Source organism: Bos grunniens, chromosome 12 (assembly GCF_055505025.1).
Source record: "Bos grunniens cultivar Pamir isolate PY7600 chromosome 12, Bosgru_T2T1.0, whole genome shotgun sequence".
In the NCBI taxonomy this organism is placed as follows: Eukaryota; Metazoa; Chordata; class Mammalia; order Artiodactyla; family Bovidae; genus Bos; species Bos grunniens.
Genome location: NC_141176.1, coordinates 80,723,969 through 81,012,326, shown reverse-complemented (window position 1 = coordinate 81,012,326; position 288,358 = coordinate 80,723,969). Strand labels below are relative to the sequence as shown.

Below are 288,358 nucleotides of genomic sequence, written 5' to 3'. Positions count from 1 at the left end.
GGATTCCAAGGGCACTCCGTAATAAACATCCTGCATACTAACTCCGTTGCAGCGTCTGCTTCCCAGGGAGCCTGTCCTGTGACCCGTGGAACTTGAGTTCTCACTCACCGCTGGTTTTGGTGTGAGCTGGTACAACCACCTGAGAAAACCGTCAACTGTGACTTTATATTTACCTGGGAGAAGTGAGCCTTGTGTCTGTCTACCACCAAAAGCCATCTATGGGAATGTTCATAGCAGCATTTTTTTCTCCATAATAGATCCAAAGTGGGAACAGCGCAAATGTCCATCAACTGTAGATTAATTATGTAAGTAAGTTCATACACAGGAATGCTGTACAGCGATAAGAAGAAGCTACTGTTACACATAACAGCATGGCTAATCTCACAAATACAATGCTGACCCAAAGCTTCTAGATACAAAAGAGCATATGCTGTGTGATTTAATTTATATGAAGCTCATGAACTGGCAAAACTAACCCATGGTGTTAGATGTCAGAATGATGTTAACCTGTGGGGTGTGGGTATTGACTGAGAAGGAGCATGAAGCAGCCCTTTGGAGGGACAGAAATAGTCTGTATTATGATGTGGTTGGTGCTTTCATATGTAAAAGTTCCCTGAATTGTACACTTAGTTTTGGGCATTTTACTATATGTGTGTTATTCTTGTTGTTGTTCAGTCGCAAAGTTGTATCTGACTCTTTGCAACCCCATGGACTATAGCATGCCAGGCTCCCCTGTCCCTCATTGAATCCTAGAGATTGCTCAGATTCATGTGCATTGAGTAGGTGATTCTATCTAACCATCTCATCCTCTGCTGCCCTCTTCTCCTTTTGCCTTCAATCTTTCCAGCATCAGGGTCTTTTCCAGTGAGTTGGCTCTTCATACCAGGTGGCCAAAGTATCAGAGCTTTATTTTCAGCATCAGTTCTTTCAGTGAATATTTAGGGTTGATTTCCTTTGGGATTGACTGCTTTGATCTCCTTGCTGTCCAAAGAACTCTCAGTAGTCTTCTCCAGCACCACAATTTGAAAGCATCAGTCCTTTGGCACTCAGTCTTCTTTATGGTCTAATTCTCACATCCACACCTGACTACTGGAAAAACCATAGCTTTGACTACATTGCACCTTTGTCAACAAAGTGATGTCTCTGCTTTTTAATACATGTCTAGGTTTGTCATAGCTTTCCTTCCAAGGAGCAAGAGTTTTGTGTGTGCTATATATATGTGTGTGTGTGTGTGTGTGTGTGTTATAGGTCAGTTAAAAAAAAAAAGCAAACTCAAACTAAATTCCGTATTAACCCACTGTAGATTAACTGGTTTGTGGACTAAATCTGGTTAAGGTGCTATAGTCACCTGTGATACTGTCGCTTTCTAGGGAAAGTTGGTTGGAATGGGTTTAGTAAAAAGACATCCTGATTAGTACACTGACTTGCTCCCCTGCAGCAGAAAGAACCAAGCTCTAGGGCTTGGTGATCTGATGGGGGAGGAGAGGAACGCTGTAGGGTTCACACTTCTGATTTAATCAGGACAGTTCCTCCCGCTCAGATATCTACCACATCTTATCAGCCAAGATTCTCTGGGAGAAAACCTCTCTAGGGAGAACAATCTCTTTTCATGGGCAGTTAGGATAGTCTACAAACCAAACCAGTTTATCTACAGTCTGGTAAATTCACTAATTGACAGGAAATCAATCATCATTAGACATTTAAACTGCTTCATTATCAATAATTATGAACCGATTGTACAAGGAAGAAAAAAGGAATCAGATAGTTACTATTTTTTAAAATGAATTTCATAAATACGTTTTCATTAACCTTGACCAAGAGGGATTAAATCTATAACTTAAAGGCTCAACCTTTCCAACTTCTCTGGTGATCCAGTGGTTGACTCCACACTCCCAGTGCAGGCTAGAACTTCCTCACTTTCTTACCACACAGACATGACTACGGACCAGATAAATGAACCCCTGGCTGCTTTGGTTCACCCTTTTTTGGCTTCCTAACTTGGAGTTTCTGACTTTCTTCACAGAAATTCTATTGTCTCTCTATCATATATCATTCCTTGGTGTTAGTAGTTTCCACTCAACAGTGATTTATTTCAGTTGCTATAAGTACATATGAATCACTCATTTTGTAGAAGGGTCTTAAAAAAGAACTTTCCAGTCCTGATGTTTTTAACCATAAATCTAAAACCAAAAAATGTCTAATATCCAACTGTAGGCACAGACCTGGCATTTACTCTTCTGTGTCCTGATACATACATGCCTCTGGCCCCCTTAGTTTTGCTGTGTCCCTAAATTACCTCAGAGCCCCCCACTGCCCACCCTCCAGGAGCAGGGAGGGCCCTTGCAGATCTGTTGTCAGCCTGAATGCCTCCTTAGGAAAGAGACATTTGCTCCAACAGCAGAGCCCCAGAACCCTGCTGTACGGCCATCCGTCCAGACTCCTCAAGCTCCTCAACAGCTCAGGTTGGTTGCATTGGCTTTGGAAAGAATGGAGCCAGCTGCAGTACCTGTAGACTATGCCCAGGACTCTGGGTCCTCCTGGGTTGCTGGAGCACTGGCATGTAAAAATAGGCAATGAAAAATGAAAGTGTTAGTTGCTCAGTTGTGCAACTCTTGGCGACCCCATGGAACATAGCCTGCCAGGCTCCTTTGTCCATGAATTCTCCAGGCAAGAATACTGGAGTGGGTAGCCATTCCTTTCCCCAGGGGGATCTTCCCAACCCAGGGATTGAACCTGGGTCTCCTGCATTGCAGGCAGATTCTTTACTGTCTAAGGCACCAGGGAAGCCCTGAAGTAGGCAGGGTACAAGTTAATTCATTCTTGCCAGTAGGCTAATTCGTATACGGTGAGGTAAAGGGAAAAGCAAGAAGACTAGTAATAGAGGCTGAATGTTTGTTCCCTCAACATTTGTGTGTTGAAACTTAATCCCCAGCATAATGAGGCTTTTGGGAGGTGAGGGAGGTGACTAGGTCATGAGGTGGACTGCTCATGAATGGGATTAGTGCCCTGATGAAGGAGACCTCAGAGGGCTGCCTTCCCCCTTCTGTCCTCTATGTGAGGACACGGAAAAGTCAGCCATCTGCAACCCGGAAGAGGGCCCTCTCTGGACACTCAATCTGCCTGAGCCTTGATCCTGGACTCTGCGATCCCTGAAACTGTGAGAAATAGATGTTTATTGGATAAACCACCCAGTTGATGGTATTTGGGGCTTTCCAGGTGGCTCAGTAGTGAAGAATCCACCCACCAATCCAGGAGACACAGGGGATGTGGTTTGACCCCTGGGTCAGGAAGGTCACCTGGAGGAGGAAATAGCAACCTACTCTAGTATTCTTGCCTGGGAAATCCCATGGACACAGGAGCCCGGTGGGCTACAGTCCATGAGGTCGCAAATATCTGGACACAGCTGAGTATGCAGGCACGATGGTATTTTGTCGGAGCAGCTTGAAGGGACCAGGACAATTAAATTGTCTTTGGTATCAGGGATTATGTGTCTGTGCCTATCGGTAAGGTTGTGCCATGCCAGGTGTAGGAGTAATCCTCAGGGAATAACAGATGCGTGAGCCTGGAATGAGTGGATACCATTTAAAAAAAGAAGTAACAGTAGGAAAAAGGTGATTTAAAGTTATGAGTCTGGATCTCAACCCTGGCACTTTTATTAGTTCAGTGACCACGTGTGATTAATTTTTATTGCTTTAGAGCCAGTTTTCTTATAAGCAACATAGAATTATTTATCCTTCTTACACATGTGTGTGTATCTGTATATGCAGAGAAAGATGTCTAGAATGGTTTACATCAAATATTAACATGGTTGTTTGGGGAATTTGGAAATTGAGTGGCTTTTCCCTTTCTGTACATTTCACTGATATTTGATCTTTTTAAAGGTAAAAGTGTAAAGCATACCCCAGTCAATATAAAATTGTAATGATATGATAAAACAATGAAATCTTTCATATTTTTGAGTTTTTGAAGTGGGAGATTCCTTAATAAAAATTCCCACAGACAGAATCACATTATTGTTCAGTCAGTTGTTTTCCCCTCTAATTTGTGTGTATAAGTAGGTCTTCATATTGAATATTTCCAGCAGGTATTCTTCTACTTTTTTTCTCCATTAATCATGTACGAATCTTTAGAAAGGTAACATTAAGACTATTGTTCAAAGAAAATATTTGAAGAAATAACATATCACGTCACCTGGAAGAGCAGCAGAGAAGGCTGAGCATCAAAGAATTGATGCCTTTGAACTGTGGGGCTGGAGAAGACTCTTGAGAGTCCCTTGGATGGCAAGGTTGGTCAAACCAGTCCATCCTAAAGGAAATCAACCTGGAATATTCACTGGAGTCAGGACTAATGTTGAAGCTGAAGCTCCAATACTTTGGCCACCTGATGAGAAGGGCCAACTCACTGGAAAAGACCCTGATGCTAGGAAAGATTGAGGGCAGGAGGGGAAGGGGACGACAGAGGATGAGATGGTTGGATGGCATCACCAACTCAATGGACATGAGTTTGAGCAAACTCCGGGAGATTGGGAAAGACAGGGAAGTCTGGTGTGCTGCAGTTCATGGGGTCGCAGAGTTGGACGGGACTTAGTGACTGAACAACAACTTCAAAAAAACAAAAGCAAAAAGCAGGGGAAAAAAGTTAATATTGAAAATCTAAAACCAGTTTAAAATTTCCATTTAACAAATGAAGTATCACTATGTTTTTTTCCTAGTTACTTGGAAACATAGATATTCATGTTGAGATTTGACAGAAAACAAAATTCTGTAAAGCAATTATCCTTCAATTAAAAAATAAATTAATTAAAAAAAAATAAAGAACATGAAAAAAAGTGTGCTATACTAGAACAAATGGGTGTTTGCTCATGAAAGAGGATGTTTGGGTTTTTTTTTCAGGGATTACATTTTTCACCCTTTAATGTAATATATTTTTCACGTAATAAAGTTTATTTATAGAGAAAGAAATAAGAGGTCAGCAGCTTTTTAAAGGGATTTTGTGACAATTTTCTCTGCTTCACAGGTCTCAAGAGGTCAGAAGGGTTCCCAATTGGTAGCACTTTTCTCTTTAGCTTTTTATATTTTTATTCATGGTCCTCTAACAATCAATAAACAGTACAGTGTGTTAGAATTTCAAAATTTTATTTTCCAGTCACAAAGAAATTCTCCCAATTGGAAGCAGAATGTGATAGGCTTGAATACTTTACAAAGGCTTCAAATGAGATTATGAGGCCAACCAGTAGATACTTGTTTATTATACTAAAATATAGACACATTTTCCTTTAAATATTTGAGATTCTGCCTACAGTGCCTCTGTTATATTCATTCAAATTATTCTATTCCAAAACAATGAGGCTTCTAAACTGGTGGAATGTTGCCAGGAAATTTCAACACAGTTTGAAGGCAACATGACCAAAAGGCACAGTTTAAATTGGCTTAGGGAATGAATGGGCTCCTTATCAGAGCAGCTGAAGGCTGTATATAATTAACAGCATCTGTCAACATTCACAGGGCCCTATATAGAACAAGCAGGCCCTACAGCCCTTACTAAACAGCAACCTCCAGCCTCTGGTACCTTAAAAATCCACAAGACCTAAACAAAGAGACACCCCCAAGCCATCAGTGGAAGGACACAGATACATTTCTGTGATACCAGCAGGGCCACAAAGCAACTGCTAATTAATGTTAATTATCTAGAACAATTCTGTGAACGTGAATACCGTTGAGATTTCAAATTAGCCAGCTATCATCAAAAATATAAAATACTGTTCATATCTAAACTTACTAATTTAAAAATCTTTCTCATGTTTTTATTTTTAAAAGCTATGAAAATGATCTACTAACCTCCCTTTTTAATATGATGAATTCTCAGCTTGACCATTTCTGTAAACAGAATTCTACAGCAATTTTTAGTTTTTGAAAAAATACATTTCACCCATGAACATACATACAAAACAACAAGAAAAAATCCAGAGGCAATTTCATTAAATAAATTTATTTGTTAAAATAATTTAACTCCAAATACAACTGTTGAATTTGCATTGAGTTATAACTACAATTCATGTTTTAACTGAAAGGTCAAGGTTTAACAACTGACACTGTTACAAAACAATAAACTGTTGTTCAATTTTAAATGGTCAGTTGTATTAGAGCTCAACAATTAACTGTGAACTATATTTATCTCTGGGAAACCCCAAATCAATAAGGATAAGTCTGTTTCCAAAACCCACTGCAGTCATTCTTGAAACCCTGATCAAGATTTAAGAGATGCACAATGACACGTTAATTAAAAAAAAAAAAAAGACCCCCATAGTCTTTAACATTTGATTGGCTAAGGAGACCATTAAAGCTTACCCAAGTGCTAACACAGGACTACCGAGAAGAACAAAAAACCACAAAACAAACAAACAAAAACCCAATGGCAACAAGCGAAATAAGCACTTTCATATTCATACACATAGACAATATTCCTACTGGACGACTCCTGAAAACAAGCAGCAGACATCCTCAGGCAACATTTCTTTATATAGAAAAGCAAATATCAGTAGTTTGACCACAGAAAAGTGATGGCAACTGTAGTGATTAGAGTCAAAAGTTCAGTCCTAATTCTACAAACCAAAGAAGAAAAATCATCAAAGCACCTTTCCATAGTTTAAGGAAGATTTTATGTAATACTTTTGATCAGATGCTGGCTTGTTTTGTATGAGTTGAACAAAAAGAAAGGCATCAGTTACCATCACTATCACAGCTTAAGAGAACCAAAAAACAACAAAAAAGTTGCGACATAGAACAAAAAATCTTACCAAAAAAAATGCTGCTTTTGTATAAAAGTAAAACAAGACAAAACAAAGGAAAAAAAAAAGAAAACCTTATCGTAGTAGCTAAAGAAAAAGTGGGTCTTTGGATCAAACCATAACATTTTTAAGGCATGTTAGAAAAACTTTCACTTATCTAGTTGCTATTCTGATCAGGGCATAAAATAAATAGCGACACAAGGTCACCAACTATTAATCATGTGCCAACAAATTTCATCTTCCTGTTCTTAAGCTCTGTATTAACATCTCAACAAACACATTCATTCAAGCTGAGTTATTTTCATACCAGATGAAACACCAACAGTAAGAGCACACGAGGGTTTCCAAGTTTCTGGATATATTTGATGCTTTGTCACTAAATACGCAGGGCTGGGTGGAAACACTGATCAGGCAGCCATATCAGTTATTAACATCTTTACAGTAAAAATAAAAACAACCACCTTATTGTCTGACATAAACACATCTAACTAAAACCCAAATTTTTAGATAATCGTTTCCACCTTATATCCTGCCATACCTTTCACATTATTTAACTTATTTTTCTTGTCTGCATAGCAATCCACAATGTAAAACCGTAAAATCTTTATAGATTTTTTATATGTAATCTTACTTGCCATAAATTTCTACTAAATATGGAATTCTAAAAACCAGAATCATTCTGAGAAGTCAGAGGCTTCAAAACTCAAACAGTGCACTAACAAATATTTCTCTTTCAGTTGATAAAAATCATACTTCTTGAATCACTGACTTGTCTACATGATTGAGTCAAATCACCTTTTACATGACCAAATTTGATGCAGTAAAACTGGTTAGAACTTTCTGGCCTATAAAAGGTGCTTCATAATTGGGAATTATTCAAAAAATTATATTGAAGAATGCAAATATTCACAATTCAAAGACTTTTGACAACCATGCCTGGTTTGACCCACACATCTGTCTTCTCATTTATGAAAAGTACTATCCACCTTTTTTCTCTCCTCCAACATTAACATCAGTTTACTAAACACTTGGGGGGCGGGCTAGCAATGATTTCAAGAATGTATTAAAAAAAAAAAAAAAGACAAAAAAAATGTTTTTGCTCCATGGTATTCTGCAGGACAGATTCTCAGTATAGGCAACTATCTCTGACTTGTGCCAAATTCTTCAGAACATTAACGCACGTGCACACGCAAACACACATTCTCACTCAGTAACACACGTAAGACCCAAGGTGACTTGCACAAGAGTGTGAAACCGACAAGAAATTTGAGGCGGTATGCAGATCACAGGCTCGGTGATACTGCAGTTCTGAAGGCCAAATTCATCTCCAGAGGATCAGCTCAAAACACTCTCTTCGGCATTTTATAACTCTGAAGGTGGTTGAAAACCCTTCTGCGCTTGATTGTAAAACTTATGAATACGTTTTTCCTGTGCCATTAGTCATGCAAATGATAAATACTTGGCGGCTATAAAAACCAAAAATGTCAGGGCTTGAGCACCTTTTCAAGACAAAATATTCACTCTAGCTTTATTTGCCACTTCAGTAATCAGGGCAAAATTGTTGTAAGAAAATCTTTATAGAATTTTCCAGGAAAATTAAAGGGTTTTTTTTTGTCTCTTACCTTCCACTCTATAATTTCTGTTCTACTTTTAAGCCCCAATTATTTCACATGGTTATTCAAATTTTTTTTTAATGCCTGCAATAAAGCTCTGCTATAGAAAACTTGATTTTGAAAGCAGGTTAGCCAAGAATCACACCACAACCATAGCCCTTAAAGGCAAGAAGGAATTTGCTGCTTTAACGAACATAAAAATGCAAGATATCGGTACTGTCCTGTGAGGTTTCTGCAAACGGGAACATGTGGATGCAACATGGCTTCATTTTCCTTACACGATGGTACTAGTTCATCTACTGGAACGCTTCTCATTAGTAAGGCTAGGCAATCTTTTTCCATCACAGTTGCTTCCTTCTTGTTCAGTAAAGTAACAAAGACCATCCCTGCTTGGTGAACAGAGGGGTGGGTCTGGGGTTTTAATTTGACTCAAACCCTTGTGAGAGTCTCCACTTTCTGGGCAAAGCAGGTGATGACATTCTAACATCAGGCTGTATTTTCACCCAACCTGTGCTGACTCTGGCTCTATCAGAGACTGGTGCGTGAGTTAGTTCTGTGTCACAAATTAGGATAACATCTACAATTAAGCATCAACCTTGAAAAACAGAAGTGTGTCAGCTGAGCAAAGAATCTCTCCCTGGAATGCTGTCGGCAGGTCAGCTGCTATTACTTCCTTGATGTGATACATTGGTTAGAAGCACTATCTCAGTTCCTGAAATTCAGTACTCTGGTAGGAAAATATTTCTCCTTGACTCATCTATTTTTTTTAAAGAAGACAAAATATTTTAATGGTTAAGCGGTCACAGGAATTCTTCCGGTTTCTGTCCCGTGATTACTTTTAACGTTGACCATAGTTGCTTCTGTCAACTCAAGTGACAATGCCATCATAGCTTTCGAAGGAGGTCGCCCTGTGGATCAACTGGGCCACTACGCCTGAAGTTGCAGGTGCCTGGAGGGGACTGAGGACGATGGTGAAGACTGCAGTAACTGGACCCAAAGGTGACTCAGAGATATCAGCTGACAATCGCCGCTTGGCTCTGAAGGACAATCTGCTGCTTCCCTGGAGGTTCACACCGCACACCCTGCAGGCTCCATGGTCGAGCAGGAGAGGCTGGTGTCGCCTCCAATGGTGGGGGGCGGGCAGCCACATGTCAGTGCTATTGTATGTTACACGCAGAACAGCACGGGTCGTCCTTGTCGGGCTGTGCGGCATAGTTCATCTGCCTCACGATTTCGGCGAAGAGTTCGTCCACCATGGTTTTACTCTTGGCCGATGTCTCCATGAAAGGGCAGCCCCACTCCTCGGCGAGGGCCCGGCCTTCATTGGAGGACACCTCTCTCTCACTTTCCAGGTCTACTTTGTTCCCCACCAAGATGACCGGCACTTTCTCATACCTAGGAGAGAACAGACACGGACACAGGGGTTGGAGACGTTAGCACAGAGCTAGACAGGTGAAGTGGATTTTCTCTTTTTTCATCATATACTACAGAGTCCCTTGGACAGCAAGGAGATCCAACTGGTCCATCTTAGAGGAAATCAGTCCTGAATATTCACTGGAAGGACTGATGCTGAAGCTGAAGCTCCAATACTTTGGCCACCTGATGTGAAGAACCGACTCATTGGAAAAGACCCTGATGCTGGGAAAGATTGAAGGCAGGAGGAGAAGGGGATGACAGAAGATGAGATGGTTGGACGGCATCACCGACTCAATGGACATGAATTTTAGTAAGCTCTGGGAGTTGGTGATGGACAGGGAGGCCTGGTGTGCTGTAGTCCATGGGATCGCAAAGAGTTGGACACGACTGAGCCACCGAACTGAACTGATACTACAGATATTCTCCTTAGCTACATGAAAAATTATTTGCTCCAGTTGGTTTGACATTGGCCAGAAGGCATTTAGAAGCAGCTCTCACAGTAGATCACAAATGGGTTGTTCAAAATGATGTTTTAATCAATTACATATCTTTTAAAATCAATTTACCTTTCCAGATATACTTGGAAAATTATTATCAGAATCTCAGAATAATCCCCTTGGATGGATTAATGTAAACTTTGTTCATTATAAGGGATGTTTATGCAGAATTTCAGATGATGAGGTAATACCTCTAGTGACTAAACACGTAATTTGAATTTTATAAATTTTACTGTGTTCTAAAAGTATACCAGGGTTTCCCAGGTGGCTCAGTGGTAAAGAACCTGCCTGCCAATGCAGGAGACACGGGTTTAATCCTTGGGTTGGGAAGAACCCCTGGAGAAGGACATGACAACCCATTCGAGTATTCCTGCCTGAAAAATCCCAGGGACAGAGGAGCCTGGTGGGCTACAGTTCATGGAGCGCAAAAGAGCCAGACACGACTGAGCAACTGAAATGACAATGAAAGTGTACAAAACTGATCACATTCTAATCATTCCTGAATAAGAAAAAAGCTGGCAGAACTCACTAGGATGGAACCCACCAAATACAACTATGCTCTATCCCTTTATACAAACTGTCACAGATTAGCCTGTTGAAAGGTAATTACTGTTCTTTTCAGCCTGACAAGGACTTAAACGTTCCAATCATTAGCTCTGTTTGATGTCGTCTCTTCTTTTCCTTCCTGACTAGAATCAGCGTGCTATAGATTAAATGTGTGTTCCCTGAAATTCGGATGTTGAAACCTAATCCCCCATGGGATGGGATTTAGGAGGTCAGGCCTTTGGGAAAGGACTGGGTCATGGACGGGATTTGTGTCCTTATACAAGAGACCCCAGAGATCACTGCCCTTATAGCCACGTACAGACAGAGTGAAAAGATGACCCTAGGGAAGTGGGCCCTCACCAGATACTGAACCTTCCAGAGCCTTGACCTTAGACTCCCCAGCCTGAAGAAATATGAGGAATAAATTTCTGTCGTTTAAGCCATGCAGTCTGTGGTATTCTTGTTACAGAAGCCAGATGGACTAAGATAAGGTGTCTGTAAGTCAAGATGTTTGGAAAATGCTAACAGACAACAGAAATATGAAAAGAACAAAGACAAGAGGTCGTAAATCATTTTGTACTGAAAGATGATTCTCTCTACAATGGTTATTCATGGTGTAAAAAACAGATGCTACTGTGCAAATTTATTTACTACTTGTGTTTGTTTGTTCTAAGCAATGTTGCTAATACGTTTTTACTTTATACATCGTTCTAAAGGCTTTTTGTGATTTCAGCATAAATCAATATGTGTGTCTGTACTTTCTCTTCTAAGCAGAATCTCTAAATTTATCAAGGAAGCAAACTGCAAAACTGCACACAAGTGATAACAAATGTGACTAGACACAGCTAATCTGTTAGAAACTACACACAGTCAGGATTTACTAAGGCAGGATTTGTGCAGCGTTTTTATCATTCAGGAACCAGTGACGGGCAGGCAGTTAATGCTAGCAACAATACTTTCACAGCTTCATCTTCTGGGCAACATGGTTCTCTCCGCTCACTCTAATTTATAAAGCTAACTGTATTCCCAACAGAGTCTCGTTTTTTCCCTTTGACACAAGATCACACTGACAACGGTCTCAACAAGAGGGCATGCTCTAGGCAGTGTGCTCCTTAGCAGTCTGAAACACACAACTTCAAAGTGCAGCCACGAAATTAAAAGACTCTTACTCCTTGGAAGAAAAGCTATGACAAACCTAGAAAGTGTATTAAAAAGCACAGATAACACTTTGCTCACAAACGTCCATACAGTCAAAGCTATGGTTTTTCCAGTGGTCATGTATGGATGTGAGAGTTGGACCATAAAGAAGGCTGAGTGCTGAAGAATTAATGCTTTCAAACTGTGATGCTGGAGAAGAGTCTTGAGAGTCCATTAGACTGCAAGGAGATCAAACCAGTCCATCCTAAAGGAAATCAACCCTGAATATTCTTTGGAAGGACTGATGCTGAAGCTGAAGCTCTAATACTTTTGCCACCTGATGAGAAGAACTGACTCATTGGAAAAGACCCTGATGCTGGGAAAGACTGAGGGTGGGAGGAGAAGGGATGAAAGAGGATGAGATGCTTGGATGGCATCACCAGCTCGATGGCCATGAGTTTGAGCAAATTCTGGGAGATGGTGATGGACAGGGAAGCCTGGCACGCTGCAGTCCATGAGGGCACAAACAGTCGGACATGACTTTGTGACTGAACAACAGCATTATCAAAGATAAATCTAAGATTTGGATATTGTCATTTCGCAGGAAATGGATCTGGACAACTCTAATTTTTATCAAAGGACTTTGCATGCATTTACTGTGTATCAGCAGTGATTATGCTCTCTGATCATACTGAGAGCTCTGAACGTAGGACCCAAGAGTTGTGCACATCTAGGACCTTCACATACAACAGTTACGTGTTCCTCTTGTGGCTCAGCTGGTAAAGTATCTGTCTGCAGTGCAGGAGATGCCAGGTTCGATCCCTGGGTCAGAAGATCCCCTGGAGAAGAGAATGGCTACTCACTTCAGTATTCTTGCCTGGAGAATCCATGGACAGAGAAACCTGGGGGCATACAGTCCATGGGGTCGCAAAGAGTTGAATACAACTGAGCGACTAACACTTTCACTTTCAGTCAATGTATTATATATTTATCCATCCATTTAACAAGTGTTTATTTGATAGAAGCCTATTTTTGTGCTAGATGCTATTCAAAACACTTAAGATACATCAGCGAACAAAGCAAAGAGCTCTGCCATATAGTCTAGCAGAGAAGATAGTGGTTGATAATAAACCCAAGTAAATAAGTAAATTATTGGTTTACTAATGAAAGTGAAAGAGGACAGTGAAAAAGTTGGCTTAAAGCTCAACACTCAGAAAATGAAGATCATGGCATCTGGTTCCATCACTTCATGGGAAATAGATGGGGTAACAGTGGAAACAGTGTCAGACTTTATTTTTGGGGGCTCCAAAATCACTGCAGATGGTGATTGCAGCCATGAAATTAAAAGACACTTACTCCTTGGAAGCAAAGTTATGACCAACCTAGATAGCATATTCAAAAGCAGAGACATTACTTTTTCAACAAAGGTCCGTCTAGTCAAGGCTATGGTTTTTCCAGTGGTCACGTATGGATGTGAGAGTTGGACTGTGAAGAAAGCTGAGCACTGAAGAATTGATGCTTTTGAACTGTGGTGTTGGAGAAGACTCTTGAGAGTCCCTTGGATTGCAAGGAGATCCAACCAGTCCATCCTAAAGGAGACCAGTCCTGGGTGTTCTTTGGAAGGAATGATGCTAAAGCTGAAACTCCAGTACTTTGGCCACCTCATGCAAAGAGTTGACTCATTGGAAAAGACTCTGATGCTGGGAGGGATTGGGGGCAGGAGGAGAAGTGGACGACAGAGGATGAGATGCCTGGATGGCATCACTGACTTGATGGACGTGAGTTTGAGTGAACTCCAGCAGATGGTGATGGACAGGTAGGCCTGGCGTGCTGTGATTCATGGGATCACAAAGAGTCGGACACGACTGACTGACTGAACTGAACTGAACTGAAATGGTGTTAAGTGTGATGGGAAAAAACAATCGCAGAACAGGGAGGGGGCTGGGGGCACAGGTGCAATTTTAAACCAGAAGAGCAGGGAAGGCCTTGCTGGGATGGTGGCAGTTGAGCAAGACCTGAAGGGAGGGAGGGAGTTTGCCAAAAAGGTGTCTGGGGAAGAGCATTCCAGACAGGACACAGACCAGGCAGTGTGAACGCTGGTGGGAAGAAGAGCAAAGGGCCCGCGGGGTCCATCTGTATCGCCTCCCTGACTCCAGCAGTCAGAAATCCTGCGGTGTAGGGAACTTGTTCACTTGGAACAAATGAACTTTGGAACCTGGGTGGCGAAAGTGGCCTCAGAAGACGAATGTGACCTTTACAATGAGATCGACTGGATTATTTAGGAAGACTAGGTGCTTGGTTAGCAGGAGATAATTAGTATTTTCATCTCATGATCATTATTTACCATAGTTTGGTGAGCTGTCTTGATTTTTGCTCCCCACTTTCTATTAATAAACATATCACTTAGGAATGAAATTGAAGATGCAAAATCCCCCAAACACTTAATTTATGTGTTACTGTTGATGTGATCATGAACAGGGCACTGCTGTATCCACATCTCAGGTATCAGCTGGTTTCTCATCGACTTCAGCGTATTTTCCTTAGTATTTCCTTTGAGAGCGCAACCAGGGTCATACAGTGGCTTTTGCAGCTCAAATCGCTTTACTTTTGTTTATGGTCTGAGAACTAACACTGGTTTTATTAACATGAATGTCCCTGTTGTTAACAGTATTCATAAGCACAGTTACATAATGTATTAATAAACAGAGCTAGTTCTTTTGAGCAGCTCTGCTTAATGCATTGAATGAAACATCAGAAACACTGGCTTGAGTATCACTTAGCTGTAGAGCACTGATGGGCTTCTCCACACGAGGCGGCTTTGTAAACCTGAACAGTTCAAGCGCATCTGATGTTTATCAATGGTCTTTATGTAACTGTCCCGATAGGGGTATATGTGTATGTGAATTTAATTGTGGTTGTGTCTAAACTCAGCTGATCACTAAGATTCCCAGGCCCAAATCCGGGGTTACTGAATCTGAATTTCTGGGATTGGGCCTAAGTGCCTATTTAAAACTGTGTCTAAGTTCTGAAGAATGATTGTGAGGTTCAGCAAGGTTTAGGAATCACTGACCTGTTGTTACTTGTGACCCTAGACAGCACTGGGTGTGTACAGCTCATGGTTTTATACTGCGGCAAGCCCAGGCTCAGTTCCTTTTCCCCTCGTTGATTCACCAATGATAACCTGGGGACAGATGCCACCACACTCAGTTCCTTTGACTTCCTTTTGAGGGTGCTCTATTGTAGCATGTTAAAAGAGGCTAGGCCCTCACACGAATTTCAACACTGTGCTATTTCCTTACTCACTTTTCTGTAAGCAGGCTGAAATACAATTCTCTTTGAACTCAGAAATGAGAATTGGACAGAGTTTTACTTTCCCTTGTTCAACCTTCTACCCATTGTTAAAAATCTCACCTACCAAGAGAGTCTCAAGGTAAAATGTCAGAACACCTGATGCTTTAATCATTTCCATGACAACCTCACCAAATGGGTTGTATCTGAACATCTTTAGTGATGCGGAACTCACATCTCAGGCAACCCATTTTGTCCCGTCAGCTCTGTTAAAATGTGAGTGTTAAAAAGTTGGTGCTAAAAAGTTTATCCCTATCTAATGAGCTGTGACCTATAACACCTTGTCCTTCCTGTGACTGTTGAGAACACAGAAATCTTTTCTCACAGGTTTTCTTCCCCATCTCCCTGCTCAAATTAAGTAACGCAAGATAATTTTTTAAAGTCCATGGCAATATTTAAATAAGTAAAGACGAAAATGAAAAAACATCCTTCATTTCACCTCCATGAGAATGACTGCTATAACTATTTTGGTGTGTATCGTTTCACGCTATTTTCTTATACATACGTATACAAATGTAGATTTTTCGGAAAGGCGAGCATACCCGTTATATTTAGTCGCTCTATTTTCACTTATTATCTTGGACTTTGTATACCCATAAGTGGTATGCATCATATTAATGGTTAAGGAGTACTCCATTTTATAGTCTATGTGATAATAAACGTACCATAACTTAATTACGCCCTCCCCATTTGTGTGTGAAGCGTTCCCCTCCCTGTGTTCTCATTAACCAACAGGAAACCAATGAACCACACCTACACAGGGAGCTTCCTTCTCAAAAGTGTGCACAGTGTGTGTTGTATGCGTGTGTGTATGGCAGACCCTCTGAACCAGGAAAAACACCACCACCACATTTCTAGATTAGTTCAGACTACTGTGCTCACACACATGCAATCTTGACTGACATCCAGGAATTTATACTACAGCCAGTAGAGCTGAGGTCAAGGGTGCCTGTTTCCCCACCCTTGGGATGGGTATTTTTAATCTTTCAGGGAAGTATGATGGCAGTTCTAGACAAAGAGAGTGGTTTTATGGCTGGGAGTTGAAGGCCCCAACCACAGCCTGCTAGCATAAAAACATCAATACTTCTTATAAAGGTGGAAAACGTAAGCTAAGTAAGGCTTCCTTCTTCCTCTAAACTGACTTGTTTTGAGGTGACTAAACATTTCATCTTAAAAGGGAATTTCTGGTAATTTAGCTTGAATAATAAAAGGAAACCAAAATTCCTGGCGGTAACGGTCTCCTGGTTTCAGACTGCATGCATACTGAAGAAGAACAGAAAGAAATCTGTAAATGTAATCTAAAAATTAAGTAAGGGCTGTAATGACACCAGAAAGATATACAAGGCACTCAGGGCTACTCCATGACGATACAAATGAAAATAATCTGTTTTTACAGAAATTAAGAGCTGACACTGTATCTGAAGAACAGTGTGATGGGGAGGGACCAATTGGTCATGACAATGTAACTCAGGCACTTTGAATGTTGTGTTGAAAAGCCATTTGGGAGAGAAGATACTTGGCAAAAGGCATCTGATAAAGGGCTGTTATCCAGCATATACACGGGAGTCTTAAAACTCAACAAGCAACAGACAACCCGATTGAACAATGGGCCAATGACCTTTAAGATACACCTCAACAAGGAAGGTATACAGATGGGCAAACGGGCATGTAAAGAGATGCTGCACATCGTGTTTTGTCAGAGAAATTAAAATAGAGACACCAGCACACACCTCCTGGAATGGCCACAATCGAGAGCACTGACAACACCAAATGCCAGGAGGACGTGGAACAGCAGGACTTTCAGTCACTCCTGGTGGGAGTGCTAATGGTGCAGCCACCTGCAAGGCAGTTGAGTGATTTCTTAGAAAACAACATATACCCTTACCATACAAACCAGCAATCCCTGGTATTTAGCTCCCCAAACCAAACATTTACAAATATATAAAGCCTGCACATAGATGTATATAGCAGCTTTATTCGTAACTGCCCAAACTTGGACACAACCAACATATCCTTCAGCAGGTGAATGGGTAAATAAACTGTGGTATATCCAGACAATAAAGTATCATTAGTGTTAACAAGAAATAACCTAATGAGTCATGAAAAAAAAATAGGAAATTTAAATGCACCTTATTAAGTGAAAGAAACCAATCTGCAATGGTGACATACTGCATGGTTTCAATTGCATGACATTTTGGAAAATGCAGAATTCTGGAGACAAGTTAAAAGATCCGTGGTTGCCAGGGGTTGATGGGGTGGGGAGGAAGGGCAGAATGGATGGAATACAGAGGATTTTTAAGAGTGAAAATACTCTTCATGATACCATCATGATGGATACATGCTATTAAACATTTGCCCAAATTCACACAATGTACAGGGCTTCTCTGATGGTTCAGCAGGTAACGAATCCGCCCGCAATTCAGGAGACACAGGACATGCAGGTTCAATCCCTGGGTCGGGAAGATCCCCTGGAAGGACAAAAATGGCAACCCACTCTAGTATTCTTGCCTAGAGAATCCCATGGACAGAGAAGCCTGGCAGGCTACAGTCCACCAAGTGGCAAAGACTTGGACACGACTGAGCAACTGACACGCACGCACACCGTACAACACCAGGAGTGTACTAAGGTAAATCACCAGGCGATTACGGCAAGTCAGTGTAGATCCATCAGTTTAACCAAGGTCAGAGCTCAGCTGGTAAAGAATCTGCCTGCAATGCAGGAGACCCCGGTTCGATTCCTGGGTTGGGAAGATGTGCTGGAGAAAGGATAGGCTACCCACTCCAGGATTCTTGGGCTTCCCTTGTGGCTCTGCTGGTAAAGAATCTGCCTTCAATGTGGGAGACCTGGGTTTGATCCTTGGGTTGGGAAGATCCCATGGAGAAGGGAAAGGCTACCTACTCCAGTATTCTGGCCTGGAGAATTCCATGGACTGTATAGTGCAGAGGATTTGCAAAGAGTCGGACAATACTGAGCACCTTTCACCTTCCCTTCCCTTTCCCCAGTCTGGTGGGGGATGGTGTTAATGGGAGAGGTTATACATGTGTGGGGTCAAGGGCTATACAGGAAATCTCTGCATCATCTCAATTGTGCTGTGAACCTTAAACTACACTAAAGAAATAGAGTCTTTAAAAAAGAAAGCTACTGGAGGACTAGGGTAGCCAAGGGGGCTTAAGTTCACTAAAGTCTTTATGTCCCACTGATCACAAGTGAAAACTCATGAGAAAATACAAAAAGTAACTACCAAACAACTCTGAAATATAAAGAGAAAAACAGGCAGATTGGTGCGGGCGGCCAATTCCTGGAGAGAAGACCCATGAGGTTGAGTTTCTTGGTTTTTTCTCTTTGCTCCGAGAGTGGGCAGTCAGTGGTATGCACACAGCCAGAACTCTGGGAGAAATTCATTCTACCCAGAAGGTCAAGTGAAGGGATGCCTGTGAGCTGGAAGGTGTGCGTGGGTGGGAAAGCCTCCCTTTTTCCTTTGCTTGTCCTTTCCCAGCTCACCTACAACGGGCCCCCTAGCAGAGCTGGGGTGGTGGGCAATGCCCATAGCTAGGACTTCATTAGAAATTTCTGGTTAGAGGAATGGAAAACAAGGCTTCTTAAGGGCCAAGGAGGATGAGAGAAAGCTCTAGTTTTTTCCCTTCTCTCTTCTCTGCCTGCTTTGCTAGGAAGATGACCCAAACTGGGAGAACTAGTTGTAGTGTAGCAGTGCAGAAGGATACCAACCATTTACCTAATTAATATTTATAGAATACTCTACTTCATAAAAGTAGAATACATATTCTTGTCAAGTGCACCTGGAATATTCACTTAAGACCATATTTTTGGCTATAAAAACTGTATAAATGTAAAAGAGCTGAAATGATACAAAACATGTTCTCAGACCATAATGGAATTAAACTAGAAATCAGTAACGAAAGATACCTAGAAAAATCTCCAGATACTGAGAAACTCAAGCATATACTTCTAAATAATCCATGGGCCAAAGAAGACATCATTAAAAAATTAGAAAAAATTTAAGTGAATGAAAATAAAACGTAACAAAATCTGTGGGATGCAGTTAAAGCACTGCAGAGAGGAAAATTATAGCACTACATGTTTATATGTCTCAAATCAGTGATCTGTGCTACCACCTTAAGAAAATGAGAGAAAAAGCACAAAATAAATCCAAATTAAGCAGAAGGAAGAAATACTAAAGGACAAAAATAAAAGATATGAGAGTTGGGCCATAAAGAAGGCTGAGTGCTGAAGAACTGATGCTCTTTAATTGTGGTGCTGGAGAAGATTCTTAAGAGTCCCTTTGACAGCAAGGAGATCAAACCAGTCAATCCTAAAGGAAATTAATTCTGAATATTCACCGGAAGGACTGATGCTGAAGCTGAAGCTCTAATACTTTGGCCACCTAATGTGAAGAGCCAACTCGTCAGAAAAGACCCTGATGCTGGGAAAGATTGAGGGCAGGAGGAGAAGCAGGCAACAGAGGATGAGATGGTTGGATGGCATCACCAATTGAATGGACATGAATTTGAGCAAACTCTGGGAGATCGTAAAAGACAGGGAAGCCTGGCGTGCTGCAGTCCATGAGGTTGCAAAGAGCTTGGCACAACTTAAGTGACTTGACAACAACAACAAAATAAAAGAAATAGAAAACAGAAAAACAGTACAGAAAAAAATCAGTAACACTAAAAATGCAGTTCTCTGAAAACAAGCAATAAAATTGGTAAACTTTTATCCAGACTGATCAAGAAAAAAAAGATGACACAAATTAACAATACCAGAAAGAGGAAACTTACTACACACACTACTGATATGGAACAGAATATGCTCCTGAAAGAGAAACTTGGATGAAATGCACCAATACCTTGGAACATATGTGATGTCACGTATGCCCCTCTCTTCAGAGGATGATAGCACTGATGATATAATCTCTAAACCTCTCCGTTTCACTTCTTCAGGTATCTAAACTCTAGTTCTTCATTATCTAATTCAACTTTATCTCCTACAGCTTGATAAACAGAATCTTCCATTCTGAATTCTGTCCACCTGTTCATGATAGTTCTCTAATGAGAATGGTCCCTACCAATCAAATTCTAAGATCCATTCAAAGCTTAGGTCAGATTTCATCTTTTAAAATCCTCCCTTACTTTTATAAATAGCTCATTAGTCTGAACTCTTATATTTACATTTTATGTCATTAAGAATTTGGGCTTCTTGGGTTTTCATTAATTTATTTCTTTGAGTATCTACTAGGCATTGTGTGAGGGACTGTGGATATAAGACATATGAAATCCTTAAGAGTTTGTGCTCAAGTTCAAGGAAACACAATAAACAAACAACCAATATCACTAAAGACTGTGATACCTGTTTCAGAGAAAATCAATATTGATTAATATACAGTAACTTGGGTGGGCCAATATTACATGAGGGCATCAAAGAAGGCATCTTTAGGGAGATGAATTCTAAGCCGAAATCTGAAGATTGAGAGTTGAGTCAGCCACAGGAAAAAAAAAAAACCAAAAAACCAGGAATCAAACATTTTAACCAGAAGAAAATATAAAGGAAAGGCAGTAGAAAGCTGCCAGCTTTATTCAGGGAACAAAAGGGAGACTGGCACAGTTACAGCATAAAGAGCAAGGGGAAGAAAAGCAGGAGGGATGACTGAAGAAGGACCCATGACCGCTCTTCTAAGAACAGGAGAAAGTGACTGAAGGTCTGTTAGCAGGGAAGTGAGGAGGTTTATGTGTCACGAGAGCAGTGTGGCTAATACACAGAAAATGTTCTTTAGGGGCACAGAAGTAGCAGGCAGACAGGAGATGACTGCTGTGTTCAAGGCATCAATGATGGCTTGAATTGGAATGATGGCCAATACCAGTGGAAAGAAATAAAAGTTAAAATATATTTTGGAGGCAGCATCAACAAAGACATGATAATGGACTGGTTGAAGAAGACAGCAGGTAATTGTTGGACGACAGAGAAATCAGTAAATGGTTCGTAGGTAAACTACTGCTTTTACAAGTATGACTTATCTCATGATTTATGACAAAGGTCCATCTACAGTTCTTTGGGGAAATGGTCTTTTAAATAAATAGCACTGGATCAACTGGATAGCCATACATGGCGGGACAAAAAGAAAAACCTTGACTCTCTGTGTCTCACACCCTTCATACAAATTAGAGATAAATCCCAGAATAAAAGTCAATACACCTCCTAGAATTAAATATGGAAGAGGAATCTTCATAACCTTGGAGTGCAGAAAGATGTATTAACTAGGACACAGAAAAGAACTAAACATAAAAATGAAAGATTAAGAACTTATGTTCTTTAAAAGAAACCACTAAGCAAGTGAAAAGGCAAGGCAAAGTGGGGGAAAGGTACCTGCAATACATGGATCTCCAAAATGTATAAAGAATTTCTACAACATTTAAGAAAAAGACAAAACAATTTTTAAGTGGACCAAACATGTAAGTTGTTTTAAAAAGAAGATATGCCACCAGTCATTAAGCAGATAGAAAAGTGTTTATCATTACATGCCAGAGAAATAAAAACTAAAATCAAAATGAGGTACCACTAAACTCTTACCAGATAAGCTAAAATTTTAAAAGGCTGATAATATCAAATGTCGGCTAGCAAGTGGAACAACTCTTACTGGGAGAAGAGTAAATTGGCACAACTGTTTTGGAGAATCATTTGTCACTGCAGTTGACCCTTCAACAATGTGGGGATAATCTGCACACAGCTCACAGCTGGCCCTCTGTATCCACGGTCACAACCAGGGCTTCAACACACCACGGACCGCGCGGCACTGCAGGGGTTACCACTGAGAAATGTCTGCATGTGAGTGGGCCTGCACAGTTTGCCCATGTTGTCCAAGGCTCAGCTGTATCTACTGTGCGTTCATGACCAGTAATTCTGCTCCGTGGCATTCACCAACGGACAGTGTGCACACATATGCACCAAAAGATACGTACTAGAATGTTCACAGTAGTGTTAGTCACGATAGCCCTGATCTCAAAACTGCCCAAACGCCCATCAACAGAATAAACAATGAAATCGTGGGATATCCACACACGGGACTACTGTACCTCAATGAAGTATTCGCTACTGCTACAAGAGACATGAATGAGTCTCATAATGAGGATGCTGAATGATGAGACCCTGGGTTGATCCCTGGGTCAGGAAGATCTCCTGGAGAAGGAAACGGCAATCCACTCCAGTATTCTTGCCTTGAGGATCCCACAGACAGAGAAGCCTACAGTCCATGTGGTCGCAATGAATCAGACACAACTGAGCGACTAACACTTTCACTTTCAAAAGCCTAAAAATAAACAAAACTAATCTGTGTTGGTCTTCGAGCATGGAAGTAACAGGCATGAAACTTGACGGAAACTGCTGGGTTGTCTGAAAGGTTTGTCCTGCATCTTTATGCAGGATTTGGCTACCTGGAGTATACATTTAGCTGTCTGATCTTATTTGTGTGTTTTACCACATAAAAGTTATACCTCAATTAAAGAAAGACACTGAAACAAAAAAATCAACAAATAAGATAATTATCTAAATGATTTCCTCACTGAAATAGGAATAGAAAAATAACCTTTAAGACCAACTGAGTAAGCATGCATGTTGGTAATAGGTGTAAGTTGCACAAAGTCCATGATTAAGTTGATCAGTCGGTTTACTGCTCAGCTAAACACTGCTAATGTATTCTAAAATTCTGTCCACGTCCTATGCTATTTATTTTATATTCAAAGCTGGCTGAAGACTGAAAGCATAAGGAATACTATACTAAAGTAAATGCTTTTAGAAATAAAAACGATGAAAACGCTGAACATTTTCTTCACTATTGGATCTATAAATTGCATCCATCTGACTGACTACAATTCTTCTCAGGCATAGCAAGATGTCACAGCAAGCCAGAGAACTCCAAATATCCATGTTAGAAACAGAATATAACTATGACTAACTATGACTTTTTATCTATTAGATATAAAAATACTCCCCCCCAGAGATGTGTCATATGTGGGGAAGTGTTTGCAACTGGAAGCCTTAAACCTTGTTATTTAGAAACTACACGCGCATATATCTGAATAAACCATTATTATTATTATTTTTAAAGCACAATATCCAAGATATCCAGACTAAGGCAGAGGAAAGCAGCTACTGGTCCACATTATGTATTTTAATGTGCAACAAAATTTCAACCTGCATTTTAATGTATATTCAGTCATCAACTAATCTGTCAACAAAGTAAGCATCTTCTTACATAATTTAAACAGCAGGGACAATTCAAGCATGGACACATATTTGAAGAACACAGAACTCTCATCTAAGAAACAAAGGTCTTCAAACATAAAACCTGCATTTTATCTTTAGTGATAGCTGAAATCTAAAACCTCTGCATTAAAAAACAGGTCCAACTATTGTACTTGAAAAGACTAAATTGAGTCAATTACTCAGAAATACGCAAGTTATTTGAACTGTTATCTATATTTACATCAAATTATAGGATATTTCTTTTCAGCATCCCCTCATTTCAGCATTCCTGGCAAAAACGTTGATGAATGGAAATTTGTATGTTTTTGGTACACAGTTAAAGTTCAAGTATTTTTTAAAAAGTTACCTCTGACTGAAGAACATTTAAAGATGCATCAAAGCTAGGTAGAGCTAAGATTTTTAAAGAAACTTTGAGATCTTAAAATATTTATTTCCAAATCACTAAATATAAACAGCACCAAATAAAACTAAAAAACAGAAACATGCTGCATCTCCAGAAAGTTCAGGTTATCTGACCAGCAGAATGAGCTTTTCTTCTCTCAGCAATGAACAGCTCAGGCAAAGAGTGCCATCAATTATGCACGGCAGGTTGTAACTGGTTGGTTCAACTGGGCGTAAGTTTGACTGGTGATGTCTATTAAAAAGGATTTTTCATTTGAACTGGGAGAAGTTAACAGGTGACAGATGGCAGACGCAAAACAAAACAAATGCACAGTGAAGAAAGGAGCTGGAAACCCTCATTACTGGCAGCGATTATGGTGCCCAAGAGCAGCCAATGGAGAATGATGAGCTACGGGTATGTTGGCAGGATTCAACCCAACAGCAAAGTAAAAGAAGTTAGAAATGGTTATAAGAGGTCACTGTGGGAGCAAGGGAGAAAGGATGGTCAGCAAAAGTCATCAAGAGTCTCTAAAGTAATCAAGTTGGAGATGAGAGGCTGTAACAACAGGTCTGCAACAGTACTGATTACAGGGAACAGGCAGAGTGAGAATTATTGGATGTGAGAAAACTGGTCCCTTCATTTTCATTCCTGCTACAAAACTCCTTTAATTTCCAAAACAACTCACACCTGAGCTATGCAAGTCTCCTAACTGGTCCTACCTCCAATTTCTTGCCTCATTATTCTATCTTCTATGCCATTTCCACAACAGTTATCCTAAAACCCTGCACATGTTTCTCTCCCCATCCTTGCAAATCACTACCTTAGAAAAATAAATGGCGGCTCTACAACCACTGGGGCTTCCCCGGTGGTTCAGTGGTGAAGAACCTGCCTGCCAATGCAGGAGATGTGGGTTCAATCCCTGCATTGGGAAGATCCCTTGTAGAAGGAAATGGCACCCTACTCCAGTATGCTTGCCTGGGAAATCCCATGGACAGAGGAGCCTGGCGGGCTACAGTCCACAGGGTCGCAAAGAGCTGGATATGACTTAGCAACTAAAGAACAACAGTTAAACCACTAGATAAAGGCTAACACTTAAGGTCAACCACAGCTTTCAGTTCCGTTCAGTTCAGTCGCTCAGTCGTGTCCGACTCTTTGCAACCCCATGAATCGCAGCACACCAGGCCTCCCTGTCCATCACCAACTCCCGGAGTTCATTCAGACTCACGTCTATCAAGTCAGTGATGCCATCCAGCCATCTCATCCTCTGTCTTCCCCTTCTCCTCCTGCCCCCAATCCCTCCCAGCATCAGAGTCTTTTCCAATGAGTCAACTTTTCGCATGAGGTGGCCAAAGTACTGGAGTTTCAGCTTTAGCATCATTCCTTCCAAAGAAATCCCAGGGCTGATCTCCTTCAGAATGGACTGGCTGGATCTCCTTGCAGTCCAAAGGATTCTCAAGAGTCTTCTCCAACACCATAGTTCAAAAGCATCAATTCTTCAACACTCAGCCTTCTTCACAGTCCAACTCTCATATCCATACATGACCACAGGAAAAACCATAGCCTTGACTAGACGGACCTTTGTTGGCAAAGTAATATCTCTGCTTTTGAATATGCTATCTAGGTTGGTCATAACTTTCCTTGTCACTGGCTAAAATCATGATGGAGTCCACAAGGGGAAGAGAACTGGATGTATATTTAGGGTACCTAGAAAAAGTCCCAGCTGTGCTCCCTAAGACATGTCACGTGACCTCTCTCAGCCTCAGGTGCCCCCCTCCTTTTATTTCTCCTTTTTTGGCTGTGCCATGCGGCATGTGGGATCTTAGTTCCCTGGCCAGGGATTGAACCCACACCCTATGCACTGGAAGCTCAGAGTCCAACCACTAGACTGCCAGGCAAGTTCCCCTCCCGTTCCTTACTTGTGAAACAAACATTAGGTATTACAGTATGGAAGAAGATGGTGATGACTTTCCTAACAATAGCTTAGCACCCATGGAAGGCTTAGTAGGTGCCAGACACTGTGCTAAGCAGTTTGCATGAATTACCCATTGAAGTATTACGGATACTGTAAAATACTACAGAATGCTAATTATTCTTTTCTAAGTTCTTTCCAACCATCTGTTAGTAAGTCAGTTTTAGAATTTTAATTGTGGTGATATAGCTGTAAAAAAGTACAAAAATTGTTACACAGTATCTTATTTCTTATCTCCAGCTTCCATTCCCCGGCAGGATGGTCTTCTACAATAAAGGCCATTAGCTCCTATTGGTACAACGTGAGAACAACAGGATAGATATTAATATCAAATTAGTCTGCTGCTACTATCAAATTGCCTCTAATATCAAAAGCTGGCAGTTTACCATCTTCTCCAAACAGAAGTATCTTTCCTTACTCTATTCACCTTCTTGCTTCGAACACTGCTGAGTCAAGTCACTAGATATGAACCACAGCTCTGACGAGATGGGGGGTGTTCAGGGTGGTATGGCCGTAGGCTGAACCATGCTCTGAAGCCTTACAGAACAATGTGGTATAATCAAAAAGAAAATGGGACAGAACTGAAGAGAATGAGAAGAACCAAGGTCTCGTTTCTGTCTTAAACTAGCTGTGCCACCTTTGTAGATAGATCTGGGACCTCAGGAAAGTAAGGGCCAGGAATGTTTTTATGTAGCTGTTTCTCTAGTACTGGAATCAATTCTTGACACAGTCCTACAAAACAGAATGACTTAATGAAGTGATGATCTACAAATATGACAGCTTTCGCACGCGCCCCTAGTGAAAATGTCACAGAAACAATCCAAACATATCCATGGCTGCTGCTGTTTCAGTCGCTCAGTCCTGTTCGACTCTTTCCGACCCCATGGACTGTAGCCCACCAGGCTCCTCGTCCACGGGATTTTCCAGGCAAGAGTACTGGAGTGGGTTGCCACTTCCTTCTCCAAGGGATCTTCCTGACCAGGAATCGAACCTACTTCTCCTGCACTGACGCAGACTCTTCACCACTGAGCCACGAGGAAAGCCATAGCCACGGTCCCCAGGCTGGGAAAGCATTTTCGATGTACTTCATCCAGCATGCTTTCTTTTTCTTTACCCTTTATCATGGTTTACCATTAGATGCCAAAATGCTTAAAACTGATTTGCAGCATAAAGGCTCTCCAGATATTTGGAAGAAAAATGGTCAAAATCCATAATGTAACGAACTAAAGGAACATTTATTTATAATTCAACAAATACTTTCTTTGTACCAAGTGCTAGGTATCAAAATTGAAGCAGACTACCACCAAATCAATACATGGAAGAAGCTTTTCTTCTTAAGACAGATTAGATGTATTTGCCAACTACTTTTATAAACAACATACACTGTGGGCAGAGTACAGGGGGAGGGTCCAGTAAGACTATTATTATTACAAGCAGTTGCAAAACATATACATGTAGACTTAGATTTTTCTGCTGAAACTAAACTTTAATATGTTATAAACTAATAAAATTATATATGATCTCCAGTTCCGTTCCGTCAACTCAGTCATGTCTGACTCTTTGCGACCCCACAAATTGCAGTACGCCAGGCCTCCCTGTCCATCACCTACTCCCGGAGTTTACCCAAACCCACATCCATTGAGTCGGTGATGCCATCCAGCCATCTCATCCTCTGTCATCCCCTTCTCCTCCTGCCCTCAATCTTTCCCAGCATCAGGGTCTTTTCCAATGAGTCAGGTCTTCACATCAGGTGGCCAAAGTATTGGAGTTTCAGCTTCAGCATCAGTCCTTCCAATGAACACCCAGGACTGATCTCCTTTAGGATGGACTGGTTGGATCTCCTTGCAGTCCAAGGGACTCTCAAAAGTCTTCTCCAACACCACAGTTCAAAAGCATCAATTCTTCAACACTCAGCCTTCTTTGTAGTCCAACTCTCACCTCCATACATGACCACTGGAAAAACCATAGCTTTGACTAGATGGACCTTTGTTGGCAAAGTAATGTCTCTGCTTTTTAATATGCTGTCTAGGTTGGTCATAATTTTCCTTCCAAGGAGTAAGCGTCTTTTAATTTCATGGCTGCCATCACCATCTGCAGTGATTTTGGAGCCCCCAAAAATAAAATCTGACACTGTTTCCCCATCTATCTGCCATGAAGTGATGGGACTGGATGCCATGATCTTAGTTTTCTGAATGTTGAGCTTTAAGCCAACTTTTTCACTCTCCTCTTTCACTTTCATCAAGAGGCTCTTTAGTTCTTCTTCACTTTCTGCCATAAGGGTGGTGTCATCTGCATATCTGAGGTTATTGATATGTCTCCAGGCAATCTTGATTCCAGCTTGTAAGTGTGGTTAGTCATGTGTGGGTAAGAACAGTAAAATGACACAGGGCAGATAAAATGTGAAGGCAAATGGTGAGCACCTGCATCAGTCTACCACCTTTTAATACCTAAAATACACTCATCCATTCACTTACCACTCATCCTCAATATTCTTTAAAGATCTTCACAGAGAGAAATCCAAAGGATCAATAGTACTTTTATCAAAATAATTTATAAAATATCAACATGTTCATCTAAAAATGTTTTACCATTTCAGATAACTATTGCTGTATAAAAACTACCCCAAAACTAATGGATTAACATAACCATTTTACTGTATTTTGTGGTGGTGTGACTCAGGAATTTGGGCAGAGTTCAGTTGGGTGATTCTTCTGCTCCATGTGGTACTGACTGGGCTCATTCAGTGGTCCTCAGCTAGGGCTGGGCTGGGCGGACAGTCAACGCTGGCTGCACCCTAGGCCTGGCCCGTCGGTGGGCACAGTTGGATGGGCAGCTCCCTCCCTCTCTCCACATGGTCTCAGGGCCTTTTCAGGGCAGCTGGACTTCTCACATGGCAGCTCAGGGCTCCAAAAGACCATGGTGGAAGGTGCACAGTCCTTGTAGAGACTAGGCCCCAAACTCGCTTAGCATCACCTCCACCATCTTTCTTGGTCAAAGTAGTTACGGGCCAGCCCAGAGTCAAGGAAGGGGAAATAGATCCCACCTCTTTCTGGGAATCATGTCCAACAATCCACAGCCATCTTCAGTCTAGTATGTTTTGTAAAGAAGATGTCATTCTTTAAACTGAATTTCCAGTTCATGAGGATATTCTGCCCCAAGTTAAGAAATATAATACAGAAGGATGGTGCCAAGTCAAAGAAAGAAACTGTTTATACAGACTGGGTATTTCAAAAATACATGTAAAAAACTGGGCTGCAGTTGTCATGATTCTAAAAACAGAGAACTTAAGGTAAGAGTCTAGAGGGACTATATAATTTACTGCCAAGAGACGCTTTTGAGATGGAAAGGGACACTGTAAACAAATGTGCCAAGGCAACAGGCATAAACCTGAACTGTCCCAGGTAAAGAGACACCAGGTCACCTTTGGAGAAAAGGGAACAGATGAAAGTGGTGGTACTCATTCAAAGGAAAATATTCATGGGATTGTTAGAAGCCAATCAGTATGGCGTACAAAAGCTTTCAGTTCAGTTCAGTTGCTTAGTTGTGTCCAACTCTTTGCAACCCCATGGACCACACCACGCCAGGCCTCCCTATCCATCACCAACTCCCGGAGTTTACTCAAACTCATGTCCATTGAGTTGGTGATGCCATCCAATCACCTCATCCTCTGTTGTCCCCTTCCCCTCCAAAAGCTTTAGGATTTGTGATTTCAACAGCATGTGCTGATGGGAGCAACAGAACCACTCGCCTTCCCCAAATAGTCATTCCTCCATAAATGTCCAACCATTTCATTTAGTAAAACCAGATGATGTGCTCAGGACAGCCTGAGGAATAAACACCAAGACTGGCCTTTTCAAATGGATGTAGCTCTGGGAGGCGTCCTACCACCCGACAGTGTTTAGGTCCTTCCCCTCTGAAGACAGCAGTATGCCAAACTGGTTAATGGTTGTTTGAGAGCAAGAACAGGTAGAGTTCATGCAAGCTTTACAGCTCTTTAATGTAAGGCCACTGAAACCAGTTCTGTGTCATTGGTATTATGCGTAAACTGATAAATCGAGATGTGATTTTCTCATCTCTAGCTCCTCTAAAATAAAACTTGAAAATCACCTTAACTTTCTAGTTAGCGTTCAGGTAGTATGCACCCGTCTTAACAGCGAGCATCTAGCCCCTCATTATGCCAACAGGACTGATGGTCAAAGTTTGGCTCACAAAGCCAAAGAGAAAACATTCTGAGTACACGTGGGTCGTCTGGGTGAGGAGGAGATTATATCTCAGTATAGTTTTGGAGGAAATGGAAACCCACTCCAGTATTCTTGCCTGGTGCCCTGGAAATCCTACAGACAGAGGATCCTGGCAGGCTACAGTTTATGGGGTCTCAAAGAGTTGGACATGACTTAGAGGCTGAACAAAAATAGTTTTATATATATCATGTTTGAAATTTTCAGTTTTACTAAATGCAAAAACCAAACCATCCCCCACCCCCACCCCCGCAAAACCCTGATATGACAACAAAGCTTATCCTTTGTTTCCCAATCTCTATTAAATTAACCCTGATAATGAACTTTTATTTTTAAATGAACTTTTATCTTTAGTTTATCTTCCAGCTATCTTCCCTGGGTACTAGCTAACCTACTCTGTTTTCTCTCAATTATCCATAAATCAGTTTGCCTTTTTAATGCTTTCTAAGACAACAATTCTGCTCAAACCATTCAACAACCAAATACAAACAGCAAGTTTTAAGATTTCATTTCCAGGGAGGATTAAGATGTACTAAATAAAGCAAATACACAATTGTTGACATTAGACTTAGAGAAATTTTTGAGTCAGAATGCATCTTTAGAAAAGGTGAAATAGTTGAGGGGGATTAAGAAGCACAGACTTCCAGTTACAAAATATGATTCAGAGGTATGAAATATATAGTATAGAGCTGTCCAGGGGAATAGCATAGTAATGATGTAAAGTCTTTGTATGATGACACATGGTAACAGGACTTATCACGGTGATCATTTTGCAATGTGTAGAAATACCCGATCACTGTGTTGTGCACCAGAATGTAAAGTCTTTGTATGATGACACATGGAAACAGGACTTATCACGGTGATCACTTTGCGATGTGTAGAAATATCCAACCACTATGTTGTACACCAGGAACCACATAGCACTGTAGGCCAGTCATGCTTCAAAAACAAAAACAGAAAAACAAACTCACAGAAAAAGAGAACAGACTTGTGGTTACCAGAGGCAGGGGTGTATGGAGGTTGAGGGAGGAACTGGATGAAGGAGTCAAAATGCACAGATTTCCAGTTCTAAGTATATAAGTTCTAAGGATATAAAGTACAATGTGATTAAATATAATTAACACTGCTGTATGTTATCAATGAAAGCTGTTAAGAGAGTAAATCCTAAGAGTCTCATCACAAGGAAAAAAAATCTTTTTTTCCTATTTCTTTAATGTTGCATCTGTATGAGATGATTAATGTTCACTAAACCTCCTGTGATAATCATTTCATGATATACATGAGTCAAATCATTATGCTGTACACTTTAAACTTACATAGTGCTGTAGGTGAGCTACAGCTGAATAAAATAGGAAGGGGGAAAACAACTTGTACCCCCCAAAAGCTTCCTTAGAAAAAGTGGTCTAGTAAAAGCAATGTCTTTGGTGGAATAATACTTTAAAACTTAGACATAAAACTGTTCCAAAAAAAAAAAAAATGTATTCTGTCTCTCTCTCCATATATAATAAACTCAACACTGTCAAACATATATTCATTTGTAGTACATGTTGACACACCAGATGGACGAAGATAGAATCTTGTACTTATTCTGCATAACGCCCAGGGCAATGTTATGCAAATAAAATGCTTTAAACCATAGTATTTGATGTTGACAGTGATGACTTTTATGCAAAGACAAGACTTCTAGAATCAATTTATTAAAAACCTCTGTCAACATTATTTCCCTCCATTGCCCCCTCCTCTCTCTCTTTATATATATACACACACACATATATACAGATGTAGTTATATGTAACTAGCCATAAACACTATTAAAATTATTTCTAACCTATGCACAGTTTTGGCTTTCACATAAGGTCTATTATCATTGTCAACTTTTTAAAAAAGAAATATTATTTAACAAATACTTTTTATATGTATGATTACTTCCTATGAAGTATTTTTACATTTTACATACATGTACTAAAAACAATGGAGGAGGAAATGGCAACCCACTCCAGTGTTCTTGCCTGAAGAATTCCATGGACAGAGGAGCCTGGCAGGCTACAGTCCATGGGGTCGCAAAGAGTCGGACACGACTGAGTGACAAACACACACACACAAATCACAATTCTTTGTGAGTCCAAAATCATACTGTCACCACTTATAGGCAAGAGAGTCTTGTGGAAGACAAACACACAAAGCACTGAGGCCGACAAGGTCTGTAACACACACCGGATGAGCACTCCAGACACGGAGGAGAACGCAGTGGAGAAATGGAAATGCAATGCTAGATCGTGCTGTGTGCTAAGTCGCTTCAGTCATGTCCGACTCTTTGCAACCCCATGGACTGTAGCCCGCCAGGCTCCTCTGTCCATGGGATTCTCCAGGCAAGAATACTGGAGTGGGTTGCCATTTCCTTCTCCAGGGGATCTTCCTGACCCAGGGGTTGAACCTGTGTCTCCTGTAGTTCCTGCACTGCAGGCAGATTCTTTATCTCTGAGCCACCAGGGAAGCCCACGGAGGAGAAGGCAATGGAAAAATGGAAATGCAATACTAGATTAGCTATATAATTTATCTACATAGAGGAAGGCAACTGAGTCTAATGCCTAAGAAATCACATGGCAGTACACTGATTTTATAAAGTTGGAAAACACTTGGGTCTCACTTCTATTTCTTTGATCTTTGGTGAAATGTTATTATTGATATTTTAGGGTTACTATGCAAAGAATTCTATAGGAAATCAGTCCTGAATACTCAAAGGAAGGACCGAAAAGCTCCAATACTTTGGCCCTGATGTGAAGAACTGACTCAATGGAAAAGACCATGATGCTGGGAAAGATTGAAGGCGGGAGGAGAAGGAGACGACAGAGGATGAGATGATGGTTAGATGGCCTCACTGACTCAATGGACGTGAGTTTGAGCAAGCCCTGGGAGTTGGTGATGGACAGGGAAGCCTGGCGTGCTACAGTCCATGGGGTCGCAAAGAGTCAGACGTGACTGAGGAACTGAATCGAAGCAAAGAAAGTTTACATTCATTACCTCATCAGTTTTTTATTATACCTATATTCCAGATGAGGAAGTTGAGATGCAGAGAATGCTAACTTGCTCCTCATAACATAACTAGTAAGTACTGAAGCTCAGCTTTAATCAGATTAACCCTTATGGTCTTCATAGGTAAAATCAGATCATTACGTATGATAAAATTAAAAACTGAATAATTAGAACAACTACAATAAACACAGTATATTTGTTATGTTCATTGGAAACCTAAGAACACATGTATTTAGAATTAAGAACAAAATAAAAATTTCCACCCAAAATGCGAGAAAAACACTCTAAGGCTTCATTTGCAGAAAGATGTAAAGACATCTGGTAAGAAGAAAATATTAAGATGTACTGAATTATTAATAGGATGTAGGATTTCCACATTTGAATTATTAATTTTTAAGGGCTGCTCCAAGAAAAACATGAAAAACAACACTCCTAAGTGTTTTAAGTAAAGGTTTATAATGTTTCTCTGGGGTAATTTTACTAAGTGATTTTAAGATAGCTATAATTACGGTCATCTTCATCTATTTTTACTGTCTTAAAGGCAGAGCTGAATCAATATCATCTTGGAGAGATGCAGCAAGCCTCTTATAGAGATCAGTCTCCCCAGTAACCTGTTGTGGTAATGAACAAGCATTCCGGTCGGAATCCTCCTGCAACGTCCCATTCTCTGTTCTACACTGCACAGGGCCGGAGCTATCCTGCCTTATCAGGATGAACAAAACTACATGAGAAACAAGTCCTCATAATTGTAATCTGCCCAACAAACAGTAATAAATGCTTCCTCAAAAGATACACTTTCTGTATCTTTTTGGTCCTTGACTGAATGGTTTCTTTTTCCGTAACAGAGGCTGCATTTACTAGCTCAAGTTGGGAAATTTACTTCACTTTTAGAGCATTTATACAGCATTGCTGGAAAATGGAAAAGTGGGAAGAGAAGATAAAAGTTGTTTCAAACTATGAAAGATAGTTCCATTTATTTTTCTCAGAGAAAAATGTTCCACAATAGCAGTTTTCAAATTGTGTGTGATGAGATCAATTTAGTGGATCAAGAGGAATACTTATAAACAACGAAGTAAGAAAAGAATAATACAGAAACTATAATAATAGCAACACAGCAAGTGTAACTCTTGTTTCATGAAATTTTGGTTTCAGTTATACGTATTTATATCTGTATGTGCATTGTAAAATGTATTTCTGAGAGCCATGATTTAAGAAAATGTAAAAGCCCCTCACTGCTGGCTGAATACAAAGAAGTAGATAGCGTCTTAAAAAATATTCTTTTTGACAGATAATAACAATTTAAAAAAATAAGACACTGATGAGAGAAAATGAAGGAAAATCTAAGATTGTTCTGTACTCAAGACCTAGAAGATTATTGTTAAAATGTCCATAGTACCCAAAGCAGTCTACAGATTCAATTCAATCTCTATCAAAACTCCAATGGCATTTTCCACATAAATATAATAAACAATTCTAAAATTGTATAGAATTACAAAAGACCTCAAATAGCCAAAGGAATCTTGAGAAAGAAGATCTAAGCAGCAGCCATCACACTTCCTGATTCCAAACTATATTACAAAGCTACAGAAATCAAAACAGTATGGTACCAACATAAAAACAGACATATGTTAATATATCAGTGGAACAGACTAAAGAATGCCCTTACATATACGATCAACTACTTCACAACAAAGCAGCCAAGAATATACAATGGGAACGAATAGTTTCTTTAGGAACTGGTGCTGGGAAAATTGGACAGCTGCATGTAGGAGAATAGAACTGGAGTATTATCTTGCACCACAAACAAAAATCAACTCAAAATGGATTTAAAGATTTAAACACAAAACCTAAAACCATAAAACTCCTAAAAGAAAACATAGGGTGGTAAGCTGTTTGACAGTGGTCTTGGTAATAAGTTTTTGGATTTGACATAAAAAGCAAAGGCAACAAAACAAATAAAAAAGAGGGGGACTACATCAAACTAAAAAGCTTCTGCAGAGCAAATGAAACCATCAACCAAATGAAAAGGCAATCTATAGAATGGAAGAAAACATTTACAAATCATATACCTTACAAGGGGTTAATACCCAAAATATAAGAGGGACTCATACAACTCAATAGAAAAAAATAATCCAATTAAAAAATGGGAAGAGGATCTGAACAGACATTTTTCCGAAGGAGACATCAGATGACCAACAAGTACATGTAAAGGTGCTCAACACTGCTAATCAGGGAAGGACATATCAAAGTCGCAATGAGATTATCACCTGTTAGAGTGACCACCACTCAGAACACAAAAAACAAGTGTTGTTGAGAATGTGGAGAAGACAGAACCCCTGTGCACAGTGGGCAGGGATGGGAATTGGCACGGCCACCATAGAGAACAGTACGGAAGTTCCTCAAAAAATTAAAAAAAAAAAAAAAAAGAACTATCATATGATCTAGGGATGCCACATTTGGACATTTACATGTGAAGAAAACAAAATCACTATTTCAGAGAGATGCATGCACCCTCAAGTTCACTGCCCCATCATTTACAAGAGCCAAGTCATGGAGGCAACCTAAGCATCCACTGTTGGACGGGCTGATAGAGAAAATGCGGCATATACGCAAAACAGCACATTACTAAACCGTAAGAAAAAAAAAGGAAATCCTGCCATTTGAGACAATATGGGATAGAACTTAAGGGTATTCTGCGAAGTGAAATAAGTCAGGCAGAGAAAGACAGATACTGTATAATTTCACTTACATAGAGAATCTTAAAAGAAACAAATAAACCACAAAACTGAACTCAAAGATACAGAGAACAGAGGGAGGGTGGTAAATGGGCAAAGGTGGTTAAAAATAAAAGGTATACACTACCAGTTATAAAATAACTAATAAGTAAGCCCTGGGCAGGTAAGGTACAGCATGGCAATAATACTGTATTGGATATTTGAAAGCTGCTAAGGGAGTACACCATGAAAGTTGTCAGCACACACACAAATTCTATCTATGTGTGGTGACAGATGTTAACTAAACTTACTGTGGTGATTGTTTTGCAGTATATATGTATATTAAATCTTTACGTTTTATGAGAAATAACTTCTAAATATTTTAAGTTAAAGCTTTACAATGTTTTTGTCCTGGGTAATTTTACTGAATGCAAAAACCCTACCACTATTACAATGTATATATGTCAATTATCTCAGTAAGAATAAACTTTAAAAAACCCACAAAATCATTAATCAGCATACTTCCCCATAAAATACCAATCTGATTCGTTTTCAAAACAAAAAACAAAACCAAACCAACAATCTATCCAATGTGACCAGTGAATACATTTTAGCATTTTGATTTAAAGAATGTGTAATTTACAGGTATACTTTATTTACATGCTGCAATCTGTTTTAAATAGCTTATTCGGACAGAGTTCAGCAATGTATGATAAGTTCATTTCCAACATTAAGTAATGAAATACATCAAACTGCAAAGAATTCCAATGCTGTTCTGTTACTAGATCTCCCAAACCATGTCTGCAATATAATATGCTGCTGACATTTGATTCAGATAACCAATAACCTTATTCTGACTCACATGCTGAAAAAAAAAATCTTATTTCCTAGCGGTGACCTTTAAACTGAAATTTATTAAAAATCAGGCTAATATAGGTGTCTGTTTTTTTATTAGAGTTTTCCTACAAGAATAAAAGGTGAAGTAGTTGAAATATTAGGTCAGACGTTTCCAAAGAGGTTTCAATCTTTTAGAAGCATCATTTAAACAGTATTTAGTACTGTGTGCGTGTGTGTGTGTGTGTGTGTGTGTGAGTTGCTCAATCGTATCTGACTCTTTGCCACCCCATGGACTGTGGCCCACCAGGCTCCTCTGTCCATGGAATTCTCTAGGCAAGAATACTGGAGTGGGGTGCCATGCCCTCCTCCAGGGAATCTTCCAACCCAGGGACTGAAGGCAGGTGTCCCGCACTGCAGGCAGATTCCTTACCATCTGAACCACCAGGGAAGCCCATTCAGTAGTATACACCATGTCGAAATCTTGGAAGGTTTAATCTTTAAGGTTATCAAAATATGTGTTTTAATATATTTTGATAACCTTAAATCTTATCAATATATTTTACTTGTATTCTTTACTGAAATGCAGATGTCTAAAATCGCAGCATTTCATTATTGATATCATTGTACTAAAACGCTAGATCTGGTAAACCATAAAAGTGTGTTTAAGAAATTTTTCTGTCAGGCTGAGAATGATTTTTAATTTAATGAACCACAGCTGTCAAAGAGCTTCCCTGATATAGCTCAGTTGGTAAAGAATCGGCCTGCAATGCAGGAGACCCTGGCTCGATTCCTGGGTCAGGAAGATCTGCTGGAGAAGGGATAGGCTACCCCCTCCAGTTTTCTTGGGCTTCCCTTGCGGTTCAGCTGGTAAAGAATCCGCCTGCAATGCAGAAGACCTGGGTTTGATCCCTGGGTTGGGAAGATCCCCTGGAGAAGGGAAAGGCTACCCACTCCAGTATTCTGGCCTGGAGAATCCCATGGACTGTATAGGCCATGGGGTTGCAAAGAGTCGGACACAACTGAGCAACTTTCACTTTCACAACTGTCTGAGTTACAACTCAAAAGGCAAACATATACATGGTGGGTTTCTGTACACCATTACTATTTCATAACACATTTCCTAGAGAAATCCACTCTCTTCATTTTTACTTCTGCAATTATTCAGTCTCCAACAGTTTTATCTTGGGTTAAAGTCTACTCATGTTCAAACTCAAATTTCTCCCCACAAATGTGGGGCACATAGAATTCCTTTTAATACTATAGGCCAGAAAAACATAAGTACCTGAGGAAACAGTAGGTAAGAACAGATGGAGAGAAAGGGGGAAGCCCAAACAGAGCCAGAGGAAACCCTAGAATGGGAGCCACACTTCTTTCCCCAGGGGTTCAGGTTCTAAAGACGATGGCTGAGAGAGAAACCATAGAAAGTAAAAATTATCCTTGGGAAAAAACCTCCTTAAGTGTGGTATACCTAGTGTTATGTAAAGATCACTGCTTAGAAATATGTATAAATATCTAATGTGCCATATATAATTTCTGAAAAGATGCCATACAATTAGACCACTTAAGTATAGTGTTACTGGAAAACTTAAAAAGATTCCAACTGTGTTGGCTTTTCCTGTTGGTTTCGTCATCTAGACATATTTTATTAGTTCCTACTCCTTAACGTTTATCAATTATTGACTTTTTCCTAAAGGAGAGTTAGAAGGTCAGTGTCTTCTACCTGCCTGAATACTTCTCATTTCAGTGGCCAGTCAAAGTGCCTTTCGAATCATCCATTTGTTCCATTTGCCAGAGGATTTATCCATTTGGGGAGGGCTTATATCTTTTGTCTGTGTGCAGTGGCATGGATGGCTGGCTAAATTCTTTTTGCCCTCTCTACCTTTAAAAAGAAACTGTAATGATTCCCCTGATTAGAGATTTTATTGATACAATGATTACAAAACCTTAACTAGATTAAGATTTGCAAGTCACACGCTGCTGATTCTTTAAGATTCATAGCAAACTACTTTTTCCCTTATCGTGCTAACTAGACAGAGGTATTCCCATAAAGCTGAGCTGGAGGGACATCATCTACAAAGTGAACTCAAAAAATTCTAATACTGGGATGGTAAAAAGAACCTGACTCTACTGTAATTTAATTTTACATTGCAGTGAAACCAAGTTCCCCTTTCAGGGGAAAAAAAAAAACTCTGGGCTGTAAAAAGATGACTCATAGTTATTAGGCTCTGTACCTTGGAGGAGCTCTCAATTACAATTTTGGTTTTCAGAGGGATCAAACTGGGCAAGGTAGTGTTTGGGGAAGAAGGAGTTGGTGGCAGACTCCAGAAGTCATTTATTGGGACAAACAGCACTGGATGTATTTCCTGGTTTTAGCTCTATGCGCCAAATTACTGTGGGTCAAGATCTATGCTTTAGCAATTGGCAATCCATCTCTACCTTAGAGCAGGCTTTTTGGCAACTTGTGGTGAAAGAAAAAGGGCAAACAACCAGCTGGTCACTTAAAAGTGATCGCTCAAATGATAGAGAAATATAAATAAGAATAGTAAAAAAAAAAAAAAAAAAGTCACTCACTCACTTGGGTAGTACACATTAACCACCCCTTTCCCCAGTCTTTTTCCCAGTCTTAAAACATGCCATTTCTTCTAACATAATGAAGTCTCCTCTAGGTAACTTGCAATTCTCAAGTTCTATCTTTGGCCATGTACATTTTATTTTCTATTACTGGCCACCCACTTCTGTCTCTCTATACTCTATCCAGAAGGTTTTGTCTACTCTCCAAATCTGAATTGTGAAGATGATCTCGAGTCTCTGTATTTATTCATACATAAACTGATCTTTCAGGCTTTATTCCAATATCCTAATTGCTTATTAGGTGCATCTATCTGGATGATCACCAGCTCCAAAGGTGAAAACATCTCCCGCAGCTATTTCTCCCTAATCCTATTCGCTCATGTTCAGAATGTCAAGGTTACTTTTGACCTTTCCCTCGTTTCTCCCACTAAGTTTGATTAATTCACATTGTTCGCATCCATTCTTTCCTTTCTGTTCTGACAGACACTGTGTTAACTCAGAATCTGTGTGAGATTCTGACAGTATCTTACAACTCTTCCTTCTGACTCTGGTCTATTATCACTAATCCATCTATCATATCATCACTATATTACCATTTCAGCAAGAATTTTGATCATGCTCCTTGACTACAAGATCAAGTCCGAAAGTCTTTAACCTTCTGTAATTCAGCTTTGCATATTAATATTTAGCCTTACCTCCTCTCACACTTTATATAAATTCCTGGTTTAGCTAATCTGGTCTATTTAACAGTCAACAAAGAGGAACTAAAAAGCCTCTTGATGAAGGTGAAGGAGCAGAGGGAAAAGATGTCTTAAAACCCAACATTCAAAAAACTAAGATCATGGCATCTGGTCCCATCACTTGATGGCAAATAGATGGGGAAAAATGGAAAGAGAGACAGACTTTATTTTCTTGGGCTCCAAAATCACTGTGGACTGTGACCACAGCCATGAAACCAAAACATGCTTGTTCCTTGGAAGGAAAGCTATGACAAACCCAGATGGCATATTAAAAACCAGAGATATTACTTTATCAACAAAGGTCCATCTAGTCAAAGCTATGGTTTTTCCAGTAGACATGTATGGATGTGAGAGCTGGACTATAAAGAAGGCTGAGCGCCTAAAAATTGATGCTTTTGAACTGTGGTGCTGGAGAAGACTCTTGAGAGTCCCTTGGACAGCAAGGATATCAAACCAGCCAATCCTAAAGGAGATCAGTCCTGAATATTCATTGGAAGGACTGATGCTGAAGCTGAAGCTCCAATACTTTGGCCACCTGATGCGAAGAGCTGACTCACTGGAAAAGACCCTGATGCTGGGAAAGACTGAAGGCAGAAGAAGGGGATGACAGAAGATGGGATGGTTGGATGGCATTGCCGATTCAACGGACATGAGTTTGAGCAAACTGTGGGAGATGGTGAAGGACAGAGAAGTCTGGCATGCTGCAGTCCATGGGGTCGCAAAGAGTCGGACACGACTGAGTACCTGCAAAACCCCCTATGCATTTCCCATGCTGTGTTCTCCATCTGGACAACGTCACGTTTCTAATTCGTTAAGGTTCTTATTAAACTATCTCTTTTCCGGTTGCCCTAAGCAGACACAAGTATTCTCCTAGAATGTTAAGAGTTGAAGGGACTACAAAATGGGCTTTAAAGAATCATCTCCTCTATCTATAAAATTCAAATGCTTTGGGAAACTGAGGCCACTAGAGTAATTCTTTCTTTGAACACTGAATTTTTTCAACATATTTTTCTTGATTGTTTCCTAAGTGCCAGGAGCTGTGCTAGCCACATGGGATTAGAGTTTAATAAGAAAGACTGATTGTACTTAAATATCACCCAAATATTTAAATTCTGATAAGCACTACGAGCAGAGGGGAAGCACAGGGTGCCACTGATGTCTGAAATACGCGTGGTTGAGGGAAGGCGAGAGGCATGAAGTCAGTATAGTGTGGGAAGACGGGAAGGAGGAAATTCAATTTGGGAAGATGAGGAAGGCTTCCCTGAGGAGGAAATCTTTTAATTGAGTGTTAGTCACTCAATCATATCCGACTCTTTGCTACCCCACGGACTGTAGTCATAGGTTCCAGGTTCCTCTGTCTTTGAAATTCTCCAGGCAAAAATATTGGAGTGGGTAGCCATTTCCTCCTCCAGGGGATCTTCCTAACCCAGGGATGGAACCCGGGTCTCCTGCATTGCAGGCAGATTCTTTACTGTCTGAGCCACCAGGAGGTGCAGATTCGATCCGTGGGTCGGGAAGATCTCATGGAGAATGAAATGGCAACCCACTCCAGTATTTTTGCCTGGGAAATCCCACAGACAGCGGGGCCTGGCAGGCTACAGTCCATAGGGTTGCAAAGAGTTGGATATGACTCCGCGACTAAAAAACTACAACCACCAAGAGGAGGATTTAACTCTGCAAAACGCAGGTGATTTCTACATGTAGAAGGAATGCCCAGAAGATAGGCAATTTTGCGGAACTAAAAGGAACTAAAAGGTCTGGGTGCTCAAATGCAAGGGACAAGGAAGGTTGCCAGAGGTGAAGCTGGAAAGGCCAGGAGGGATAAGAGCATGCTAAGCCTGGTCATGGTGAGGATTTCTGGGCTTTATCCTAAGACAGGCCTTGGACAGCATGTTCCAAGATACTCCACGTCAGGACCACAGCTTACCCTGGGAGGAATGGGACAAGCACCCATGACATTAGAAAGAATTCGAGTTTTATTTCAACTGAAATATATTCTATATCCCCGCCACTCTTCCCTATGTGTTTGATCTCATCCAAAGTCAATTTCAAAAAAAGAAAGCATGGGAATTTATAAAAACCACCACTTAGTCGGCCCGCTAGGCTTGGATAGGAACTTGCGTATGTACTTTCCAAATGTCCTGTGCTTTTCCAAAGCTGCTTTATGCCACTTTGCGTTTACAAAAGACCTCTGTTAGTACCCGTTTTTGATAACCAAAAAAAATCAGGTGATTTTTGCTTTTAAAAGTGAAAAATGAAAATGGCGTTCAGCATTTGGTTTGATGTGAGCAGCTGAGAAGTAGCACTACCCTATCAAGGAGAGAGGCACCCCAGGCTCCCTCCCCAGGAACCACGCTCAGCATCTCAGCATCAAGCTGCCACAGCTCTGAACTGTGTCTGTGCACATCTGAGCTTCACCTAGATTTTTTTGTGTGTATCTGTAAGCACAATGTGTCCTAAGGTAACCACTTCTTCACTTTATGCCATTGTGGCTTAGGAAAGGTTTCATAGGAATGCTCTCCTTTCAGATGGGGCGTGGGAAATCTGTGTATGAATATCCATGAACCTAGGAACCTATGACTACTTTTTTTCCAGTAGTCATGTATGGATGTGAGAGTTGGACTATAAAGAAAGCTGAGCACTGAAGAATTGATGCTTTTGAACTGTGGTATTAGAGAAGACTCTTGAGAGTCCCTTGGACTGCAAGGAGATCCAACCGGTCCATCCTAAAGGAAATCAGTACTGAATATTCATTAAAGGACTGATGCTGAAGCTGAAACTCTAATACTTTGGCCACCTGATGAAAAGAACTGACTCACTGGAAAAGACCCTGATGCAGGGAAAGATTGAAGGCAAGAGAAGGGGACAACAGAGGATGAGATGGTTGGATGGCATCACTGACGCAATGGATATGAGTTTGAGTAGCCTCCAGGAGTTGGTGATGGACAAGGAAGCCTGGTGTGCTGCAGTCCATGGGGTCTCAAAGAGTTGGACACAACTTAGCGACTAAACTGAACTGATAGACACTTAAGGGAGTGGGGGCCTCTTTTATATTTTCTAGAAGCAACACTCCATACAAGAACAATCTAGCGACACGCTCCATTTCACTGTTGCCCACGCACAGATGCTACAGTAAAAGTTACATGTTCATTCTGTGGCCTTTTCCTGCAAGATCCTCAATAAGAGAAAATATATATATATATTTTTTTCTTGTCCATAAGCCTGTTAAATAAGGCTAAGAGAGAAATAAGAGAAAATATTTTAAAAAAATACCAACAAAATTTTTCCAAGGATTGTTTTCATCACGATTGCCTTTTTAGTATCACCTTGGGCTTCCCTGGTGGCTCAGATGGTAAAGAATCTGGCTGCAATGGCAGAAGACCCAGGTTCAATCCCTGGGTCAGGTTGATTCCCCTGGAGAAGGGAACGGCTCCCCACTCCAGTATTCTTGTCTGGGAGATCCCATGGACAGAGGAGCCTGGGGGGCTACAATCTATGGGGACGCAGAGTCAGACATGACTAACACTTTACTAGTCTACACTAGGTAATGAATTTCAAAATGCAGCCACAAATTTACTTCCTCTAAAATAACACTTAAGCAGACAAGGAAACAAAGTTAAATAACAGCTGGCATTTTAATGTTCAAGGTATTGCACTGGACACCTTAAAATGCATTACCTCATTTAATACTAACAAAGACTCTGAGAGGTACATGTGCGTGCGTGTGTTAGTCGCTCAGTCGTGTCCAACTCTGCGACCCCATGGGCTGTAGCCTACCAGGCTCCTCTGTCCATGGGATTCTCCAGGCAGAAATACTCGAATGGGTTGCCATTTCCTTCTCCAGGGGATATTCCTGACCCAGGGATTGAACCTGGGTCTCCAGCACTGCAGGCAGATTCTTTGAGAGGTGCATGCCACACTGTTAATTCACAACATGGAAGCTGGAGCTTAGAGAAGCAAGCATTTCCCCAAAATATTTACACCTTAGACCTGTACTGTCCCATATGTTAGCCTTGGAGCCACGTGTGGCTGCCGAGCAACTGAAATACAGCAATAATACTGTATAAATACTGAGATGTGCAGTAAGTATAAACGGCACCCCAAGTTTTGAAAATTTAGTACGCAAAAGAAAATGATGAAAATACTTCAATTTTTGAATACTGATTAGATGTTGAAATGACAGCATTTTAGAGTGGGTTAAATAAAATTTATTATTAAAATTAATTTTACCTGCTTCACATTAAAAAAAAAATTCAGCTACTAGACATTTCAAAACTACACATGTGGCCCACAATTATATTTGAATTAAATAGTACTGCCGTAGACAAAAGGCTGCATAATTCAATTTGTCAGTAAATGCTAAGTTCAAAGGCAGCCTGGTGTAGAGGAAGAGAAGAGTATATGGATTCATGCAGATTTGGTTTAAATATCCTCTCCACCAGTGACTAGTTTTTGGCAAAAAATATCAACCCTCTCTACATTTCACTTATGTCATCAGCATTATGGTGATATTAAACATCCTCAAACGACTGTTGTATGTAATATGTACAGCAGCTAACTGGCAGAGGGGAAAGAACAACTACAAATACCTCCTACAGCAACTGCTTAAAAATTGATCCTCAAAAAGAATAGAAAATGCACTTATTTGAAAATCATATTTTATTCTTTAAGTTAAAGAATCAATACACCGAATGCCTGCTCTAGCATAATATATACTGTATTATAATATACATGAAATACACAGATCCTTTCTTTCAATATTGTTTAAAATATGCTATAGGCTGGGAGGCCAGATAATGAGGTTAGGGAAAGGTAAAAAAAATATCAGGACACAGATAGGCCCAAGTGGTTCTTATGGACAATTATCTTGAGCTTATGAACTCCACGTCAGCTGATTTTTTTCTACCTTTTACATCAGGAACTGAGACGAGTGAGTAAAATGACATCAGGGCAAGTAGAGTTTTACTTTTTTCCTTCCTGGGTCATACTGCAAACAAATAAATTGGTCCAGTACACTAAGTTCAGAATAACTCATTATTGGTGATCTCAAATATACCAAAAGAAACTACAAAATCATGTGAATATACTATCCAATGACATTTTGCCCTATTCTGTCCCCTAGGCTCCTGTCAAGAAGTTTGCACTGGGCATGTGACTTTATCAATGTATGTATTATCTGTATATATGTAAATACAAAGAGTGGAGCAGGTGGGGCATTTACTTTAATGTGATATATGTATACAGCCCAAGATTGACATGTGACAATGTGTTTCATTGCCCTGTTCTATAGGGATTTTTTGTTGTTGTTATTGTTAATAGTCCCGGGGAAGTGTTAAAGATTTCAGTCACTTAAATGTAGCCTCTTAATATCATATGCTTTAACACCAAAAGTATTCCTATGTTAACTATAGCAATTAACTTTAAGAAAATGATACTGAAAAAAAAAAAAGCTATTAAATTCACATATCTTAGAACATCATCAGAGACCATAAAAATATTGACTTTATTCTAGTTTGAAATTTAATGGAAGAAGTAATATACAAAATTTTAATTTACCTATTAAAGTGCATATTCAATGAGTTAAAGGTGGGGAGGGGTGCTTCAGGAGAGGGCTTCCCCTTTGATCTCATATGTGGCATCAAAAATCTGCTTCTTGTAATGAATTTTTGAACAACCCCTGAGGGCACATGACTTGGTATTTGCTCTTTCAAAATGAGTTGATTCAACTTGGCTAAAAATGAGATTACGTCTACAGTACACTTACAACTAGCTTTCAGCCAATGTCTATTAATTTAGGGTTATAGGTAGAATTGGGTAAGAAAAACAAAATTACACTAGATCAAAATTATTAGCAATTATTAATAATAAGAATCAGACAAAACAGTAACGTGCACTTAACCAGTAATTAGAAAAATTTGCTAAAACTCGGAACTGAGACATTGCATTTCTGATTCTTGAAATTATAGGAAATCAATTTAAGAGAATACAAATATCATAAGCCATTTAAGCTATCAGCCATATTTTCAAAATGCACAGTTAAGAGTAAAAGAGTTCCTATCAGTAAAGTGCTTATTTGCATTAACTTTACATTAGCTGACATTTGAGTCACACCTTTGAAGAAACTTGCTTTATTTCCAGGAATGTCTCCCCCTCCCCCCTTTTCTTTCTTTTTTGTTTTTGAGAGGAATAAGGCAGCTAGACTAAAGAAAGAAAAAAAAAAGTTGTCATATTCTTTAATGTGAGTGGTATATTTGTGCTTCTATATACTAGAATATACTCATCGATTCCACTGAGCCAAGTCTTCAAATAATATGATAATCTGTCTTTCAAGTTTCATCTTAATTGCAGAGTTCATTTTTGTTAAAACGCCCTGGCACCATTCAGTCTTCTATGAAATGAGAAAGGTCTTTTTCCTTCGGACTTGACATGTTTACCACGTATGTGTGAGCAATTTTTGCTGTCAACTAACTGCAAAGGTCTTTTTGTTGTTGTTGAATCTGAAAATGTCTCCACTATACTTGCACAGCTGCCCTCTTCCCAGCAGAAACCAACCCGCCCCTCTCCCCTCTGCGAGTTTTAAACTTTCTTTGCTTTGGGGGTTCTGCACAGGCGCTACTAGTAACATCCAAGAGACAAAGAGCTGTGCTTGTGGGATGCCAAATTTGAATTGTGAAACAAAGCACTCAAATTTGAGATTCAAGGGGATGAGGATGATGCTGGTAAAAAAAAAAAAAAATTTTTTTATAAAACGTTATGATCCTACAGCCCTCTCCCTAGACAGCTCCTCCAGCCCACGGCCACCCGAGAGCACGCGGGAGGGAGTTCTGATCCCCGAACAGGAGGGCTGAGGGGCCCCCACCGGCGAAGCCCCCTGCCCGCGCCCCCGGCCCTCTCACCGCTTTACTCGGATGATCTGGTCCCGCATGGGCTTGATGTCCTGGAAGCTCTGCTGGTTGACGAGGCTGTAGACTAGGATGAAGCCCTGGCCGTTCTTGATGTACAGGTCCCGCATGGACGCGAACTGCTCGGTGCCCGCCGTGTCCAGGATCTCCAGCACCGACGGCGACGAGTCCACCTCGATCTCCTTGCGGTAGAAGTCCTCGATGGTGGGGTCGTATTTCTCGATGAAGGTGCCGGTCACGAACTGCACGGTCAGGGCGGATTTGCCGACCCCGCCCGAGCCCAGCACCACCACTTTGTACTCGCGCATCGTCCCTCCGCGGCCGCCGCCGCCGCCGCCGCCCGCGACATAGACCTACGCCCGCCTTGCTGCACGCCCGGACCCTGCGCCGGCGGCCTGCCCCGCCGCCTCCCGCGGCCGCCCCCACCTCACGGCCGCCGCGGCCCCCCGGGCGCCGGCGGAGGCAAGCGCAGCCCTGGGCATAGGGGCCGAGCCAGGTGGCAAGGCGGCCCCGCGGGCGCCGGCAGGCACTGAAGGCGAGCGCGGAGCGGGAGCTAAGGAGCCGCCCGAGCCGCCCGAACCGCGGGCCCGCAGTGCCGCCCGCCCGGCCGCCCCGCCCCTCGCGCCTCCACGCCCAGCTCCCCGCCTGCCGCCGCCGCCGCCGCCGAGGCTGCTGCTCTTCCCGGCGGCTGAGCGCGCGCCCGAGCCCCAGCCGCAGCGCTGCCGGGGGGCGGGGCCCGGCGGCCCAGGGGGCGGGGCCCGGCGGCGTAGCCCCCGCCCCTGCGCCCCTGTCGCCTAGGTGACCAGCCGCGCGCGCGCTCCCGGGAGGCTCAGCGCGGCGCGGAAGCCTCGGCTGGCGGCTTAGATAAACAACCACCTGGGCCACCGGACAACACCCCACCCCGTCGAACCCAGCGGGTGAGGGACATACTGAGCATGCGCAGTTCTCCACTCGGCGACGGGAGGGGTTTCTACCTGAGCACGGCACGTTCAAGACTTTGGTGGAGACAGGATGTTGGAGGGGCCAGAGCAGTCTCCAAGATTTAACCTGAGGAGGGAAGTGAGAAGAGAGACACCGGCAGGGCCCAAACGGCGACCATGGCACGAGGGCCTGGCTGGACACCACGCGGTGCGTCAGCATTCCTGAGGGATTTGTTTTTATAAAGATAACGAGAAGGCTCTTTGTTTTAGGGAGGAGCAGGCACACCACGAAAGGAAGCTTTTATTTTACGCCTTAGGACACTCAGGGAGACGCGAGAGGCCGCAGGGAGCTTACTGCCCAAGGCAGTGAGGCCGAGGTAGCCGGGGCCCACGCCCGGTGACGTCGCCGGGGGTCCCGCCCACCTCCCCCAGCCCCGCCCTTTTCTTGGCCTGAGAGAAAGTCGAGCTCTTCCCACGCCCTGTCACCACGGGCGCTTGGAAAACCGGGAGAGCGGAGCCCTCAGCCACAGCCGCAAAGCCCGGGGACACCTCATAGCAACAGCCAGCCGGGACAACCTAGTAGGAAGCTAGGGGTCCATCTCAGCCAACCAGCCCACCTCTGTGGACCCCGTGGTGCCACTCTCGGCCAATGGAGAGCCGCCTTATACCACGTGATACCATCCATCAGCCAATGGGGGGGGAAGTCCAGTTGCAGGCTCCGCCCTCCCATCGCCAACTGCTTGGCTAGGATGGTCCTTTGCGCCTGAGCGTGCTCTGCCAGCCAATGGTAGGTGAGCTCACGCATGACGGAGACTTGCTCTGAGCCAATCAGAAATCGCGATTCTCTTGCCAACCCAGACTGGTAGTATGGAGACAGGGACGAGCTGGTGGGGTTTGGGCTGGGTCATTGATTGAGGTGGCGGTCGCAGCACCCTACTCTGGCGAAGGAACGAGTTGAATTGCAAGCGAGAGTGATGAATTTCGCTTTAATGTCGTCTCCGTGGCATTCTGCCTAAATGATGCACACAGAAATAGTGCTGAGGGATGCGGGCTAAATCGTGGGATGAATCGAGAGAACAGTATCTTGTATTTAGGGTGAGAAAATTTCTAGACGTTAGGGAGACATACTGCAGCAGTTGCATGGGTTATCCAGGCATGCCTCCTATAATGTTTTTAGCAACACACTTTTGCCACTTACTGTTCTCTTAATTGCACATTCTCTCCCATCCATAAAGTGAAATTTAGGATAACTTATGTCCCTAAATATTCCTGGCTTGTATTTTGCAATAACTGGTTATTGGGTTTACCGTTCTTAAACTATGTCCTTCTCTAACCAGTCTACACCCATTCATTACTAGTACACGTTTCTTGGGAATTACAAATTTCTATACTTCTAGGGTTTGATCTGGGGCTTCCAGTGGTAAAGAATCACCTAGCAATACAGGCGACACGACTCGCACAAGAGACTGAATTCAATCCCTGGGTCGGTAAGATCCCCTAGAGAAGGAAATGGCAACCCACTCGAGTATTCTTGCTTGAAAAATCCTGTGGACAAAGGAGCCTGGTGAGCTGTAGTCCATAGGGTTGCAGAAAGAGTCAGACACAACTTAGCGACTAAACCACCACCGCAGCAAGGTTTGATCATAGCGTGCCTCTTCACCCTTTTTGGCCCCCACAATGTCATCTTGTGGAGAGGGTTTTGTTCTGTGTTAATCAGTAAAACAGATGTTCTTTATCATCTTTTTTTTCGTCAATTATCGAACTACTACTATAAAGATGTACTAAAATTGAGCAGTGTCCTAACAGCTGTATCGCTGTTACCTTAAAATGGATAGCTTACTTTTGCATTACCTTGGTATAGTATAACACCTCAAGTTTGTGCTTAAAATAATTGCAGGAAAGTGTCCTGTCAAAATATGTAGTAATATATAAATGAGTCATTATTTCTTGATTACATATCAAAATATGAGAGTTACATTTGAGCCACCAGAATCAACAGCGAAGGCAGATTGCAAAAGAATTAAGAATCAAGAGGAAAGTTTCAAGAGAATTGAAACCAAAGAGGGTCTGTTATCCCATCTTAAACTAGTAATGTGACTAGGTGAATTAAAATTAAGAGCTCATATGGGCTTGAGATAAAACTTCACATCTAAGCTTTTTTGGCAGGCATGTTTCAAGATGATTTTGTAGGTGCATACAATATTCAACTAGCTTTTTAGACTTTTCATATATTGCGTGAAACTTACATGCTTTTTGTGGTTTCTTTGTAAGAGCTATGCTTCTTTCACAGAAAAGACATACTGTCTCTTTTAATATCCAACTTGAGTATTGTGTTAATAAGTTCCTAGACATGTTGGGGTTTAAATAGGCCAAGAAACATCAAACTTTCTCTCTTTGTATAGTTCTTTACTTCCTGTGTAGTACCTTCTATTACAGTGGAACTGGAAAACCATTCACTTTGCAAGGAATAAAAGTCCAGCAACTTTTTTTTTTTTTTTTGAGAAATTTGCTTTGAGGGACTTGTTTGGTGGTCCTGTGGCTAAGACTCTGCACTCACAATGCAAGGGGCCTGGCTTTAATCCCTGGTGGTGTGTGCTTCAGTCGTGTCTGACTCTCTGTGACCCCATGGACAGCGGCCTGCCAGACCCCTCTGGGCATGGAATTCTCCAGGCAAGAATACAGGAGTAAGTTGCCATTTCCTTCTCCATTAATCCCTGGTCAGGGAACTAGATTTCCCATACTGCCACTAAGAGTTCACATACCTCAGCTAAGAGTTCACATGCCACAGCTTACAGATCCTGCATGTCGAAATAAAGATCCTTCCTGCTGCAAGTAAGACCTGGTGCAGTGAAAATAAATGAATAAATAAGCACATAAATAAGTTTGCATTGGGATTGTGGGTCCAGAATGTACCCTTAAGCAACTGTTTTCATTTCTTAGGTCCCCGGAAGTTGAGAAGCTATGACCTGGAACGCATCTGTTAGAAGTTGTCACACACACACAAATAGTGAATGGAGTGCCCATTTACTCCTCTTAGCCTTATAGAGAGAGGAGAAGTTTTAGGGGGATTTCTCAGGTTATTTTCCCTGCTTTTTCATCAGTGTGGACTTTATGAGAAGTGTAGAGACTGTGGCTCTTGGAGTAGTCGTACCTCGTTTATGTTTCTCACAATGACAGACCTCAGTTTTCATTCTCAGTGCTGCCATAAAGATAGATTTTTAATCACTCAGACAAACATGTCAAGTAGGAGCATATTTTCTTATTCTGTCTTGGTCATGACCTGATTTGAGGCTCAGTGTAAATGCTGGCTGAAGAATTAGCTGCTGTAAGAAAGGATGTTGAAATGTGGAGAGAATTTTAAAGATTTGGGTGGGAATTGGGTGTGTATCTTCTGATCCCTTAATCGTGTTGATTGCTATGCTAGCATGAACTATCTATTCTGAGAGTGATTTTAGAAATAAAATATCTCCATTCATTTGTTTGTGGAAAACACAAAATAAAAATGAGATAAAATGAAATTGAATTTTCCCCAAGAGCGGTAAATCTGTATGCTAGTGAAAACTTAAACAGTGTACACTGACACTTTAGGATCTCTTTAGCTTCAGAAGTGTACTGCTGGGAGGGAAAAAAAGAGAGAGGGAGAGAGAAACTTCATTTTTCCTCTCCTCACTGAATCTGAGAGTTATCTCACCTATGCCCATACACCCTCAATTGTCACACTTGTGTTACCATGGAAACCCAGCTCCTTTCTTTGCTTCTGTGAAAGATGTTGGAAAAGGTGGGATGAAGTGGGGAATACACTGTGTTCTGGGACTTTCTGGCAATAGCAAGAAGCAAGTATGCAATGAATGTAATGTAAACAAATAAGAGGGCATTTTTAAATGACCAGAGCTTCTTGGCTATAAGACCCTGATTTCTATGGCTTTCCATAAAAGCCTATGTATCTCTTGATTAGCCGTAAAGGGGAAGGACAAGTCAAATACATCTAGAACCTATGAAATGGTCCTGGCAGTTAGAGCCGAAGACATTTTCTTGGCCTGCCAGGCTCCAGTACAGGTTAGAATCAAAAATATTCATGAAGAGTGAAAAGGAAGGAGCAAGATAAATGTGTGTCTCTTTTGAAAATATGATATGTCTCAGTATTTTAGAAAATAATTAGAATGCAGAAATTGAGTATGTAAACAAATCAGTGAAAGAAACCTTTTTGTTGAGAAATTTTTCAATAGGCAATTTTAAGCAGAGGAAAAAAAAAACAAAGTCCAGAAGGAAAGGCTTAATGATTAAAATATAAGGGAAAGGAAAAAAAGAAAAACCTTGAAGAATCTTAAGAGCTTGAAGGTCCAGAGGAACATTTGTGCCTGTGTGGTTAGTCATGTCTGGCTCATTGCAGCCATGGGAACTGTAGCAGATCAGGCTCTTCTGTCCATGGGATAATCCAGACAAGAATCCTGGGATGGGTTGCCATTTCCTCCTCCAGGGGATCTTCCCAACCCAGAGATGAAACCCTTGTCTTGTGAGTCTCCTGCATTGACAAGTGAATTCTTTACCACTGAGCCAGCAGGGAAGCCCAGAACAACATAACTCTAGTGTAATTTATTGAGCGTAGAAGACCAGGCACAATGTCGCTTGCATACCCTGGTTTTCCTTTACTTTTGAAGATACAAAAAAAGGTGAGGGGGATGAATCAGGATTGATCACTGAAGGTAGCACCTTCCCCACTGTATACAGTTACTAATAGTTCAGAAGTAAGCACATGATTCAGTTCCTGCTGTTGGTCTGGGAAGAAGGATGCTAGACTGGGGGATTTATGGGATTCTGATAAGATGAAGTCGACATCCCCAATTTTGACATCACTTGTTTTCTGCTTTGCACGTTGAAATGTGAGTATATGGTCACCATCTTTGGGCTGTGGTACTTTGGTTGGCTAAGAAGAAAGATGGGCAGAGCCTAATCCTGATGACAGCATTGAAATGTCAAACCTATACTGTAAATGCCCACTTTGGGACCACAGCTAAGTACACAGCTAGTCCTTTCATTTACGTTTTTTAGTTTGTTAGGTTTCCTGCATCTTGCAGTCAGATACATCTCAACTGTTACACAAAGTGTTAGGGATTTGAGACAAAAATATGTTTACAAAGATTAGCAAACACTCATGAGCACTTTCTTTCTACTAATATCCTGGATGGTATTTCAAAGACATTATAATATTTATTGAGCACTTACTATGCATATTATTCTAGGCTCTGAGGATATAACAATAGACAATTAGCCAAAAGAGCTTGCATTCTAGAAGGAGGTATAGAAACTATAAACAGAAGAGGCATGAATTAGGCAGCTGATCACACATTAAAATTATTATGTTAATGGTTATAATTAATGCTAGTAAGGAGGGAAAAACTCTGGAATTACAACGGGTATAATAAAATCATAAGGTTAGAAAATACATAACTAAATAATTGAATAAAACTACAAAAACACTTTTTCAAGTACACGTAATATTCAGTTGAGTTCAGTTCAGTTCAGTCGCTCAGTCATGTCTGACTCTCTGTAACCCCATGAATCGCAGCACGCCAGGCCTCCTTGTCCATCACCAACTCCTGAAGTTCACTCAAACTCATGTCCATCGAGTCGGTGATGCCATCCAGCCATCTCATCCTCTGTCATCCCCTTCTCCTCCTGCCCCAATCCCTCCCAGCATCAGGGTCTTTTCCAATGAGTCAACTCTTCGCATGAGGTGGCCACAGTATTGGAGTTGCAGCCTCAGCATCAGTCCTTCCAATGAACACCCAGGACTGATCTCCTTTAGGATGAACTGGTTGGATCTCCTTGCAGTCCAAGGGACTCTCAAGAGTCTTCTCCATCACCACAGTTCAAAAGCATCAGTTCTTCGGTGCTCAGCTTTCTTTATAGTCCAACTCTCACATCCATACATGACCACTGGAAAAACCATAGCCTTGACTAGACGGACCTTTGTTGGCAAAGTAATATCTCTGCTTTTTAATATGCTATATTATGTGCCATTTATACATGAATTGCTAGAGGTCAAGAGAAATGTAATAACCTGGAGGGGATTTAGTCAAGGAAAGCTGTCTGAGAAAATTAATATGAAGCCATATTTTGGAGGAAGTGACAACCTAAAGAACAAAAGAAGAAAGCAGGAATGAGGCGGAGTGAAATGAAGGGTAATACAGGACTACTTGATTCCTTACTTCTCTATAGCAGCACCATTCTAGTGACAACTCTCAGGGAAAAAATCAGAAGTCTCAAAGCAAGATTATAACAGGTACAAAAATACTATACAAAAAAAAAAAAAAAAGAATACAGAAGAAAAAGTAGAAGAGTACAAAGGTACCTGGCCCTTCATGGACCACAGCCTCGCTGTGACAAAGGAGCTGGCCTTCAATGAAGCTATGAGCCATGCTGTGCAGGGTCATCCAACACGGAGGGTTCATAGTGAAGAGTTCTGACAAAACATGATCCACTGGAGAAGGGAATGGCACACCACGCCAGTATTCTTGCCACAAGAACCCCATAACAGTATGAAAAAGCAAAAAGATATGACACCGGAAAATGAGCCCCAAGGTCAGAAGGTGTCCAATATGCTACTGGGGAAGAGCAGAGGGCAATTACAGTTAGCTCCAGAAAGAATGAGGTGGCTGGACCAAAGTAGAAACAATGCTCAGTTGTGGATGGGTCTGGTGGTGAAAGTAAAGTCCAGTGCTGTAAAGAACAATATTTCATAGAAATCTAGAAGATTAGGTCCAGAATCAAGGGAAATCGGACATGGTCAAGCAGGAGCTGACAAGAGTGAACATTGACATCTTAGAAATCAGTGAATTGTCAATAAAATGGACAGGAATAGGTAAATTAAGGCATTATTCAAAATAATGAATAATTTATAACGTGGGTGCCATGAAGAAATTGTCATAGGACGTAATAATGGACTTGAGGACATCATGAAGAAGGGATTCACACTTTCACAAATAGAAGCAGGAAGGAAAAATGAGTTGAAGCAAAAAATGAAGATGGAAGATAGGTTGGAAAATAATTTTTGCTTAGAGTTATTTTTTCATGGTAGCTGTTATGTAAAAATGAATGGAAGTTGATTGAAAAAAATTTCAACAGACCAGTAATATATAAAGAGAAGTCTTTTTGGTAAATAATGTAATTTAAAATGTTTTCTGTACAGTACCTTTTTGCCATAGGGAGAAAAAAAAAACTTCAATAAAAAAGCTGTTAAGGAGCAATAAATTACAGCTTAGTGATACATTTTGGAAATTAAAAAAAGGTTTGCCAAATGTAATACTATAGCAACAGCAATAAATACCTCTATTAAAAATCAGAAATTTTTCAGCTATTATTTGGTTTTTGGTCAAATACAGTTCTAGTAATTTTTCTCATGCTATCTTCTATACAAATCTAAGAATATTTTTAAAAAATTAAGCTATAGTAGACATATGAGTATCTTGATGTTACTCATAACGTAACTAATATTTGTTGTGTTTTGCATTTTCAAAGGCCTATCCTATAAATCCAAGATGCATTTTGTTTTTAACAAAAATTTTAAAACTAATTAGGAGCAACTATGCTCATATGTGGAGAAGGCGATGGCACCCCACTCCAGTACTCTTGCCTGGAAAATCCCATGGATGGAGGAGCCTGGTAGGCTGCAGTCCATGGGGTCGCTAAAAATCGGACACGACTGAGCGACTTCACTTTCACTTTTCACTTTCATGCATTGGAGAAGGAAATGGCAACCCACTCCAGTGTTCTTGCCTGGTGAATCCCAGGGATTGGGGAGCCTGGTGGGCTGCCGTCTGTGGGGTCGCACAGAGTCGGACACGACTGAAGTGACTTAGCAGCAGCAGCATGCTCATATGTAAAATGAAGATGCTCCTTCCTCCTAGATCGCTAGAGTATTGTGGAGAGTGAAACGCTCTCCGTGAAGAAGACTATGGGAGAAGCCAGTCATGAGGATTTTTGTTTATTTTTCTGATTGTTTGGGGCTAGAAGAGGGTAGTGGTGGTGTAGGCCTGGGGCAGTCAGCAGCCAGCCACCTTGTGGGAGAGTAAAATAGGAAAAGAACTGTTGTGAATCTGCCTGTGCTTCTCGGTCAGCATTGCCTTGGGAAAATCAGCGCCGGCCCTCACCTGTATTGTGACTCTGAGCTCTGGTCCAGGAGGACTCAAGAAGACAATCAAGGCTGTGTAGAAGCTCTGTGCTTACTCTTTCTTTCTTTAATTTTGGCTGCACTGGGTCTTCGTTGCTGCTCGCGGGCTTTCTCTAGTTTCGGAGAGCGGGCTTCTCGTTGCAGTGGCTTCTCCTGTTGTGGAGCACAGACCCTGGAGTGAACAGGCTTCAATAGTTGTGGCACACAGACTTAGTTGCTCCATGGCTGTGTGATCTTCCCAGACCTGGGATGGAAGCCCTGTCCCCTGCATTGGCAGGCAGATTCTTAACCTCTGGACCACCAGGGAAGTCCTGCCTTGTGCTTCTGAGGAGTCAAGAAACTCCTTAGGTCCTAACCAACTCAGGGAAATTGCCCACTAACACCTCCTTCTCTAACTCCCCTGGGCTGGTGAATTACAACCTAATGACTGCTTCTCTCTGGGAAAATAGAAGATGAATTCTTGATCTAAGAAGTGATTGATTGGGATTTGGGATTCTTCACTGTCGAGCTCATTTACTCTCACCCCCTGAGCAACTTGGCATCACTCAGACCGGAGTCTAGTGAACTGATGAACCATCCTTGTTTACCTTGGTCTGTCCTGATTTTAATCTAGCATCCCAGAAAACCCCTTCAGGCCAGTGGGTCATCCTAGGCCTGTTCTCGCACACATTTCCAGAGGAAAATGAATGCATGTGCAAAGAAGGTATTTTGATAAAGTATGGTTATTTCAAAAGACAAAGTAGTAGTCATAGTTTCCAGCAAAAACATAAACATTCGAGTGGACCAAAAATTTAAAGTAAGCCTAAAAAATATAAGGGATAATGTTAGCTGTATGAAAACAAAGAAACAGACAAAAAGGAACCAATTTGGATATATTGCAAATGATATATGTAGTAGTTGAAATAAAGAACGAGAGAAATGGGCTGAGATAGCAGAACAGATACAATTATGTGAATGCACTGGAAGATCAGATTGAGGTCATCTCCCCAAAGAAAGAAGGGAGTATGAAGAAATAGAAAAGGGGGAAGCCAAGAGATAATGGGAAGCAGATGTAGAAGTGGCAGCATGCAGATAATTCTCAAAAGAAAGAGAAGGAAAAATAAAGAGATGACTTCTTAGGTAAAGTGTTTAATTTTCAACAAATGAATGAATGGATGGATGAAAAAATAAAAGACTTCAGCTAGAAGGGTCCATGAAGTTTCAAAGGAGAATGTTATAGAAAACCTGTACCTACACAGGTTATAGGGAAATTTGAGCTATCCAAGACAAAGAGAAAATTCTAAAAGTTTACAGTATGAAAAATTAACATCAGATGTTTCAATAGCACAGAAGCAAGAAGAACAATAGAATAAGATTTTCAACATATTCAAGGGAAAGAATTTAGAAACTGAAGTTTATATTCAGCCAAGGTGCATTCAGGGCTTGCCTCCTGGCTCAGACAGTAAAGAATCTGCCTGTGATGCAAGAGACCTGGGTTCGAGACCTGGGTTCAATCCCTGGGTTGGGAAGATCCCCTGGAGAAGGGAATGGCTACCTGCTCCAGTATTCTTGCCTGGAGAATTCCATGGCCCGATGAGCCTAGAGGGCTACAGTCCATGGAGTGACTAACCCTTTCATTTCAAGGTGTCATTCAGATATGAGAATAGGGTACAAATAATCTCAGGTGTAGAAGACCTCAGGAATATTGCAGCGCAGAGACCCACATTGGAAACAGCATAAGAGTACTTGAGGAAAAGGTGGTGATGCTGCATGGAATGTTGAAGAGGAGATGATCAAATATTTTAGTAAAATCAGTTGTCTTTAAAAATACCTAAGATGAAAGAAATATCCAAGAGAAAATACATCCATAAATTTTCAGAGTTAAAAGTCTAGATAATATCAGCATGATGAGCCTACACCAAGAAGTCTGAGAATATGCTAGGGGTGTTCTTATTTTATTAAGGGGGATATTATATATAAAATAATAGCAAGTGTGTATATATATTCACAAGAAAAAAAAGAATAATGTTGGAAGTATTAAAAATAAAAGACTTAAAAATATAGAAAAAAAAAGGAGAAAAGGAAAGATAGCCCATTTGAATGCAGAGTTCCAAAGAATAGCAAGAAAAGATAAGAAAGTTTTCCTCAGCGATCAGTGCAAAGAAATAGAGGAAAACAACAGAATGGGAAAGACTAGAGATCTCTTCAAGAAAATTGGAGATACCAAGGGAACATTTCATGAAAAGATGGGCTCAATAAAGGACAGGAATGGTATGGGCCTAACAGAAGCAGAAGATATTAATAAGAGGTGGCAAGAATACACAGAACTGTACAAAAAAGATCTTCATGACCCAGATAATCACGATGGTGTGATCACTCACCTAGAGCCAGACATCCTGGAATGTGAAGTCAAGTGGGCCTTAGAAAGCATCACTACGAACAAAGCTAGTGGAGGTGATAGAATTCTAGTTGAGCTATTTCAAATCTCAAAGATGACGCTGTGAAAATGCTGCACTCGATATGCCAGCAAATTTGGAAAACTCAGCAGAGGCCACAGGACTGGAAAAGGTCAGTTTTCATTCCAATCCCAAAAAAAGGCAATGCCAAAGAATGCTCAAACTACTGCACAATTGCACTCATCTCACAAACTAGTAAAGTAATGCTCAAAATTCTCCAAGCCAGGCTTCAACAATACGTGAACCATGAAATTCCAGATGTTCAAGCTGGTTTTAGAAAAGGCAGAGGAACCAGAGATCAAATTGCCAACATCCACTGGATTATGGGAAAATCAAGAGAGTTCCAGAAAAACATCTACTTTTGCTTTATTGACTATGACAAAGCCTTTGACTGTGTGGATCACAGTAAACTGTGGAAAATTCTGACAGAGATGGGAATACTGGACCACCTGACCTGCCTCTTGAGAAATCTGTATGCAGGTCAGGAAGCAACAGTTAGAACTGGACATGGAACAACAGACTGGTTCCAAATAGGAAAAAGAGTACATCAAGGCTGTATATTGTCACCCTGCTTATTTAACTTAATGCAGAGTACATCATGAGAAATTCTGGGTTGGAAGAAGGACAAGCTGGAATCAAGATTGTCAGGAGAAATATCAATAACCTCAGATATGCAGATGAGACCACCCTTATGGCAGAAAGTGAAGAAGAACTAAAGAGCCTCTTGATGAAAGTGAAAGAGGAGAGTGGAAAAGTTGGCTTAAAACCCAACATTCAGAAAACTAAGATCATGGCATCTGGTCCCATAACTTCATGGCAAATAGATGGAGAAACAGTGCAAACAGTAGCTGACTTTATTTTTGGGGGGCTCCAAAATCACTGCAGATGGTGATTGCAGCCATGAAATTAAAAGACACTTGCTCCTTGGAAGAAAAGCTATTGCCAACCTAGACAGCATGTTGAAAAGCAGAGACATTACTTTGCCAACAAAGGTCCATCTAGTCAAGGCTATGGTTTTTCCAGTGGTCATCTATGGACGTGAGAGTTGGACTATAAAGAAAACTGAGTGCCAAAGAATTGATGCTTTTGAACTGTGGTGTTGGAGAAAACTCTTGAGAGTCCCTTGGACTGCAAGGAGATCCAACCAGTCCATCCTAAAGGAGATCAGTCCTGAGTGTTCATTGGAAGGACTGATGTTGAAGCTGAAGTTCCAATACTTTGGCCACCTGATGCGAAGAGCTGACTCATTGGGAAAGACCCTGATGCTGGCAAAGATTAAGGGCAGGAAGAGGAGGGGACGACAGAGGATGAGATGGTTGGATGGCATCACCGACTCAATGGACATGAGTTTGGGTAAACTCCGGGAGCTGGTGATGGACAGGGAGGCCTGGCGTGCTGAAATCCATGTGGTCACAAAGAATCAAACACAACTGAGCGACTAAATTGAACTGAACTAAAGATATTCAGAATACAATCTAAGGTATCAGTAATTATCAAAAAACTAAACTCACCAGTTAAAAGGAAAAAAAAAAAAAAAAAGATCCACTTATATGGAGTTTACAAAAGATGCACCTAAAGGGTAAGAACATATAAAAATTGAAGGAAGAGACTTTCCTTAACCTCACAATTTAAGAGGAACAATACACAAGGCCCTAAAAACGGGCTTTAGAACTGATGTCTTCCGCACCCACACTCAAATGCCAGGATGAAGCAGTTCCATAAGACAGTATTCATTCAACAGATCTCTATTCAGTGTGAACTGGAACACAGGCACCGTTTTAGATGCTAGAGATACAGCAGTGAATAAAGTTGATTCAGTCTTTCTCCCATGGAGTACAATAGTCTGATGGGGAAGACAATGAAGTAGATTAGTCAAAAAAACAGGTAAAGTTAATAATTACAGGATACTTTATTGAACCAAATCTATTAAAAATATTATCCTTTCAGTATATAATCGAGATGCGTGTTTGCATGCTCAACTGCTTCAGTTGTGTCTGACTCTGTGAGGCCCTATGGACTGCAGCCCGCCAGGCTCCTTTGTCCACGGGATTCTCCAGGCAAGAATACTGGAGTGGGTTGCTATCACCTCCTCCACCCAGGGATCGAACCCGAGTCTCTTGTCTCCTGCATAGGCTGGCAGGTTCTTTACCACTAGCGCTACCTGGGAAGCCTCATATAATCAGGATAAACATTATTAATAAGATCTTTTACTTTTTTCATACAAATCTGAATTTGAAATCTGGTGTCTATTTTACAGTTATCGCATTCAGACTAGACACATTTCAAATGATCACTAGCCGTGTGTGGCTAGTGGCTACCATATCAGAAGAGTTCCAGGTGATAGACGATGGTGGATGGTTCAGGGGAGCGATGGAGAGATTTGAGATGCTGTTTTGTGGGTGATGCTGACAAGCCTAAATGATGGTTTGGATGATGGGGTGATAGAAGACAAGAAGCAACAAGGAAAACTTTCAGGTTCTTGGCCTGAGCAGACTGGTCTGTGTTTGGTGTCTGTGGTTGGGTCAGATTTTCAGAATGACTTTGCTTTGAGTTTTTCAGATTTCTATTTGGTGGATTCCTCCTCGTTTTCCCAGGCTTCTCTTTCTTTAGAAAGACCTTTCTTATCCAAACAATCTAGAGTTATCTCCATCCCTAGAACATGCTTTCCTTTTTTTTTCTTTTAATGTAATTATTTTAATAATTAATAGTTATAATTATCATTTAAATAATATTACAATTATAGAGTCATTATAATATTAATAGCACCCATTGTAATAGTTTTGGAGAAGGTGATGGCACCCCACTCCAGTACTCTTGCTTGGAAAATCTCATGGACGGAGGAGCCTGGTGGGCTGCAGTCCATGGGGTTGCGAAGAGTCAGACGCTACTGAGCGACTTCACTTTCACTTTTCACTTTCATGCATTGGAGAAGGAAATGGCAACCCACTCCAGTGTTCTTGCCTGGAGAATCCCAGGGACGGGGGAGCCTGATGGGCTGCCATCTATGGGGTCCCACAGAGTCAGACACAACTGAAGCGACTTAGCAGTAGCAGTAGCAGCAGTATAATAGTTTAGGTTGTTGGGGGATGTAGAATAATTAGCCCCTGCATCACATGGCTCCTGTCCATTGTACATTGCTTTTTTTTTCTTCTTTTTTAAAAAATTTATTTATTTTTTAATTGAAGGATAATTGCTTTACAGAATTTTGTTGTTTTCTGTCAAACATCAACATGAATCAGCCACAGGTATACATATGGCCCCTCCCTCTTGAACCTCCCTCCCATCTCCCTCCCCATCACACCCCTCTAGGTTGATACAGAGCCCCTGTTTGAGTTCCTGGAGACATAATGCAAATTCCCATTGGCTATCTATATTACGTATGGTAATGGAAGTTTCCATGTTACTCTCTCCATACAGCTCATCCTCTCCCTCCTCCCCTCCCCCCGTGTCCATAATTCTGTTCTCTATGTCTGTTTCTCCATTGCTGCCCTGCAAATAAATTCATCAGTACCATCTTGCTACATTCCATATATATGTGTTAGTATACGACATTTATCTTTCTCTTTCTGACTTACTTCACTCTGTATAATAGGCTCTAGGTTCGTCCACCTCATTAGAACTGACTCAAATGCATTCCTTCTTATGGCTAATATTCCATTATGTATATGTAGCACAGCTTCCTTATCCATTCATCTGTCGATGGACATCTAGGTTGCTTCCATGTTCTGCTGCTGCTGCTGCTGCTAAGTCACTTCAGTCGTGTCCGACTCTATGCGACCCCATAGACGGCAGCCCACCAGGCTCCCCCATCCCTGGGATTCTCCAGGCAAGAACACTGGAGTGGGTTGCCATTTCCTTCTCCAATGCAGGAAAGTGAAAAGTGAAAGTGAAGTCGCTCAGTTGTGTCCGACTCTTAGCGACCCCATGGACTGCAGCCTACCAGGCTCCTCCGTCCATGGGATTTTCCAGGCAAGAGTACTGGAGTGGGGTGCCATTGCCTTCTCCAGCTTCTATGTTCTAGCTATTGTAAATAGTGCTGCAATGAATATTGGGATACATTTGTCTTTCTCAATTTTGGTTTCCTCAGGGTGTGTACCTAAGACTGGGATTGCTGCTTTTATTGCTGGTCATATGGTGGTTTTATTTCTAGTTTTGTAAGGAATCTCCATACCGTCTTCCATAGTGGCTGTATCAATTTACATTCTCACCAACAGTGCATGAGGGTTCCCTTTTCTCCACACCCTATCCGGCATTTATTGTTTGTAGACTTTTTGATGATGGCCATTCTGACCGGTATGCAGTGATACCTCATTGTAGTTTTGATGTGCATTTCTCTAGTAAGGAGTGATGTTGAGCATCTTTTCATGTGTTTGTTAGCCATCTGTATGTCTTCTTTGGAGAAAAGTCTGTTTAGGTCTTTTCCCCACTTTTTGATTGGGTTGTTTGTTTTTCTGGTATTGAGTTGTATGAACTGCTTGTACACTTTGGAAATTAATCCTTTGTTAGTTGTTTTATTTGCTTTTATTTTCTCCCATTCTGAGGGTTGTCTTTTCACCTTGTTTATAGTTTCCTTTGCTGTGCAAAAGCTTTTTAGCTTAATTAAGTCCCACTTGTTTACTTTTGTAGAACATGCTTTTAGATTACTGTTTTATATTTTATAACTCATCGTCATTACCTGTTATTTTGATTATTTGCTGGTTGTTTGTTTACTCTGCTCGACTCTAAGCTCTTGTTCTCTCTCAGTCATTGTAATCCTGTGTACCTGGGTCAGTGCCTAGGACAGCACGAATGCTTCTCAGGTGGCACTAGTAGTAACGACCCTGCCTGCCAACGTAGAAGACATAGAGATCCAAGTTCGATCCCTGCATTGGGGAGATCCCCTGGAGGAGGGCATGGCAACCCACTCCAGTATTCTTGCCTGGAGAATCCCATGGACAGAGGACCCTGGTGGGCTACAGTCCATAGGGTCTCAAAGTGTCAGGCATGACTAAAGTGACTTAGCATGCACACACCCTTGAATAACTGAAAGCAATTCCGATAAACAAATTATAACTTTTAAAGTTATAACTTTATAAGTTATAAATTAAATTTAGATCAAAATAGAATTTTAAAAATTCCAAAAGTCAAAAGAGAGTAAAGAAAATATCTGTTACAGAAAAAGCAAATTCTTATGACTTATATGATGCTGTTTGCTGTTTTTAAGATTAGCACTGAATACCATCTACTGTGTGCAATGTGCTCTGCTGGGAATAAAAGGTGACTTCTTCCTCATCATATGTGTGTATCAGTTCAGTTCAGTTCAGTTCAGTCACTCAGTAGTGTCTGACTCTTTGTGACCCCATGGACTGCAGCATGCCAGGGCTCCCTGTCCATCACCAACTCCCGGAGTTTACCCTAGCTCATGTCCATGGAGTCAGTGATGCCATCCAATGATCTCATCCTCTGTCCTCCCCTTCTTCTCCTGCCTTCAATCTTTCCCAGCATCAGGGTCTTTTCCAATGAGTCAGCTCTTCACATCAGGTGGGCAAAGTATTGGAGCTTCAGCTTCAACATCAGTCCTTCCAATGAACACTCAGGACTGATCTCCTTTAGGATGGACTGGTTGGATCTCCTTGCAGTCCAAGAGACCCTCAAGAGTCTTCTCCCACACCACAGATCAAAAGCATCAATTTTCAGCACTCAGCTTTCTTTATAGTCCAACTCTCACATCCATACATGACTACTGGAAAAATCATAGCTTTGACTAGACAGACCTTTGTTGGCAAAGTAATGTCTCTGCTTTTTAACATGCTGTCTAGGTTGGTCATAACTTTCCTCCCAAAGAGCAAGCGTCTTTTAATTTCATGGCTGCAATCACCATCTGCAGTGATTTTGGAGCCCCCAAAAATAAAGTCAGCCACTGTTTCCATTGTTTCCCCATCTATTTGCCATGAAGAGATGGGACCGGATGCCAAGATCTTAGTTTTCTGAATGTTGAACTTTAAGTCAACTTTTCCACTCTCCTCTTTCACTTTCATTAAGAGGCTCTTTAGTTCTTCTTCACTTTCTGCCATCAGGGTGGTATCATCTGCATATCTGAGGTTATTAATATTTCTCCTGGCAATCTTGATTCCAGCTTGTGCATCATCCAGCCCAGCGTTTCTCATGATGTACTCTGCATATAAGTTAAATAAGCAGGGTGACAATATACAGCCTTGACGTACTTCTTTTCCTATTTGGAACCAGTCTGTTGTTCCATGTCCAGCTCTAACTGTTGCTTCCTGACCTGCATACAGGTTTCTCAAGAGGCAGGTCAGGTGGTCTGGTATTCCCATCTCTTTCAGAATTGTCCACAGTTTTATTGTGATCCACACAGTCAAAGGCTTTGGCGTAGTCAATAAAGCAGGAATAGATGTTTTTGTATATAAACTAGCCATAATGTTAAAGTCTAGGCTTTGCTTTAAAAAAGTGGCTCCCAAAAGTGTAGGTAGAGGATTATTTAGGATACATTTCCATGTGTAGTCTATTTTCTGACATTTTTTTTTTCTGGTTGAGTTTGTGAGTTTCACAATCCTTGTCACACTTGTGACAAATGTGTGGTTAACCTGATGACTTTTGAGTTAGAACATAATTTCCCAAAATCACTTTTTCCATTTGAAGTTAAGGACAACTGCCAGTTTCTTGCTGGGGGTTACAGTAGTCTATCTTTTTATACAGTAGGTGGAATATTTGTTTGTCAGAGGTTAGTCGGTTCATATAGAAAAGGATGCTGGAGGTAGAATTTACCACTCACGGCTTGTGACCCCCAGTGTAACCCTAAGCAGACTTGTGTCTTAGCATCCATAACATCACTGCAGTTTTCCTCTGCTGAGACTGGGGCAGTGTTTTTGTTCATTTGAATGTTAGCACACCAGGGCTTCCCAGGGGACTCAGTGGGAAAGAATCTGCCTGCCAATGCAGGAGATGCGGGTTTGACTCCTGGGTTGGGAAGATCCCCTGGAGGAGGAAATGGCAACCAGCTCCAGTATTCTTGCTGGCAAAAATCCCATGAACAGAGTATCCTGGCAGTTTATAGTCCATGGGATCGCAAAGAGTCAGATATGACCGAGTGACTGAACACACACACACACGTTCAGTGCATTCCATGACATTTGCAAATCCTAATGAACAACTGAACTCTGACTATGCTTCTGAAAATCCTGTATTTAACATACAGAGAGGATGAAAACAGAGGAAAGGAATGAAGATTTTGTCAATATCAAGGAGAGGGAAATACAAATATTTCTCTAAAGCTGGCTTTGTCCCACAAAGAAACTTCCAGCTCAAAAAGAGGAAGTCTACAACAAGCAAGGTAGGCATCAGTCTATGAGTTTGAAGGTAGAAGTGCCAGGAAGGATTTGAAAAATCACCTCTTTTATCAGCTGACTGCTGCCCGAAATTCTCCACTTAGGGTTTTGGTCTTTTGATGTAAAGCCTTTCTTTTTTTTTTTTCCTGTCATAATGTAAGTGGCAGATATGTAGTTAAATTGCAGCATCATCCTATAAACTTTAGGACTTTTAGCCATGCTTACTTGGCAGGAAAAGAAAACAAGGAAAATAAAATAGAAAGAAATAAGTTAAGTCAGTACATAAATCATGGCATGAGTGTGTGCCCAGAATGATTGTGAGCAGTTCATGGGATTTCACAGTATTTTGCATCATACGTTGTTTTTGGTTAATGAGAAAATTAATCTCTTCACATGGTATGACACGAACAATGCCAGCTTTAACAACGACTGGATTCTCAAATTTGATTCCAATACTGTTTTATTTTCAAGTGAGTATGAGAATGTTCTGTATAGGAGCTTGCATCCTTCACCTGATTCCATCAATTTTTCTTTTGCTTCTCACTCTATTGTGTTCAACAGTGATTTGGGGCACCTTGGGGAAAGCAGATGAGAGTCACAGTGGAAGGTCCATCCAATTCTTCTCAGCAGCCAGTCAGTTCTCATGTCAAGGAGAGTTATTCATCCCACTCTTCAGGGCTATTGCCTCAAAACTTAGCATCCTGCTTTTGCAGAACAGTATAGCCTCTTATTATTATTATCCTAATTAATGCTTCTCAAACAGCTCCACAAAATATTAGCACTCAGTGAACCACATTCAAATGGCTGCACTAGTTGAAAAAGTTATCTTATTTACTTAGTGAAAAGCCTACCTCTGTGCAATGGCACCGATTGCAAAATTGATTCCAGTCTACTTTTGAGCAAGAGAATCTCAGAAAGACATTTCAGAGGGTGTTAAGCCCTTTCCTTTTCCTTGGCATACTGGGTAGGTGAACGAGGTTAAACTATCCTATAATGCAAGTTGCCCTGATTCCATCCTGTTGGAGACTGGTCTCTGCCATTTATAGTTTTTTTTTTTTCCTTTCTTTCTTTTTTCTTGTAATAAATATTTCGGCTGTGTCTCATGCAAACTCATGTTTCCAATGAAAAGGTTTATATATGTAAATTATTTAAGAAATATTAATCTGTGGACATACTTAGGTCATATGAACAACAATTAGCTCCAGGAATGAAACTGAATAAGTCAGTTCTGCACTACACCCTGACAAGCTGAAAGGAGCTAAAATGAGCAGTTTATGGTGTTGTCAGGTTCTGATGATGGAGCGCAAAAGAAAGAAATCCACTTAAGATTATTGAGAAAGGAGACCAATCAATAGCATACATTACTAAGATTTTTATACTGAAATTGCAAAGTTTCAAAGAGCTCAATGCCGCCTGGGTATTACAACTGTAGACTGTTGTAAGCCTGGGGATTTTCTGTCTGGATACCTGTGACTGATGGGGTTGGGGTGGGCCGAAGTTCAGTAAGACATTTAACCATGGTTTGGTGAATCATGTGTGTATGGGAGTCAGTCTTATGTAGTGAGTACTCCTCAATTACCTTGGCTTTCCAAAAGTGGAAATAGAGAATACTCAGGTCATTCAGGTCATCTTCCTATTTTGTTTTTCCACTTTACTCAATTTCAGAAAAGGACTGAAGTACATTTCATACATATATATCAGAAAACCTTAAATATAAATGAACTATAGTGATAAGTCTTCTAAATCCAGGAGTCAAATGAGATCTGTCCAAGAAACCTTATCATTATCTGTCCAAAAAAAGTATTTATAGAAACTGTGTTTCACACTGGAATACGTCTCTATAAAAGCTTTCATCATGGCATTCACACTTTGTCTGCTTCCTATGTGTGTGTACGTATCTGTGCAAGTGTGTGTGGGGAAGGCGGTGTGCACAGATCCTACTCAAGTCTCACCAACTAAGAATCTAGGGGACAGAAGGGTGGGTGGGTGTGTGTCTATTGGAAATACTATATATGTTGAACAAAATTCTGTAGAGTATTCTGTCATGCCTTCATGGTGAAAATTAATGTAACAATATTAATTTTGCATTTTCTAAAGTAAAAATCGGGACTCCCTTAGTGGCCCAGTGGTTAAGACTCTGAGCTTCCACTTCAGGGGGCCCGTTTTTGATCCCTGTTAGGGGAATTAAGATCCTGCATGCCATCTGGCATGGCCAAAAAAACCAAAAAGTAACAATTTGGGTAATGAAATAAAGCCTAACCTCTTTTAAAAAAAATTAAGTGAGAATCATACTTTACATAGTGATCCTGGAAATTGCTTCTTAGGATATTGAATAAGTAGATTATGTACCCCAAATCCAGAACCTAGTCTAAATTCCTCCTCCCCAGGTGCTCCCCAAATAAGAATTAATCTCTCTTTCTAGATTTGCCAAACACTCCATGCTTTTCTTTTGATATATACTGCCAACTCTCTTGTATTATATTTGCTTTATCTCCATCTGCCTTCTCAGCTAGTATGTGGACTCATGCATGTTTGGAGCAGGGGAGAGAAAGGCAGAGAAGCTATAATTTTTTTCTCCGTCTTTCTGACCCTTATATTCCTTTGGCTGGTCAATAGTGTATATTTAATAAATGCTGACTGGATTGGATTAAATATGAAATATTAAGTGGTATTAAAATATGATCAAGCTCCAAATTATTGAATATTTATATTATCCTCTCTATTAAAAGATGGTGTTTTAACATTTTGAACTTAAACCCTAACCAGATAAAATCATAACAGTCAAAATTTTTAAACAATGTTATTCTTCAAAAAGCAGTAACATAGGCTTAATTCACAAGACTCACAACTGAGCCATATCTTTTAGGTAATCATTTGCTAATTTTCTAACTAAATCCCAGAACTAAAACACACACAATCTCTGGATTTGACAAAACAGTTGAAATTATAGAAAAGCTCCCATTTTCTATCTCACTGTATGTAAATTCATTCTTAAAATTCTGTTTCAATAAAAAGTAGCCAATAATGTTACTGAAAAGTGGGGGTCTGGCTGCTCGCCACTCAAAATTCAATAAACAGGCCAGTTAGGTGGAAAAGAAAGTGCTTTATTTCAGATGCTGGTAACGGGGGTAGGATGGACATCTGTCCAAAGGCCGACGTCCCCCCCTGCCCCCCCGACAAGCAGGGGGTGAGAGCTTTTATAGATGGAGGGACGGGGCTACATGCAGAAACAGCACAGCCAGCTCTGACAGTCTTCAGATTGGTCATCGGTGGTCTGACTGCCATCATCTTGTTTGTTTTAGGTACAGTTAATCGTCAGTTCCAGGGCTGGTTTGTTGCCATTTCTTTGAGGCCAGTTCTCTGAATCGTGGCAGCTTATGTCCTTCAGTCTGGTCATCACGTGGTTAACTCCTTCCGCCTGGTGTTTTAGTGCCTCTAAGACAGCTCACGGGATACGGCTCAGAATGTCATCTATAGCCCTTGAGAAAGAACTAAAGGTCCTTGACTACTTTTAATGACTACATTATTATTATTTGGTCTCCTTTAACTGTTTTCCTTTGCTTCTACATGTTCTCATTTCTCTGATTAAACTTATTCTTTGACTAAAGTTTTCCACAGACAAAAGGCAGGCAGAGAATATGATGGGGGGGTGGAGTGGGGCAAGGTCCATAGGGTCCTGTTCCATTTCAAGAGCACAATTCTAATTAGGTAAGAAGAAAAATAAACAACAATTACAAAACAAATCACCAAGGCAAATGCATTTTCAAAGATGTGAATCACCGAGTTTAAAAAATATTAGGACAATTTATAAAAACTTAAACAGCCTTTGATATAGTCTTGTCTGCGTTCCTTAAAATTTCAGGATCTTTTCTTGTTGCTTAGAAACCAAGGACGTCTGAATAGTAGGACTTGGACAAGCTGCCTAAGGAAATATTTATTATGATTTTAATTCCCTTATTCAAGACCCCCTCTTTCTTTCCAGCCCAAAGTCTGGTGTAAAGAGGATAGGAAAGCTCAGAGGTGGTGGTGGGCACGGAAACTCTGTAGAGGCTCAGACTGGAACAGCCAGATGCAGAGTGCCTTGGCAGTACAGTGAGTGCCTTGGCAGTACAGTGGTTAGGATTCTGGCTCTGTCACTGCTGAGGGCACTGGTTCAATCCCTGGTTAGGGAACTAAGATCCCACTAGCCTTGAGGCATATTAAAATAAAAAAATAATAGAATAGCCATATGACAGCAGACAGGATAGAGAATAATTAACATCAGCCTCCTCATTGTGAGTCCACTGTGAGTGCCTTGGTTTGGGCCCTTGGGATAACACTCATGAATTACACAACCTGATCCTCTGTACAGAAGTTTTCAGGGGCACTGCTGAGTATGCTAAAAAGGCATTACTACCTACGCAGAGCATCATGTTTCTGCGTGCCCATAAGCCCAACTTATTTCCGAATGTATTTGGGAAAAATAAAAAACAGATTTCCTTGGTACTAAAGAGAGATAGTAAAAATGCAAATGACCATTTTGTATCCATTCATATGCTCCTTTGGGAATATTCATTCAAGCCAGTCTTCCGAGGACCCATGTTTATAGCACAGGAGTTCTGTGCTTGAAGCTGGTGGGCACACCACGTCTAGCTCAGAGGCAGTCGGATTTGTTTTCTCCTGGGACTTTAGAATTAGAGTCCATAGCTGGGCACTTGAACTAAGAAGGGATGGAAAACTACACTGGGGAGGCCTTTTTTGGGCTCTATATACAAATAGCAGAGAATGCCAATCTTTGGAGAAAAGCCAAAGAATGAAGCAGATTCATAAAGAGAGAGAAAAAGCAGGAATGGCCCCCTAAGTTCCAGAGGTGACAGCTCATTCAGGTTCCTGCTTACAAGGGGACCAGTCGCATTTCCTGCCATTGTCTTGTCAGATACTTCTCCCACTCCAAGCTTCTACTAAATTTTCCTTTCCTTTAAGTTAATATAGTGAGTGTGTGCGTGCATGCTCAGTCGTGTCTGACTCTTGGTGATCCCATGGACTGTAGCCTGCCAGGTTCCCCTGTTCATGGGATACTCCAGGCAAGAATACTGAAGTGAGTTGACATTTCCTCCTTCAGGGGATCTTCCCCACCCAGCAATCGAACCTGAGTCTCCTGTGTTGGCATAGGGTTTCTATTACTTATAACTCGAAGACTGCTGACAAAGACAAGATTATTCCATTAGGATATGTTCCCTTAAGTCTCAATTCGGTTGACATTGGAAATGAACAGCATTCTGCTGTCAATTTGTCAGCATTAATTACATGTTGTGGCCCAAGCACTCCTCAGAGCCTAATTGCATACAGCTTGTGACAACGACTCTTAGAGCTGTGGCATGTTGGTTAGTTAGAAGGTCCGAGTATATTCCCTGGAGAATATAGTGTGTTCCTTCTGTAATGGAAATATTGTCTCTCATGCATGTTATTTTTGCATTAATAATAAAACTCAACACAAAGGCTCCAGGCAATAACCAGGTCATGCAAGCTGAAGCCTGGTTGCAGTTTATTTCCCAGACCCAGTCAGAGAGCCTGGTGCCAGCTCTCGAAATGTGGATAAACCAGGGGGAGCTGAGTATTTCCTGCAACTATTCATACAGAGGAGGTGTTCTGCTTCAACTTACCATTTGTTTGTGTAGGTAAAGTGACTTGTCCTTTGGAAAAACTAAAAAGTGATATGGAATTATCTAGTTCTGCTGTTAGACAGCACCTGGCTCACCCAGAACACAGTTGTAGCATCTCTTGTAAATACAAGGAATTCCTTATTTTCCAGCCAGCAGTGAAGGGCATATATGGCTTCTGGATTGTAGCCTAGGTCACATGTGTCAACCTCCATTGTCTCTGAAATAGCTTCATATTTAACTTTTGATCAGTTTGGGCGTGCTACTGTTAGACCATACCATTCATCATCTAAATAGAAACCCTTCTGAGGGTCAGATAGTAGTGTCAGTCGCTCTGCTGCTGCTGCTGCTAAGTCACTTCAGTCGCGTCCGACTCTGTGCGACCCCATAGACGGCAGCCCACCAGGCTCCCCCATCCCTGGGATTCTCCAGGCAAGAACACTGGAGTGGGTTGCCATTCCCTTCTCCTTTGAATCTTCCTGACCCAGGGATTGAACCCAGGTCTCCTGCATTGCAGGAAGATTCTTTACCATCTTAGCCACTTTAAAAAGGGGTGCTGTTGATAATAAAGCTAGACCACCAAACATAAATTGGGACTGCCATAGGCAAACTGGATGATATAATCACCCTATACTTGGCTTTTGTATTCACAGTTTCTGAGTGACTTAATTTTAACATAGTAATGATGGTAGCAATGATAATTACCTAGCTAACATTATTACATGTTAGTGTCATTAGAGAATATATATATGTGTGAATATATATATATATATGAAGTGAAGTGAAGTCGCTCATTCATGTCCGACTCTTTGCAACCCCATGGACTGTAGCCCACCAGGCTCCTTGGTCCATGGGATTTTCCAGGCATGAATACTGGAGTGGGTTGCCATTTCCTTCTCCAGGGGATCTTCCCGAGCCAGGGATGGAACCCACATCTCTGGCATTGTAGGCAGACGCTTTACTGTCTGAGCTATATATATCATTAATGTGGACTACTAATGGACCTTTCTATTCTCAATATTGGCATTTACTGTTAGAGGCAGTATTTACAGTAGGTAAAAGCATGTCTATAATTATACGCATTATCAGAGTCAAACATACCTGGGCCAAAATATCTTTTCTCACCTTCTCAATATATGACCTTGGAAGGGTTGCTTAGGCTAACACAGTCTCTATATTCTCTATGTAAACAGTGAATGAATATTATATATAAATCACATGGCACAAGGCCTAGCTTATAGTCAATAATATGAACTATTGTTACTATTCTGTAGTTAAGATAATATTGGAGAATAGAAATCAAGTTCTCCATTTAAAGTGGAGAAGAGAAATGTTTCCATAAAAGAAATTATATACAGTGCGTGTAGACTACAGAAGTGTTTACAAGGGAAGAATGGTGTTTGAGACAACAAACCCACAGTCCCTTCGTCAGCACTGTGTTGTTCCCACTCAGCAGATCTCATTCATGGTCACTGTTGAGCCATCTATCATGGACCGGCCACAATGCCATGATTTACAGATTTTTGGTAGGGTTGCAGATAAGTTTTCCCATACAGGGCTTCTGGCAGTGAAATCAAAGGCTTGGATCAATAAACTCTGAAACAGTGTTGAATTGCTCTTAATCATTTTATTGATGAGGCGGAACAGTTTGATGAGTAATAAACTAGTTTCGCCTGAACCCTACCTGCTCCTCTTGTAAACTCTGTTTTTGCAGGAGCCCACTCCTATAATTTATTGATAAGAAACCTAGTGTGGAGTGCTGATGATCTGCATTTAGAGAGTTTTAACAGTGATATTAATGAGGGCAGACAACATGGATGGTGATGATAATTCACCTAATGTGCATCAGAAACAGACTTGACAACTTGATTTTGTTCTCATTGTCTCAATTAATTCTAGTTAAACAAATACATGACTTAGACAAGGGTCAAAAGTATCATTGCTTAGTAAAGATTCCGAATTTTCTGGTGCCAAGAAGTATTTTCCTCGAATCTTTTTCAGTTGAACCTAAAGCTTGGAATAAAATTATTTTTGAGGAGAAGGATCTAGATTTAGTAGACTTTTGGCCAACTTCTAGATCTTAAGGTAGTTCCTTAAGGTCCTTGGCTTTATCTCAGCTCTCTTCCTGACTGAGATGGAAACTACGGGAGCCACGTGAGTATTAAAACCCCCACCTGCCTTCATTCTCAGGACCTGGACTTCTATTAGGAGCTGATGGCCCTATGGACAGCCTAAGCCTTATTTCCTACTTTCTACTCTGGGTTTCAATTTCTTTCCTGTTTCTGTAGCCAGTGATTTCCAATTCCATCTTCCAGTTTTGACTTTGGTGTAATTATATCTGATATATTTTATCCAAGATTTATAAGTGTTTGGAATAAGACCAAGGACCCATCAGCTTAGTTTCCAGATTTTGGTATAAAGAGGATTTGACGTCTCCTGATTTTCAGATCTCCCAGAATGCTGTGTCTAATGTTTATCATCAACAGGAATTGGCAATGGAAACTAGAGCCAGGATCTAAAATCTCAGAGTCCATCACAATGGGAGAGGTGATTTGGGAAAACAAAGCAAAATGGTCTCCTACTCTAAAATATCTACTATCTGGAGTAAAAGGCACAAACCTTAGACTCTGATGCCAGTGAGACTGAAAATTTTAAACTTTGGAGAATAATGGAGGTTATTTGTTTTACCAGGACTAGCACAGTAGGTCTGGCAGGATTTGTGGAAAATTCAAGGCGGTGCCTGTGGAGTGTTCACTTTTGAGTAGGACTGTGGTGGTCACCCCCAAGAAGTCACACCAGCATCGGTGCCACCGTCCTGGGCCCTGGAGCACAGTCAGGACGGAGATGCAGGCTCCCCCTTGCCGTGTCAGGGTTCCTACCAATGAGTCACACTGTTCTCAGTTTCTTAGGTTGTACAGAGTTTAAACAAATTTTCTATTTGGTCACTTTAATTATTGTCCTTAGCACCTTAATTGTGTCTTCCCACAAAACGTAAATTGGTGTAAAAGCATTTTGTTTCCTTAAACACACACACTTCGCTTTGTGCAGGGTTTTCCCATCCCCCATTTCCTGCAGGTTCAGTTGGCTGGTTCTCTGAGGCTCGGTGACAGCGCTGGGCAGCCCAACGAGAGCGGTTCTCTGACAGGGACTGATGAGGCCCAGAGCAGCGGGATGTGCAAAGACTAACAATATTCTTTTCTTTTTTGGTGTTCAAAAAGCATCAGCTTACACTGTGAATGAATACACATTGGAAGGTTATCGAAGGAAGTGAGCACAGCTTTGCCCACCGTGTAAGTTCATAGGCTTCCTAGAGGAAGGCAGGCTGAAGGGTGTTCTGGGACGCTGGGACTTGCATCTTAAGAGTCAGGCCATTCTCTGTCCTGCTGCCTCTCATAGAACCGAGAGGAGGAACTAGGGCGAGCCAAGGTGAGACTTTCACAGGCTTCCCTGCCCTCTTCTGCCTTGTCCTCAGCACTATCTTGTCAAAAAAGGCAAGTTAGGAGATGGATAAATGAATAAACAGAACACAGCGGAATATTACTCAACTGTGAAAAAGAATAAAATTGTGACACACATTAAAAATGGATGGACCTTTTTTTTTTAAACCAAAAAAAAAAGGATGGACCCTAAAACATTATGCTAAGTGAAATAAACCAGACACAAAAGGACAAATATGATATGGTTCCATTTACATGAAATAACCTGGAAGAGGCAAATACATAGACATGGAAAGTAGGCTAGAGGTGACCAGAGTTTAGGGGAAGGAGAGAATAAAGAATTATTGTTTAATGGGTACAGAGGTTCTCTTTGGAGTGTGAAAAAATTTTGGTGATGGTTGCACAATTTTGTGAAAGTAATTAATGTCCCTGAACCTTGCACATAAAAATGGTTAACACAGCAAACGTTAAGTTATATGTATTTTAATATATATACACACAAAGGCAAGTTAAGGAGACCATCATTTCTGGAAAGATGTAGTAGGTATGTTTTTCTCTGTTTCTCTAAGTACAGCTATATGTGGTTATATAAGCTGTAAGGACAGGATATATAAAACATAAGCCTATGAAAGGTAGAAAGAAACAGGCAATTCACCAGGAGCCTTAGCTCCAAGGACTGACACAACTGCGAGTTCTGTGGATTTTCTTTTTGCCTCATGTGTCCCAGACTGAGTGTGGGAGAAGTCAGAAGCCTGCAGTTGCTGGCAAAAAAAAAAAAAAAAAAAATCCCTAGAAAAGTCAGCTTGTCCTTGAAGATGCTAGTGCCAAATTTCATGTGGAAGGGGGTGGGGCTGGAGCTGACAAAGGGCGACTCTGTCCCTGGGCTGAGAGAAGAGCCCCTGGTATTATTGTGGCTACAAAACCTGCTGAAAGTCTGTCAAAGGCAGAATCAACTCCCCTAAACTCCTCCCTCCTTGAGACAGTACGAAGCCTCTGCTTTAATCTGAATGTATTCAAAATGTTACCTCCTCACTCATTTCTAACTTTCCCAGAAAATTCTCAAAGACTGGTTTATTCTGTTATTATATTATTATTCTATTATATATATATTATTATTCTGTTATATATATAATTATATATATATATATTATTCTGTTATTATATATTCTGTTATTATATGTAGTGAGGGACTCCTTGATTATGGTAGCTCAATGCAATGCATTGAGACACCTGGCAACCCAAGTAATTATATCCAAAGTAAAAGGGGTTACTGTGGAGAATTTATACCCAGAACTAATAGTATGCCAGTACTTTCAGTTACTCAGTTGTGTCTGACTCTTTGCGACTCCATGAACTGTAACCCATCACGCTTCTCTGTCCATGGGACTCTCCAGGCAAGAATACTGGAGTGGGTTGCCATTTCCTTCCGCAGGGGATCTTCCTGACCCAGGGATCGAGCCTGTGTCTCTTGCATTGCAGGCAGATTCTTTACCACTGAGCCACTAGGGAAACCCTAGTATGCCTGTACTTTTATACAAAGCCTTAGGAATTCCTAAAATGTGAACTGTCATCCTTGATGAAGATTTACCAACTTTGGATCCTATGAGAAGAACAAAGTTCAACACAAATGAAGATTCCAGACACCTTCTCTTTGCTTCTTCAACGGTAGGGCACAGAGCGAGCTCAAGCTGAACCTCGTTTGTGTCCCTCCCTATCTTTGTTGTCCTGGACGGACCACTGAACTCTTCTCTGTGTGTTTCTTTTCTCATCTGTAAAATGGGAATGATATTAACAATAATGATTCTTCTAAAGAATGAAAGTCAAGTTAGTTGCTTATAGCTCCCATTATAAAAAACACTTGGAAAGCAGAATCCTCTTCATCTTAAGAATATTCCAGAAAAACCTGTTCAGCTATCTGTAGACACTAGAAGGACTTCACGGATGAAAGCAGTGTCCAGTACGAGCACCAGCAGTGGGTACTCTCTGAGCTACAGAGTACCCAGAAGTGCTTATGTTCGCATCCCTGAAGGCTAGGGATCCACATTGCCTAGTCTCACATACTACTTTTGACAGTTTACAAATGTAGCCACTCTCATCCCAGGCTGGAATATCCCAGTGGCAGAACCTCTTCATTAAAGGCTCTGAACATTGCATCATCCCTTATTTATATATATCTCTGGGAGGATATGAGGATTATCTTGGCTTCCTCAAATCTAATTAAGCCATGAAACCACCTTATAGAGTGGACTATTTATCCTTACCTTGCAAGTTATGACTGGTTCCAAATAGGAAAAGGAGTTCGTCAAGGCTGTATATTGTCACCCTGTTTATTTAACTTATATGCAGAGTACATCATGAGAAACGCTAGACTGGAAGAAACACAAGCTGGAATCAAGATTACTGGGAGAAATATCAATAACCTCAGATATGCAGATGACACCACCCTTATGGCAGAAAGTGAAGAGGAACTCAAAAGCCTCTTGATGAAAGTGAAAGTGGAGAGTGAAAAAGTTGGCTTAAAGCTCAACATTCAGATAACGAAGATCATGGCATCCGGTCCCATCACTTCATGGGAAATAGATGGGGAAACAGTGGAAACAGTGTCAGACTTTATTTTTCTGGGCTCCAAAATCACTACAGATGGTGACTGCAGCCATGACATTAAAAGAGGCTTACTCCTTGGAAGGAAAGTTATGACCAACCTAGATAGCATATTCAAAAGCAGAGACAGTACTTTGCGAACAAAGGTCCGTCTAGTCAAGGCTATGGTTTTTCCTGTGGTCATGTATGGATGTGAGAGTTGGACTGTGAAGAAGGCTGAGCGCTGAAGAATTGATGCTTTTGAACTGTGGTGTTGGAGAAGACTCTTGAGAGTCCCTTGGACTGCAAGGAGATTCAACCAGTCCATTCTGAAGGAGATCAGCCCTGGGATTTCTTTGGAAGGAATGATGCTACAGCTGAAACTCCAGTACTTTGGCCACCTCATGCGAAGAGTTGACTCATTGGAAAAGACTCTGATGCTGGGAGGGATTGGAGGCAGGAGGAGAAGGGGAAGACAGAGGATGAGATGGCTGGATGGCATCACTGACTCAATGGACGTGAGTCTCAGTGAACTCTGGGAGTTGGTGATGGACAGGGAAGCCTGGCGTGCTGTGACTCATGGGGTCGCAAGGAGTCGGACACGACTCAGCAACTGATCTGATCTGATCTGCAAGTTATGAAACCTTAGGGGTTAAGTGATTATTTTCAGCTTACCAATTTAAACATGGGCAAACACAAACAAAATTCAACACTCATTCCACATTTTATTCACCATGTTCTACTCTCCTGGAACCAACAAAGAGGAATTTAGCTCTCCTGTTCTTTATACTTGCTTTTTCCCCCTTTTCCCCTCCAATCGTTATCTGAGGTACTTAATTACCTACATCATAAGGTGGTAGAATTCAGAGTGAGCTCAGAGGTAAAGAATCCACCTGCCATGCAGGAGATGCAGGTTCGATCCCTGGGTCAGAAAGATCCCCTGGAGGAGGGAATGGCAACCCACTCCAGTATTCTTGCCTGGGAAATCCCACGGGCAGAGGAGACTGGTGGGCTATAGTCCATAGGGTTGCAAAAGAGTCAGACATGACTTAGCAGCTAAACAACAACAAGAAAGATGTAGGCTAAAAGAGTACTTTTGGAGGGGTCTAGACCTTCAATTCGGAGAAGGCAATGGCACCCCACTCTAGTACTCTTGCCTGGATCAGATCAGATCAGATCAGTCGCTCAGTCGTGTCCGACTCTTTGCGACCCCATGAATCGCAGCACGCCAAGCCTTCCTGTCCATCACCAACTCCCAGAGTTCACTGAGACTCACGTCCAGTGGAGGAGCCTGGTGGGCTGCAGTCCATGGGGTCGCTAAGAGTTGGACACGACTGAGCGACTTCACTTTCACTTTTCACTTTCCCGCATTGGAGAAGGAAATGGCAACCCACTCCAGTGTTCTTGCCTGGAGAATCCCAGGGATGGGGAAGCCTGGTGGGGTGCCTTCTATGGGGTCACACAGAGTCGGACACGACTGAAGTGACTTAGCAGCAGCAGCAGCAGCAGACGTTCAATTAAGAAAGCCTTTAAATAAGGACAGATCACAGAATTTCCTTAATCTATACACGGTTTCAATTAGGTGGTGGTTAGTTAAAATACACTTATAGGAGAACCTAAGTCAAAAGTTAATGAACTTTGTCATTAAATTTGTCATTTATTTTGCCTGCTGTGAAAGGAGAACCATACAATTTCATTCTTGGGTATCTTCTCTTGGTTATTTACGTGAATTATTTATCTTATGTCTGGAAATTTAATACATGTCATAGAGCTGCAAATTACACAATCCATCTTGGGTTTTGTAGTTTGCTATCTAAATGGGTAATCAATCTCAGCTATTAGTTTTATTTATTGAACCCGGCTCAGGAAGTAGCAGCTTGACCCCATTTTATGCTGTGTTAAAAACACAGATATGGTCAGTCCAAGATGTTGGATGCGGTGAAGGTAAAAAGAAAACCAATGTAAGTGAAAGATCAATTAATAAATGCTGTGCCAATCCTATATGTCAGGATTGTGGGTGGAGAGTAATGTATTGCCCCTAACAAGGCAGAAATCAGAACACTCTGGCCAGTAGGTAAAAACACTGAATATGGCTTCAAGAGTCATTCTGAATCAGTGAAACAAACTTTGGAAATTTTAAGAAATGAGCTCTATAGATGCACAAAACCAATCAGCTTCCTCTTATCTGATAATTTAAAAAATAATAATAATGTTGGTTTCTATCCCAGGAGCCTTAAACAAAGTGCAATGGAGTTGTGCAGTTAGCTTAGTAAGTCCAGTGACTGCCCAGGAAAGGATAATGAAATCCTTTCTGAGTTGGTTTTTGTAGGACTGTCTTTCATTTGAAGGGGAAAATGCAGAATAACGGAAGGGAAAACATAGACCCTGTGACGGTCATCTGAGCTCAGAGAGGAAGCGGAAGGAGGATGGGTCACAAAAATAAAAAAGAAACAATTCAGAAGTCTCTGGGCACACTCAGGTATTCACATCCCCCTCCCCCACATGATGACATGCTTTTCACTCAACTCTTTAAAACAGCCTGCAATTTTAAGTTTCCAAATTGCTACACAGTTAACTTTTATTAAATAGAACTTTAAATATTAAATAGAACTATTAAATAGAACTGTAGAATCTATTAAATAGATTAATCTATTATTATTATCAATCTATTATTAATCTATTAAGTAGAACTGTAGAATCCAATGAACTTGGGCAGTAGGTAGTATGGCAGACAGAAAGAATGATGTGATGTAGTCACCACGTTAGCTTTAAAGCTATTTTTTAAAAATTATTTATTTATTTTTCTAATTTTTGGTGGTGCTGGGTCCTTGTTGCTGCATGCAGGCTTTGCCTGGCCGCAGGGAGCGCAGGCTGCTCTCTGGCTGCAGTACACAGCACAGGCTCCCACTGCAGTGGTTTCTCTTGCAGAGTGCGGGCTTCGTAGTTGCGTTGTACGGGTTAGTGACCTTGTGGCTTGTGAGACCATCTCAGATCAGGGATCGAACCTGTGTCTCCTGCACTGGCAGGCAGGTTCTTTACCACTGAGGCACCAGGGAAGCTCCCTTTAAAGTTATTTTTATCTCAGTGTTCACAAATGTCTTTTCTCAGGTGGAAGGACTTTGTATACCCTGCTTCACTCTGCCGAGAATATTCTCTTTTCTCCTCCTCCCTGTACTCTTCCTATTAAACTCCTACTCAACCTTCAAATTTCAGTGTAAAACCCCTTTCCAGAGAAACTGTAATTCTGCAGAGTAACTCAGATTCCTTTGTCTCATAAACATATCACAAGGCCTTCTTTCACAGCAGTAATTTCATGGAAATTATTTTATTGCTCTCTCTCTCCTCTAAGGGAAAGTAAGTTCCGTGAGGCCAGGGGTCATGCTTGCTATTTCCCATGGCTTTGCCACTAGCTTTTAGCACGGTGCTTAGAACATAGCAAGAACTTGATTAATGATTTGAATAAATGACTGAAAAGCAAGAGCAATTGTGCTTTTGGATTTGGTGAGAAGAGGAACCCAAAGCACAGCTTCTATGCCTTTCAAAACCATTATGGGTTTTGAAGTCCTTACGACCAATACAAAGAGACAAGTTCTCCATAGCCCTCTAGCTCCAGGACGACGGCAAACTTCACAATTAAAGTGTCTGGCTAATTTGGACATAACTATGAAAGATGTTTGGATGGTTGATTCATTATTGTGTGAGAAACACCTAACTGGCTTTAAAACGAGCAATGGCTATATATTTGTCATTTGTTTGGAAGAAGGGAAGAAGAGAAATTGATATGGACCTACTGAACATCTCGGCTACTCATTATCACATCATCCCTGCTTTTCCCATTATTGTAACATCTTCAGGTCTTCCATGACATATTCTATTCTCTAGTGAGACAGGAGAGATCAGCAAGCCCACCATCTTACGGAGATTAGAAAACAGGACTTCCTTTTGTTCCATGACCCCAAACCCCCTTGTGACCTTTAGTTCTGCTTTCCTTTGTCAGGGAAGGTATCGCCTTTGGGTTTCCTCTTTAAAACTGCAGAGGAAATTCAAGATTTAGTTCCTTTTCAGCTGGCTGCCTGGCTTCATGACAAATCTCAGCTATTGTTTTAAAGATCAATACAAAGTTGAGTAGTAAAAGTTGAGACTTGAGTGAGAAGCTCTTTGTGAAATTTCATTTCATCTTGTCTTCAGTTAATTCAATACATGTTTGCTGCAAAGCTATGATACAGAAGACACTGTGATATGTGTTAGCTGATTAAAAAAGATTCACAGTCCAATGGGAGAAGCAAAATTGAGCTAGCTGTATAAGGCAGACAGTGATAAGTATAATAAGAGTACAAGGAAAGTTCTATGGGAACATAGGGGAGGGTGAGATTAATTCCAGTTTAGGGATTTGGGGAAGGCTTTGTGAAGAAATTTGCACCTTGAAGATGGATTTTTAATAATGAGACAATTTCAGTGAGCTTAAAGAGAAAAGAGAGGCTCTTTTAGGCAGAAAAAACAAGGGGAATCTAGACAGGAAGGTGGGAGAGCACTGGAAATGTTTTGGAAATCTTTGATAATACTGGAGCTGGAGTTCTCAATGTTTAGAAGTAATATAAGGGGTAAGATGATAAATGTAGATTGAATCTGTAGAGTAGGCTTTAAATGTTGAGCAAGACAGTTAGAACTTTATGGATAGTGTCTGTTCAGGTAAGATTACCTTTTCAGAGTTTCCAGAAGTTTTAGTTTAGAATGATTTCAGATAGCTGGAATTCTATTCTGATGAGATAGTGAGAGATAAGCCAGGGGTGGGGAAATCAGCCCAATTTCTTAGGTCTTACATTTAGTCTCTAGGGGTTTCTGACTCTAACATAACTGAGATGGGTACATGGGCTTTGTTGGTTGGAAGAGGGTGTGGATAAACAATACTCAGGTTGCATCAAAATGTATTATCTACAAAAGAGGCTGGTTGCCTGGTGTCCTGGTTGAGAGTGACTTTGGATCCTCCAGCCCCAAGAGAGCCAATGGAGAGGAACAATGCCTTTTTCCTCTGCCTTGCAAGTCTGCGTGACCTCTTTTTCAGGACTCAAAGCATGACTCAGGGTCACCCATGGATTTTGAAGTTCATTTCAGCTTTGCAGATTTCGTTGTTGTCATTTCCTCCCAGAGGAAATGTGACATATCACATTTCACATATCAATATGTGATTTCACATATCACTGTCACATATCAATAGGATATGTGACAGTCTTTGTCCCCTCCCTGCCCTGAGTGTCCTTTATATATTTAATATTACTGTAAAGTTGAGAAAAGCTGACTCTTAGGCTGCGATCCAGCTTTCACCTCAGACCGGAAATGAGCACACAATATTTTGAAGTTCTTTTTGGTGATTTCATGGTTCAACAATAAGAGAAATAAAAATAAAGTCTTGATATATTTCTTGTATGGGATCATTTAAAAAAATCTGACAGGACCAAAGTAGAGTTGGAAGATCACCTGGACCACTATTGTAGCATCCCAGAGGGAGTGATCAGGGAATGAACTCAGGAGAAATGGAGAAGAGAGGGATGGACATGAGATTTGTCAGAGGGGCAGAATATGCAGAGGTTCTTGTTGACCGGGCTTCCTAAGTGGCTCAGTGGGTAAAGAATCTGCTCACAATGCAGGAGACCCAGCAGATGAGGATTTGATCCCTGGGTCAGGAAGATCCTCTGAGAAGGAAATGGCAACCCACTCCAGTGTTCTTGCCTGGGAAATTCCGTGGACAGAGGAGCCTGGTGAGCTACAATCCAGGGTGCAAAGAGTCAGACATGACTAAGCAACTAAGCATGCATGCATTGTTGATTGGATGTAAGAGCTGAGATAGCAGGCAGATTTGCAATATTACCCCGGTTTCTGGCTTCAATGCCTGAGCAGAAAGAGGAAAGTGCCACTCAAAAGAATGGGGAATCTGTGACAACCTAGAGGGGTAGGATGGGGTGGGAGGGAGATTCAAGAGGGAGAGGACGTATGTATACCTATAGCTGATTCATGTTGATGTATGGCAGAAACCAATGCAATATTGTAAAGCAACTATCCTTCAGTTTAAAGTAAAAAAAAATTAAAATGCTAAAAAACAAAAAGAATGGGGAATGTGAAAGAAAACAGACTTTTATGAGGCCAGTCATGAGCTCATTTGGATAGGCTGAGGTTGAAGTATCGTGAAATTTTTAGGTGCATACACAAGCACTGGGAGGAAAGCACATGGGATTCGAGCTTAGAAGATGTATCTGGCCTAGATTTGACGGTCATTAGTATATTACAGGAGAAGGCAATGGCGACCCACTCCAGTACTCTTGCCTGGAAAATCCCATGGACGGAGGAGCCTGGTGGGCTGCAGTTCATGGGGTCGCTAAGAGTCAGATACGACTGAGCGACTTCACTTTCACTTTTCACTTTCATGCATTGGAGAAGGAAATGGCAACCCACTCCAGTGTTCTTGCCTGGAGAATCCCAGGGATGGGGAAGCCTTGGTGGGCTACCATCTATGGGGTCACACAGAGTCAGACACGACTAAAGCGACTTAGCAGCAGCAGCAGCAGCATATTACAGTTTATAACAAGGAACTGAATGGATTTACCAAAGGTCAGCATATAGAGTATGAAAACAAGAAAGCCAAGGACAGAAGCTTCAAGACCATGGAATGAAAGACCATGAGCCTTCCCACTTAGGAATGTTTAAAATGTTCAAAGGGATACAATAAAGAGTAGAGTTCCCACTTCAAGAACTGGATATTTTGTGGGGAGAAAGAGCATCCAGATTTGAAAAAAGGAGCATGCAGACATTTTAAGCAGTGAAAGACAATGCTGTTAAAAGTCAACAGGTTAAACAACTGAGTAGATGCAGATGAAGAGAAAATTGATGAATTGTTAAATATTCCTGAAGAAACCACACAGAATGCAGAACAGAGAAACAGATAGGAAATGTGGAGGATGAAATGAAGAGACACGGAAGATGAAATGAGAAGCTTCAGTTTAAAGCTAGTAGAAATTCCAGAAGGAGGAATATAAGAGCATGGTGGAAAAGCAATATTAAAAAGAATTTTTAAAGACATTTTAAAGTTCAAAAAGAACCCAAAGTTTGAAAGGACATGCAGAAGTTCAACTAAGACAAATGGAACAAATCTGCATCTAGAAACATTATGTTAAAAGTACAGGACATCAAAGGTAAACAGGAAAATACATAAAGCCACAAGAGGTAAGACAGACTACGCATAGAGGAGCAATTCAAAGGGATAGTTGTAGAATCTCTGTTATCATAGAGAAGAGGAGACAATGGGATATTTTCAAAATGTTTGGGGCAATTACATTGTATATTCACTTAAATGTCATTCGGGAAAAGGCAAATAGTTTTATGCATTTCTAAGGAAGATAACCGCCTACCAACTCTTCCAACAGAAACTTCTAAGGGATTCACTTTAACTGAAAAGAACTGAGCACAGAAGGAAGAAGCAGGGACACACACATGTAGAAACTTAGCCTAGGTCTGAGTTGGCACTGCACGCCGATGGGGAAAGTGCACTTGACTCAATAAACGGGGCTAGGGCCTTCCATTCTCCTCAAGGGAAAACATATGAAACTGGGTCTCTGTATACAAAAATCAATTCTCACCAGAGGAATTTGAAAGGCAAAATTATTATAGAAGAAAATACACAAAAATATCTTTATGACCTCAGGGTAAGGACAAATGATTAAACCACTAAGAAAAGGCCTTAATAAATTTGACTGGGTTAAAAATTTAAAAAACCTCCCACTCAATAAGATGGGTATGTAGAACAATTTTCAGAAAATTAAAGTGGCAAGAAACTTACAAGAAAGAGACTTCACCGTACTGCCAGTACCAATCAGAGAAATGCAAATTAAATCACAAAGGGATGGCAGACTGGCAGAAAAATGTAAATTGACATTACCAAAAGTTACGAGGATGTGACAAATAGAAATGAAGACAACTAATGTCCATTTGCAGCAGTAAATGAATAGAGCTGGTATTTACTAAATCAAGGGGGCTTCCCAAGTGGTGCTAGTGGTAAAGAACACGCCTGCCAATGCAGGAGATGTGAGAGACTCGAGTTTGATCCCTGGGTTGGGAAGAGTCCCTGGAGTAGGAAATGGCAACCCACTCCAGTATTCTTGCCTGGAGAATCCATGGACAGAGGAACCTGGCAGGCTACAGTCCATGAAGCCACAGAGTCGGACACGACTGGGTGTGCACACATACACACTAAATCAGAACATAAACTGTGGTGTATTTATACAGTGAAACATCATATAGCAGTGAAAATGAGTGAACATAAACTATGTGTGTGCATCGTTAATTCTCACACATAATGCTGAATGAATAAAGCCAGTTGCATAATACATACTCTATCACACTATTTACATTAAAAGACGCTTACTCCTTGGAAGGAAAGTTATGACCAACCTAGATAGCATATTCAAAAGCAGAGACATTACCAACAAAGGTCTGTCTAGTCAAGGCTATGTTTTTTCCGGTGGTCATGTATGGATGTGAGAGTTGGACTGTGAAGAAGGCTGAGCGCTGAAGAATTGATGCTTTTGAACTGTGGTGTTGGAGAAGACTTGAGAGTCCCTTGGACTGCAAGGAGATCCAACCAGTCCATCCTAAAGGAGATCAGTCCTGGGTGTTGGAAGGACTGATGCTGAAGCTGAAACTCCAATACTTTGGCCACCTCATGTGAAGAGTTGACTCATTGGGAAAGACCCTGATGCTGGGAGGTATTGGGGACAGGAGGAGAAGGGGACGACAGAGGATGAGATGGCTGGATGGCATCCCCGACTCGATGGACATGAGTTTGATTGAACTCCAGGAGTTGGTGATGGACAGGTAGGCCTGGTGTGCTGTGATTCATGGGGTCGCAAAGAGTCGGACTGAACTGAAAAAACTCAAAAAATATTCCATATGGTTTAAGGATAACATATATGATAAAATTGTGGAGAATGGCATAGTTCACGTTCAGGAGGGAGACTTACGTGATGTAGCAGCATTCACCTGTGTTGTCAATAAGGTAGGTATTGGGTTGGCCAAAAAGTTTGTTTGGATTTTGCCTTTGTGTCTTGCAGAAAATCCGAATAAATTTTTTGGCCAACTCAGTTGGACATGACTGAGTGACTTCATTTTCACTTTTCACTTTCATGCATTGGAGAAGGAAATGGCAAACCACTCCAGTGTTCTTGCCTGGAGAATCCCAGGGACAGGGAAACCTGGTGGGCTGCCGTCTATGGGGTCATACAGAGTCGGACACAACTGAATCGACTTAGCAGCAGCAGCAGCAGCAGCAGCACCTGGTCATCGGTTGTTTTGTTCCATATGCCTTTTTATGGCCTAAATTTTGCATAATGCTTTTCTACAATGAAAAGAGTAAATCAGATATGAGGAACTGGAGATTACAAGTGAAGGGTATTCTTTTCCACTTTTTTTTTTTTAACTGGAAGGGAAGAATGTTTTCTTCTTTTTTTTTGAATAATTTTAAAATTGTTTGTTTAACTTTTGGCTGTGCTGGGTCTTTGTTGCTGCCTGGGCTTTTCTCTAGTTGCAGAGAGCAGGTGCTGCTATAGTTGTGCGGTGCAGGCTTCTCATTGTGGTGGCTTCTCTTGTTGGGGAGCACAGACTCTAGGGGACACGGGCTTTCGGTAGTCACAGCATGTGAGCTCAAAAGTGGCGGCTTCCAGGCTTTAGGGCTCAGGCTCAGTAGTTGCTGCACTTGGGCTTAGTTGCTCCTCAGCCCGTGGAATCCTCCCGAATCAGGGATCAAATCTGTGTCTCCTGCATTAGCAGACAGATTCTTTACAACTAAGCCACCAGGGAACCCGCCTGTTTTCTGCTTATACCAAGTGATTTGGAGGCATTCAAAAATACATGTGATTTTCTAGATAAACTGACATGGGGGACTGTAGAATTCTGGGCTCAAACTCTATATATTCAACTCTGTGAAGTACTTTCTAGTATTTGGACAGCACCGGGTATATGGTCTGAATCCTACACAATTTGGAATTGTATTGAGTTCAATCATTAAGAAGCAAAAAGCTCAAAATGATTTTTGCTTTATATTCTTCCTTATTCTCCAACTAATATAGCTTTTTGAGAAGAACCGATGGTATACATATAGAAAAATGCTCAAAATTGAAAATACTGAATCCCTGAAAATATTTCTAAAGATCATTCTTCCAAAGAAGCTGGAATGTGATGATATGAAGGACTCTTAAAACTTGTGCTCCAAGTGTAGATTGTGGTCAAATTTCTTTTCTTACTGTTACAATTCCGGACACGAAACTAGGCATCTCTGTATGTTTTATTTCATTTATTTATCATAAAATTTTCAAAAATGAAAGAACTCACCAACAGCGTCCATATCTCTTTAGTGAGATGGGATAGATATTTTTAAATGTGTAAATGTGTGTAATAAAAAATTATATGCTTTCACAGTCTCCCCTTGAGAACTAAATCAGACATTTTCTGAGTAGGGTACAGCATGTTCTGTACTAAAGGAAAACCCCTGCTTGGAACAAAAGTGTTACTGACTAGTTCTGCCTGCCAGAGACCTTTATTTCACAGGAAATGTGAATATGAAAGTATTTTACTAGTAATTAGCTTTTTAAAATAGCAGCGACTTCATTTTCTTCATTTATGCCTGGAAGCTAGACATGGAATTTGTGGGGGGTTTTGTGGTTTGCATGAAATGGTTAGAAACATGCTGCGTTCTAGCTGAGAAATATGAGGATTTACCAAACTTGGTCTCCACCTGAGACCGCACCAAGAACAGTCTTGAGGAGACAGTAAACCTCGAAGATGAGTAACCGATGTTTTCAGCAGGTGCTGCCCCAGTCTGGGCCACCAGCCCCATCCTCTTCCACATCCATCCTTGTATCCAGGGGAACAGCTAAAGGACTTAGTAATTACAATAGCATTCACTGACTCTTCAGGCTTATTGTCCATGGAAGGAATGATGCTAAAGCTGAAACTCCAGTACTTTGGCTACCTCATGCGAAGAGTTGACTCATTGGAAAAGACGCTGATGCTGGGAGGGATTGGGGGCAGGAGGAGAAGGGGACGACAGAGGATGAGATGGCTGGATGGCATCACTGACTCGATGGACGTGAGTCTCAGTGAACTCCGGGAGTTGGTGATGGACAGGGAGGCCTGGCGTGCTGCGATTCATGGGGTCGTGAGGAGTCGGACACGACTGAGCGACTGATCTGATCTGATCTGATAGATGGTAAAACTGAGGCACAGAGAGGTTAAGGGTCTTAACTAAGGTCACAGTTAATATGTGGCCAGAGTCAAGCTTTAAACCCAGGCAATCTGATTTCAAAGCTACTCATTTAACCGCCATGCTACATCTCATACCATACTTGAAGACATTAAACTTCAACACTAGTGGGATTAATTAATATCTCATACCAGGAAAATTCTGTCAGTTTCTATTATCATTCCTGGTAGCTGTTATCACTGGTAAGTTGGGGCTTAGACCTTTGTGGCCAGGCCTTTACCAACTGCTAGGAATACCAAATAATTTTTAAAATGATGATGATACCAGTTTAAATTTTCAACACTTTATGAGAGTCTGTCTTGTTCTATTTTAAATTTTTTACTGACGTGATAGGTGTGAAATGATATCTTGTGTTTTTAGATTGCATTTCTCCAAATTATTGATGCAGTGGAAATTTTTTCACATGTATTTGGGCCATTTATATTTCTTCTTCTGTTCATGTCTGTTCATGTCTTTTGCTCATTTTTGAAGTGAGTTGTCTTTGTTTCATATTGAATTATAGGAATCCTTTACATATTCTTGCTATTAATTTTGTCTCTTATAATATGTATATTGGATAACTTACTTGTATATTTCTTATTGATCCACTTGATAAATAGAAGTTCTTAATTTTAAAGAGTTAAATTTATTGATCTTTTTCCTTTATGATTTTGAGCTTTAAAATATTTAAGGCTGCTAAGTCGCTTCAGTCGTGTCCGACTCTGTGCGACCCCAGAGACGGCAGCCCACCAGGCTCCCCCATCCCTGGGATTCTCCAGGCAAGAACACTGGAGTGGGTTGCCATTTCCTTCTCCAATGCAGGAAAGTGAAATGAAAGTGAAGTCGCTCAGTCGTGCCTGACCCTCAGCGACCCCACGGACTGCAGCCTTGCAGGCTCCTCCACGGGATTTTCCAGACAAGAATACTGGAGTGGGGTGCCATTGCCTTCTGCCTTCTCCGAAAATATTTAATATATCTGGTAAATATATTCTTATGCATTGTCTTCTTAAAAATTTATAGATTTCCCCTTTACATTAAGTCTTGAATTGGGATTAGTAACTTTCATGTATGGTGGGAGGTAGGGATCCAATTAAAAAAAATTTCAATCCATCGGATAACCAGGTGTTCAAGAACCATTTATTGCATAGTTTCCCTTCTCACATTGATTTTCCAAGTCCTCTGTCGTTGTCATCAGTCAGACCTTCTTCTGCGTGTGGACTGTTGCTGGCCTTTCTGTTGTGTTCCATTGGTCTGCCTTGTTTGACACTTCATCAGTTCCTATCTTAGTTGCTGCAGTTTTATAACTAGTTCTGATGTGGATTCTAAAAGTCCTTTCTCGTATTTCCTTATTCTCCTTTGGGAATGTTTTGCCATTTTAATCCTTTGCTTTTCAATATACATTTTAAAATCAGTCTGTCAGTTACCATAAACAATGTTAGTATTTTGATTGGATGGTTTTACAGTTGTAGATTACTATAGGAAGAAGTGACAACTTATTTGTGTACATGAAATATCCCTGTTTATTAAAGTCTTTCAAAAAAAGTTGAAAATTTTTCTCAGAAAGTCTTTATCCATCTTTTATAACTGGCATCTTGATTAAAAATGTATGTTTGAATTGCTGTTCTGCACAGTAATACAATTTTTATTTATTGTGCAGCAGAGACCACTTTTGTTATCATTAAAGGTGTTTCCCTTTCTCCCTAGACCCACATCTTCTTGGCCTCCCTTCCATGTAGGTGCGACCATGTGACTGATCTCTGAAAGATGGAATGGAGGTAACCATGCTGTATGGCACATTGAGGTCTGGCCCATAGAAACTTCCTCTGTGGCCCCCTATCCCTTCCTTCTAAGGTGCTGGATGTGGATGCCAGAAAAACTTGGGAAACCACATGTTGAATAGGGTGGCATCTCTACTGGCTGGGTCCCCAGGTGACTAGGTAGCATGGAGCCCCATCTCTCACCTGCTCCAGTTAAATTAGCTTTACATGATGAGACACAGTTTTTATTTTATTAAGCCACTGAGTTGTATCTCAGTTGTATTACAATGAATATGATTATCTTGATGAATGCATGGTAATTCTAATTCCAGCAAGTTGATAAGTACATCTATTAATCTAAATATTTATCTGTTGATTCTTTAGTGTTTTCCACATAAAAATTGCGGCTTCCCTGGTGGCTCAGTGGTAAAAAAAAATCTGCCTGCCGATGCAGGAGATATAGGTTCAGTCCCTGGGTAGGGAAGATCTCCTGGAGAAAGGAATGGCAACCCACTCCAGCATTCTTGCCTGGAAAATTCCATGGACATAGGACCTGGTGGGGTACAGTCCATGGGGTTTCAAAGAATCAGACATGACTTAGCACCTGGGCATGCACACACGCATGCATGCTAAAATTAACATCATTTGTTAATTAAAATTATATAATGAATAATGAGCTTTGCTTGATTTCTTTCCTGTTTTTTTAACAGGTTTTCTTCTTTTTTGTATTACAGTACTAAGATCTGTACAATTCTGAATCAAAGTACAAAAGGTTTGCAAGTTGCCTTGCTCCTGATATTCAGGGGTGTTTTTTTAATATTTTGCCATTAATTGCATGCTTGGTATAATTTTGTATGTATATCCTTTTTCAGGATATGGAAATTCCCTATTATTACTAATGTGTCAAGAGATTTTTTAAAAATCATAAATGGAAGTTATTTAATGATATATTTATGTCTTTGGGAAAATGTGTTTCTTCATTAGCCTGATAATGTGCAAATACATCTGTTTTGTGAGTGATATTCACCATAATTTTAGCTGAGGCTCAAAATGAATAAATCAACTTTAAGAAGTAGATTCTCAATATTGTCTATTTAGTTTCTATTTTGAGGAAAATTTCTCTTACATTCATTATTCTCTTCTTTATACTTTCTTGGGACTTAGTCTGCTTTTTAAAACTAACTTCTTAATGCAGATGTTAATTTATTAGTTTTGAGCCTTTCTTTCCTAATATAAATATTTAAGCTGTACATTTTAATTCATCATTTTATTTGCATCTTTAAAATTTGTATATATTTCATTATTGTTCAGTTCAATATTTTAAATTTCCATTGTTCTTTCATTCAGAGCACTTCTTTAAAATTACTAAACAAGTAGAGTTTCCAGTTACTTTATATTAATTTCTAACAACTGAATTTTTTAAACCAGGAAAGTGTGATTGGATATGCATTATTTGTGATTTATTATTGAGGTGATGGAATTCCAGTTGAGCTATTTCAAATCCTGAAAGATGATACTGTGAAAGTGCTGCACTCAATATGCCAGCAAATTTGGAAAACTCAGCAATGGCCACAGGACTGGAAAAGGTCAGTTTTCATTCCAATCCCAAAGAAAGGCAATGCCAAAGAATGCTCAAGCAGCAGCAGCAGCAGCAGCAACCAAGTCGCTTCAGTTGTGTCCGACTCTGTGCGACCCCGAAGACGGCAGCCCACCAGGCTCCCCCGTCTCTGGGATTCTCCAGGCAAGAACACTGGAGTGGGTTGCCATTTCCTTCTCCAATGCATGAAGGTGAAAAGTGAAAGTGAAGTCGCTCAGTTATGTCCGACTCTTTGAGACCCCATGGACTGCAGCCCACCAGGCTGTCCATCCATGGGATTTTGCAGTCAAGAGTACTGGAGTGGGGTGCCATCACCTTCTCCAAACTACTGCACAATTGCACTCATCTCACATGCTAGTAAAGTAATGCTCAAAATTCTGCAAGCCAGGCTTCAGCAATACATGAACTGTGAACTTCCAGATGTTCAACCTGGCTTTAGAAAAGGCAGAGGAACCAGAGATCAAGTTGCCAACATCCGCTGGATCATCGAAAAAGCAAGAGAGTTCTAGAAAAACATCTATTTCTGCTTTATTGACTATGCCAAAGCCTTTGACTGTGTGGATCACAATAAACTGTGGAAAATTCTGAAAGATATGGGAATACCAGACCACCTGACCTGCCTCTTGAGAAACCTATATGCAGGTCAGGAAGCAACAGTTAGAACTGGACATGGAACAACAGACTGGTTCCAAACAGGAAAAGGAGTACGTTAAGGCTGTATATTGTCACCCTACTTATTTAACTTCTATGCAGAGTACATCATGAGACACACTGGGCTGGAAGAAGCACAAGCTGGAATCAAGATTGTCGGGAGAAATATCAATAACTTCAGATATGCAGATGAGACCACCCTTATGGCAGAAAGTGAAGAGGAACTAAAAAGCCTCTTGACAAAAGTGAAAGAGGAGAGTGAAAAAGTTGGTTTAAAGCTCAACATTCAGAAAACCAAGATTGTGGCATCTGGTTGGTCCCATCACTTCATGGCAAAAAGTGGGGAAACAGTGTCAGACTTTATTTTTTGGGGTTCCAAAATCACTGCAGATGGTGATTGCAGCCATGAAATTAAAAGACGCTTACTCCTTGGAAGGAAAGTTATGACCAACCTAGATCGCATATTCAAAAGCAGAGACATTACTTTGCCAACAAAGGTCCTTCTAGTCAAGGCTATGGTTTTTCCAGTGGTCATGTATGGATGTGAGAGTTGCACTGTGAAGAAAGCTGAGTGCAGAAGAATTGATGCTTTTGAACTGTGGTGTTGGAGAAGACTCTTGAGAGTCCCTTGGACTGCAAGGCAATCCAACCAGTCCATCCTAAAGGAGATCAGTCCTGGGTGTTCATTGGAAGGACTGATGCTAAGGCTGAAACTCCAATACTTTGGCCGCCTCATGTGAAGAGTTGACTCATTGAAAAAGACCCTGATGCTGGGAGGGATTGGGGGCAGGAGGAGAAGGGGATGACAGAGGATGAGATAGCTGGATGGCATCACTGCCTCGATGGACATAAGTTTGAGTGAACTCTGGGAGTTGGTGACGGACAGGGAGGCCTGGTGTGCTGCAATTCATGGGGTCGCAGAGTCGGATAGGCCTGAGTGACTGAACTGAACTGAACTGAACTGAACTGATTGAGGTTTGCATTAATGGCCTGGCACAGAGTGAATTTTAAAAAATGTTTCCTATGTGCAAGAAAGTAATGCATATTCATTTTTTTTGAGTTCAGTGCTTAGTAGGTCAAGCATATTGATATGATCTTTAAATATTTCAATTGTTTCCTCATGTACTTGATCTTACTTGGTCAGTCAATCACTACGCAGATGTATAAATTTTCTATGATGAGGATCTCTGGGAGTTCTATTAATTTTTCTTATATTCAATTTTTGTTTGATGTTTTGCATTTATGTTTAATGCATATACCCATATAGAATTGATTTTCTTTATGATCTGATCATTTGATGTAGCCTTTTAAATTCTCTAGTATTGGCTCTTGGCTTTGAAGTTTACTTTGTCTGGTATTAATGTGGTTATACCTGGTTTCTTTTGGTTAGTTTTTTCTAGTTTCTCCTCTTTCATACTCTGACTTTCCAACTTTCTGTGTACTTATATTTTAGAAATGCTTATTGTAAACATCACATACCCAGGGTTCTTTAAAAAAAAATCCAACCTGGCAGATACAGCAGAAGGTTCAGTCTATTTATATTTATTACCAACAATGATATTTGCATTTGTTTTACTATCTGATTTTGTGATTTCTATATACTTTCTTCTTTTCCAGCTTCTTTTGATTTCCCTTCCCCCACCTTCTTTTGGATTGGTGGTTGTTTTTTTCTGTTTCCTCCATTTGATAGTTGTACTCATTGTGGTTACCCTTACTGCTTTACCAGGAACAGTGTCTTTGAAACTGTGAGTTGTGAAAATAATTTCATGATTATTGACTTAAAAAAAAGTATATAGAATAGGATGGTAAATGGAGTGGTAAATGTATAATTAGGGAAAATATTGTTTTCATGACCATGATTTTATAGATATATGTATATTTCAGATGTATGTGTATTTCAGGTATATCTGAAATATACATATATACACACACACACATATGCATATATAGCTTGGAACATGGCTTGTTATTATTATTGCCTCCATTAGCCCCACTGGTCCGCTGGTTTTATTTTCAATCATTCTAACATAGCCAAATAGCAATACCCTGTAGAGCCATTTTGGAGGCTGAAGCAAAATGAAAAATGTGTACTTTTCAGAATTTGTCCTCATATATAAAATATATACACCTTTCACAGTATTTTCTTCTGTTGTGGACTAAGTGAAAAAAGTTAATGAAAGATCAACAGTTGAAACACCAGAATATATAGAAAGCCCACGTGGCCCAGTCTGACGTCAGGCTGGTGTCTCACCCAGAGGCCACGTGCAAGCCGATGGGAAAGGTCAGCTTCCTTTGCAAAGAGTGGCAGGTCAAGCAAACAAGGACACGCAGCCTTGTTCACAATCTTGATACTTTGTTATCGTGGACTTTTCCCCCATTAGTTTTGATTTTTAAAATGTTACACTAACAGTATTCGTTATATGGATTACAGATGTTTTTTATCAGTCATCCTAGGTGGGCAAGCAAACAGGATTCAGCCCTGCTGACCATGTAGGCCTTGGGGCCCCTGCTGCAGGCCCATACTTCCTGGGATGGGTCCAGTCTAGCTTTTGATCTCCCGTGGGGCTTAGAGCTGGGCACGTGCCACCAGGCAAAGAATGGATTTGGTGCTTGCTCACATTAAAATATTCCCATTAAAAAAAAAAAAAACTCTGAGCATTTTTTACTTTCTTGATAGCTCCTCAGTGCATATGAAAAGAAGTTTTTAATATTTTATCCAGCTGTCTGTTTTTCCCCAGAGCCTCATTCTTTGTGTTTATTCTATTTATTGCCCCCAGAGATGGAAGTCTGAGAGGTTCTTTACCACAAGATGTAAAAAATATGACTTATCTGCTGAGTTCAGCCAGTGTCTGATGACTAGCCACTGCTTTACCTAATTCCACTGAGAGGCAACCAGTTCAGTTCAGTTCAGTCATTCAGTCATGTCTGACTCTTTGCCACCCCATGGACTGCAGTGCGCCAGGCTTCCCTGTCCATTACCAACTCCAGGAGCTTGTTCAAACTCTTGTGCATCGAGTCGGTGATGCCATCCAACCACCTCATCCTCTGTCATCCCCTTCTCTTCCTGCCTTCAATTTTTCCCAGCATCAGGGTCTTTTCCAATGAGTCAGTTCTTCACATCAGGTATTGGAGTTTCAGCTTCAGCATCAGTTCTTCCAATGAATATTCAGGACTGATTTCCTTTAGGATGGACTGGTCTGATCTCCGTGCAGTTCAAGGGACTCTCAAGAGTCCTTTCCAACACCACAGTTCAAAAGCATCAGTTCTTCATCTCTCAGCAACCCCGATTAACCTTTCCAGGAGCAGGGCTGACAGATGGTCCTCCTGGAAAAATGATTCATACAGAGTAATTCCTTTTAAATGGCAAACTTTTCAAAGTTTGATTTATTTTTTCAAAGATAGTTAATGCTTTTATGTTCTAGGCACAGTTCTTTTTTTTTTAATTTAATTTTATTTTTAAACTTTACAATATTGTATTAGTTTTGCCAAATATCAAAATGAATCCACCACAGGTATACTTGTGTTCCCTATCCTGAACCCTCCTCCCTCCTCCCTCCCTATACCCTCCCTCTGGGTCGTCCCAGTGCACCAGGCCCAAGCATCCAGTATCGTGCATCGAACCTGGACTGGCAACTCGTTTCATACATGATATTATACATGTTTCAATGCCATTCTCCCAAATCTCCCCACCCTCTCCCTCTCCCACAGAGTCCATAAGACTGTTCTATACATCAGTGTCTCTTTTGTTGTCTCGTACACAGGGTTATTGTTACCATCTTTCTAAATTCCATATATATGTGTTAGTATACTGTATTGGTGTTTTTCTTTCTGGCTTACTTCACTCTGTATAATAGGTTCCAGTTTCATCCATCTCATTAGAACTGATTCAAATGTATTCTTTTTAATGGCTGAGTAATACTCCATTATGTATATGTACCACAGCTTTCTTATTCATTCATCTGCTGATGGGCATCTAGGTTGCTTCCATGTCCTGGCTATTATAAAGAGTGCTGTGATGAACATTGGGGTACACGTGTCCCCTTCCCTTCTGGTTTCCTCAGTGTGTATGCCCAGCAGTGGGATTGCTGGGTCATAAGGCAGTTCTATTTCCAGTTTTTTAAGGAATCTCCACACTGTTCTCCATAGTGGCTGTACTAGTTTGCATTCCCACCAACAGTGTAAGAGAGTTCCCTTTTCTCCACAGCCTCTCCAGCATTTATTGCTTGTAGACTTTTGAATCGCACAGTTCTAAGAGTTTGGTGTATGTTAACTAATTCTCACAACTACCTTATGTGGTAAACACTATTATTAACCAGCTCTTTTTCACAGAGAAGGAAGACAGAACTAGAGGTTCACTCTCCTGCCTGTGATCACACAGAGAGTGATGAGTCAGGATTTGAACTGGGCTTCCCAGGTGGCGCAGTGGTAAAGAATCCACCTGCCAATGCAGGAGATACAAGAGATGAGGTTCAATCCCTGGGTCGGGAAGATCCCCTGGAGTAGGCCAGAGTGACTCACTCCAGTATTCTTGCCTGGGAAATTCCGTGGACAGAGGAGCCTGACGGGCTACAGTCCACAGGGTCACAAAGAGTGGGATACAACTGAGCACACACAGGCAATGCAATGTCAGCTTGGCTACTAGTGTTGCACTCTTAACTGCTATGCTGTAGGGCCTTCACACGTCACAGGGCATGATGTGGTTAGCCCAAACCAAGGAGCAAAGGGCTCCCAGACCCATTTTCCTGGCTCCTGCAGTGGCGCATGTGGGTAGAATATACGAAAATGAGTCCCAGTGTCCACCGCTAGTCATCAACTCATGCACTAAATATGTCCATTGATTTCTGCAAAGATTTCCACCAGAGCAAAACCACCAAATATGTGGCTTTTATTCAAAACATATTGATGACTCTTGGAGTTGAGATCATCTCAACATTGATTATGTGTGTGTGTTTCTTAATTACTCCCTGCTGTCTTAATGGGCACCTTGGTCAATAGTGCAGATCAATTGTATTAATTCCCGAGTGTGACCCCCTTCAACTTGTAAATGTCATGATTGATGGAGAGGAATCACTTTGGTTATTTTGAAATGACCCTGACAGGTGGTGCGGGTCACTTTCTGGAGTTTTATACTCTTGTGCTTTATAGCCAAATCTGGCTCCAGAATTGTATTTACTGAATGCACACTGAATATGCTTTGTTTCAACCTAATATAAAGGTCTTTGGCTTCCATAAGAACCACTTTGATCTTTTTTTTTTTCCTGGCTTCTTTTCAAAGAAATACTGACAAAGAGCTCAGGAATACAAAAGACCAAGAGTAAAAATTTAGATCAAGTGAAACATGAGTTTCTCTGGTGCCTTAAAAAATAAAAGCTATGTTTCCTCTGAAAGTATGTGAAAATTTGCCATTTTGGGAATCCACAATAAAAAATACTTCAATGTTGACTTTTTTCTTCTTCTTTTTCCTAGATGATTAATTCAGTACTCTCTCAGGCAAGACACTTTTGTAGGCAAATAATTTTCTTTATCTAAAAGAATCAAATTATGACACAGAATACAGTTCTTGCTTAAAAGGAACTCCAACACTTGAATAATGGAATTAGTAAACGATAGAGGTGCCTTTCTGTCAGAGTCTGGATTTTCTGAGAAGCAGAAGGAGGTGGGGATTCCTACCCATGTGGAAGGGAAGGGGGCACTACTGGGTGAGGGGAGAGGTTGGGCTGTGACACGGTCTCAACAGAGGCCTCAGCCCCCACCCCGGGGGGCTTTGGATCCGGTTGCAGTATTTGCCTTGAGTTGGGCAAAGCTGGGGGCCTTTACACTCCTGTCTCAATCCACTGGTCAAGGGCCCTGCTCAGGAGGGGGCGAAACTTCAGACAAAGCAGTTCTCTTTAGTCAGTGCAATTCCAGAAGAAGGCTGACAGCTGTGGCCTGAAAATAGGGTCTTTGCCAGTGGCATCAAGTCAAGATGTGGTCACCGGGGTGGTGCCCTAATCCAAGATGATTGGTGACTTTATAAGAGGAAAACATGAAGACAGACACCCAAGGCAAAGGCCCTGGGATGATGGAGACAGCAACTGGAGTTATGTAGCTGTGAGCCAAGGGACACCAAGGAGTGAGGGCCACCACTGGAAGCTGGGGGCTTCCCTGCTGGCTCAGTGGTAAAGAATCTGCTTGCAGTGCAGGAGATGCTGTTTCGATCCCTGGGTTGGGAAGATCCCTAGGAGGAGGGCATGGCAACCCACTCCAGTATTCTTGCCTGGAGAACCCCATAGACAGAGGAGCCTGACGGGCTACAGTCCATAGTGTCGCAAAGAGTTGGACACGACTGAACTCTCATGTATGTTGCACCGAAAGCTGGGAGAGGCAGGGATCGAATCTCTCCAGAGCCGCAAAGGGATCTCAGCCCTGCCAACTCCGTGATTTCGGACTTCAGCCTGGAGAACTGGAGAGAATTCATCTCTGCTATTGTAAGTCAGTCTCTGTGGAGGGCTTTCTTAAAGCAGACTTAGGAAAACTATAGTACTCTCTAGCCTTTCTCCATTTTTCACAGGTTGATTTTTCCTCTTTTGTTCCACAGAAAGCTTCTTGAGGGTAGAAACTGCCTTCCTCCTGTTCATGTTCCTTGAACAGCTTAGCAGGACTTAGTCGGGGCATGGTGAGCATTCACTGAACTGAAATAATTGTAGGCTTCCCCAGAGATAGTGCAGCTCATTATTAGTTATTATAAACCCCCTATAATTTGCCTGTCAGCTTTTGACATTAATTGTCATCGAGGACATAGAAGAGGTGCCTCTTAGTTGCCGAGAGGTGTTCGGATAAAACGAGGAAATAAATACTGATAGGGAAACCCGGGAGCTTACTTTAATATTATTTTAAGAACGGTTACTAACATTCACTGAGATCTTGCCGTGTGTCAGACTCTGTTCTCCATGGTCAGTGCACATCCTTTCATTGAGTTGTCATAATGCCTGGTTGAGGGAGATCCTGTTAGACCCAGATTACTGATGAAAAACATTAACGCTTAGAAGCTGTAAAATGCAGAATTGAGAGTCAAACTTGGGCAGTTTAACACTGTAAAATTTGCTCTCAACCACTAGACTACTGGGAAATGCAGACACTAATCACTCCTTTCTGCAGAACTGAAAAATCCTCAACCTTGTGTTTATGGATGTGAAAGTGTTAGTCACTCAGTCCTGTCTGAGACCCCATGGATTGTAGCCCAAGCTCCTCTGTCCATGGGATTCTCCAGGCAAGAATACTGGAGTGGGTTGCCATTCCTTTCCCCACAGGATCTTCTCGACTCAGGAATTGAACCCAGGCGTCCTGCCCTGCAAGCAGATTCTTTACTGTCTGAGCCACCAGGGAAGTGTTTATGGATAATAATGTGTTTAGGTTGCTCTCCATAGAAATGTGTTGTGAGACTATTGAATATATACTTCTTCTGTGGTATGCTTGTTACCTCCAAATATAGCCCATCAATTTACTCAATGTATTTAGCTCAGTTAGTAAAGAATTGCCTGCAATACAGGAGACCCCAGTTCAATCCCTGGGTTGGGAAGATCTACTGGAGAAGGGATAGGCTACGCACTCCAGTATTCTGGCCTGGAGAATTCCATGGATTATATAGTCTATGGGGTCAAAAAGCATCTACAGCTGAGCAATTTTCACTACATTACCATTTAGAGAATATGACCCAGGTTCCCAACCTGCCATGCTACTTGGAGTATGCTTTTCTTCCTTCCTCTGTAAAGCCACAGGTTTTATATTTAAGTGAGTGAGTTTCCACCTGTGTGTGCACTGCAGCGCTTCTTAGAGGTAGAGCCCGGCAATGAGGACACTTCATTGCTATTCTGCTTTTTTCTTTCTTTTCAAAGAAAGTTGCTCCCAGTGGCTCAGATGCTAAAGAATCTGCCTGCAATGTAGGAGACCCGGGTTTGGATCCCTGGTTCTGGAAGATCCCCTGGAGAAAGGGAATAGCTAGCCACTTCAGTCTTCTTGCTTGGAGAATTCTATGGACAGAGTCCATGGGGTCGCATAGAGTTGGACATGACTGAGCGACTAACATTTTCACTTTTTTCTTTAGCAAAAGAAAAATTAGATTTCCCTAATTCAGATCATTTATGTTTTCCCATGAGGGTTGATAAGCAAGCATCTCCCTTTGTTTATTAATCCAAACTCCTGAAAAAAATCCATCAGAGCAAAGACATCAGAGAAAGGAGCGACTCTGTGGACACAATTGGATTTTAGGGACATGTGATCCATACGTGGTTTTTATCCAGAAAGTCATGCTACATCTTTTTAGGGACTGCTTCATCAGGAATTAATGGGACATTAATGGGACATACCCTTATTGGGAAAAATCGAGGAAAATTCAATGGCTTTCAATATTTTTATTTCAATTTCATATTGAAGTTTGATTTAAAAAACTGGGTAACACTGGAGAGATGGGGCAATGTCACATTCCCTTCAGTGGCTTCTGGTCCTAATAAAGAATTAAGCTCTGTCCTAAACTTAGAATAGCACTGTGCAGCTCAGAGCTACAGAATATTTCATAAATAGTATTGTCGTGATAGGGAAGAAAACCTGTTTATAAATCCTATTAAAGGATTCTTATGATGGCTTCACCTTGAACCTGGATGAATGCTTTACTCTGAGTTCTTTTCTGAATTTTGGGCCTGAACATTTGCCACAAATAAAGTTCATGTCGACATGACTGTAGAGTTAGGGCAAGCCAGGGCTTGAAAGTTCTGCTGCTCTGTGTGATCTCAAGAGTCACTTAATTTTTATGTCTCGATTTCTCATGTACATTACAGATGTAATAGTTCCTTCATAATGCTAAGGATTATGTCAAGTATATTTGAACACAACAAAGTTACTTTCTGATTATACCCGATTTCATGAGAATAACTATATGGTTTTCACCAAATTTGGAGGTCTGAAATGGTTTTATTAAAATATATGCCAAGTAACACATAAGACATAAGGGCTTCCCAGGTGATGCTAGTGGTAAAGAATCCGCCTGCAATGCAGGAGCCGCAAGAGACACAGGTTTGATCCCTGGTTTGGGAAGATCCCTTGGAGGAGGAAATGGCAACCCAGTCCAGTATTCTTGCCTGGGAAATCTCGTGGACAGAGGAGCCTGGTGGGCTAGAGTCCATGGGGTCGCAAAGAGTCAGACGTGACTGAGCGTCTGAGCACACATCATGGTCAACTAGCATATAAGACACTTACACCGAGCACTTAAAACTACCCCAGATGGGTGAGCCATCGTTTTTTTCAAAATAGCGGAAGCAGTGGGAGATAGTGAGGTCACATGACTGCTGGTCATGCAATTTAAATCACCTGGACAGAGGTTTACAACTAAGCTGCGGATCTAGTCATCCTGAGGGCAGACACGGAAAGGGAGTGTTGTCTAGAGTCAGGTTACTTGTCACAGCAGAACCTCTATGTGTATTGAAAAGAATCTCTGCAGTCATTAGAACTTAGATTAGTGATTCTCCTCAATGACCAGGGTGGGTCTCTATACGTTTAATAGAAATCTATGTGGACTTTTTTCCAAAGCCCTTGACGCATAAGCTAGTCCCTGGGGAATATTCTCAGTTCCACCCCTTCCCCATCCTGCCAACCTATCTCCCACCAAAAGCATGGAGGGAAGTTATTACTGCGTCCATTCATACTGCGTATGAATCATTCTGATTCACAATAACTCAGTCATTTCAACGGCGATAACCCAGTCCAACAGCAATGGCAGTCTAATATTTCTGAGACTCTATTTGGGTGGAGGGGAGAAGAACTCATTCTTTAAGTGAGCCAGAATTTCCTTCTCACGGATTTCAGAATGTTGAACTGTATCTTGGTTTGCCTGACTGCCCCTAAAAGCTTTAAAGTGTTGCAAAAGATCTGTGACTAATAATAAACAAGAGTATATTTGTGAGTGTGAAACATTTCTTAGTTGGGGGCTGCCCCAAATTAAGATACCTTCCTATTGCCAGATAATTATAGAATAATTTTATATTTTAACATTTTCTATGCTGAAGAGAGAAATTAGTTTCATCCTCTCAGGTTTAAATTTCTCTTTTTTGATGTAGTACCAGAGAAAGTCAGTCTACTCATGAAAATTATACTTCATCAACCAGGTGTGAACAATTTTGAGTAGTTTGTCTTACATTTTTCACTTAAAATAACTTGTTCTTGATGTCTGGCACCTCGAACTTACTATTAACAGAGAATGTTTTCTTGTCAGGAGGGATTGATATGATAGCAGCTTTTTTAAGGTTTTCTTTTTTTTTGATGTGGGCCATTTTTAAAGTTTTCACTGAATTTGCTACAATATTGCTTCTGTTTTATGTTTTGATTTTTTGGCCATGCTGCTGCTGCTGCTGCTAAGTCGCTTCAGTCGTGTCCGACTGTGAGACCCCACAGACGGCAGCCCACCAGCTTCCCCGTCCCTGGGATTCTCCAGGCAAGAACACTGGAGTGGGTTGCCATTTCCTTCTCCAGTGCATGAAAATGAAAAGTGAAAGTGAAGTCGCACAGTCATGTCTGACTCTTAGCGACCCCATGGACTGCAGCCCACCAGGCTCCTCTGTCCATGGGATTTTCCAGGCAAGAGTACTGGAGTAGGGTGCCATTGCCTTCTCCGTTTTGGCCATGAGGCATGTGAAATCTTACCTCCCTGACCAGGGATCGAACCTGTGCTCCCTGCATTGGAAGGCAAAGTCTCAGCCACTGGACTGACGGGGAAGTCCCTAACTTTTAAGTCATTGCTCATCCAAACATAGAGCTGGTTTTTCAAATATCTGCAAAAGTATGCAAGTATTTTTACCCTTGGAATTCCTGATGACACTGTTTAAAAATACAAGTGCCTTTATTTGTAATATGCCTGGTCTGTTGAATGTTTGTGTTTTCTACTCATAAGGGGTCTCATAACCACTCAGAAGGCCTGAAGCTTTAAACCTGCCCTGAAGAAAGTCTTGTCTCCCCATTCCTGCCTTGGCTTATTGAGGGAGTGACTTCTGCCAACCCCTGCATGACAAGGACCCCTCCCACCTTCCTTAAGAAGTATCATGGGCCTCAAAGGACAAAGGAGGAGACTGAGAAGGCGCCCAGCACCTCTCGGGAGGCGTGGCTTTGCTGAACACCTGTCCACAGGTGTGCTGCTCAGCTCTAGTGCTCTCCTTGGCCTACCTGGGGCCAGGACAGCCCCGCAGACCAGGACTCATCATTCTGCCCCTCTCTGCAGCCTAAGGTCTAAGACACGTCGCTCACCTGGGCTCTCACCTGAAGCCTGTCTCATGGATTAATGGGCACTTTCTTGTCTGTTAATTAACTGATGTTTTGTTCCCCATTTGGTTACTGATGTTCACATCTCTTCATATTCAGGCAGAATTCTAAAGTAGAGGGCAGAGTGGTGGGATTTATTTTTATTTCTAATTTCAAAGACTACTAGAACTACTTCCCAAATGATCCTTGCAAGTTGTGTTTCCTACTATTAAAAAGCCAGGAAAAAAAAAAAAAAAAAAAACCAAAACCCAAATCAAAAGCCTGCTCTTCTTTGAAGTTACCAAACATTATCTGTGCGAATGTGAAAACCATTTTGTTTGGCTAATTATCAATCTGTCTCAACAACAAAAAAATGGAGGAAGACCAGAAATCCTTTTAAATGCTTCTTTTATTTCATTGGTTGTATATTGGGTGAGTGAACTGAATATTACAACCAAAACATAGAATTGATACAAATTAGACTCCTGTTTACACTGTAAGGTAATGAATGAGGGAATTCTTTAAGTGTTACGGAGAGGTTTAGTAGAAATGTTACCAGTGATATGGCTCAAAGAATATTTAGGTGAAGTGCTGTTACATCCTGAAAACAAAGAGTGAAATGTGGTTCCCATACAAGTGACGAGTTCATCTCTTAACTACAGTATTTGTTGAGTTGCTATCTTCATGTCTTGGTATTGGTGATTTTGTTTTTGTAATTAAACAAAGCATTTAAGATTTATTCATCATAGTCAGACTTCTGAATATAAACAAACTTTTGGCAAATAATATTTATACAGAAAAATAGTTTTAGATCCTCTCAAATCCCAGAATTATTCTATAAAATTACATTATAAATAAATAAAAAGCAAAATCTGTTGTACATATATTTGTACATCTATGCATTTGCCTCGCCTCCTCCTTATTGTAAATGGCATATTTATGACTCTTTGCATATTATAATCACAATTCTGGAAAAGTGGATATCATAGTAAAAATACAGTCTTCTATATTTGCTTAGGGATATAGGTGATATTTTTGATGTTCCATTGTTAAAGGGCTGGAAATAGATGTGTGCTAATAATTTTGAAAATCAAAACCATGAAACAAAAGAAAAAAAAGAAAGACAATGTAACAACAATTAGTCTACTACAAAAATATTTCGGTGATTCCCATAATTTATGTTTTAGTAATGTATACTACGTTTTCAATGAGTTTAAGTGAATTAACAAAGAAAAAAAGAAAAAAGAAAATAAGTTTGAATGTTTTAGGCAAGTTGTAGCATAACTACATTGTTATAGTTGAGAAAATTACAAATATCACTAATACATAAAGATGAAACTACCAAAGAAATACAAGTTAGATACAATACTTTTCCACAAGTTAAAACAAATGCAACAATACAAGCACTATGTAAGATTACACTTAGAATGTAATTTTTTTTGATAGGGTTATCAAATCTACGATATAAGATAAATAGTCATTAGACTCTGATCAATATTAATTAAAATGGCAGATTTCTTTTTTTCTCAAACAAAAATGATATGGTTGGTGCATCTAGTTTTCAGAACAGGCGGTGATGCCAAAATTTAAAATATTTTACATTCAATCTCAAAAGTCAAAATACTTCAATCACTAATATGTTCACAAAGAAAATGGATGTTTTAAACAGTTACACATAATAGTCATTTATAACAGCTGTTTTGTTTTTTAAACAATAATTTAAAAACTATGTAGGTACTGTATAGGCTATGTGCAACATATAAAATGTGAAATATGAAATATTTGGTACGATAGTGCTTAAAATAAACTTTAAAACAAACTTTCTGAACAAAATTTAATTGTATCGCTATTACCTTGAAGATCAACCAAGTATTTAAAAAAGTAAACAACATTAAAATATGTTTCATCCATATATAGTATATATATGTATGTGTATATATAATATGTATGTACTTGTATTAAAGTTTTTTATACTTTTGAGACATAAAATATGCTTTAAGGTGAAAGAATTAAAAGAACTTATTTTTTTTTCCATGCTGTAGTCAGTTACAACCCTTTAATCCAACTTTTGAAATGCAAAACAGTAATGGATTTTTTAAAAAGTGAAACTATCTACTTGCTGTTTACGTAGTAATTTAGATTAAAGTCACAGTCAAATTTTCAGTGACTAAACTCAAACTTACTTAAATTAGAATATTATACAGATCTCCCCACCTACAGCTTCCTTGTTTGTCTAGGTTTTTAGTTTAGAAGAGTTATTCGGTAACAGGCAACCGGACGGTGAGTTGCAAAGACTGATCCCTTCGGTTAGACTGTTGGCATGGGCCTCTCATGCTTGTCAAGCTGGATGAAGTCTGGCAAAATCTAGGCACTTCTACAAAGTCTCTCTTATAAAACAACTTTAAAAATATACTTGTAAAATAATACCTTCAAGACTTTGTTTGGTTAGGTATGAAACTCACACCGTACAAAGTTTCTTTTTCAATCTATTAATGTTATTCTAGAATCACATGATTCAATGCGGCGTCTCCAGGCAAACCAAATACCACGCTTCGATGTGTCCCCAGAACTTGTGCTTGAATTTCCATTCAAATTTTAGACCTGCAGGACAGGTCACGGTTTTACTTCACTTCTCATCTCTGCTGCAGCATTCGTGTTGTCAAGAAGTGAAACACAGCTCTGATCCAGTGGGTAAAATGAAATGACAGTAATTGAAGTTAGAATTGAACCTGCCCCTGGAATAGGTTTTTTTTCTTTCTTTCTTTTTCTTTTTTTTTTTTAACTAATGCTAATTGTTTATTGCTAACTTTGAAATATTCTGAGTCGAAATGAATAAATTGGTTGGACTTTCTGCATCAGCTATAGTTATGGAGAGAAGACAATATTCCTAGGACAGAAACTATGTTTAGAAACCCTTTAAAAGTAAACTTTATCCTTTATGTCCTTTAACATCACAGCTGGTCTCAGGTAGTTAACTATCTTAGGTTGGAATATACTAAGCATACCATATTTAATACTCATATATGATATAGCAGCACTAGCTTCTTAGAGTTGTGGTCTGTCCAGAAGAACTAAATCTTTATTTAGCATGCAGTTTGTGGCAATTCTATTGAGGAGGGAACAGGATAGTATGTACAGTAACAATGTTTAGTTATTCTCAATGCAGATTCTTGGCATTCCATTCCGTTCCTGCTGATTATTTCAGAATTATCTGTTAAAGAAAAAGACAAATGTGATTCAGACCTCCTCCTTGAGAGAAGAGAGCTAGTTTAAGTCTTACTCATTGAAAACAGACATTTAAAAATAGGAATTTTCTGCCATTTCTCATAATTCTGATGCAATTATAATTTTGCATAATCCCCACCCTTCATGCTGAAAATATTTAGACTTAAGCACTGATACTGTGCAGCCACTGTCAAGAAAGGTGATTCAAATGCACAGCATTTTCTGTAAAACTGACTGCATACATGTTGGCATGCAGTGTGTTTAGATCCTAATTTCCTTTTTTAGTTTTGTCTTTGTATCTCCTAATTATATATTCAATTATCATTCAATTAATATTCGTTAATGTGATCAGGAAGTCTAATCAATGAATTAGTTTGTACACAAAATGTTATCTGTAAAGATTAAGTATAAATATTTAAAAATGTGTAATAAATTAAGTAATATCTATTAACTTGCATTTATCACTCAAACATATATTCCCATTAAAAGTAATTTTATTCCCAAGATACAATCACAACAAGTTTCAAGTTCAGGAGCTGTTTAAATGCCCCATATTAAAGAAACAAGAGATAACATTCAAATAAAGCAATTAGAACAGTCCATAATTCCTAAAGCACAGATGCAAACCATGGTTCTTGGAGTTTGATCTAAGTCCATTTCTAACTCTATAACTTCGCAAAGGACAGGGAGCTTGTCCTGTGTGACCCACTCAACTAAGTGTCAAGCTTAAAAGCCAGGCTTTTGACACATTTTAATAAAAATATTTATTTTTTTGTACAATGCTTTGACCAAACTTTGTGCAATTGATAAACAAAATGTTTATTTATTAAAAAGCCAAGAGTCTCTGTTTATGACCTAACCAGTAAAAATTCTTCATGGTCAAGGTCAGTCACTGTTCCTACACACTGGATCCAATCCCCAATAAAAGCCTTATTTCTATACTTTCTTACCCCATTATGTTAGAATTTATAACACGGATTTTTTCACTTTAAGTGGGTATTTCTGCAGTTAATATAAACAGTTTTAGTGCATACATTTAAATAATTTCTCCCATGAAATAAGTATCAGATTTATTTTATGAGACTATAAGATATGTATAGAACTGATAAAAATAGAGGAAGAATTTGTGTATGTTAAATACTTATACTAAATGAAAACTTAAAACTTTGGATAAGACCATTTTTTTGTTTTTCAAAAAGTTCTAGGAATTTAAAATTGTGAAAAAATATCTCACGTACTCATACATGAATAAAAATAATATGATTTATATGTAAATATTATCATAATATCTTTGAATAGTCATTGCCTATAGCCAATATTCAAATTCTTCAGATGGTTATAACTTCATTTTTAGATTTAGATATTTGAGTATTAGATAGGAATTAGTCTATTTTATCCCTTAGCTTCCATCCTGTCTGTAAGGTTTCCAAATAAGAACGTGCCCTAGGACATGAGATCATGTCCTGTTTTTTTCTCTTTCATTTTACTTTAGCAAAGTCTCTCTAAAATATTCATGGAAAACAAATGTTCAGTTTCTTACATTAAAATAGAATAATATATGTTTTAGAATGTATTCACATCCTTGCTTATTAACTGAAATGAAAATGCCATATAGAATGGAAATTCCTAACCACCTGGAAAGAAAAAGTATCTAACAGAGAGCCCAGGAATGGGCAAATCTATAATTATAGAAGATGTGTCAAACCACCCAGGTCTAACTGAACCAGAAGGCAACCTTGAAACTGGGCTCACCCAGACTGCTGTTCCCCTCTGCCCCAGCCTATACACGATCCATTATGTGGATAAAGACACATAAATTAAGTGTCTTTATCAGGCACTACTGACCTCTAAGCTGTGCTTCCTGGCATCTTGGCCAGAAAACTCTGACCATAGCCTGGTCTAAGTCTTGGGCTAGTTTGAGGACCGTATGTGTGGTATTAAAAAATGAATTATGCCCCTAGCAGCTGTGAGTTTCAAGAAGCTTAAGAGATTTGATCTTGGAAGGAAGGAAAGCTTTGAGTGTTTCATTTTTTTGGTGGTAGCCTTTTTCTAAAAAAATACCATTGGATTATTAAATTTCTTTTCTGAGAAATATAGCTTGGTACAGTTGGGGTGAAATACATTCAGGAATCCAGATGAGGGCCAGTTGCCAGCTGAGAGCCTCTTATGAACTCCTGAATGTCTGATCACTGCTTCTGATATTAGAAGGCGCATGACATTAGAGGTCTCAGGACCCACAGGGAGGGGAGGACAGTCTCCACCAGGAAGAGACCTCTGGTGGGAAGCGGAGGGCCAAGTAGGAAGGGTGTGGAGGAGCTGTTTTGAGGGCAAGAGGCCTCTTCTGTCTAGTTTTTCATATGGCTTTTCCTTAGATTGTATTTAAAATTCACACCAAAAAACCCGTTAATTTAAAAATAGGATCAATAGGGAATTTTGTGTGTTTTTTCTGCTGTCTCTCCTTGGAGCGTCTTCACACCAATTCTATACGAACATATAAACTATGTTCGATACATGAAAACTTGAGCCTCCATTGTCATTTCAATAGCCAAGAGGACTGAAAGCTTCTGGAGGTGCCTGAGTATTTCAATATATCTAGGTACAAAGCATATATTCCTAAAAGAGCAGGCCTATATGTGGTCCTGGGAACATCGGTTCTGAATCCCATATTGACAAGCCCTAATCCTAATCCATTAAAAAAAAAAAAAAGGTTAATTAAACCACAGTTCTTGAAAGTGACCTGCACAGACCGGCTGTCAGTGGCGTCCTTCCTGCCCTGCACTTGTCAAACCCGAGGCTGATACCCAAAGTTCCTTCCTCAACCTCCAGGCACCAAGGCTCAGACTTTTTTTGGAAAAGGCAGTCGCAAACTCCCCTGGGGTCTGCCAACATTTGTGTAAGTCAGAGAAATAGCTACCATGCTGGGTCTCCTAAAAGTCCCCTCCCTGAAGCATCCTTGTTGTCTTGGTTTTCATTTTAACAGGTACTCCCCTGATTTTCCAGGAGGTCCTGAGAAACTCCTATCAGAGTCTGAAGAGTTAGGTCACTGTTCGGCAGACACAGGAGAGGCAGCATGAGCGTGTTAGCTGGCTTGGTGATGCACCACCTTCTTGTGCAAACCAGCACGAGCTTAGACATGTTAGCTCACCCTGCTCCCTGGCATGGGAGTCCCCCCCAGGGTAGAGTGACAGTCTGCAGTGGGACCAGGAGAAGCAGTAATTCCAAGGAGCAGGTCTTATCCCTGATGGTGCCAGAGGAGATGCTCAGAACCCGCTGGGAGTTTGGGAACCAGGGAGAGGTGAGACCAAGGGGTGGGGTCTGGAGTGGACAGAGCCTGGAATGCTGGATGGGAGGCAGGAGTGACTAGTCTACAGGAACCAGATGCATAGAAGTTGCTGATGGACTTGTGAGCTGCTGGACGTCCCTAACCCCACCAGGTCTTCCTCGTCTGGGTGGTCAACCACATCCTACCCTAGGCCTCCTCTGGACAGATGCTGCAAACATGTCTGCTTATGTAATTGGAGCCCCAACCCTATCAGAGTCCCACTGCTCCAGCTTCCAAGGATCCCTGGCAAGCTACATGATAGGAAAAAGGAATCAAATCAGATGGTAAAAGCGTCTGCCTACAATGCGGGAGACCTGGGTTCGATCCCTGGGTCGGGAAGATCCCTGGAGAAAGAAATAACAACCTTCTTGGTACTTGCCTTTCCAGGTACTATTTCCAAGTACTCTTGCCTGGAGAATCCCATGGACGGAGGAGCCTGATAGGCTACAGTCCATGGGGTCGCAAAGAGTCGGACAAGACTGAGCGACTTCACTTCATATTGAACAAATCTCTCCATCTCTCTGACAGACTAGACCCTCAAATAAGTATTATTTTCTATAACAGAATCATGATGAAGAAGGGGATTAGATTATTAAAATAAGATTTTAGCTAATCTTTCATGGTCAAAGTCTTGAACTGAAAGTATTATTTTCAATTTCTTTTTTCCACTAAAAGGAGGACACACAAGAATGAGAATAGCTGATGTTCACAAAATCAGTGATTCTATTTTTTAATACAAAGACACATGATCTCAAATCATGACTGCATTCCTAAATCTTCAGTGGAACCCCTAGTTGTAACAAGACTGTCTGCAAGGCAAAGCTATCAGTTGGCTGCAGCAATGAGCATCTCCTCTGGTCAGATTTAAGAACATCATGATTTGGCTTAATCCACATCCTTAAATTATTCCTATATGAGCCCAGTACACAATTAGTCTCATTTTTATTTATTGAGGACAAAATATGAATGGATCCAAAGAACATCAGATGGGTTGTTTTCCCACCAAATGTGTTATGAGGAGCCATTTAATAACTCTGCATCCCCAGTGAAGTGCCTACCATTGACTTGTAGTGTAATGGCTCCTCCGTCCATTGGATTCTCCAAGCAAGAATACTGGAGTGGGTTGCCATTCCCTTCTCCAGGAGATTCTCCGGACCCAGGGATTGAACCCAGGCCTCCTGCACTGCAGGTGGGTTCTTTACCATCTGAGCCATCTGGGAAGCCCCAGTGTAACGGCAATCAAGCTCATTGCAAAGAGGACTGGGTTGGGCACTGCCTGAAGACTCAGCCTACGGGGGCCAGGCAGGAAGTGTGCATAAGTGGGCAGGTCAGGTGGGAAGTGTAGCAGATGGAAGGGCGCCTGCCTAGAAGGAATGGAGCGGCAGCTACTCAGCTCCAGCCAACTGTCACTTGCAGAAACCTGAACTCTAGATGGCCTGACCTTTCCATTTGCCAGAAGCAGCTAGAAATTCAGCCACTGGTCCACACTAGAAAACAACTCTGTGTGGGTTAGCTGTATCTTTGGGCTGAATTCAGCTATGAGCTGCCAGTCTGTGTTTTCCTTGAGCCTTCCTTACTTTCTTTTAATAATTTTTGGCCCCACGGGGTCTTCGTTGCTGCATGTGGGCTTTCTCTAGCTTGGGTGAGTGGGGGCTACTTTCTGATTGTGGTACTTGGGCTTCTTATCGCAGCAGCTTCTCTTGTTGAGGAGCACAGGCTCTAGGGCAGGAGGGCTTAGTTGCCCCGAGGCATGTGGGATCCTCCCGGACCAGGGATCGAACCTGTGTCCCCTGCATCGGAAGGCAGATTCCCAACCACTGGGCCACGAGGAAAGCCTGAGCCTTCCTTTTTCGCAAGAGATATCTGCTAATCCTGGATTGCTAGCTTCCTGAGCTGGACAGCAGCCAAGGCTGCAGGCAACATGCAGGGAGGTGGCAGCGGTGATGGTCAGCGGGATCCAGACAGCAGGTCTGACAGGGAGTTAATCTTGCAACTTTCAGACAGTTTTCTTTCACCCAAAGGAGCTGGGTAATTGACCAACTGGCACCCTCTACCTAAGAAGAAATGACTGCCTCTCCCTTGACTGATTCACCAGACATCAAGTATACACGTTGCCTCTTCTTTCCCAAGATGATGCTGGATTCAGACTGAGTCCCTCTTGGGCCCCTACCTTTGGTGTGCGCTTGAAAAAGAGCTGACCAGAGTGAGAAATGCACTCAGTGGAAAGCAAAACAGTCTGTGCAGAGGCTGAAACACTGACCCTGAATGCAGGGCCAGCACGATTGCAACAGCTGAACCAACTAGCACTTACGCAAGAGGGTTCAACATATACTCTCCTCAGTGCTTCCGAGGCGTCCAGTATTAATACATTCTGAGTTTTCTACCTTGTGGTTGATCTCCAGGAAATGTACATATAAATAATTTTGGAAATGTACATATAAATAATTTTGGAAACTGTAGGCTTCCAGAAGACTTCTAGACGTGTTCACACTTCTTATGTAAATGAGTTCATGGCAGACATTCAGAGATGTCAGATGAGTTATCCTTTAAAATGTTAGCTCAATATTAAGTTCAGTAATAACTTACTGAGCTCTTACTGCTTGGCTTAAATGATAGGAATAAACATTTCAGTGAAAAGACCAACTGTTTCAAGGGACCCAAACCATGAGAAACAATTAGAAAAGAGGACTAATGAATGTTTTAATTAAACATTCAATATGATCTTTGTAATGTTGAGTCTGGAGAGGCAGATAACATATACCTTATCGAATATTTGTGTGGCCTTACTGAAATCTAAAGGGATCCCAATGGATCTGGATACCACAAGCATAAGAGCTCAAGTGGACACTCCTAACCAGGGGTGTTGCACAAACTAGGTCCACAATCAGGTTTCATAAGGTCAGGGTCAGGGGCTCATTCCTCTCCAGATTCCTAGTGGGGCTGGCCGCAAAGCATGTACTTCTTAACTCCCAGTTGCATAGATGGCTGAACAAATAAGAATTTACCGAGGACATAATGCCACAATGTTGGCATCGACGGAAGACCAACAGACCCCTCACTAGTGATAGGTAACAATGGATGTAGGAAAAGAACCCCTTGGACAATCTATACCTCTTACTCTTTCAGAGAAGCTAAGAATTTAAGAATGTCCAAGAAAAGGAAACATCCATCCCCATCCACTCAAGCTGTGTTCTCTCTAGATAAAAGGACAGATATTCCAAGCTGGGGCAGAATCACTCAGAGGACGGAAATACAGCAGCTAAACAAAAATGCCTCCTGAGGACAAAATTCTAGACCTGGGAGAGTTCTTAGAAGTCTTTTCCAGGCATGGCATTGTTTAGTGGCTAAGTTGTGTCTGACTCTTTAGTGACCCCATGGACGGCAGCCCACCAGCCTCCTCTGTCCATCGAATTTCCTGGCAAGAATACTGGAGTGGGCTGCCATGTCCTTCTCCAGGCGATCTTCCTGACCCAAGGACTGAACCCACGTCTCTGGCCTTGGCAGCCAGATTCTTTACCATTGAGCCACCAGGGAAGCCCTTTCCCATGGTTACAAGGCCCTGCTTTCCTCAGAAAGTAATTAAAGAAAGGGATGTTTCACTGTCTCCTTAAACAAAACTTATTATTAAGCTAAAGACAGAAAACTGAATGGAATTTCCTAAAAATCTTGCCAAGCTAAGGAGGCCTGCCTGTTGCTCACCATCCAGTATCTTTGTCTTTATTCTCGGTTTTGCTGTTCGGTCACTCCTGCTCCTCCTTGCTGCTCTGCCCGGGCCTCCCCCACCGCAGGCCCTGCACTGTCTAATATGCTCTCCAGCTTCCCCCTAGCCCTCCACACGTCTTCTTCATGGCATTCTCCACTGCCTGAAATTTCCCTGGTTTTGTCTGAGAGGTGAAACTTTTGTGTTTTGGTTGAAGCAAACTGTACAAAAGCAGACAGACATCTGTACATTTTTGGTGGCCAAAGAACTCTGTATCTAATCGTAGAGTGGGTTATGATGGATGACCGAACTATGAATTACTGAAGCCAAAAGCAAATGCCTTTGGTCTCTTGATGGGCCTATGTCATCAGAGTAATTCTCATGATACATGTTCGTGAATGAACACTTTCAAGAATGCTGACCTATTTCATGACTATTTGTAAACTTTAAGTGTATACAATGTTCAAAGAGAATGAGTGGTATATGAAAAGACACTTTGAAAACCTGACAAGTTCATTATTTGAGGGGAATGTTGTCCTGGGTTGGTGGGGGACAGTGTTTCCTGCGATACTGTCTTCCAAATAGATCTTTATTTATACAGAAAAGGCATAGACTGGGCTTGTGGGAGAAAACTCTCAAACATGACAACCAGTTTCACTCTTGAGACGAGCAACCTGAGGTTGGTTGAAAGCCCCACAATATTTAGCAGAACTTAAAGAACAGTTTAGTCAGGATTCTTGCTTTGTCCTCTGTCATTAATATAAAGTTTACATCACAAACTCTAATTCCTCTCTTTTCAACGACGTATCATTTTGTTGATGACTCACGACTGTCTGGTATTTTCTACTCTATGATATTTGAACAAAAAGATTTTTCAGCTATACTTTCTAACAATCATTTAAAATATTACTATTTGAGTTTCTCCATAAAAGGTAGTAACACTGGCCTTATGAAGACGACTGACCAGGGTCCACACTGACAACTGGTATTATCTAGATACAGTACATATATGGAAATTCTTGACTTGAGTAAGATTCTACTCCTTGCATGAGTCCATGTTGCCTGGAAAAACCCAGGCTCTTGTAATTCAGTGATGACTGAAATACAGGATCCCCTCCTCCACCCCAGACCCAGCTGAGGGAATTCTGAGGACCACTTCTGTCGCTTTCATGGGGGGATGGGAATCTACACCTCAGATCATCTGGAAATCCATATGTTACCCAAAGGTGACTTTTTTCTCCAGAGTGATATATAGGAGTAAGAAGGGGAAAGCTCCCGAGAGGAGGCTTTTTACTCCATGCGCTTCCCCTGATGCTACAGAAGTGCTGAAAAGAAGATCACATCCAAGAATGGTCTGTGCTCGTTCAGGAAGAGAGGGGCTGTAAGACCGTGTCTGCCAGAGAAGGTCAAAATAAAACAAAATGCTAGACTGGAAGGGCCACACGAAAGCCAGGAAAAAAGTAATCATCAAACCAAATATAGCACCCAGGTCAAATAAAGAGGGTGCTCTGAATGCTTCTGGGGCCTCCCAGGACCAGGTTCCAGCTTTCATCTTCCTATTGGTCTCCTGGAAATCTTGGCTCCATGTGGTATATCCCATTCCTACTCCAGACGCCTTCCCCAGTGAACATTCCAATCACCCAACAGTTGAACCATGGATTATGGTTCTCCTATCCTCAGCTGGTGAAGGTGAAGGATTTTACTATCACACACTGTCTGGAAGTTTTGGCTAAGCATATGCTTTTGGCATCTTTCCTGAATCCTGAAGACGTGGAAACATCCATAACATGGTATTTGGCCTCTTCCATGCTGTTAGCACAGTATTATCCTTGAGAAATGTCATGAGTGAGATAAACTACTGTCAGCCAGCCTGGAGACTTAACCATCGAGTCCTTCCCTGTCTCTACAGGAAAATTACTTGAGTTCCAAACCAGGTGGCAAAAGAAATTCTGAACAAACATTTTAAAGATTAAGGGCTGTCTGCATATTAAGGAAGGCTAAATTCCTCTACTATATCAAGAAATAATATATAGTAGTTATGTTGCACTTTTAAAAAATATTCTAAAATATTATAGAAAATATTATGAGATAAATTTACTATAAAATATTTATGATATAAAATATTTTTCTAAGAATATTATATTTAGAATATGTGCTTTGAGATGTGGAGGAAACAAGGCTATCTGAGATTAGTCAGGCTGCCCACATCTGAGGCTATTTCAGTGAAGGTGACCTCTGGACATGAAGGTAGAATCCAAGAAAACTTTTTTTATATCTTTAAAAACCAGTTTATGCAGCAACTGAAAAGAAATTTCAAAAGCATTCATTTAAACCTGTTCTTTTCAATATGGGGTTTTGCTCCCAGTAATACACCAAAGAATCGGGCCAAGAAAAATCACAAACAAGATCCCATTGGATTCAACATCGAATCCCCAGTCCTGCTCAATGCCCTGCTTTTGTATCCACTACATTATGTTGGACTTAGAATCCTGGGCACATTTTGGCCGAAGTATTCATCTTAAGAGTGTAGCAGAATGTATAATTCAGCCTGCTAAGAACTGGCTTTTAAGACATGAAAGGCAGAAAAAGAAACCAAACGCTGGGATTCAGTAAAAAAGAAGGCTGAGACGAATGTTAGGTCCAGGACACAGTCTGTCTTCGTCTACTGTAATCATCTCACACATTTCTTGAACTGGTCGGATGACACCGCCATCCAACAAAATTTCCAGAAAAATCAGCCTCGTTTCGCTTTCTTCCTTTTTAGTTCTTGGCCTGTGTGTTTGAGTATGTGTGTCAGAGAGAGAGAGAGAGAGAGAGAGAGAGAGAGAGGAACAAAACCACCCAATGGGTGTAAAACAATGATGCAAAGGAAAAGTCAAAGAGGGTCCAGGAGTGGAAATTGAGGAGGCTTGTTTGTGCCATCAACCAGCTCTGTGGCCCTTCTGGGCCTGTTTCTCACTCTGCTTATACCACAGTGGCACCTCTGAAGCGTGGTGTGAGGTTAACCAGGTGGCCATCTGTCCTCTCTAATAACTCCTCAGATAGTGTCCCAAATATCCTCGTATAAACGATGGCAAAATGGAAGCCAAAGAAAGAAAAGGTAGCAAGCCAGCAAGTTACATTCGCTCTCATTTTTTTACTACTAACCATCTTCCCTCAAAGCTCAGTGGTTAGGCCCATCCTTTCAGCATCTCTACTTTTGGGGATGATTCTTATGATATGATAATTACTTCGATCGTCACTGTGTACTTAACAGTGCTAAAAGCCATGAGAACAGAGACTTGTTTATTGCTATGTTCCCAGAGTTCTGAATTTCACACGACACAGACTGGGCTCTTTATAAACATCTGTTGAGGAAAACATGAGGATGCGTGGCACTGAGTTAACAGTGGGCTCTGTTACAGCCTCAGAGCAGACCCAGCTTCTAACATGCGTGGTTCACTGAGGAAGAGCCGAGTGCATTTGCACTCAGTTACCTGTTTCATGGAAACAGAACTCTTACAGGAAAACTCAGCAACGAGAACGAAGTTTTCATATGCAAAGAGTAAGGATTTAATAAAACAAAAACCTAAGTATAATTAGGTATCTCTCTTTCCAATCCTAATTCTTTCTTCTTTGGAGAAATGTCTATTCAGATCCTTTGTCCAATTAAAAATACTATGGTAAAACAGGCAGAGTGTAAAATGTGCCGTTTTAACCATTTTAAAGTATATAGTTCAGTGGCATTAAGTACACTCACACTATTGAGCATCTCACCACCATCTATCTCCAGAACTTCCCATCACTCCAAACTGAAACTCGGTACCCATCAAACACTAACTCCCCGTTCCCCTTTCTTGCCAATACTTAACCCCTTCTTCCTTCCTTCCCTCCCACCTTTCTTTTTATTCTCCCCATTTTGGGTTTCAAAAATGAAATTTGAATCATCATAAATTCCTTGGCTCACTTTGAAATTTAGCTCTATGACTTTTACCTACAACTAAATTAACCTCTGGGCTTCCTTGGTGGCTCAGTGGTAAAGCATCTGCCTGCCAATGCAGGTTCAACCCCTGAGTCAGGAACACTCCCTGGAGGAAACGACAACCCACCCCAGTATTCCCGCGTGGGAAATCCCATGACAGAGCGGCCTGGCGGGCTACAGTCCATGGGGTTGGGAAGAGTCGGACACGGCTTAGTGACTAAACAACAAACAACAACAAATTAACCTCGAGTCACTCCTTCAATAGTTGCCCCTCCAGGCTGCCCAAAACCCATTCTTAGGTTTTTTTAATCTGAGATTTATGCGAAGGTAAGGCTTCGTGGAAACAGTGGAGAAAAGAAGTATCTCTCTTTTAAAATTATTGCTGTTTAAAAAAAAGATGTTTGTTTAATCTGAGATTTATGCGAAGGTAAGGCTTCGTGGAAACAGTGGAGAAAAGCAGTATCTCTCTTTTAAAATTATTGCTGTTTAAAAAAAAGAGAGAGAAAGCCTTGGATGAAAGGACTCCTCCTGGTTGACTCTTTTTACAGAAGTTTCTTGCCAGTTCACCACATTGAGAACAGTGAGTTGTCTTCATTCATCCGCTTGCTAAGTTGTGTTTACTGGACTGAAATTTGAATTTCCTTGTCGATCTCATCAACTCACATTTTCAAACCATATCTTGAACTGAGATTTAAAAGGCTTGCTTCTACGGGAACTTTCCTCTTAAACGGTTAAAACTTTGTAAACCGATAGTTAAACTAAGCATAGATAGTGCATGCTCGGTTGTGCCTGGCTGTTTGCGACACTATGGACTGTAGCCCGTCAGGCTCCTCTGTCCACGGGATTTCCCAGGCAAGAATACTGGAGTGGGCTGCCATTTCCTCCTCCAGGGGATCTTCCTGACTCAGGGATTGAACCCGCGTCTCCTGCATTGGCAGGTGGATTCTTTAGTTAGCAGTTTTTAAGGAAACCATGTAAAGAACTTCATCCCAATTCTACATCGACCATAAGCTCTCATCTAAAGCAAATAAAATGCAGACACAAGAGAACAGGATATGGAGGTTGGCTAACCTGAGTTCTCAAATTGTTCAGCCATTTTCAACCTGCTTGAATGTTAAGCAAATTATTCTTTTAAGTTTTCTCCCCTCTGAGAAACGGATAAGACACTTCACAGAGCTCTATTGAGTATTAAAGTAAATAATGTATATAAAGTGTCTGATTCGTAACACTGGTTGTTGATACACCTTGGCTTTCTTCCGTTGTCTATTTAAGATTCATAATCCTAAATAAAATTTGGTTTCAGCTTCTATTTAAATAGGCCTTCAAATAATAATTTTGTGCATTTAAACATTACATGGTCTGTATGACACTCCATACGTGTTGATAATAAACTTGATTTTGATGAGATTAAGGTTTTCTAAATGTCAAATACACTTCCCTTATTGTGTATGTATATCTCGACTTGTCACTGACAACTAAATAGAGGCTGAATTTCTTTGTTGTTCATGGAAGTCTTGACTGTCATTCATATTAATCATTTTTCAAACTAAAATATTTTATTATAAAAGCATCAATATCCAGTGCATACAATGATCAGTGTCTACTGCAACAGAAAGTTACATCCCATGACAGGCACTCTTTAAACTCTCTAAATTTAAATCCAGTTCAAACCCCGTTCCTGGACCTGACAGGTGTATGACCATGGGTAAGTGCTTCCACATATTTTATTCTCAGCACGCCTCATCTCTGTAATGGGAATCAAGCGCTGTCCCTAACAGAAATCGCTGTGAGCCTCGTGTAATTAACAAGTGCTTGGTGGTAGCCAGCACATAATGCTCTGTTATCATTTGGTAATATTTGACCTATTGTAGTTTCTTAATAATAAATAATGCAGCCACTCAGTCGCGTCTGACTCTTTGTGACCCCGTGGACTGTCACAGCCCGCCAGGCCCCTCTGTCCATGGGATTCTCCAGGCAAGAAGACTGGAGTGGATTGCCACTTTCTTCTCCAGGGGATCTTCCCGACCCAGGGATCGGGCCCAGGGATTGAGCCCAGGTCTCCGGCATTGCAGGCAGACTCTTTACCCTCTGAGCCATCAGGTCGTTTCTTAGGCTAAGCCAAAAAGCCTGAATATAACCCTTCAGACAAGGTAGAGCATGTACTTACATTTCTTAGATTACTGTGCTCAGAACAGACTACTCTTTATGGACAATTCTCCACACCCAGTCTTGTCTAATAAACATCATTCTTCAACTTTTAAACCTTCACCTGTTCTGATACAGGTCCCCATACATAGTAGTAAAAATAAGAGAACTCAGATTATGAACTTGTGTGAAATAAAAAAAGAAAGCAATTCTTAAACACAGTTTTCCAAGGCAAAGGAGTACAATGGAGTATTCTTCTCATTCTTCACAAACTACTTGGACTACCCTATTTTAACTTCTTTCCTTGTTCAAGAACAACCTTCACATTACAGGGGTCAGAGAAGAGCAAAGAAAAGAAAAGAAGATGAACAATTGGAACTGACTCAAGCAATTCCTTTCCTCTCGAATCTTCATAATTAAAGTGGTTCTCTGGTCCTTTCAAATATTTTGGGATAACAATGACAAATACTGAAAGAACGACTAATGGAAAGTTATGAAATTACTACTGGAGATGATATTTGGAGAAATAGAAGGAATCGACTTTAATGTTTTTAATTCCTCCAAAACCTTTCTAAATTTTAAGGAGGAAGCAAATCTATTGATTGTTCAAAAAAAGGTACAGGTAGCATATTTATGCTGGATTGTGGTTTGAGGGACAGAGAGAGGACTAAGTCCGGGGTTCTCAGTTTGCAATCCCTTATGTAACCTTGAATGAGTCACTTCACCATTCCGGGTCCTTTTCCTCATTTTAAAATGGAAGCTTAGGAGCTTACGGAAGGTTGTATATCTGGTTTTGCCACTTAAGAGATGATCCTGAATACGCTTTTCAGCTTCTCAAAACTGCAGTTTCTTTATCTATATACTGGGGATAAGAATACTCCCTTCCAGAGCCATTTGGGGGTTTTAATGAGAATACTTCATACAAAAGCTTAGCACAATGGAGATGCCTGGGTCATCTCTGCGCTGTCTGCATGCTCTGTAGTACTTGGGGGCCCTTTTGTGTGTGCTTAGTCCCTCAGTTGTGTCCAATCCTTTGCGACCCCATGGACTAGAGCCTGCTAGGCCCCTCTGTGCGCGGAATTTTTCAGGCAAGAACACCAGAGTGAGTTGCCATTTCCTTCTCCAGGGATCTTCCTGACGCAGGTATCGAACTCGTCTCCTGTGTCTACTGCATTGCAGGCAGATTCTTTTTACCCACTGAGCCATCAGGGAAACCCACTGGGGGCCCTTTAATGATCATTTAAAGCACGTTCTCAGGAAGACAGTGTGGTGAATGGGAAAAAATACTACCCTAAGCAGGACAGGGACAATCGAGTTCCAGTCATGGTTCTCTTATTATTTATGGGACTTGGATAAGCCACCTTGCTGAACTGGGGACTTGCTCCAAATTACAATGTAACTTGCACCATCATTCCCTTTTTCTGTTATTGTAGAAGGATGGCCTGGTTGTGGTCAGTTTACTCACAGGACTTAAAGCCTTTCGTAGCTTCGATGAAGTTGATGCAGATCTTAGGTCAGATCTGCAATGCCTGAGGTGACAGTGACTTTGGGAAAATGGGTGACATTTTACAATGTTCAGCTTAATGATGCTGCTTCCAGAAATGTATTGCATCAAATAGTGAAGAGCCTCTGTGCTTGATTACAGGAAGCTCATCGACACAAACTCTGAGCAAGGGGAGGGTGATGATAATAATATAACTTCATCACCTAGAGTTAAAACAGACCAAAAGTTCCAGCATGTTATACACAACGCCGAGGCATGATGGAGACTAAATGTTAGATGAGCTATAGTTTCTCATAAACCAATGTCAGAAAATACCAGTTAGCACATTTGTTCTTTATGGTACAAATCAACCCTGGAGGAGGGCATGGCAACCCACTCCAGTATTCTTGCCTGGAGAATCCCACGGACAGAGGAGCCTGGCGGGCTACAGTCCCTGGGGTCGCAAAGAGTTGGGCACAACTGTGCAACCAACACTTCTACACTAATACAAATAAAAGTGAGCAAGTGTCAACAGGAACCACTCTTTTTATGTAAGTCTTGGGGAGAGATGCCTTTTAGAAGGCTGATGTGGCAGGGACCAGAAAGCTGGTGAATCCACAGATACTCAGAAGCTGGAAAGAGCCACTGGGAGAAGAAAGGATCGAAATGTCTCCCTGAATTTTCCTGACTTTCTTAGTTACGGCCTGTCCTCCTTCCTGGGCTTCCCAGTGGTGTAGTGGTAAAGAATCCACCTGTGATGCAGGAGAGCAGGATACCTGGGCTCGATCCCTGGGTCGGGAAGATCCCAGGAGGAGGGCATGGCAACCCACTCCAGTCTTCTTGCCTGGAGAATCCCCTGGACAGAGGAGCCTGGTGGGCTCCAGTCTGCAGGGTTGCGAAGAGTGGGACACAGCTGGGCACTGAGCGCATGTACTGCTTCGTATCCACAGGCTCTGTGCCCACAGATTCAACCAACCACAAGTAGAAAATATTTGGAAAAAAAATCAGAAAGTTCCAAAAGGCAAAACTTGAATTTGTTGTGCACTGGCATCTACTTACATAGCATTTATGATGCATTAGGTAATGCATAGATGATTTAATGTCTAAGACAGGATGTGCATAGGTTATGTGCAAATGCACCATTTTATGAGACTTGGGCAGCCGTGGATTTTGGTATCATTTGGGGTCCTGGAACCAATGCCCCGCAGATACAGAGGGATGACTGTATTCAGCCTCCCCCACACATGAGAAAAGGATCTTTCTCTCCATCCCAGTTCATCACTTTATCAATGAAGCAGCTTTCTCACCAGTTAACCTGCACTCAGTTTACCCCAGCTCACACCTTTCCACTCACGTCCAGTAGATGGGGGTTTGCAAAGCCCCCCTTTAGCGTCTTGCTGCCCTGCTCTCGGCCTGCCATTCAAGGCCCTCAGTCCCCTAACCCCTCCTCATTGCTCCACAGGATTTTCCAGTCCTGCCCATGTGTTACCGCTCCACCCCCTCATTCACTGCATGCAGTGCATGAGCCATCCCATCCCCCGCTTTAGACCTGACACAGTAAGAACTGCTGGGTCTGCATCTATCGTGGGGTAAAGACTGAGACTGCTTCTGAAACTCCAGGCTTGGGGAAGAAAACAGCATGAGGGGAAGCACTGACCTCGGGGTTAGAGAGTCTTGAGGTCAAAGGGAGGCCCTTCTGATTATAGAGTCACAGCAAAATCTGAGCCTTGATGTCTTCCCATGCTAAAGAGGAAGAACAGAACCCATCTGATAGGGCTAACTATAAGCACACACGCAAAGCATGATGCCGGTGCGTTTATAACGCTAGCCCTCCTTGCCCCTCCCCCACTCCCTGCTCTCCCCCTTACGTTTCACTCTGGCAGGGACAGCTCACCTGCTCCTTATCTAATTCTGACACATCCTTCAAGACCCCCTCCCCACTTTAGGAGTAAAGTTCTGCCATGCAGCTTATTGTTTTCAATCTGAGGACTTGATGATCTCCTTTATGACACTGTCTGACTGCTTCGCATCTGACTGATCAGGCAGTAAACTCCTAGGTGCCATTAGCACTGTGCCACACTGTGTCTCCAGTGTGTTCAGCAGACTCAGACAGGTTTGACCTTGGGAGCCACTGCCTCCAGCGATGTGCCCAGAGGGAACGTAGGAGGGTCTAAGAGGCCGCATCTAATGCCAGTTTGTCCCTGACTCATGGAGGCGAGATACCCAGGAAGGGTAGTGGCACTCAGGCTGGCTCTGTATCGGGAGACTGAAAGCATCTCTCCTCTCCATCCACCAACACAGCAAGGCTGACGACTTCCCCAGACATGCAGGTAGAAGTGTGGGCAGGCAGGCAGCAGCGGCAGAACTTGGGAAGAGAAATACCTATAAATCAAAAACTGACTCTGTCCATAGCAACTTGTATTACAGATGAGACCCCATTCATCTTTCAACCCTTGGCAATGGATCCAAATTCCTGCACTGCACCTCCCCTCTCTTTCCTTGCACAGCTACAGCTGGAAGGAAACACACCTCTAGGATGAACTGTATATTTATCTCAAAAGAGAAAACCTACAGTTAGAAAAATGAGCATACTTTTAGGATGGTCAACAAAAGCCGAAGTACTACTGGGAATATGACTTTTCAATCTGAAAAGATTCCCCCCCACCCAATTCCATCAAAATGCAAAAGAGGATGGGATTTGAGGTAGAATAAAAGCAGGACGATCCACCATGCAGCCAAGTTCCACATAAGAACCCTTGACATTTTTCTCTTCAGCTGCACGAAATTGGAACTGATATGATGTCTTTAGGTGCTATATACAAAAGAATCCTGCCCAAGTTTCTCACCATGAGGTGTAAATTATTCATGAAAAATGAAAATGTACTAGATCACAACACTTATATAACTTAGCCTTTCCTTGGAGAATCTGCAAATACATATATTAATTAAATCTCATGGTAGTTTTGCAAATCGGCTGCTTCTGAGGCAGGAAAATAAAAGGTCTTTTTTCCTTCTTCTTCTTATTTTCTGACTTCTTACACAGAATCTGCCTCTATATGGCTCTCATAGACCCAGTTCCTCCTAAGACATACGGAGCAGCCCTCCCACCTCTCCTTCCCTGCACCTCAAGCATTTTTTTTTTTTTTTTTGACCAGACTGGCTGCCATCTCTGGGGTGGCACAAAGTCGGACACGACTGACGTGACTTAGCTGCAGCAGCAAGTTTGGAGAGCTTTCCAGGTGGTGTTAGTGTAAAGAATCTGCCTGCCAATGCAGGAGACGTGGGTTCGATCCCTGGGTCGGAAAGTTCCCCTGGAGAAGGGAATGGCAACCTACTCCAGAATTCTTGCCTGGAGAATCCCATGGACAGAGGAGCCTGATGGGCTACAGTCCATGGGGTGGCAATGAGTCTGTCACAACTGGGCAACTTGGCACGCACACACAGCAAGTCTGGATTCCAGTGCACCAGCCACACTGCAGCATAGAATTCAGACTCTAATGATCAAGCAGCTTTAACTAGTGGCGTTAAATGAACGCAAAAATGCCATTCTTATTGTTTTGCTCTTTGACTTTAAAAGATATACAGCAATCAGTCTCCCTCTCTCTCCTCCTCTCTCCCCCTACCCTGTTGTCTACACACGCACACACGCACACACAAGCGCACACATACACACACACACGCAGTCACTCCCTCTCTCTGCAAAGTATCTGATATGGCAATTCTCCTTCGTTTGAGGCATCCCAATCCATTACTGAAACTGAGCCCTCCTCCATAGTTAGAACATCAGCACAAAGTTAGAGAAGCTGCGACACACACCTTTAGTGGCACCGTGATGCTGAGAAGGGTGTCGCGGCCCCAGCATTAATTCCCAAGGGCTGGATCTAGATAGTTGCTGTCCAGGCCTTTTGGGGGCGCAACATACTCGGGGCCCAGGGGCTTTCTGTCGTCTGTTCCTGGGACCCAGCAAACTGTGAGAAAGGAGTGAGTCACAGTTGGATCATCCGGACAGGGAGGCTAGTGACTCTGCTGTGGTTCAGGGGAGGGAGCTAATGGGGGTCTGCTTCACCCACACTGGGGCCTTGCAGAACCCAGATTTTCCTTGTGAAAAAAACACAGGCTCCAAATAGGTCAAGTGGGGAACAGTGGGGAATGTTTGATGCCTCCTACATTTGTCTGAATATAGTCCTAACAGATGGCTTTGAATAATAGATGTTTTATAAAACTTTCTGAGACGAGAGATTTAAGTAAAACGTGACCTGACCTTTCTAGATTTCTTAGTTAGGATAGGGTGATTTACTATAACTCTGTATATAGATATTCAAGACTCTGTACACAAATAGCTTTGAAGTTGTGTTCACATTTATATGTGAGAAGTAAGTAAACTCTGATGCTCTTAAACTTTTCTCATCTCTCTTTAGTACTTTGTAACAAGCCTGATAAAGCATAATATATGTATCTGGTTGCATGTAATTATTTTGTCTGGTAAGATATGATTGAAATTGATGATTATATATACTAAACATTACCAGACATGTTTGCAAAATGGGGATTTTCTGACATATGAGATATCCTAACAAATGAAGGGCTAGGAATATATGTATTATTTTATTATTATTATTTTTAATTGGAGTATAATTGCTTTACAATATTATACTAGTTTCTGCTGTAGGAATGCATAATATGTTATTAACTAATTTTCAACAAACTCTTCCTAAGGCCAGTTTCCAGCTGAATGGATTTAATCTTTGGAGGAGAATTCAAAAGATGTGACGAGACCTCAAGGTCCTAATTTTAAATGCCAACCAGCACTTTTTGGAGATTTGATTAGTATTATTAACATCTTGCCAGAAATATAATTTGATTTCACCAGCTTTAAAAGCAGTGCATGGGGTGCTCCATTAAAATATTCCTAATATCCAATATGTAAGAATTTGTCTTCCTAGCATGGACCCATGACCCAGAATGAATTAGATGTATCATTTCGCTACATGTCTGTACAGCTCTAACTGTGGACATACAGACAACACGTATTCACTCCAGATCTGAAGGGACACTTTCTTTTGAATAAAGACCCGGGAGGGCTCACTCAGGTCAGGGTTGGGGAGCCACAGGTTAGGAGCCAGCACCCTGGAGGCATTTGACCAGGGAGTCCACCCAACTGGTATCCCTTAATTCAGGTCCTACAGAAGATCAACTTCCTGCAGGCAACCTTTCATGTTGGCCCCAATCTCTTTTTCTGCTGTGTGACATTTACTTGACCAGGTTTTGCCATAGCATGAGATCGTTCTTACATTTCTCTTTGGCCAACTCTTTGTGACCCTGTGGACTGTAGCCCACCAGGCTCCCCTGTCCATGGGATTCTCCAGGCAAGAATACCGGAGTGGGTTGCCATTTCCCTCTCCAGAGGATCTTCCCAACCCAAGGATCGAACCCGCATCTCCTGCAAGTCTCCTGCATTGCAAGCAGATTCTTTACTACTGAGTCACTGGGTTTCCATGTAACAGGCAGAAGCAGGACAAAGTCAGTCCCTTGCCAGCTGCCACTGTCCCAACTGAAGGCTCTCCCTGGGCTCCACAGACTCTCCTGCCTCGAATCCATCTGCTTGCTCTTCTTAGAGTTGCGTCCTCTCACTTTCCTGCTTAAAAACTTTCAATGGCCAAGTAAAGGCCGAGCCCTTAACCCTGGCGTTTAAAGTCTTGCAGACTCCACGTCAAAGTCTTGCACACTCCACAACACTCCTATGCTGTCACTGCTCCCAGACACCAGTGCTCTAACCAACTGGATTGTTAGTTTTTCTCAACTAAGCTTTATACTTCCCCATCTTTGCACATCTGTGCTGTCATTCCGTCTGTCTAATGATGACGCTTTAAGGGACGTGCCGATCAAGTCCTTGTGGAATTCAGAGGGTAGGAAAAGAAATTCTAGCTGCAGGGGTTCAGGGAAAGACTCCGAATATAATTGGGCCTTCAAGGATGTCATTAGGTAAGCTGAATAATCTCCGTATATAAATGAAGAAACTAAGATTTAAAATATATTCACTTGGAAATTATTTTCTCCTCCTTTGAAACAGAATGTATTTTTGAAGCAGAAAAATACTACCAATAAAGCAATAACAGCATGATGTTGTTGTTCAGCCACTCAGTCGTGTCTGACTCTTTGCAACCCGGTGGACTGCAGCATGCCAGGCTCCTCTGTCCTCCACTCTCTGCCAGAGTTTGCTCAAACTCACGTTCATTGAGTCGGTGATGCTATCTCACCATCTCATCCTCTGCCGCTCCCTTCTACTTTTGCCTTCAGTCTTTGGCAGCATCAAGGTCTTTTGTTATGACACAGTAGAATACCACAATAATTCCAGTTGGAGGGATATCAGTCTCTACTCTCATTTTATTAATAAAATGTCTTATAATATGACAAAAATGAGATAATCCACCTACTATGCTGTGAACCTCACCTCTTTTATTGGACACTCTGAGATTAAATTGGCGTCAATATAGGCATCTAGAGATTTATACATTCTGACCTTCTGTTAGTGGACTGAAACTGAATGGCTTATATAGTACCTGCATTTTCATTTCTGATTTCCCTTGTCATCATACTACTTACAAGATGAACGGCAGAGGCTGGGGTTAAAGTCCAGGGCTGTGATTCACATAAAAGCAGCCCCCGAATCTGCTTCACTAGGACTAATGACTAATTTCTTTCCACTTCTCATTTTAGTTCTCATCTTACTTGCATAGAAATTACTCATAATTTTCAGTCTACTCACTGGGTATAATACTACATAGTCTATTAATAAATAGTTCTATATCATAATTAATATACATCAACTTGTATATAGTTTCTAAACATGACTTGGCTATTACATAATTAGCTTGAAGCTCTGCTCAGATTCAGGCCATCTCCCCAGCTTGGAATTTACCTCAGTTCGAGCTGCATTAGCAGAACTCCTTCATTTTTCCCTAAAGCAACAGAGCTTGCTGTTATTGAGTTTCACTTTAGAGATAGTTTTATCTGTGGAATAAGTGACTTTCATTCATTTGTAATTATAGAGAGAGGCAGTACAGCAAGGTGGTTAAGAGCATATTCTAGCAAGACAATTTATTAGATGTTTAACTTTGACTAAGGTAGTTAACCTTGGTTTCAGGTCCACCATCTATAAAATGAGGACAACAATAATCGTTAACACTATAGTAAGACTGTGTGTATCCTATACATATGTATTCTTTCTCATATGATATCAAATATATGATATAATATTAAATGTATTATATGAGAGAGAAATCATTTAGAATAGTATCTTATACATCTACATAATTTGTAAATAATATTATTTGTATAACTTGTATATTAAGGCCCAAAGAACTTAACTGAAACAGAAGATAGCTATTGGTAGGTTTGCTTATCGTACTTTTGTTCTTATATCTACTCCCAGAGCTAAATAACCAAAACATTATTCTCTATTTCCCCAAAGTATTTCGGTTTTCTTGTCATTTAATTCGAAACTGCAAGTCTAAGTTCAGTTAAAACTTTCACTGCTGGCATCTTGATTCAGCCCTGAGGGTAGAGTTTATAAATCTGTTGGTTCATCTTGACTCACCATGGGGTGACATAAAGGAAGCCTGGGCTGGAGGAGCCGGGGTGTTCTGGTCTCTCTTCTTCTTCTATGAATGACTTGTATCTAATTACAAATACCTATGAGAGTTGAACTATTTGAACTGACAGTTGGTCCAATGAATTAAAATACTGTGAAACCCCTACCGCATGTTTACATCGCTCAGTTGTGTCTGAGTCTTTGCAACCCCCTGGACTGCAGCCCACCAGGGTTCTCTGTCCATGGGATTCTCCAGGCAAGAATACTGGAGGGGGTTGCCATTTCCTTCTCCAGGGGATCTTCCCAACCCAAGGATGGAACCTGGGTCTCCTGCATTGCAGGCAGATTCTTTACTGTCTGAGCCACCAGGGAAGCCCACATGTTTTGTGTTAAGAACAGATGGCTCAGTGAAGAGAAGGAAGGGATGTCTATCATGCACTGAACTCTGAAATCAACAGCACCCCTTTCTTCTCTGTGTGTTTAGGGCTTTCCCGGTGGCTCAGATGGTAAAGAATCTGCCTGCAATGCAGAGACCCAGGTTCGATCTCTGGGTCAGGGAAGATCCCCTGCAGAAGTGAATGGTTACCTCTATCATCTCATGCTTTGGGCCTAGCATGGCAGCTAAGGAACCACAGGCTTGTTGACTCTCAAGAGCTGGAAGGGAACTTAGCGGCCATCCAGTTCTCATCTTATTTTCACAAGCAAGCAAACAAGATTCATTTTGCTTAAACAACACATAATTCACATCCATATGATTCAATGTAAGTTTAATGTGTGAAATCTTAATAAGATGAAAACTTGCCATTTCATAGTCATTAGAAATCTCTCTGAATTCTGAATTCCTGGGCACTAAAAGAATTTTCACATTCTTTTGTAGTGGCTCCGCTCCTTGAAACATGTTGAAAATACATTAAGAGTATCATATCTGAGAATGTATGCTTACTATTAGTTCTTTTTCTGTTATGTTCTTGTGAAAGAAGAATTTCATCAAGAGCCACTAAAGGATTTCTCTTTGCCATCACTGAAGTCCGGCAACGATTATATCTGATAAACTGCAAAGCACAGAATCTAGGATTCTTGAAGCTACTGTCAGGTGTGTAATTTTAGTTTTTTGGACTTAACTGAAGTTAACTTATTAGTTCCTTTACCAGTCACACCGTGCTGAAAAGTGATATATTTTAGTTTATGAATAGCTTAGGCCTCTTCCCTACACAAATACATGAGCTTACACATAGGCATGTGATCTCTCAGTATTTTTCTACCAAATGGGGCCAAAAAAATCACTAGGTTGCAAAAATATTTATGATACAGGATCAAGAATTTATCATAATAAAGGGACATAACCTAAAACTCCAAAGTATTTATCTTGACTTCCTTTTTATTCCCAAGAAAGAGCTCTCTGTATTAAAAGTGCTTAACTTGCCATAAAATATAATGTTAAATTCCACTGTAACCAAAACTATATTCCACTTGAAACTTGTTTTCTTATGAACGGACCTTACAGCAAAACTTCTGTCAAAAATCACAAAAACATAGCTCAAGAAGGCTAGACTTAGACATAAAAGAAACATTTCCAGTTCCCCTACTATGAAGGACCAAGTAAAAAGAGGAGCGTTGAATCTAACAATGGAAGGACGCACACTGTCTCTCCCTTCTCCTAGCCTATCGTTTGAAAAAAAAAAAAACTCTCCAGCTAAGAACTGATGTGATGTTCTTTGTTACATCTGTTTGGAGGCCGAGTTGGCTCTCCTGAGAGGGAAGCTGGCTTGTTGAGGTGGTGAGTGATGAGCTGAGGCGCCGTCACTAGCTGGCATTGCTTGAGTGCCCACCTGGCCTCTGTTCCCTCCCGCCTTTGTTCCTTTCTGCTCTATCACCGTTCAGAAGACACGGGGGGAGCTCACAGACTTTGCCTTCGTTTCTTCATTCAAGGGCACTCACACCTGTTTTTTCAGTGATGAGACCTACAGCTCTGGCAACGCTTATTAACTTAAACAAGGAAGGAAGTGTAAATCGGCCCTTCCCGCCTGCAGAATAGAGTTTGAAATCTGCCATTTATACCCAGACATTTCCCCCAATTTCTTCCATTCCCTGGGACCTTCCCCCGTCCCTTCCTCCTATAATTCTTGTCATCTTTTATCAGTACAGTCGATTTTGTTAAAGAACAAAACAAAACAAAAAAAAACAAAACGCTACACTAAGAACAAAACCAAAATGGCGCTTCTGTGAAGGGAGCACATGCGCAATCAAGTGTTGACTTTTTTTTTTTTTTTCCGGGCAAGCGAGAGCCGACGCTCATACTCCTCTCCTGGGACCCTGAGCGCACACATTTGCAAGTTGGTTGGCTGGGGTTAGGGTTACAGTCAGCCCGTGGCGACAGGAAACAGCCAACTGGCCCTCACTGAGAAACAGTCCATCCATGGTCTTATTGGCACATGCATTAAACCAAAAGAATTAAACACCCCTTTATCGGTTATATCCAGCCTTTGTGAACTCGGTGGGCCGGTACTCTGCTTCCAGTACCGTCTGGCTCTCACTTGGGAACCAAGTGAGTTTGAGGAGCACACAAGACCAAGGTGAAATGTTAACCAGAATCATTCAGACCTCAGATTTGACACTAAGGGAAAAAGGGAGGCTTTCCTCAGAGGAGAATGTTTCTTTTCCCCTACAACGGATAACAGGGTCTGAATGAACTGAATCCAAATACAGCCAGTTTTGAAGCACCCCCGGGCATGCTTTTCTCATTTTTTTTTTTTTTTTTCCTGTGACAATTCACAAACCACTGGATACATAATGCTGTACTAAAAGGAATGTAAGCCTGTCAGGTTAATTACACAATATTAGGTACGAAAACAAACAGTGCAACACAAAACATAGCTACATCATTATTTGCAGTAAATGTTAACTCTAAATAAGTGCAACCTGTCCATAAATGCTTGCTATAAACTAATCAAAAAAATAAAATTTGATGGATAAACATGAAAAAAAAATTCTCACCGAGAATTTTTTTTTTAAATATCAGCACTCATTTAGAGTTTGGGATTTGTGAAAGAAAGCTTTAAAAGGAGCAAACCTGATTGGCTGTGGCTGTTGCTGCGAAGGGGACACTTGTTGCAGGAGTTGTTGCTGCAGAGACAGTGGCTGACGTAGCGCTGTGCATCATGGGTACTTTCAGGAGGGGAACCATGGGAGCAATGAACAGGAGGGTGTAGCATTATGGTAATAGAAGTGGTATTTTGGCATGGTGAATATCAGAGCAGCAAGCCATCATGGGTTAAACCAGCAGATGGCATGCAATCACAATGCAAAGCAAGGAAGCATGGGAGAGAAATAAAAAAGGGAAAATAGCTTATTACAAGTACAATTAAAGGAAGTTTTAAAACATAATCAGTGATTCCCAGAAAGGCCAAAGCAGATTACTTTGGTTGATGTATTTATAAACATTTTTACTTCTAGCAATAGATCATTCCCAATTCAGTGCCTGTGGTGCCTATAATAAAGGGTGCTTCTAAAAATGCAAAATGTAATATCCAAATGAAGTAAGAATATATGATATTCATTTTTTAATCATCATTCTAAAACATCAGAACCTCAATATGTAGGCCTAATTTGGCAAGTCAGAATTTTCTTGGAATGAATTGCAGTTAAATTGAAATTTGGGGGTCAATTTGGGGCTGCCTGTTTGAACTGGAATTACTGGGGTTGTGGTTTATTTGGGTCCATAAACAGTGAAGCAAAAATTATGGCCTTGATGTAATTTCTAACACACTGTGAAACAGATATATATTTCACACTGTGAAATAGACAGGCAGATTTTACCAATGGGGTTTATTTTTCTTTACTGTAAATGGAACTCATCCACATGTCCTTAAGACAGATTTTTGTACCAAGGCTTTGGGAAGTGTGGGGATAACTTATGTATGTATTATTAAAAGTTAACATCTATGGGAATAGTAAGGTACAAATACTCATTACAAATAAATCAACACAAAATCAAAAAGTATAGTAAAGCAAGGCAGTTGTGACATTTGTTTTCAAAATACATCCATGTATAATCTTTTAAAATAAGTACTTCTGGGAAACTCTGATAACTCTAACACACAGCAAAGAGGAGATAAAGGCACACCACATGAAACTTTAAAACATTGATGAAATTAGCCTGCCTCTCTGATAAAGTAAGCTTTTTCTCCCCCTTACACTAAACCGTATAAACTCTAAATAGAAACAAAATACAGATCATTAAAAAGCAGACTCGCACTTGTGGTCTCATGTCTTGTAGTGGTTGTTCTAGTCACATTAAAACGGTCTTTTTCTTAAGTACATGAGTACATTTTAAAACCTCAACGTTAACTCTAAAGCCAAATAAGCCTTCAGATCTACCAGTTCCTACAGCATTATCTACCATCTCTGAAATAAATCTCAGTCAAGTGAAGGTACTGTACATACTATAAAAGACAAATAAAAAAGGTTGGAACCTACCAATACTGGTAGCGGGTGTCATGCACAAAACTGACCCTGCGTGTCATGCAATGGTAGGTGGAAAAAAGTGAATAAAGGGAAAGAAACAGGTTAGCGGTTTAGAGTTAACATTCAAAGTGAGATTGAAGCACAACCAGAAATAAGTAGGGTTAGTTAACACAGTCTTTAGAGTCATTCACATTTTCAGTGCGGACACAGATATATCTGACTTATTTGAAGCCAATATTCTTCGCTGCCTTTCATACTATGGATTCATCTCCATCAACATGACTCAAATAAGAATGACATGTGATCATGCGGCGGTCTCCTTTCTCTAAGACCTCACAGTATCTTAACAGACATTCTCCAGTTCCTCCTCCAAGGCAGGAAGTGGGTATTTTACAGATGAAAAATCTGAGGCATAGTAACTACTCCAAGGTCATGCATCGTGGGAGTCAAGGGTAAGGCTAGAAATAGAAATCTATTCCTAAAATCCAGGTCAGGTTTGGTATTCACTAGATCACGCTGACCTTATTGCATCAAGAGTTTGCTTGTGTGATTGTAGAATGTTTTGTGTCGATGACAATATGAAAATAAAAACAGTAATTAAGATTCTGTACCCTCCAAATCAAAGGGTTGCGGGTCGGGTGAATTTTAGATTGCTGCTTGAAAGCCCTCAATGTAGGAAGAGGTTCCCCTGACAGGCTGACCAGGATATGTGTGATCTATTTTCTGTTATGAGATTCATTATGATAAAGAAGCGGTGACTTCCCGTAAAACTAAGCACTGCTTAGGCAGAGGCTCTGCAAAACTGCAGAACTGGGGCTGGGACAGGACTGGGGTTGGGGGGTTGTTATGGTTGCTACTAGGTGACCCCTGAGGGGTACCTTTGGCGAAACTCCTAGGAAACCTCAAGTAGGTGTCTCGGTGGGTAGAAGGGAGCGAGGAGGGGGCTAGATCTCAGTCCTTCCCTGGGAATAGCTGTCTTATCTGTGGATGGTCTTATTAATATACTTGAATCAGAAAACTGACCATGAATATAAAGCATGTTGTGGAATACCAAAAAAAAAAAAAAAGAAAGGTATTAAAAGGAATTATCTACTTCTGGTTCAGCTCCTTGAAAATCAAGGTAATGGAAGGATTTAGATAACTGAAGATTGGGTGTCATGTGGCTGCCAGAGAAGCAGTTTTTAATCAAAGTAGGTATATCCACTTAGGGTTCTACAACTGCCTTCTGAGACACTAGATAAAGACTCTGAGATGTGTAGGTCTTTATTCTCTCTGCTGAACTGATCACACCTGAGGGAGACTTTTGGCTTGATCTGTATTTTGATCAGATCAGATCAGATCAGATCAGTCCCTCAGTCATATTTTGATCAGGCCAATATTAATAACTAGTCAGAAAAAGAGGCTATTTAACTGGGCTCCTCCTGGATTCTTCAGCAAACATGTGCTAATATATCCAGCTGGAAACACATACAAGCACCTCCAAATCCTGTTCATGACACCATACCTTTCTAACCTTCTTCACAATGAAACTTCTGGAAAGTTACCTACACATACACTTTCACTTCCTTGACCCCATCTGTTCTTCAGTCCTCTCCAATCTGACTTTCATTTTCACCTCTCCACTCAAACTGCGAAGTCATTTCTGCAGTCAGTTGGAGCACTTCCATCTTTATCTAACTTCCTGAGTCATGGTAACATTTAGCACTTGGCTTCTCTGTAATAAACCACTCTTTTCTCTTTCTCTTGGATTTTCTGATAACAGAGACTCACACACAAACACATACACTCTATATCTCTATACACTAGAGTTTTTCGGGCTCAGACTGATTCCTTTTCAGCTACTCTACACTTTTCTTCTAGTATACCATTCATTCCACGGTATCATTCAATGTAGGATTTAAATATAATCTACAAGCTCAAGGTTTCCAAACTTATGTATCCCTCCCAGATTGCTCCCCTGAGCTCTAGGTCATTCCATCTAACTGCTTATCCAGACTTTTTACTTGGGAGACCTCACAAGCATCTCAAATTTAATACATCCAGGCATTTCCCACAACACCCATTTCTGCACCTCCAGACACGCTAGATGGGACACATCACCGTCCATGTAGCAGCTGTAGCCTAAACTGAAAGCTCTTCTGGGTATCACTTTCCCTTGTGAAATTCCCTGGTCCAACTCACCAATCAGACACAGCAATTCTGCTTCTAAAATGCACCTTCTGTTTGTCTCTTGGTCTATCTCCACTGCCACTTCTCACCATGACACATGGGCTCGGATATGCAGTAACATCCTAACTGGGCCTCCTGCCTCCATTCTCATCCCCATTTAGTCCAGGCTCCATTCTGCTGGTGGAGTAAACCTTCCCCATAGAGGTCTGTTCACTTCTCTGCTGCAAATGATTCACTGCCTTCTCACTGCTTTTAGGATAAAGGTTCCCATGGTCTAGTCTCTGTCTGTTTGCCCAGCTCATCTTATACCCCTTTCCCCCTGGCACCAAGCTCCAGACAGATTAGCCTCTCATTTCTCTGAACCAAATTCATCACGTTTGGCCTGCCTTTGGGCTTCTCCCAAGCCCTCTGCCTAAAAATCATCTTTATCCCATTTTCAAGTCTTAAAGTATATGTTGCCTCTTCCAAAAACTGTTCACTTGTTTTTTTACCTATCTTCACATGCCACTGAAATCAGTTTCCATTTTAAACCTTATTCAACTCTTTACTTTCTCATTCATTATACTCATAAAAATTTTGATTATACATTTATATGGCTGCTCATTGAAATCCACCCCTCCTCTTCTGCTGTAAACTCTGGAGGGCAGGGTTCATGTCTGTCTACATCTATGGGGTACACAGTAGGCAGTCAGTTAATTGAGTGAATGTTCTCATCTGCCAGTGAGAGTGTGTTGGGAGCAACTTGTTCCTAAAATTCATTAAAGTACCCAGTTTGTGAATGATTTCAAAGTCAACTAAGTCAACTATGGCTGGAGTCAAAGTTACTCCTTTAGAAATTTCACGTTATTCTTTTACATTCCAACATGGATGGGCTTTCCTGGAACACACACAAATGTCACGGGATTGCAAACCATCAACAGCGGCTCCTGCAGCCATACTGGGCTAGGGGGTGCCTATCCTTTGGCCTCAGTTCAGGACGTGGCTGAAACACTCAACCAAATTAATGTGATGAGCATCTCTATGGGGCCAAAAGTGATACAAACATTGTGAAAGTCGCTCAGTCGTGTCCAACTCTTTGCGACCCCATGGACTACACAGTCCATGGAATTCTCCAGGCCAGAATACTGGAGTGGGTAGCTGTTCCCTTCTCCAGGGGACCTTCCCAACCCAGGGATTGAACCCAGGTCTCCCACAATGCAGGTGGATTCTTTACCAGCTGAGCCACCAGGTAAGCCTGATATGAGTATTTGAAACACATGATTTTTGCAGTGTGTGGCTATCTTACTCAATGTCAGATTCTTCTCCTGATTTCTTTCTAAGCCCCATCTCTGCCTTTTCACCCCACTGTCACCCTCCCCCCACCAACACAGCCTCTCCAGTATGTCACACTAGAGATACAACGGACAATTTGTTATTCCTCAAACACACTCTTCCCAATCCATGCTCTTCCCCCACTGGTAGAATTTTCCTCTCCAAGTCCTAAGGGCATTTCTCCTCCTTTGCAAAGTCTTTCTTTCCAAAGTTAGTCTTTCTTGCTGCATGTCGTTTGTCACCACCACCTACTGTAGATCTGATGGCCAAATACACTGTCTCTTTCTTCTTCACTCTCCAATTCCCTACGGTGCTCTGCATGAGATTTGACTTTTGCCTTGTTCTGAACTCCTTTGGGTACTCCTACTCCTTTGGAACCCAGAACAGACCATGTGTTCAAGAACAGCTTGCTGAATTAAACAGGATAAATACATTCTGCTGTGGTTATATACATAGCGTTTCCACTAAACACTGACCAGTCTTTCATCAAGATATGTGAGAAGCTTATGTAAGAGCATGGTTTCTGATCATCAGGGAAGGTCTGCGCTAGCACCTCCCTGTTCTACTTACTCTCTATTTCCAACTTAATGAACTAAGTCAATGAGAGAGTCAGTGGGTCATCTCTGTTCCGACTGGTAGAAGCATTTCACTAAGGCATTAATTCTATCAACAAAGACTTTTCAAACGTCTTCTGCTTCACCTGTACAAATATTTCAAGTCTACAATCTCTGAGTAGGATTATCGGGACACGTCCATGAATCATATATTCCACTTTGCAGCATAAGCACAGCCTCAGTTTTCCCATCTGCAAAATGCAAATAATTATGCCTTCCACTGGCAGAACTATCCTGAAGAGTAATGTGATAAGAACACTTACAGGAACTCAGAATAAACCTGTCAGAGAAATGTCAAGAATTATTATGCTGCTATTTTTGTGTGTGGTTTTTGTCACTTTCTTAACAGAGCAAAGGAAAAGTATAACCACTAGGTTAAAATAATTCCTATCAAAAAAGGAAAAATCCCACTCACTGCCAATGTGCTAGGGCATCAACCAGGGTGATAATTATATTACCATGGGTTTGGGGAAGAATCCCATATTTTGCATAATATTTTATATTAGTATCTCTCCAGCCTGGAGGCAGAGTTCCTAAAATTCAAAGTCGCATTGTATCAATGGGAGAATTTTAGCAGTATATTAAAAACTTCATTGCGAATGACCTTTCTTTGTGTAACTTCCAGGAGAACATAAACACTTTTTGTTTCATCCTTATAATAATTGTTAATGTATTTATAGAAAAATCAGTTAATTTAAAAGTAATGAGCCCTTCATTTACCAATTTAAAAAAAATTTTTTGAGCATCATCAAAAAAAGTTTTGAGCATCATCATTTAATTTGCAGGATTTAAAACAACAATGATTAACAAAGACTGATTATCATCATTATCATCTTAAATTAGGCTAAAAATGTGGCCTATGAGAAAGAAAGCTGAAATAAAAACTACAGGAAAATAAACACTGAATTTTCTGTTATGGAATTAACTAAGGGATGGACTATGCTGTGTGTGTGTGTGTGTGTGTGTGTTTGCAAGTGCACTCAGTCACATCTGACTCTTTGAGACCCCATGGACTATAGCCCGCCAGGCTCCTCTGTCCATGGAATTTTCCATGCAAGAATATCGGAGTGGGTTGCCATTTCCTCCTCCAGAGGATCTTCCCGACCCAGAGCTCGAACCCGAGTTTCCTGCCTCTCTTGCATTGGGAGGCGTATTCTTTACCACTGAGCCATCTGGGAAGCCCAGGACTTATGCTAAAATCCTTTTAATAAAATTATTCTTTCATCATTTAAAAGAAACATGTGAAAACTTCACAGAAGTTGAAATACATTTCAGAGCATGGGATCCACATGTCTGTTCACTATATTTATATCATGTTACAGATGTAAATACTTCTAAAGCACAGAATTAAGTGGACTAGGACCCACTGTTCGGCTCCCAAAGCTCACTCAACAGAGGGTTGCTGGACACATTTGAACAGTTCTTAAAGAGTCCAGCAGAGGGCGGAAGTGCACAACCACAGCACCCAGCATAGCCTTTGGGCCCTCTACACGTGTCTTACCAACTCTAATCAGGTCATGGCAAAACAGGGATGTTATTTGTTCTTGCTTTGGCAGTCTTTAAGTGGTTTCCAGGTGAAATATTTTTAAATGAGAATTCTTCCAGTGATTTGACAAAAAGAGGAAGAGTTAAGTACGGGTTAGAGGCCTTCAGTCTTTTGCATGGCTTAGCTCCAGGCTTTCAGAGGCATTCCCAGGAAATGGTGGTGGCATTACCACCCAGTCTTCAGAAACAGACTTGCCTTTTTCTGTTTTCCCCTCAGTACATTCTTCCATATTTTTTTCTCCCTTAAAACATCTAGTGATGAGGTCTATAAAATAAGACACTTGGAGAAACCACACAGAACCTCAAGAAAAGTTTACCTTCTAGTAATTATTTTATAAACATGTGACATCAAGTGGATTACAAGTACTATTACTGCTGTGCTACAACTGCAACCAATTAAGGCTGTACTCGGACAAGAGTGAAGCCCTGATAATTACTGATTTAGAGACTCACTCTATAGGTCTGTGAGTCTATTTATGTTAAGAGAACTAAACTAAGAAAACTGTTCGCTAAGAACCACTTTACTCACACAGTTGATATTTTTACTACAATCTAAATATTCTTAATAATAATTCATTTCAAAGTATAGATTTTATATGAAGAATAGGATAGAAATATTTATTCAACTCCCTCCTATGTTAATTCCAGATATGCTACAGTATTTAAGAAAATGGGTAAGAAACCTGAAAAGTCCGCCCAAGTGGATTGGGATCAGAATGCTTCTTTAGGATAAAATTGTTATTCATCTATATTGACCTTTAAGTCACTATTACAGGATGAAAATTTTGACTTCAAACTAAGAATTCAATGGACAGTCTTCTCACTAAAGCTTAAATCACTCCTGGTTCTTTTTTTAAAAAAAATTTTTTTGGATCCTCTAGCAAAGTTTAATTTGCAAATATTATCCCTGCGTTTAGTTCAGATTAAAAGGTCAAAACCCCAGCCATTTATGGTGAATCTTTGTGTTTGTACGTGTATATAGGTCTGTGGTCAGGCAAATGGGTAAAAACATGGAGGAGGGTTGGCATGTATTGTATTTTTGCTTCTTCACTTTTATCTGATGTTTTACATCAGACTCCAAAAGAGGACTCTGGCCTCCACATATGGAGGCCGGCTGGTGTCATGTCATGTAAATCAAATTGGTCTCAGGGTAACTGGGTTCTAGGTCTTTTTCTCATTAGTCCTGCCACCTTGGGAAGTCACTTCACATTTGGGGGGCCTCAGCTTTCTCATCTGTAAAACAATCAACTGGATGCGGAGATCACTAAGACTCCTTTAACCTTCAAGATTCTATGATTAATAGAATTCATTTCTTAGTAGAACGACAGAGTTAAGCACCTTAGCACCTACTATTATCAGGCACTGGCTTAGAAATTGAGGATAAGAGGTTTCTATATTTGTGAACTTGGTGGAAATTGAGAAGGATGGCAAAAGAGAGAGAATGGATGTAAAAATATGAGTAGAGGATTGCTTTAATTTGAATAGCCTCATTTTGTTTTTTTGTTTTTGTTTTTTTAGTGCTCTGAATAGGAATAGAAAAAAAAAAGGTTAGTATTTACTGGAATTGCTATTTTTAGGTCATTCAGGGTTAATGACAAGTTTCAAATGTCACACATAAGAGGTCTTCTTTACATAAACAATTTTACACAGTTTGTGTAAATACGAGAAACCCAAAGCCCTAACTGCTATTTGCTTCTCATAGGTTCAGTCGGTCACTTAACTCTACAGAATATTTGGCTTTAGAATCCTAACCGTCTTTAGCTATCTTCCCAAGCAAGGTAAATTATCTAGATAGCTAGGACAATGACAAGTTTCAGGCTGTATTTATCGTACCTTTGAAAAAGCAAACTAGATGCCACCAAACAGCTTAAAGGAATGAGAAAGAAAGCACATGACCGGAGGGCACACGGACACAGGACTTGGAGCTGTCAGGGCACGCACCTGTCGGAATGAACGCGGTGTGCTGCTGCAGCTGTGCACTGGTGAGAGCCTGCTGGTACTGCAAGACGCTGGGGTTAAACACGGTGCTCGCACCGTTGCTTTTTTCAAGTGCTTGTCTCTTTGGTAAAGGATGAAGAGCACCAGGAGGGAAGGCCTAGAAGTGAAGAATCGGATAAGACATGTATAACTCAAAGTAAACACACCTTCAGTGTCCACAGAGATCATCAATCGCAACAGACTTTTAAAAAATGACAGCTAAGGAGATGCCTCTGCCATGCACCTTAATTTAAACAGCGGCAATGTCGAATGAGTGAGAACTTGTTATTGCGAGCGAAAGCATGACTTCGGTAACCCCAAAACGGTAGCATCTTAACTAAGGAAAAGAAAAACTATCAAGCAACAACAGCGAAAAATGACTTCAGCTTTTAAAATGAGTTAAACTATTCTAAGGGGGGGAGGGGGAGGAAGCATTTGTGTTATGAATATTAATACCTATTCTTTTCTTTAACTAAAAATGGCAATTTCTTGAATTTAAAGGTTAATTAGGATTATCATGAGCATTTTTTACGAGCCAAGTAATTTAAATTTGCTTCACTCTTTTGGAAAAGGTATTAAAATTTGTTAGGATTAATTTATTCCACATATTACATATGAAAATGAGATGGCTAAACACCTTATTGAATTTTTCTCATTAAACATAATGATTGTTTGCAACCGATATTTTACAAGTAATACAAATCTCGATGGTTCTCTGAAAAGCTACATGCAAAGCGAAAGGTGAAAGGTCAAAGTACCAGGTCTACAGATGCTTCGAGAGGTCGCTTCATTGCTTTGGCAGTCGACTGAGTCTTTTAATAACAGGCAGCGAGCACATGATGGCAGTGGGCCAATGGGATTCAAGCGAATTAACATACAGGTAAACAGCAAGCAGAGGTGCATCATGGGAACGGCATTGCATTGTGGATAGGTGAGAAGGAAAAAAATATTCTGAATGCAATATACAACGTACAAAACACTAGGCATGCACAACAACAAAAATGTTCTCTAAAGAAATGAATATTACACCTTAAATTAGTATTGAAGCAAAAATGCATCTACTATACCTTAGTTAAAAGCATATAAGAGAGTAAAATATAGATGTTTGAAATTCAGGAAAGTTAATTAAAACAGCAGCTTGCATACACACCATAAGCATTTTTATATTGCTTCAGAAAAAAATGCAAAACTTTCAAGGGCCACAGGATTGAAGAACTTCTGATAAGTTAGTTTTCAAATATAAAATAATGAATGCACTATGTATAAGATCCAAGTTGAAAAAAAAATACGTCTTTAACTTTCATAAACGTAAGTTTTAATGACGATCTAGCCTAACAAAATGAAGTGGCAAACTGAGACAAACAATTCAGGCAAAAAAATATTCAAACACAAGATTATCTAGGCAAAACGGTTTGGGTTTGGATCTTAATTTTTTGTCTGAATTATGTGGATAATTGTCTCAATTTTTCTCTTCACTCTGCTAGTGTGGATCTGGCAATATGCAGTAAGCTTCCAAACTTAACAAGTTTTGAATTTGAAGAGTAGGTTTCTCAAATTTCCATTTCATTCCACCGTATGGTTTCTAATGACTAACTTATCTTCCATTCTGTTTTCCACCACATTTGAAATTTCTATTCAATTTATGGCAAACAACTTACCGGGATTACACTGAGAAAATACCCTTTAAAGGGTATTGGGTGTCCTTGGGTATCAAAATAATTTTATCTAATAATTCTATTCGTACTTTTAACTACAATCAGTGACCAACCCACTTAATGAGAGGTGGAACTCGTGGCTAGAACAGTACAATAGCTAAAAATAGCAAAAACAGCTAAAAAATAGCAATGAACTGCTTGGAATGTAAGAAGTAAGATCATATCTTTAACTTATAACCATCCTTTGGGCAGATAGTTTCATTTAAACAGCTGAAATAATAATAAATAGTGATTGATTTAGACCACGATGAGAAAATCTTCCTGTTCCTTGATAACTGTTGTAAGAAATCTAAAAATTTTATGATGGAATTCTATGAAAATAAAGTCAAAGGAATAGCTCCAATGCAAAAAAAAAAAAAAAGAAAAGAAATACCCCTTTTCTATGTTTAGCACAATAGGTAAATCCCCAAGGCTTGTGTAACAAATACAAAACGTTTTATTCTAAAGCTCTGAGTTACAAGTATGGCATTTGGAAGAAAATGGGATAGTATTTAACCCTTAAAATAGGAACAATGAATGACATTTTCCTTGGCCAATAAAGAGCTGTTCTTCATCATTTTATGTTTCAGGATTAAAAGTATGAAAGTGACAGGAGATAAAGGGCTAATGGTGAGTTGGTGGCGGGGGACTAGAAATAACGTGGAAAGGACTGTAGGGAGAGAAGAGGTTTAGAATGGCCAATGGAAAAGATGTTTTGGAAGGCAGTCTGGATAGAGGCCATCACAGAGAAAATCACTGTTCTACAGGCAGAACTGTGAACATCTGAAAAAACCAACAAGATTCAGAACAAGAAAGCTTTGCATATTCTTTCCTCCAATGTCAGTCTGCCATGATGTAATTTTCATGATACCACTTTTATTTTTTTATTCCAATATATTTTTACATTGCTAGATAATAAAGTTTTTTTTTTTTGCTTACAGTAGCCTATACTAACTACATAAGGCTCCATAGCCTGTTCTCATAGAGTGCACTAACATTAACTGGATCAAACAAAGGGAACGCGTCAGTCACTCAGTCGTGTTCGACTCTGCGACCCCACGGACTGTAGCCCACCAGGCTCCTCTGTCCATGGGGTTCTCCAGGCAAGAATATTGGAGTGGGTTGCCATTCCCTTCTCCAGGGGGGTCTTCCCAATTCAGGGATCAAACCTGGGTCTCCCACATTGCAGGCAGATTCTTTACTGTCTGAGCCACAGGAAAGCTTATTAACTGGATGGTTAAACTCAAAATCATTTTGGCCTGGACTTTCTGGATTCCATTCTTCCCTTCACTTTTTCAGTCCTTGGGAGATAAAGAACACACCTACTCTTGGGTTGATCTTTTCTGATATGCTAACTAGGAGAGTGATTATGTCTCTAAAGCCTGGTGCTCGTGAACAAAATTTTGAACAAAAGATCATTTAACGAAGTCTCTGAGTAGAAAAAGAGATATTAAGTATTTCTCCCTAGGATAATCACCTGAAAGGCTAATGTTCTCTTTTTTCCAATCCAAATTATATAATCCAAATTATAATAAACTAGGAATTTAAAGAAGCTGAGAGCTCTAAAGTGAGCTGGACACGGAGAGCATCTCTCTTTCTACCACTCACTTGGGTTTCTTTACTAGATGCAAATATCTTGTCTTTTCAAGGAAACACACAGCTCCTGGAGTGGACATATAAATATCTTGCATGTCTCATGCTCTGAGGGATATGTGTGGAATGTATTTTAAAAACTGTATGGGTGAATAATCACGTTATAATGTGCCTTTGTAGTACACAGATGTTCTGTTTTAGAGGATATTATGTGACTGCAGCCATATGTTTACCTATATTGAAAAATCTTCAGGCTTAGAGCAGACCTCAGAGATCCCCAAGGCCAGTGAACCTTGGGAGCATCCTTAGGCACCTACGCAGAGAACCAGATTCTCTTTAATTGAGCCCCTACTATGTGCCAGATACTGAGCATCCATTCTAGCTGGCTTCACCACCATTTCTGATCCTCTGTCCCCTCTCCGAGCCTTCTCTATAGCGTGTGTGCATGTAGCCAGGCATTTCATCTTCTGGATCAAGGAGCAAGCCAATTTCAAGGCAAGCGAACCAACTGCCCGGCCTTAGAGGTAAAGACCAAATCTGAGGAGTCAAGAATCGTGGACGACAGTAACCAGAGCCGCCACTTCAATGCAGAAGAAAGGGATATGGACAAGTAGGATGGAATTCAAAGTTCCTGAACATGTTTTCGTGACTAGCTGATGGCAGCTGGTCTTGTTTCCTTTTACAAAATAAGTATCTTCTGGTGCAGCCCCATTTTGGTGTGTGTGTGTGTGTCTGTGTGTGAAGAAAGACTATTGTCTTGAAGACCAGATATCCTTTGTGTTAAAATTACCAAAGAGAAGCTCTGACTTATTTTCACATTTGAAAAATTCTGGTGAGAATGATGCCCATGTTTTAAGAGGTACTGTTCAAATATAAGGCTCTAAAGGAAAGAGATGCCTCTCTTTCTGGACTCAAAGCTTTGAATTCATTTTCAGGGTCCAATTAATCAAAAAAGCAGAAATTCCTGGACAACAGTAAAAACTACACTACAGAAATTCTTGGAGCTCAGGCATGGAACCCAGGTGAATGGAATACTAATATCTTCTGGCTGCAATCATCACACCCATTCATTCTCTTAAATAAAATAATCATTTTTCCTTCATGGTGCTGAGTAATCTTGTTACTAGAATAAGAAGACTTTGACTTCATCCAACTGTAACTGGTTTCAAATGAGCCTCTCACTTTCAAAATACACTGCAGATTCAGTAACTTTCATGTCATTGTCAGAAAGAACCTGATGCGTTTGTTCTGAAACTACATTCCTTCGGGTTGTCTTTGTTGATGCTGCAAGCCCACCTGAAGTATCAGAACTCCAAGCCCAGCACAGTGTAACAATCGAGGCAACTACAGCAACTAAACATACTGACATCCACTCTAACAGCCTTTGTGCATTCTGATGAGAAGGGTGTGCAACTGCACGGAAAAGGGCACGTAGATCGGCAATTTAAAGAAATCAGGTGGTGTGTATAAATGTAATGGCATTTCTTCTCTTATCTCCATCAACCCAGGTCATCTACCATTGACTTATTCCAGGTACACTGCTCCTTCAATGATTGAAGAACATATTGATTATGTAGATGTTAGGACTGCCAGTTCTCTCCTTCAATGATTCAAGAACATGTTGATTATGCAGATGTTAGGACTGCAGGTAGTGTGTGTTGTGTTAGTCGCTCACTTGTATCTGACTCTTTGCAACCCCACAGACTGTAGCCAGCCAGGCTCCTGTGTCCACGGAATTCTTCAGGCAAGAATACTGGGATGGCTTACCATTCCCTTCCTTCTCCAGGGGATCTTCGCCACCCAGGGATCGAACCCAGGTCTCCTGCTTGCAGGCAGATTCTTTACCCTCTGAGCCACCAGGGAAACCCACTTCCAGGTAACAGGCAGATAAATCAAGGCTCAGATAACTCAGATAAATTCAGAGCTCAGCGCTAAAGGTTAGTACCCGTGGTTTGTTGTATTTAACAGGTATCTAAGGAATAAGGACTGATTTTTTCATAGTTCCAGAAGCTGGACCCCATGATGCATTTCTATCACGTCATGGAGGACAGTTATCCCTGTCATTTACTGAACTCCAAGCTCCCCGAGGGCAAGGAAAACTGCCTAATTTATTTATTCCATCCACCAAGTGCCCGATGAGCGCCAGGTCTCATGGATTATCCAGTGTCTATCACACATTAAAACACACCGAACGTCAAGCCAGAGATCTCACACCACAACAGATTAATTCTACAACCCTGTGCGGGTGGTGCTCAAACTTTGCGGCACAACGGACTCCCCGGGAGCTGGAAAAGAAAAGACGCATGCCCGGGCCACACCCAAACCAATTAAATAAGAAAGGGGGAAGTGGCTGTCCTCAAAAACTTTCACGTGCCCTCAGGTAATCCCAGACTACAGAAGCCTGGCTAGTGCAGTCCACGGAGTTGCAAAGAGTCGGACTTGATTTAGCGACCGAACAACAACAACGTGTTCTAGGCAGGTGCTTCTCAAACGTATATAATCCACCTGGGGATGTTTGGAAATTTAAATCCTGATCCCAAAGGTCTGGGGCGGGGGCCTGAGTCGAGCTTTAACAGGCTCCCAGAGGTGCTGGGGAGGCCTGTGTCTGTAACTCAGGGGACTTGGGGCTAGCTTCCAGGCTATTATTTTTTTTTTTTTTCAAAGCACCATCCATACAGCTCCATCTTCATCTGTTTCATGACTTGATGTTCTGCATAAATTTTCTTTTAGGGAGAGAGCGAGTTTGCAGCATGGCCTTTGTAATAAGTAACAAGAAGTGGGGAGCAAAAAAACGGGGGCAGTGGCTCCCGGCCCGGGGCCATCCTCCGCCCGGTTCTTCTCTCTCCCCGGCTCCGGGCCGCCTCCCTGGTCCTTCTAGCCCGGTCCCGCCCGCGTCCGCGCTCCGAGAGGCGCGCTGGGCTTGGGGAGGGGCCCTTGCACCCACCCCCGGCTTCCCTGCGCCCGCCTGAGGGATTTACTTATTGTGCTGCGAAGGGAAGGAGGGAGGAACGGAACAAAACGAAAACGAAACGGGCGGGGCGGGGAAACCACAACAGGACGGAGGCAGCGGAGCAGCGGGAGCGCCAGCCGGCCCCGCTCCCGGCGGCGAGGCGCGCGTGCGCGTGCCCGCGCGGAAGGCGCGGCTCCGGGCGCGCGGGCTTCGGGGAAGGTGCGCGGCGCGCGCGCCCCACTTACCATGACTGTGGCCGCGGCCGCGGCTGCCTGGGCGGCCACCGCGGCCTGGTTGGCTTGGTGCTGCGCAGCTTTGATTTTGGCCTGCAAGTGTGCAGGAGGGTGAAAATATTTGCATTTCTCCCTCATGCAACGCCCCTTTATGTAATCCATACAAACGGTTACGCTGTTGTCGTTTGTGTCGACCATGGTGCTGTCGGCGGGGTGTGCAAAGCGGCAGTCGGTCTCTCCCCGGGCACAGTTTCCTCGCTGGAACTCCCTGCAGACCTAGGACACGGGGGGAGAAGAGCATGTGATGCAGTTTAAAAAAAAAAAAAAAGAAGAAGAAGAAGATGCTTTCCCGTTCTTTGAATGCTGGCTTTTGTGCCATTTACAATCAACATTCGATTATCCAGAACCCAAGTCACTGGAATCCCGGGCAAACTATGATCACTTGAATTTTGCTTCGCCCTGTTTGCTGAGGTGAGAATCTGTATTGAGCAAGGAAGTAAAAATCTACACTTTAGCTAAGATAACAGAAAAATCAACAAGGCTCCCATTGTTCTTGGGTTTTATTTATATTTATTTACTTTTATAGAGAAGGGAAGGAAGGAAATAAAATATATATATACTAATTCAGAGATTATATACACACACATATATATATGTATAAAATCTGGTCTTCTGTATATAACTACATCTCCTACCATGACAACTCTGGGAAGTTGTGGGGTTTTTTGCATGCAGGGATTATTTCACCAAGGATCCAGCCACAACATCATAGCTGCACAATTCCAAAAAGAATTAAGGAGAAGTGACAAACTTGTTTCTCCTCCCTGAGGACGGGAAGTGGGGGGCAGGGTGAATGTGAATACTCCCGTTTTCCCCTATATCTCTCCTGCTGTACAAGATAAGGTGGGCTTCTAATCATGGATTAGAAGAACTATGATACCCAAGACACCAAAACTTTCATTTCAGTCACAATATTATTATTTTTGACAATAAAGAAAAGATAAAAAGGAGAGAAATATGGGAAGAGATAAAGCAGGGCCTGGGAGAAGGAAATAGGATAGATTTTGAAGTGTTGATGTTTCTTTTTCTTATTCTTCAGTCCTTAATTATCCTGAAATCTTTAGTAACTAAAATGCTCCATCCTCTGAGAATTCCCATGGATCAAGAGTTAACGGTATAAAGAAAATTTTCCTTGGAATTTAAAGAGTATTCTTAATCTTGCCCTAAATATCAATAACATGAAATAACACAAATAAGAAACAAGTTATAAATATCTGTATCAGAGAAAAATTATTAGTGAAATGGTAATTTCTTCTCAGGCTCTACATCCAGTGTTGATGTGCTTAAGTGGTGGTTCACATCTTGATCACTAGTGACTTATAGGAAGGGTCACTGAAATGACACTGGAAGCCTTGTGAGAGTCAAAGATACTTGGGAAATACAGTTTCACTGATCAGTGGCCAGGCAAGTTTGAAGGCCAAGCAGATAAATCACAAAATTATTAATTGTTTCCTTCTACTTTGGATATTATCCAACATTCCATCTTTAGCTCATAAAATGTACAAAAGAAAAATTACTAAGCCGTTCCCACAGACTGTGAGTAAGCCTCCCCTTGTAAGTGGAATGACTCGTGGCTGAGACTGCATTGGGTGTAGAGCATTTACCTAGGGGCTCTGTGTGCAACCGACTTCATTCCTGCTTTGAAATAAATTGCAAGCTGCTTTGCTAAAGTCCTCGTGAATCACTTTTATATATGTCTTTGTCTGCCAATCCTGTTGGGAAGGACAACTTGTTCCCAACTCGACTGATTTAATTTGTTTTCTAAACCACACAGTCACGTACTGAACACGAAAGCTTCACAGGTCCACCAGGTGGCACCCCAAACACTTTTCCAGTCCCGTGAAAGGTCTGTTCAATAATCACAGGGGTAGGCTGGATCAAAACAGTAGCGATGGGAGTTTATAGTCTTTTCATTTGGGGATCCATATACTTCAGAAGGAAGCTGGTATTAGGCAACATTTTATCACTTTCAAGATTTATAGAGTAAATATTTAAACAAATGCACATTGAAAAAATCATTCTCGAATGATCCCAAGATAAAGCACAGTATATATCGTAATCTTACATATGTATCACCTAACTATAATTGGTGATCAAATTTAAGGAGCCCTTTGAAAAATCTATCAGATTCTTTATACTCCATATAAAATGCTCTATTAAATATCAGAGGATGGAGTAGTTAAGATAAATGGATGCCCTGATTAAAAAGAAATTAAACCCAGTAAAGTTAAACCCAGGTGAGCTGGTTTGACTCCTGATTTAAGAATTACATTTTACAAATATATGAATTTGTTTTCTTGACTTTTCTAGAAGACTTGAATGTCAGTTAAAGAAAATATCTCAAATCAATAATTAGACTCTCCCAGGCTCTAGTTCCCCGTGTTTACCTACATACAACCGGGGCTGGAGCGTGCTGGAGCAGCCATACTAGCTCTTAAAGTACTGAAACATGATCACACCAGTTGGTCTGTAGTCATTGTCCTACTTCCTCCCACCTCTGACCTGAGTGTCCCCTTCATCCTGGCTGCTGGCTTCCTAAACTGTTCATTCACAGACCTTTCCAAGATCCAGCAAAGGTTCATGCCTGACACAGCTGGAACCCTTGGGAGCCACTTCCATGACCCACATAGTGATTGGTTGTTGCATATTTTGCCTCTGAATACACATTCCACATGATCGATTTTTATTTGTATTGAACTTATTCTTTTCCCACAGACTAATTTCCTTTATACTTGGCCTTCAATTCAAACAGGAGAATTATGAAATACGCGACTTTTAGGTGAATCTGTGTGCGTGGCTGTTTTGCAAGACTGAATTGGTATCTCACAAGCATTCACTTCCATAGAAGTACACTGCTACCCCCAAAGGCATCTCAAAACACAAACATAATTGAAGTACCTCCAGTTTGTCCGTCCTGAGAAGTTTCTGAGTTGCAGTTGAGCCCGGGACAGTGACAGGTGGACTTCCGGGAACAATAACAGGTGTGGTGGGTAGAATTTCCGTTGGGACTAACCCAACTCCAGGGGTTACAGGTGCTAAGTAAGGAGCAAAGCTAATCGCCGTATTTGTCCCTATTGCGGGACCTACAGGAAAAGTGGGCTGTTAAAGGAAGATAACACAGGACAAAGACTTCTTTAGAATAAAACTTTAAAAAATCACCAGCAACATTTACTCACTGCATATAAGACTCTCTGTGTTAGTTGCAAAAATCAGTGCTGAACTGTGAAAATTCTTTAAGCCTCTCTGTTTGTGCTTAATAAAAATGAAATCCATATAGACCCTCTCTTTTCCAAACCAATGTAAACACAAAGGAGAATGTCATAGAAACCTAACTACAGGAACTGGCTTAAACTTTTATCCCCATGAAAGTGTTCTCAAGAAAATGGTTATTCCATTCCAGCGGCTCATCATTCCACACTAGTGAGTGTTACAACATGAAGACGGTAAAATTTATGGAACACTGACTCATGATCTTTGATGTGTTCTACATGTCTCTCAAAGGGAGAAGAGAAAACAAACACCATGTATATAGACTGATTTTCAGACTGATGCAGTTTGTACACTCTCAAGAACTGGGGATTATTTGGTATTTTATTTTGCTCAGACTTACCAGTATGCCTCCATATTCCATCACTAGCATGTAAAATCCCCAAATTGATAGGCAGTTTTCAGATAGACCTGCTATTTCTTGCTCTAGCTCAACTATGTCTAGATCCGGTCTTCTTTTCCTGAGAGGTTGAATGGGAAAGCTTGAACTTTTCTGTTGGCCATTAAAAGTTGCTTTGGTTTCCTAGGTCACAAAGTCGACGTGGCAGTGATAAAGGCACAGAGTACTCTGTTAAAACCTCTTTATCACCGTCCTCTTTGTCCAGGGATAAGACAAAATATACTAGAGGATTGACGGGATGATGGTTTTCAAAAGCGTCACCTGAAAGGATGCCTTTCAGAAAGGAAATAATGTACGTTTAAGAGAAGAACAAACTTGGCTTCACTTTAAAGGAGCTGATGTTAAAAATTCAAGATGCTAGATAAAGATTTTTCTTAGAATAAATTTTGCACTGATTTGGGACCGTATCGTTTTGTTGGTTTGTTTTTTGTTACTGGATGACTTTTAACCCATTCATTTTTAGGACCAGTTTTCAGATTTTTGCAATTACACATTAACGCAGTTTTCTAATATTGAACAACGCCGTTGGCCATGTCATGCTGCTTCTCTACTTGTACATTGTGGGTAACATTCGTGTTGTCTATTTATAGCTCTGAGTTGCGGAACATATGGGGAAAATAATAATCTGTGTGAATTAAACAGGTTTTTGTTGACAGCAGTAACAGAAAAATATCTCTTACAAATGATCGTGTTAGAAAACAGTGAATTATTGATAGTTTGTGCGGGGAGCTCTTAGAGAGGCTGAAAGTCTTTACTGAAGTGGCTGGGGGTGGGGAGGGATGGAAGAGGTGATTCTAATGGCCTGCGAGAGCTGCTGCCAGCATTCCCGAGAGGGGCTCTTAGATCTTTATGGCTCCGACATAAAATTCACTTTGGGAGAAAGTTGCAACATGAGGTCTCAACATGGGAAATTGATGGCAGCTAGGATTTTTTTCCTCCTTGACTTTCTACAAAATTTTATATGTGTATGTTTTCCATTTTCAACCCATTTGAGTCATAATTATAGAACGTTGTGGTTTTCAGTAACTGTAGCTTTTATAATTCAGTACCATTGAAAAGAAGCCAAGTGATTTAAATGGTATAAGGACGATATAATGTTAAGACTTAAGAGAATCAATTCTGAAAGGTCATAAATCACACAAAAAAGACCAGTGATTCAAAGAACCAGCTAGATCAGAAATGCCTGGGGGGAATTTCATAGATAGAGATATCACAAATTCTGACTTAACAGATCTGGGTTGAGGGGGGCCTTGAAATTTGCATTAAAATTTTTACTACATGATTTGATGTGCGGCCCAGTTTGAGGACCACGGTCATAATTGAGTGAAAATAAATATTAAGAAAACCTAGTACTAGTTGTGTAATTAACTCCAAGACTAATGATCAAAATAAACATTAAGAAAAAAGAGTCCTCCCCCATATCTCCATTTTTGACTTTCTATTGAATCAAATTCCCAATATCCCTCCCTTGTAGATCATTTGAAGCCCGGATCAGCATGGTGACAGAAAATCACGTTGTATCTTGACTGTCCAGGTGCTGTCAGAACCTCAAAATTCATTTCCCCAAACCTTTTGGATATCAACAAATGTCTTGCAGTTAGCTAAGTTTTGCTTTCTCAAATATGTTACTTGTTCATCTAATTTAATGATCAAAAAGGAATGTTGCAGTTTGTTCTACTGATGCAGAGCTGTAATAAAGTTCACGGACAGTATTATTTAAAAGTAAAAACACAAATATGAGACAAAGGGAGACATGAATTCAAAATCCTGAGGTTGGCCAGTTATTCATTTTTACCCTGGGCAGGAAATTTTTACCCTGAGCTTTTCTGTAGAAGGGAAGTAAAACTACTTAGCTGAAAGAGTTGGGCTGAGCAAGATGTTATTTCTTTCTTACTTCCCATAGTTGGATTTCAAAAATAGCAGCTATTATTAGTACCGTAAAAGTTAGTATTAATAAAGTCCCTCCCCCCAAAAATTATCCATTGATTCTATAACAGGAATGTAATTAGCATAGCAATATAACAATTGAGGTATAAAAATCTTATTAAGTGAAGGCAAATATAGTCTCTATTTTGAATATAGACTGGAAAAGTATATGTTTTCTTTCATGTGAAAGTTAAAAGTTCATAGACTTTATGAAGATAGATTCAATTAAATATTTTCTCCTTTTTCTTATCAAGAGTGTTTTTCGTTGAAGTTGAAAAGTTAAAAAAAATAGAGTGATTTTCAGAGATGGGCATTATATTATTATTGTTGTTGTTATTATTAGTGACAGTAATACCTTACATCTGTGAAAGGTTGGGCTGTTCTCAAAAGCGTTCTCACACACACTGTCTGCTTTAATCTCCTCAACACCTGCGAGAAGCGAGCCTGGCAGTGAGAACTGCACAGTCTTACAGGTGAAAGCAATTTAGACCAGAGGCTGCATGGATTACCCAAGGCCAGTGCTGCCAAGGTGGAGTCAAGGCAGAACACTGCTGACTCCTGGCTCGCAGTCTGGGGCTGTTCTGACTCCTCTGCCCTTACTAGATTTTGTTGGTAATTTCATAAAACAGAAGAGGAGAAAAAAATAAAATAACCCACCACGAGTTGCCCTTACAGACGTAAGTGTACAGAGTGAGCCTTGGTGGGGAGCCACATCCCACGGTCAGCCCAGGGCCTCCCGCAGACAGGAGGTTAGGGGTGCTCGGAACAGCTGCCTGCCTGGGAAAGTGGGTCTCAGATCCTGGATTTGAGCGAAAGTCTCAAGGTAGAGTGGACGCTGATGTCTGGATTTGGGTCTGAGTCGGTGGCTAGAAGAAAGGCAGCATCTCCAGGGGATTCTGCTCCTGTGAGCCCACCCGCCGGGGCCGGGAGGGCTGGCCCCGTGGTTCCTGGAGGGGCCCGTTGCCAGGTGGTCTGAGATCCATTTGGTCCTTGTCATTTCCCAGCACCAACTGCAGCGAGGCCAGAGGACAAGAGATGCAGAAAGTCTTCCAGAAGAAAATCACATCCGAAATGCTGGTCTTGCCATCTTCCCTCTGGACTTCACCCCAAGAGTCTATGTTTCTCTCCTTGGCTTCTCACTCTCCACTCTTCTTTCTCTGTAACTTACAGCAGTAGATGCAGTCTCAAAGATCACACACACACACACACACACACACACACACACGCACTTTGATATTTTGTAGTGGCCTGAAAGGATCAGGGCTGGGGAGGACTGACTAAGTGGCCTGACATATCTTATGGCTCTAAAATGTGGTCGATTGCCTTTATAAGACAAGAACGTGAGAGCTCATGCATTTAGAAAGCTTTGACTTCAAAGGATAGGTATTTGGTACTTAAACTGAAAGTCCTAAAACATGGCATCTCTTGAGCCTTCTCCCTTTATTGCCAGGAGCATCTCTGGAGGGCAGAATGCTCAGTGCAAGATCTTGCCACTAAGGACTGGATCGCACAGGCTCTTAATCTCTGTTGTACTAAAGGCCACCCACCTGCCACTTTATTGTGAGTGTACGTGTGATGTTTGTGTGGGAGTCGAGGGCTGGGGCCGTACAGTTGGAAGGAAAGGAGAGAAGAACTGCTGTCATACCCCACTGGGAACTGGAGAAGGAAAAACTCCTCGGAGGAAAGGTGAATGAGACTGCAGACATAAATGAATTTGAGACAGAAGAGTTATAAGAGGAAAGAATCGTTGGCATTTTCATTTATTCAATAAATATTCATTGCTGGTACAGACACGGTGCCAGAACACTGTGTCTCCGTTTATTGAACTTAAACCCTAATGGGGAAGAACAAAGAAATAAAATCACAACTCATTTGTGATTTTACGGATAAGCAGAAATGAAGAGGCCTCACTTCTGAGATGGAGAGAAGATAGAGGCTAGAGATAGAGATTGGCGGTGGGTTGCAGCTGATAGAGTTGGAGTCCTTATGAATAAGATGAAGTTAAAATATGAAGATCAGTAGGAAGCTTCCAGCAAAACTAAAGGCCTTTAAGCAAACGGGAGCTTTGTGTGTTCACAAGCTCTGTGTGTTCACAGAGCTGAAAGTTTGGTTTGGTCTCAGTGGACACAGGAAGAGTGGCCTCTGATGAGGTGAGCTGGGTAGGGACTTGACCACAGATGACACTCTAAATAAAATCAAGGTTACACGTTTAGACTGTCTCCAGTGAAATGGGAAAGCATTAAAGGGTTTTAACATTTATGTGTTTAAAAGATTCCTCTGGTTGCTGTGCCCATTGGAATAAAGCAAGAGTTGTGGCTCAGTGGTAAAAAATCCACCTGCAATGCAGGAGACAGGGTTTCGATCCATGGGTTGGAAAGATCCCCTGAAGAAGGAACCTACTCCAATATCCTGGCCTGGGAAATCCCATGGACAGAGGAGCCAGGTGGGCTATAGTCCATGGGGTCACAGAGAGTTGGACATGACTGAGCAACTAAGCAAATACCACAAGGAGGGTAAAACCTATAAAGTATTTTGAAAGAAAGGTTGATGGTAGCTAAGATGAGGGTGCTGGGAGAAGAAGTAGGTGGACTTGAGGGCATATGGCAGGACTTGCTGATGAACTGGATGTGAGAGAACCTGTTTGGTTTCAGTTTGAAACTGCTGGCTACCTTACTGAGACGAGAAGGTAGTAGAATGAAAAAATTGGTCTTAAGCATGTCAAGTTCCTGTGAAAAATCTGAAGGGGAGTCCAGTAGGAGGTTGGGTACCCAAACCCGGGGCTCAGAGGAGACATCTGGATTGGGAACATGCCTTTGGTAGTTCTCAGCCTGTAGATGACCCAGAGCCACAGGAATTGATGAGACCACGAAGGAGCAGGTGATAGAGGCAGCCAGCACTGGGAACATAACATCAGTGTATAGCAGCCTCAATACAGAGTAGAGGAAAGTGAAAGTCGCTCAGTTGTGTCCCACTCTGCAACCCCATGGGGATAGTCCATGGAATTCTCCAGGCCAGAATACTGGAGTGGGTAGCCTTTTCCATCTTCAGGGGATCTTCCCAACCCAAGGATAGAACTCTGGTCTCCTTGAACTTGGCAGGCAGATTCTTTTTTTTTTTTTTGGCAGGCAGATTCTTTACCAGCTGAGCTGCAAGAGAAGCCCAAGAATACTGGAATGGGTAGCCTATCCCTTCTCCAGCAGATCTTCCCAACCCCAGAAATCAAACCGGGGTCTCCTGCATTGCAGGTGGATTCTTTATCAACTGAGCTACCAGGGAAGCCTGAATAGAATAGAGGAAAAGAACGGGCAAAGAAGACAGTGGAGGAAGGCGTGATCAGAGAGGAAGGGGTGCGTCCCAGAGAGGAAGGGGTGCTCTGCAAGGGAGATGGGCCACGTGCTACTAAGGAGAGATTGACTGCCTGCTACCAAGAGGTCGAAAGAACAATGCAAGAGTCAGTGACTACCTGTTTAGCAATATGGAGGTCACTGGTGAGGGATTTCAGCAGATGAGAGATTTCAGGGCAGATGGAAGATAAAGGGTGTGAAAAAACCATCCGGAGCTCTTTAGAGAAGCTTACCCTAGAAGGAAACCTAAAAATAGAGTGGAACTTGTGACTCTGTTTAGCAATTTCTTTGTCTTGAGCAATTTCTGCATGTATTAGTTTCCCGAGGCTGGTCTAACAGATTCCCACCTCCTGGTGGCTTACACAACACGCATTTCTTCTTTCAGAGTTCCAGAGGCCGTAAGTCTGAAACCAGTTGCACTGGGACAAAATCAAGGTTCTGACAAGACTGTGTTCCCTCTGGAGGCTCCAGAGAAGAAGAATCGGGCCCTTGACTCTTCCGTCTCCTGGTGGCTGCTGGCGTTCCTTGGTTTGCGGCCCCATCACTCCCGTCTCGGCCTCCATGAGCACATTGCCTTCCTCCTCTTCTGTATGTGTGTTAACTCTCCCTCTGCCTCTCTTATAAGGATGCCTGTGATTGCATTTAATCCTGGAGAATGTCCCCATCTCAAGACGCCCAACTCAATCACATCAGCAATAGACCCTATTTCCTTGGAAGGTTCTAGGACCTATTCTTCTGTCACTAATTCATTCCTGTGACTCTGAAATTACTTGTTTGTAGAGTCAATGACTTTTAAGTTTATTACATTTTTGCATCCCAATTTTTCTTGTGATTTAAAAACCTCTCTTAAAACATTTAAATGTAATACTTCTTTCTCATAGAGCAATCGTGATTTTTGTCCTCTAATTAATATATGAGACAGTACGGAAACATAACTTTCAAAGAAAATTCAATTAACAGTTTAGAACATGAATGGAATTTCTTATTAACAGGTCATTATTGAGTACCAGGGTCAATCCTTACAGATTCTAAATAAATAAGAAGTACATGATTAAAATCAGTTGAGATATAATGCACTGCGACTATGTTGACCTAGGTGGTTCTCAATTTATTCCCATAGACATTATTTAATATGTATAACTAAATTATTTTAGCATTTAGGTAATTTAATAAAATAATTTATATGTGTGTATCAACAAAGAAACCATAAAATATACTTGTGAGTGGTTTTAAATAGATCCACTTAAATGCCTACGTGTGTGCTTAGTTGCTTGGTCGTGTCTGACTCTTTGCAACCCCTTGGACTGTAGCCTGCCAGGCTCCTCTGTCCATGGGATTTCTCCAGGCGAGATTACAGGAGTGGGTTTCCATTTTCTTCTCCACGGGATCTTCCCGACCCAGGGATCGAACCTGCGTCTCCTGCATTGGCAGAGAGATTCTTTACTGCTGGGCAAACCAGGGAAGCCCTAAGATGTACTTATTTGGGACTTCCTCCAAGCAGCCTTTCCTGCCTCATCTGAAATCCAGTTCCCTGGGCCTGAACCTTGCTTTGCCTTTCCCCTGAGTCTGTCTACACCTACAAGACTGTAGCTTATTTATCTGAGGGTCCTCCACACCGGCACCTGCACTTTTTCACTCTGGGCAGAGCTGGTTCCTGGCCACTTGGTGCCACTCACTACTGTTGGGTAGAAACCTGGAGACGAGCAGAACTGCCAACCATCTACCCAGATCCTCTCCCCTCTTCCTGGACCGCCCCCACCTCCCCATCTCATCTCACAGACACACAATGAGAAAATACAACTCCCTGGTAGCTATCCTTTTTTCATTTAGCAGCTTTCAATAACAATAGAATTTTCATACAATAAAGACTGATTTTTAAACAATCGTCTTTTGTGTATGTACTTTTTTTTTTTAAAAGAGCAAATTTCACTCACTGCTTTTTTTTTTTAAATTAGCTTGTTTTTGACAAATAATTTATAAATGTGAACAAACTTCACTAAAGGCAAAAAAAAAAAAAAAAAAAAATACACTCCTTTCCCTCAGGACCTCATTCCTAAAGCAATTTCCAGACCTTTAAGGAAATACTTTCAAACACTGAAGTTAGGGAGAAATATTACACAATACATATTCATAGACTGAACTCCCTTGGCATTTAATCTTGCGGTCCTCACCACGGATGCCACACCCTCTGCAGGCCTCTGAGACAGGAGATGCGGGTGGCTGAGGCACCCTGGTTCAGGCTTCCTTCAGGTCCGGGGGGTGGTGGTGGGGAGTGGAGGAGACAGCAGAAAGCGCCCTGGTCAAGATGTCTGAGGTCTAGGCCCAGCTCTACAACCGATTAACTGCAGGACATTGGGTAAATCCATTAACTTCTCTGGTTTCATTTTTTCCCTTCCTTAAAATGATACCATTGAAACGAAATAATCTGTTGCATTGCTAAACATGTTTTAGGCATCAAAATCTTCTCTTTACATAGATCATCGATTCACATGCTCAATGGAGAACTATTTCCCTTCTAAGATAGCTCAAATATGGAGGTGACTGGTGAGAAAGAGCTGGAGTGACACAGATTTTCCGGGTATCGATTAGAAATTGCCTTTGCCTACAGTTTCCTCATGCATTTTTTTTCCCATTTGGATAATCTAAAGACCCTCTTTTCAGCATCTATTTAGCTTCAAAGCTTTTTGCTTTAATTGTAGTGAAAGAGACAAAGTAGAGAGAGGCCATTTTAGGTCAACGGTTGGTACATTGCCGGTACGGACACTTTCATCAGCAAGCCCGTCCTCGTTAGCTTCAGTGTACTCACCACGGGATGGAGTGGGGTTCCTGGAAACATAAATTGCATCTGCTGGGCAAGCATGGCTGCTGCAGTTTTTTGCTGGATCAAATTGTTCCTCCCATTAATTTCTAGTTGAGTTTTTAAGTGTGTGGGAGGGTGAAGATACTTGCAGTTCTCTCTTGAACAACGGCCCTGGGGGAGAAAAAAAAGAGTTTTAGTTTTAGCACAGTTAGAAGTAGCTTTCAACTCTTTGTCAACCGTTTCACAATCACTTCATCCACGCGAAGGTGTGTATCTGTGTGTGTGCGAGCACAGATGTGTTAGAATATACATCAGAGTTGGAACACACAAGAAGCGGATTGGGCATTAGCTGATCATCAACCTTGCTCAAACCTGTTGAACAGAGAAGCTTCCTGAGATGTTACTGTTGTTCTGAATGGATTTTAACTCTGACAAAAGACCCTAAGGAAACGTGACTGCAGAGTCAAGTCGACCCTTCCAGGCAGTGTGGAGGGTGATCAGAGGAGCATATTTATTCTGCCTTATCAAAAGGAAGCTTTGAACTTGGTAGATGTGCATGCTGGAACGATGACAATATGTGAATAATTATGTACCACATTTATGCTGTGGGGATAGTAATCAGCACTATCTGATTTCTTGAAATGTGTGCTCCAGGTTGGCTGAAGACATCCCTGATTTGAGTGATGGAAGGAGTATTAGTCTAGGAGTGGGCATTTCTTAGTAACTGATGCACAGGTGAACTCAGATGATCACCTGCAACAGATCAGCTTGCTACATGAACGCGGCCACCCATGTCCCTGCCCAGCTCCCATGACAGTTATGTAACATTTAATGTCAGGTTTTGATGTCATGAAGTGTGTACAATGAAAGTAACGCTGGGACGTTCAAGTTGGCACAGTGAAAAATAAAATTAATTAGGTGACAGGTGTGCCTAAAGTCGGTCTTTGAAGAGTGACTGCAAATGGTAATTAATGTTTATACTGAATTCCCACCTTTTCCAAACTACCGATTGAAAGAATCATCTTGATGTGTGAATGATGCAATTTCTGGAGAAAGAATAATGAACTGTGCTAACCAGCACGAGAATTGTCATTCCCTGAAGAATTAGTCTATTTGCAACCAAGAAAAGAGAATATGAGCTTGTTTACCAGATATAAAAGTAATTTTAAAAAGCGAGCTGGGTGGATCTGGAGACACAAATTTGTTTATAGTCATCCTAATTCTAAACATCTGGAGTTCTCACTCTGCCTCCCGCTTGTTTTAGCTGTGCGTTTGGCAGCACGGGCTCCTTCCCAAGTGTGAATCTCCCAGCGCTGCAGTGCAGAAGGGCAGACAGAGATCCTGGCCTAGTCCTGGTGGTCTGAGCTCATCAGTCTGTGCTGTCCTGAGGCCCTAGTGTTTGCAACATGAGAAACTGTGCCACCCTCTGCAGGGAGGACACTGAGGCAGGTACAGGGACCCCAGAAGGAATGGGTCACATTACTGCTAAAGTAATTCTACACCCATGGGCAAGGTCGGCGTGTCTCTAGGCTCAAGTTCATACTGTGGATGCTCCATCCAGGTTCCTAATGTATGCAATAGACACTTTTTGTTTGTTTGTTTTGGCTGTGCTGGGTCTTCTGCATGGGCTTAACTTTGCAGCTCATAGGCTTAGTTACCCTGGGGCATGGGGGATCTTAGTTACCAGACTAGGGATTGAACCCATGGTCCCTGCATTGGAAGGTAGATTCTTATCCACCGGACCACCAGGGAAGTTCCTGAAATAGACAACCTGGTCCAGTATTGGAAGGTCTAATGCAAAAATACAGGCAAACTGGACCCGCAATTGAAAATAATCCGAATCAAAGCAGTCTTGGCATCTCTCCATCTACTTCTCTCCACAGAATTTAAAGATGAAGATTTAATCGTAACTCTGCTTTACTCATTGTTTTATGATATCCTGGGGTCCCTCCGGCCCTGCCAATTTGCCTCAGGCATCTCTTATTTTACTTCTTTTTCTGTCCTCCCTTGACAATGGCCTTAGTCTCGGGGTTTGCTACAATCAAATCTCCAAGAACACATTCAGATTAGGCCAGCTCCTTCAACAGAGGTGTGTGGCCAGCCTTTGGATTGGCTGCCTTATGTCAGGCATCCAAATACATTCACTTCATCTATGGTGGGAGGTGGTCATGGGATACAGGATGTAGCCACTGCCCGTTAGTAGGGGTGTCGGAGGACTAAACAGAGTGGTGTTTCTTGTATAGAGGGTAAGTTGCGCCCAGACAACCTCAATTCAAACTCTCTTTAAACACAGTCAGTTCACTAGGGAGATGACACCCAGAAAGGCTCAGGTATACAAGATGTACGTATGGGCTTACATGCACAAACATACATTGGGCCTCATGAGGGGATTTGCGAAAGCAGAGTTCCATAGAACAGAGTCAGAATTTGTGATACAGTCTGATGTCTACCAGTTTGGCTACTATATTTTGCTCGTTCATATAATGGTCGATTTGATCACTAGTCTTCTAATGTAAGGGGCTTCCCCGATGGTTTAGTGGTAAAGAATCCACCTTCAATGCAGAAGACATGTGCAGGAGACGCGGGTTTGATTCCTGGGTTGGAGAGATCCCCTGGAGAAGGAAATGGCAACCCACTCCAGTACTCTTGCCTGGGAAATTCCACGGAGAGAGGAGCCTGGCAGGCTATAGTCCACGGGTTCACAAAGAGTTGGCCAAGATTTAGCGACTAAACGACCACATCACTCCTAATGTAATGCTTTGTAGCTGCAGGCAAAAATTTTGATTAGCCCGGAAAAACACGATTTTCTTGTAAATGCTCTTATCTCTTGATACAACTGGGACTCTTAAGGGAACTGTACAAACTATTTCCAGGGAATGGAACATGATTTACAACACTGAATTAGTAATTTATTGATGGAACCTTCTTTTCCATGAGAATTAATACAATTTCCTACCGTTCTTACTTATATGCTTGGAGTGAGGAATATTATCGATTACCCAAGTGCCAGACAGTTTATACAGGGTCATCTCATTTTCTCCTTATAACAGCTGTAATGATCACTGTTACGAAACACTTAATGGGCTCAGAAAGATCAAGAAACTTTCCAAAGGTTGTATAATTGGTGGGTGGTAGGGCCGGATTCTGTAGAAGGAAATGGCAACCCACTCCAGTGTTCTTGCCTGGAGAATTCCAGGGACGGGGGAGTCTGGTGGGCTGTCCTCTATGGGGTCGCACAGAGTTGGACACGACTGAAGCGACTTAGCAGCAGCAGCAGGGCCGGATTCTAAAGCAACATTTACCTGGCTCAGTTACATCACAATGTCAACCTATTTATTAGCAATAGGTAACATCCAGGGAGGGTAAAGATCTAGCATTATCCTTTGCAGAATGATAGGCTACTTAACACGATTTAAAATAGAGTAGAATATATATGAAGATTTGGGAGTGGAAAAAGCTCATTTGCCTGGCTCTGTCTATTGGAAGGGGGCAAGAGAAGTGGTTAAGCCCCCAGGCTCTGAAGGCAAAAACCTGGGCACATAAGTTGGCTCTGCTTTTTGCTACCTTTGTAACTTTGAGCAAGTTACTTGAACTTCTTGTGTATCATGTTTTCACCTGTACAATGAAAATAATTACTGTATTTTCCTCTAAGGGCTGGTGTAGGATTAGATGAGTTATTAATAATACAGATAAAAGGTACAGAGAAGTACTTGTCAGGTAGTAAGCACTGAGGAAGTGTTGTCAGTATTACCAAAGAAAGAAAAAATACTTGTCTATCATTCTCTTTATAGCCCCTGGTGGCTCAGATGGTAAAGAATCTGCCTGCAATGCGAGAGACCCGGGTTTGATCCCTGGGTCGGGAAGATCTCCTGGAGAAAGGAATGGCAACCCACTCCAATATTCTTGCCTGGAGAATTCCATGGACAGAGAGCCTGCAGACTAAAGTCCATACGGTCGCAAAGAGTCAGACACAACTGAGTGACTAAAACCTTTTCACTTCTTTACAGTAAGTGCAAAACTACAGATTTAGTTACATTTTGATTGGCTTTTTGGTTCTTCTATAGAGTAACTTTTCATTTGAAAGCATGATAAAGGTTACTTAATTATACTTATTTAAGTATCTTACATTTAAGGTTATTTTCAATTCTATAGGATATTTCTGCAAGAGCCCATATTTGAAAAGAGGGCCCTGAATCAGTTCGATCTAATATTAATATCAATATTTTGAAGGGTATCATAGCATGGATGTCTGAGGCATACAAATTCAACATCAGGAAAACTCCAGGCAGCAGAATTTTAGGAAGGGATCCTACAGGACTCTGTAAGTCCTAAAGGAAAAGCTACTGTCAAAATATAACAAGCTATTTGACACCGTAAACAACTTGTAAGAAGTTTTAGTTAAGGAGTAAGATTTGTCAGGACATGCATCATCACACAAAAACTGCTGAATATCAAAGCAAGTTGTCATAGCCGATTGGGAGAGGGGGCAGTGAGCAGAAATGTAAAGCATCTTTGTATATCACTGCGAAACAAAACAAAACTGTCAAAAATAGTGTCTCTCAATTTTGGTCCAAGAAATAAAGATGAAAAATGTCTTGGCAAAGTCTTCCTGTGACTGCCAGGATTGTTTCTTGTTTTATTTTAACTCTTCCTCTTCTGGTTAAAGACTGTTTGCGGAGAGATAAGAGAGGTAGGGCCCAGTCCCTGGAGAAGAGGACTGGCACAGCTTCTTCTGTGGGACGGAGTAGGGGAGCGCCATCCCAGATTCCTTGTGAAGAACCTTCTAGAAATGGAAAACAGGAGCCCTGGAGGAGTCCAGGCCGATGGTCCCACGTCTGGGTCTAATGTGGAGATGGTAGCCCAGAGGACTCCACTCGCTCCAGGGGGGGACCCACCAACTACAGAAGCGACAGGTGTTCTGGAATCACATTCACTTTGTTTGTGGTATATATATTTTCAGGTTAGGGTCTCATTCCTTCCTTCATTCCACAAATATTTATTGCTCTATGTCAGGTGCTGAGTGAAGGGCTTGCGAACTAAAAGATGAGAAAACATAGGCTCTGCTGCCTCCCTTCCGGAAGCCTGCAATCTAGTGTTGAAGACAGATACTAGCTAAACAGCGACACAGACAAATGTTTAATTACAAATCATGGAGCGGGTTCTGGAGAAGGCTGAGAGAAGGAGGAGGGAGAGCGTTAGAATGGAGACGGGTGGCAAGCGAGGGCTCTGAAGAAGTGACGTATTTAAACGGAGACCTGAAGGATGAGAAGGAGCTTGGCAAGGGAGTGGGGGCTGAAGTGTGTGTGCATGTGCGTGCGTGTGTGTGTGTGTGTGTGTGTGTGTGCATGTGTGTGTGGAGGGGGAGAATCCAACATGAGAGAAAGAGGAAGAGGATGTGCTAGGGGGCTGAACCATCTGGGACCTTCATGAAGTTTCTCAAGGCTGGATCACAGAACTTGGTGTGGGCTGCAGTGGAGAGGATGTTAAGAGAGAAAACAGGAAGAAGTTGACTACAACCAGATAACAACGAACTTTGGGTGTCAAGTTAAGGGCTATGACCTTGATTGCACTGAAAGTTTTGAAACAGGAGAAAAGCCACATCAGATTTAAGTTTTATGCTATGTATAAAATCCTGGACTTCCCTGGTGGCTCGGCAGTAAAGAATTTGCCTGCCAATCAAGGCAGGAGATGCAGGTTTGATCCCTGGATCGGGAAGATCCCCTAGAGAAGGAAATGGCAACCTGCTCCAGTATTCTTGCCTGGTAAATCCCATGGACAGAGGAGCCTGGAGGGATATGGGGTCACAAAAGAGTCAGATACGACTTAGCGACTGAACAACAACAGCAACAATAAAATCTTATCCCGATTATTAGATTTTTATATCTAATATAATGGTTTATATTGTTTGGAATCCATTTATTTAAAAACAATAACAGAATTGGGATATAGTTTACATAGGATTTTTGTACATTTCATTCCACCTCCAAAAATACTCTCTACTCCAGGAAAATTCAGTTTAGGGAGAATGGCTAGAAGCAAGTAAGAATTTCAAGCTGAATTAAGTTTATTAAAATAAGCAACCATGAAAGATTCTAATACAGAATACCCATGTTGATTCTCAACAGGACGAGAGGAAAAATGTTAAATAACTATAACATGTACTTGGCAGAACAACAGATGTGAGCTCTCAGAATTACATGGTCATTATATGACACGACGTGGGAGAGAATAAATGCGGCTTTGGCTGAGAAAAGATTTCAGAATCAGGTTGGTGCGAGAAAGAAAAAGCATAATTGGAAAAGGAGGTTTTCTAATTGCTTATTTAAAAACAAGTAAGTTTCAGAATCTTTTCCTCATATGCTCTTAATTGAAAAAGTCAGTTAAAATATGGAAGCAAAAAAGAAAACAGATTAATTAGGAGACTGTTACAGGGATTAACAGTAGGAGTTGTGCCCATAGGGATTACTAACAGAAAACTATATCCCATTAGTTTTCCATGGGAAAAGCAATGGATTTTATATGATCTACAGTTCACACTGACAATAGACCCCTGCGGTATCACTCAGGATAATTTGAAATTGTTTCTTAGTGTGAGCCATGCTGTTGATCAGCAGACTCTAAAAAGGCCCCTTTGGGAGATAATTCCAATTGAGGGCCAGGGTCACAGCCTGATCCACTGAATTTCACCTTTTCCAGTTGGGTCTTGGCTGCTCATTGCTTTCAGCACGTGATGGCGTTTTCAAGGGAGCCGGCCAGGCTGTGGAAGGGAGAATCCGACGCTAAGATTGGGGGCTTCCCTGGTGGCTCAGACAGTAGAGCGTCTGCCTGCAGTGCAGGAGACCCGGGTTCAATCCCTGGGTTGGGAAGAAGCCCTAGAGAAGCAAATGGCAACCCATTTCAGTATTCTTGCCTGGAAAATTCCAAGGACGGAGGAGCCTGGTAGGCTACAGTCCATGGGGTTGCAAAGAGTCAAACATGACTGAGCCACTTCACTTCACGTCACTTCAAGATTAGGGGCAGACAGTGCGCACTCCCAAGTGGCCTGTGGGGACATTCAGAGTCCAGGGGCCTGCTTGGGATCCTGTGGAAGTCAGGGAAGAACCTCTCAGATTCCCTCACCTTCCACATGACGGAAACCAATTTAGCAAAATCCTGAGGCGGTGGCAGATCCTCTTGTCCTGGAGCCATGTTTCTGAAGCCGGCTCTGTCCTGGACTCGTTCCTGGAGAGGCAGTTTGCACTAGGGGTAAAGGGAACAGTCCCTGGACCTGAACTTTTTGTGTGCTCAGTCGCTCAGCCATGTCCAACTCTTTGCCACCCCACGGACTGTAGCCCACCAGGCTCCTCTGTCCGTGGGATTCTCCAGGCAAGAATACTGGAGTGGGTTGCCATGCCCTCCTCCAGGAGATCTTCCCAACCCAGGGATCGAACTTGGATCTCCTGCAGTGGCAGGCAAGTTCTTTACCACTTAGCCACCTGCGAAATATTGGACCTGGACTATGTGGGCTCAAAATCCAGCTCTGCTGTTCTTTCCATGGGACCTTGTGGTCTCCAGTTGCCACATCTGTAAAATGGGGATAACAAGAGTTCCCACTTCCTAGACTTGGGGAAGGATTAACATTTAATGCATATACAGTGTGCATGCCAGGACAGTTCCTGGCACATAGTAAGCCCTCTGTAAGTTTTTATTATTATTATCCTTCTCATCATTATTACTAACACCTTCTCTGCAGAGCAGATAAAATACTTGGTATTAAAAAACCACCTTTCTGATACTAGTTCAGTCTCTCTATCATGGTGCTTCGCTCCGGCCTCTCTACCAAGCTCTTTAACGCTTTTATTATTCTTGTTCTCACAATCAGTGCCAACTCTTCTTCTCTCTCTTTCTTTCTTTCTTTAGAAGAACCTCAGATCTGATTTTCTTTAATATCTTTCCTGCTGAAACTTGACAGGGCTGATTAACATGGCATGACTAATCTAGTTTAAAGCAGCTATGCATCATAGTGGGAAAATCCCCAGTTCTGGTTGTGGCTTCTTCCCAAGATGGTTAAACTGAATTTTACACATAATATATAATAGTCTGTGCCTCAGTTTTCTCATCTGTCAAATGGAGGTGTGATCATGTTTCCATATCTGAACCCCTTTGAGTGTTTGTGAGAGCTTGAGAAACAGCTGCAGTTGCTCTACAAAAAACCATAATTTGCTACATGTTGTCAATTCTATATCTATTTCCCTGTGGAATGTTCCTAATCTGGTAAAAGGAGAAGGCCACATAAAGAAGTTATAGTAAAAAGGGACACCAGAGACTTACGTTGGCAACAGTCCCAATAAGTTCTGAGAATTGTGAGAAGTCCATATGACAGCCCAGGCATGGAGCACATCAGCAGAAACGGCAAACTGAGTCAAAATCAATTGGAGGATTGATTAAGTACCTACAGTGTACACAGCTTGAAACTAGAAAATTCAATCAAAGGGGCCACTGCTTAGGTCCCTGTGATGTAAGCTGCTTAGCTGTGCTCAGTTGTGTTTGACTCTTTGTGACCCCCGTGGGCTGTAGCCCACCAGGCTCCTCTGTTCATGGGATTCCCAGGCAAGAATGCTGGAGTGGGTTGCCATTTCCTTCTCCAGGGGATCTTCTCGACCCAGGGATTGAACCCACGTCTCCTGTATTGGCAAGCAAATTGTTTACTGGTGAATCACCTGGGAAACCCAAGTTGCTTAGCAGATATTTTCTCAGTGACTAAACTGGCTAGGTGTATCAGATGCTCACTGACTCAGTTTCCCAGTTTCCAAATCTCTCAAAAGTTTTTGGAAAAAAACAAAGGCCTTGGTTCAAGCAGATTTCTATGGGTTCATCATTTTTCTGGGTCTAAGTCAGGAGCAAAGGTTGAGTTTAACATTTGGCCTGAACCTTCTCTTCCTTCTCCAGCACATTTCCAGAAAGATATGGGCAAGACAAAGCGTAGGGGAATAAAATGGTTATTTACATCGGGGCTTAATTTCTAACATTAACTACGAGACTGAAATAGCTCTGCTCTAAGGCAAGTGACAGATTAGGCTTTCAGGCTTCTTTTGAATTTAAATAAACTAATTGAACTACATGAGCTCCTTGTATGATTAGCTCCAACTACATAATACACCAAATAAAATACAAGCCACATAAGGGCATCAGAATTAGAGGAAATTATAGATTCAGGGAATGACTACAAGCAAATGATAACCAGAAGTCTCATCAAAATGAACAATTGCCCATCTCATCAATATTATGGTTGAATTTATAATAAGAACTTTCTGCTTATTAGAAATTTAGTCCAATTTATATTATAATTCATCTTTTATAGTCTATGTATGCTATACTCTTTTGGCAAATAACATAAAATATTATACTGATTGAAAGCGAAAGTCACTCCATCGTGTCCAACTTTTTGCAACCCCATGGACTTAGTCCATGGAATTCTCCAGGCCAGAATACTGGAGTGGGTAGCCTTTCCCTTCTCCAGGGGATCTTCCCAACCCAGGGATTGAACCCAGGTCTCTGACATTGCAGGTGGATTCTTTACCAACTGAGCTATCAGGGAGGCCCCATTATTAAAGACAGATAAAAAGGGAATGTTTACAAACTTTTCTAGGGTGTGTTTTTCTCTTTTGCTTCCAAGGGATGGAGGAAACGTAGGATGTTATAAAAGAAGACTGGAGAGGCAGCCAGATGCATAAACTAAGGAAAACTAGGCATGCTGACAGGCAGTTAGCAATACCTTCGATTTTACCCACACCAATCACTGCACAACTGTGAGTCTGTGTGCTGTTTTCTTGAATGCTAAGTCACTTCAGTCATGTCCAACTCTTTGTGATCCTATGGACAGTAGCCCACCAGGCTCCTCTGTCCATGGATTCTCCAGGCAAGAATACTGGAGTGGGTTGCCATTTCCTTGTCCAGGGGAATCTTTCCGACCCAGGGATTGAAACTGCATCGCCTGCATTCTTTACCAGATTCTCTACCGCTGAGCAGTGAATTTAGGAGAGGATAAGGAAAAACATGAATCAGGTTGTGCAGATGCATGGCACAGGTCACAATGGGAGCTGTGGTTTAGTTTGCATTTCTCCCCAGAAAACCATATGAGAAGACACAGTACATCATTCCTCTGCCTCCCCCGGACTATGGAGCGGAGGTCGAGTGCTCTTCCCCAACGCTGGTGCTTTCTCCTCCTTACAGGGAGCTGCAAATGCTTGGAGTCGGCCCTCTCTCGGTCTGCATTTAGGGCAGCCAGTACTCCGGGAGCAGATCTGTGATTCCTTATAGTCATGCCAAGGTGACTGCCCCGTTCCTTCAAGCACTGCTGTGTGGTTAAGACCTAGTCTGTGGGGACCTCCTGGTGGTCCAGGAGCCAAGACTCCACGCTCCCCACGCAGGGGCCTGGGTTCTATGCCTGGTCAGGGAACTAGATCCCACATGCCGCAACAAGACCCAGCACAGCCAAATAGATTAAATAAATAATTCAAAAAAAAAAAAGACCTAATTTGTGACCATTTTAAATAGATGAAACATAAAAATTCATTAAGTGGGGAGGAGAGGCAAAGAGGGTGAATTGTTTGTAGTTTTCCATTTCAAAGCATGTTTCAATCTTTTTCTAAAAATGAATTTGGCTGCCTGAGAAATTTAATTAATCAATTAATTTATTAACGTTAAGCCTCAAGATAACTTTTTATATATATGCTTTAAAATGTACTGAGCGTGTCTCCTTCCCTTGATTCTCCAATTATGTGAAGAAGCCTTTTTCACTGGTTTTCTCCTAGATTTCTATCCTTTTCTCTGCCCTTGAGCCTGGGCAGTTTAAATTTTCATACTCCTGTGTTTTAGAATTGGAAAGAGCTGTTCGTCGATTTGATGCTGGGGCCAAGCTCTGTCTTGACTGGTAAGGATTCTCTGTCTTGTTAACTTTAAGTAGTAACTGAAAATGTGCCAGGTAAGAGAAATTAGTGAGACCAAAAACAGTCCCTCCATTTTTCCAGTTATGTAAGGAAACTAATTTCCAGGCATCAGATGCTTCATTCGAAAACTATTTAGCTAGAAGATCGATGTCTTCTGAGTCACAGAGGAACATTAGTCAGCGTGGATGGTGATGATGTATGGACATAATACAGAACTAGTCTAGTTACTGTTTGACTTCATAGCGTCTAGTTTTCTGACATCATATTCATCCATGCGTGCATGGCCATGGCCATGGGAGAAACAGAGGCTCCATGAAATTGTTAATGTCACAACATTAGGATGTTTCCTGTGGGAGAGAGCAGGCCTTCCTCATCCATGTCTTTTTTATTTTTGTGGACCATTTGTAAAGTCTTCATTGAATTTGTTACAATATTGCTTCTCTTTCTTGTTTTGCTTTTTTGGCCACAAGGCATATGGAATCTTAATCAAACCAGGGATTGAACTGCACCCGCTGCACTGGAAGGCCAAGTCGTAACCACTGGCCTCCAGGGACCCTCCAGGGAAGTCCCCTGGTCTACGACTTATACCTCTCCATACAGGGACCCTCGCATGGTAGGCACTCAGTGCATCCTGTCAAATGACTTCTCCTGTCTTTGAGCCAGCAAATCTTCTTGAGCCCCATCACCTGCCGAGCCCTGTAAATATTAAATGGGCAGCTGGAACACAGAGTGAGCAATGCCATGATGGTGGGGGCGGGGGGTGGGATTCAAGGTGCTGTAAACACACTGTGGGAAACTCTGCCTAGTTCAGGGGCTGGGATGACCCTTGAGGAAGGGACAGATCATGTTGAGACTAAGATCTTTATCGGATTATCTAGTTGGATATATGTAGAGGGAGGTGGGGGAGGGGATTAAGGGTTGGCAATTTGGAAAGTGAAAACAAGCCAGACTAACTCACAGGGACTTCTCTGGAGTTCAGTTGGTAAAGAGTCTGCCTGCAATGCAGGAGACCCAGGTTCAATCCCTGGGTTGGGAAGATCCCCTGGAGAAGGAAATGGCAAGCCACTCCAGTATTTTTGCCTGGAGAATCCCATGGACAGAGGAGCCTGGAAGGCTACAACCATGGGGGTCACAAGAGTCAGACATGACTTAGCGACTAAACCACCACCATCAGACTAACTCACCACCGCTCTGTGGGGGTCAAATTCCTGAAGCCTGATAAAGGCTTTCACACAGCACCCAAAACAAAGGACACGCTTAGGAAACACAGGCTATGATTTTTCATTATCGTCAGTTGAAAAGTATTATCAGAAACTGGTCATTTTCCAAGTAAGTGAAATCTAGCCAAAGACGCAAACTTTATTATACACCTTCTGCTACTGTAGATTCTCTCTCAGTCTGAATGGAAACCACGCGAGGGAATCTCCTGGAATTTGGACAAGGTAGACACTCAGACCTAAAGGTTGGCATTTGGTGGTATACCTCTGTCTCTCTGCAGAAAGAGCCACAGTCCCAAGCCTGTCAAGTGTCAGGTGTCTTCCCCACTTCTCTGGTCATTCTAGTCCCTTCCTCCAGATCCTACCAGCTCCCTCCTGAATCTCAGGAATCAAAGAGTTGAATCTGACACAGCAGGGTGGGGGCCTCCCTGACCCAGCTCTGGGGCATTCTGATTGGTCACTGTCCTGGGAGGTGTTTAAGTTAAAATACTTTGCATGTCACGCCTGATTATAAATATATTTGTGACAAGCCAGAGTAATGGACTGTTGGTGTCAAGCTGGGAAGGCTTCCAGGAGGAGGTGGGAGAAGGGAGAGTTAAGGTATGGATGGAGCATTGGGAAGGAGTGGGCAGGAAAGGGAGGATAAGGGGGAAAACAACCAGGAAAACAGGGCCAATCAGGTGAAGAAGCACTGGAAGGACAGGGAAGGGTAGAGTGTCCTTTTCAGGGTACATTCATTTTTAGTAACACAGAGAAGCACAGTCCTCTTCAGGCTGGTGTGGATTACCTGCTGCCTGGGGACTGACCTGCAAACTGAGCGGCCGCAGGAGGAAACTGCACTTCATTCAGGAAACATGGGATGGGGGTGGGGGGTGGGCCTGGCCACTTAGGGGAGGGTCAGCTGAGACACATGACAGAGTGGAGGTGAGGGTCTCCTGAAGGCAGGAGCTGAGGGTCTCCTTTCCTTCCTTCATTCAGCAAGCGCTGCGGTTGCCTCTGCTCACGGCCAGAAACGGGGATGGAACTGCACACAGGGTACTGAGATGCGATCCTACCCTCCATAAAAATAGCTAAGACTTATATAATAGTGCACGTATCATGTACCAGCAGTTTCTGAGTGCTTTCGGTAAATCACACTCGAACCTGCAATACAAGTGCTTAGCAGAGGGACTGTTAATAGTCTCACTTTATGGGAGAAAAGGGAGGCCCAGAGAGGGGGAAACCGCATCCCAGAGTCTTGCAAGGAGTCAGTGGCAGAGCTGGGCACCTGACCCAGGCCACACTGCAATCTGTGCTGTTGCCCCTCTGAAGAGCCATTTTTAAGAAACTCGAAATCCAGCACAACATTCCTATTACACCTTAAAAAGCATTCTTCACGCACAATAGCTTATTACAGCTTCACAACATTCTCGTAATATATTATTCCAATTTAAAGGGACGGAAAATGAGGCTCCCAGAGATTTGAAGACATTTTCCAAGGCCATGTTGTTAAAGTCAACCAGGCTAAATTCTAGGCCCCCGTTACTGAAACATGTGCCCCTTCCTGTCCATGGGGGAAGCTACGGGGTAACAAGGAAAAGATTCATTCAGAACAGTGTGGGCACCTTGTATGATAAAAGACATTAGGGAGATGACACTGGACGACTGGTAGAGGTTGAATTGGGTCTTCCTGGAGGGAGAGGTTGATGTCTTAAGTCCCAGTTCCTTGGAATGTGACCTTATTTGGAGATAGTCTTTACAGAGGTGATTAGATAAAGATGAGGTCATCAAGGTGGGCTTTAATCCAACATGACTGGTGTCCTTATAAAAAGGGGAAATTCAGACACAGGGACAGACAGTGTAAAGAGACACAGGGAAAAGATGGCCATCTCTAACCCAAGGAACATTAGAGGCTGTCAGAAGCTGGAAGAGAGGCCTCAAACAGCTCCTTCCCTTGACCTTTAAAGGAAGCATGGCCCTGCTGACACCTCCTTTCAGACTTCCAGCTTCCCAAACTGTGACAGAATAAATTCCTATTGTTCTGAGTCACCTGGCTTGTGGTGATTGTTACTGTAGCCCTTGAAGCAAATACGGTCACCTATAAGAAATGCCAGATGATGGGTTTTTTTTTTTTTTTTTCCATGAGATTGGAGGCTATACAAGGAAAACACAGTGCTATCTTCTGACACAAGGATTTGGTCTATGAACGGGCATTCTGATTTTTTTCATGAACTGTGGTAACCAGATCCCCTTGTCTGACCAAAAACAAACCACGACAACTCCCAAATCCTGAACAAGTACAATGATTTTCTGCATATGAAACTCGTTGGCTTAAATGCTGTCAGATTTTTCACATGGAAGATTTAAGAGGAGAGATTTATTTTAGTAAAAGACAAAATGTTTCACTGAAGAACTTATTAGTCATGCATAAAGGCCTACTGAGTCTCTGAAGATCCATTTTCAAAGAGAAATGTTGGGATCGTTTTTATATCCTGATTACAGAGAAAGACTTGATAAAAATTGTCCTTGATATTAAAACTGCACGAAGGTGGCAGATGGAGGAGGGGAGGATCGCACAGTCAAGCAGGAGGGAAGTCAAAGAAAATGTGTAAATTTGGCCAGCATTTTGAAGTTGCTTTTGAAAAGGTTGATATGTGTTCCTGCGAAGCAGGGCCACCTCCACAGGCACTTGGACGCACCAGGCGATTTTGGAAGAGGACGGGGTGCAGGGACGAGTCTGCCCAGCTCTGCCCCACCGGGGGACAGCTGCTGCCCACCTACAGACCCACCTACAGAGCCAACAACCTGGACTTGCCCTCACTGTCATGCACCCTCATTGGACAATCAGCCCATTTTCCCCAGATGTCCTACTGCTGAATATTTCCGCAGGATGTACCTAGGAGGGCAGACTGCACCCCGGGGCTCACGGTCAGCGTCTCTTTGGTCCAGCGGACAGAACTAACCCCAGACTCTGGAGCCCCTCTGGTCAGATCATCCAGCCAAACACTGAAATATGACATTGCTCCCTCTCCTCCTTAAGACTGTGGAAGGAGTGCTGTCCCTCAGCAGACCCCAGTGCTCCCTGTTGTGGATTCTTGAGCAGGTTGGACACTTTGCTGTTGTTCAGTCACTTAGTTGTGTCCAGCTCTTTGCCGCCCTGTGGACTGCAGCATGCCAGGCTTCCTTCTGCTTCACTATCTCTGGAGTTTGCTCAAACTCATGTCCATTAAGTCAGTGATGCCATCCAACCATCTCATCCTCTGTCTCCCCCTTCTCCTCCTGCCCTCAGTCATTCCCAGCATTAGAGTCTTTTCCAGTGAGTCAGCTCTCTGCATTAGGTGGCCAAAGCTTCAGCATCAGCTCTTCGAATGAATATTCAGGGCTGATTTCCTTTAGGATTGACTGGTTTGATCCCTTACTGTCCAATGGACTCTTAAAAGTCTTCTCCAGCACCACATTCAAAAGTATCAATTCTTCAGCACTCAGCCTTCTTAATGAATGGTCCAACTCTCACATCCATACATGACTATTGGTTGGACACTTAAGCTCTTCATAGTCCAGCAATTGCTGGTCAGGTTTATTTGTAAACTGAATCCATCCATTATTAGAGTCCAGTACTATTATTATTTTTTAAGAGAACTATATATAGGGTAGCAATACTTGGTAACATTTATTGAGTACAATACTGATATTATTATTATTATTGACTACTTATTATTAAATTCATGCTAGTACTGTGCTAAGTGCTACACCAGCACTGTCTCAGCAAACCTATCAGAAAGGGAGGCACTATTAACATCTCCTTGTGATGCATGGGACAACCTAGAGCTGGTAGCTTAACTGTCTGGTTCCAGGTCATAAAAGGAGCAAGAGGAAGAAACAGGATTTAAACAGGGTGATGCCTGAGCCACTGCTCTTAATCACTGTGCTTCTTTCACGTGTTCATCTCCTTACACAAGTGATATCTACTGAATGTTCACAATGCACCAAGTATGGTGCTAAGTGTTTCTCAGGAACATCCTGTTAGTGTTTATTGTAAGTCGCTGGGGGTAAATCTTATTTTTAATCCCCATTTTTCAGATGTGGAAACCAAGGCTCAGAAAGGTTACCTTTCCAAGGCCACACAGCGAGTAAGGGGAAGATCCAAAGTTTGAACCTACCCAAACCTGGCTCTGCCAAAACTCCCTAAGCTCTGAGAATATAAATGATTAATTCCTATGCTATGCATGGTACTGTACTAGGCCCAAGTGGATACAAAAGATGAAAAATAAATTGCTTCTAACTTTAAGAAACTCTAGACACATGAAGAGAAGAAAGGGAAGAAACTGTAGTAATGAGTAATATTTGATTGTAATAGTAGCTGAAAGGACCCATGTAGTGTTTCATAAATCATGCATTCTTACAAATCCAATTAAGGTGATTGAATACATTTAAAAAATATAGTTGAATTTTAATACATTAATAATTGAAGGGAACGACCCGAGTCAGCTGCTGCCAGCACATCTCCAGGTCTTAGGGCAGAAGGAGGCAGCGCTAACAGCCTCAGGGACCCCCATGTTTGGGGAACGCACAAGCCCGCAAAATCTGCAGGTGAGGCACCTGGATGTCCAGGAGATACATGGGTGGGTTATGCATATATCAATCTATGTGCGCGTGGTGCTAAGTCACTTCAGTTGTGTCCGACTCTTTGTAACCCCTTGGACTGTAGCCTGCCAGTCTCCTCTATCCATGGGATTCTCCAGGCAAGAATACTGGAGTCTGTTACCATGCCCTCTTCCATGCGATCTTTGTGACCCAGGGATCAAACTCACATCTCTTAGGTTTCCTGCTTTGGCAGGCGGGATTCTTTACCACTAGAGCCACAGAGGAAGCCCATATCAATCTATAGGTTAGACTAATGTGTATATCACGTTCCTAGACAGAATTCACTACCATTTTCAGACATTCATTCACTCACTGTGTATTTCATGACCATCTCCTCTGTTCTCAGGCTTCCCTTGTGGCTCATCGGGCAAAGAATCCGCCTGCAATGTGGGAGACCTGGGTTCAACCCCCGGGTTGGGAAGATCCACTGAAGAAGGGAATGGCTGCCCATTCCGGTATTCTGGCCTGGAGAATTCCATGGTCTGTACTGTCCATGGGGTCGCAAAGAGTTGGGCACAACTGAGCTCCCGTACTCTTGCCTGGAAAATCCCATGGATGGAGGAGCCTGGTGGGCTGCAGTCCATGGGGTCGCTAAGAGTCCGGCATGACTGAGCGACTTCACTTTCACTTTTCACTTTCATGCATTAGAGAAGGAAATGGCAACCCACTCCAGTGTTCTTGCCTGGAGAATCCCAGGGATGGGAGAGCCTGGTGGGCTGCCATCTATGGGGTCGCACAGAGTCGGACACGACTGAAATGACTTAGCAGCAGCAGCAGAGTAACTTTCACTTTCCTCTGTTCTCAGCACTGGACAGAGAATAAGGAAAAAAAACAGGCAAAAGTTCCTACCCTTATGGAGCTTACATTTAATGGTGGGGAGACAGGCACTAAAGAAGACAGAGAAGTAAAACATGGGGCTGGCCAAAAACTTAACCCAGAAGAACTTTTTGGCCAATACCGTACATAGTGAGCATCAGAGCTATGGAGAAAAACCAGTCTAAGGGAGCCAGGAAGTGCATGGCTGGGGAACTCGGCAGTTTTTGTTAAGAGGGATGGGAGGAGGTCTCAGAGAACAGAGGCCAGCTGAGACCTGACAGAGGCAGGGGAACAAGCCTGGTGGACTCTGGGAAGAGGAGACAGGAAACAGGAAGTGCAGCAGCCCACAGGCGGAAGTGCACCTAGAGTGTTCTAGAACGGCAACCGAGGCAGCGTGGCTGGAGCAGAGCGCACCACTGAAGAGCCGTCACTGAGACGGGAGAGGTGGGGAGGGCGAGGCAACCAGAGCCGGGTGACCAGGCTCCTCAGCAGGACTTTGGCTCTTACTCTGATTGAGGTGCAAAATCAATGGAGGGTTAATGCACTGGACGATATTACCCAAAGGTTTTCCATGTTCTTCACATATTTTTCAAATGTATTAGCAACTTTAATAAATTATGAGAAAGTGCATTATGTCAGACTTCCAATCGCTAAATACTGCTGATCTCATACAGAGCTCCATTTAGCACTGCCCTTGTGACCAGGGAGCAGGCCAGAGGCTGGGAGAAGGAGGAAGGCTAAAGTACGCAGGGCTGAGGGGGTGTGTGTGGGGGCGGGGTGGAGACCCTCTCTCCAGCATGCCAGGCCCTGGACCTCTCCCACTCTGTTCCTCCAAAGGAGACGGGTGGCAATCTCCCCACCCTCCCTCTCAGTCTTAAAATCCAGACAGCTGGGAGGGATCAGGCTGTTTCCTGCCTCTTGGAGCTGTGCTGAGGGGATAAAACCATCCACCAGCAACCTCAGATGCACCTCAAAGAACAGCAAAGGGAGAAAGGTCTTTAGGACAGAGCCTGGCAAACTCCTGGTCAGACTTACACCATTTTACACCTGACAATATAAAGGAATCCTTGCCTTATTCCCCAGTTTCACCCTCCTGCTCAGCTGTTGTTGTTGTCCAGTCTCTCAGTCGCGTCCGACTCTTTGGAACCCCAGGGACTGCTGCACTCCAGGTTTCCCTGTCCTTCACTACCTCCCAGAGTTTGTTCAAACTCAAGTCCATTGAGTTTGATGATGCCGTCCAACCTTCTCATCCTCTGTCGCCCCCTTCTCCTCCTGCCCTCAATCCTTCCGAGCATCAGGGTCTTTTCTAATGAGTCGGCTCTTTGCATCAGGTGGCCAAAGTATTGTAGCGGCTGCTCAATCAGACTTTTAAAATTTTTACTTTGAGGAGTATCTCACAAAGAGGACACTGGCCGAGATTCTCCTGCTCTGCTTTCTGTGAAGGTGCCGGACCTAATAACCTGTGGTGTGAGGGCAGGAGTGCACCTAGATGAATGGAAAAGAAGGAAAGCAGGGAAAATCGGCCTCAGGGTAATCAAATTGACAGCTCAGTTTCTATTTTGGGGATTTAAAGTGAACACACTGGACCTTCCTTTACCCTAGCAAATGTCAGGATGCTAAGAGCCACAGGAGCTTTAGAACTTCGAGCCCGAGGTATGGGAGAATTTACTACTTTTTGGCACATATACAGGCAATTCCTTCTAAGCATTTTCTGGATTGAACTTTACTCTGAAATTATCTGTGCTTCTCTCTAGAGAGCATGGGTGCTCCCCTGGGGAGTGGGAAGAGTTTGGGCCAGGGGGACATGGAAGCATGTGTTACCAAACACTGCCTGTAGAACATGTGAACAGTGGCTTGTAAATATAGTATTACAGTCTTCAAGGTTATACAATGCTGTTGTTAGCAATGAAATACAGATGGAAACATACAATAGTTCATTGAATTCATAGTTAACTTTTGTAAGGTGTGTTCTCCCTCAACAGATAATAGAAACATGAGCCCAGAAGCTCAGATAAAAATTTTCAGTGTTAACAAAGGAATTTTAATTCTTCAAAAACCTGTAAGGAGTAAATGATAAGTAATAAATGAATGTAAATTGTGGGCTACTGACATTTTAGTTCTTAACTCAGTGGTGTTAGAGTGAACAAGACCAATGCAAACAAGCCTCCGTGGGCCTTTTGAATCTCTAAGCTTTGTTACTACAGACTCATTTCTTGGAGGTATTTCCTGTTTTTTCTGGCCTAGGCCTTTTACAATGAGAATAACCTTAAAATCATTTAAACTTCAGTGTGAAATGATCTGCTTGAGTAAAAGAAAACAGCAGACAGAAACTAGTGAAGAAAACATGAAATTAGGAAAAGAACCTAAGAAAGAGACTTCAAGTGTGGGAGGAGTGTTGCAAGTAGAAGAGAAACTTACTTATCATGAGAGGGTGTTGGACTTTATCAAATGCTTTTTTGCGTCAGCTGAAGTGATGCATTTTTTCCCTCTTCATTCTATTAATGCGATTTATTACATTTGATTGGTTTTTGTTTCTTCTATGTTTAGAAGTGCTTTGAAAAGGCTGGACTGTCGGGTGACATATGCACCTATATTTTCTTCTGTGAATCAATTTTTCAGGTTATTGCCCGCGATGACTCATTTCTAGATTGTTTACACATGCCATAGGATTTTGAAAATGTAAAACTTCTCAGGGTTTCAATTCAACACTAAGAGCTAGTTCTTGATCATAATTAGCTGTTTTCATTCGAATCGGTACCAGGTAGAAGCTCCTTTCTTTATTTTGAGGAAATAATAACAAGATCAAGACTAGCACAGGGAAGAATGATTTGTAGTGAATAAGGGGGCAGGTTATGCAAAATAAGGAATATTGGTGCCTGGGAGCTCACTGGAAGGGACTTCACCAAGGTGTGGGGGCCTAAGAAGGTGCTACAGGTGGAGGATTGTTGGATTTTAATCCGTCACTAGCTCCCTACTTGGAGAAGGAAATGGCAACCCATTCCAGTGTTCTTGCCTGGAGAATCCCAGGGACAGGGCAGCCTGGTGGGCTGCCGTCTATGGGACTGCACAGAGTCGGACACGACTGAAGCGACTTAGCAGCAGCAGCAGCTCCCTACTAGCATCTCAGCACGTGCTTAATTCCGCCAGCTTTCCAGTAACCTCAGAAGCCAACAGCGAGAGCTTCTGTGTGACCTGTAACATCCACACCTGTTAAAAAAAGAATCATTTCTAAAAAAAAAACAAAAGATATTTCAAGAAATCGATTAGCATTTTCCCAATCGATTGCTTTTCCCAAGCAATACAATTTCAGTTGGCTATTTTTGCATTTCTGAAAACGTTGCCTTTCTTTTGAACGAAAAAACTAAAATCCCTTATAGGACATCTAGAAAGCAAAGCTTAAGTACGTGAGGTGACTTGTTCTTCTAAATTCAGTTGTAAACATTATTTAAAATTTGGGCAATGGTGGTGGGAAATCACTGTTAAGAGCACCACTCTATCATAATTGTTCCTGTTTGAGGACTGCTTTTTGATGTTTTCCATATTGGAATATAACTATAATCTTGGTGAACAAATCATTTCATCTCCTGATTATTCTCACTGAGCCTGTCATCAGCATGTCTGTTCCTTTCTGCTGCTGGGGAGTCTTGTTTTCGTTGCCTGCATTATAATACCCTGAAAGGAGGTACGATTAATTTAACTATTTCTCTCATTTTGATTCCTTACAGTCTTGCACTTTCATAAATAATTTTGTGACAAGCATTTTCACACAGTCATCCTCTTTGCCCTGTTTTTATTTCTTCAGGTTAAGTGAAATTATTGGATTAAAGAGTATGGATTTTTGCAAGGCTTAATGCATCTTGAATCAGCAGTATTTAAAAGTGTAATCATAGCTGAGCACTCAGCATCATCTAGTTCTTTTCCTCAAGAACTAATCACATTACACTGATTTTTATCAGACAATGAGCAGATGTTTTTTCTTGTTGCCTCAACTGCCAGGAAACTTGGAGCTTAAGTCCAAATCCAGTAATGAGTTCATCTCAGGTGACCCGTGATCGTTTCCTCTGAATTGATATTCTACTCTGCTGTCCCTTTTAAAAACAATTCTGAAAGTTTCCTCCGGTTCCTTTTAGAAACAGGTTGGTTATAAAGCTCACTCACATATACACACAAACGTGTCTTTATTGTATCTGAACATAAAACTTTGTGTAATTAGCATCATAAAACACAAATTCTTGGGATCTGGAATCCTTGAGCTGATCTAGTGCGATCCCCTCCTTTTACAGTAGAGACCCTGGGCTAGAGAGAGAACACGACTGGTCTGGGATCACAGAGGTCACTGGTGCTGAAGCCAGGACTAGTTGGAACCCGGGCCTTCTCCTGCCCAATCGGAACCCTCAACAAAGCGCGAGGAGCTGCCTACTGGCCGTAGCTTACACCTTGATACTCCTGCCAGGGCCTCAGTCAAGAGCATCTCTCTCCACGGCATTTTCCATTGCTCTCTCTTCCTTCTGCCACCATTTCCCATGCCACCAGCCCCTGTGAGGCACATGTATTTCATTCCAAGAGTCCATATTCTACCCACTCCAGCCCATTGCACCCACCGACACCATGCTAGTTTGCCGAAAGTGAAAGTCACTCAGTCCTGTCCGACTCTTCACGACCCCATGGATTACAGGGTCCACGGAATTCTCCAGGCCAGAATACTGGAGTGGGTAGCCTTTCCCTTCTCCAGGGGATCTTCCCAACCCAAGTCTCCCCCATTGCAGGCAGATTCTTTGCCAGCTGAGCCACAGGGAAAGCCCAAGAATACTGGAGTGGGTAGCCTATCCCTTCTCCAGCAGATCTTCCTGACCCAGGAATCAAACCAGGGTCTCCTGCACTGCAGGTGGATTCTTTTACCAACTGAGTTATGAGGGAAACCCAGTTTGCTGGGGGCTGCGTTAACAAAGTTCTGGTGGGGAAGCTCACACCAAAGACATTGATTGTCTCAGTTCCAGAGGCTAGAAGTCCGAAGCCAAGGTGTCAGCAGGGCCATGCTCCTCCAAAAGGTTCAAGGGGAGGTTCCAGGCTTCCCTCCTTGGTTTGGCATCTTCTCCCTGTGTCTCTTGCACTCTTTCCTGTAGGTACATTTCTGTGTCCAAATTTCCCCTTTTAATAAGAACATTAGTTGCGTTGGATTACAGCCCCACCCTAATGACCTAATGAAGGAGAAGAGGGTGACAGAGGATGAGATGGTTGGACGGTTTCACTGATTCAATGGACATGAACTTGGGCAAACTTTGGGAGATGGTAAGGGACAGGGAGGCCTGGCGTGCTGAAGTCCAAAGAATCAGACACGACTTGGCAACTAAACCACAATGACCTTGCTTTCACCAGGTCACAGCTATAAGGACCCTCTCTCTAAACATGGCCACATTCAGAGACGAGGGACTGGACATCAGCACAGGACTTGGCAGGGGTGGGAGGTGGGATGGGGGAGGGGCTGTGGAGGAAGGATGCAATTCAACCTGGAACATTCGAAAAGGTCATCTTTCGAAGTTTTCATCTCTGTGCTCAAAATCCTTCGTGGTCCTGACTCACCAAATTAATTCTGAATTCCTCACTCTGGCATTCCACCTCTCCTTGGACCCCATTTGGACACATCATTGTTATTTCATCTCCTGACATGGCCCATGTTCCTCTACGCTGCAGTTCAACTAGCAGGACCCTCAGATTCCAAATACTCCACTCTCTCCTCTCACTAAACTCATGCTCCCGCAGCTATTTCTGCCTCAAAAGCCCTCTTCCCCCACCTCCCAGGCCCATCTCAGGTGCCCTTTTCTCCACTGAGCCTACTTATTTTTGTTGCTCAGTCGCTAAGTCGTGTCCCACTCTACAACCTCATGGACTGCAGCACACCAGGCTCCTCTGTCCTCCACTATCTCCCAGTTTGCTCAGATTCATGTCCACCGAGTCAGTGATGCTCTCTAACCATCTCATCCTCTGCTGCCCCTTTCTCCTTTTGCCTTCAATCTTTCCCAGCATCAGGGTCTTTTCCAATGAACCCCCCTCAGACATGTCTTCTCCTTCCACAGGGATTCATTTCATCTATCTTTCTGGCAGTTAAGGCTTAAGATCCCTGTATTACAGTCACTTGTGTGTTCCCTCCCGCGAACCCACATCCCTCTTAATGGCAGGAATTATCCATCCTTGCATTCCTCCCAGTGTCTTTTCTTTCTCGACTTCCCCCAAAGTGGTTGCTGGTCGCTTTCATGAACACATGGATGATAACAGAGATATGTACTATGCTACAGAGACCAATAGTAACATGTCAAGGTCATCGAAGACACTCCTCTGTAGCAGCATGCAGACTAAAGCACGACGTATGCTAATAGCGGGATAAATAAAGGTTGGATGTAAAATCTAAGACTGCTAGTATGTGGGCATAGCCACTGTTGAATGGGAGATTATTTTTACTAGGAAATTCCCATTCCTCCTCATCATTTTGCCCTCCCACCAGAAAATTCCATGAAGTTCATTTCTAAAGAAAAGTAAATATCCAGATGGCCAGAGCAATGACCTTTCTCTAACAGAGGGGATGGATTTGTTATCTGGCCAAATGTTTGAAATTCCTCTACCAGCATGCATAATTGTAGAGGGATGTGTTAATTACCCTACGTGACAGCTGGAGGGGCTTCCTAGAAAACTCTGAGAGGAGTACTGGTGTGGGGTCATTGTCAGCGTCGGCACCGTGGTGATCCAAAGGTAAGACCTGAGCAACAGTTTCTGAATGGACAGGTCCATGGGCTAGATTCTCTGTGAAGTGCGGGCCTGCAGGCTGTTGGGGCAGCTGGCCAGGGCCCATCAGGCAACAAAAGCACCAGGGTAGCTCTTCCAATGACATCTGAATGAGTGGCACGGGCAAAAATCCCAGAGATGTGATCCCTACTATTATAATAGCTTTATGGCTCAAAATGGGCCATTATCAAAGAGAAAGACGAATCCAGAAAGTAAAGATGAGATTTTTCTCTCCCCCCGCCCCCCACAGCTGTGATTCAGCAGCAGCCACATCATTGCCTGTTATTTAAGGGAACGGAGCGCACAGCTCTTGACTCAGCACTGTGGACATTTTTGAAGAGGAAGCAGAAAATATGATCCTTGCCCTAAAGGAGTCACTGCCTTGGCACTGTGTGGAAAATAATTTAATTCCCCAAAGTCCTTTACAGATCCAAGATGTGGTGAGTCTGTGATCCAGAAAGAGAGCTATTTTATCTTTAAACAGCAAAAATCCATGAATATTCTTTTGTCTAAAGGCAATTCATATTCCCTAATATAATTTGCCGTATTTCTTTTGAATCAAATTTTTTCAGTTTCTGAACCACAAATCTGCACAAAAGAGCTTTAGAATTTATTTTCCCCTTTCCTACTGCCAGCGAAGTTTTCTTTTTTTTTTTTTCCTTTTACCTGGAGTCATGTGAAATATGGAATTACTTGAGTTCTCCTGAAATCCTATATAACAGCATGTCTGCTTCCAAAGTAACCACTTTGTTGTTCATTCATACATTCCTGGAAAAACTATCTGATTGTGGTTTAGTCTAGGGAAAACACACTCAAATGTTTTTTTTCCTTAAAACGTGTAGAAGAAAAATATACATCTTTTTAGAGCAACTGGAATCAATTTAAGGTTTTGGCACACTCCATGGAAAAATCAATGGAAGTTAAAAGTTGACAGGCAAAGTTCGCCTCTACAAGTGTCACTAAACTTGTGTCCACTAAGAAAAATAAAAGAAGGATCTCTGACAACCAACTAGGATGGTAGGTCGAATAATCACCCAATATAGTTTTATAGAAGATAATTCACACGAGATGCTGGGAGGTGAGACCATAATATTTAGGCTTCCTTTCTATCCCTCAAAAGTTTTTCAAGTTAACTAGGGAGAAAAAAGGAGCATGCATGGCAAAATAAATGAATAAGATGTAATGCTGAGAACAAGAATCAAGCATCTAAAAGGACTAGGCGTGCTGGAGGACCTCATGAACGCTGAGGAGCTAACCAAGGTTGAGCCTCCCTACAAATTCCAGACATCCTGTTGAGAATCCATCCAAATATGCTTCCCACCTTGCCGAGAACTCAAAGTCCTTGATCCTTGTTCTTGTTGCTTGGCAACCGACATCAGACTCCACTGAGCCCCAGGAGACCAATGTCCAAAGGCTCTCTACTTCCCATGTAGGTTTTTTTTTTTTTTTTTTTCCTTTTCAATGTGGAAAATGAGCTACTAAGTAGGACATTTATTTTCCCCCCTTCCTTTCTGGTGCTGGGAATCCCTTCAGGTTTTTCTAGAAGCATTTGCTGTTCTGTTCCTTGTTCAGAGGGAACAAGTTAAAATAAGGATCATCAAGGACTGAGTTTCCCATTTATGTCCCAAGGTATTCACACTGGTGGCTTAGGGCCAGTCTCTCAATAGTGTCAACAAATCATCACAGTGTAACATAATATGTGTCGTTTAAGTTACAGAGGTGACAGGCAGAGATCATCATCAGTATGATCTCAGATGGGAATTAGAGAGTCCACAAATATAGGCCTTAGGGAAATGGAAGAAGGAAGTGGCATGGGGAGAGAAAGTAGAGTGTGTGGCAATTCACGTCCTAAGGAGAGGTCCGGTAAAATCAAAAGTTGAAAAGTGGGACTTCCTTGCTGGCCCAGTGGGCTAAGACTCTGAGTTCCTAATGCAGGGTGCCTGGGTTGGATCCCTGGTCGGGGAACTAGATCCCACACGCCGCAACTAAGAGTTTGCATGCCACAAAGACGATTGAAGATCCTGTGTACCACAACTAAGAGCCGGCACAGCTAGAATGAATAAATACATAAAAATGCTGAATTAAAAAAAATTTTAAAAAGAGTTGCAAAAGTGATCACTGTATATGGCAATTCCATAGTTACTGGTGATCAATAACCAACTTTGGTGGAGCTTTGGGAACAAAAATCAGACTGCAATGCGGTGAACAAGGGTTGGGAAGTAGTGAGAAGTCAGGTTGGACGATTCTTTCATCTGAACCATCCTAGTAGATTCTTAGGTCAGAGGTGTTGGGGAAAGAGGAGATAAATGATGCTTAATGTCATGGAAAAGCTCTCTTTCCCCACCTTCCTCTGTGTACGGTGACAAAAGGGACCACGTGCAGACTTAGCAGTGGAAGCTGCCCAGGCAGGGCACTGGCGATGCCCCCCATGCTCGGGGCAGAGAATGTCCCGCTGGCATCCTGTTTTGGTTTTGGTTTGTTTTCCCTTAACCAGTGTATGTGTGTGTGTGTCAGTGCATCTGTTCTATTCCTTTTCTGTCCCTTCTCCTCCTTCCATCTTGCTCAGTTCTTCTTAGAAAGGTTAATTACTTTGGGGTAACTTCCTGTCAAATGTCTTGAACTTTTCCTGAGACATCCACCATACGAATCTGACAAAAATATATAGAAAGCCTGAAAATACATGATTTGGGATTTCTGAGGTACTGATTTAGGCTTTTAAGAGGTTATGGTTCATGAGTCACTAACATATCTGACTCTTTGCAAACACATGGACTGCAGCCCGCCAGGCTCCTTTGTTCATGGGATTCTCTAGACAAGAATACGGGAGTGGGTTGCCATCTCTTCCTCCAGGGTGGTCTCCTGCGTTGGCAGAATTCTGTACCGCTGAATTCTCAGGTTAACGTAAAATTACATCCATCTAATATCAATTGAGCCCTGGCGACTGATCAGTTTTCTGATTTGCTCACATTGCCTGATACCTGGTTAAGTCTCTGAGTTCACTCTTACTTCCAAGTAGTAGATTGTAATTAGTTAAGAAGTTCTCCTATTACAGTAATTTTGTAATTATGCACAGGGACAGTAGAAACAAAATTTGGGAATAATAGTAATTCATCTAAAAACCCTATTTTAACCATTTAACTCAATTCAAGAATTTAAACAAAACTACTGATAAGAAGTCAAGGAAGGAAACTAACTAGAATTTTACCTTTTAAAAATGTCTGTGAAGGTGATAATGATCAGTTCCTTGCTTAAGGGTAGGCTTGCAATTAAAGAAGGAAGAACATGGGCAGAAAGCCCAATAGGCCACAGAACAGTAACTTTCAACCCCTCCTTTTTAAGCAGCAGATTTCCAATGAAGTCTTATGTAGAAAACCAATATATAAATCAGACAGAAGGCAGAAAAATCAAACAGAGCTTCTCTAAACTATCACAGCTGGAATCCCTCTCACTTTTCCTCTCCTTGGGGATTGTCCTGGAGGTAACAATATAGGAGTCATTATTTTAATTCTATATGGTAACACATCATATTTGTAACCATTTAATAGTTTAAAAGGCACTGCCACTTTTATCATAGCACTTGATTTTTATGAAAATTTCATGAGCTGCATAGACTAGACACTGGCATTATTATTGCTATATTGCAAATAACTTGCTTAAGGTCATCGAGCTTCTCAGTGGAGTTCTGGGATCCAAAACCAGGTCTTCAGAGCTCTTCTACTTTGTTGGTTTGTTTTGGCTGGGCTGGGTCTTTGCTGTGGCTCACGGGCTTAGCTGTCCCACAGTATGTAGGATCCTAGTTCCTGGACCAGGGATTGAACCAGCGTGCCCTGCATTGGCAGGTGGATCCTTAACCAATGGACCGCCATGGAAGTCCCAGAGGTCTACTTTGATACACTGTGAAATCCTTCACTTGTCAGCTCATGACACTCCTGCTCCAGGTCAGAGTATATTTGAGAATTTGGATAACATAAAGGACAATGACAAATATTATTAAACTCAAAATTAAAGAGTATGGTGCTTTCCTTGTGGTGCAGTGGTTAAGACTCCCTGCTTCCTCTGCAGGGGTCTCAGGTTCGATCCCTCATCTGCGAAGTTCTGAATGCCACAAGATGTGGCCAAAAGAAAAAAAAAGTTTAAGATTGAAGAGTATTTAAGGCAGAAACTGGAAGCCACAGAACAAGAAAAAAACTGCAAAGTAAGTACATCTGTTTTTATATGTTTGTTAGTCACTCAGTCGTGAACGACTCTTTGCGACCCCCATGGACTGTAGCATGCCAGGCTCCTCTGCCATGGGATTTTCCAGGCAAGAATACTGGAATGGGTTGCCATTTCCTTCTCCAGGGATCTTCCCAACCCAGGGATCGAACCTGGGTTTCCTGCATTGCAGGCAGAATCTTTACCATCTGAGCCACCAGGGGAAGCCCATATATTATATATGTTTATATGTTTGGACCTATATAAAATGGTATGTAAATTTTTTAATATAAATTTAAAATCACAGTTGGTACAGGCAATGAGCAAATAAAACACCTCCCTATTTAGCAGCACTAGGTCAACCCCCAGGTAGATTAGCCGAATAAAATACGTGACAAACCTTTCCTCCCTGAGTAACAGAGCAGCGTTTTCTAAATACAACTTTCCAACAGAACTAATCAGAGAACTTTTTCACTTTAAAAAAAATTTTAATTTATTATTTTATTTTGGCCTCACAGTGCAGCATGTGGGATCTTAGTTCCCTGAGCAGGGATCGAACTTGTGACCCCGGCAGCAGAAGCACGAAGTCTTAACCACTGGACTGTCTAGGAAGTCCCAGAGAACTTTCCAGAAATGCAAATTCCTGCCCTCTCAATTGAAAATATGGGTTTCCCAAGTGGTGCTAGTGGTAAAGAACCAGGCTGCCAGTGCAAGAGATGCATTCGATCCCTGAATCGGGAAGATCCCCTGGAGGAGGGCAAGGCAAGCCACGCCAGTATTCTTGCCTGGAGAATCCCATGGACAGAGGAGCCTGGCGGGCTACAGTCCATAGGGTTGCACAGAGTCTGAAGTGACTTAGCACGGCAATTGAAAATGTAATAGGTCTGGATTGGAGCCATTCTTCAGATGTGGGGCTAGGTTTTTAAAACACAGATAAAATCATACAGTGGATTCAGCTTCCTCAGTTGATTTCAGAGAATGGGCTAGAAGTTTTGGGAGAGGGCTTTTCAGGTCACAACAGTATCATTTATTCAATTATAGCATTAAATTCTATCCCAGTGACCTGAAAGAATCGGTGCATATCCAATTATGTCTAATTTATACCCTGGGACGTGCTGGTTCTGGCTCGATGTAAAATCCTGGTAAAATCGCAATTTAACAAGCTTGACAGGACATCAAAATTGCTATGTCGTTTCCAAACCTCATCAAGTGGGAGCCTAGCCGTTCCTATAATGGTCCAAGGGAGTATACACTATTATTACTTTTCTATCTGTTTATGTAAGGCAAGTGTTCAGCCAATACTTTATCAGAAAACAAGAACTGGTTAGATGGAGCCACTGTGCAAACAGGGCGCTTTGCCACCCAAAGTAGTGGTGCCCAGGAGAGTAAACACCTCATCGTCCTTTGCGGTTACAGGATCTGATGGAATTTAATATATTCCTAATAAATCTGATGTGATTCAAAATCTCCTGGCAGCAGCCTGGGCAGGTTAGAGTGGACTGACAGTTGGCTGGCTGTGGTGCCCTTGGCCTGGAACTTTCTCTGCATGTCCTCCAGGCTGAGTCTCTGACCACAGCACCATCTTATTTTCCTTCTTGTGCCAGCTGTCCCTTTTCCACCTCTTTTGGTGGTGCCTAGGGTCTCTCCTGGGCTTCCCTGGTGGCTCAGACAGTAAGGAATCCACCTGCAATGCTGGAGACTTGGGTTCGATCCCAGGTTTGGGAAGATCCTCTGGAGAAGGATGTGGCAACCCACTCCAGTATTCTTGCCTGGAGAATCCCAAGCACAGGGGAGCCTGGTGGGCTACAGTCCCTGGGGTTGGACACAACTGAGGGACTAACACTCACTTTCGGGGTCTCTCCTGGCCCCTCCTCTTCTCACTCTGCTTCCAGCTTGAGGAGCTGGCATCAGCCACGTGACTTCTGCCACTTAACTGGCTTCACCAGCTCCAGTCTCCAGATGCTCAAGACAATGCTAACCAGGTAGACTCCTGCCACCTCACCCCCAGCAAACCTGGTCACCCTGCGCCCTCTTGCATGATCTTTTTCCCAACAATTCCCTGTTTCTGGGAGTTGTATGGCCCTTTTTCCCCAAGCCCAGGCCTCCAGCTTGAAAGCACATTTGAGACAGTGCAATGAGTTGCAGGACTGTGATCCCAAAGGTCCTGTTTCAAATCCCTCCTCTGCCACTCAGGGGGCTGTTATCGCAAACCTCTGAACCTGTCTCCTCAGCCACAAGAGGGATGAAACAAGATCTCCTACACAGCGATTACAGAGCTGGCTGACCTAACCACCCACATGTGCTGGGCATGCAGGACGCTCAATCAGGGTCCCCTCTCCCTGATCTCCTTCACAGAGCGATTTCGGAGCTGGCGGACCTAACCACCCACATGTGCTGGGCACGCAGGATGCTCACTCAGGGTCCCCTCTTCCCAGCCCTGGTTCCCTGTTCACTCTCAGCCTGCTGGCCTGTCCTGTGATGCCCTCCAGCTTCCTTTCCAGTCTATCCCTCAAGCCAACAGAGTCCCAACCCTCCTGAGAAATTAAGGACTCACGCCAGCCTCCTGGGAGCACCCCTGTCTTCGCTCTGGTGACATTTCTGCACCTGTTGTATTTGGACTAAAGTTCTAAGCATCAGTCGGCTCTGCCATGTACCAGCCACGGGAAAAACGAAACTCTCGAAGCTTCGGTTGCCACACCCACGAAATGAGCAAAAATCAATTGGGTTGGTAGCGAGGATTAAGTGAAATAGCGCTTTTAAAGAGCTTGGCAAGCTGCTGGACATCCAGAAATCCTCTGTACTCATAGGAAGCTCAGCTCTGTACTCTATGATGACCTAGAGGGGTGGGATGGGGAGGGTGGGAGGGAGGCTCAAGAGGGAGGGGAACTATGTATACTTAAAGCTAATTCACACTGTTGTACAGTAGAAACTGTACACAACATTGGAAAGCAGTTATTGTCCAATTTATAAAAATACAGTCTCTTTTTCACTTGAAATTAGTCTTACATGCTATCACCTGATTACACATCTCAAACTTCAACTTTATCCTATCCTCTCATCTTCAGCTTAAGGAATTCCAAAGCTTTTCCCACCCAATCTCAACCCACAACCAAAATGCTCCGTTTAACATTTAGAAAAGAGTATGCACTGCTCCTAAAATGTCGACGTTCACTCCTGCCATTATTACGTTGCCAACAAAGGTCCATGTGGTCAAAGCTGTGGTTTTTCCAGTGGTCATGTATGGATGTGACAGTTGGACTATAAGGAAAGCTGAGCGCCAAAGAATTGATGCTTTTGAACTGTGGTGTTGGAGAAGAGTTTTGAGAATCCCTTGGACTGCAAGGAGATCCAACCAGTTCATCCTAAAGGAGATCAGTCCTCAATATTCATTGGAAGGACTGATGCTGAAGCTGAAGCTTGAATATTCTGGCCACCTGACGTGAAGAACTGACTCATCTGAAAAGACCCTGTTGCTGGGAAAGATTGAAGGCAGGAGGAGAAGGGGATGACAGAGGATGAGATGGCTGGAAGGCATCACCAACTCAATGGACATGAGGTTAAGTAAACTTTGGGAATTGGTGATGGACAGGGAGGCCTGGTGTGCTGCAGTTCATGGGGTCACAAAGAGTCAGACACGACTGAGCAACTGAACTGAACTGAACTGAACTGATGCACTGCTCTGTTGGGCATTCATACCCTCCAGAGTACAGGACCCCTGCCTTATCCAGTCGATAGAGGTTCTTTTCCTCCCATTTGACTGACGAGAATAAAGAGGTACTCCTGGAGGCAAGCTCTTTAAACAATCTTTAGGAGTTGTCCATGGCTACCCACTCCAGTATTCCGGCCTGAAGAATCCCATAGACAGAGTTGGACACAACTGAGTCACACACACACACACACACACACACACACACACACACACACGACTTGGGTCAGAGGATGAAAGATGGGGGAAAGGCCCAGAGAGGGAACTTTTGCTTAGGCTTTCCAGCTGAGAGGGCCTTCGGGAGGAAGGAGCCGGTGGAGACAGCTGTGGTACCCGGGAGAGACAGGTTGAGGATGGGCTGAGGAACGGTGGCAGGGATCTGGCAGCATCTCAAGGGCAAGGCCTCTGAGAAAACACAGCACTGTCGTCACCCCCCGAGGAGTTGGGGAAGGTCCAACAGAAGAAATCGGAGAGAAGCTGGTGCAGCTTAGCGCCCTTGAGCCCTCGAAGAGACAGGAAGACCCCGCCCAGCCTCACTTCTAGGGACACAAGTGACCTGGAGCAACACAGGGCTCATCACTGTTTGCAGTTGATGAACTCACACAGGCTGGGGGTGTTTTCTGCCAAATTGGCCAGTGATGCTGGGCCGACTTTTAGAGCTTCCTTCCCCGGGGCTGGGGGTGGGGGTGGGGGGGACAGAACTCGAGGTCAAGTGAAATGAGATGCAGTGCTTCCTACAAGTAACTCGATCTCGATCTTCCCGCACCCGACGGAGCGCTCAGACACCAGGGTGACTTCAACCCCAAAGCATCTGAGCTGACATCATGCCCCTCAGCCTGTGCCCCTCCTGTACTTCCACAGACCATGCTCAGACCCATTCCAGGCCATCGTCTCTGCTTTTCATCCTGAGGGCTTCCCTTGTGGCTCAGATGGTAAAGAATCTGCCTGCAAATGCAGAAGACAGGGTTCGATCCCTGGGTCAGGGAGATCCCCTGGAGAAGGACACGCAACTCACTCCAGTATTCTTGCCTGAGAAATCCCATGGACAGAGGAGCCTGGTGGGCTACAGTCCAAGGGGTGGCAAAGAGTCGGACACATTTGAGTGACTAACACACACTTTCCTCCTGAAATGCCTGAAATGCTCACACAGTGAGGTAATTAGAAACCATAGAAAAACCTAGATCTATCCAGAAAATAGAGGTGTCTAGACCCAAATCCCACCTCCTGCACTTACTAGCTCCAGGATCCTGAATCATTAATATAAGCTCTCTTTGGAGAAGGGCGTGGCAACCCACTTGAGTATCATTGCCTGGAGAATCCCATGGACAGAGGAGCCTGGTGGGCTACAGTTCATAGGGTCACAAAGAGTCAGACATGACTTAGTGACTGAACAACAACAACAACTCTTCGCTTCAGTTTTCTTATCTGTAGAGTGTCTACCTTAATGATACATCATTAAGGTAGGATAAATGCAATAATGAATGCAAAATGCCTACACTGCATACAGCATGTTGTAGGTGTCAATAAACTTTCATTTTATCCACCCAATACATGTGAATGTTTTAATGTCTAGACAAACATCACATGTGCCTGGGGCCTGATTCCAGGCTCATCTCATTGAACAATCTTCACTTAAACTTCCTTTCCCAGTCATCATTCTTAAGTCCTTCTTACTTTAATGGCTGCACTGCTAACTCAGGCATATCAACTGCCACTGTTACTCATCTGCCCAGACACTGATGTCTTGTTGAGTCAGTTAGACAGACTTTCCTGAAGGGGAGGGCCAGTGTCACTGAAAATTCTGTCTCACCACTCAAACTTTCTACTGAATTGTTAAAAATGCTCAATATATCTGTGAGAGTTACAGAGTAAAGGAGAAAATCCCAGTGCAAGGATGAAGGTCAGTGGTGACTTGTCTTTTTAATAAATGATAATCCAGTAGGATACTTTGTCAACAAAGGTCCGTCTAGTCAAGGCTATGGTTTTTCCAGTGGTCATGTATGGATGTAACAGTTGGACTATAAAGAAAGCTGAGTGCAGAAGAATTGGAGACATATGAAACCAGGCAGATGGGGGTGGGGGAGAGTGAGGAAACAGCTGGTTTCATTGAGTTAGAGAAGGAAGATTCAGAGCTGGTGTGTCCTGCCTTCTCACCCACCACCACCAGCTCCATTCTCCTGGTGAAGTCTGATCTCTCCCAACCTCCAGTCTGAGTTGGCTAGCCCACAGTATGCTTCCAGAGCACATGCCTAGAACTTATTATGAGCATCTTCGCCTCTGGATCCTCTATGCCAAAGAGCAGACTTTCACAAATATATCTGATGAATGCATTAAGGCAGAGACAGAGAAAGAGAGTGTAGAAAATTCCACAGGGCAAAAGTCAACAAGAAGGCAGGCACAGGTACAAAACAAATCTTCAGAAGAAGTGAGAAGCAACTTTGACCTTCAAATAGTAGCACTCACTGAACAGTGCTAGATAGACAGGAAGGCCACATAGAAGTTCAAAGAAAGCAGGTCTTCAGAAAAAGAGATCTCTCCCATCATATTAGATGAAACAGGACTCTTGCCTTCCGAGGTCCACTTACTTGTCTCTTCATCTAGTTCACGTTTATTTCAACAGACCTACTGTTTAAATGACAATGAGATAAGTTCAGACCACGTCTTATCTAAAAGCCTGTTTTGGCTTCACGAAGTCAGACTTGATGTTTCGGGCAAAAGACCTGGGGAAATCTTCTGTAGGTCTGGTCTTCCTCATTTTCCAATATATATATATGGAAATATTCAAACAGACCATCTCAACTAATAATAGTATTTTTCCACTTTCCAGCACCTTTTGCAACTACCTCCAAATTTAAATGATAAAGGAAAACTGATGGCATCATTTTTACTATCTTATTAAACCACGCTTCTATTAATGATGATTCACTGAAGTGTCAAGAATAGATACACTGAAAACTTCTGTAGCATATTAATGTGTTTTTAAGTGTCATACCACACTTAGCTCCTGATATAATTTTGAATTTCCTCTGGGGGAAAAAACAGTTCTTTTGGATTCTTTTTATAAAAAGCACCTTGAAAAAAAGCTTTCAGATACTCAAAGACATGAATCTTGTTCTTCTCCCTTGTGTATATCTGATTTAAAGGTTAATAAGTAATTAGGAAGCACAGTCATCCAAAAATTGCCAATTAATATGCCATCATTTTCATTAAAAATGCTATTAATTATATTGTTGTAAAAATGTCCTGGACTGGCTAATAAAAAGTTACCTAAAGCAATTCTGAATCTTTCAGGGAGAAAGTGAAATTAATCCATATCAATCACTTTTTAAAATTATGATTTGGGCTTGAGAGATCAAACAAAGGAGGGAAAATGAGTGTCTCAGTTATTTAGTATGGATAGAATCTGACAGGCTTCCATGGTTTATTTTGCACCGAGTCATTATTGCTCAGAAAACCTAATAAGATATCTTGGCAGATGTTTAATGCACAAGTTTGACAAATAACAGTTCTTATATTCTTATAATGTAAAGCAGCCGTTTATAAATGAGATCAAACTTCTAAACTATCCAGATATATTTTGTTGGTTTCCTAGGAGACTGGATGGATGGAAAGCTATGATTAAATAATTAAATCATGTTATATATCAATATTTAAAATTTGTTCTATACCTTAAATGGTGGCATTAGGCACTTATGAAAAATCCACTGAATTCCAAAGATGAAGAGTTCATGATTAAACTTCTACCATCACACTAGAAACACTACTAGCTTTGACTTTATGTAACAGTTTTACAGATACCTAAATTATTCTGTTCTCACCACTGTGTCCTGTCAACTCCTATCTGAATGCAACATCTATTTCTATTGTGTACATTCTGGTTAAGTTGGGGAGTTGGCTCATGTTTGATAAAAATCAGAACAGAGCAGGTTGCAGTTCTATACCATTTTGATACACAACAAACTGTAATGGGAATACTTATCATCAATGGGATGAACCAAGTGTGGTGTTAGGAACTATACAATCAGTTCAGACACACAAACTATTGATTTTCCACTGCATCATAGATGTTTACTGGTTGTTAGGCAACCAAATAATCTAACACTGGCACTGGGGGAAATTTCTCTTGCTGAGCTTGGCCATTTTAATAATTAGTTCAACATGGGACTCTCTCAGAGTATCTCTGGCATAGAAAGAACTTTTTAAAGGACACAATACAAAACCCATGTGTTTCCCTGGTGGCTCAGTGGCAAAGAATCCACCTGCCAATGCAGGAGACGTGAGTTTGATCCCTGGGTTGGGAAGATCCCCTGCAAAAGGAAATGGCAACCCACTCCAGTATTCTTGTCTGGGAATCCCACAAACAGAGGGGCCTGGTGGGTTACAGTCCTTGTGGTTGCAAAGAGTCAGACATGGCAGAGCGATTAAATACGAACAACAATGCAAATCCCAGGCTTGCATTATTTGAGAAGTTCCGGAGCTGGGAACTTTATCCTACCAGGCGTGTTTATTAATTTTTTCCTCATATTGAACACAGACCTTCTTTCTACAGACCTCACAGATTGGTTCCACTCCTTACATCCTCACACACTGGTTCCACTCCTTACATAGAGCAAGTATACTTCCTCTTCAACATGCTAACTCTGCTATTTGGAGAAGGCTAGCATGTCTTTGAATCTTTCTTCTGCAGAGTTACTATATCCAATTCATTCCCTTATCCATCCCCATTATTTCACATCCTGGCTGCTCTCACCTCTCAATGGCACCATAATGTGTTAAACTGGGACTAACTAGGATTGGCTGCTGTTGTTTCATAGTTTACAGTTATGACTAATGATTTACAGGCCATTGTGTTGCTGAACACAGCAATTAAAATTGGCACAGGAATAAGAGTATTCATCAAGGGTATGAAAAAGTGCCTGTTTTTTTTTTTTTTTTTTAATCCTCACTTGGAAAATGCTACCAGTGAGAAATCATGGCATTTATACCTTATCGGAAACTTGCAAGACTAATGGGAACTTTAAGACCTTCAGGGATGCTTAACAGATTTATGCAGCAGAAGAACAAACAGTTTCAGAGTGTCAGATGAGCTCATTTAAAGTAATATTTTCTAAATTCGGCCATGCATATGAATCACTGGAAAGCTTCCAAAAATAGATTCTTGGGATCCATACCCAGACCTACTGAACAGGTGCCTCTGAAAGTTCCCAAGGGAAAAGCAGTTGGGAGCCATGATTTGGGGTACACACATGAGGATCAGCCGTCCCTTTGAGCTAATTCTACCTAGCCTATAAAGAGCTCTTCCTTATTTCTTATCCTGGCTGCTCTCCCCTCTCAATGGTACCATCATGTTTTAAACAGGGACTAACTAGGATTGGCTGTTGACACATTTTGGCCGCCAGAAATGAAAGTGTTAGTCGCTCAATTGGGTCTGACTCTTTGCGACCCCATGGCCTGTAGCATGCCAGGCTCCTCTGTCCATGGAAATCTTCAGAATACTGGAGTGGGTAGCCGTTCTCCTCTCCAGGGGATCTTCCTGACCCAGGGATCAAACATAGGTCGATTCTTTTCCATCTGAGCCACCAGGGAAGCCTATTACTGCCAATGACTCTCTCTCTTTTTCAAAGAAGCCTCTTCCTCTAATGTGTGTGTGAAGTCGCTTAGTTGTGTCCGACTCTTTGCCACCCGGTAGACTGTAGCCCGCAAGGCTCCTCTGCCCATGGGATTCTCCAGGCAAGAATACTGGAGTGGGTTGCCATTTCCTTCTCCAGGGGATCTTCCCAACCCAGGGATCGAACCTGGGTCTCCTGCATTGCAGGCAGAAGCTTTATCCTCTGAGCCACCAGGGAAGCCCTCTTCCTCTAATAATCAGTACCAAATAGTTGGATATTTAATTGTTATTTCTACACGCCTTTTTGTCTCAGGTATTTTATAAAATCTCTCAAGGCAAGAATTCCCAAGGAATATGGCACAATATTAAACAGGGTCATGGATTGATTGATGAGGGGTTTTGGAGGTAGCTGAAGCAGTTAGAGACAAAAAGGAGATAGACATTGTATGAGTCTAGGTGGGAAGGTTTAAGATTAGGGAGATTAAAGTCTTTTTCTTTTGAAAGAAGCTTCCTTCACACTGTGCTATGGCCGGCTACCAGGTGTAAATAATAGAGTTCACGGATCATGCTGGATTTCTCCACTTTCATCAAACCTGATCCTTAGAGATGTTAGATGGTAATCCACAAGATGACGTTATAGAAATATGGCCAGGAGGTATATTATTTCCTGTGTTTCCAGCCCATCTGAAACATCAGACATAAATTAGTTCTATCTCTTTTGGTACAATGCTGTGCTTTGACAAAGTCCAAAGTGAGAACATTATAGGTCCTGATAAGGATTTCAGAATAAGGATGAAGGGGTTCCTTAGACAGCTACATAGGCTTTCAAAATTTTATTTTAAAATTACTTTTAAATACATTTTTTGGCCATATGCCACAGCATGTGGCTTAGTTCCCTGACCTGGGATTGAACCCATGTCCCCTGTAATGGTACTGCAGAGTCTTAACCACTGAACCACCAAGGAAGTTCCTAGGCTGCTTTTTTAATATTAAAGACATGTAAGATTTCAAAATTTATTCAAATTAAAAATCAAATTGAAGAAATGATGCTCACATGAGATGAGATATAATAAAAATAAAAGTAAGAGTGACAAGTTATACTTGGAAAGTATGAAAGAAAAAAGCAAGATTTGAACACGAAATAAATTTGACAGACGGTCAACTGCATATTGATACAAGTAGAAACATAAAAAAGCCATGAGTCATGAAACACCAGGCACAAAATAACACAGCGTCAGTCCACGAAAAGCAGAAGTTTCTAGAAATATAAGAAATCGCATGAGTCATATTAAAATTTCAAAACTGCATAACTCTTTGGTAGGTCCCAGAGACAAAAATCAGCAATTAAGGACATAAAAAATTATTTAATGTTTCTAGAAATATCTATGCCTTGATATAACTTTGCACCTAAGAACAGGAAATGCAGCTTATAAAACACTGATCATGATCTGGACAATAAGATATTTCAGCACATTTTAAAAGTAAAATTGCACAACTCCGTTTCTTAATAATGAAACATTATAAGAAATTCATATTGGAACTTTAAAGTTTAATTAAAGAAAAAACTAGAAGGAAAAAATAGAACATTTATAAATAAACCTATTTAAATTATTTAATAATAAAACATTAAGATTTATAACAGTAACATGAATTAATGATTAAGTTGAAAATGAGTAAAATTAATAATTATCTGAGAAAAATACAAATTAATTAATGAGAAGAAAACCTATAAATAAATAAAGAAAATGAACCACTTATTTAAAACTTTTACTTCAATTAGAGATTTCAGAAATTTGAGAGACATAAGGCACTCTGAAAAAGGAAATTTGGATCTTGGGAACAGTTTCTGCAATGTACTTAAAGAACTGGGCTTAAACCCCACAGTCCTGAATATTCATTGGAAGGACTGATGCTGAAGCTGAAGCTCCAATACTTTGGCCACCTGATGCGAAGAACTGACTCATTGGAAAAGACCCTGATGCTGGGAAAGATAGAAGGCGGGAGGAGAAGGGGATGACAGAGGATGAGACAGAGGATGAGGTTGGATGGCATCACAGACTCTATGGACATGAGTTTAAGTAAGCTCCAGGAGCTGGTGATGGACAGGGAGGCCTGGTGTGCTGCAGTCCATGGGGTCACAAAGAGACACAACTGAGCGACTGAACTGAACGGAAAGAAAAATCTAGGTTTTTAGGTTTACGATTGAAATTGGAAATAAAAACTAATCCTGAAAGAAAAACAAAAAAGATGCAATAGAACTTTCTGTGTAAAACAGCTAAGGAAAAGTTCATGAGACTGAAGCCAATCTCAAGACTTGACCCTAAGAAAACCAAAAGTAATAGGAACTTCAATTATACAAGACACATTTAGAAGGGTTTTTGAGATAAGCAGTCTGATTCTGCAAAGCAGTACATTTGCTCAGATAAGAAACCAACTTCTCCCTGGAGCTCTGGATCCCACCCAGCTCCTGAGTGACCACACAGAGAGAAAACATTAAGAATGAAACGGCCAACAGGGTGGACAGGACCAGGAGAAATGCACTCTCAAGAGAAAAGGCTAACGTCCCATTCCAAATCTCCAGGTCCAGGAACCATCAAGGCAGGAACTAATGAAGCAAGGATGCATATTAATTGACCCTTTCAGTAGGCTGTCCTGGGGCTTCCCTGGGCTTTCCTTGTAGCTCAGTCTGTAAAGAATCTGCCTGCAATGCAGGAGACCTGGGTTTGATTCCTGGGTCAGGAAGATGCCTTGGAGAAGGAAATGGCAACCCACTCCAGTATTCTCCCTGGTGGCTCAGTGGTAAAGAATCCGCCTCCCAGTGCGGGAGACACAGGTTCGATCCCTGGTCCGGGAAGATCCCACATACCTTGGAGCAACTGAGCTCGTGTGCCATTTCTACTGAACATGTGGCCTACAACAAGATAAGCCACTGCTATGAGAAGCCTGCACACCACAACTAGAGAGAAGCCCATGCAGCAGTGAAGACCCGGCACAGCCCCAAATAAACAAACAATTGTTCAAGACTAAACTGTCAAGATGCAACTTTCCCAGTAATACCTACCTCCAAAACACACTTTCAATCTATACACTCTTCTCGGTCTCCACTGCTCCCACCCACCCCTGGTGGCACTGGCGGCAATCTCTAGACAGTATGAAGATGCAAAACTTCTCTCTCGGAATTCCCGGCCCAGCCCCTGCCAGCAACTCCTTCTCCAGGCAGCAGGCCTTCTGCGAGGCAAGACATCCTCTTGCTCAAGTCTTAGCTGCTGCTGCTAAGTCACTTCAGTCGTGTCTGACTCTGTGCGACCCCATAGACAGCAGCCCACCAGGCTCTCCCGTCCCTGGGATTCTCCAGGCAAGAACACTGGAGTGGGTTGCCATTTCCTTCTCCAATGCATGAAAGTGAAAAGTGAAAGGGAAGTCGCTCAGTTGTGTCTGACTCTTAGCGACCCCATGGACTGCAGCCCACCAGACTTCTCCATTCATGGGATTTTCCAGGCACTGCACATCAAATCCAGTCCTACACAGTGGCTCTCCTATTCCTTGTCTCAGGCACCCTGGCCTCTGGTTTCCAGAAGCCAGCCAAGTGCTTTTCTCTCCAGGCTTTAGGACTGCTCTTTTTCTCTGTGCTGGGGAAGCTCTTCTCACGGCTGCCTCCTTCTCACCTTTCAGGTCTCTGCTCAGAAAGCCCCTCCTGGGAAAAACATCCCAGGCCATCTTTTCTATTTAAATTCTTCTTCAGACACAGGACTTCCCTGGTGGCTCAGATGGTAAAGTGTCTGCCTACAATGTGGGAGACCTGGGTTCAATCCCTGGGTTGGGAAGATCTCCTGGAGAAAGAAATGGCAACCCACTCCAGTGTTCTTGCCCAGAAAATCCCATGGACGGAGAAACCTGGGAGGCTACAGTCCATGGGGTCGCAAAGCGTCGGACACGACTGAGCAACTTCACTTTCTTTCAGACACATTGCTTTCTATCCTCATTCCTTGTATTTTCTTTTTAGCACTTCACACAACTTGAAAATAGCTAATATAATATTTTTTGCGGGGAGAGGAGGTATTTCTACCCCCATCTGGTCACTCACATTAGACTGAAAACCCCATGGGGTCAAGACAGCTGTCTGCTTTTATACAGTGCTGTATGCCAATGCCTGGCCCAATGCCTGCAATCTCTGGGCATTCAGCTTTTCATGAATGAATAACAGTCCTGATAAACTGTGAAGATCTGATGAGTTTGTTTACTTTCCACTGGCTTTTGTTTCTTCCACTTGACTGTAAGTTCCACTAGAACAAGGTTCCTGTGTCTTTTTTTGTTACCAAACATAGTGTCTGGTGCTTAGGAGTGGCTCAGTGACCATTTGTAGAAGAAATAAATGAATAAAGATATTGAGGTTCTTTAGGATGTGAAATTTCCTTCCCCTCACCTCTATACACGACTCAGAATGTTTGGATCTACTAGAATCCTTCATTTAGAATTCGGCTATCCAAAATTTTCCAGTATCACTGTTTCCATTAACAACCCAGCGCCCAACGGGAATGGAAGAGAAGCAACGTGAATTAAATTACTCAAATGAAGCTGCTGCTGATTAATTTTAGATCCTGAGCATCTGGGTCAGTGCTTAGTTTCATAGCAGGTGTGGAAATGATATCTTCAGTGTCATTATTAATGATTTTACTAAGGGCTGAGAGCTCTTGAAAATTCTTCCAAATGAGATTTGAGATGTGGACCAGATTGGCATTTTTAAGAAGCCTATATCAACTGTTTTCTATTTTTCAGCAAATAAGTTTTCATATTAAGACTGATTACTGATGGACCTTAGTGTCCATATCACGTTCAATCAAAAATGATAAGCACTGACTTTCAAAAAAATACGAAATGCTCCAGGACGATAACAGCAATCTAAATGAAATACATAAACACGCCTGAAGTGGACTGACTCCAGTCGTTTTGTTTTGCTTTAACCAGGTTAAAGCCCTGAGTCATTTTCTCTTCCTCTTTCTCCTGGCAGTATCTCATCTTCTTACAGGGCTTAATATTCATTATGGGTATATGACCTCAGTCTCAAGAAGACGGTCTCATCAGTCAAATCCCCAGGATGCTGGTCAGTTAGGAAGGATGGCTGGGCAAGGTTGATCACAAATAAACATGTCAGCATCCACTCACTCCCTGAATCCCAAGGGCGGGTGCTCAGGGAGAATCTGTCCTCTATCAATTTTATCCTCCTTGGTCATAGCAGTGCCACGAAAGAGTAATAGATGCTAGACTGTAATCTTTGAGCCAGAGGAAATTGAACCAAACCAAGTGGAAAGAATATGCTATTTAGTATTAGCAGATAAGTTCATGGGGGAAATTGTAAAACAGGTGAAGTTCATTATTGGTGAAGCTCCCCCAGAGTAACCCTGGTCTCCCCAGCCCCCTGGGGTGAGCCCACCCCCCCCCACCCCCTCGCTGTGGATTAGACCTTGACATTGAACGCCAGCTGTTTTTGGCTTCCTGGGGACTTGGTCTTGTACAATAAAGCAAATATGTCCTAGGTCTCAAAGTCTCTGGGTCAGGCTCTTTTCCTCCCCCAGAATGAAAATGAGCTTATCTGATAGATCAAGCTGGCTTCATTTGCTAACAGAACAGTTCCAGGAAGTTCCAGGGTCCTCTCAGGGAACGTGGACTCAACGGAAACTTTCTAATGACAAAGCCTTTCCTGTGTGTGACTCAAAGGAGTGAGTCTGATGGTGGGAATTTCAGACCAAATAATATAGATTTTTATGAATTTTGTTGGGCAGTAATATGTCATAAGAAGAGAGGGAAACTGACATACAGCTGCCCAGTTTTTTTGTTTTTGTTTTTTTGCTGAGTAAGGCCATTAAGGAAAAAAGGACAACAAAACGCATCTATTGACAATCATTTTAGAAAAGAAAGGGATACTATGATAATCAGAAAAAAAAAGAAGCAATCAGAATAAAAAGCAACCTTTAGTATTTATACAGTTTCAGTATGTTAGATGAATAAATTCTAGAGATCTGCATGACAACATTGTACCTGTAGACAGCAATACTGCACTGTGCATTTTAAAATGTGGTCATGGACTTCCCTGGTGGACCAGTGGTTAAGACACCATGCCCCTAATGCAGGGGTTGAAAGTTCAATCCCTAGTCAGGGAAGTAAAATCCCACAAGTCACATGGCACAGTCCCCCCAAAAATGTGTTAAGAGGGTAGATCTCCTGTTGTGTTCCCATCACAATAAAAACAAAACAAAACAATACACAAATGTATTTCAATGTCCTGATTTTATAGCAAACTAGGGAAAATGTTGTCCAGTACCAGCATCATTCTACAGTCAGGCTTTGGGGAACTGATGAGTTAGCTGCCCACAGGGGCCAAACAGGCCATCCGGGAGTTTAAATAGCTCTTAACAGACACTTGTGGGCACGTCTCCATGTGACCTGCCTAACAAGGCAGTCAAAATCACGCACAGGTCCAGAAACACCTTTTGGGTTGTAAATCAAAGAACTTGTTTGTACAAAACCTTTAACCATGAAGGGTTTTCTGTCTGTAGATTAATGGAAAAAAATGAGCAATAGGTAGCCAAAAGAGTCATCAGAATTTTGTGGGAAAAACAGTGGGAAAAAAGTGTTTTAAAGTATTTTTAAGTGGTATTTTAAAGACTTAAGGATATATTTGTTGATAAATATAGTTACTTAGTTACTAAATCATGTTCGACTCTTTTGGGATCCCATGGACTATAGCCCACCAGGCTCCTCTGTCCATGGGATTTCCCAGGCAAGAATACTGGAATGGGTTGCCATTTCCTTCTCCAGGGATCTTTCCGACCCAGGGATCAAACCTACACCTCCTGCATTGGCAGGTGGGTTCTTTATCACTGAGCCACCAGGGAAGCCCAAGGATGCACTTAATTCTTTTGTAAATATGAATGAGCACCCAGAAGCTGCCAGGTACAGTGAGAGAGCAATCGAGACCCCAGCCTTCCAGCATTACCTTCCAGCAGTGGAGATGGTAAGAAAGAGATACATAGGCAGATAACATCCCTTAAGGACAAGTTCTGAGGTTGCTTTTGTGGAGGGATGTGTGCTATTTAAGCAAAGTCCAGACCAAAGTGAAGAACTGAGGCTTGTAGTTACCTGGGGGGAGAGCATTCCAGGTGGAGGGTACAGCCAGTGCAAACGGGGGAAAGTGGGGCCAGGAATGCAGCTGGGGGCCAGACCACATGGGGCTTTAGGGAAAGCCCTTGGGTTTCATCAATGAAATGAACAGCTACTGAAAAGTTTTAAGCTAGAGAGTGACATGACTGTGGAGTCACGAGAGTAAGGAATGGCAAAAGTGAAAGCTATGGTTGACTGTTGTTAACAATCCATTTGAAACACGATGGTAGTTTGGGCCAAGGCAGTCATCATAGAAGTGCTGAAAAGTGCTCAGATCTAGGATGTCTTCTGAAGGCAGAGAGAATAGGACTTGCTGATAGAAAAGAAAGATTGGACATGGTGGTAATGGTAACCGAAGATTCCAGCCAGTTTTAAGATGCTTAATTTGATCAACTGAATAAACGGTACCATCTACTGAGAACAGGTACCATGGGAACAGCAGATTGAAGGGGGGGCCTCAAGTTCTTCTTCAGTTCAGTCGCTCAGTTGTGTCCGACTCTTTGCGACCCCATGAATCACAGCACGCCAGGCCTCCCTGTCCATCACCAACTCCCGGAGTACACTCAAACTCACGTCCGTCGAGTCCATGATGCCATCCAGCCATCTCATCCTCTGTCGTCCCCTTCTCCTCCTGCCCTCAATCCCTCCCAGCATCAGAGTCTTTTCCAATGAGTTCTTATTAGTAGATATATTAAACTTGAGAAGTCACTTGAATATCCAGGTAGAGATGGCAGGTTGGCAGTTGGATGTGTGAGCCTAGACAGAGGAGAAATCAAGGCTAGAGATAGAAGTTCAAAATTTTCAGCATATAGGAAATGTTTATAGCCTTTGGGTAGGATGAGGTCATTGAGGGAAGTCCAGTTTAGGGGTGGATGGACAGAAAGCCCAAACTCCCTTAGGTAAGAATGTGTTCAGTAAGTCATCAGAAGATTAAGGTGCCCACCATGGATGTGAGCAAACATCGAAAAGACACTTGAGGGCAAAGCCTGGAGAGAAGCCAGCACTTAGAGGTCCGGAGGAGGAGGGTGATTCAGGAAGAGAGACAGAGGAGGAGTGGCCAGTGAGGTAAGGGGAAAACCAGAGAGTGAATCACCAAAGCGGTGTGAAAACAGTCTTTCAAGGATGACGAAGAACAGTTTGTAAATTCACTCTGCCCTCAATTAGCTCTATCGATGGAAGAATCTGTATATGCTATTCTATTCCCAGTGTTTAGCAGCGCCTGTCAAAGGATCAATACTTATTTGTTTCAGAGGCTAAATGTAGCAGACTTTAGGTTGAATCCCTCCAGTAGAGGTGTTCTATTTGAACTTCGGGATTTAAAGATATTTTAATTGGCTGTCAAGATTTAGAAATTGGGAAACTTTACATCAAAACTTGTATCCCTGGTTCCTTTTTGTTTTTTAAATCCCCAGGATGCTCAAAAGGCAGGCAACAGCTGTCTGTGGCTGGGTGGCTGCTGGCATCTCTAGAGGGGTTATGTGCTCTTTGGCTAATTTCCTGCTGTCTCCAGGGAGCCCTAGGTCTCCCAAGCAGTGAGTGCTGAGTCACTCATTCATATTACTTGCTGATTCCTACAGATCTTGAGTTTGTACCTTTGGTTTACTTAGAGGGAATGAATGAACGAATGAATTAGTGAATGTTTACTGACGCATCACCTGAAACCCAGGGAGGTGAATGATGTAAGCTTACATGCAGCAATGTCGTAATTCAGAACCAGTGCAGATTCTTAGACCAGGGCTTTTACCCGAGCTCTTTGCTTCCTAGTTTGTCACTGTATTAAAACACCCTAAAATAAAGACAGGGGTTTGAATGGAAGAAGGGTACTGACAAAATACTGTTTCCATCTTCAGAAAAACAGAATATGAAACATTATTTATTATGATAAATGTAGAGAAATGGTTTCCCAAGAACTCCCACACGGTCTAACAGAAGTTAGCATCACTGCCCAAGGCAAAGTGAGTAAATAAACAAATGTAATTATTAAGCAATATAATTAAGGTTACAATTGGTATTTTATTTCATTAGTTTTATTTTTGGAGCAGTTTCGCCACTTTTCTCTGTGAATTATTTTTATCTATTCTTTCGTGCTTAAACACAGATCATTATAATCACAGAATGACTGTCTATCATCAGGCCTTCTCTTACTCAATATCAAAAACTGGAGTTTTTTTAAGCCTCCTCTCTTTTGCTAGCTCCGATGATGGCTAGTGGCCATCCAGGGCAGTGTGTGCAGATGGATTCTGAAACCCAGTTTGGACTCATTGAATTAGACCACAGTGCTTGATTTCTGATGTTTAGATGTTACTGTTATGCACTGCCTCATGTTGTCCCCCTCTACCCCTCACCAAAAGATATACTGAAATCTTAAATCCCTGTCCCTCAGACTGTGACTCGATTTGAAAACAGAGTCACTTCAGAAGTAATTAGATAAGATGAGGTCATACTGGAGGAGGGGAGTGGCCCTACCTTAATATAACTCATGTCCTTGTAAGAAGGGGAAATTTGGACACAGACTCAGAGGGAAGATGATGCAAAGAGAGACAGACAGGAAGACAGACATCTGCAGAGGAGGGCAGAGATCAGAATTACACAGTCATAGGGAATGTGTTACGAGAAACCAGAAGAGGCAAGGAAAGCTGCTCTTGTAGGAGATTCAGAAAGAACATGGTCCACAGACACTTTGATCAAACTTCCAGCCCCTAGAACTAGGAGATGATGCATTTCTGTGGTTTTAAGCCACCCAGTTGGTGGTATTTCATAATCACAGCCCCAGGAAACTAACACAGAGGTGATCTTGTCTGACTCGTCACTGTAAACTGTGTTAGGTAGCAGCCGTGTCCCAGGAAAGTGGCATCAGCCATAAAATAAATGCCGCAGGTGTGCTGCCCCTAAGTAAGACTTTTAGGCAGATGCTGCAGAGCTTCAGAATCTCATTCCCTTGCTCACTGAAGGCATCAAAGCTGATTCCGTCTGCTCTTAGACAGGAAGTAATGGTCCTCCTCTTGTCCTGAAAAACTAAAAGTATATCCACCCTGAGCAGAGAATATCTTGAGTATTAGGAAGAATTCGGCGCTTATCTTGGCTCTAGGAAAATCTGGGAAACAATCAGAAAGCATCTTTAATGGTCCTCTGGTCTTCTTGTGCCCACTTTAATGTGTCAGACTTCTCTGTGAATGAGAGACTTCCTTAACTCACAGTCCATAGATAGTTTTTAGAGGTAAACATGAAACCTTTGCAATCCTGAGATTGTTTGCCAGTAGTCTCAGGGTATGACCACTTTTCTGAGTAAAGATTCCACAGTCTTGATTACTTAGGAAAGATGCATACTTCCCACTATCAGGACAAGGAGGGGGGAAAAAAAACACTAAGTGTGCTTAGCACGATGGTGAGGATCAAACTAAGATTTTGCACCTGGGGAACAGGCATGGGGATGGAGTGGGTGAAGGCTCAGGGTGGGGTCAGGATGAAGGGTGTGGGTTTAGATATCCTGAACTGCAGCAGACAATGAACCATTCACATGAGGTGTTCAGTAGGAATTCGGAGCCTCGAAGTTGGCCAGGGAAGAGCACACACCCAGAACTGGGACTGATCAGCACAGAGGCAGGAACTGAATATTTGAGGGCAGATCCCCCTTCAGAGGGTTTCCCCAGTAGCTCAGATGATAATCTGCCTGCAATGCAGGAGACCCGGGTTCGATCCGTGGGTAGGTAAGGGCTCCTGGAGAAGGGCATGGCAACCCACACCAGAATCCTTGACTGGAGAATTCCACAGACAGAAGAGCCTGGTGGGCTACAGTCAATAGGGCCGCAAAGAGTCGGACACATCTGAGCGACTAACACTGTCATTTCCACTTCCCCTTTCAGAATGGATCACTGGACCTGACCTAGGGAGGACCAACACTGGGTCTTTTGGAGAGCATCTACCTTAGGGAGCAAGGGGAGGACGAGGTGGGATTAGAGGCAGAACAGACAGGCAGGTCAGAGCAGTGAAAGAACTAGGAGTATACTGTGGGGGGGAGAGCAGGAGAGAATTCCAAGGAGAGGCTGACCAGGCCGGCAAAAGGAAATATTTAGAGAAAAGGGTGAATGCTCATCCAGAGATCAATGCTGGATCCAAAATGCACTGATGATCATCAATAAATCCCCTTTGAAAAATTATGAGGACTCTTTGTTGGCTTATGCATTCTTTGAGTGGTCATGATTGCATTTCCGCTATGACGCCACCTTAGGTGCTGGGGCGCAGAGATGAGACACAGTCTTGCCTTTAAAAGGAAGCTTACCTGCTTGTCCTGGGACACGTACTCAGAGGGGTATACTATATATGGAGGTCTGAATGGTGTCAAGTGAGGGCACAAAGGGGAAGTGGTTGATTTATAGGAGAGAGTGGAAGTCATGGTCGGGAAACGGATCTCTAATAAGAGAGAAGTCTAATCAGGGGATCCAAGAATTCTTAAAGTGCAAAGCTGTCCTGCCTTCTCACATCATATATCTGAAACCATGCACTTCAGAATCACGGGGGCACACACACACTCCAACACCTTGAATCCAAACCATTTTTGTTACTGAGACCTAGTAAGTGATGATATAATATTTGTGTGCAGATGCAAAAACAAATACAACATGTGCCTTGCATTCTCTTGCAGTTTCTCGCTTTTAAAAAATATTTAATATTCAAGGACATAAATAGGCTCATTCCTGGGGCTTCTATTTTGGAATGTTTTTTTACACTTCAATATGCTAAACTTGTTAAACATAAATATTACTAAGCTATTAGGAGTGTTAGAATTAATTACATCGATGATTATTCTGTAAGGGGAATTAGGAAGAGGGAAGAGATGACACTAGTTCTGGAGTCACACCTGGAATCAGATCCTTGCTCCACCATTTATAAGGTATAGGAGAGCAACTTGTATTTTTGAATCTGTATCCACATTTGTAATGGTTAACTGAGTAATATTTACCTTACAGAGTTGTTAGAAAGAATAGATAATTGCATGAAAAATGCCTGGCTGACAGGCTCTACAGGACTACAGTGATTTCCATTGATAATGAAATAATTACCTGAGATTATACTTCTAAATCAGGCCAAAATGAGGCATATAATTTAGAAAACACTCAAGCAATTTCTGCAAAGAATTAGCCCCTATTAAGAGTCCAGTTGTAAAGGAAATCTTACTGAATCATAAAGGAAATCAGTCCTGAATATTCATTGGAAGGACTGATGCTGAAACTGAAGCTCCAATACTTTGGCCACCTGATGCGAAGAGCTGACTCACTGGAAAAGAGCCTGATGCTGGGAAAGACTGTAGGCAGGAGGAGAAGGGTATGACAGATGATGAGATGGTTGGATGGCATCACCGACTCAATGGACATGAATTTGAGCAAGCTCTGGGAGTTGGTGATGGACAGGGAAGTCTGGCGTGCTGCAGTCCATGGGGTCGCAAAGAGTCAGACACGACTGAGCAACTGAACTGAAGAGCCCAACAGCAATTCAAAAATGTGAAGTTAAGGTTGAGGCCAGTGACATATTGTGATACCTTTGGGGAATATTTTTAAAAAATTGTCCAAAATGGCCACATATCTAACCACTTCTAATTTTTAAATTTTTCATCCATAAATCCGAAGACTACAATTTTACTTGTCATCAGCCAACTTATAGCCAGCGTCTCACAGAATGGGAGAGTAAAAACAAGTAGTTTTTACATCACATGCAGTTTCAGAGAAAGTGTTGTGTTGTACTTCCGGAGTCAGCCTGTGTCTTCAGTTCTTGCACAGAGCTCCCTGAGTCGGAAATTGATTGGGATATGAAGAACAGGGCCACAGCACGCGGCTGCACAGGCTGTGCACTGCACAACTCCAGAGGGTGCCCATCTCACTATGATGAGAAACGGACCCCTATTGTTCAGTGCGCCCCTATGCGACCATATGCAACAGCCCTATCTGAGAGGCTTGAGTATTTTCCTGATGAACGTGCTCTACCATTAGTGAGCATTTACAGTGTATGAAGCGGCTTCCCTTGTGGCTCAGCTGGTAAAGAATCCGCCTGCAATGTGGGAGACCTGGGTTCAATCGCTGGGTTGGGAAGATCCCCTGGAGAAGGGAAAGGCTACCCACTCCAGTATTCTGGTCTGGAGAATTCCATGGACTATACAGAATCAGACATGACTGAGCGACTTTCACTTCACTTTCACAGGGTATGAGACACTGTTCTAGGCTCCAGGGATACAAGGGTGTTCTGGAATGTTCTGGCCTTCTGTAAAAGATTTAAGCAGTTCCACTGTTCATAATAACATTGTAACTTTAAAAAATCATAAATGCTTGCATGTCCAGTGGTTTCACATAAAATGCAGCGTGGTAACTGTGAATAAATTACAAATGTCACTGTGAGAACTCTGTACATTTTACAAACTCTGTTATAATAGCTTCTATATACATACACCTCTCTTAACAAAGACCTCAGCAAATCTCTTTTCCAAACACCCACAAATTTGTTTAGTATGTATTTACGGAAGTTTGGTCACATATACGAATTTAACTCATAACAAAAACAAAAGCGGAGTATCTGAGGCTCACAAATTAACTTGTACCTATATAAGCCAACACAGATTTGTTTTTCCTATTTTTATGAATAAAAGTACCCTACAGTGTTTGCAGAAGATATCTTGCAATCAATAACAACAACAAAAATGATGTCTGCCTCAAACTTGATTTTTTTTAACCTCATGACTAATTTGCATCACTGAGGTATTATTACAATAGATTAAGAGTTTGGACACATTAAGAATTGGATGCTTTAAGAGTTGGTCACGTTTTGCTTGTAAAGCCAGTCATTAAACTCAAGGTGCATACTACATGATACTTTACTAGGAAGGGAAAGACACTACTATCACTGAGTCTGGCTCGTGCTGGGCGACAGGTATGTTTTAGGCCAGTTGGTCTTTGAAGTAGCCTTATGAAGTAGGAATTATCGTAGCAATTTAAAATAGGATGACACTGAAGTCAAGGAGGTAAAATAACTTGTCTCAAATGATATAGTTAGCCCATGTCCCCGCCAGGGTTTCTTCAAGTCCCAGCCTGTCCTGACTTCAAAACCCTTGCCCTTCTTTCTACCCTAGGCTGGTTCTACTGCTGCAGAGCTACCTTTTTTTAATACATGAAATAAAATTAAATTAGCTCCATTATGATCACCATTATCATCTGTCATTTTAGCCTGTATTTTTGAGTGTCTCTTTTATTTACCAGTTCCTGCTGTAAGGACTCGTACTCCTTACAGCCGCAAAGAGGTGAACAGGCCAGCGTGGTGCTGGGCACTGTAAATTTTAGCCTATGTCCCTGGTGAATTTTCTCATTTTACTGATGAGACAACAAAGCTAAGAAGTGATAAATGACCCACGGAAGGCTGGGAAGTCATTGGGCAGGTAGGCTCGGGTCTGTCTTACTCCTGGGCCTGTGGGCTTTTTCCATATTGTTTACAGTTTGACAATGTCACAAACCTATGATATTGCACTCAAATTAAATAACCTAGAAATTTACTATTCTGAAAGGAAACTAATAACTTGAGGCAATATACAACTCTGCTTCCACACTTGGAAACGGTTTTACTAGACACTTCTGAAAATGATCTTCAAGGTCTCTTTCTAAAGAGTACTCAACGTTCTCACAGCTTGGTTTACATTTTATTCTAAACATAACTGTTCTCGATTCTTTCTCATGGGTGGGAATTCTCAAACAATTGTGATCTTGGTGAATCTCCAGTACAATATTGACATATAAGAATCTGGGAGTTGTGCTGTTGACAGTCAAAAAATACTGAGCCTTAATAGGTTGGGCATACTTCCCTAACTAGTTAAAAGAATTAAAAGTTTTAAGAAATTACTAAAACCTCAGTTTAATAGTAAATATCCAACCAAAAAAGGGTTGGCTTGATAAAACAAAGGGCTTGGGGATGACCTGGAAAATGAATTCCTCATTTCTGACCTGATTCCATATCTTAAAGTTCTTACATTCTAGTTTTTAATCTACACTGTTTTTTACAGTGAAGGCTGTCATTTGTGATAATCACAGAAGTGAATACACACTTTACTTACTTTTTTGACTACAAGCAAAATACATACTAATATAAAAATGTGCTCATGCTGTTACAGTCTATATGAATTGTGATTTATCACCCATCTAGTCAATTCTATGTAGACAAAATGAGTTATAATTTTAAAGTCTAAACTAATAAGCTTTGAGAGATAAAAAAGGGAGAAAAGAGGGGTAGTTATTGATGTAAACTATGTATGTAATTTTTTCAAATTTAATCTTTATTCTATTGAGCTATAAATATGTTCTGCTTTTAGTATAGACAAATTTTCCCATTAAAATATGATTTGAAGTCTTATATTTCAATTTTCATCTGTAAGTCAAATAATACATAGTTTTTTGGTTTTTTTTACTTAAAGAAGAAATTTTCTCAAGAAACATACCCAGTGCCTTCAATACCCCAAAATAGGCTAAGGTCACTATCGTAAACTCACAGCACTATGATTTCCCAAATTGTATATTAAGAGCATGGATCAATTTTTTGTTGTTTGGTAAGCTTATTTATATGAAGTTTTTCAGAGATGTAAAATTGAAGCTCTATTTTCTTTTTTTAGCTATGTGTCTTACATGTATCATTGAAAACAATATTGCAATTATGTTAGGACTATCCTAGACAGTCAGGGATTGATAGGATCCATAATTTTAGGGAATAAATCCACCTCAAAGAATTATGGGTTAAGTCACCCCCATTTTCTTCAATGAGATCTTTCACGATAATTCTCCCATTTCTTCAAGTCTAATCTCCACCCAACTTGGTATACAACTCAGGTGCCACAGCCTCCAAAAACCCTTCTGAAACAATCAGCTGGAAGCCAGCGCTCCCTTCTATGAATCTGCTTTCTATCACAGAAGTCTGCTTTCTATCCTTCTCTTAGGGCACGTGCCCCTTTCTGTCTTGGTCTTCCCTAGTGGCTCAGATGTTAAAGAATCTGCCTGCAATGCGGGAGACCCGAGTTTGATCCCTGGGTTGGGCAGCTCCCCTGGAGGAGGGCATGGCAACCCACTCCAGTATTCTTGCCTGGAGAATCCCCATGGACAAAGGAGCCTGGAGGGCTACAGTCCATGGGGTCGCAAAGAGTTGGACACAACTGAGCGACAAAACACACACCCTTTCTGTCTTGAATTATAGCCATTTGCTGTATTTTCCCTACCAGACAGTGGGCTCATCAAGGATACCAACTTGAAGCACATTCATTTCTTCTCTGATGTGCTATATGTTAACTTACACATGGTAGGTTCTCAGGGAGCGCTGAGTGTGTATTTAATAACTCCTGTTAGCCATGGCAAATTTCCAAAGAGAGCGAAAAACCTCTTAAGAAGTATTTTAGGAAGCCCTTGGTCAAGAAAGCAAGCCACAAGAGGAGAAATTCTTCAAGAGGTGAATCAGAGTAACTGGCACGTAAAAGTGACACATTCAATTTCTTCACCTTTATATAACCTCCAGAAGACCAAACGTTAATAAAATATTTATCTTCAGTTGTCACAAGCCAGACTTTGATTTAAAACTCTTGAGTACATGAATGTCATGCCAGACCAAAAATACACCATCATGTATTTTTAATTTAAACATGGATCTGTAAAAAATTTATATGTGCCTGACATGAAAAAAATCTGAGTGCAAATCTCCCAATAATCACCACAAATAAGAAAAACAGGATTGAAAATCGATCGTTAGAAGTACAATGAAAAGCATTCCGTTTGACAGTCCAATGTGGCATTGATGTGACTACCTAAAAATGCATTCTCTTACCTTTAGGGAATCAAAGCAGGCAATTACTCTTCCATTTTCAACCTGGCAGCTTTTGGGGGGGTGGGCGAATTTGCATTCCTCATCAGAGCGGGAGCAGGTTCCTCTCTGGAACTGTCTGCAAACCTCTAATGTCAGCCATTTTGTGTCTCTGACGGGGGCAACATTCAAAGCCATGATGAGAAAACAACTGGGATCCTGTTCCTCCCTGCTAAATGGTGAAATCAATCCAAGTTCCAATGATTCCAAAACTATTGTTGTGAAAAATCCCACATGTAAGTCTGAAGGTAAGTGATAAATTGCTTAATGAAGTCCAATCCAGGATACAGAGCGCGGAGAAAATTTATCGGCAGGCAGTCACTCATCAATCAATATGCCCCACTCGAAGACTGCGGGCCGCAATAAAAGCATGCTCAGTGTCATCTCTGACTGCAAACGTCCGAGTCTCCTGATCGTTTCGCAGACACAACTGTTTTTAATAAAGTGACCTCAATATCATGGCACTCCTTGGGAGAATATTTAGTCCTGACACTCACAGCTATTGACGAAGCTGGAAAATAAGCCACTGAGATGTTCAGATCTTAGGAGGATTTCTTTCTCCTTCCACCGTTTAAAATTCTGAAATCAAGCAATTGGCAAAGTCAGACAGTTGAGGTATCTTCATCCACTCGTAAGGTCAGGGTAATGTATATTTGACAGAAAAACAAGATCTGAACAAAAAGCTCCTGGAGTGTGGTTTCCAGCAAAAGTGACTTCACACAGGCACTTTTAAATCTTGAAGCTGCAAAACATAAATAAGTGGTGAATCAACTATCCTATACTATAAAACATTTCTCAATTAAAAAATAAAATCAACTTACACCCCAACTCAATGGACTCAACACTTGAACAAACTATTTAGCTCTTATCTCGAATTTGCAAAAGTGCAGTTTAGAGCTTTGAGCTTTGAATATAGTAAGAGAAGTTATGCATTAAAAGAAAGAGAAGAATACGAAACTGCAACTGTATTGCAGAAATGATCCAGGCAGCAGTCCAAAAGTTAGGGATGACTCAAACAGATGAGTGTGGCAGACACAATAATTAGGCATTCTGAGACAATTCAATCTAATGTGCTTAATCGCCAAAACAGTGTATTAGAACCGTGGCTTCCAATTAATTTCACATTTAGGCCATTGATTTTATTGTTGAAAATGCTATAAACAATTATTTGGGATGTGTCTCTTCTATTTAATAAGGATATATTGTCATTCAGGATGAAATGTGCACTCCTCACCCTATACGTCCTTTCTAGTTCACAGAGGTTTGAGCTTAGAGAGGGATAGGTAGACCCCTCCTGATATTATTCTCAGATCTCTCATACTTTCTCTCTACTTTTAATAGTTGGTTGATGGTAATGTTGCTTTCTTTCCCATTTGTAGTTTTCATTTCCGCTTCCCTAGCACCTTAGATCAGGGCTATTAGGTCCTCAAAAAGTATTTATCGAGCAATTTAGCTGATGGCAGACTCACTCACTAAGTGAATGAACGCAAGTTCATTTTACTTTAGTGCAGTTTAGTTTTTAACAGAGTCACAACTTAAAAATGTTTGGTTCTGCAGAATCCTGGAGTTGAGATCTACAACAAAAATATGACTGATCAATTCAGATTTCTAAAATCAGCCCATTTAGTTTCTTTTAATATCTCAAGGATTATGAAATTATAAAAACATTAAAAAATTTAACATTGAGTGCAGCATGAATGAAAGACTAAATAACAGAAGTTGGTCATTTTCATATATTGAGTATGCCACAGGCTACCTTAGTTGTTTCCTTAGCCTTGATGTCCTTTTAAAAAATTTATAACTGAAAACTTAATGGAGGCTGGAAGTAGGTTATTTAAAATCATCACGTACCAAATAAGTTCAGAGAGCAATAATCCTTGAGTGGTTCACAAGTGTTCACTGAAAAAGTAGGTCTGACCGCCAGTTAGGTTTAGTTAACTCCAGGTAAACCAAGCTGAACAAGGCTTACCTGCAATAGGGCTTTTTTCAGCCTTGAATGCGTCTCTGATGGGGGGAGGGCCTGCAATGGCATCTGCCAAGCTTATCTAATTGTGGATCGTTTATTAATATTTAGTGGGACATCTCCTGGGATGGGAAGAACGCTTCTTCATCACAACCCTTCTCTTCCTTGTCAGTAGAAGTGTTTGAATGAGCTGTAACTGTATGTGCACTGAAGGACATCGGCAACCGGGGAAGCTGTGACACATTCCTAACTTCCAACTGTGAAATATTTGAGGGGCCTGACAGGCTCCTGCTTGTCTGTTTGGCAGCACTGTGTTCCCAGAAGCTAACATTCAACCATCTTAACTTCAAGAGTTTAAGAAGAGGAATTTAATAACCAAGCTGACTCTAGGTCAGGTTTCACCGACCAGCCTGGACCTGCACTCTTAACTCAACCCCCACCTCTAACCCACATGAGAACAAAGGATGAGTGAGGAAACATTTCTGCCGGTGTGTTCAGTGGAGATGAGGCTCCAATAATGTTGGAGACACAGTGAGAGGCTGGACACGTGGAGTTTATACTTGCAAAATTTTACAGCGTCCCTGAGTCCTAAGGACCTGGGTTTACTGGGGGTCATAGAACAACAAAGATGCAGGAGATGGGTTCTCATCCTCAAAGCCGTACAGTCTTGGCCAACCCTTCACATGTAGGAAAAGAAATCGGCAAATATGGATTCAAGCACCAATGAATTATTACTCAAGTATTCCTGAAAACCACACCGGAACAACGCTCTTAATCCAGTCCAGTGAATGGGGTATGCTTTTGCTCATACTTTTAGATACAAAGACAGTTCCCTGCTCCCACCCCCCCACCCCGGGAGAACCAGAGTGCCATTTCTACTTCTGTGAAAATCCAATCGGAATTTAGATCATCAGACTCTATCAAGATGAACTTGCTTTTAAAAGCAGAGGAGCCAAGTTTCTGACAGCCAGTCCAGTGTAAGTCAAAGATGTTCCAGAAAGTGCATCAGATTGCAGCTAAATATACTGCTATCCTAACTGTTGGTGAATCTGCTCTTTCTCCCAGCTTGTTCTGTTTCAATCCTAAGAGTTCCAGAACTACTATTATCAAAGATACCGCCTCCCTCAGGCCATCACAACCTCCCTCTTCAAGAATGGATACAACTAGCAGCTCTGGACGGAGAAGGCAATGGCACCCCACTCCAGTACTCTTGCCTGGAAAATCCCATGAATGGAGGAGCCTGGTGGGCTGCAGTCCATGGGGTTGCTTAGAGTCAGACACGACTAAGTGACTTCACTTTCACTTTTTACTTTCATGCATTGGAGAAGGAAATGGCAACCCACTCCAGTGTTCTTCCCTGGAGAATCCCAGGGATGGGGAAGCTTGGTGGGCTGCCGTCTGTGGGGTCACACAGAGTCGGACACGACTGAATCGACTTAGCAGCAGCAGCTCTGGGAATAAGGAACTGAGAGCAGATTTAAATCAGGTCAGGGGAGCCCACCAAAGGAGATGGGCAATGATGGGTGAGGATGAATAACATGGTAACCAAGGGACAAGACTAAACTATACTAACACACAGCAAATTACATACCAAGCCTACCAGACTGGAGGCTCCAGCGAGGCAGGGTTACTTGTTAGGGCTTTGCTCTTCAATACCCGAAGCCACTGGCTACAGATGGCTACGGAACACTTGAGATGTGGCTAGAGCCACTGAGGAACTAAATTTAAATTCTTTATTTCTTCTTAATGTAAATTTAACTTAAAAACTGATCCTCAGTATACTTATTGGAAAACTTTTCAGTATGCTCGGATCAACTATGAATCTACTTTTCAGTTGTAAATTTCACGGAATCTAAATACAGGTCAAGTATTAATCTTTCCAACAAAAATCCAGCATCCTAATTGAGATGTGCTCTAAGTATAAAATTGCCCATGGGATTTCCCAGGCAAGAATACTGGAATGGGTTGCCATTTCTTCCTCCAGGGGATTTTCCCCACCCAGGGACTGAATCTGGAGCTCCTACATTGCAGGCAGATTCTTTACTGCTGAGCCACCTAGAAAGCCCAGGTATAAAATACACACCAATTTCAAGTACGGTGTGTATTTTTAGTATGAGAAAAAAAGAACATGAAAAATCTCAATATTGTTTCATATTTACTACATGGTGAATTGATAATATTATTAACAAATTGGATTAAATATTATTATTAAAATTAAACTCACTAGCCTCCTTTGGAGAAGGCAATGGCAACCCACTCCAGTACTCTTGCCTGGAAAATCCCATGGACAGAGGAGCCTGGTAGGCTGCAGTCCATGGGGTCGAGAAGAGTCGGACACGACTGAGCTACTTCGCTTTCACTTTTCACTTTCATGCATTGGAGAAGGAAATGGCAACCCACTCCAGTATTCTTGCCTGGAGAATCCCAGGGACAGCGGAGCCTGGTGGGCTGCCGTCTGTGGGGTCGCACAGAGTTGGACACGACTGAAGCGATGTAGTAGTAGTAGTAGCTTCCTTTTAACTCCTCTCCAAAAAAATTCAGAATTATATATGTAGTTTGCATTATTGTTCAACTGATGCCGTAAGGGCTTTTGCATTTCTTCTATTAGCCACAGAACTTTCTGGAATGGTGAAAAGAACCCTGGCCTAAGAGCCAGCTTCTAGTCCTTATATTGCCAGGGCTCCTTCATCTGACCTTGGGTAGGTCAATTTTCTCTGTGACCCAGTTTCTTCCTCTGTAAAATGTTGGTAGTTTCTACTTACTTTATATGGTTGCTGTCATGAAGGACTGATTACAAAAGAAACATAGAGACACTCTGTGAACAGTAAAGTGCTGACCCAATGCAAGGTGATGAAAGGAGAAGCTGCTCTATCAATATTTATTGAAGAAATGCACTCCCAAGCTTCCTCTCTGCAGTGGTTCTCTATCAATGACCTGAGTCTTGCCGGCGGTGGATCTGCTCCAGGTGTAGCTTCTGAGAGCAAGACGGTGCCGTGGAGATCACAGAACTGCCTGCAGGGGGCGCTCGTCCGGGGCCGCGTATCCAGAGCGCCCCTCGTTTCTCAGGTCGCCTTCAGTCTGCAGCCGGAGGGAACCCCCAGAGACGGTTCCCCCAAGCACAGATCCCACGGTGTCACTACAAAGGCCTGGGCCTGCTGTCTTCCTCCAGCTGCTGCTAACCCAGAACTGAATGAGACACTTTCACGGCCCAGCAGTCACCCTGGGTGCTGCAGTGACAGGGAACCTAGGTGGCTTGAGGGCTTGGTGAGAGTACAGCTCTGGACTGAGCTCCCAACGCCCTGGGTGAGGGGGAAATTGGGGGGAGGGGGTGGCATCTTCCAGTTCATCTGCCTAGAGGGGCCCCTGTTAAAATGTGTCTGTGTGGAAAAGACGCGCATGGGTGCTCAGTCACTTCAGTCCTGTCTCTCTGTGACCCCATGGACTGTAGCCCTCCAGGCTCCACTGTCCATGGGATTCTCCAGGCAAGAATATGGAGTGGGTTGCCATGCCCTTCTCCAGGGGATCTTCCTGACCCAGGGATCAAACCCAGGTCTCCTGCATTAACATCTGAGACAACAGACCACTATTTTCAAATCCCCAGAGTTCAGTTCAGTGCCTGATATATAGAACACACTCAACGAATCTTTGTCAAATAAAGTCCTGGTCTTCCTCCTGGTCCATTTGCACTTTAATACGGACCAAAGTTGGGCTCTCCTGGTGGCTAACAGTAAGGAATCTGCCCTCAATGCAGGAGACCTGGGTTTGATCCCTGGGTCTGGAAGACCACCTGGAGAAGGGCATGGCAACCCACTCCAGGATTCTTGCCTGGAGAATTCCATGGACTGAGAAGCCTGGTGGGCTATAGTCCATGCGGTCACAAAGAGTCGGACACCACTGAGTGACTAACACATGGACCAAAGTCTAACCTAAAGGAATAAGGCTCTGAATAGAGAATGCCAGTATTATTCTGTAGGAAAATTCTAGCAAGTCCCACGGGCTTACCCTGCTGCTGCCAAGTAAGATGAGGGTGCAGGTGAAAAGATGCCCCAGGGATAAATTATTTGAGCTTCAAAACCCTGAATCCTCAGCCCAGCGGTTTTCAAAGTGTAGTACATGGGCCAGCAGTCCCAGCAGCCTCTGGGAACTTGCTAGAAATGCAGATCCTTGGGTCTCAGCCCAGAGGTCCTGAATCAGAAGTCCTGGGTGTGGGGCCCAGTAATCTGTGTTTTAACCAGCCTTCCAGGACTAACTCTGAGGCACTCTCAAGTTGGAGCACCACTGGGGCAAGCATTTCTTGCCATCCTCCTGGGTGCCTGGCATCCTCTGGGCTCTGAGGGAACCCGGATGTCTGCCCTGAGTTGATGGCCAGGTCCTGGGGTCACTGATTCCAACACCAACAATTGCAGGAGGGCTGGCTGAGGGCTTCTCCCAGCGGCTGTGTTTCTGATCAGTCAAACAAAAAACTAGATGACACAGAAAACACCTGGGAGATCTGCCCCAGATAAGATGTGCTTCTAAGAGAATTTGAAAAATAGACTGTCTCATAGCTTGCGGGTTTTGTTCAGGATGAAGCAGGCCTTTGGTGGGGATAAACCGAGCTTTGTTTCCAGGACCCTTGTCTGAGAGAGGGCCATCTTAGGGCGCCAGCGGTCCTTGGCGACCAACAGCTGGGTCCCAAGTCCATAAGGCCAGAGCTCTTTACAGAGGAGCCACCTTCTCTAGACAGCACCAGATGTGACGAACATGGAGCATCACTGCTCGACTCATCTTCAAAGAAAGGCAAGACTGAAGTTCAAGGATACCGAAAGGAGGTTCTGTAGTATTTCCTGAAATGCCAGTGGACTCGCTGTGCAATGGCACCGAAGAATCCCAAGCTTTTTTTAGGGTCTTCACTTACATGACACTTCATTTTTCAAAACATATTGAAAACTCCTGTAGGTGTTAGATTTTTCAGAAAGCTGTGACTTTTGACTGTAGGCAAGAATTCGCTGCTCACGTTGGCTTGTTATAGCCGCTCTGTGATGTCATGATGTTAAGGGGAGAGTTTAGGTTCTTTCCTCCCTGACCCTGGTGAACTCCCCACAGGCCACATCCCTCAGACAAGCCCAGTCTGAGAACCCCAGATGTCCTTGGCTCACCCACACTTTGTAGCCAGTTTGTACGTTTCTGAAGGGAAACATATTCATCATGTCCGATCTTGAGCCTGAGACTGATCAAAACGTAAGACCGCCTTAAGGAAAATAGTTGTGTGGCATACAACCCCTCCAGCCGGCTCTTGGTCATCTAAGGTATTTCAGCTGTCTGCCAGACAACGGCCTCCCAGGGAGCTGATTAAAGGATCCTTGCAAAACAAACCGATTTCTGAGTCAGACAGTCAAGGACTCATTATCCATTAAGTAATTTATGGGATGCCTTTAATTTCATTTTGCATAAATCTAATTACAATAAAGAAACCATGTCTCCCAGAGTTTTCTAAATTTTAATGTGGAGAAAATCTTGAGGATTTCCTATTTTTAATCTTTAAATTCTTAAAATACATCATTTAAAAGAATGATTTTTTTTTTTCCTTCCTGTGAGTGGCTTAAAATCTGAACATCCCCACCTCTATTTCTGGAGCTTAATTTAAAATAGCTCTCCACGTGTGCGCTCCCTTGGTCCTTGACTCGGCGCATCCTGAGTGGGAGATGAAGATGCCTGGGCTGGAGAGGGACCCAGGGCAGCACCATCCGAGGCACTGGGCTAAGAGCCACTTGACCTCCAGGAGTGGTGTAATCCCGCCCTAATCACAGCCCCTGAGAAGAGGTCCCTTCCCACAGGAACCACAGAGGACCAGTAAAAATACAGAAACCACTGTGGTCCCAACTGCCAAAGCCATAGAGAACCTCACTGACTTTTCCAAGAAAGACAGTGAAGGCAGCAGCCAAAGTGATTGTCCCTAAAAAGATTTTTGTTTCCAGACACCTTTAAGATTTTTAAAAAATATATTGGAAATGTAAATGAAATCGTGCTTTGAAACTCTGGCACGGATTATGGGTAAGAACCAGTCAAATCCTAAGGGGAAGCAACTCTGACTATTCCCTGGAGGGACTGATGCTGAAGCTGAAGCTCTAATATTTTGGCCACCTGCTGTGAAGAGCGGACTCACTGGAAAAGACCCTGACACTGGGAAAGATTGAAGGCAGGAGGAGAAGGGGACGACAGAGGATGAGATGGTTGTAGAGCATCACTGACTCAGTGGACATAAAGCTGAGCAAACTCCAGGAGACAGTGAAGGACAGGGCAGCCTGGCGTGCTGCAATCCATGAAGTCACAGTCGGGGACGACTTAATGACTGAACACACACGTGGGTAAGAATGAAATTTTCTACCCTGGATTCCAGTCAGTTGCTCCTCTGCTTCTCTGAATAGCTGTGAAATGTCACCTAAGCTCTCTGAGCTTTGGTTTCCTTGTTTGGAATCATGAGGATTGAAAACACTGGCCAAAAATGTTCATTTGAGTTTTTCCATTAACATCAAATGAACTCTTTGGCCAACCAATACGTAAGCCATAAATGGATGTACTGTAACCAAAATATAATTAGCAGTATATATGTGGCTTCCCAGGTGCTCAGCAGTAAACCATAAATGGATGTACTGCAACCAAAGTATAATTACTAGTATATTTTAACGACTCTCTGTTTGGTGTCTAACTCTTATCAGTGCTAGATAAGATATCAACTTGCCTTACATCTGTGTTCCTACATACACACACACTGGTGGAAATGACTCCTATTCACTGTTACACATTTTTGCAAAGCAAATGAACTGTAGCTTAAAGAAAGTAGAGCCTCTTTCCATGAAGGTGGTACAAAGTATGAAGTCCTTCAGAGAATGTTAGACAACCCTTTGATGGATGGTCTTCAAAAACTACCTCCAAACCCTCGTTGATTCTAAGGAGGGAAAGAACCCGGGCTACCAGTGATGTCTTCATTTCATATGATACTTGTTCTTTTCAACATACTTTCAAATCCACTTCTATAGGGGAAATTAAACACTGGGGCACTCAAGGTCACGGAGTAAGTCAGATAAGCCAACGTTTCATGATAACAGAAATAAAAGGAGAAATTCCCCCAGGAAAAGGTTTCCTCTTGGACCTGGTATCTTACAGTACAAGTGAAAACTTCATAAAATCCAGAGCTCCTTTTCCTGCACAAACATTTCCAGCCCATTTTCATTGTCATTTCCAGGAATGGACAGAGAGAAAAAATCCCCTCTTCAGTTAGAAGATGAGAGATTTCTAAATATACTCCTGAAACTACAGCTAGATGGAACAGATTCAACACATACTTGTATTCAAATTACGTTTTTTTTGCTATGCCTGTGTGTTCTATCTAAACATTTATAATTCAGTTAGGAGCTACTCTTATTAGAATAAAAGCAATTGTATTAGATACCAGTTAAGACTGACAGCACTTACCGGTTTCCTGGAAGTCCAGGACCCAGTGGGTGCAGTCAGTTTAATTATCAAGCCATCTAGGCCTGAAAGCCAGGGAACCCTTTGTCAGAACTTCCATTTCCTGCCTCTGGTGGCCAGGACTGCTTTTCGCTTGACCCTTTTCCTTTTCTCTCCCTTTCTGTAATCACCAGCCGAATGCCTCGTTCATATGCCTGTACATGTACAAAGGCCAATTACCCCTTTGAACAAAATTTTTGTAACATAACTTTTATTACCAACAGATGAAAATCATACATAATCTAGCCAACATACACACATTTAAGAAAAATCAATATATTGTCATAACTGAAATACAACTAAATATCAAAGGAAGTAGAGAAGATTCTTGAAAGTCCCTTGGACTGCAAGATCAAACCAGTCAATCCTAAAGGAAATCAACTGAACATTCATTGGGAAGACTGTTGCTGAAGCTGAAGCTCCAGTATTTTGGCCACCTGATTCGAGGAACTAACTCATTGGAAAAGACTCTGATGCTGGGAAAGACTGAAGGCAAAAGGAGAAGGGGGCCACGGAGGGTGAGATGGTTAGATAGCATTGCTGACTCAATGGACACGAATTTGAGCAGACTCCAGGAGACAATGGAGGACAGAGGAGCCTGGCATGCCGCAACCCAGAGTCTCAAAGAGTTGGACACGACTTAGCGACCGAACAACAACAAAGCTATTTATAAAATAAATGTGTGTTTTAGAATGTCCAAGCTTAGGCAAAAGTATATCAGAAGACAGAATGAAGTGCTGGATATCCACAACTTATCTTGTGTGATGGGCACACAAATGCAAACTGACGTAGGTGTGACAGGTGATGTGGCCAAACAATTCCTGTTAAAGCTCCTAACAAGTTAAAGAACAATCTTGCCTCAATTTACATAGTTGCATTCTCGAAAAATTCAGTTCTATCGGCTGTCCAAAAAATACAAAATCAATTAGAAAAAAACACTCGTGCAAATACGTGAAACAGAGTTTTAAGATCTTGACCCAGATTACACAGAATAGCATTTTTACTTATGTGAATGTCCAGCTGTACACTCAGCACTCACTACACACAGACTAGTTTTTCACTCCCAGAGAGTCATATCCATTGCAAGATGTCAAAATCCATTACTTCCACCCATTACATTCCAGAGATGTTGCTTGGTCATTAGGACGATGAGGGGAAAATGCTCCTTTAAATTTCCAAGGTTCTCTACAGGGGGCAGTGCTATGTCCACTGTTGACAGTGCTGAGTAAGTCTGAGTAAGTAGACTCTGTTATAAAGTATCAGGATCATTAGTAAGGTAGATATTGGGGAGCGCTTGAGATCTAGACAAGTCCCCAGCTGGAGGATCACTTAGGATGCATTAGAATTAGAAGAGCTCACAGGTGGTGAAGTTGGTTGGTGATTCTGGCAAGGGTCCAGGAGAAAAGGACCACTTCAGGCCCAAACTTATACCAATGGGAAAGAATCTGCCTGCTGATACAGGAGACGCAGGAAAATCCCTGGGTCAGGAAGATGCCCTGCAGGAGGCAATGCCTACCCACTGCAGTATTCTTACCTGGAGAATTCCATGGACAGAGGAGCCTGCGGGATTAGGACTGAGCAATGCAGTGAAGGGAACTGTCAAAGAGGACTTCAAAATGTGGTCCTGTGTGAGCGGGAGGACAGTGATGCTCTGCCCAGGAGGAAGGAAGTTGGAGAGAGGAGGCAAATTGGAAACTGGGGCATAGAGGTCGTGGTCATGGGTATATAGTTGGAATTACTATTCATAGAAATGATAGCTACCACCACAGAACAGCTAAAATGAGAGAGAAAAGAGAAATACTTATAATAATATTTACATCTGTGTGTATAATCTAGGAGGGGCTTCCCAGGTGGCGCTAGTGGTAAAGAACCCACCTGCCAATGCAGGAAATGTAAGAGACACAGGTTCAATCCCTGGGTCAGGAAGATCCCCTGGAGAAGGAAATGGCAACCCACTCCAGTGTTCTTGCCTGGAGAACCCCATGGACAGAGGAGCCTGGCGGGCTGCAGTCCATTAGGTCGCAAAGAGTCGGACATGACTGAACCGACTTAGCACACGCATATACGTAGGAGAGAAAAAAGAAAGATTTGGACAGGGTCAAAGACACTTTGTTCAGTTATTTAGAGATGACAGAAAGAAGAGGAGCAGGTGGAACCAGAGGAAAAGAGTAATATGAGACAAAGGGTTTTCTGAAGAGTGTTACATCCAGGTGATGGGAGAGACATGCAGAGTTTCAGGGTGGACTGAGCAGTCAAAAATGATCAATGCCCCGATATCAAGGGTACGTGGACAACTGGTGGTGGCAGATGTCACCACTGCCTCTGCAGATGGCAGTTTAGCACAGGGGGAGGAGTGTGCTGGGGAACAAGGTGCTCAGTGTCTGGGGCTCCCCAGAATACCTGGGGCTGCAAGAATATCATGGAGCAGCCAGGAGAATTCTGAACTCTGGTGCTCAGCAGGCAGATGGCCCTTGATCACCGGTGGGCTTCTAGGGAAGCGACCTTTGTGAATCTGAGATCTGCTCTCAGCATCGTAAAGCCACCCTCTGTGGAGCCCCAGGAGCGAGGCAAGAACCTGCTTCTCCATCACTCTCCCCCATTTCCTTAGTCTTCTGAGTGGAAGGAGAAGAAACGCACGGGAGCATGGGAAAATGGCAGGATGGGGTTTGGGCTAGAAGAGGCACCCAAAGGAGGAGGAGCGACTTGGGCACTGGCCAGGGTGGGGTGGAAGGCTCTGAGACTGGGGCAAATAGAAGAGGGGAGCAAGGGCAGCAGACTGGTCTCCGGCTGGAAGGCAGGCAGATGGAGTAGAGTAGTTCTTACTCTGGCCTTTATATCTCAGTCCGGGAAGAGATATGGTACAGGCTGAGACCAGCTGAGGTGGGGCTTGAGATGTCCCCCAAGGATAGAGAGATAAAGCCACAGGTGTCAAACAGCCCAGGAAGCACCACTTCAGTGCAACAGCGTGAACTTGTTCTGAAATACATGATTTCTCCACCTGCCCTCAGCAACCTGAGAGCAGGAGCTGCCAAGTTCCTGATGTGATAATGCATCAGTCCTACCCCCTCACTCCAGCTCACCCTGCTTTATTCCCTTCCAAAGTCCTGTTCCTTGTCTGACACTCAACATATTTACTTACCTATCTGCTCAAGCTCTCCCTCAAGCACAATGTGATGTCTCTGAGGGCAGGGTCTGTCTGTATCCCTGCCATCTAGGGCAACATCAAAACTTCAGGACAGGGCAAGTACACAATAAATATTTGCTGAATAAGTGAAAGGCTGAATAGACAAATAAGTAAAAAGAACATACTATGCAGCTCACAGTTTGTATCGCCTGTATGGTTTGCTTTGTTCCCTCTTCATGATGTGATTTGAAACATCCCTCAGCCACTGTTGTTCTTGCTGTTAGTTCTCTGGGACTCTGATTTCTTAGCTTTAAAAACGAGAGGGTGCAACAATTTCTAAGGCCACTTCTGCCCTTAATGTTCTGTGATTGCACGGTCATTGGCAAGGCTGATTTAAGGAGAAATGTATTTTTAGGACCTCTTCTGGAAATCTTATCAGCCCGGCTGGGTTTGGCCTAGATTTGTTACCAGGCCATTTGAGCCCAGGGATCTAACAGGAGCAAGGGCGTGTGTGTGTTGGTGGGGCTGGGGAGGGGAGAAGAGAGGGAAAGGGGAGGGGTCTTTGGGGAGCTCTTGTGTTCCTGCACCAGAGTTCAGATTCAAGGAGGCTCTGTGCAGGCTCTGTACTCAGCACCCAGGAAGGAGCAGGTATTAAACACTGCAGTCCCAGGTGGCAGAAAGCACACAGATCTAGGTCTCAGGACCCCAGGGGTTTAGTTCTTCTTCTTCATGCTCTCTCTCCCACCAGAACAGCACGTAGAGCGCTACCATGCACCAGGAACTCAGCAACACTCCCAGTCCTGTCTTCATGCTGTGCTGGTGGGAGCTGCTCTGCTCTCAGACCTCAAGGAGGGGTCTGGAACTTTCTGAATGGAAGCACTACTGGTTCCTGAAGGTTCTCAGCAAAATAAATAAATAAAGATTGCTAAAAGTGGAAGTGAATTTATTGCTTGGTAAGACTGGGCTCCAAGAGACCCTGGTATTTCCAGCAAGTGAAGGCCCAGTTTTTGAGCCACATGGTGCTTCCCAGATGGTGCTTGTGGTAAAGAACTTGCCTAAAAATGAAGGAGAGGCATAAGGGACACAGGTTCGATCCTTGGGTAGGGAAGACCCCCTGGAGGAGGGCATGGCTACCCACTCCAGTATTCTTGCCTGGAGAATCCCATGGACAGAGGAGCCTAGCAGGTTACAGTCCATGGAGTCGCAAAGAGTTGGACACGACTGATGCAACTTAGCACGCACGCAGAGACCATCAACACAGGATACCCTGGGGTTAAACGTATCTCTGAAGGCAAACTAGAGACAGTAGATTTTCCTCTGCCCTGGTCCCCTTAAGTAACGGCCATTGCTAGGTACCCATTCTTCTTGATTTTTGCAAGCCGGTGTTGAATCCATCCCAGGGAGGTTCTGCTGGGAAGATCCTTCCAGCCCACCAACTTCTTTTCACTTCCAATCACATCCCACTAACTTCAGGGAATACAATCACAGAACCAGACACGGGGGGTGTCTGGATTGGATGTTCCCAGGGTTCAGAAGGCCCCAGAAGGATGCAGAATGCTACTTATTTTTTGAGCCTTGTGGGAAAGATACCAGCAGCGTCAGGCATGCAGGTGATAGTACCTCATTACTATCTAACCCCCAAAACTTTTCCCTACAGAGCACCATTCAACTTCAGCTGAAAAACCGAACCCAGGAATTCAGGATCAGGGAGAGACCAATCTATTCAAATAAGATTTTAATTTTGTTGTCATTTCACTCACCCTAGAAGTTAAAAAAAAGAAAATCAATTTCCTGCCACACTTTTTAAAGTCGCCATTGACAAGGCATGACTCAAGTCCCAAGTACAAAGCAGGCGACAAAAGACGGTGGCAGTCAACAGTTCCCCTTATCTCTCAGGAAATTGAGCTTACTGCTGGAATCGAAATGGACAACAAATACTTTACTGTGCTTACAACTTGGGGTTCTAAGTAATTTAAAAAAAAAAAAAAAAAAGGATAAATCTGGCAACCAAAGGGATATTCTATAAAAACGTCCAGCATGCTGAGGCTGGGCATTATCAGGGGTGACAACTGCTAATTGCTGGAGGGAGGTGGCATCGGCTCACGACTTGTGAAACCCCTCCTTCCTCCTTTTGCTTCGCTCTGCCCAGACAGGGCACTCCCTGGAGGCTAATCACCACCGTGGCGCTGCTTCCCTGCTGCCGCCAGTTGTCATTATTTCTAAGCAACGTCACCCTGTGCTATGTCACCATGGCAACACCGGGCCACCACTCGGAGGAGTGCCACAGGGAAACGGGGAGAGGAAAAAACGGGTCACGTGCGGAACCGCTCCCAGTCACGGGCAACTTCTGGGGTGGCAAACGTGCTTCTTCCCATTTTATGGAAGGGGAGACTGAGGAATGGACAAAGGCTCTCCTGCCTTCCGGGGAATGGAGGAGCAAACCGCCAAACCTTAGGACCACACCGTGTCCAGCTCTGTGCTCCCTCATTGACATGGCGGTCGCTCAGTCATTCGACAAACGAGCAAGCAGACACCAGACAGGGTGGGTGCTTTGGTATTTTGTAGGTAAACCAAGAACTCCTTAGGCATCTGTTTCAAAGTATGAACACTAAACACTGGTCTCTTAACTACATGTTTTGCACATTATTTCCAGACATACAATTTTTATTTAAATGTCTAAGTAGTTTTGCTTTCCCAGGTCTACCCAACCTGTGGACGTCCCTCAGCTCCTCAGTTGTTCTCTGCCCATGGCATTTCTTTCCAAAACAGATCCGTTTTCCTTTAGGTGTTTTTTTAAGAGATGTACTGCTGAGTCGGAAAATTAATAGCCTGGTATAACCTGTGATACCACCCTCATGACAAGCTCTCGAGTTACCTGTTCATTATTTTTCAAAATGATTTTATCACCCGCGTTCCCACGTGCACGCTTCAACTGCTCTTCTAACGCTGGTTATTCCTGAAACCAGTCTGACCTCCTTCTCAAACAGAACCAATGGCTTTGAATCAAACCAAACGTGACAAGATAAAATAAGAGAGAGAAAAAAAGGTGGAGTCTGAATAACACCTTCTCTGATACGCAGATCATCCTATGCCTACCCACTTAACAGTCTTTGCCTATTCCAGTACCCAAATCTTTTTTTTTTTTTTGGTCATTAACACTATGTATAAAAAAGCAACTTGACCACAAAGTAAAGCTTTTACAATTAAAATATTATTTTCCTAATGCAGTCTCTAACAGAGATGAAATTGGAAATAATTTTTATGATGACAATAAAACTTTATGTGTAGAAGTAAATGGGTAAATGGGGTTTTGCTTATTGCAATGGGTCTTCCTGGCAGCAGTCAGAATGTCTTTCTCAGGATTGAACATCAGTGTGCGTCTAAGGGAGACACGGATGGTTTACCCAAATCCACAATACTGAGAGTCAAAGACATCGCAGCTTACACAACCACGTGCCCTTGGGCCAGCCTTTAAAATGCAGACTTCCTTTGCCCCATTCCTTTGTTGCTAAGACTCTACTGATCAGCTGTCCATGAAAGCATTTGGAAGACTTAAAGCAGGGCACCAGTGTGAGGATTTCATTCCCAGGGTCCTTCCTGAGCAATGGTGGGAAGATGGCCACTGATGCTGGAAACTTCAATGAAGACCAGTGGCAATCCTGCAGCCCTGGCCAGAGACAACCCTGTCTGCACCGATTTTTCCAGGAAGAATGACTCAGCAGCAGCAAACATCTATTAAGCCTGGCTCCACGCTCTTCCCTGGGCCTGGCACTATAACTCCTCGTCAGCTCTGCTAACAGCTATTCCCAGGTCACATCTAGCTTCCCAAATGGTAGTTCCGATATGTCCAAAGAAAGCTGATAAAAAAGATCCCTGTCCCCAGGCCAGCAGTTTTAAGGGTTCCCTCTGGCTTGTCTTGCTGCTGCTGCTGTTGCTAAGTTGATCCAGTTCTGTCCGACTCTTTGCAACCCCATGGACTGCATATAGCCCATCAGGCTCCTCAGTCCATGGAATTCTCGAGGCAAGAATACTGGAGTGGGTTGCCATGCCCTGCTCCAAGGGATCTTCCCGACCCAGGAATCGAACCTGCATCTCCTGCGGCTCCTGCATTGGCAGGTGGCTTCTTTACCACCAGTACCACCTGGGAAGCCCGCTTACCTAAGTGGATGCTTTAGGTTACCCAATGGTGACCTTCAGAAAGAGAAGCACTCTGCTTACCACACGTCAGAAAGAAGATGGAGTGTTTGAATGCACAAGTCCCTGGGTAGACTATGGACCAACTATGGATAATTAGCTCAGCTCTTCTCATTACCCACCCAAAACACAGCTAGTTCATCAGATTCCAGGCAGTTTCTAGAAGGAAGGGGCAACCAGCATCTCTTTTTCCAAAGTGGAAAAGTATAAAGAGTCTCTGAAATGTACTTGCCTGCCCTTTGGGAGTAGCCTAATTGCCTAATTGTCAGAAAATGGGTAGGGCTGGGAGTCAGAAGAGCTTTTGCACAGTGACATGTGAGCCAGGAGATTTGGGGGTGAGTTTACTCAGTCATAAAAAAACGACCAAGCAGTGGTTTTCAAACTGTGAGCAGCTACGAGGCCAAAGGTAAACATGCAGTGTAGTTTACGGAAACATTGATTTTACTTTAAAAGTTTGGGGGTAAAAAGGGTGAGTCATTTAAAGTTATTTTTTAATATTAGAACATATATATATATATATATATATAGGCTTCCCTGGTGGCTCAGATGGTAAAGAATCTGCCTGCAATGCAGGAGACTCAGGTTCAATCCCCCTGGAGAAGGAGGGGCTATCAACTATGTCCCCCCATTCAACCCATATCAATTATGGCTATCAACTCCAGTACTCTTGCCTGGAAAATCTGATAGAGGAGCCTGGTGGGCTACAGGCAGTGGGGTTGCAAAGAGTTGACACGACTGAGCAACTAACATACATACACAGAGAAGACAAGATTTAGAAGACTTCAAATAAATAAGGAGACCTGTTCCGTCAGTCCTTCTAAGCCTCAGGAGACCAACTCCTCTCTCCTCTGCTATCATGATGCCTCAATGGAAAAACTTGAGAAATACTGAAGGACAGGGTCTCCTGGGCTGCTACTTCTACTTTTAACATCTAGGGATTGTGTTTCTTGCCTAGTAGTGAGAGGAATCTTTAGGGACCTGTGATCCAGTGGGGTTTAGTTTGTTAACTGCAGCAGGAACACAAAGTTCATTGCAGCGAAAGATTTCATCTGAATCACTAACCCTCCTCAAAGAAAATAAAGCTTTTCCAGGCCATTCACTTGCCTAAAATGATCATGGGGGTGTACTCTGGACTTGGTGTTACCTTTGGGGCTGGGCAATCTAATGTACCAATTCATCTCCTATAAAATCAGAGCTGGTCAAAAGCACTTGGACTGTTCATGTCGCTGAGAAGTGGTGTCCATTGCGTTTCAGCTGTAATTTGTTCACTTGGACAAGAGATAATCTTGCTTTAAGAAATCCATCAAATTAACTATTTTTCTTAGGAATTTACAATATGACTAAGGATAATATGGTAACGAAAAAGCAGATTTGGAATTGCAGATCATTTTATATCCCCACACATATAAGAATTAAACATGACAGAATGGGGGACTAGGTTTAAGGTCAAAAGAAGTCAAAATTAAGTTTAAATCAAACGTTTAGACTGAAAAAGTATTGAGGCATATGTTTTTCAGAGGCTATTACAGAGATAAGTTAGAGTAAGTTAATAATGTTAGTTTTTATCTTAAACTTTTATAACCAAAATTTTCATCAGCTACTTACTCCTGATATTTGCTAAATGCCTCCCTTCCAAACATAATGTAACAAAATCCTTCATCATGCTTCAAAAATTGGAATTTTTTTTTCATATTTCTAGGTGTGAATTGTGATTTTTCAAAGGGAAATCACAAATGTTAACAAATTTGGAAATGATTCAGTGTTACAATATTTTAATCTAGATATCTAAATGCTTCTTACTCAGCAACATTTATCAACCAAACTTCTATATGCTTGCAAAAACTGTATTGGAAAAACCCCTAAGGAAAAAAATCTAGTGCATTTTCTAGAATGTAAACTTTAAAAAAAAAAACACTATCTGATAATTTCTGTAATAAGTATAAAAAGAAGTATGATGTAACTGTAAAAAGAAAATTTTTGTGCATCATTATTCCTTAAAGGGAGGATTAGCTTAAGGATTTTTTCTAATAGAGTGAAAACTAGTAAACTTGGAATACATTTCATTTCCTTGGTAACAAATGAACGAGACACACAAGTGACGGTAGATTTTACTCACGTGTCAGAGGTTTTACCTCATAAGGAAATTCTTAGAATATAATGTGAGCTTAATATCTACATATGTTTCTGCTTGATATCATTTAATCAAGTCATGAACGTTTGAGGGTACACTACTATGAACAAACCATATATCCCGAATAAGTCTAAGCTGAGATTCCCTATGGTTGGGATGAGTAGTTTTCATTTCGTTATTTTAATTACAAGATGCAATAAATATCTGTTGAGTAGATAAAATGGATAGATGGATAAATGAGACAAAACCAAAAAAAAAAGATTCTCTTGATTTTAAATGTATATATGTTATATTTTCTATAAAGGAAACTTTTGTGCAGTCTAAATGTACTAGCCTGAACTGTGTTTTTAATACATCAAAACTAATATTTATGAGATGTGTAAGGGTCTGAACTTTCAGTTAGCAAGATGAAATATCTACTGCTGGTTGCATTATTAGTTGAAAATTCTCTGGGGAAGCCTGCATTCATAGCAGGATATAAAATAGAGAGAAACATCTGTCACTAACTATTTGCTTTTGAGAAGTTTCAGAAGATCAGCTGTTCAAAATTTTCAAACAGTCAGGAAACACAACAGCCAATACCTTAATATATAACAGGAATATATGGCATAACTATTGGAAAAGAAGAGAAAATGTTATCATTATCTTCAGATGATATGATTATATACCTAGAAAATCCAAGGGAATTAAATTTAATTCTCACTAGGAAAAAGTGAGTTCTGTTGAGCTGCCAGAAATGAGATAACTAAATAGAGTTAAATGGAACCAATAGTCTTCTTGTTCTCCAGCATAGCAATAATCACGTAGAATACAAAAAAGAAAAATATACCATTTATAATAGCTGCATAAAACAAATGGGAATAATGCCAACTGAAAGTGTTTTAGACAGATATAAAAATTAACAAACTATCTGGAGATATAAAGTAATAAGTGAATAAAACTGAGAGATTTTTAGATTAGTGCCTTCTTATCATTTAAGAATATTAGATCTTACAAAATTATAGATTCAACATGATTTTAATAAAATATTAAAAGGACTTTTTTGTTGCTGGAAGAGGTTATTATGATTATGGGAAAGAACTTAAAAATGATTTTGAAATTTATCTGAAGAAGACATAGATGAGGACAGAGAGAAATTTCTGAAAAAGAATCACAGTATATGGAATCGGCACTAGTAGATGGATACATATGCTATTAATCTAAAACAATCAAAACAGGTTGTTACTAACGAAGGAACAGATAGCTAAATCAATGAAACTGACTGTAAGTATCTCGAGAGAGACCCCAGTTCACCAAGAACTCAGGATCCAAAATAAGTACTGCATATGGGAAAAGATGCCTTATTCATATTGAAAAAGGTTTAGAAAAACTGAAAAGAAAAAATTATTTTGTAAACTCATACCGTTCCTCAAAATAAATTCTATGTTGATTTGATTAAAAAAGATAATCCACAAAATGGCAAAAGAAAATATAGGTGAATTATTCAGCAACAACAGGCAGGCATGTCTTTTGAAGAATTAAAAAAACAATGCATACAAAGAAAACAAAAAAGAACAACAAAAAGCCGATCTTTTATGGTTTCAATCGGTGGTGACGCGAAGCTTCTGGTTCAGTGTCAGCTTGAGTGCAAGTAGCTATCTAACTTCCCCCACAAAATCCCCAGTAAAATAACTAACAGTTGATCTAAGAAATGGGGAAAAAGAAAACTTTCAGCAGGGTTAGAAACAAGGAAAGTATATCAGACACATGTTTTGAAGTCTGTGCTACTACTATACTGAAAACCCCCAGCTTTTGCCCAGGAGTTATATTAAACCAGAAAACAACAGGTCACTGATCAGACTCCCTTGTGCCATAGAAACAGCAACAGCAGTGAGGCTTGGCCAGGTTGGATACGTCGCATACAGGCTGAGTACACGGAAAAGCTGGGTAGACAGAAGTAACCTTCATAACAAGAAATTGAGCAGAGGCGACACATCCCTACCAGGCAGCTCCTGACCAGAACCCCCTCCACCCTGTACTGAAGCTGTACCACCATGGAACTCCATCAAATTGACATCAAGGAATCTTTTACTTCATGTTTGAGGTGAGACGTTATCGACAGTCAGGTGGCAAGTGACGAGCCATAAACACAGATTTCTCTGCCCTGGTTGAATAAAAAGAAACAAGCCTGAGCAGACTTCCTTCAAGATGAATAAATGAATTAAAAAAAAAAAAGGCAAAAAACTAGACTTGTAAGGAAGATCCAATATGAGACCAATGGAAAGATTTTGCAAACTAAAACGAAGATCAAGATGGAATGCTCAAGGTTTATCATAAAAAAGTGGGAAATATTAAGATACCATCTTGCTTTGTGTTTTCAGTAAAGTTGAGTAAAATTCATGCTTTCTTCATGGACACATGAACTAAAAAAGGAAAGATGAGAAAAAAAGACAACAGACTGAACTTAAAAGGGACTGAGAGCTATCCAGAAATAAAAATAGTAGTTGGTTGACGTAAGAAAGGAATCTGAGTAAACCAACATTTCAATAGCAGATTAAAAAAAAACAACAACTTAATTTTATGCACTGAAGAGCACCGTCAGTGTACAAAATGGAATCAGTGAGGTGGAGAATACACCGGACATATTCATGCAACACATTCAAAGAGGACAAAGAGGAAAATGATCAGAAAGCTAGTGACAGCTATGGAGGTGAGAAAACAAAGATCCAACCTAAGAACTATTAATGCCTTAGAGAGAGAGAGTGAGTGAGAAGGAAACGAAATAGGAGCAATACTTAAAAGGTACAGGTAACAAAGTCTTGGGAGGTTCCGAAAGGAACTGAGAAAGAAGATCCAAAGAGAATTTGGTGCTCGAGGCAAATTAATAAAAAGCCTGTGAACATCCTAGCAATTATGGAGATAAAGGGAGATTTCTAAAATTATTAGCCTTTCTGCCCTCCCCCCCCAAAGAGTTAGCTACAAATGAACTCATTGGCTTCTGACTTCTCTTGGGCAGTACAAAACACTAATCAAAGTCAATAGAAACATCTCTACTGAATTTTGAGTGAAAAATGTATTACTCCAAATAAATACACTCAATCATATTCTATTTCCTGCCAGAAAGTGAAAAATATTCTCAAATATGTACTGGATCAAAAACTACAGCAGTTCCCAGGAATACCACTAGAGACAGATTCTGAAGGAAAAAAATTAGGCATCGGGATTAAATATTTATGTATTAGGATGTTAATCACAGCATGATTTATGAGAACAAACAATTAGTTTGCTTAAACAACGTAAATGTTAAGTGACAGGAAATGCTAAATAAATGATGGTATCTTCATATCATCGGACATTAATCAGCTCTTAATAACCACGTTTTCTAACCATGTAGAATATCAGATCCAAACACTTCTTCTGTGATATAAATATTTTATATTTTTTCTTTAGGAAGCAAATGTTCTATTACCAGAAAACAAAACAAAAAATATTTTAAGACAAAAATTCTAAAAATGCCCCCTGGGCTTTTATGCTTGCAAACATGTAACTTCCTGAACAATAGGTCAAATGTTACGAAAATCTAGGGACAATCATGTATAAGCTGCAAGTACACTTCCCAGCCTGAATAGCCTCAAATGCAAGAAAGTAGCAAGATAGAGAAATTACATTCTTTTGCTAAGTCTGGACATACTTTCATGATTGTGAACTTTGCCCAGTTAGATGAGATAATAAGCATATCATATGTCATAGACTGTTGTCCAAGTTGATCAGTAGAAATTATAATAATCAGTGTTACTGAAAAATAAGTCACAAGCTAAAGTACAGTTTAGTATTTCAACAACCTGATGTTAATTTGAATAATTCAAACTCACAGTGAGTGGGTAGTGGTAGAGGGGCTGGCCAACTTTTAAGAAAAGAGATTAAAGGAAAGAATGAACAGAGTGACAATGGCTTGCAAATTGCAGCTTTCCAATAATAGTAAAATTTGCATAGCACTTTTCATAGAACTTGGGAATAAAAATGTTACATTATAACTGCTGGTTATTATTTCTAATAATAAGACATAACGAATGGAAGCACCAAATGAGACAGTTTAAGCATGACATTCAGGCTATGGCTCCACTGTCTCATCACCTCCTTTGATTCAATAAGATTTTAGATAAAAAGAGAGGGGTTTCTTAAGGGAAAAAAGGCCTCTGAATTTTACTTTTCTTAATAGCAGTAGGGAACTTGTTTTTGGGTTTCAAATGGCTAAAGATGTTGGCTACGGTTTGGTCTCTTTAGGGACTTGGAGCATGTATTTTAGAAGGATTGCTGGCTAAGGTTTGGAATGAAGCGTAAGTCTGCGGTATCAGGGCCCCATAATCACTGTTTCATGCTTTAATCAACTAAGCTATTCAATCAAGTACAAGAGCGTCAAACATGACTATGAAGTATTATGAAGAGTAAGTTGTTATGCAAAGAATAAAGAATTACACGTTAAATCCAGGAGTAATAAATATGGGAAGAAACGTTTGCCAAGAAACACTGTTTCCAGTGCAACATAAAAACATGAAACCTAGAATGAGACTGTCTGATGATAGAATATTTTCGGTTGAGAAAGTGTGAAGAAGGATTTGCTATATATGTTTTGATTGAAACTAAATGTGTTCTAGGTATGGGTCCACCTAGGTTTGGGGGTTAAAAGTTACAAGCAAAGCAATCAGTCAGCAGATCCAAAATATTAAACTGCTTACAAACTATTTAAAACAAAAATAATGCCACTAAATAAAAACGTGACTAAAATATAGGGAGGCATTGTTAATTGCTTTTTAAAGCTATCTGACTTTATGAATGAACCTAAAGAAACATCTCGAGTTCTAAACATTTTTCATATAAGCAACACCACTGCCTCAAAATCCATGATACTTTATATTTGAATTCACAGATGCGTATCCCAAAATGTATCATTAACGTCAACTGATCAACAAGAGAAACAGATACGAGAGAAACGATGCCTTCCTTAAGAGCTCTGAGAAGAACCATAGTCACGTTCTTCTAGAATGAAAAGCGAGAGGTTTTCTGTCCTAGACCTTAGAATGAATCTCTTTTTCTGGTCCCTCTTTCAAAAGACAATCCAATCAAAAGACAATTTGGAATTTTAAAAATCAGGGCAGCAAACTATTTTAAAGGAAAAACAAACAGCGTGTTCTCTGAGGGCTTCTGTATTAACATATAGCCAGGATTCAGGTTCCTGTTCCTCCTAATATTGCTGAATATAAAAAACAGAATAAAGCAGACGGCAGTTTTTAATGGATCATCTTTTTAAAAAAGACATGGTGGGCAATCTTAAAGCTCTCTTCATGTCTTAGTGAAAAGCCTCAATATAATTATTCTCATTAATATCATCAGCTGTCCTTTACACAGAATCTTATCTGGTGAATAAAGTGCTTCCAGCATGCACTATCTCATTAAATTTCAGAGGTGGACAACAGGTACTCAAAGGGTTGGTTTGGAGACTGTCAGCCTGCACAAAAGGAAGATTTCCAATTACAACTTTCATTATTTAGGCTACTCAACACTGTCTTCCCCAGATTATCAAATATCAGTCTCATTGTGACCCCATAAGTATTCGGATTCACGACTGCCCCCGTGCTATTTACAGAACAGCAATAAGTATATTAAGAAAATCTACTGGCTTTGCGATAAAGCTGACTGTAACCAGCTCATAAAGCTGGTATCTGTGTCCTTCAGCAGGAAGGAAAAAATCCCGTCTGGGGGAGAGCCTGTCCTGTGGTGTGGTTCAGTACAATAGCTCTCTTTTTCTTTACAGGGTCAAAAATTCAGCAAAAGAAATTAATAAAAAGCCTTCTCAGATTAAAAAAAAAAAAAAAATTCCCTCTCTACCGCCAACCCCACTGCCCCCTCCCACCAGAAGACAGAGACAGAGAATTTTAGAAACAGGAGTTTATTCACAGTGCTTAACTCAAAGCAGACTTCCCCTGGATTAGAAGTGCAATTTACATACTGTATAAAATGTCAGGATGATATTCTGGTTCCTTATACACACTGCTGATTTTATTGTATACTTTACAGTCTTTTCCTCCCATAAAAATTTCCCCTTTCGAGGTTTAGATCATTCTCTAACGTAAAGAGTAGGCATTCACATTTTTCTTTTTGAAATAATGAGGCAAAGTGGTTCGCCATAAACATTTGAAGTTCAACAGGCATTGGCCCATGAATATATATGTATATATATGATTATGTGTATGTGTAGGCAGATAAAGAGAAATAATAGTAACCAACATTGATTGAGGGCTCTCAAAATGCTAAAGCTCTAAAATTCTTATTAGTCAATGCCTGAAATATCACTGCCAAAGTCCTGTTTGAAAGTTGGGATGTTGGGATGAGTGGTTATGTTTAAACTTTGAACTCCAAACAGAAATTTCAGCCAGTTTTAGAGGCTGGTTGCAATTTAAGCTCCATATTGAACTAACAGTCTAAATGCTCTAAACCTCACTTTTTTTTTAATTTGTAAAATGAGGCAGTATTATATGTCTCTCTCAGGGCACATTAAATTAGAAAAAAAAATTAATGTTTTGAAAGTAATTGTCAAAGTGCCTAGAACATAGCAAGAGCTTTAAAAGAGTTAGTTCCCTTCTTCTGCTCTATTCATTATCTGTTATTTAACCTAGAAATCAAAGAAAATTGTGCTGCTCTGTGGACCTGGCCCTGAATTCCTGATTTGTTTTAGTGGAGGGACATAAGCACTTGTTCACTTTCTTTCAAAAACAGCGAGAGAAATGACTACAAATTAAACTAGAGCAAAACATCAGAATCCCATCTCAAACGGCTCTTTCCTGTGTTAACAGCCTCCAACCCCACCACCCTGGCTCACCTAATATCACTTTCAGGAGAAAGGAGAGAAAAGGAGAGTTGTAAAATCATTTTGTTTCCTCAAGCTTAGAAAAAACAGAAGTGCATTTTCTATAGCTACCTTTAGTCAAGGCAACTTAATTTTTCCCTTAGGGTTTGAGTGAGTTAGGATGGGTCCATGGATACCAGCCTTGTACAAAGAACTTTCAAGTGCTGGATTTTGGAGACACCCAGAAATTTAGTGTTACCTGCGGCATGCAAGTTACGATCTCCTTGCGGTCTACTCCGGAGAGGACTTTTGTGAGGATTCCAACATCGCAACACCTTGGAAGGGCCTATGCCAGACTACCAAATGGATGTCACTCAGGCCTCCCCTCCCCACCTTCCTCGTCCATGGCAGGCATGACCAATTGATCCCAGTGCTTTTCCCATGAGTCTACACTTGGCAGTTTAAAATTTCTCAAAGCAAGTTTCCAGGCAGGCAGCCACCACCTACAGATCAGAGTTCCCTTGAGCCGAAGCCACCCCCAGACTAGGCTAAAGGTTACCTTTGAACTACTTGTGAAAAACAAGGGTAGAGGGTGCGTGCTTGCTGAATAAATGAACCGTCTTCATGTAATTCTAATGGGAATATTTACCCTACTTGTGAGCACAAATGTCTCAGACATTTCATTACCATTCATTTATTCATTTAGATATAAATACCCGGAATACTACTTATAAATCACTCTTATCTCTTCATTAATAAGCGCTTCTTAAGAGTCATTATGAGATAAAATAGTCTTGGCCGGTTCACATTGCTGTATGTCGTTATAATTAAGAAAAGTGTACATCTTTATGAATAGTCTATAATTCGGGCTCTTCAGTAATTAGATTGAAATGAAGTTTTATTATGTTTCAATTTCATTTTCTATAGTAGTGGATAAATGGAAGTCTACCTGGGGTGCCTGTCACCCAGATAAGCTTCTGTTTTTATGGGCAGTGCAAAGATGTACCGAGAGCTGATTCCTTCAAAACAAGCACTGCAAAACAAATGCCTGATTCTCTGGCCAGTGTGCATTAGTGGCAAAACAAACAGGCCATTATATCTGTGGCAAAGAATGAGATTGCAAAGTCAGTGAGGAACAAGGCACATTATCAGCTGGTCTACATGGTAAAACAAAGGCACAAAAGCGCTGTTAATACACGAAAAAGCCAAAGTTTCACGGTTCTCAGTGAACTTCAATGGCTGGTGGGATCAACCTGAATTTAAGTTGACTTGTCTCTGTTTAGTTTCCATATTTTCCTTACCAGACGGCATGTCTCCCTTTCTGATCAGGATCTACTCAGCAGTATTCCTGGGTACTGGCCTCTTTTTCTCTCTGTCTCTCTCAATTTGTTGCTCTTAAAATGATAGCCTGTGTTTATTCAGGATTTAAAAAAAAAATCAACCTGTTTGAAACACGAGTGAACTTAAATTTGCTGCATCTATTTTCACGAGTGCGGTTTTTCTTGGGGCATGTGGTAATATTTTAAAGAAAGCAAACGCAACTAAAGGATGGCTTTGGAATTTTACAAGCATTTCTAGGACCTAACCCTGTAACGCTAAGGCTTTTCAACTATGAGGAATTTTGAAACCGCCTTTATCCAATGTCATGTGAGACGAACGGTGTTTTTGGATTCTGTCACTTTTGACCAGCTGGGAGGGCAGCAGACAGTCCACACCACGGTGGAGCAGAAGGGTGCAGTTTCTTTTCTTTCATTTTTGACGGTGTGTGGGGAACAAGTAGGCATCTGTAGAGAAGCTTCACTTTGACTCTTTCCCCTGCTGCTTCTGACGAATGATAACAAAATAAGATCTAGGCTGCAGGACAAAAATTTCCCTAAATATTTAGCCCTATCCATGCTGAATAAAATAGCCTTATTTCGGTGCATCCGTATTATACTATTTGCTGGCAAAATAACTCTTTAATTCATGTGTTTTTCCCTTGAAAGGTAGGAGGAAAGAGGCAAAATGAAACAAAAACCTAACTGCCTATTAGTTTTAGTTTATAGATGAGTCTTGATAAGCCTCAGAAGCCACTAATTAGAAGGAGCTCACTAATGAGGAGATGGTGACAGCCTTCTCCCCCTTCTTCGCTGGCTGTCATTGGGTGCTCCCTACAAGGTCCCCATTCAAATGTATCTTCTTGGAAAGCCCTTCCCGGCCCTGTTCCCCCACCCCCACTGCCCCAGAAAGGCACTCTTCCTGCCACTGTGCTCCACCTACTTGAGTCGTCATGTCCTCAGTGCTGACCTTGCTGATGTTGAGTCTGGTTAGAACATGAGCCAACTGAGCCCGGGCTAACACCTCTTTCTAGCTCAGCACCCAGAACCGCATCTGGGTACTTACCTGGGGTCTGCTGACTGATGGACTGACCAAAGAAATAAAGGACCCAAGGGATAAAGAGCAATTGCTAAGGAAATTTAAGGGCCTTAATTTTCCGTTCTCCACAGTGAACTGGAAATCCATCTGCCTAAGGCGCAGTGAACCTGATGTGTTCAAGGAGCACTGGCCTGGATCCACTTTCTCTCCAACATCCACTGCCCGCACCTGCTTCCTGGCTGTGGCTGCAGACAGTCACGTGGTGGGCAGATGGAGGAGAGGACGCCTGAGCTCGTGCTAAAGCTATGGGGGTCGAGGCGGAGGCCAATGGCGACCCCTCCATAGGAGCACATCCTCTCAGCCAGGGGGAGGGGGACTGGCCGTGCACTGGGCCTGGAGCCCTGCTGAAGTCTTCTGTCATTTCTCCTTCCACCAGCACCCCTTTCAGAGGATGACTGTGTAATACATGCCACTTACAGTAGCATCTCACAGACTCAAGATTGACTGTACTCAAACTGTCAATCAAATAACACAAAGGTGAAAAGTACAAAAGTCCTGCTCATTCCATGCCTTTTTAACAACTCTTAGGTGCCCCACTTTACCCCTACTTCAGGGTCTCCAGCGACCAGGGAAATTCCTATTTCTTATTGTTTACTGGAATGAAGAAGTCCTTGAGTACTGGGAATGTCATATATACATCTATGTTCCCCATGGGGCCCAGGACAAGCACCAGGCAAGACCAAGCTGTATCCTGCGAAATCAAAAGCTCATGGTCAGGACTGTAGTTTAGATGGACGAGAGCAGGCTGCAAGACTGCTGATGCTACTATTGTCTGTAACAGAGGGGCCTGAACTGATCATGGGACCTCATCCCGGTTGGTCTGATCCACCCCAGGGAGCCAACAAAGGCCTTGTGGAGAGGAAGTGGCCCTGCAAGGCACAGGCTATGTCTCAGACAGCTGATGGACCCCGAAGAATGAATGAGCTTTACCCCTGTGTCTGCTCCCTAGTTTTTCTTATCTCCAAACACCCAAGAGCATCAAGAGAGGCATAAGAAAATACCGTCTAGGTTTCCAAGGATACGTTTTGTAATCCCATTTTTCACTGCGGCCAGCCCTGGGTTGAGAAAGACACCTTCTTCGGGTTGTGGGAACACACGTCTTTCCTCGCAGCTTCAGGAGGCATCGGAAGTGTCCTGAATCAGGCAATTTCCTTTCTGTGGAGCCCCATGTGTGCACACAATGAGAGCTCATTTCCTCCTATTGGCTTTTGTTTGAACCGTTTCCTTTGATATGGGACGTCTTCCGCTCTCCTTCGAAGTTATCTAAATCCAGGCATCCTTCTCAACCCGGGGCCCCTCCAATTGGAGTCAGGCCCAGTCGGTCTAACTCTGATGGCTTTTCCCTCTCTCCTGCCACAGATTAAGCAGTAAGTGCCTGGGCCCCTTAATCCAAACAGAGTTACAGTCAGATTCTCCATTGTGTGCACGCGTGTGTGTTCAAGATGTGTATGCATGTGCGTGTCTTAACACCTCAGTGCGACTGCCGGCTATCAATCATCTTTGTTTTTCTTGCTTTCTGAAGCATCTGCGGACAGGCACACAGTTGGCTTTTAATCAGTATGTTCTAAGTAGAGAGAATGAGCCTCTTGAAAATGATTCACAATGAATTGGAAGATTTGTAGATATCCTGAGCTGAAACGGAGACCTTCTATCCCAGAGTATCATAAATTTCTTTCTGCATTCCACCCCCACTTTTTAAATTTTTCACTTTTCTATTATTGCTCCCTGTGTATAGATCAAATGGACTCAGCTCCACACTTCTTTCCTCCTGTCTGTGTGTGACCCAGATCTCATGACCTGGAGCACCAGTAAGCACCTAACTTGTGAAAATACTTCTGCTGTTGATGGCTTCTCAGTGGGAAAAAAACGGACATGTGACATTGAGCCTTCCAACACAGGCAACTGGGTCACTACCTCCAGGAAGGAAGGAGCGTGTGGTTGCAGGAAACACCTTGGAGAAATCTTTGCTTATTTATTCTCTAAGCAACAAAGGACCATCCTTTCCTCGGGGACCAGAGGACCAGAATGGACTGGCAGCTGTTGGGAGTATATCAGGGTCTCAGAGGAAATTCATTTGCTCATTCATTCATTCATTCCAAAAGTGTAAGTTCAGGAGTTTGGTCCCCATGTGAGCCAGTTACCTGCTGTCTGAATGACCTAACAGCAGCCTGAGTGGGGACAGAATCACCTTTATCTTTGTTGAAACATCTCAAGGCACAGGTGATCAGGGAGCTGGGCTAAGAGCTCCACTTTCATACACACACGGTATGAAAGTTCTCGAAAGTGGCCCAGTCCTCCTGTTTTCAAAGCAAAAACATTCCTTTAGTCCACAGTAACATGCTCCAGTGTCTTACCATCCCTATCAAATATAAGTCTTCCCCAAAAGTCTGGTATAGTATTATTCTGTAGAATATAAAGCCTTCTTGCATTTTGCTGAGAAAACAGTGAACTCTTGGTGAGTGATACCAAGACATGGAGAAACTGCAGAAAGAGTCATGGGGAAGCCCTCCTCTTTCCAGAATTGTGTAGCGGGTCTGTAGCATTCAGTAGGGATTAGTCCCCACCAGCTTCACGTTCACCCAGAGAAATATACTGGGTGAATATTCTGCAATTGAATGTTTATTCTGTACAGTAGAGAACAAACCCAGTTCTCTATGTGTGTAATCTATAACGCTACCCATCACCTTGAGAAGTGGAAATGACTACCCTCATTTCAAAGATGAGAAAACATATTCAAACACATTTTTTAATTTGCCTGAAGTTGTCCATTTAGTCTGTGGTCTAGCCAGAATATGAACACAGGGCTCGAATTCTCTCTTAACCTCTGGGCCAGGAGGTCTCTTTCTCATTTGTGTACAAATCACTCTGTGGTCTTGCAATAAATGCTGATTCCTGGGTCCCAACTCAGATGTCCCAAGTTGGAATCTGAGAGGCTGAGGCCTAGGAATCTGTCATCTGTTCTTTTAACAAGCTTCCCAAGAGTCTGTGCAGCCAGTGAAACCAACATTTGGAGTAACCGGTGAGGGATTTTGAGATGCGCTTGGAAAGAACAACCTCTTTCTTCATGGACAAAATTGGGTGGAGCAGTCCATGTGGTTACAGAAATATGACCTTGTTCCAATGGCTACAAGAGCTCATTCTGGCCTGGACTGTGGGCATGTTTATCTTTGACTTAGTTTTCAAGTGGCCCTCAAGGGCGAATAAATAGGCCAATCCATTTTGTGAGATGTGCTGTACATTCTGTGCAGCTGAATGTAATCAGAAGGCTCTGTCCTACAGCAATTAAGCAACTGAGACTTATTTTAAAAGTTAGGGCACTCCAGATAACTCCCTCGTTGATGCATCTCACCCTTGGTCTCTCTCTGTTGCCTTCATCAGCGACACCTCTTCTCTGATGTTTAAATGAAAAAAAAAAAAAAAAAAAGAGCTCTGTCTGAAGGGGTCAAGGTTTAGCTGGCCCCTCTTCAGTACTAAAAGACAATTTCATACAAATGTGCACAATCTCTGGTTGGTGGGGGGAGAGATGAATTCTCTCTGTGTCTGTGATAGAAACTTCTGAGTATATTTGGGTGGATGATGGGCTATGCGTTTCTGTAAGTACAACTCGTGGTTAATAATCATCTCTAGAAAGGCCTGTCTCAGTTATAAAATATTTCACTGAATCGTGTCCCACAAACATTTATTGAACACCTACTTCTTACCAGACAGGGGTTTTAACTGCATGGAGGTTGCTCAAATAAGGAGGCTTTAAAAATACTCCACATGTGAACATCTCTACTGACAGACTGTGATCTTGAAAAAGAGTTCTAGGCCCATGAATTATCTATTTGCTGAACCCAGTGAGATAAAGGGAACAGCTAAGAAGAACAAGTAAATAACAAAGGAACAACAAATAACATCGGCAGGGCACTTTAGAAAGCAGTGGCGGCCACTGTATTTTAGTTAAGCCTTCAATGATGCAAGGCTCATCTTTAATTAATAATTGGGGATCGATGCAGTGTGTTGGCATCACCCCATGATGGCTGCCTTGAATAGAGTAAGATTCATTTCAAGGCAAAGGTCTCTCAGAGTCTCCCTGGAGAAGCATTTAAACCTCAGCTTATACCTACCTTCCTTCAAACATATCTGATGATTTCCCCCTTTCCTGTTATAGCAGGATCAGACCTGTTTCTACACATTTTCAAACACGATTACTCCCTGGTGGTCTCAGCCTGTCTATCCACTGCAGCCTCCTCAGGCTTCAAGGCACAGCAGGTACCATCTGCCCTCCCAGCCCACCTTCCGGCAAACAGACACCCTCTTATCTTAACCCTGTCTCCCCTCTGCGTACCTCATCTCTCCTTTGGTTGCTCTAAATTCTCCACACCCCCTCCCTGGATGTTTTAACTTTCTGCTCTTCTGGTTCTTTGCTGATCAGCTGCCCGGTCACCACGCTCCAAAAATGCCTCTTGTGGCATTTGCCTCAGTTTTCAGCTTTCCTGAACTTTGTTTAGGATCTGGCATTATCTTCCATTATCATCTCAGGAAACAGTGATACACATTCATACTGTTATCATTGTGTTGAGTTAGTCGCTCAGTCATGTCTGACTTTGCGACCCCGTGGACTGTAGCCCTCCAGACTCCTCTGTCCATGGGATTCTCCAGGCAACAATACTGGAGTGGGTAGCCATTCCCCTTTCCAGGGGATCTTCCCGACCCAGGGATCAAACCAGGGTCTCCCGCACAACAGGCAGATTCTTTACCATCTGAGCCACCAGGGAAGCCTTGCTATCACTGCTATCACTGATCAGCGTTATTTCTAGGGCAGAGTGAACATCCCAATCTCTTTTCACAGACCTAAAGGCAACTGGAGATGTCCAGAAGCCAACACACCTGTCCCAAGGAGCACCTGTCCTCTGAAATGCTCTTCACGTTGGATTTCTTTGCCTGCGGGAGTGTGTCTAGGAAATCCCCTCAACTGTAAGCATTCCCCAAGCCTGTACTGTCAGCCACGTTCTAGATCACACTTGCTTCCTTAGGGATCTCAACTCCTTTTATGAGCTCAGGTACAACTCCTCTGCGGATGAGCCCCAAATGCACACTGAGCTCTGTACTCCACGACCTACGCTTCCACGAGGACACTTCAGTTTCACTTCAATCTTCCGATGACCCAGAACAATCTCCTTCCCTCCCCACTCCTTCTGTGAGGTTCTCATTGACAGCATGAAGGTTCCTGTGACCTCAGTTCATGGACTCCCTGTTTCTCCCTCTGCTTCCGCAAGTCCTGCCCACCATCTTAGGACGCTGCCCCTGTATCAGGGCATTGTCTCCCACCAAGTCTCACTGCCACCATTCCAGCTCGTGCCTCCACAACTCTTGGGTGCCCACAGTGCTAGCTCTAAGCTGTGCTCACAGAATTATCCCCCTCAAGCAGGGCCTCACCCCATCACTCACCTGCTCACAAACAGTTAATGGCTCTCTGCCACACTCTGAATAAAGCTCAGAATCCACAGCGTGGCATTCAGGGTCCTTCAAACATTTTAGCTGTGCCCCCATGAGTACTTCCTGGACTCTGCCCCCTGCTCCGTGGACACCAGCCTGGGTGCTCCCCGAATGCATGCACCACGGTCTGGCCCTTCCTTCATACGCCCATTAGAGGCTGTCTCCTCCAGGAAGCCTTCCCTGACTCACTTGGACAACAGCTAATCTCCTGGAAAAGCACCTTATACCTCCTATGTGGCACAGATTACCTTGATAGTGACGATTTATTTCTGTATCTTATCTGTTATTCTAGAGCATAAATTCCACGAGAGAAAAGGAAATGAGGAACACTGAAGATCTTGACCTTGCACACAGAATCTTTTTCTCTGCAAATTTTTCTGTCGCCAAGAAAACTTCACTCAGTAAAACACGTTTGCCCTGGCCCAACAGATGTCTCCCCCTGACACTGGGGCTTTCACGGTGTGTAGGGTACTTTTGGTTACCTTGTTTTGCCAGGTCGTCACAAAAGCCCCAAGATGTGGCCTGGTGATCTTGATTTATGCCAACCAGGAGACCAAAGGTCCAAGTGACCTGGTAACTCCTGTTCATCTGAACTAAGTAAGGGAACCCAGGATTCTGACTCATGTTAACAATCCGCAAGCTCTGGATCCTGGCTACCCTCAGCCACCCTTATTTATCTTTTGAGATCTGCACTCCCTCGAAAGGGCAAAGGGCACTGTCATCTGTGGTCTCCAGGGTGTCCCTTTCTTCCACTAGTCTTGACTAACAAATACGATTTTTTAAAAAGTCCTTGAAGCAAAACTTTCATGTGTTTGTAAAAAAAGTAAAAACAGGGAGAGAAAAGTAGCTCTTATGTGCGCCATGACAAAGTGGTCTTTTGATTACGATTTCCATCATGATTATCATCGTTATTATTCACCAAGGATTTCAAGTTTGCATGTGAAGGATTAACTTCCACTGCCTAAGGAGTAAGACATTATATGGCTTCATGGTTCTTGTTATTAGTGGAGATGGAGCCCCATCTCGGAAGTTCAGAAATTTAGAAGCGAAACAGGTAAGGTGGGGAGTGTGTGTTAGTTGCTCAGTCATGTCTGACTCTTTGTGACCTATGGACTGTAGCCTGCCAGGTTCCTCTGTCCATGGGATTCTCCAAGCAAGAATACTGCAGTGGGTTGCCATTCCCTTCTCCAGGGGATCTTCCCGACCCACGGATCAAACCAGATCTCCTGCATTGCAGGCAGATTCTTTACCATCTGAGCCACCAGGGAAGCCCAAGGTGGGGAGATATGACTGGAAATAAAAGAAGGAAATAGGGGGACCTTCTGACTAGTTCTCCCTTTAGAACAGTGCCAGGCAACCAGCTACATTTAAAACTTTCTTCCTAAAGGCAGGAAAGACCAAAAGACCGCACCCCTTATCCTAAGTGTCCAGCTTGCTGGATTTCCATCAGCTGAGCACACTGGCTAATGCACACCCAGACTGAGCAATAACTCCTAGCAGGACCCTGGATACTCCTCTGGCTTCCCTTCCCATCATACCTTGCTTTCCACAAAGGGTGAGCCTTCTCCCTCGCTAGTCACGTCTAACTAGCTGGCTACAGCCGAAGTCAACCCTTCGACTGTTCTGGCCAGGACAGCGTGTGTTTTTTGAGAAACCTTTTAATGGGGACTTCCCTGGCGATTCAGTGGCTAAGACTCCGCTCTCCCAATGCAGGGGGACCAGGTCCGTTCCCTGGTCAGGGAATTAGATCCCACATGCCCCAACTAAAAAGGTCTCACATGCTGCAATGAAGATTAAAGAACCCACGTGTTGCAACTAAGACCTGGTGCAGCCAAATAAATATAAATACTTTTTAAAAAAGAGAGAGACCTTTTCTGGCAGCAATTGCCATTTCAAAGCAGAAAAAAAAAAAAGTGTGTGTGAGGGAGTAATTTTGTGTGTAGGAGAAAAGTGTTTCTAATTTTCAATCCTGAAAATGTGAGGGGAAGAAGGAAGATGTGAAGGAGGGAATAAGTCGGTAGATACAGCCTCTCTGCTTTCCCCATTAGAGGCTGGACGCCTTCCAGCGACGTGCCATTTTGAGAAAGGAAGCACACAGCATCGCCCGTCCCTACCTGCTGGGGCAGGTCGGCTCCCCCTTCCCAAGCCTTTGGATTCATGGCTAGGTCTCCGATCATTATTTCCTCGCACAATATTCACAGGAAGCCTGATACTGTATTGAACATATGGTTTTCATTTTTTTTTTTTCCCCAGTTTTGAAGCAGAGAACAAGATGGAGAGTGTCACAAACCTAACTCAAGGATTTGCTGGTTCTGCCAAACTGTGTAAGGGGAAACTAATTCCAGGCTAATGCCCGTCCTGTGCTGGAAGATTCGGGAGGCCTGGGAGGACCCACTGACCGAGAATTGCTGACCTGATAAAGTACGTGGGCCATGTCAGAGCTTCTCAGTGACTTTCTGTGCTAAAGGAAAGGATCAGAACTTCAAACAAAGATCCACAGCCGCAAAACAATTAACTCAAGACCCAACATGTATCTGGCTAAGGGGATGGATATTAACTTGAGGATCCACGATATTTGAATCGCAACCTTCCCCAGTCTCACATCTTGCGTGGTTGGCCCGTCGGTGTTGCCAAAAATCACCCCTCCCTTCAAAATGAATTTCTCTGATCAATTATTTAGTGTGGTCTGGGTTATACAACATCAGCTTCACCCTGAGGGGGAACAAATTTCATGCTCCCTCGTGGCCAGCTGGAAAATTTGCAGTTTCAATTAAAAAGGCAAATTTTCAGTGTGGCAAAGACGGTTGGCTGAGTTTAAAGGACATTAATGAAACTAGTAGTTAAAAAAAAAAAAAGCAACGTTGCGATGGAGCAGGAACCCAGGGACCTTCAGGTTAAATATCAACCTGGGAATTTTCCTAAGAAAAACTGGCAGGCTTATCTCCCCTCAAGTTTTAAAGTCTTAGAACAGGCCCTCTCTGGGCTTTCTCTAGATGAAGCCTGGTCAGTTCATCGGGAAAATGGTTTACCAATCTCCCCCCTTCTCTTTATTTGCTTAGGGCGGCCCTGAGTAGGCCTGGGCAGAACGGAGGGAGAAAATCTTTCCCGGTTTCTCCTGTTCTAGGAAGGAGGGCGGGTTAGTACAGCCTGCTGTCGACGGGAGCTGGGATTAATTAGTTCCTTCGGTGACCTTGGCATCTACTGAAGGCTGAGTGTGTGTCTAAGCCGCTAAGGACTGTGCTGAGAGCTGCAGAGGAACTTGGGAGGGCTCGGAGCTACTGCTAAAATGATCACCTTTCTGTTGTGCCAAAGACGAACACAGCAAAACACAATCCCAAAGCAGGTACTTTACCTCTGAAAAGTGCCTCAGTGTGGTTGTCAAACTGTATATCCGTCATTCTATCATCTAGCAATCAATCTAGACCTATCTATCTATCTATATACCCTAATCTATAGCTATTTGTATATACATGTATCTATATTTTTATCTACCTATCTCTTCTGTGTATATAAATATTAATCTATATCTATAACCATCCATCTATATATATATATATATCCCTAAATCTATATCTATCTGTATCTGTATTAATCTATATCCAGATCAATGTGTATGTGTGTGTGTGTGTGTGTGCGCGCGCTTAGTCGCTCAGTCATGTCCTACTCTTTGCGACCCCATGGACTGTGGCCCGCCAGACTCCTTTGTTCATGGGATTCTCCAGGCAAGAAAACTGGAGTGGGTTGTCATTTTCTTCTCCAGGGGATCTTCCCGACCCAGTGATTGAACCTCGGTCTCCAGCACTGCAGGCAGATTCTTTACCATCTGAGCCATCAGGGAAGCCCCATCTAGATTAATAGATGTGATGTATTATATAGATCATATGAGTGTATTATCTATATATTAATCTAAATATATCATCTATCTCTTATCTATATCTATTTATCAATCATTCTATGGGTAGTTTTGCAGGTCAATGCCCAGGAACTTGCCTGCTATTTCAGGAGGTGCCTAAAGCCTCCCGTTGGAACGGAAGTCAATTTTCAATCATTCCAAGCCACTGGGGAAGCTGTCTGTCCCTCCCCCATATAGCCCCTACCCATCAGTTTTTCTCCACTACACTCAGGCCTGAACAGAGCCTGAGGGAACATGGAAAACCCCACCCCTTCCTCTCCTACAGCTGGTTCAAGGTTCAAGTATAACAGCGATAAGGGTCACCAATGCGACAAAGCTGCCAGGAACACTGCGAGTCTTAGGTTGCATAAATAGAAGTATCATTTCCTGAAAATAATCGGCAGTGCTAACTGCTCCTATCGGAGGAAGCTTGCTTGTTGTCTTTAAGTACATGAAGGGGCTCGCCTGCTGACGGGGTATTTGACTCTCTGGGGGTATCCCAAAGGCCTGAACATGGCCTGAGCAGTGGAGGGCTTGAGGAGTCACATCGCATTTCAGCACAGGGAAGGTATTTTATAATGAAATGCGGTCTGCACGCATCATGGGGTCGTGATTGTCGAGACGGACGAGCAGCAGTCGGGCAGCACTGTGGTGGAGGGTAGACAGAAATCCCACCAACTCCTTCCCACGGGGCACCCCCACTGCTTTTCATCTGACGTTTGTGGTTCTGTCAGTTGGGAGGCTCTTAGAATCAGGGGCGGTCTGCAAAGATGCTCCACCGACTCTCACCTGTCTCCCTTTGGCTCCCCCTTCCGATACCTGAGCACCCAGAGGAACAAAGACGGAAGCAGCAGGTCACAGAAAGCAAAGAGTTAAAAAAGGGCAAAGCTCTGTGTGGGTCCCACAGCCCCAGAGGCCGCCAGTCCCTTTGATCCTGCCTCTTAATTGCAGCTTAGTTGCAACAGGGGACTTTGAAGAAAAGAAACAAGGAAACTCTGGAGATAGGATTTGTTTTGTTTCCTGAGGGGATGGTCTTTGTGGTGGCTGCCAGGAAGCTGATACTGCAGGGTTCAAATGATGGGCTTCCTGAGGTGGTAAATAAACCATCCTTTTCCCCAGGTGAGAGCCAGGTGTGACCAGAACCCCAGAGACTTGGGGCCTCCGTGTGCCATTTAGTGGGGATGCCAGGTACAACCTTGGCAGGGAGAAGAGGCCACGGGTTGGCTCAGGAGCCCACAGAGCAAGAGAGGAGAGCCTGCCACGTGAGGATGGTCAGGAGACGCAGCCAGAGAGGAGGACCACGCGTCCTTGCTGCAGAACGGGTGACCCGTGTGAGTGGAACAGCCCTGCCTGGGAACGGGGACATTGATGGAAAGGCAAAGGGTCTTCCAGGTCCTCACAGCATCACTGATTCAAGGGAAATGAACTTGGGTGAACTCCGGGGGATGGTGAGGAACGTCCATGGGGTTGCAAAGAGCCGGACACGACTTGGCGACTGAACAACAAGTGCAGATGGTAAAGCCGCAACAACACAAAGCATCTCACTTCTGTACAGACCTCGCCACTGCATGTGATCGAGACAGCGTCTACAGGGCACCTCGGCCGAGGCCTTTCCTTACGCTTCTTCCACCGCACATGCGCACACAGACACGGCGGAAACTCGGGGTGAGGAAGAGGGCCACTCTTCACAGCGCGTCACGGAGACGATGCTCCAGCGTCCTGGGTGGTTTCCCAGGTCCTTCGTGAGGAGGAATTCGCGGCTAACGCTGAACTCATGCCCGAGCAGCCTGCCAGGACTTGCTTGTTTGCGTGTTAACTTAACCGTTCAGTGAATTCTGCTAACAGTTCATGCAAAAGTGAGAGAAATTTTTCTAAAGCAAATCCCTTTTTTGTTGCTACCCCCTGAGGAAGCACCGTCGGAAAAGGTCTGGGTGTTTGGAGAAGCGCCAACTGGACTGTCGGCCTTGCTCTGTCGCTTGTTCCTGTGTGACCTTGGCAAAGAACTCAGCCTCCTGGGACTTCATTCTCTTCATAAAAAGGTTTAACTGACTTGATACACATAAAGCTCTCAGCAGAGGGCTTGGCATATAGTAGGCACTCAATAAACTCAATAAAGACGTGGTGCCTTTTGGCCCTAAAAGGTTATTGGGTAAATTAAAAATGCATAAAAGTACTGGCCATCTGTGTGTGGACTAAATGGGCAGTTGGGCAGGGCAGACTTCCTCTAAATCAGGTTAGCGGGACTCCTGGCCCAGGAAAGAGGAGGCCCCAGGCTGAACAAACAGAAAAATGAAGCCCTCAAGGGCAGGAAAGAAAGGCGGACATGAAACAAGGCCTCAGACTGTCCACGGTCAGGCCTGGATGTTCACTGAAGCCACCACCTAAGACAGCTGCCATCTCACTTAATGTCTTTACTCATCGCACACAACTTCAGAACTAGCATTTTTTAAATGTGATGTTAATTGCACATAACACTTCCTCTATACTCTTTCTGTTCTTTGGAGGAAGAACCAGCATTATCTTAACGGAAATGCTGAGTTGCTCAGGGGTCCCCAGACTGATCCACTAAGGCTGTCGGACCTACAGGCTCCAGCTCTGACCACCGTCAAGAGGAAAAAGTCTATGGCTGATTTTGAACACGGATATTTGGTAGGAAAAAAAAATCTCTGGAGCAGACGTGTAAACAGACACACCAGCCTTCCCTGGAGGCGGTGAGTAAATCTCCTAGGGAACTGGTGAGAGTCTGTGTCCACAAAGAAGAGACAGCCATCGCAGGCACGGGGGCCATCCACAGACATCGGCTGCTGTGACCACAGGATGCTAGAAATCCCGAAAGGCCACCTTCACAGCCTGGACCACAGCAGCATCGTGGCCAGCCTCGTGGGAAAGACTCAACCTTGGCTCCAGTCTGAGCCCGGGCAGTCTGGAAAGGCCTCCTGTGTGGAGAAGGCAGGTCTTGGCCCTCAGCCCTGCAGAGGCTCCATGAAAACCATCTCAGACCCAGAAATCTGCCACCGTCGACGTTTATGCCAGCAAAGTGCTCTAGAGCCTTTGGGACGAGTAATGAGGGTCATCTTCCTCACCTGGGAGTTTGTTAGGCATGCAGAATCTCGATCCCCGCCCCGGATTGACTGGATCAGACACTGCTGTTTCACTTAGATCCCCAAGGAAATGCTGTGTACATGAAGGTCTGAGGAGTGTTGCTCTGGCTTCCTCACCGTAGGCACGTGGGTACCGTCTCATTTTCTTTAACATAGTCCTTATGGCTGATTCAACTGAGACCTTGGAGCCAGGAATGAATGGACCCTGGGTCTTCGACAACAGGGAGCCTAGTGTCCAGTGGTATCTCCAATCACTCTGGAATTACTGTCCTAACCAATTAGACCCTCAAAATGTATATTTTGAGATATAGATGCATACATGTTGATAACTGTCGGTTTTAAATGCTTTCTTTTGATTATTAGTGAAGACCCACGCTTTAAATACTCAAGTATTTGTGCGTGTGTATGTTGTTTTTGTTGCTCAGTTGCTAACTGAGCTAAAGAGTATATGCCTCTTTGCAACCCCATGGACTGCAGCATGCTAGGCTTCCCTGTCCTTCACTCTCTCCCTGAGTTTGCGCAAATTCATGTCCATTGAGTTGCTGATGCTATCTAACTATCTCAGCCCAATGTGAAGAGCTGAGTCATTGGAAAAGACCCTGATGCTGGGAAAGATTGAAGGCAAGGGTGAGAAGAGGGTGGCAGAGGATGATATATATAAGATATAAATGATATATATGCAATATGATATACATGAGATATAAGATATATGAGATATGATATATGTACATGTGTGTGTGTGTGTGTGTGTGTGTAACAGGAGATTCTCTTTATCCATCTGGTGTTCTATCGCTCTCACCACAGCAGTGAACTGATATTTGCCTCCAGGAGGAACATGGCCTGAGCACTCAAGTCAGAGAGGGTAACTATGGCAGGATAATGTGACGGGAGCCATGGAGGCTATGCTTAACAGTCTTGGTGACTCATTTTTCATAGACAGTCTTGCTCCTTTGTGGGTACTTGTTTTCATGGTTCTTTGCTACCTCTTATTCTCTTCTGGGCCCTGGCAGTCTCCCCAAGGCTCATCCTTGGTCATCAGCCTGCCTCCACTGATGCTCCCTTCTTCTTGGACCTGGTGAGCACTCCTGGCCCCCACAGTGGCTTCCATACAGGTGTGTCTTAGTTTACATTTGCAGCCTGGTGCCTGAGCTTTTCTCCATTTTATGTTGTCAGATGTCTATGGATGACCCACTTGGGTGACCCATCATTAGCTAAGACACCATGATCAGGACTCAAAACTCATCCTTTCTCCCTCTCCTGACCCCATTCCCACTGACTGGCCCCCTTTCCCATCTATCCCCATTTTCTGTTAGGATCCCACAGATATTTCTCCTGCCAGAAACTCCAATGTTGTTTTGGCTCTTCTAAGCTGTCACCAGTCTCTGCTATTTTTCCTTCAAGACACCTTTTAGATTTGCCCTTTCCCCTCCATTCTCCCACTGCCATTCTAATCCAACTCCTTTACCACATGATGTCTGAAATATTGCAGAAGTTTTCTGGCCAGTGGCATCACTTGTTATAAATTTTCTAACCTCTGACCTGATTTTACAAGCTCAGTGCAATCCTTATAAAGCATTAGATGTGATGTTAACAAAAATGAAACTCCTCCACATGGCTCTTTGAAAAGTGAAAGTAAAAATGTTAGTCACTCAGCTGTGTCCAACTCTTTGGGACCCCATGGACTGTAGCCCACCAGGTTCCTGTGTCCATGGAATTCTCCAGGCAAGAATACTAGAGTGGGTTGCCATTCCCTTTCCAGGTCTCCTGCACTGCAGGTAAATTCTTTACCGTCTGAGTCACCACAGGGCTCTTTAGTTCTTCCATATTCTGATTTTCCCTGACTCCATCTAAACTAATTTCTGGGTGGGAGGAATTGTGAGATTGGGATTGACATATATATATACTATTGATACTACGTATAAAGTAGACAACTAGTAATTAGCCTCCAATTAAAATAAATAAATTTATATTAAAAAAAAAGTAGACAACTAATGAGAACCTACTGTATAGCACAGGGAACTCTATTCAATGCTCTGTGTTGATCTAAATGGGAAGGAAATCTAAAAAAGAGTGCACATATGTTTCAGTTGTTCAGTTCAGTTCAGTCGCTCAGTCGTGTCTGACTCTTTGTGACCCCATGAATTGCAGCATGCCAGGCCTCCCTGTCCATCACCAATTCCCGGAGTTCACTCAAACTCACGTCCATCAAGTTGGTGATGCCATCCGGCCATCTCATCCTCTGTCGTCCCCTTCTCCTCCTGCCCCCAATCCCTCCCAGCATCAGAGTCTTTTCCAATGAGTCAACTCTTCACATGAGGTGGCCAAAGTACTGGAGTTTCAGCTTTAGCATCAGTCCTTCCAAAGAACACACAGGACTGATCCCCTTTAGAATGGACTGGTTGGATCTCCTTGCATATATGTATAGATATAGCTGGTCCACTTTGCTGCACAGCAGAAACACAACACTGTAAAGCAACTACACTCCAATAAAAATTAGTCAAAAAATAAACCTATTTCCCCTACTCCCCGATATTTAATACCTGTTCTTCAAAGTTCAGTTCTATACTGGCCCTCACACCAAGCTGTTCCTCCTTGAGATAATCTTCCTTCCTCTAATTCTGACTACTGCCCACTCCAGACTTTTTGGATCACATCCCGCTGGTGGCACTAGAAGTAAAGAACCCACGTGCCAATGCAGGAGACATGAGATGTGGGTTCAATCTTTGGGTTGGGAAGATCCCCTGGAGGAAGGCATGGAAACCCATTCCAGTATTCTTGCCTGGAGAATTCCATGGACAGAGGAGCCTGGTGGGCTACAGTCCATGGGGGTCACAGAGTCGGACATGACTGAAACGACTTAGCACCCAAGCATGCCACCCATCAGAAAAATACTTCTGTGCAGGAACAACCATTATAAGGTTATCTACTTATTTAAAAATGTTATACTTGCATAATAATATTAATGTTACATACATTATGAAACATACATGGAAATTAACATTTTAAAAGGATGAGCTAAATAATATATAAGATGCTAAGTTCAACTGCTTCCTTTTCTCACCTAGTGAATGATCTGACCCTAGGCTTGGGGAGTAGACATCCCATTTTGGAAATACTGATCTAGACAAAGTACATCTATTCAGAGCCAGAGGACGTATCTCTTCTCCTTGAAGTCTCATCTACTTCTCCAGCCCAAAAGCAGTTCTACATTCCTGAACTCCCAGAAAATTTAAAATTATAAGTAGTAAATCATTGGGAGAAGGCAATGGCACCCCACTCCAGTACTCTTGCCTGGAAAATCCCATGGACAGAGGAGCCTGGTAGGCTGCAGTCCATGGGGTCGCTAATAGTCGGACATGACTGAGCGACTTCACTTTCACTTTTCACTTTCATGCATTGGAGAAGGAAATGGCAACCCACTCCAGTGTTCTTGCCTGGAGAATCCCAGGGATGGGGGAGCCTGGTGGGCTGCCATCTATGGGGTCGCACAGAGTCGGACATGACTGAAGCGACGCAGCAGCAGCAGCAGCAGTAAATCATTGATATAATATATACTTCACCAATACTTTTTAGTTGATTAATTGGAGCTTGCATCTGAGATGCCAGAAATTTATAGATTTTTGCAAACAATTCCATATCTTAATTAAAAACACACTATCTTCCCCAAAATTGCTTGGGTTGGGCTCTAGTCCACATCATTACATCCACTGCAAGAAAAATCCAAGTCAGACTGCAGTGTAATTTCATTTAAAGACTATTTTATCTCATTAAATATCATTTGCACAGATCCCCATAGTTTTGAGGATCAACTTTTCCATTTTTTGGTTAGTGAGATTTTTTAACACATGGCTTAACCTCAATTAACTGAAAACTCAAATTCGGTTTTTAATTTATAAGATGGGGACAAAAGGGGACAAAAGGCCATTAAAAGATATGACAAGCATAAAAACAGAAATGATATATGATGTAAGATACTGCTAGTGTTACCATACCCAGTATTTAGGTATCGTAAACTATGTAAAGTATATCTGAGATTTCTAAAATAATAAACCTTCTTTCACCTTGAGCTTTCATTTCTTTCTGCAAATTATTTTTATCTTCTCAATCTTAACTGCTCAGATGGAAAACATAGTGCTGTCTCTCTATAGGACTCGGAGGTATGATCAGGTCTGAGTTTAAATCTTGGCTCCACCAAATACTAGCTGTGGGATCACTGGTGTGTTACAGAACCTTTCGGAACTTCTACTGGTCAGCGTTAACTTCGCAGTTCGTGCGTGCGTGCCAAATCACTTCAGCTGTGTCTGACTCTGTGACACCATGGACTGTAGCCTGCCAGGCTCCTCTGTCCATGGGGATTCTCCAGGCAAGAATACTGGGTGGGTTGCCATTTCCTGCTCCAGGGAATCTTCCCGGCCCAGGGATCAAATACACATCTCTTACATCTCCTGCATTGGCAGATGGGTTCTTACTGGGTGCCATGTGGGAAGCCCTAACTTTGTGGGGATAACATTAATCCGTGGGCTTCCTTTAAGGTTCAAAATACCCAAGATATGTGTGTAAAACAGCTTATAACACTTGCCACTAAAATATTAATTTCTGCCCCCACCCCTTTAACAGGCTTAAGAGAACTCAATGAGATGCTCTCATAAGAAAATGGAATACTCTGAATTTTGGTTTCATTGCTGACTTTGGTTCTTCCCTGACGTGTAAGCCATTTACAACGATTTTGTGAATTTTATGTTCTAGAACACCTTCCTGCCAGTCATAGCCAGGCTCGCGCTGCTACTGTGTGGCTGGGTTGGGGCGTGCAGCCAGGGTAGGGTTTTGTTCCCTAATGCCTTCTGAGCAGTCAGAGCTGGGAAAACGAAGCCAACCATCCGCCCCTCCTGTTCCGTGGCCACACGTGGCTGCCTACTGTACTAGTTATAAACGCCCTTGTCTGTGAAAGCATCTGAGGACAGGAGAAAGAGACGTGCACACGTGTTCCAGGGGCACTTGTAAGTTTTTCCTGTTCTTCAAAATTCAAATCAATTAATCACTGAAAAAAAAAATCAGTGAATAAAAGTTTTAAAAATCTGGTTTATAACTCATCTCCGCCAGAAGCTTTACCTAGCATGTCCCCACAGGAGTGCTCTAATTTTAGGCTCCCAGTTTCTAAACCTAGATATGAACTGTCAATTGAGATAAAGTCTGTGAAAGACCTTTGTAGAAGGTACGGAAGTGTACATAGGCTAACCATTCTTCTGAAGGTATCTGTGCTGATCTACGTGGCTCAGTGCTAAAGAATCCAATGCAGGAGAGGCAGAAGATGCAGGTTTGATCCCTGGGTCGGGAAGATTCCCCTCAGAAGGAAATGGCAACCCATTTCAATCCTCTTGCCTGGGAAATCCCATGGACAGAGGAGCCTGGTGGGCTACAGTCCATGGGGTTGCAGAGTCGGACACGACTGAGCGACTGAGAACTATTTTTATCTTATTTGTAAATGTCTTGTTTCCCAGTGAGGATGGGCTGCACGCTGCTCAGGCCCGGGGACCTGCACCCTCTTTGGTGTCTCCTGATTCTTCCTGCTGTCCTCTGAGGTGGCTGAGTTGGTAAAAATCCACCTGCAATGCAGGAGACCCTGGTTCGATTCCTGGGGTTGAGAAGATCCGCTGGAGAAGGGATAGGCTACCCACTCCAGTGTTCTTGGACCTTCCTTATGGCTCAGCTGGTAAAGAATCCGCTGCAATGCGGGAGACCTGGGTCTGATCCCTGGGCTGGGAAGATTCCCTGGAGAAGAGAAAAGCTACCCACTTCAGTATTCTGGTATGGAGAATTCCATGGGGTCGCAGAGAGTCGGACATCACTGAGCAACTTCCACTTTCACTTTGACTGCCCTAAAGTTTTTCGGTGGCATCCAGCTTGCCTCGATGTTGCTAGACCTTAGAACCTGCCTATGTGCCTGCCAGGACCCATTGCTAAAAAGAATTCTTGAGGCTCACTTACACTCTCTTCTTCTAGCTCTTCCCAAACTGGGTTCCTTCCCTCACAGCTTGTCAGTGCCCAGAGAATTTACATTAATTTTGATGTTAGGGTGAAAAACAAAACCAAACCAAAATTTTGTGTTTAAAAAGGAAATTGATTTCTTTTTTAAGTACCTCTGCTTTTTTTAAAAAGAACAGGGTGAGGGGTATGGAATTTTAACTCTCCAGGGTCAGGAATCAGGTTTCCCGGCTGGTATGGGAACAGTGAGAGCTCAGCCACCCTGAGGCTCAGAAGTGTGGGAGAGGGGCTAGGATTTCCTCTGGTTGATTGACGGTTGAGGCTTTCAGATGACGAGCCCATGTTCCCCAGTCGTTTGGAGGCTGACTCTCAGCTTGCTGAGACTTGGGCGATTGCTCTCAGTGGCCTAGTATTTTGGATTTGGATGGCAGCATTCCTGTATGCCTGTTCCTCATCTTACATTATTATGTGTTATTTAAACAATATTATGCTGAGAAATACAGCAGAAGTGAAGAAATTACAGATAGATATTTAAAACTCAAAATTCCTTCTCTTAATCCTCCCCCAAACACCAAAACTGTCTCAAAACCTACAATTAACATCTGATGGTTAACAATGTGAAATTAACATCACCCAATAAAGTTATTATTAAAGTCTTTGAAACTTACAATTTTGCATCGCTTCTTTCTGTTCTGTATTTTGCACCTACTCGGAGGCAGGTATTAGGTAATTGACTTGTTCTAAGCAAACAGCAAAAGCCAGAGGAGCCAAGAGGTGTTTAATAAACACTTGTTGACTGATTGATGGAACACACCGACCCAGGATCTCGGAGACAATGCATTCTTTGTCTGTGCACTAAGGTAACATCGGTGGGTCCGTTTTTATTATCAAGCATTTCTGCCACATTGAAGGGAGCAAGCCAGCCAAAAACTTAACCATCAGCAACGTGGCTCCTGCTTGCAGAAGAAATTCTCTGGTTTCTTTCACACCTGTGTTCACTCTCAGCAACAGAGCCGGGCCCAGCTTTGGCTCAACAATGCTGAGCTATGGAGGCACATGCCTGACGCAGACCAGCCGTGACACCACCCTGGGCTTCTCACCATGAATATCATCGCAGCCATAAGTAACCGTTTGCGCATATTTAAAAAAATCCAACAAAAAACAAACAAAAGAAACAACTACACTGAGTAACAATACTGGAGGAAAAAAAACAGTACTGCAACTAATTTACAAAGCCCCACTAAGTCTTACCTGCCTCCTTCTTCTGCAAGAAAGCAGAGCATGAAGTACCAAGTTTTCTGTTCCACACGTGCACATCTATGCCCACCTGGTTCATTTCAGAAAGGATGCCAGGGCACGTGACATCTTTACGTCTCTTCACAGCCACTTCTCTTTCTTTGCTGGGCCTTCAGGTTGGGCTCAGGCAGGTTTTACAAGAGGTCAGTGTCCGGGCCCCTGTGCTGCTCTGCCCCCAAGCTCTGCACTCATCTGGCCTGATGTTGGACATCCAGCTTTCTGGGGACTTTGCTACAGGCTGACATTGGTGCCTCCCACCTTTCCACAACAGCCCTCACCCACCCAACCCCGCCCACCTGCTCCCCAAAGAAGGCAGCTCTCTCTGCCTGATACGACAACCGCAATGGCTTGTGACCCACCAGCTCTTCTGCGCTGTACCTGGAGCTTCTCAAGACCCCAAACTCTTGTTTTTACAACCAACATACCCTGCAGGCTTCCCACCTCTTCAGTAATCAGCATCCTTTACCACTTTCCATGGGAGCCACCTCCTTCTATGTCGAGGATATGTTTTGTCATTTTGGAAAATGTAAACAAACCAGTATTAGTCTAGTTGACATACAATACCCATCTTTTCTTGTTATCAGCAGGAAGAAAGGAAGAGAACACACACAAGCATGAGCCTCATCCGTCCCCCATAAGGAATTCTCTTCAACCCAATACCTAAAACCTCTTCTCCCAGTTCTTGCTTGGAATCGTGAGTACCTGATCTCGAGTCTCTATGGCACGCCCCGAGCGCGACTGGCTGGTAGCCATGTGATATTGATTTGTTTTTACCATAGCAACAGCAAATTAAAACAACTCGCAGGCAGAAGGCAGGCTGTTAACCAGGGACGCTACACAACCAGTAGATTTCACAAGCGTATTTTTCTCCCCTCCTCTCATTTTCTCACTTCCACACATTTCATACCCAAGTCAGAGCATAAAGAGCACTAAATGCTTTGGGTACTACAAGGCCTGTGTCTGAAAGGATCTGGTTTGCATAGCTTCTAGTAATATTGCACAAGATCAAAGGAGAACACGCACACAAGTGATCTCTGATTTTCTTGGAAATTGTATGTCGTGGTCTGAGGATGAATATCCCTAGAAAATTTACGTGAACATGAAGTAGAGTGAAGGGTTCTGTATCCATGACTATGTATCTTAACACTGTAAGGTATTTTCCACAGTTTCATTCATAGGGTGGTTTTATCCCTTTTAACTGGCTCACTGTGTCAAGAGACAAACAACTTTTTTTTTTTTTGGATGCAAGGTCAAGGTCTCTCAAAATGCTAGAAGCATAAAGGAAAGTGTAGCAAGTATTAATCAATTCTATTAAGGGAGAGAAAAAACTGAGATGGGTGCTTGTTAGAGGCTACACAACCCAAGCAGTCCAAAGAGGGTGCAAACTAGGGCTGGGAACTCCCCAGAACTCCAGGCTGTTCTGATGGAAATTCCTTCCCCGAAAGGCTCCCTATTAAAAACTAACCATCCCTGGATCGCTGTGACCACGGCTGCCACTTGTGACACGGGGCGAAGAGCCTGCCGTGCCGGACTGCCCTTCCCTGGGTCCATCGACACTAGGGCACGGTGATCTTTCTACCAGAGGAGCTGTTCCCACCATCACTGCCAGCCGTGAACTTGGTGGCATAGCCTGGGTGCTAAAGAGTGGCCCCGGGGGAAGCTGGCAACGGGGCCCCTGGGTGGTGATGTCCGCCCAGGTGCCAAGAGACAGACTGCGCTGAGGGGACCGAGGCCTGAAGCAGAGCCAGTCCACTCCCCGCCACAGCCGGAGCCCTGCAGACAAACGACCTGCCTGACGAGAGGAGGCAGGTAGGAGAAGATGCCCTATTTCTGCTGGAGAATCGGTTCGGGTTTTAGAAAGGACGGGAAAATGAAGACATAACTCAAGACCTGCCAAGGAAGAGTCCGAACGTTCCTAGCCAGGACATAAAGAAATATTCCTCTCCACGAGCTTGAATAAAAGAACACACAGCAGAAAATAGTTGGGAGATGACGTCAGAAGTTCTGGGCGAGTGTCCTGCACTTCTCCTTGAAAGTAAAAACAGTGGGTCTAGAAGAATCTACGTGGCATTGCCCTTATTTAAATGAGGACTTCCACTGCTCCTTACAAAACAGACAAGCTGGCTGAAGAAACTTCGTCTTATTTAGAGGCTCTAAGAACCTCTTTATTATTATTTTTACTTTATTATCCTCACAATGCACATATTACTCAATCAACAAATATCTTTCCACTTAACCTTTGTCTTTTTCAAAAGCCAGCGGTGTTTCTTGAAGAACATTCACCATGGTAGTGGTTAGGCTAGTCAATTTTTTTTTTCTTCGCTTCAGTGCTTGCTAACTATTCTAAAAATGTTACACATTTATTGTAAACATATGCTTCCGAGGCCTAACAAAAAAGCACAGTTTCCTCATGCCTGGCAGAAATTTAAAACGGAAAAGGGCAGAAAGAATTCTTTAACAAATATATCCTTTCCTTCTCTTGGGCCAAGTGTGTTAAAAATAAATCTTCTCCATCATTTCTCACTGCTGCTTCTCGGCAAGAAAGTTGATATGGTTCGGCACAGTGAAAACACAGCTTTAAAAAGCTAGCCTGCCCTCATTAAATTATTCTGCTGGCTGTGTGTTCTCATTAAAAATGCATAAAGATCAGATAATTGCAGTAAGCATTATTAACCCAGCTTTACTTTTGAATATAATGGTTCCACTTTTAAGCTGGAAACAAAGGCTCAGACATGCCAGAAAAAGAAATGTAAACATTGAACTACAGTATCGAAAACTTGTCAGAAAGCTACCTCTAGCTGGCTTGTTAAAATGTGCTTTTGAAACTCAATTAAAAGCCATGGCATTGGAGAGCTAGGTAGGTCCCTAATATCCCATAAGTCGATGTATTTTTTCTTTAAAAAACATTTCATCGATAATTATTTACCAGGAAGTTCCCCCCCACCCCCCACCCCTTAATCACGAGTCTGTTTTCAAATCTTACGATCAACGTAAACTTTATTTATTCGGGAGCTAACTATGGCAGTCTGAAAAATTTTTTTTCTAGAACCAGAAGAAGGCCCCCCAAGAATTCAAATGGTTTCTGTTGAGTAATCAATGGTCCTATTCTTTGAAATAAAAACTCGTTTTATGCTTCACCCCAAACAGGCGGCAGAGATTCACGCTTGGCCATTTCTTTTTTTTTTTTTTCAAATCAAAACGTTACGTAAAACTCCAGGGTCCCCCCCTGCAAGTATTTCATTTGAATTAGTGGAACCCGGTTTCCCTGGCTTCCTGAAGCAACACACACGGAATGCAGCATACTGCAGCAAACTCTTCAAACATTCAGGGGGAAAAAAAAAGGAGAGGCGGGGGGACGATTTCCCTACCTTGTTTAGCTCTGTCTCTCCTTCTCCGTTACAGTAACCCCAGGAACATCTGGTAGAATCAAGCGGCCGCGGTTTCTTCGCTGCATCCTGAGGAAGAAATTTCCATGTAAATAGTTCTCATTCCCTGCTTATTGTACTCTGGGAGCCGTCTGCCGTATCTGGAAAATTTTGCCTTCAGATGATGAAGCAAAGACAGTCTAAACTCTGTTGCTGTAAGCTGCAGCCCTTCCTTCCGACAAATCCCTCCCCGCCGCGGGCAGCCAATCGCCAGCCAGCTCGTCAGCGCTGCTCGTCTGAACCGGGCCCTCATAGGGTGACTGACGCAGCAACACAGCACTTGCGGTGTGTGAAAACAGTGCATCCATACTGATGAAAGAGGAATTTCCCTCTCGCAAGAAAGCAGTCAGAGCCCCCAGACAAAGTGGCACATCATTGGCAGAGCGGAGAGAGGGGGTAGCTCCCCGAGAACACCCTTGAAGCCTAGCCAGCCCAGAGCCCGCGGTGGCACCGTCAATACTTTGGAAAACACAAAACTCGGGCAGATTCAGGAGACCTCCAGGTTGTCCATGAAACTGAAGTCGTTATCCCATTGGACAAAGCATCTATCTATCTATCTATCTGTCTAAATATCTATCTATCTATCTGTCTAAATATCTATCTGTATTTTTAAAGGCAAACAATTCCGTGTCTGCCATGGAAATGAATACACCTTGCAAAACATTTGCATCTGATTTTCACTAGTGAGGAGGAACGTGTTAACCCAAGTGCATAGTCAAAGTCAAAACAGGCTTGTGTCTTGCACACAGGTTTCCTGTATGACAGCTGTTACGGCAGTGGTTAATTACTGGAGCCCATATACCTTTTCTCTAAGTTTTCACACTCCTGGGGACCCTCAATGAAGGAATTCTGAACAATAGAATTGGTATCTCTGCTTCACCCTTGGCAGGCCCCCCCCGAGAGGATTAGTTGTGCCGTCACCTGACGCTAAGGTTCCTCACGCACCACTTGATAAATACGGTGCATTGGTTCATATTGTCATCAATGAAGCAACCATTAACCAGAGGATGTTTACTGAGGAACACACTTGTCACGTGATCCTGGGGCACCATCAGGTGCGACCCCACAAAGGATAATGTGGAGGTGCTGAAGTTCCCTGAGATAAAGCAAAAAAGGAACAGAAAGGTTAGTAAAGTTTATTTATTTATCTTCCCCAGTGTTACTCTGTTTATATATATATATATATATATATATATATATATGGTGTTTAGAAAACACAAAAAGCATACATTTTCCTTCCACTAAACACAACATTTTGAATTTTGGGGGAAAACCTGTGTTATGATTACAAAGCTAGGCCAAGGCAGGAACAAAGCCCCATTCGTCTGAAAGGTTGAATCCTTGGCATTATTGTTTATAAGTGATTGTTCGCTGCATCTGTAATGAAGTGACAGTTGGAGTGGAATGTAATGGTTTCTTTTGATTTCACCAATTTCATTTAAAAATCACAATATTTCATAATGGCTTGTAGGTTGTTTCTTTTAATAGAATACCATACTTTATTCCCCTCGAATCTTATACTTATCGTTTCATCCCAGTGTAAATCCATCATATACATAACTTGGCTATCATCTACTATAATTTTTCTAGAAATTTAAATGATCTCTGTGGTTGAACAGGTATACCACTATTTTAAAATATCCTTAGTATCATGCTGCATGTAAATGGAATATCACAGGTTTATGGATATCCCCCTCCTGACCCCCCTCGGATTATGACTTTAAAACTATCTTTCCCTTGATTCCAATCCAGAAAGTTTAGTCTTCTTTGACTCACTCTTCTATTTTCATTCCGTGAAACTAAATCTGGTTGATTTTTTTGCTTCTAGCTAGTTCACAGCTCTGTCCTATTACCCAGCTAATACAAATGCTAATAAGCTGGCTTCTGAGATTCAAGCCTGCCCATGTTCACACTCCCCAGTTGCCAGACAGGTTTTCCAAAGTCATGTGGTGTCATGTTCCTTTCATAGTCAAGTCTTCTCTCTATAAAATCCAAATGACTGACTTTCAAGGTCCTTCATAATCTGGGCCCTCCCTTTCTACCCAACTTTTTCTGAGCTGTTTTTCTAAGTACTTTCTGGTGGAGTCATGCCTGAGTCTCCATGGCTCCTAGAACCCATCTACAAACCTGACTCCCCAGAGCTTCACTCAACAAAATCTCCCCCAGCCTTTAGACCTCTGCGTGCATCCTCTTTCTTCTCTGATGGTTTCCCTGCTCACATCGTCTTCTCTGATGTTCTCCTGTAAAAGCAATCTGTGCTGTTGCTATTACCAGACCATTAAACCCTTAGTGATGAGCTGACCTTTCCATCTCAGAAGGCTTGGCTTGATAGTATATTAATTGTTACTGTAGGTAAAGTGTCTATACCGTAGCTGGCACATGATAAACACTAACTGATAGCTCTTCTTATCTTAATTTCTATATTGTTCATTGCATGTAGCAAGATGCCATGGACAAACTTGCTGACTTCATGATTCGTATCTCAAGAATTGATATCATTTCCATCCAATTGCACCAGCCAAGAATATGGCAGTCATTCTTGACCCTCCTCTCCCCAACCACTATATGAAATCTATCATCAAAGCTTGTCAAGTTTCAGTCAATCAGATCAGCCGCTCAGTCATGTCCGACTCTTTGCGACCCCGTGGACTGCAGTACTCCAGGCTTCCCTGTACATCAACTCCAGGAACTTGCTCAAACTCATGTCCATTGAATTGGTGATACCATCCAACCATCTTGTCCTCTGTTGTCCCCTTCTCCTTGTGCCTTCAATCTTTCCCAGCATCAGGGTCTTTGCCAATGAGTCAGTTCTTCACACCAGGTGGCCAAAATATTGGAGCTTCAGCTTAATTGTCAAGTTTAGCACCTAAATATTTTGAAATGTTTCACTCTGCTCCATCTCCACCAGTGCAACTTTGTCCCAACTCTCAATGTTCTTCATCATGACTAGTGAAATAGCTTCTTAGAGGGTATCCTGCATATATTCTTAATCCCTTCAATCCCTCTTCTTCACAATCAGCTAGAATAAGAATTTAAAAATAGAATTCTAATTATTCCGTATTCGTTTGCTTAAAAAACTTTACTACACACTGAACTGTGTCCCCACCCCCGAAATTCATATGTTGAAGCCCTAAGCCCCAGTGTGATGGCATTTGCTGATGAAACCTTTGGGTGGTAATTTGGTCATGGGGCTTCCTTGGTGGCTCAGACGGTAAAGAATTTGCCTGCAATGCAGGAGACCCAGGCTCAATCCCTGGGTCTGGAAGATCCCCTGGAGAAGGGAATGGCAAACCACTCTAGTATTCTTGCCTGTAGAATTCCATGGAGAGAGGAGTGTGGCTGGCTGCAGTCCATGGGATCTCAAAGAATCGGACACAACTGAGCAACTAACACTTTCTTTTGCTTAGGTCATGAGGGTGGGGCCCACATGATGGGATTAGTGTCCTCATAAGAAAAGCCATCATGGAGAAAGATCTTTCTGCTCTCTTTCTGTCTCTCTTTCAGCCAACTGAGGACACAACAAGAAAGCTGTCAGAAAGAGAGCTCTCACCAGAACCCAAACATGCTGGCACGCTGATTTCAGATTTCCAGCCTTTGGTACAGTGAAAAAATTAATTTATGTTGTTTAAGCTACCAGTCTGCATAGTATTTGATTATGGCTGCTTGGACTGACTAATCTAACCTTTGAACCCTTTGGAGTTGCTCTTAGGAAGAGATGACAATTCTCAAAATGGCCCACAAGGTCTTGAGCTATCCAGCTCTTGCCTACCTCTCCAGCCTAACCAGAGGCCATTTCTTCAGGGAACCCTTCCCCAAACCCCCAAGATGAGCTCAGGTCCACCTGTTGTTTTCTCTAGCTCTAGAGCAGTGCTTTTCAAATTTAATACGCATGTAAATTCCCCCCAGGGATCTTGTTAACATGCATATCCTAGTTCAGTAGTTTTTAGGTAGATACTAAGCATTGTTAACAAGCTCCCAGGTGATGCTGCTGCTGCTGCTGCTGGTCCATGGACTATTCTTTGAGTAGCAAGACTTTATAGATCTTGTTCACCTTATAGCACTTTTTACAGGATGCAGTGATCCATTTCTTTGGTTAATTGCTTAAGATCTATCTTCTCAACCAGCTTGTCAGTGTCAGAGTCATCACTGCCTCTCCAGCATCTAAGCTAGAATGTGCCTGGCACAGAAGAGGAGAGTATCAGTAAGAACTGTGTGTGGCATGAATGAACTGATCAATACAATGTACTGCAGATCCAAGCTGGACTTCTGTTTTTGTTTTTTTTCCTTTTTCTCCTCCTCCTCTGCTTTGTGCCTGATTTAAATCCCCATCACTTTTTGTCTGTTCTTCACCTCTCTGCCTCCAGTCTAGCCCCTCACTTCTCACTCTATTCACAACACCACAACCAAACTCATCTTTTAAAAACACAAATCGAATAATGACATTACTGCACAGTCTGTCAATGACTCCCTGTTACCATCAGATTAAATCTTTTGACTAAGACTTGAGTAGATTCTCTCAACACTCCTCCCAAACTCACTTCCCTCCTATTCACATCTAACAAATTTTAATTTTATTTCCTAGACTGTGTTACGCCCCCTCCCCCTTTTTATGGCCTTGCCCCACGTCATTCAGGATCTTAATACCCAGACCAGGGATCAAACCTGCATGTCCTGAAGTGAAAGTATGGACTCTTAAGCACTGGACCCCCAGGGAAGTCCCTGCCCTCACTAATTTAGAGCCTGGATTTCTTCTGCATGAAACATATTTTATTCCTTTTGCTTTCATCAAATGTATTTCCATCCAACTTAATAAGTACATTAAATGTTGCTGGATGGAAACACATCATCCATCACCTCATGGATGTACTCATCACCTCTCCCAGGAAGCCTTTCCTGACCCCTGAAACATCCCTGACAATTTGACATTTTATTCTTCATAGCAATTATCACATCAATTAGCAATTAAATATGTCTTACTTGTTTATATACCTCACTAGTCTCTATGACAGAGAAGGCAATGCAACCCATTCCAGTACTCTTGCCTGGAAACTCCCATGGATGGAGGAGCCTGGTAGGCTAAAGTCCTTGGGGTTGCTAAGAGTCGGACACGACTGAGGAACTTCACTTTCACTTTTCACTTTCAAGCATTGGAGAAGGAAATGGCAACCCACTCCAGTGTTCTTGCCTGGAGAATCCCAGGGACGGGGGAGCCTGGCTGGCTGCCGTCTCTGGGGTTGCACAGAGTCGGACACGACTGAAGCGACTTAGCAGCAGCAGCAGCAGCAGTCTCTATGAGAGCCGTGACCATGTCTTTCTTACTCATTAGTTTATCCCAGTATCTAGAATATGTAGCAATATAATAGACATTTATTAATAGTTATCAAGTGGCTGAGGGCTTCCTAGGTGGCACTAGTGGTAAAGGACACCCCTGCCAGTGCAGGAGACATAAGAGATGCAGGTTCAATCCCTGAGTCACGAAGATCCCCTGGAGAAGGGCATAGCAACCCACTCCAGCATTCTTGCCTGGAGAATCCCATGGACAGAGGAGCCTGAGGGGTGTTTAATGGTTAAACGGATAAGCTTAAACATGTGCTCAGTTGCTAAGTCGTGTCTGACGCTCTGCGACTCCCTGAACTGTAGCCCTCCAGTCTCCTCTACTGGAGTTGGTTGCCATTTCCTCCTCCAGGGACTTTTCCTGATCCAGGGGTCAAACCTGCATCTGCTGACTCTCCTGCACTGGTGTATTCTTTACCACTCAGCCACCTGGGAAGCCCAAGCTTGAAAATAGCACTAGTAATAAAGTGTCAAAGGCAAATTCAGGGTTCAAGCAAAAAAAAAAAAATGATAATGATAGAGACAATGGATTTTATCAATATATTAAAAAATATTTCTCTAGACAAGGGAAAGTTGAAATATTATAAAAGCAAAAAAAGCCATGTAGTTATGATCATCTTCTTTGTTGATACACCAGAGTTAGCAAGCTTAAAAGCAAGAGGAAAATTAATCTTTGATGATGTGCAAAGTGGAGGTGATTTCCATAGAAACAAAGCCTTCCTTCGAGTGGAAATGGATAGGTGTCCTAGAACAGGTGCAAGTGTTGAGTTTCCGGAAGAGATGGCTAGAAAGGAGAAGTTTGTTTACAGCAAGAGAGAAATGAGACAGGACGACAACTTGCAGATGGGCCAGGTCCATGACAATTCAACCTCAGGGCACATTCCACTCTCAGGATAATATTTCTACTCTATACTTCCCTACTTAGTCCTTTAGTAGATACGGTTTTTATTTTCCTTTGGTAGGCTACCCACTCCAGAAGCCCATGAATGGGCTTCTCTGGTGGCTCAGATGGTTAAGTTCTTCTGCAACGCAGGAGACCTGGGTTCAACCCCTGGATTGGGAAGATCCCCTGGAGGAAGGTATGGGAACCCACTCCAGTATTCTTGCCTGGAGAATTCCACGGACAGAGCAGCCCAGCGGGCTACAGTCCGGTAACAAAGAGTTGGACACAATAGAGCAACTAAGCACATTTTTACGTATAAATCCTATTGGAAGTTGTTTGAGGACACAGACCATGCATTTAAGTCCTGTTGTATCCTCTATACCGCCTAGCATGAAGTAGTGCTGAATTAATTTTGGTTGATGGATTTTTATTTATGAATCTGGAGAAAAGTTGCAGAATTAGAAGAAATGAATAGGTTTTTTTTAAAAAAACATGCAGGTTGTTGAAAATGCAGCAAGAAATAGAAACTTTGTTTTACAATTGTTAGAAAAAAATTATAGTGTTTTCAATTAAATTTATTACAAAAAATTCAACTGGTTCCTACATTTTCTCTGTAGGTCCAGGGGCAGTAGACTCTGGGAAAAATTAAAACTAACGCTTCTGGGTTAAAAAACATAAATTGCCTAAGGCAGGTAAATGAAATACTGTCTGAGAAATCCTTTGCATAGAACATTGCACATAAATGCTTCATATGTGTTAACTACAACTCTTATTACTACTGCTGTTATTATCATTATTTTTAATTTCTAGTATTCTAGCAAGATTTCGTTGAGGAGTCCATGTGGTTATGGACTAGAGACTTCTAACCTTTCTTGGTCTGTGGCAGTATTTTTTTCACTGTGCCCCTGGGCCAAAGAAACGTCTGATTGTTCTATTTATTAACTAGGTCCTAACAACTTAGTGTTTAGGTTTTCACAAGTTTGTAGCTGACTGAAAAGTTACTAAAAAAGTTTGAAAGAAAAAACAATATTTTTATTTCATTCTTGAATAACCCTAATTATTTATTAATGAAATGTGAGTGCCTACTGGGCACTGCCTACAGTTCTCAAAGCTTGCAATAAGATTGAAAGCTGGTTTCCTGCTCCATATTGACTTCTGTGCGGCACTTGCTTTTCTTCTTAGCAACTGCTAAAAGTCTAACTTTGCAAAGATGTATAGTATCATTGAAAGGAATGGAGTGTGAGTCTAATATTGGAATTGAATTACCTTGAATTAATAGTTTGCACAGTGTCTGACAAATGTTGAATATGTCTGTGTTTCCCCTGGAAATATGAAATATCGCACGGAAGCCCCTGTGTTCACTGCAATCTCCCAGGGTGACTCATCGTTCAATTTGGGAGCCATGGCACTAAAGCAAGAGTTGAGATAGGTTAGCCAACATCACCTGTCCCCATGGGTTTTTTTTTTTTTTCCCTTCTGGTGTGTCAGCTGTATCAGGCTTGTCCTGAGGTTCAAGGACATTTATAGTTGCAGAGACAAGGTCAGGACATGTCCATCCCCGAAACTGAGGGCTTTAAAAACAAACTTCTAAGAAGTGGGTGAACTTTATGGTCCTCAGAATTTCAGCTGCTTGTGGGTCAAAGGGAGAAAAATGCGTTGGATCAAAGAGGACGTTGATGTTCACAGGAAGAACTTGATAGTGACCAGTTACTTTTCAAAATGATGAATTCTGAAAACAAATGCAAAGAGGAAGAAACAATGAGTCTTTTTCCTATAATCTGTCTTCGATAAGACCACACACGTCTTTTGCAGCTCATCCCCATGGTTCTTCTAGGCCAGCTGTGAGATCCCCATGCTTCCCTTCCATTTCCTGTTGTGTCCACCGTAACTTGACCCTTCACTTATAAGAGAGGGTGAGTATTCTTAGACCTTGTCTCTACCTTCTTGTAGCCAAGTGGTATGCCTGACAGAAGAATCCTGCGGACCTGAAATTCCAGAGGAGGCTGGCAGGCTCCCCTGATGGGTTACCTGAAAGAATTTCCCATCCATTACTCCTGCCCATCTTCTGAGTGAGGAATCAAGCTGGACTGGGGTTTAATAAGAACTGGATGGAAGGACATCTACGTACTTGGTTCTACTTCCTTTTCTTTTCCATGGCACCTGCCACCTTTCACCGTAATATATAATCTGCTTGATATTTATTGTTTATTGTCCATTTCCTCCACTAGGATGTAAGCACCCACAGGCAGGGAGCTTTTCCAGTTTTGTTCATCAGTATAGTCCAAGTGCCTATCACAGTACTTGACATGGGACTGATGATAAATATCCATTAGATAAATGAATAAAATATGAGAGGCCTGAAATGTGAGTAGGAAATTGTGCTTGAGACACAACCAGCAAAGTTGGAGTGGCACTTCCTGGGGGCCTTCCAAGGGTCATTAGTGAAAACCAGGGTTGAGTCAAGACCCATGACTGAGGGTGAAACTTTGTACCGCCCAACAGTGTCATGTCCGACTCTTTGAGACCCCATAGGCTATAGCCTGCCAGGCTCCTCTGTCCATGGGATTTCTCAGGAGAATACTGGAGTGGGTTGCCAGTCCCTCCTCCTGGGGATCTTCCTGACTCAGGAATCGAACCTGCATCTCCTGCACTGGCAGTCGGATTCTCTATGGACTGAGTCACCAGGGAATCCCCAACATCTTTTAACTGATGCCAGATCTTCCTTCTCTATGGAGGTCCTCAACTTTGCTAAAACTTGTGACCAACTTGAGACCAACATGTCCCCAGGGCTAACTTGCTGCTCATTACTTGGGACCACTTTACCTGAATGTGCCCGTGGCTCTAGGACATCTTAGACCATGCATTCACAGCTGTCCCTCTTGTTCAAACCTTGGAGACCATTTGCCCAGGTTTTTCTGGCCAGCAGATGGTCCTTGGTGGTTCTATAGGAACCTGTGTGCAAAAATATCCTTCCAAATCATAACTGTATCTAAATTCTATGTTTCGGTGAAAACACCAGGTTCTGGAAAATGAGTTATTCATCTCTTCCTTCATCAAATACCACTCATGACAAGTGCTCCTCAGGAGTTCCCATAGTCTTGGGGGTTTCAGAGAGGGTCCAAGCTGCATGAGAAGTCACTTAATCGTGTTTGACTCTGAGCCATGCTATGGACTGCAGCCTGCCAGGCTCCTCTGTCCATGGGATTCCCCAGGCAAGAATACTGGAGTGGGTTGCCATGCTCTCTACCAGGGGATCTTCCTGACCCAGGGATTGAACCCACATTTCTTATGTCTCTCTGCATTGGACCACTAGCACCACTTAGGCAGCCCTCCAAGGGGGTGGAGACAATTTATTAAATATTTACATAGTAATTACTATGTGTTGTGTACAGCACTATGAAATACATGCCATTACCATCCCAGCCTTATTTTACAGAGGAGAAAAGTCACCTGCGCAGTAAAGGACCTTTCTGGGACCACATGGCTACTCACTGGTGGAGCCCATCTACCCCAAGCAGGCTGGCTTCAGAGTCCATTTTCTTTGCCCTAGTGCATGCTGGCTCTAAGTGTAACAGAGAAAAAAATCACACAGTAAATTAGAAGGTGTCAAGTGTTTTAAAAAAAAAAAGAAGGAAAAGTAGGACGCAGTACGGGGGACCAGGCAACCTTACAATGAGTTGGCAGGACAGGTCTCCTTGACACCGTGTCCTTTGAGCTGACATTTGCAGAGGTGAGGGGTGTGTCATGGGCTGTTGGAGGAGCCTGTTCCAAGCCGAAGATGCAAACTCCAGAGAGAATTCTGGAAGGCCTTCCCGTGGGAGGGACTTCTGTGCTCTGGCCTCCAGTTTGTCAGTGAATCCCACCCCTTGTTTCTTCATAGTTTTTCTCAGCTCTGTCCCGTTCTCTCCGTTGCTGTTTCTGTTGTTGAGTCGCTCAGTTGTGTCCAAGTCTTTGTGACCCCGTGGACTGTAGCCCACCAGGCTCCTCTGTCCATGGGATTTTTTAGGCAAGAATACTGGAGTGGGTTGCCTCCTCCATGGGATCTTCCCAACCAGGGATCGTAGTACCGCCTGTTCTCTCCTTACTAATGGCATAATCCATTATTCCATTAAGTTCAGTCCACTGGCTTCTGTCTCTCTGACTTCCAACCCAGGACTCCCCCTCACTGCCTTCCCTCTGTTAACCATCAGAAGGGGAACAGATCTTTCTTTTGGCTTCTAAATGTCTCCCTGTTTCCCTTTTCACTAAATTTAGGCTGATTCATCAAATCATCATCTCATGCAGATAATCCATTGAGATCTCACTGTATATTCTCGATCATTAAAATTTCAAACTTGTATAAAGTGTCCTGAATTTTCTTCGAAGGCCATGTGGCATGTTTTGTAATAAAAATTTTATCTTTGTTCAAAAAATAATTTGTCCAAAGAGAAAGCATCTGGCTTTATCTGCTACAGGAAAGGGATCATGCCATGGAGAGATTTTTTTTTTCTTTTCTTTTTACCAGAAATGGGCAATTATTTAGCCTTCCATCTGAATCAGAGAGAAAAACAGGTTCACCTTAGCAACAGGATTCTGATGCCGATGTCATCACCTCGCATCATTCTGGTCTCATGTCACTGTGTTCTGTCTCTAAAATCTTAAACCTTTAAATCCCAACACTTTATAGATCTCTGTATTGAAGAGGCTTGACGAGAAAGGAAGAAATCACCATAGTTAAATATTCACTGAGTCATAATCCTGAACTCTCTTAAGCCGGTCTCTTTTCTACAGCCAAACAAAATGAGAACAGTTCCTTTTCGACTCACTCCAATTTTTGCCACGGCTTTGCCTGCCTCCTTATATCTCTCCACTGAGCTGAAGCCCACGCGTTCCCTCTCTGTGCCCCCAGCCCATCGGATGGCCAGCCTATCCAACAAGCCCGATCACTTACAAATGTAATTATTTTATTTTGCAAAGCAGCCCAGTCCTGAGGCGATTATCGTGAGATTACAATCGTGGAGCCTAGGGCTGAAAGATATCTTACTCTGCATCTAGATCCTAGCCCCTTATTTGAAGGCGAGGAAACAGAAACACAATGCGTGGCTTTTATTAAAGCAGAAGAAATTTTAACCCTCTAGAAGTTTGTACTGCCTCAAAATTTCAGAGAGGATTATCACAGGGGGTCAGACTATACACTGGGTATAGTATAGTCTATCAATGGACATGGGTTTGGGTGGACTCTGGCAGTTGGTGACGGACAGGGAGGCCTGGCGTGCTGCGGTTCATAGGGTCGCAAAGAGTTGGACACGACTGAGCGACTGAACTGAACTGAATACTATAGACTACTTGGACCCGAATTTCCTGCATCCCTCCCCAGGCCCTTCCCCAAGATCTTCTCGATACACAAAAATTCCAGACACCTAACTGGCTGAATTACAACAGCCAGAAATCCTTCTTGTACCAGAAACTGGTCTGAAACTCCTCCACTTAAAAGTTTAAATATTCACTGTGGTCTCAAAATAAATAACTTTTCAAAATTCACGGTTGTGTGGGATGGTTTAAGTTATATTTATTTATAGTAATAAACATTTGTATATATGGACAGGAGAAATTTGCTATCAATGAACAGAAAACTATCCACATACATATGACACTTTGGCTAACCTAGGTTCTCAGCTTTCAAAACCGCAAGCTCTGCTATAAACACAAAGACTTCCTTCATAAGCTCTCATCACACATTAACTGTCATGTTCCAAAAGTAATTTCAAAAGTTCTCCATTTGCTGGATTCCTGACTAAGAAGCACAGATGATATTTTTAATCTATTTTAATCTTAAAGTTATTTTTAACATAATTAAGCACTTATAACTTTGCTTTATATATACTTGGAGTTACATAACATTGCTGAGCTAATAATTTGCACCACACTTTAAAAAACTCTGCATTCTCAAGATTTCATGTTTAAGTATAATGAAGAAATTGCCTTTTGGTTGGAAATCAACATTTCCCTTTGAAAGAATTTCTTAATATTGAAAACAGCAAAACAAAAAATTTCCGACCTTCTAGAAATGTAAGCTTCACCAAATGGGCAATTAGAATGTGTTTTTCATACTGAATCAACTAATAAGTACTCGTTGCCCTAATTAAACTAACTGACACCCCAATATGAATTTTATCATTGTTCTCAGGAGGAAAAATGGGCTAATTTATCTTTATGTCTTCAATAGTGGAAAGATTATTATTAAGCACTTGTATACTCTCTTTTGAAAAGTGCTTTACAATAACATCACTTCATACTTGTACTCAATCTGGGAGGCCACTTTCTGTACGTTCATTTTACAAGTAGAGAAACTGAGGCACCAGAGGATGAAGGCTTCACCCTGAGTCTCTAAAGAAACTAGGTGGCTGGTGAAACCAGATTTTGTGTAAAATTTAGGCCCTTCAGTGGCACAAATACTCTAGACATAGTCTAATCCTGAAACTTGAGCAAAGATTCAGACTCAATTGCCATGTTTTAGCAGAGAGGTGGCAAGTGAAATTTTGGTGAGTTCTCTTGTTCATGAAGAGGAAAATAAAGGGGAAAAGGATTGTTTTGGAAACATGGAAATACAGAGAACTTCCTGAATGTTCTAAAGAAAACACAGAGGTTTAATTTTAAAATGCATAATTAAATTACTTAAATCATTTCTTTATGGTATTCTGAATTCATATCTTACATGTTTTTAGCTGCTTGGGTGGCCTGTTTGATTTTACTGCCCCCCGACTTTAAAAACTCTGCTTAGTGGACAAACCAGATACAGCTTGACAAATCAAACAAGTATTTTGTAAGTGCACATTTTCAGTTAGTTTACTTAGTCCCTGAGGTAAATGTCCAGGGCCACTGTATATAACCAGAGAGGTTATGCATGGCAAATTTTCAGGGTGTTATTCAGGTGACTGCATTCTGCAGTCACCATTCATAAAACACATGCTCCTCTGGAGTTAGGCAGTACGCAACCTGCTCAACTGTACATGTCTGTCCAGTTAACGTCTTTAGATTAAGATTGGAGTGGTAGATGCCAGTGGGGCTGGTCACAGATTTGGCACTTTTAGATAATCTTTGTGTTTCTCCTCTGACTTTTTTCTAGTCTTCTGTAAATGCTTTCAGTATTTTTTCATATCTTTCTCAAACCTCTGACCCATATACATCTACAACTGAGACTTCTCTCCACTGCTCCTAATAGCCTAAGGACTAGGAACTAGGGTTTCTGTATCCCAGGAGACTGATAAAATAAATCCATGAATCAGCTTTTAGTTCTAGAGTTCTAGGAACAGTCTAGTTCTGTTGTACAATCTGGGCCAGGCTGCAGCTTCCTCAAAACGTTCGAGTTCCGGCTTTACAAAGGAATCACTGGTATGGAGCTGGTCTCACTACTTCACTCCCTAAGTCACAGAAAACAATCCCAAGCATTGAGTTCTACATTTATTCGTTGGTGCCATCAGAGCCCAAAACTTTCCCCAATTTTTTTCCTGCTAAGTACTGGTCTTGCGTGATGATCTGGAGAAATTTAAAAAATGATCTTTAGATTTGTTTAAATTTTTAGATTTGTTTGGGAAACACTGCATGCTGTGTTGTCCACTTGGAAACTCACACAGTGTGTTAGCATATTAAAGGCTCTGAGAAGTCCTGCAAGAAATAAATTTGTTAGTTTTGTTTATGTCTGAGCTTATTTATTTTTCATAGCTCCTATCGATGTCAAGAATGAACTTTGGGAAACATTAGTCTACAGAATAACATGCTCTACAAACAGTGCTTCTCTATATGATTTAAAACTTTCTCACCCTTACTAGTTAGCTGGTTTTTAGCATCCATGATAGTGCGCACAGCACAACCTTGACCATTTACAGGTTCTCCCAAGCACCTCATGGGTTTTCACTGTAGAATGAGTTGAGCATCACAACCCTACATACAACAAAGAGAAGGAGGAACCTGGGGGTCCTAGGGACACAGAGCTGAATAGAGAGAAAGCAACCACAGATAGGTGACCAAGGGAACTCAGGGAAGGTAGCCCTGTTAGCTGGTCCTGTTTTATTAAATCCGTCTTGGGTGGTGAGTTGCTCAGTCGCGTCTGATTCTTTGAGACCCTTTGGACTGTAGCCCACCAGGCTCCTCTATCCATGGGATTTTTCAGGCAAGAATACTGGAGTGGGTTGCCATTTCCTCCTCCAGGGGATCTTCCCAACCCAGGGATCAAACCTGTGTCTCCTGTGACTCCCATATTGCAGGCGGATTCATGACCCACCGAGACATCCAGGAACCCAAATCCATCTTACATTTGGGGAAATCGAGGCTTGGAGAAATGAAATGTTTGCTTTAGCTGACACATTTCATTCAGTGAACAGCTTTAACCTGAACCCACATGGCTGACTTCATATTCCCTGCTCTTGCACGTCGTTACGTTTGGCATAATCTTCCACTCTCGCTAATATCGCCACTACGGAAGAGGCATCACGATACAGTGAGTGCAGGCTCCAGCCAGCCCTCAAGTCCAGCTCCCTGCTGCCCACTGATGAGCAGGTGACTTTGCCTGGGGTCCTGTCTGCCTCCGATTCCTCATCTCTTCAACAGGGAATAGTAATCCACACAGGCCGGTTGATAGGATGAAGGGACTTGGTGTTCAGAAAATACTTTCAATGCTTCTCATTACTATTCAAGTAAATGATAGTTGCTACCCGTTGTTTTTATTACTATTCTTCATAGCTTAATTCTCACGTTTTACAGGTTTCACAGCCAAGGCTATGTCAGGAACTGTCAAGAACTACTGGGATCAAATGTAAAATTGAGTCCTTCTCTCTTTCCTCTCTCCTAAAGCTGAAGGGATACTATGGGACCTTAATATATGAAAAATCACATACTTGGCAAGTAGACTGTATGATACCCACCCATTGTGTGGTGAAGAGTGAGAGGACTGAGCGTGGAACTAGAAAATAGAAAACATCCAAGTGGCTTGTGCTCTGAGGCTCAGAATCGTGTGACTCACAATTCAGACATGAGGGTGAGTTTTGCTGGGTCAAACGCTTTCTTGCTGACTCATGGCTGTGGATGTAGCTGAGCGAGACAAGGGGGTGCTGAGAGCTTAATCGAGTCTCTGACTACTCATTGGCTTTTGTATTGATTGATCTAATAGCTTTGATCTATAATCTCGAAAATAACTCATGGTTTTTATTTTTTTCCATAATGGTGGGAATACTTGCCTGAGGGGACTGAGCATTTTATATGATTTAAAAACAAAGGAAAATACATGTGAACTATTTCCAGTATTCCCAATATTTCTCCCTTTGTGTTGTCTTTTGTCTTAACAGGGTTGATTACATTCTGGATTAAAATTTAACATTGGCAGGGCATTTAATACATCAGTATATTTTGATGACACCCTACTGCAGCAGAGAGATGAATTTCACATTCTATTCGGGTCAGCTATGTAAATCAGCCACATTAATGAGCTTTATTAAATCATCTTAGTAAAAGCTCCACTGTCTTAACTGTTTACCTAAATCTGTGTCCAACAAAAAACAGCTGTCACCTTCTGACAAATCTTATTCTGAGAGAGAGTTTTCTTCTTATGAGGGGGAAATTGATATCAATTGTAATCCATCCTAAATGTCCTATGTAGAATCTTTTAAGAGGATGCTCTGTTATAAAATGCAAGACTCGTAGATTCCAACTTACTGTTAAGGAAGAACATTGATGAAGGGAAGAGTTCAAGGGGAATGCTGTGCTTCTGACATTTCACTTTATATGCCGAGCATTACTTTACAGAAATCATTGAACGGCTGTAAGACAATTTTGTGAACTTGGGGTGTCAACATCTAACAAGTGTGAGGGACAGGTGGAAGTGGGTTGAACTGCAAACCCCTTCCTACTCTTGTAGAAAAAAATATTTCCTAAATAAATTGATACATAATTTTAAAACTGCTAAATAATTTTTTAAATGTTGAACATTCTTAAAAAAGTATAGCTTTCTTTTCTTCCTTTAACAGTACATTCAAATAGTTAACGCAAATAAATGCTTTTATAATAAATAAACTCTATGTGTTCAAAGAAACAAAGCTAAGAATTCCTCTTGTCAGTAATACTTTGTTAGCAGTTTGAGTTGCCTCTATATACTTAGATTAACAAAATTGTCTTCTTCTTTTGAAAAAAAATTTTTTTTTCGCCATGTCCCTTGGCTTGTGGGACTTTAGTTCCCCTACCAGGGATTGAAACTGCACCCTTGGCAGTGAATGAGTGGAGTCCTACTCACCGGACTGCTAGGGAATTCTCCAGATTGTCTTCTTTTGAATGTATTTTGTATAGCCTTTTTTTCTTTTAGATTTTTTTTTCTTGGATGTGGATAATTTTTAAAGTCTTTATTGAATTTGCTACATTATTATTTTTTTTTTTATTTTGGCTTTATAGCCACAAGGCATGTGGAGGCTTAGCTCCCCGACCACGGGTTTAACTAGCACCCCCTGCATTGGAAGGCGAAGTCTTAACCACTGGACCACCTGGGAAGTTCCTGAATATATTTTAAAAAATATTCTAAGTGGATATTTTATTATTCCAGATAAGTCTTTTTCTAAGACACTTACTAACCGGTCAAGGCATTAAATCCAAGCATGGATCTTAAAACTCTCTCTGGTTAAGCTCTGGAACCTTGTAACACTCTGCAGCCCCCACCCCACATGTGGAAAACTAGGATTTACTGAATTGAGAAGATGAGCTCATGTTCCGGGCTGTAGGAGATGGTGACACAGTGACGTGGCAGTTCTCTTAGGAAGGGGACACACATCCCTGCTCTGACTGTCGGGTAAATCAGATCCTCAGGCTGAGACTCGGGAGACCGACCCTAGGTAGGCAGAAGAGGGAAATGAACTTTGCCAGTTAAAAATGAATGAGCGACACATCTGGTGATGACAAGCTTTACAGTTCTTTCAGGACTTCTTTCCCTGGTTCATTTATTCATTATCATTCATTCAATTAAACAGTGTTTACTTAGGGATTTCCCTGGTGGCCCACTGGTTAAGATCCCATGCTCGCACTGTAAGGGGCCCGGGTTCAATCCCTGGTCAGGGAACTAGATCCCACGTGCCACAACTAAGGGTGCAACACAGCCACAAAGATCCCTTGTGCTGCACCTAAGACCTGGCAGAGTCAAATAAAAAAACAAAAACAATGTTTATTTAACACTAACTTTGGGCCAGGTAACCTGCCTGCCAATGCAAAAGACATGAGAGACACAGGTTTGATCCCTGGGTCCAGAAGATCCCTCAGAGAAGGAAATGGCAACCCACTCCAGGATTCTTGCCTGGAGAATCCCGTGGACAGAGGAGCCTGGTGGGCTACAGTCTCTAGAGCCGCAAAGAGTCAGACATGACTGAAGCGACTTAGCACACAGGCATGTGTTGGCTAGTGCTCTAGGCATTGGCAATCCATAAAAGATGAAAACGATCACAAATACAGGCCTTCATGGGCTGGGGAGAGCATCATCATTTTCTAAGTAAGTAAGTAAATTACATAATGTGTTAAAAGATGATAAATGCTGGGTAGAATAGTAAAATAGAGAAAAGAGATAATGAATACAGATTCAGGTGGTGGTTTATTGTATTAATTGGTTGTCAGGTGAGGCCACCCCAAGAAGGTTGTTATCTGATCAGACATTAAGGAATCAAGCCATAGCAATACCTAAGACATCAGCTTTTGAGGTGGAGGAAAAACGAGGACAAAGAGCTTGAAGTAGGGGGATCTTATCTGGAGCACACTGGGGTGGTGATGAAAGAGGTCGAGGAGAGGTTGGACCAGTTACAATGAGTGGATGAGGGTGACAGCCAGACGTGCCCTGGACAGACGCTCTGGATATAGACTCATATGATAGTCTATAGACTTTGGCTTGTATGATAGAATTATTGAACTTTTTGCACTTAACAATGTATATATGAATTGATAAGGACCTCTACATTAGCAATATAAAACACCAGTTTTTTGTTTCTACATCCATTCACTTAGCAGTGTTTAAAATGGGTATTGGCTAAATACTGCTGACTACCCACCCCCTCATGTTCAGAAGAGCCTGGCGGGCTATGGTCCATGGGGTCGCACAGAGTCGAACACGACTTAGGGACAGAACAACAACCACCTCCCCACCCGCTTACCAAAGTCTTCTGCAAAGCAATGGGCCTCTTGACCTTTTTATTGAATGTGGTCTATGTTACGAATGAATTGTTATTCCATGAAAAAAGACAAGAAAAACTGTTGGTGGAAGAACTAAGGAATAAAGACAAACACAGAAGGAGAAGAGAAGCCAAAGGGAGTCAACACCAAACAATTCCTTTGGCAGTGAACGAATGAATGAAATCTGATGGCTGTGACAGACCACACATCCAGTCCCAGGCCAAAGCCACCTGTGGTGCCCACTTCTCAGCTGAGTGTAAGACATAAGACTGCTCTGATTTTGGTAAAGATTCATATTTATAATCAAGAGCATTTCTTTTCTTTTCCTTTCTGCACTCAGCAATCGAGCTTTACGACTTCTTTGCTGCATGTCTTATAAAAACTTCAGTGAGTACTCCTTCTATCTCAAAACCTAGGATCATAGTATTCACATATTTTATTCATTTCGTATTTCTTTTTTAACTGTTACAGTAGATGTAAAGGAACAGAAAGCCCTGAGATAAGGCAGCTTTTCAAATAATGACAATCACGGCAATAATATATGAGGTAAAATTTGACTGATTACAAATGTGCTGGGGTTGTTTTAAGGATTCTGCATGTATTATCTCATTTAATTTTTATAGCCCTATGAGGAAGCTACTTTACATGCATTCTATAACTGGAGAGGCAGTAAGTGGCAATCTGGAACTGAAAACTTCCTCATTTTGATTCCAGAACCTATGGTCATCATCTCAATGCTCTAGTGACAGGATTTTTTTTTCTATGTTAACTTTTTGTTACGGAAAAATTCAAACATGAACAGAAGTAGAAGGGATAGCATAAAGAGCTCTTATGCATGCATCACCCAGTTTTGATAATTATCAATAAGGCTGGTCTTGTTTCATCTATTTTCCCCCCAATACTGATTAATTTTGAATCAAATCCAAGACATCCAGATCATTTCATCTATAAACATCTCAGTATATATTTCTAAAACATAACTTTTAAAAACAATAACCACAATACCATTATCACATCTTAAAAGTATTACTAATAATTCACTAGAAATGACAAATATCCAGTCTCAAGCTAGAGTTTAACTACAAAGGCCATAATTTTTTAGGTAGGACATGATTTGGTACAGATGAAGAAATCAATCTACCAACTCCTAATTGTATCACTTGTATTCCAGCATTGACCCTTAAATTGTGTTTGATCAAATGAGACTATTTTACATGCAAGTTGCTGAGGCCGTGTATTTCTCCAAATGGCATAGTAGAAAGCAATAGGATTTAGGAAATCTAGTTTTCAAGTTTTGGCTCTTATGTTTGAGTTTACTGCTTGTATTCTTGGGCTTTAGTTTCCTATACATAAAACAAGGAACTTGGACTATCAGTGGTTTATCATTCAGAATTCCCAAATTCTAGAACTTTCTGAAGGTTATTTTACATACACACACACACACACACACACACACACACACACACACACATATATCCCAAAGGGGTTTTATTTCGTAAATAAGATTCCCTTAGTGGACTGTCTTTCTAAACTTGAAAAGTGGAATCATTGGTGTTAAAAAGGAACAAGATGTAAATGATTTCCAATAGCCTCTTCCTCTAACACTCAGTGTATTTATCTATCTAGCCATTCACCAGTCCATCTATCCATCCACCAGTACACATGCCTACCTGTATATCTAGGAAGACATATGTCTAAAAGTAGTTTTTTACTAATACGTGAAATGAAGCTATTATTTTTCACAGAATCCAAAACACAGTCAAGCAAGTGAACTATAACATTATAAGTATGCTTGCTTTGTTATGTAATATGGAGAAAAAAGGGAAAAATTGCAACCTCAGATGAGAATCAGACAGGAGGGCTTATGTGTTTCTAAAGAGAAGACGGTCTTTGAAGTTTCACTTTTCTTCTTATGGGCAGATGACTCTGACCCTCACTTCCCCCTGCCCTCCTCCCCAGCCTTGTTTTACCAAGAAGAAAGTGATAGATCATTAAAATCTCATCACTTAAGGGCTTCAAGGAAGAAGTGGCTTGCAAAGAACTTTCCCCCCGCCCCCCCTTTCCTAGGTTATTAGCTTAATGAGCAAGAGAGAGGAAATAATCTCAGAAAGAAGAGAGTCTGAGGTCAAAAGTGAGGAGAGAGGGTAGGATGGATGAAGAATAATGAACCTCCATAAACAAATTTAGAGTTTAAAGGAAAAAAGGAAGGGCATCCACTACTGCAGGACCTTGGGCAGAAGTTGGGTAGCCGAGGTTCTCAAAAGAACCATTTAGCACCCCCTTCCTAATGCATCGGGAACTTGTCTCCAGAACAGAGGGCAGAGCAAAGCGCCTGCTTAGTGTGCAGTGATTCAATATGTCTACTTAAAAGTGTTTTAGTTGCTCGGTAGTGGCCGACTCTTTGGGACCCCATGGACTGTAGCCCACCAGGCTCCTCCGTCCAGGGAATTCTCCAGTCAAGAATAATGGAGTGGGTTGCCATTAGTTTAAAATCCTACACAACTGCTTCATTCATCTTTAAGTGTTATCTGTAGGTGCTAGGATATTAAATAAGACACTCAAATATAAGTCATATTTGAGGGATTAAGTTACTTGCACATTTTCCAGAGATGTGATCAAAATTTATTTAAAACTGTTTACAGTCAAAATCATAAAAAGTGTAATTCAAGAGGATTTTTTTTGGCTGTCCAATGTCTATTAATGTTCTACACAGAAAGATAACGTGTAAAATGCAAATATTATGAGTAGAAATTCTTAACAACCGTGGTGCATTGACTTGGTTCAGCCAAATCTGTGTTTCTCCGGATTCCTTTCCTTGTACGGTTCTGGGTTAGCGCTGGTCACAAGAGACATTTGCTGGGAGGAGAGGAAGGGCAGTCGCAGCCATATTTGGGGCGCTTGGAAGGTCAGAGCTAGGCTCCAAGGCCCACAGCCCACGTGTGTGCACATCACCCTGACCCCGTAGCGGGTGGGGCTGGTGTGACGCAGCATCCTACTTCACCCCACCTCCACCTCTCGCGAGATTGCTCCTTTGGCTTTTCCGAGGTTCAGAGCAGGTGTGTGCATCTCTGTGAGGAGTCCCCAGCTTCTCCCCACCTCGGCGGCGTCAGGGCTGCCAGTGGGGAGACACAGGTGTGGGCCCTATTTGATCTTGAAGGCTACGGTTGATTTTGTCGGGCTCCAGTTCATAAGTGTCGGCTCCCCGCTCTCAACCACACCCAGCTTGCTTCCTCACTTGTCGACCTTGGTGACCCAACGGCTCCATCTCTTGATCCTAAGATGGAGTGCACAACCAACAAGAGACTGCACCACCAGCTCCCACAGGTGCAGACAGGTCTAACCCCTGTAACAAAGCCCATAAATAGCAGTTCTGCTTCTTGATCAAATCTTGACTGGTACACTCACTCTATGAGGTACGAAAACCATTCAAAGACTGAAATTCTTTCTGTGCTTACTAGAAAAAGTATCCTCCAGAATGCCTATCAATTCAGTTCAGTTCAGTCGCTCAGTCGTGTCCGATTCTTTCCAACCCCACTGATTGCTACATGCCAGGCCTCCCTGTCCATCACCAACTCCGGGAGTTTACCCAAACTCATGTCTATTGAGTTGGTGGTGCCATCCAACCATCTCATCCTCTGTTGTCCCCTTCTCCTCCTGCCCTCAATCTTTCCCAGCATCAGGGTCTTTTCAATGAGTCAGTTCTTCCTATCAGGTGGCCAAAGTATTGGAGTTTCGGCTTCAGCATCAGTCCTTTCAATGAATATTCAGGACTGATTTCCTTTAGGATGGCTGGTTTGATCTCCTTGCAGTCTAAGGGACTCTCAAGAGTCTTCTCCAACACCACAGTTCAAAAGCATCAATTCTTCCATGCTCAGCTTTCTTTATAGTCCTACTCTCACATCCATACATGACTACTGGGAAAACC

At 42.1% G+C, this 288,358-nt stretch overlaps 2 protein-coding genes and 4 long non-coding RNA genes across 27 annotated transcripts; 3 read left to right on the top strand and 3 right to left on the bottom strand.

Annotated features, from left to right (window-relative positions):
- Positions 1 to 5,972: 5,972 nt before the first annotated feature.
- RAP2A (RAP2A, member of RAS oncogene family) lies at positions 5,973 to 47,599 on the bottom strand. 2 transcript variants are annotated; one of them, XM_086330327.1, is made up of 2 exons: positions 46,997 to 47,599; positions 5,973 to 9,795 (listed from the first exon to the last, which is right to left on the bottom strand). In XM_086330327.1, exons 1-2 carry the CDS (start codon positions 47,308 to 47,310, stop codon positions 9,558 to 9,560), a joined length of 552 nt encoding a protein of 183 aa, XP_086186453.1. In that variant the 5' UTR covers positions 47,311 to 47,599; the 3' UTR covers positions 5,973 to 9,557. The 2 variants fall into 2 exon arrangements, with proteins under 2 accessions (XP_086186453.1, XP_086186454.1); XM_086330328.1 differs by lacking the exon at positions 5,973 to 9,795 and adding an exon at positions 30,764 to 31,144 and having other exon boundaries at positions 46,997 to 47,459.
- A 180-nt stretch (positions 47,600 to 47,779) lies between these two features.
- Positions 47,780 to 51,440, top strand: LOC147361976 (uncharacterized). Its single transcript, XR_015138420.1, has 2 exons — positions 47,780 to 48,130; positions 50,863 to 51,440. It is a non-coding gene; the product is annotated as an uncharacterized LOC147361976 (long non-coding RNA).
- Positions 51,441 to 104,450: 53,010 nt separating this feature from the next.
- MBNL2 (muscleblind like splicing regulator 2) lies at positions 104,451 to 266,190 on the bottom strand. Of its 21 annotated transcripts, XM_086330305.1 has the most exons (11): positions 265,992 to 266,190; positions 224,149 to 224,339; positions 214,695 to 215,472; positions 159,840 to 160,004; positions 150,995 to 151,195; positions 148,049 to 148,312; positions 142,325 to 142,378; positions 141,531 to 141,684; positions 133,963 to 133,998; positions 132,557 to 132,651; positions 104,451 to 107,270 (listed from the first exon to the last, which is right to left on the bottom strand). In XM_086330305.1, exons 3-11 carry the CDS (start codon positions 214,866 to 214,868, stop codon positions 107,256 to 107,258), a joined length of 1,158 nt encoding a protein of 385 aa, XP_086186431.1. In that variant the 5' UTR covers positions 214,869 to 215,472; positions 224,149 to 224,339; positions 265,992 to 266,190; the 3' UTR covers positions 104,451 to 107,255. The 21 variants fall into 21 exon arrangements, with proteins under 21 accessions (XP_086186431.1, XP_086186436.1, XP_086186439.1 ...); XM_086330310.1 differs by lacking the exon at positions 133,963 to 133,998; XM_086330313.1 differs by lacking the exon at positions 142,325 to 142,378.
- Positions 148,304 to 158,966, top strand: LOC147361975 (uncharacterized). The gene is made up of 2 exons (XR_015138418.1): positions 148,304 to 148,507; positions 157,419 to 158,966. It is a non-coding gene; the product is annotated as an uncharacterized LOC147361975 (long non-coding RNA).
- LOC147361974 (uncharacterized) lies at positions 158,301 to 159,340 on the bottom strand. Its single transcript, XR_015138419.1, has 2 exons — positions 159,205 to 159,340; positions 158,301 to 158,452 (listed from the first exon to the last, which is right to left on the bottom strand). It is a non-coding gene; the product is annotated as an uncharacterized LOC147361974 (long non-coding RNA).
- On the top strand, positions 266,164 to 274,628 carry LOC147361972 (uncharacterized). Its single transcript, XR_015138417.1, has 4 exons — positions 266,164 to 266,550; positions 266,938 to 267,173; positions 269,553 to 269,645; positions 274,216 to 274,628. It is a non-coding gene; the product is annotated as an uncharacterized LOC147361972 (long non-coding RNA).
- Positions 274,629 to 288,358: the final 13,730 nt, after the last annotated feature.

Coding starts and splice junctions, on each gene's coding strand:
- RAP2A (XM_086330327.1), bottom strand. CDS start 47,310: ATGCGCGAGTACAAAGTGGTGGTGCTGGGCTCGGGCGGGGTCGGCAAA. Junction 9,796..46,996: donor CAGATCATCCGAGTAAAGCG/GTGAGAGGGCCG, acceptor GTTCTCTCCTAG/GTATGAGAAAGTGCCGGTCA.
- MBNL2 (XM_086330305.1), bottom strand. CDS start 214,868: ATGGCTTTGAATGTTGCCCCCGTCAGAGACACAAAATGGCTGACATTA. Junction 151,196..159,839: donor GAACCCCACTCCATCCCGTG/GTGAGTACACTG, acceptor TTCCTTTAACAG/CCCACTTTTCCTGTAGGTCC. Junction 133,999..141,530: donor CACCGCGTTCATTCCGACAG/GTGCGTGCCCTG, acceptor CATGACACGCAG/GGTCAGTTTTGTGCATGACA.